The 288,358-nt window shown below is 38.3% G+C and overlaps 1 protein-coding gene and 3 pseudogenes across 7 annotated transcripts; 1 reads left to right on the top strand and 3 right to left on the bottom strand.

The window, feature by feature from the left end:
• Positions 1-68,648: 68,648 nt before the first annotated feature.
• LOC105093921 (large ribosomal subunit protein eL22-like) lies at positions 68,649-69,048 on the bottom strand (annotated as a pseudogene).
• Positions 69,049-76,956: 7,908 nt separating this feature from the next.
• On the bottom strand, positions 76,957-237,295 carry KLHL13 (kelch like family member 13). 7 transcript variants are annotated; one of them, XM_031445732.2, is made up of 10 exons: positions 179,481-179,556; positions 148,431-148,594; positions 145,432-145,849; positions 143,639-143,704; positions 112,493-112,634; positions 96,869-97,001; positions 96,128-96,324; positions 86,933-87,728; positions 80,718-80,831; positions 76,957-78,574 (listed from the first exon to the last, which is right to left on the bottom strand). In XM_031445732.2, the coding sequence occupies exons 3-10, from the start codon at positions 145,470-145,472 to the stop codon at positions 78,087-78,089; spliced, it is 1,977 nt and encodes a 658-aa protein (XP_031301592.1). In that variant the 5' UTR covers positions 145,473-145,849; positions 148,431-148,594; positions 179,481-179,556; the 3' UTR covers positions 76,957-78,086. The 7 variants fall into 7 exon arrangements, with proteins under 7 accessions (XP_031301592.1, XP_031301594.1, XP_031301595.1 ...); XM_031445734.2 differs by lacking the exon at positions 145,432-145,849; XM_031445735.2 differs by lacking the exons at positions 143,639-143,704; positions 145,432-145,849; positions 148,431-148,594 and adding an exon at positions 237,025-237,295 and having other exon boundaries at positions 179,481-179,554.
• On the top strand, positions 222,452-222,948 carry LOC116150792 (small nuclear ribonucleoprotein G-like; annotated as a pseudogene).
• Positions 237,296-266,559: 29,264 nt separating the features above from the next.
• Positions 266,560-270,842, bottom strand: LOC105093947 (small ribosomal subunit protein uS10-like; annotated as a pseudogene).
• Between the last annotated feature and the right edge of the window lie 17,516 nt (positions 270,843-288,358).

The following is a 288,358-nucleotide window of genomic DNA, read 5'->3' as shown; positions in this document are numbered from 1 at the left end:
AGAAACTAAATACCTGTTATCCTGTTATATCTGAAAGAAATGTTTGCATTACCAGTGTCCCAGGGCTCCTCCCTAATAAAAAGAGGATACCACATGAGGAAGCCCCCAAGTGATTCACTGCTGAGACAGCTGACAATTCATTTTATGAGGAATGTAAGGGGACATTTGGCTAAGGACATGAGCTTCCTTGGCATCTAAGGCCAGGTTTGCCAATCAAGAGTTTGTCTACTTTACCAGCTTGAACCAGCTCTATAAGAAACATGATCAAAATCTTGATTTTTAAAAAATGCTGCTGTTTCTGGATGATTTTTCTCTGTCCTTAGCATTGGTAGCCCCAGCACAAAGGCTCAACCTAAGTATGTGAGCCTCCATTTTCACCAAGCGCTAATGATAAAATCTTCAGCATTTCCTCACGGTGAAAATCATTTCTAAGCATCTTTCTTATTAAAGACGTATGAATGGAGAGTGAAATTGCCAGCGCTGATGGATGTGAATGCCTCAATAGAGGACTCACTTCCACTGTCACATGTAAGTAGAGAAATCCCATCTTGTGCAGCTTTTTCATGAGAGAAAGAGATTGATTTTGTTTTCTACCCCCACTCAAGTCACACAGGCAGAGACCCATGAGACTGCAAGTCAGGCACTAGCAACTCTGATTTTAAAAGCATAGCTAATTGCACTTAGAGGTGTGTGGCACTGAGGCTGTGGCAGCTGGGGTATCAGAGCTGTCACTGCCTGAAAATATTACACCTCATGATGGCCTCAATCTTTTGGTCATAAATCAGAGGAGGAGAGTATTTTAGTGTGCATGTGAATTACTCACCAAATTAGAAAAAAAAAATACCCCAAATTTTTGGCAATAACATCAAGAAAATGTCACCTAGCCAAAATATCAGACGAAGCTGTAGAAAACAATGTTAATTTGGATCATCACGTGCTACAGTCATTATGCAAGAATGTACACCACACAATCAAGAATAACATCTGATTTAAGGTTTTTGCACAATTCAAATTAGCTCCATTATTGGGTTCAGATAAACAATACTAAAACCATGAAAATGAAATTTTAAAGAGGAGAATTTGTAATCATTCCAGCTTTAGGAGAAATTACCCCCATATTAAGGACTTTATCAGCCTCTGACCCCATAAGGTATCAGAGGACATGGTTCTCATCCTTGCCTAGGGGTTGCAGACACCTTGTCTCGCCCTGAAGGAGATAAAGCACTGAAGCTACCAATGGCTGAGCAGGGCCAGCAGTGGGATTCAGAAATTCTGTCACACCCTGGAGGAAAACGGTTTTCTTCACTTCATTAGGAAAAAAGTCTCCATGAAATGAGGAAGGGAGGAAATTAGGAGAATTCTCAGGAGAGAAAAATTAATGTAAACCTGGTATGTTTTGACTCTCTCCTCATCGTTCTAAATGTCTTTTCATTGTCAAGATATTCGTTGTCTTTGGATGAAGAGATAAAAATGTATGTCTCCTTTTTAGCAGTGCAGCCTGGAATTTTTAAAGCTTATATCCTGCCTAGAATACACAAAGAAACCAAGAATCCTTTCTTTGCTTCACTGTCTCTTCCTACAACACTTGGATTAGAAATTTTAATTTAAAAAGAGGGTCGGGGGGGGGGTATAGCTCAGTAGTAGAGCATGTACTTAACATGCACCAGGTCCTGGGTTCAATCCCTAGTACCTCCATCTAAATAAATTAAATTTAAATAAATAAATAAATAAAAATCTAATTACCACCACTCAAAAAAATTAATTAAAAAATTTTTAATTGTTAATAACACTTTTTTAATTTTTAAAAAGAGGGTCAGGGATTTGTGTACCCCACCCCAAACTAAACCTCATTGGATTTTTTTGTTTGTTTTCTTTTGTTTTTCTTGTAGACCTTTCCAAACAGGCCATCTGCATCTGGCTGCATCACAGAGAAGATTCTATAGTCAGGGCGTTTGTGGCTGAGTAACTATTGTCTGGGTACAAGTATCTCCCAGGTAACATTAACCCTTTCATACCGCTAAATCAATCTTGTTGGTCTTCCTGACTGCTCTATCTTCCAAGAGATATTCACTTGGACCCTAGATATGACCTTTACTGCCAGGTTGTCTGCAGTAAAGATCATGCTTCCTAAAATGAGTTTGGTTTTTTTTTTTTAATTGTAGTATAGTCGGTTACAATGTGTCAATTTCTGGTGTACAGCATAATGTTTCAGTCATACATATACACATTTACATTCGTTTTCATATTCTTTTTCATTATAGGTTACTACAAGATAGTGAATATAGTTCCCTATGCTATACAGAAGAAATTTGGTTTTTATCTATTTTATATAGTAGTTAATATTTGCAAATCTCAAACTCCCAATTTATCCCTGCCCACCCCCTAAAATGAATTCTTTTGTGAGAAACTGCTCTCGCCTCAATTGCCTGTATGTTTTACACAGATTTTTTTTTTAACCAAGTCTACAAAATCAGACATGTGTTGAGGGGGGCACAAATGGATATCCACATACAAAAAAAACATGAATTTAGACCCTTCCTTCACACTACGTATAAAACTTAATTCAAAATGGATGAAAGATCTATATAGCCGAGCCAAAACTATAAAATTCTTAAGAAAACAAAGAAGTAAATATTCATGACCTTGGATTTGGCAACATTTCCTTAGATAGGACACCAAGAACGCAAGCAACGAGAAAGAAAATAGAGAAATTTGATTCCTTCCAAATTAAGAGTGTTGTGCATCATATGACAACCGTTACGAAAAGACAACCAAGAGAATGGGAGAAAATATTTGCAAATCACATCTAGTTTTAAGTGACATATTAGTATAGAGAACCATTACAGCTTAATGATAAATATCACAGCTAAAAGTGGGTAAAATATCTGAATAGACATTTCTCCAAAGAAGGCATACAAACAGCCGATAAGCACATGAAAAGATACTCAACATCATTAGTCATCAGAGAAATGTACATCAAAACCACTATAACACTTCACACCCAACAGAATGGCTAAAATCTAAAAGACAAAAATAAATGTTGGTGAGGATATGGAGACATTGGACCCCACATACATTGCTGTACCATTTTACATTTCTATCAGCATCAGTAGAAAACACTTTGGCAGTCTCTCAAGAAATTAAACATAGAGTTACCATATGACCCAACAATTCCACTCCTAGGAATACACCCAAGAGAAATGAAAATATATGTCCACACAAAAACTTGTACTGGAATGTTCGTAGCAGCACTATCCACAATAGCCAAAAGGTGGAAACAACTCGAATGTCCATTAACTGATGAATGTGCTCTGGAATTAGATGGTGGTAATGGTTATGTAATTTAACTGTATACTTTAAATGGATGAATTGTATAATATGTGAATTACATACCAATAAAGCTTGTACACACACACACACACTTTTTCCAGGTCAGAAACACTTGCCTCTGTGGTAGAACTCAAATGTCTTACATAGAAATGTTTTATGATATGACAATAAAATATTCTTTTGGGCTTAATGCCATTATTGAATACAAAGAGTCAGTGAGAGCAGGGTGGAAGGTAAGAGAAGAGTGTGAAGGAGAAGAAAGGAAAGAGGGATTAAAGTCATTGTCTAGCCTCTCTACTTTTACTACCTTCCAAAGCGAGTTATTTCTTCCTGATATATATGCTCTTCTTTAACTGTATGAGAATTATACTTTCCTTTCCCCTACAAAAATGAAACATAAGGTGGGATGATAAACAGTGCCTCAAAAATCACTGCTTCTGAATGGCATGGTCTCCTTTTCACCCACGATCACTCCACGACCTCCAGCTCTCTACCTCTCCATAATCTCCATTACCTTCTCAACTGAGCCCTTTAGGACAGAGAACAGCATTTACTCAGGGTGCTTTCTTGGGGGCCCTGACAGGCATCCATTGCTGGAAACGAAGAGAAACTCCCTCCCAGGTGGGAGTGCCAGAAGAAAAACGATGCCCTCTCCACTCCTTCACAACTGTGAAAAAAACCAAGATTATTTTCTCCGCGCCCACCCAGATATACGTACTCTCCCACCCTAATCTTTGCGGACAGGTTGACCTTTACGGATTACATCCAATGAGCTCCCTTGCCCTTTGACTTCCTGTTCAGTACGGCCAATGGGAAGCCCCACAGGAGATGTGGCCCCCTGCCAGGGAGTGGGGTAGCAGTGACTGTGTTCCTCTCCCGTCAGGCGGCCCTCTCCTGCAGTTAGAGCTCTGGTGGAGTTCCAGCAGCCATTCCCTCCCCCAAGTCCCTCCAGGACCAGAAGTGCCAGCAGCTCCTGGGGGATGTTTCACCATCCCTTACTCGTGTCCATTAACCCTGCCCACACAGCTGTAATAAGGCCCCTTGTCCAATTCTCTTCAATCACCCCTTTTGAATGTATCACCTGCTTCCTGCCGGGACCCTGAAGGATGCAGGCAGGAGCTTTTCCTTCGTGTGGGTTGAAAGTAGTCAGTCAAGTCAGAGTGATGGCAGGAAAGGGAGGTGGAAGAGCTTTGTATACATTTCTCACAATTTTCTTTTCTCCAGCAATTCCATCATACCAAGCTGTCGCAGCTGAAACCTGTAGGTTGCTTAGAGCAAGGCAGCCCAGGTCACTTAGGCCATTTTAGTAGTTGGTTCCTTGTTATTTTAAAGAAAGACCAAATGATGCCCTTTTTAACAGCTGTGGTTAAATGCTCCTACAGAATAAAAGCCACCTCAACCTGAAGATGGCTGTTCGCAGAAGCGGAATGCCCACTTCAGCTGTAGCTAATCGCTGCTGTTAGGGAACAACTACACAACTGCTAAGGCGGGGACCTCTCTGCTGTCTTCGCATGATTCACTGTATGAATTTAGCCTGCACTCTTTCTTAACACACAAAAATATAGGTTCTTGTGCCACACGTCCCTAAACTCGTCTTTCAAGCCAACAGTTTGTTCCAGTATCTATTTTGGTCTCAAACTTGCAACTTGGATTTTTAGGAATCTGTTTATTGTGTGATTTTATTAGTGTACCTTAGCAATACTACTCCAGGCATAATAATGTTCCATTAATTAGATTTCCCCTTGCCTTGTGCTTGTTTAGAAAACCTTCCACAGAAGTTATACATAACCAGCATACTTAAACAGGAGGATTTAAACCAAGAAATTGCATGACTCACCATTACATTTTAGAACTTTTTCTCACCTCTAAAAATGCAATCAGGCCTTCATTTTGCAAATTAGTTCTCCCCACACTTAATGTTATAAAAAGAGCAGGAATGTGACAGCAAAAGTCGATATTTACGCCTTCTCTCCCTAAGAAGACATGCTATAGAAGAGAAGGTTTTGCAGGCCTATCTGACACTTCCATTCATCTGGCTCCCAAGTAAGCCCTAAACTTACCCCCTTCCCTTTAACCTGCTACACCTACTCCCTCATTGTCCTTGCCCATTTCTCTTATTCTATCAGAATGTAACCTAGGCTTCCACTGAATCTGAAAGACAATTTTAGTGCGCAGGCCCTTTTAGTCCATCACAAACATCATGTAGTCCACAGAGCTTGTCTTCAAAGCCTCCAAACTGCTCATCAGTCACCCCTCCTCCATCTGCCGCTCAAGTACCCCATGTGTTCACCTGCTTAGGTGTTTTCTACTGCTCACACGGAAGAGGGCCAATAAACCACTGTCAGAGGTCACAAGTCATCTTCCAAGACAATCATTTCATTTTAAAAAATGCAAGAAAAGGGCCATATTTAACTAAAAGAATTGTGACTGGTAGAATTTCAAGCATCTACAAGAGATTATTTCTGTAGAAAGGACCAGTGTTTTTTGTTTCCAATGTTGTTTCGGTTTTGGTTTTAAGCATTCTTAGAAATATTTTTATGACACATGTTCTTAAATACTTCTCTACATGCTTTGCAGAATGGGTATAACTTCCATTCACTGGTGTAACACTATTCTCAAGGCAGCATGTAAGTAGGGTTCTTAGAAACATCTATAAGTGCTCTTTTTGTTAATTGAAATATATTTGACATATAACATCATGTAAATTTAAGATGTACAACATGTTAATTTGATATACTTATATACTGTAATATCATTGCCAGTGTAGCGATAGCATCTTTATCATATCACATTATCATCGTTTCTTTTTAGTGGTTGGGACCATTGAAGGTCTAGTCTCTTAACTAGTTTGATGATTATAATACAGTATCTTCACCTGTATCGACTATACTGGGCATTCTTGCACCAGCATGTGGGTGATGCTCACTTGGCTTATTGCTTAGTGGGCTGCATTAGAAGCAGAGAGGAAGAGAAAAGAGGCATAGAGGATGATTCACCTAATCATTTCCTAACACCCTTTAAATTCAATTCACTTCCAAGAAAAATATAAAAGTGATTTTTTTTCCCATTAAAGTTTTTTAAATGTCAGTTCTTGCGTTCCAAATAATCAGTCACGGAAGCCATTGTCTCAGTTATATTAGTGAATGCCGAATTATTATAAGAAACACTATTCAAAAAGAGAATATGAAATATTAATCCAAACCAGAAAAAAAAATTTTTGTTTTTCCTTGACAAAAACTACTAGCGTTGGAGAACAAACAACATAGGTCTCTTTACTATCAACAAATAAATTATTCATGTTCAGAAACATAATCAGAGAGAAACAAAAGGCACTCATACACAAAGCTGTCATGTACAACACATTCTGCTATGAGCCGTAGCTGGTGCAAAGGTTTCCTTCTAAGGTCGTCCCACAGTAATGCTTGACTTCTCCTTTTCCCTTAGCATCTGTTTCTCTTACACCAATGACTGGAATCTACCCCAGCCTTTTTTTTTTTTTTTTGACTTAAAAATGTTCTTACCATTCTTCTTAGGACAATAATCCTTAAACAATATGCTGTATCATTAAAAGGGCTACTTGTTGACTCAAGAATCAGCAAAGGTTAGGTAAAAATACATATTTTTATTTTCGCTCCCATAGTAACAGGTCCAAGCAGGCTGATGGGACAAAATGAGAGAAATTCAAACATTTCAGGCATCTCAGTAAATGCAAATGATCTAAATGTTCCAGTCAAAAAGCAAAAATTGTCAGACTGGGAAAACAATTAAAAAATTTCAACTCTGTGCTGTTATCAAGAACCACATGTAAAACAAAGGAATCTAGAGGGGAAGGGTATAGCTCAGTGGTAAAGCATGTGCTTAGCATGCACGAGGTCCTGGAGTCAATCCCCAGTATCACCATTAAAAAATTTGATAAATAATAATTAAATAAAGCCTAATTACCTCTCCTCCCCCCCCCAAAAACATAGGAATTTAAAAAGGGTGAGAATAAGAAGATGAAAAAGACATACCAGGCAAATTCTATACAAAATTAAGAGGTTCTGGCTATATAAATATCACCCCAAACTATAAGGCAAAAAACATTCAGAGACATAAAGATGACCAATCCCTGTAGAACAGATAAACGAGGTTATACTGTGTAGCACAGGGAAATATATACAAGATCCTGTGGTAGCTCACAGCGAAAAAAAATGTGACAATGAATGTATGTATGTTCACGTATAACTGAAAAATTGTGCTCTACACTGGAATCCCTCCAGTTTCTTTTGTTTGAGAAATGCTCTCAGGGTGAATGCTCCTTACAGCTTTGCTTACTTTTCTAGGTTCAGGCTTTTTTTTTTTTTTTTTTTTTTTTTTTTTGCCTAAGAAATACTTTATTTTTGCTAGTCATTGATAAAGTTAAGGTGATTTTCACAATATATTTTGTACAGGATTTATTTGTTCTTTATAGAGTTGATCTAAGTGCCTAATCTACAATAATACTCTAAACAAAAGTGTGTATTTTTTTCATACACTTAAATCAATTTAATTTGAAGAGCAGTGTTTAGTCTGAAATCATGTCTTTAATGCTTTTTTTTTTTCCAGTTCATGTTATAATATCCTTTCTGTAAAGAAAGGACAGGGATAAGTAAAGAGTTGTTTCTTTGAGAGCTGGCAATCCATGTTGGTTCCCCACTGCCCTCATTTTTTAAATAAAATTTCACAAGTCTTACAAACCCAAAGGTCCACAAACCACTGCCTTAGAAGATGACCAGTTGTAGGGGACTAGGTTTGAGGGGCAGGGTACTTTTTGGACGTAGTCACGGAAAGTAGTGGCATGAGGGTGTTAGACAGCTGACTCCACGTCCCACGAGCATTCAGGAACCTTTTTGTTTAATCCCCACCCTGAAGCCAGCATCAGATAATTAAATACACATGTTTCTGATATGTTAACTCACTGCTCATCACGCTGACTCTGCCAAAAGGTGGGACAGCCAAGCAAATTCTACCTTTTGTTTATATGAAAATGAAAGTTAAGAGTACTTTTCTGAACCGAGCACTCAGGCTTTATAAATAAACAACAGATAAACCTCAAGTTTTCTAATTTGAGGGCAAGTTAGATTTTCTTTATTGACATTCTCCTTAGGCCTGTGTTATTCTTTATTAATGAAATGAAGCAACCAACAACAAGATGACCCAAAATGGGCTTTTCCCCTTCATGCTAAATACCTTTGGGATGCCAAGTGATGTAGTATCAGAAATGTTTCTGCTGTGAATACTTCAGCTTAGTCAAAAAAGAGAACATAATAGATGATTATGGAGGAGTTTGAATTAATGTCAAGTATGATGGGATTTTCCACAGTAAACAGACTAATGAAAATTTGGTTGGTTTGACTCAAAAATCAGTGTCAAGAAAATAACTTTTTACGGTACCACAATTAAAAACAATTTACTGGGGACCGACCATGGATGAATTCCACGAAGAAATCTTTGAACCAAGTATTTAAAAGGAAGATATTTATTTGTGGCACACTGACAGCAATTAGTTCAGATGATGTAGCCTGGCTAATAACCTACATACATATCACGTGTGCTTTCATTAAATGTTTTTAAGCTAGAAGTATTAACTGGAGTCTCTCTCTCTTTCCCCTCCCTCTCCCCTCCAAGTTTCTTGTCTTTATTTTATGGTTTACTTTTTTTCAAAATTCCTCCATTAGAACTATTACCAGGATGGTAAAATAAAAATAGGTATTTTTTTCTTTGACTTTTATTGATTCTTGAGTCAACAAGTAGCCCATTTGATGACATCTCATATTAATTCAACTATTATTGTCCAAATAATGATAAAGGCCTTTTTATCTTTTAAAAAAATGGGCTAGTGTCTAGACTCTAGCCATTAGAATTAAAAAAAAAAAAAAAAAAAAAAAACCCAAAACCAAAAAAGACACTAAGAGGAAGTTAAGTATTATTCCAGGGAAAAGCTTTCTTAGAAGGAAACCTTTGTATCAGCTGTCACTGACAGCTTCATTAATTTTTCTCAAACTACTAGTGGTTTTGGTGACATCAAAATCAAAATCAACATTTTATTTTTTGTGAACCTTGGTACACTGATTCCAAAATGTGTAAGGCCCTACAAAATGGCCAAAAGTAGCCAAGACACACTTGATGAAAATGAACAAACTGAGGAAATTTCCCTACCAGCTATCAAGACCTATCATAGAGGTATAGGAATTAAGATCTGGGTAAACAGGGTGCAGGGATAAGCAGATAGATCAATGGAACACAATTACAAGCCCAGAAACAGACTTGTGCATACATGGGCCCATGACATATGACAATGGTGTTGTTGCAGATCAGTGACGAGGTGGATGGGCTTTTTAAAACTGGTACTAGAACAAAGGGTTATTATCCACTTGGGGAAAAAACACAACCTGAATCTTTACTCAAACCACAAACAAAAAACATAAGTTCCCAGTGGATTAAATACCTAAATATAAAGGCAAAAATCACTGAATAATTATTATGCAACAAAGGAGACTATTTTCAACACTTTCAAATAAGGAAGGGCTTCTTAAAACACAAAGTACAAGTCATACAGTCAGGAAAAGACTGACTGATTTGACTACATTAAAATTAAGAATTTCTATTCATCAAAAGATCATAAAGCAATTTGTAAAAACAAGCTACAATGTGAAAGATGATATTTACAACACATAACAGTATGTGTGTGTGAAAAAGAAACACTATGTGTGTATATATATGCATGTATGCCTAAAAACAAATATGAAACAAACCACCTACCTTGCAGAAAAGAAAATGGGCAAAAGGCTTGAATAGACTTAGAAAAGAGGGGAAAACTTAATGAAAATCTCATTAGTAATCAGGATAATACAAAATAAAGCCCTAATTATATCCCCACAAATAGCTACCAAATTGGCAAAAAAATTAAAGACCAACAAAATACCAACTCCTAGTGAATATGTGATGCTTTGGAATTTCTCAGATACCATAGGAAACTCTAGATCTATTAGAAAACAGATTGGCATTACCAAGTTGAACATGGCCATATTCTTTAACTCAGCAATTCTGCTCCTAGGTAAATACCCGAGAAAACCCTCACACATATGTAGTAAGAGCCAAGAAAAACGATGTCTATAATAGTATTTGCTTGTAATGTAGAAACAGCTGGAAAAAAATCAAGTATCTATAAATAATAGATTGGGTAAATGAACTGTGGCGTATTCCCACACAACAATAGAAGCAAACTACAACAACATGCGTTAACAAAGATAAAATCAATGTAGTGTTGAGTCAAAGACACAAGTCAAAGGAGCCTACATGGAGTATGACTGCATTCATATAAAGCTTAAAAAAAAAAAAGCCCAACAATATACATATTTAGGAATACATATCCAGTTGCTACAATGATGAAAGAAAGCAAGGAATGCTCATCACAAGTCAGTAGAGTGGTTTCCTCTGAGACAGAAGGAGAGATGAAGATGCTGTTGGGGAGGGGCTCACCAGGGTAGTCCTAAGTTACTGACAATATTCTACTTCATCTAGGACATTTTTTTTTTTACTTTTGAAGCTATACTTATGTTTTATGATATATACATAGTACTTCAAAGTCAAAACATAGTGAATATATATGTGTATAACTGAATCAATATGCTGTACACCAGATACTAACATTGTATATCAACTATACCTCAATTTAAAAAAAGAAAAACAAACAAACAAAAAGGATATATTTGAACATTAGATCTATGTGGATAAATCTCACCCTCCGCCTCCCTCCGCCCCCTACAAAAAACTCACTATAAGTTAATCTTAGTTTTGGGGGGGGGTTCAATATTTGTGAAGATTGGTGCTGTCTGTGATCAAGTCTTTACCAATCAGCCTTTGGGAGTCATTGTTTTGTAATTCCTGTCCTTAGACTCCTTAATGCCAATCTGTGTACATAAAAAGGATTAGACTGAACGTTTCACAAACTCACTCTCCTAGAGAGGGACTTGGACAACTTCATTATGGTCACGTCCACCTTCCTTTGAAGGCAGAACATAAGGCTGAACAAGAAGGAACAAGAGTGACATTAATCCCTGACAGGGGCACCCTCTCCCTGCAAACCCCTAACCTCATCCAGGAAACCCTGAGTTCTCTCTGTAAAAAGACTCCAAAAGCAAAGTCAGCATAACTCCCTAGCACAGCCCCATCCTGTTGCATCAAACACCTCACCTCTTCTCACTTCTTTTGTTTCCCTGGTAACAACCAGCCTTGGCTTCCTGACTACTTGGCTGCCTGTTCATCATCTATCTGTTTCATTTTATGATTCAAAACACTTCAAATTGGGCTGCTGGCTCCAGGACAGAATTTGGACTTGATCTCTGCCCATGTTCCTGCTTTGGCCACTGATCCAACTCCTTCCTTTCACTGTCTTGGCCATTTTGATCCACCCCTGTTAGCATCAGCTGGCATTTGCCTTGCTTCTTTCCAGAATCTTGCCAACCCAATTCCCAGGCATAAGTCCATGATCTTCCACCATTACATCCACCTCAAATCCACCCACAGCTGTAAGTATCCCTTTCTTCCTGACTCTGCTGCAAACAGCAACTTTAATAACTCCCTGCATCACCACCAATTTGACACCTCTGAAGATTGCCTTTCTTACCACACCCTTGAAAGACCCTTATGAGTGAGGTGTCTCAGGAGTTCAAAATGCCCCTTTGTCCAAGAGCACAGCTGTATATATGCCATGCTGTCCTAACCAGTGCTATAGAGTTGAAGTGGGGCTGGCTAAGGCCTAAAGACCAGAGAGGACCACAGGGCATATACTTGGGAAAGTCCACATGAGTGGACCTTGTCATCAAGGTATGAAGCTGTGGGCTAAGTGGATGCTTTGACAGGAGGGGACATAACAATATTATAGTGAATAGCAGCTACTAAGATATTAGGATTGGGCAGGTTCAACATGGGCAGCAGAACATGTAAGAAGTTCAAGAAACTTCTTCCATCTCTTCTAACTTGTTCTGCCTGGTTAATTTCTATCCTTATCTTTCAAACCTCAGATTGACCATCATCTCTCTCTGTAAAGTCCCTGCACCACTGGATTAGCGGACCCTACTATGTGTACCAATACATAACATCCTCTGCTCACTTTTCTAATACATGATAATATATTGCACTGTATTACAATTGTCTGTTTACTTTTTCTGTTTCTCTTGTTAGAAAGATAAGCTCCATCAGGACCAGGCAGCATGTGGCAGAGTATCTGACCCATGGAAAATAGCATAATTGTAAATATAACCATCTGAATAAATGAATGAATCCTTTAAAAAGCTGGAATGGGGAGTTGGGAAGGAAGGCAGGGACTCTCAATTTTAAGAGAAACTAGGGAAACAGGATATGAGCCCAGAGGCTGGAGTATAAAGGAGGGATTAGTTACCAGCCGTCTCCAGCACAAAGTCAGAGAATGGTTAGCAACCAGGCTGATGATGTTGAGTCTCCAAGCTTCTGATCTAAGTCTGCTCAAATGCATAAAAGAGTGTTGGTGCCAAATCCTAGCAAACAGCTGAATCTTTAGGTGACTCAGCCACAGGAACAGGGGTCCACAGTGGTCCCTAGGAGATCTCAGCAGATAGTCAGTTAAGGTCTTCCAGAGTCACTGGTGCAAACCAAAGCCCCTAGGCTGCTCAGCAAAATAAACTCATTCCACACTACACAGAGTTAAGGGGGGTTCAAATCGTTTTTAAAAGCACGAAAAGAATAAATTACAAAGTAATTAACTGACCTTCTTCACTCTACTTCTGGCTTTCTCACGACTTCCAGGGAGACAGCATTGATACATATTTCTTCCCCTCAAGTTAAGGCAGCTTCTCTGCCCCTTATTGTGCCCCCTCCCAAGGCAGTTTGAAAGAATCCTCACTAAATCCTTATAGTGTTTATTCCCAGCCTCAGAAATTAAGGGCACCTAGAAATAATCATGATTTTTCTTCAAATGCTCCCCATAGTGGACTAGGTTAGGACAAATACTGGTTTATATTTACTACATATTAGGAATCTATAATCTTTTCCCGATGAGAAATAGCTTTTGATTTATCTTTGGTCTTAGGAAAGCACTGTCTGCCCACTAGGTATACAAAAAATGTACATAATGGAGAACCATCCAGGAAATGTGTAGAAGTACAAGAACATCCAAAGCTCCAAGGTCACCTGGTAAGTAGATCCACTGCTTGGAGTTTTCCACTAAGTAATTGTTGAAGTAATAAGACTTAAAGTTGATTTAAAATAAGTACCCTTCTAGAGTCATGGAGTATCTCTGGAAGGAGACACAAAAATACTGGTAACATAAATCACTTCCGAGGACAATATTAAGGAGGCTGGACAATGGGAGTCAAAGGAGAATTTTCTTTGTATGCCTATTCGTACCTTTTGAAATGTGTTGTATACATGTAATAATTTTTTTAATCAATTCTTTTTTGTAGGGAAAGGTAATTAGGTTTATTCATTTATTTTAACGGAAGCACTGGGGATTGAATTCAGGACCTTGTGCATGTTAAGCACCACTCTGCCACTGAGCTATACCCTCTCTGCCTTACAATACTTTTTAAATTAAGCAAAATTTAATTTTAAATGAAGCAAGCATCCTCCCCATGTTTTGGCTCTACTTTGCAGTTAAGTGCACCCTTCCTTGGGCAACTCCCATGGCACGTTAGTACAGATAGATGCCCTGACCCTTCGCATGTGGGTGGATATTTTAAAGGAGGACCTACGGCCAAATCCGGATCTCTATTTGATTATTAACAGATACACTACAGGCTACAGTGAAGCTGGAGGAGAGGGCAAAATAGCTGCTGCTTTTCAGCAAAGTGGATATGGATCAGATTTGATCCCTTCAATGGGCTGATGTCAATGTCAGGGTTCCACCAGTATGTTCATCTTAGTTAACCGGAAAGAACATTGACCAGACTTGAGCTTAAATTAGTGAAAAGGTCAGAGTTATTTGGATTGCTTACTGAAGAGGATAGTGCAAATGCCTCAGGGATAAACTCTAAGTCTCTAAGATTCAGGAGGGCAGAGGCCATGCCTGTCTTTATTCGCCTTATCCCCAGTGCCTAGCATAGTGGCTGGCAGTTAGAAGTCATTCAATGAGTAGCTGTTGAAAGAATTAAGGATATACAACAGGTAGAAAATATGCCCCCCTCATTTGTCAAAGGAGTTAATTGACTTGTCTAAAGTCATACAGCTTAAAATTGCCAGATCTCAGACTAGAACAAAGTCTCTTAACTCCTCATCCACTCATCTTTCCATTATACAAAGCTTTGGCTAGACCAGCAACAGAAGAATAAGGACCCAAACTATTATCTCAAAAACTGTTCATTGGTACTTTCATATGGTTTAATCTAGAAAATGGATTTTGCAATACAACCGAGAACAAAGAGGATTCAAATATACAATTTCATTTAAATCTTTGTATTAACATTGGACAGATTACAAATAAAGGAAAGTCTCTTCTAAATATACTGTTGAACAAATGTATTTTCAGCTAACAGCCACCCTAACAGATATCTCAGTGTGGTTTTGATTTGCATTTCCTGACCATTAGTGATGTTGAGCAACTTTTAATATACATACTGACCATTCGTATATCTTCTTTAGAGAAATGTCTATTCAGGTCTTTGCCCAATTTTTAATTGGATTGTTTTGCTTTTGAGTTGTACAAGTTTCTTATACTGTTTGAATATTCACCCCTTATCAGGTATATAGTTTGTAAATATCTTCTCTCAACATATAGGCTGCCTTTTCATTTTGTTGATGGTTTCTCTTGCCATCAGAAGCTTTTTTGTTTGATGTAGTCCTACTTGTTTATTTTTGCTTTTGTTGCTTTGCCTTTTGTGTCATATCCAAAAAAAAAAAAAAATCATTGCCAAACATTGTCAAGGAATGTTTCCCCTATGTTTTCTTCTACAAGTTTTTTGGCTTCAGGTCTTACATTCAAGTCTATAAGCTATATTGAGCTGATTTTTATGCATGGCGCAAGATAAGGATCCATTTTCTTATTATTCACTGCATTATTTTGTATGCAGATATCCAGTATTCCCAACATCACTGATTTAAGAGACTATCCTTTCCCCATTGTGTATTCTTGGTGCCCTTGTAGAAAATTAGTTGACTGTATATGTGTGGGTTTATTTCCAGGCTCTCAATTCTGTTTCATTGGTCTATGTGTCTACTTGTATGGCAATACCATACTGTTTTGATTATTATAGCTTTGTGATATAGTTTGAGATCAGAAGCGTGATACCTCCAGCTTTGTTCTTAGAATTTCTTTGTCTATTTGGAATCTTTTGAGATTCCATACAAATTTTAGAATTACTGTTTCCATTTCTGTGAAAAATACCATTGTTGTAGGTAAAAGGGAATCCTTGCACATGGTTGATGAGAAATTAACTTGGAATAACCATTAAGGAAAACAGCAGGGAGGTTTCTCAAAAAAGTAAAATTAGAATTAACCTATGATCCAACAATCCCTCTTTTGGGTATATGCCCAAAGAAAATGAAATCAGTACATTGAAGAGATATGTGCACTCCCATGTTCATTGCAGCATTATTCACAACAGCCAAGATGTGAAAACAACCTAAATGTCTGTTAACAGATGAATGGATAAAGAAATGACAGATATATTCAGCCTTTAAAAAGGGAGATCCTGTCATTTGCAATAATACAAATGAAGCAGGAGGACATTACGCTAAGTGAAATAAACCAGAAGAGGCACGCGCGCACACACGCGCACACACACACACACACACACAAACCTGCATGGTCTCACTCATATGTAGAATCTGGAAAAAGTTTAATATGTAGATGCAGAAGAGTAGAATAGTGGTTATCATAGGTGGGGAGATGGGGCAAATGGGATGATGTTGATCAAAAGGTACAAAGTTACAGTTATATAGCATGAATAAATCTAGAGGTCTAATGTACAGTGCGATGAGCTATAGTTAATAATACTGTACTGAACACAGAAAATTTGCTGAGAGCACCACAAAAAAAGGTAGTAACTGTGAGATGGTATGTTAATTAGCTTGACTGTAGTAATCATTTCACCTTGTATATGCATATCAAATCACATTGAATGCCTTAAATATATACAATTATTTTATTTTTAAAAAGTGTATACCAATCCTCACTATTGCAATAATGTGAAATTGTCTTAATAAACATATTTTGTTACCAAAAAAATATACCTTTGGCTAACATAAATAGGAAAAATTAGTTTTTTTGTGAACCAACATAAAACAGAAAATATGTTTGGGAAAGTCACTTTATAAATGGGAAGCTACAAACCAATAACTGAAACAGCTCAGTTTTTTGGACTTTCAAAATTAGCCCTCAGAGACCAGGCCTTGGATCAAAGAAGAGTCATCAACAAAATTGCATCCTCCTTCCAGTGGCACTACCCAGGCCCTGCTCCCCACCTCTCCCCTCCCCCCACAGCAGAGCCAGAACACTCCTCATACTGGATGTCCTCTCTCCCTCCCTTTTCCAAACTAAAGCCTATTATCAGCTGGCTGATAAAATTATACATCCTTTCTCATGCTAAATTCATGCTAAAATTTAGAAACACATAATTGGTGGTGGGAGTCTTTTCACAACATACGCAGATATCAAAACCAGGTTGTATACTTTAAATGTATTATAATTGTACTTGTCAATTATACTTAGAAGAAGCCAAAAAAAAATAAAAAGTTTTTAATTTAAAAATGGAATGAAGAAACACAAAAAGAGCTAGTCTACAATGTCAGGCTTTAGGTTAATTCACCAAAAATCAATCACCCAAAGCCAATTTCTCTAAAATTCATTACACTGAATAATCAATTCATCAACGCTTGTTAGCTCCAGTTGGAACTCAGAGCTACCCAACCCCTCTGTCTGCCAGCCCTCCTGGCTGCCCCACAGAGCATGCGTAGGGGTGTGTGTGTGTGTGTGTGTGTGTGTGTGTGTGTGTGTGTGTGAGCACACGGGTGTTGAGGTTGGTACTCAGGTCACCATTAGCAAGTCTTGCCTGCTCCACCTCCTGGGGCAGAACAGGACACTTGAAAGCTCAGCCATGGGATACACCCTCCCCTGCCAACTCTCACCCATCACCCAACTCTAGCTGCAGTAAAACCACTGCTGCAAATATCAGCAAACCTGATATTTCAGGAAGAAAAAAAAAACTCTCAGAAAAGAAGCCTCCAAAATTAGTAAGTCAATCCTGTGTAGAAATTTTTAATGGTCAGCAATTCCTGATCTCCTTTCCAAAAGAGACCTAGCTACTCTGCAGTTAGGAAGGACTATGTGATGAGTTCTGGCTAATGAAACATGAAAGGAAATTACATGTATTACTTCCAGTCTGAAACAATCAAAAGTCCTGAGTGAGTCTCCAGTGTCTTCCCTTACCCTGGCATGTGTTCCAAACCATGCAGCTACAAGATGGCAGAATCTCCATCAGCCTGGGTACATCCTCCATCAGCTTGGGCCCCCAAGTATCCGAGCTTTCTCACAAATCTCAAATTACAGTGGTATCAACCATATATTGGAAACAAACCTTGGGTATTTTAAGACACTGAGGTTTTGAGGTTAGTTACTGCAATATAGCCTAGCCCCTTTTGACTAATATACATTCCATAGAGCACAAATTATTTTTAAAAATTAAGTAGTTAATTGAAACACATCTTTAGCAAATCAATAAACAATTTCAGAGCAAGGAAGGCGATGCTACTATGTGAAACCGGCAGAATCCCCCTATTTCTCCCTCCCCAACTCCTTACTGGCTGCAAGATGGCTACAGTGAAGCACAAAAGAGCTTCAAAAAAGTCAGTTGGTGACTTGGCCAATTAATCCTTAAGCAATTATTGTTCTCGGTGAACTGATTTTCAGTGACTTGACTTTCAGTTACTTGGTTGGCTTCTGGAATATGAGGCCCCTGCTGCAGGCTGGTGGATGGCGTTCCTTTTTTTGCAGGGAAAACCTCAAAGCATACGACAAAAGCAGCCCCTATTTCATCCAGGGAACAAAGTTGATCCCCCTCTTACTCACTCTGAATTTCATCTTTCCTAAGCATATTTTCTTGCTTTTGTCCAGTAAGTCTGGTAACTTCTCCAGAGGTCCTAGAAGGCCCTTTGATCAAGAGTTTCTGAAAAGACAAGCCCAACTTCTAGAAGTCTGTTTGCCAGTGACTTGAAGCTTAACTCAGAAGCTCAGGCTCTTACTCCTCAAGTTTAGACTAATCTCCCATGTGTCTCTTAACAAATAAATGACTTCTGGAATAGTATGGTATGATTCAGAGGAAGACTTACTGGTGATCAGCACTTAGCACCTAGTGAAATGTTGAGTGAAAAGACGTTACAACATTCAACTGCCCAGTAGAAAGACTGGTATTTCCCTTTTTAGACCCCTACTTTCCTTTTCTATCTTTAAAACTGAAGGTTCTTTGAATCATCCAGAGGCAAGATTTCAAAGCTCTAACAAATAAGTGTTTTTCTTAGCAGCATCTAAATAAATTTTTCTTTACAAATATGTACATCCTCCCCCACCACACACATACATCTTGTAACTGTCCCAGTGAGATCATTATGGATAGAGCTGATCTGGATGACACTTGGTACCTTAATCTGGAATCTGAGATGCCACATTCAAGGAAGCCTTGAGTCCATGAAATCCGATGTTGAGAGTTCTCAGATGGGTCCTAACCCTACTGTGCTTGTTTTAATAAAAATATTACTGATTCATAGCAACAACCCTCCAGTCAGCCCAGTTCTCTAGCAATGGCTCCAGGAACCAGTCTGTAGATTTATAACTGTCCTTACAGGCTTCTACCAATATAAGATGATTGGTATTATCCATTTATTCAATAGGTATTTATTAAGTGACTAATATTCAGTAGACAGTTACAAGACAAAATAAGGCATAGTTATCATGAAATCATCCAGGAATTTTATGACACCCCCCCCACCGCCTTGACTTTGCACAATTAGGCCCAGTTCATAGAAATTATTTACAAATACTTTTTCTTCACAGCAAGTAGCAAGCAGTCTCTAAGGTTACTTTCCATGGTACAGAGTTGTTCTGGTTTGCCTGTCCTAAAAGAACCAGTTCTAAATGGTCCCCCCTTGATAAAGTAGACAGACCCTGTGCTCACCATCTGCACAGCCATCTTTGGGCCTGGGATACTAGTAGTTTCCTCTTAAGGTTGGGGACTAGGGAGCTAATATAAGGGTAGAAGAACTTCAAAGTCTGGACAACAATGGAGGCATGCCTGAAGTACAGGTAGAATGAGCTGGCGAAGGCAAGTACTTACTCTTGTGTGATCTGGTCCCAGCCAACCTCTCCACCTAGTATTACCCCATTCTCCTTTCCATTCCTGACAGAACAGTTACACTCCTTTGTCCTCAGAGCCTTCACACATGCCTTTCTTCTACAGAAACGTGTTTCACCCCTATTCAACTGGCCAACTTCTATTTATGATGAAGGTTCTAGGGAAGCCTTCCATAACCCAGCCACCCCCTCCCATCATTCCCCATTAGGTTCTTGTATCCTCTATTCTCATAAAAATAAATTTATTTATTTATTTATTTATTTATTTATTTATTTATTTGCACCTACCACATCTCTGTATCCTCCCTCGATGCCAAATAAAGTGCCTGGCAAACTGTAAGTACTCAGATATTTGTTGAATGAATTAGTGGACAAGTGAATGGATGGATGGAAGGATGGATGAATGAATGATCAATCCCTGGCTCCAGCTCTCCAGGACTGATCGATCGATCGATCTGTGTGTGTGTGTTTGTGTGTGTGTGTCACCTGAAACACAGGCCCCATGAGACCATGAAGAGAATGGAGTCCAGGAAAAGCAGTATAGCGAGTATTATGTGTACCTGGCAGGCTACGGCTCAGTGTTGAGTTTTGGTACCTCAGGAGTTCTTGTCAGGGTTTGGTCAGGTTTCCCTAGCTACACCCAGCAGTGCGTCACCACATGGTTGTCCAGAATTGGTTCTGCCTCAGTAAGAGCCCACTTGCTCTTTGTCCCATTCCGGTTCCCTAGTAGGACATACAACACAACAGCTCTCTTCCTTTCACAAGTAGGAAAACTTGGTCAGGAGGCACAAATTACAGTGGTGGGAGTGGGAACTGTTCACTCTTGGGAGTCTAACTGAATTTCAGAGAAATAATTTGCATAATATTCAGTGATTTGCATATAGATGGACCAGGAAGTTCTGGGAGACCCTTCTTTACTTCTCCTCCCTCCCATCTCAACCCCTTCCAGCCTGAGGTCACACAGGAGAGCAGGGGTCAGTCACAGAGCCCCTGCTGGGTAGCCCTCACCTCCAGCTGCTGGGAAGAAAAGATGCCAAGATGTTTAACAATGCTCCTTTGTCACATTAATGATATGTAATTTTAACTCAAAGATTTACTGCTTCTAAGAGTCAGATTATGAAATATTGTTGGCACTTGCTCAGCTTAGGTATTTTGGGGTGGGCTGCCACTGGGCAATAATGAAATCATTCGAAAAGCTAATCTGAAAGATTCTGCCAGCTCCATGGTGGCAGCACCTCGCCCAGTTCATCTTTTGGTTACAGCAAGCCTTTGGTCGCTACAGTGAAACGGATGCTATTATATCCCTCAGCACACTTCTGCAACTGTCAGCCTGGCCCTGGAATACCATAAAGGCCCTCTGACAGTCTCTAAAACTCTGGAGCATAACAGGATTAGTTACCATATCCTGATAAAAGTAAGTTCTAAAAATCACCAGGAAGTTCCCCCCAACAGAAGTAGGAAGCAAAGGATCCACATTCCAGGCAACAAGGGGAAGGTTGGTCAGGAACTGAGCACAAAGTAAAACCAGACAGATGGGGAAAAGGCCCCTGATACATTTCAAAGTCCTACCAAATGGGGCCAATTCTAGGATCTTAAGGGTTAAGGGTGAAGGGTGAAGGCTAAACCTTCATGTGGGCTGAAATATGTCCACAGGTAGACCAAGAGGCAGACCAGGGAGACCAAAACAGGGACTTAAACCTGTAGGAGCCAGGATATAGAGGAAGGAACCTGGGGTCACCAGCCTGCTATATTCAAAAACCTGCCAAATGAGTTAAATCAAGTTGATGGTACCACCTGCTAGCAAGAAAGAGATCTGGGTAACATTGTCTCAAATAGTCCTAAGACACCATCAGATTCCTACCCAGTAGTTGTTCAAACTTTGACATCTGAAAGGCCAAGAAAAACTAAAAGGGTCACCTATTAGAATGGCCAAAATCCATAACACTGACGATAGTAAATGCTGATGAGGATGTGGGGCAATAGGAACTCCCATCTGCTGCTAGGGGGATCGCAAAATGACACAGCTACTTTGGAAGACAGGCTGGTGGTTTCTTACAAAAGTAAACACAGTCTTACAGTATTATCCAGCAATCATGTTCCCTGATATTAACCCAAAGGAGCTGAAAACATGTCCACACAAAAACCTGCACATGCATATTTACTTACAATATATTTATAATTATTGATAATTGCCCAAAACTGGAAACAACCAAAATGTCCATCAATACGTGCATGGACAAATAAATCATGGTACATCGAAACAATGGAATATTTTTCAGCCCTGAAAAGAAATGAGTTAACCCATGTATTCAGATTACTAGACTGAGTTTAATTCTTACCCCAATATGACAGTTTCTTATAAAGGGCTATGTACTATATATGACTGCCAACTCAAGAATGTCACTCGCCACCCCATTCTACAAAAATTAAGTCATTAGCCACAGCAGTCGCTGACCTTTAGGGTGTGGATCAAGAATGAGGCACTCTATTCTCTGGGAAAACTGGCAGAACGGGTCTTCAGATATTTTCAGGAGAAAGTTTTATGAACTCCCATTCTTGCATCGCCCCATACTTGGAAAAGCACTAAAACTATTAACATATCTGTTCCTCATGAGTAGCAGCAACCACCTACTGAGATGTGTGCTTGATTACATGTACCCTTCACCAAAATCACATATATATATACTGACCTCTCCCCCTTACCTCTTCGGAACAGTACCTCAGAACTACCTCAAAGGACATCTCCCAGGCTGCAGTTCTCAGGAAGTCTCCAAGTAAACCTGAAACTCACAAGGAGACTCTATTTCTAGTCACTGTTCTTAAATCAAATGCTAAATTATCTGGAGTAAGTCATTTAGCCTCTGCTTTTCCATTTTCTCCTCTGTAGCCTGATGATGATGATGATGATGACGACGACGACGACGACGACGACAACGACGATATCAGCTATCACTTGTTAAACACCAACAAGCCAGGCAGTATTCTCAGGACTGTAGATATGCATCATCCCCAACCTCAGAACAGCCCTCACGAGAAGGCATCATCATACTCACTTTGCAGAAGTAGAAACTAAGACTCCCCACAAGGTCTTCATTTATCCAAGGTGACCCCCTAAGAGTGGGATTCAAACCAGGTCTTTCTGACTCCAAAGCCGGGGCTTCTTTTTTCCCCTCTATTATTCCACATTACCTCCCATTAGATAAATAAGCCAGAGGACCTCTCAGGTCCCTTCCGAGTCTGACATTCCAGGATTTTATGACCCCAGTCATTATTGTGGCTAGGCTTACCAAATATGTAATTAACTGCACAGTCCTCACAGCTCTGCCCCTTTCCTTTACCGTGACATTCTTAATCTCTTTGTAAAAGATTGCTCACATTTTCAAAGACCTTGAACATTAATTCTTAGCAAAGTGAGCTCAAATACTTTTGATTCTTACAAAAACCTTAGCCCTTTCATTGAATAAGGAGATAGGTGAAGCAATTGTTCTGGAACAGAGTCCTGGCTTGAGAAATTTTTAAACACCTGGGAACCGAGTCTATGATCACTACAAATGCCTTTTTTCCCCATTAGAAACTGCTGGAATTTGGGGCTGCCTCTGAGTGGAGAGGCGCTGACATGAAAAGAAGCTCCCAGGGGGGAGGGTATAGCTCAGTGGTAGAGCACATGCCTAGCATGCAAGAGGTCATGGGTTCAATCCCCAGTACCTCCATTTTAATAAACAAACAAACCTAACTACCTCCCTTCTTCAAAAAAAAAAAATAATTAAAAACAAGAAAAGAAGCTCCCAGCCTACAAGTGTGCACACTCTTCTACAAAGGTACACCAACAGAGACTCAGTCCCTTGGTCTTAGAAAAGTTTAAGAAGTCCCTATTAAAATGGTAAAACACTACAGAAGGATAAAACCTTAAACCCGGAGGTGGGTGGGAAGCAGAATTAGTTGCTTCCCAGGTAAGATAAGCCCGCCATGGGGGTGGGAGCCATCGAAATTCCTGAAGGGGGTAAGGAAGGGCTCCTCCAGGAGGTGGGGGGTGGGGAGTGGGAAGGTGTCAGAATCAGCTTAGCTGACTTCTAATTTTGCTGCATATAAATCGTGCTCGTGGAAACTGAAAAGCCTGATAAATGAGGAAAAGAGAACATAAAGCAGCATTTAAAATGGGAAAAACAATGGTCAGAAATTAGAGACTTCTTAACTTTCATACCTAGAAAAATCCTGGCACCAAAGCAGATAATCAATTGACAAAGATTTTGAGATACACAGGGCAATCTATCAACCTGACAATGAGGAATATGATGTCAGACAAACCTAATCTCCTGCTGTGACAGAGTAACAAGCCAAGCAGCTTGGAGGAAGTAACAAATGTGGTACACATGTGCTGGGCCTTTACATCCTGTCCCCAGGGCAAGGGCAACAAGGTCCTGACATAGCTCGCCCATAGTGGGACCAGGAACTGAGCCAGGGCCAGACCCCAAGCACAGGGGCTGCAACCGCATGGTCAATTCAAGCCTAGCACAAATGGTATCTGTCATTCAAGTTCTGTTACCCGTTGTTCAAGATTTGAGCCAGTCCTTACATAAACTTTGAAGGGCTTGCATAGGAATTCTACCTCAGCTTTCACTACAGGTGCTGGAAGGAATCTACTATTTGCTAACTGTAATTGAACTAACTGCCTGTCAACCAAGGAATAATAAAATAATAAAAGAGATATCTTAAGTCAGAGGTTAAATAAAAAGCTAAACTATTTATAAGCAAAAACTATAATCTAAGAAATTAGTAAATGAAACTGGAATTAAGAAACACCAATTAGCACAAATCCAAATACAGGAAGTCTTTATCTGTTAATGGTTTTTGCACTGACTTATAACCAAACTCGCAAAGATAGATTTTTCAAACCCCAGCCCTGCTAGACACTGTCAGTCGATTAACTGCTCCTTTCCCTGTCACCCTCTTGACAGACTGACAGGCTTTCCAAGGTCAGTTATGTATAAAGCTGCTTGATTTTCCCTTCAACATGTTTTAAGAATTCTTAAAATTTCACCAAGGTAAAAGATAGTCCTTTCAGTTATATCCAGCTGTCTGACCAGAGTGCACCCTACAGTATCTTGCTTTATTTCCAGTCTCATCTCAGATCCCTCTGAGACTGCATCTGAGGGAGAATCAGGTAGGGGGTGTTATGGGCTGCATTGTGTTGCCAAGTTCATACACAGAAGCCCTAACCTGCAATGTGACTGTAACCGCAAATGAGGCCTTTAAAAAGGTAACTAAGATAAAAAGGTCATAATGGCAGAGCTGTATTTCAATCTCACTAGTGTCCTTATAAGAGAAGTATCAGGGACGTGTATGCATGAGAAAGGTGTCATCACATGAGATGTCACATGGAGAAGGTGACGTCACAGTGAAAAGATGGCCAAGGAGAAAAACCTCAAGGAAACCAACCCTACTGACCCATTGATCTTGGACTTCACGCCTCCAGAATTGTGAGAAAAATAATTTCTGTAGTTGAAGCCACCAGTCTGTGGTATTTTGATGTGGCATCTGGAGCTGACTAAGATGGGTGGGAAGAGTATATGCGGAAAGAGGTAGGCCAAGCTAGATTCAAAGTGGCCACTTGTTATCTGTACAATGTTAGACAAATCACTGCAAATTCCTGGGTCTCGGTTTCCCTACCTGTAAAATGGGTATAAGAATATCCTCTGGTGGTACTGGTGATGTGAACATTAGCAGAATATGTATGTATACTGAGAGTCATGAGGGGCCTCAATAAATGGGATTTTTTTTTTAAATCAGTAGCTTCAAATATGTTTGTGTAGATTCTGATTATTTTTAGCCAAGTTAAAGTTTTAGTGGCTTAACTAAACCAGAAAAGCTTATTTAAAAATTTCGCCTTTAAAACTCACATATCCTCTTGTCCTGAAGTTGCCGTATTTTCTTTCCCAAGCTCCTTTCAAACTGCTCTGTCACACAGAAAGCTTCCTAAAGTGTCACATGCACTCACTTAAAAAAAAAAAAAAAAAAAACCTCAGTTAATTCTCCCTTTTAACTGACTCCTTTTAAAAGTTCGTCTCTCAGAATTAAATCTGCATCTTCAGGTCAGAGTTATGCTCACTTTGCAGAAGCACTGAACACCATCAGAACTGTCATCTCTCTCCAAAGCCTTTATCACAGCCTCCCTTGCTCATCACAGTCAGAATCCGACTACACCTCCCACCAAGGCGGTGCATTCTAAACCAGCACGTTGGCACGGGGCCAATCTGACTTCCCATCAACAGACAGCATAGTGGCAGAGATATGTAATAAATGTAATTCAAACATTTGCAGTACAAATCAGACAAGATTGATTTGCTGTTGTTCTCTTTAATCAGAGCAAACGCTTGCTTGCTTTAGAAATGCATGGGCAAAAAAAATATGCAATAAAAACAAAAGTATATAAACACAGATTCTCAGAATTTAAAGACTAAACACAACTCACACTCGTAATCAAGGACAAGCACGTCTATCAGATGAGGTTCCACGTGCACTGCTCTTGCCCTAGATAACTGTTAAAGCAGGTTTTTCCTTGGAGAAGGTCATTTGTGGCCATGAGAAAATGAAAATATTTGAATTTCCAAACACTAGCAAAACATCAGATAAACCTCAGTTCAAATCCCATCTGGGCTTCTTAAAACCTGTGTAAGTTGCAGACTGTAGGTGCTTTATTTCTCTTCATAAGGGGAATTAAGACAAACAAAATTTTAATGTTCTGATATCAAAAATCAAGTCCTAGAGTTTTACTCATTATCCTCAATAATGTTAGAGATGAAGCCCTCATTCCAGGATTTGCGCATTTTGCTTCATGATGCAGATATTAGCGTTTACTCTTCAAAGAGCTGGACTAAATGGTTGAACACATGGGTAACCAATGCTTTTATTTCAATAGCAAGTTATCACCCTGTGCCCAGCGTGTGACGGGTGTGCATATTTATAGACCTATGAGGCACAGAAAGAGGATACTGGCTCTTTCTTTATATGGTCCCTGAAGTCACTTATCCTTTGTGGATAAGCAGAGGTGGCAAGAAGGTGACAGTTGCAGTAAAGACTTCTGGATGAGCTTAAGTTGCCAGGTCAGGATCAGAAACAGGAGATGGCAGAGTAAAGTGACAAATGAAGGCCAAAAATAGAAGCCAGAGTCATTTGGCCAGGCCAAGCCAGAGACAGTGACAGGAGAGTGGGGAGAGGCTCTCAGCCCTTCTGAGCTGGCAAACGCGGAAAAGCGGCGCGCAAACACCTAACGCAGAATCTGAACTGCTTCTAGCACTGATGCCCTTCCCTTGGTTGGGCACTGGTCCTGAATTATTTGAATCCTAACTATTACTTTCTGTGTCTTCCAATTAATGAAGTGCATCTGAGATTACTGGCCATGGACTTCGAATCAAAGAGACAACAGAGTAGAACAGGGTGATTTGTTTTAAGCCTTAGAATAGACTCCACAAGCATTCATTCCATTTTGCAAAAGGATGCACAGGAGTGAGACTCTTGGTTGAGCCAGTTCTTAATGAGGGCCACCTGAAATCAGGACTCATTTTCCAATTTTATACAATCAAAGCATCCAGCTTTGAACATACTGAAACAACTACAGTGATAATAATAAATCATGTAGACTCCATTTCATTCTTAGATGTTCTTTAACGTACATAGGATGAGTGTTGAAATAGGGTGCATGAGACAAGTTCCAAAATACGTGTGGCCCTGAAATGAACTGTATGGCACTACTGGTGGACCCCAGAATAGTGGGATGCTTTTGAAAATGAAGACTTTCTGATCCCACTCCTAGGGATTCTAATTCATTAGGTCTGGATCAGGAATCTCCATATTCACCAGGCACCCCAGGTGGATGCAAATGGTCTATGGACCATACTTTGGAAAATACTGAGCATGTGCACACACAAAAAAGAAAGACATTTCTCATTTCAAACAAACCCTCTGAGTCTTTCTGCTGAATGTGGATTTTAAACGGAAACACAAACTGGACTTGGCTTGCGCCACTGGTCTTGGGATGACATCAGATGTTAAACTAAGGACATTTGACACCAGGTTTGCAGGGCCGTGGACAAACTGCAACATCCCTACCAACTCGTGGCCTTTGGTTCTCTTGCAGATTCTAATCCACTGAAAGCCTAGTCAAGACATATTTGGGGTCAGAAAAATACAAGCAAATGATTTGTGCGGTTCTAGCATCAGCATTTCACCTGCAGCTGCAGCCAGGCATCTGCCTCCACCTTAAGTTGAATACTGAATATCAAAACTATTTAGAATTTTTTTTAAACTGAAAATTCTCCTCTTTTAGGCCCCCAACTAAAACCTACTTCATCATTCATTTAGTTGAGTGCCTACCATGTACCAAGCTATTGAAATACAAAGCAATGATAATAGTACATAACAATTATTTAGCATTTATTCAGTTCCAAATGCCATGCTAAGCTCTCTCTATGTATTCTCTTGTCTGCACAACAGTCCTACATGGGCACTATTATTCCAACTTTCAGGTCAGAAAGGCAAAGAAACATGTCCAGGACCACACAGTAAGAGGCAGAACTAGGCTCTCACCGCTGGTCAGAGAACACGTGCTGAACCACTTCACTGTCAATTATCAAGTGGCCCCAGGCCAACAGCATTGTTAACACTACCTGGTAACTTCTTAGATTCCAGTTCTCGGGCCCCACCCCAGATGCATGAGTCAAAACTCTAAGGGTGGGGCCAGTCTGTGTAACAAGCCCTCCAGGTGCTTCTCGTGAGCAGTACCTGAGAAGTACTGAATTAGAGAATTGGCCATGGAACCTCATGAGTCTTAGAAACTGATTCCAGGTCTTAATCAACCCCGGCTGCTTCACATTTGAGACGTATAACCTCCAAGCCCAGTGGAGCCCAAAGTCTTTAGTGGTCCACATCTTTATTTGAAAGGACACTTTATTCCACAAGTGCAATCAGAACTAACATTCCTCTTGCTAACAAGTCAAACTATTATCCAGGCATCCATTTGTTCATTCATTCTGCAAGTTATTTAAGAATCTGTCACGTGTCTGGCACTGGTTCTGCATACTAAGAATACATAAAAGGGACATAATGACAACCCCATACTGGAAACTGCACAGCACATGGGACTGGACTTTGTGATGTGGCGGAAGCACTGACCACTTCAAAGTCTATAACTAGATACAAGTGATGCCTACATCAGTTGAAAGGACTCAGGTAATGAGCCCTATAAGGAGTATTGACAGATGACCACAGCACACTGCTCTTTTAATCATGGGTCCCAACAGAGGTGTGCCCGGAACATGAGACAAAAATCACCCAAGGACTAAGATTCACTTCTATATTCCCCAGCCAAGTGTCAGCCACAGCCAACTGCCAGATGGCATTTCTGACACTTTCCACATGGGATAGACAAAAAGTGCTGTAATAGCCGATTTTACTTTAAGGTTCTTCACTAAAGGGCTGACACCTGAGAAGACCTTACCTTTTAGAAACATCCCAGAAAGGACCTTTGAAAGTTTGATGATCTACAGCCCCAATTCTAGAATGTAAGCTCCATGATGAGAGGGCTGTTGGTCTTAATTTTGTACCCTGATATAGTTCAAGGACCAAAAACAGTGCCTGGTACGTAATTGATGCTCAGTAATATTTGTGGTGAATTATTCTAGTCTGTCCTTACTTCATGTCATCTCGTAACAGCTACTGTTTTCAATAAAGGTGATTTGTCAAACTTATTAGCTACACATCACTTCATTTTTATACCTTTGTGAGGCTTTTCGCTTATATAAATTTCTCCCCCTCCCCCTATCCCTGCCAAACCTGTGGTTAGATCATCTAACCAAGCTTTGTAAGGTTTTTTTGCTTATATAAATTTCTCTCCCCCCGACCCCCTCTTACCCCCCACCCCTCTACCCCCCTGCCAAACCCATGGTTAGATCATCTAACCAAGCTTTGGTTTGAGAAATGCGGTCATCCCACTTAAAACACACACCCGCTGAATCTTGACCAATAAGCCAAGGCTTTGGAAAAAATAAGCCGCTTAAAAGCACACAAGCCAGATACTGTTTCTAAGTCTCTAGAAAGTCTTTCCAACTGGAGCAGCGCTGATTTTCTGGCTACAAGCCAGGCAGGCTGCGAACACAGGGCATGCCCTCCCTGGCCAGCCTCCGGAAAGACCAGGCTGACCCAAGAAAGGCTTTGGCGCTTGTTCCCTTTTTGGCGGCGGCGGCTACCACGGATACTCACGGCTAGAAAGCAATGGGCAGAATGTCAGACGCCTGGGCTCAGGGTACCAACTCAGGGCAGGAGCTGAGGGGCTGGCGGCGGAGAGGCAGAGAGAGACAAGGGTTCGGCCGCACGTCCCGGCCAGAGAGGAAGGAGGTCCTCCTCCGAACTGCTGGCCCCTGGGTAGGTCCAGCCAACCACTCCCCAGAGCTCGACTGAGTTGTTTTATCCTAAAGCACCTGGCAGGGCCCTCCCAGGGCCGAGCCCAGACATTAACAGATTGAATTCACCTGGGTGGGATTTTCACACGATGACTCTTTGATACAGTGGAGAGGACGGTGAGTTAAGCTTCCGGCTCCACATTGGAAGGTGGAGGAGTAATCAGTCTACAGAGCCGTGCGGGGGGGTGGTGCTCGTCAGCCCACTGATTAACCAGACACCCCCAAACACACATCCCCCCACACCTCCTGGTGAATGAGGGGGGAAGTGAACCTCTGTAACTTGACTTTCTAAATATGCAAAAGAATGTGTGCAGCATCATGCTTCCGGAAGTACTTCCGAGGAACTGCAAGCTCTCCACATCGCTACTTTCCTAGGCAGCGTGTGGATTTGGCTGGCTGGGGCTGGCTCTCCGGAGATCTTCAGATTATCGGTATTCTTCCAAAATGTCTAAGACTTTTTGAGTTCACAATCCATATGTTTCTCTCTCTCCAGAATACATGCTTAGCTGGAATTTTCAGTAGATCGGGTGTATTCGTTTGCTAGGTCTGTGGTGACAAAGTACCCCAAACTGGGTGGTTTGCACAACAGAAATGTATTGTCTCCCGGTTCTAAGAACTAGAAGTCTGAGATGAAGGAGTCAGCAGGGTTGGTTCCCTCTGAGAGCAGTGAGAGGAAATCTGCTCCTTGCTTCTCTCCTAGCTTCTGGTGCTCTGCTGACAATCTTTGGTGTGCCTTGGTTTGTAGAAAATGGACCCCTAATCATCTCCCCTGTATGTGTCTGTCTCCAGATTTCCCCTTCTCAGAAGGGCACCCACCAGTCACACTGGACAGGGGCCCACCCTTCGCAAGCATGACTTCATCTTAATTAATTACACTTACAATGACCCTATTTCCAAATAAGGTCACATTGTGAGGTACTGAGGGTTAGGACTTCAACATATGAATTCTGGAAGGACAAAATTCAACACAGACCATCAAAGATCTAGACAGAAAACCTTTGTCTCCCCACTGATTTTCACAACTTAATAGATAATATAGACTACATTAGATAATGCAGTAAACTTTTACAAAAGGCATAATTAAAGAAAAATGGATTGCTTTACTGTAATAAGAACCATCCCCCCCCAAAAAAGAATGTGAATGCAAAGTAATGTTTTTCTTATTGTAACAATAGATGAGAGGGATCACGAAAAGACAATGACAGTTTAACCAAACAAAACACACTGGATTAAAGTGGATGGATTTCTACCAACCCTCTACCCCCATCCCCACCCCCGAGATACTGGCAACAGGAGAAAAACCAAGTCCCTGGTGACTTCAACCCTGCTTCTTTGCAGTGTAGAAGCTGCTGGCTCTTCAAATAGAACAGATTGCTCTGAACTGAAGGAAGGAAAAGACGCAAACACAGCTGAGGCATTTGCAAAATGCAAAAGGAAATGGGCAAACAAGATGAACACCCCCAACAGCGATGGCTACAGGGGGAGGAGAGCGCCTAGGAGACATTTGCAGGAAGCTAGAGACACACCAGTCTGCCATCAGGTGGTGCAAAGCTCATCAGTTCCCTTGCTGTGATTTGGGACGGCAGGCAACGAGGTGGAGGGGCATCAATGGAACAGGAGAACAATCCAGCCAGCCAAAGGCTTTTTAGGAAGCCTTTAGCTAACACCGTAGGTCAGAGCCTGTTCCTTAGCCTCGCACATCCGGAAACTCAATCTCGTGTGTATTTCCAAGTGGGTCAGACTCCGGAAGACTGACTCATGCTACCAAATTCACAAGAGACTGCTATGGAAACCAGAACACCTGTGTATTCATTTAGGGGGTATTCCTTTACAGAGACTGAAATGAAGTGCGCGCACGTGTATGTATGTACCACCCAAACCTCTTCCTGATATTAAGGCACTACAGACTCAAATCCATCATCAGACAATTGCAGGATGTGCATGAACTCAGAGCTCAGAGAAGATGCTGTTGCTCAAGGATTTTTCACCGGGGCCATAGGAAGGCCAACCCCCAAATGAGAAGGTCTCCCTAGTGCCTGGGATGTGTATACCTCCAAGAATCTGAGTCTGAGTCCCTCTGGCCCCGGCCCCACTGGGCTCCCATGCTGACTATCCTCTTCCCATTGGCCTATTCTTTCCTTCAGTGGATACCACTGATTATACTAGAGCCAAGTCATTTCTCTCGACTTCTGGTCTGACCCACAAAACTCTGTCTCTTTTCTGTGCTGGTGGTATGAGTCAATATCTTAATAATCTTAGGGTTCTTTACTATTACATCCATACATGGGTTTCAACCCAATTTAAAAATGCTATACTTCAGAGGGTGGGGGAAATAGCTCAGTAGTAGTGCGTATGCTTGGTGTGCACAAGGTCCTGGGTTCAATCCCCAGTGCTTCCGTTAAGGGGAAAAAAAAGAGACAGGAACACATAGCTTAATATTTAGGAAAAAATTCAGTATTTCAATCACTTTGCTGTACACCTGAAACTAACACAATATTGTAAATAAACTAGACTTCAATAAAGAAAAGAATTCAGTACTTGAAATTGGTTTTTTCTTGAGCCCAAGTAGTTTATATACATACAAGAGAGAGTTCTTAGATACTAATGTAAGTGTCCTTGTTGTCTTCAGCATATCTCTTACCCTTCAAAATCAGGAGAGAGAGGGATAAGAAAGGGAGAAAGAGAGGGAGGGTATAGCTCAGTGGTAGAGCATGTTCTTAGCATGCACAAGGTCCTGGGTTCAATCCCCAGTACCTCCATTAAAAAAATACATACATACAAAAACCTAATTAGCCACCTCCTACAAAAATGGGAGAAAGAGACCTGGCACCTGAGATCAGAACTGCAGGTGAAATGAAAACACCTATGTTACCTAATGCCCTTGGCTTCCAGGATTTCCTCACAGACACTGCCATTGCTCTCCATGCTTTGTGTGGCTACCTTTCCAGCCACCCCCCAACTGCCCCGCAAAGCCCTCACTCTGCCACTGTCCTTCTCCAGATGGTCAGGCTGACGGTCCTCTCGGATCTGTCATTGCTGCAGGGGCTGCACCCCATCCATGCTCAGAGGGCATGGTATGTCACAGGGCTATAGGAATCCTAGTGAAAAGCTTATGGCCGTGCTATGCTGTACCACTATTTGTTTTCCCTGCTTAGAATGGAAACCAAACAAACAGCTCACTTTTTCTGAAACTCCTCTGTCTCCTAGGGACTCAGTGGAATTGCTGCCCAAATCCAAGAGCTGTAGGAGGAGACAGGTTATTGCCCAGCAACAAAGGCTAGTGTCACAGTGGATGGGAAGGGGTTGAGGAATCCTTTGTTACCTTCTGCCTCATAATAGGAGTGGGGGGAAAGCCCACCAAATCTCCTTCTATCCACCATCAGCTGAAGTCATGAGGCACTGACTGAGCATCCACAGATATTGTGGGGGACAAAACGATTAACAGGAAAAGGTCTCTGCCCTCAAGGAGCTTAAAGTCTAGAGAGGAAGGTGTGTACAAGAACGAGTCAGGAGAGCAAGACAGTGGTTGAAGACTGGCACAAAATACTGGGTGAATGTGAAGGAGTAAGTAATGCCAATGTGATGGAAACTTGTTTTGTGCCAGTGCGCCAGGCCCACAGACTGGCACCATGTTTTGCAGAAAATGCTGAAACACATCCTGTCTCCTCCAATGAAGTCCCCAGCCTGACTGCCTCTTTGGTGGAACTCCAGCAGGATAAACAGGGAAAGCAGGAACTCAGGGTTGGAGGAGGGAGGAGATGGTGGGAAAACCAGGATGGGGGAGACAGGATTTGATTTACCAAAATGAGAGGGTTCAAAGGGGGAGGGTATAGCTCGGTGGCAGAGTGTGTGCTTAGCATGCATGAGATCCTGGGTTCAATCCCCAGTACCTCCATTAAAATAAATAAATAAACTTAATTCCCTCCCCAATCCCAAAAAGAAAAAAGTTAGCAAAATTAGAGGGTTCACCCCTCACTTTTTATCCAAGAAACTTAGAAAAGTGCTCAGAAAAACTAATAGAATTTGACGGGATCTGAGATGTCATCACACTCAACCACCACACACTGCTTGAGTTCCCTTCCTAATATCCTGGCCAAACAGATGCCCACAAGGGAGATAGCAAAGATTTAGGGGAGAAAATGACATTTCAGTTGGGTCCTCAGAACATTGAATTTTGACACTTGGAAACAAAAAGTAAAGAAAAGGAAATGACAAAAACCTAAAGACTCTAAGAAGCTATAGGGCATTTGGGAAGGATAAATATTGTAGGCTGGATGGAGTATTAAAGAATACAAGGGGGTGTGGAGAATGAGGATGGAAATCCGGGTAGGAGTCAGATCAGAGATTTTTTTTTTAATTGAAGTATAATTGATAAACAATATTATATAAGTTACAAGTATAAATCAGAGAGATTTTTGATTACCAGGCCTAAGAGTCTGAACTTGATTCAATAGGTACTAGGGAGCAACTGAAGATTTCAGAGCAGGGAGAAGACATGATTAAAAGTGGATTTAAGGGGGAAAAAAAAGTGGATTTAGGAAGATTAATCTGGAGGTGCAGTGGAGAATAGATGGTAAATGAGAGAGACTGGAGGCAGAAAGACAGGTTAAGAGGCAATGTGCAGGAGCCCAGGTATGGACTCTGGTTATGGCAAAAAAAAAAATTCAGAGAGAAAAGGGATAGGATTTCATAATTCTTCCAGAAGTAGGACTTGGTGACTGATGGTGTGTGTGTGTGTGTCCAGCACTTAAAGACTTTCAAAAAGCTGGAGCATTTATGATTTCCTTGATCCTTACAAACAACCCCATGGAGTAGATAAGACAGGTATATTTCCCCCCATTTTCTAGATAAGGAAATGCAACTAGACATTCCAACTTATGAAAGGCTGGTGCCACACCGAATAAAATCAGTCACAGGACCAGGGCAGGTGCCCAGGCCTCCTGACAACCTGAAAGATCCGCCCCTTTTCCTTTCCACTCACATTCCTACACTCCACTCCAGCTTCTGGACCCCTTTCTGCCAATAAGGAAATTTCTCTGTGTTATGGTAAATGATCTTTTTTTCTTTTTAAATATTTTCTCTGGTTTGCTGAGTATAAATTGTTTCTGACAGACTAACCAACTTTCGTTACCTTAAAAAGAGCTCCAGCCAAAGTAATCCACTCCCCATGCATGTAAATCCCCCCTGAGCTGTACTGCTCTCTGGATGAAACCCACTGAAAGCGGGCATCATTCCCTCAGCCTTCCCACAACCTGAGTGGCCACCGGGTCGAAGCAGGAAGGGAAGCCAGTACTAATATTCGGATAAACGGTACCTCTTTTGTCAACTATTGATTTGGAGGATTTCTGCTGGAAATAAAATGAAACCCCTCCCTCAAAGAAATTCCATTAGAGCTTCCATATTAAAATTGCTTCCAAATGAAAAACAATACAATAACTCACCACACCAAACCTGGCCCAGCCCTGAAAACAGACATAAATGGATCCAAATCAGCCCCAAGTAGAGGACAGAAACAGCCCCTGGATGACCTCTCAGAAATGTAGTAGGAAGAGACCTTCAAGAACTTTCCAAAGGCCACACTGTGGGAAGGAACCTGAGACTGGAAACCACAATGGTTTCGTCAGGTGAGAAGGCACAGCAAAGTAGGTTATGCATTGGGCCACTAATTCTGTGCTTTTTCCTCCTGTAAGCAAATCAGCTTTTAGCCTCCTGAGGTCTTAAAGGAGCCACTCAGATCAGTGCCATTCATAGCTCTTCCTTTATAACCAAACACTATTCCTATCTCTGCCTTTATGCCTAAGCAATGTTCCAAGACATATATTTATAGGATTTTAGGTGCTGGTTGAGAAATTTGGGAGTAAAGCCATCACCAACCAAAAATAAGGACTCTAAGTGCAGCCATGGGACACACTGCATTTCACTGCATCCAGGACATGAGTGGGTCCAGGCTCTGGAGGAAGGGGAAGGGAATTACCTCCCAGTCTATGCTACCAAAGCCACTTCATTAGTTTCCCTCGGTAATCCGAATACAAACACCCAATGCAAGTATTCTCAGCTGGGCTCCTGGGCCCTGCCCACCTCCAGGCCAGGCTCCGGAAGTGGTAAATCTGGGCAGTGAGGCAACAGTAAGACTATGCCTTTTAAAACCACTGAGATGTAGACCTCAGGGAACTATATTCAATGTCTTGTACTAACCTATAATGAAAAAGAATATGAAACCAAGTATATGTATGTATATGTATGACTGAAACATTATGTTGAATACCAGAAGTTGACACAACATTGTAAACTGACTATACTTCAATTTAAAATTTTTTAAATAAATAAATAAATAAATAAATAAATATAAATAAATAAATGCACCTAGGCATTTCCCTACATTTTTTAAATTCAGTTGTATCCCCTGAGCTCACCAACAAGACCCCCATAATGCCTCACCCTAAAAAGAGCTAAAAAAAAGAGCTTTTTCCTACCTATTTTGTACTAAAGTGTGGCATAGAACAGTTTAGAAACTTTCATTAAGCAGCAAAATCTTATTTTTTCCCTCCCAAACCAAATCCTTGTTGAAACCTGATACCAGAAGAGCAGGAGAAAGCTGAGCTGCTCCATCCCAGCAGCCATGGGCAAACTGGTTTGGAAAACCACTTGACCCAGCAGGCAGAACCTTCAAGAGAAGAGTCAAGAAATGGAATCTCTGGTTCAAGTTTACCGATAACTAGCTGAAATCCCAGCAGGAAAGCCATATCTCATCAGGTTAAGGCTTTGATACCTGAAGAAATCCTACCCCACACCTCCCTCAAAAGGGTGACACTCAGAACTCCTGTCAGGAATTCTCATCTCAGTGCAGATAGAGATAGCAGACAGGAAACCTTCTGTTTCCTTTTTAAGAAAAGAATGTCTACTTACTGTTTTCATTGATGACAAAAGGAATGCATAGTTGGTATAAAAATATAAACAACAAAGAAAAACAGAAAGTAGAAATTTTCCCATAAACAGAAGGTCCTACTGTATAGCATAGGGAACTATATTCAATAGCGTGTAATAACCTAGAATGAAAAAGAATATATATGCGTATAACTGAATCACTATGTTGTACACCAGAGTCTAATACATTATAAATCAACTATACTTCAATTTAAAAAAATAATAAAAAATAGAGAGGAGGAAATAGCTCAATTGTAGAGTGTGTGCTTAGCATGCACAAGGGCCTGGGTTCAACCCCCAGTACCTCCATTAAAAAAACAAACAAATAAATAAATAAAATAGAAATTTCCCCCTACAAACCCCCCACATCTGCCATCAGATTACTAACTGATGATCTGTACAAAACATCCTTCCAGACTTCTGAGTACATATACATACACGACTGTGGGTGTATACACATCCTTTTTTTCCCCACAAAAGTGTATCCTACAGTCCGCTCTCATCATTTAATGCTGTCCAACAGAATTCCATGAACATACATAGACAGATCTGTCTTTTCTTTAAAGAGCTGCTTTAGCTTCTGATTGCAGCTTAAGTAAATGATCTAATCCCTTACTGATGGATCTTTAGAGGGTTCTACATTCTTTTGCTCCTGCAAACATTGCTTAAACGCTGACCTTTTCAATCTTTCAGTTGAGAGTGGGAGTAAAGAAAATAACCATCAGCATTAAAGCTACAAAGGACAGTGAAGCCTTAGCCACTTTTTATTAGCACACTGCTTAGTTTCCCACTCAAGTCAAAACTTTGTCCTGTCATCCCATTTTGGTGGCACCCCGAAAATACCTCTTTCCATTGAGGACTGTCTAAGCCATCACAGCACCTGGTAAAAAAAAATCCAAGAACTCCCCTCTCAGTATAAGAATGTAGGGGTACTTGTTTAGAACCAAGAAAGGATGTTGGGTTGGGGAAAAAAAAAATCCCATCCCAGCCTTTCTGGATCACCAAAGGAAACCAAATGACTTGCTGAGGATAAGTATTCTTCAAGCCTCCAGCCCATCCATCAACCCACCTATGACAGAACTAGACCTCTCAGTGACGTTGACTTTCTGCCCCTCTGGCCTCCCGCTCGTCAGTAGGAAGCGGTGCGTAACCAGTCTGGAGATTTCTTCAGGGTGAAAGAGTAAAACAGCCATAAAGCTCACCTTAATTAGTCACTGATTACATTCACCATGCGCATTCACTTTAGAGCTTCCCAGTTTATGGCTTTTCACTCCATTTACTTTTCAAAGCCCATCCTGTTGAATATGAAATTTAGCACGAGCCAAGACTTCTCAGTGACTGACGTCAGTACCAATTTGGAAGCAAAACTAAAGAAATACAGATCCTGTGCCAGCATTGCGGATCCAGTGAAAAAAATCTACTTTCTGTCTTTCCCAGAGGGTGCTCTGGTTGGACACTTCTTGAATTCTAACCAAAATGTGTTATTATCCATTTGCAAACTGCATTGCTACAAAACACTTTTTGCTTGATGAACTAACTTCTTGGAGTTCAGCTTGGCAGTGAGCATGATTTCACTGATCAGTCAGGAGGCATCTAAGTGCCTAACATGAGCTCTTAGGTACTGGGGAGGTTGCAAAGATGAAAAAAATAGAATCCCTGTCCTCAGGAAGCTTAGACTTCCGGATAAGCCTAAGACTTGCACACACCATTAACACAGAGCTGAGGAAGAAGTGTATTTCGTGCACTTTAGGAGAAAAAAGAGGAGGAACAAAAAACTTCAGGTTATAATCAAATCAAGGAAGACTTTCATGAGAGAGAAGGCATTTAAGATGGTCCTAAACAACAAGCAGGATTTAAACCTTGGTGGGGGATGTCTCAAATCAAAATGCCTTCAGTATAAATGGACTAAGTGTAAGAAAAGAGCAAGTGATGGGAATCTGTGCTGAATGAATCAGATATGCCCCCATTTAAAAGCAGGAAACATATGGGGGAGGGTATAGCTCAGTGGTAGACACGAGGTCCTGGGTTCAATCCCCAGTCACTCCACTTAAATAAAAAAATAAATAGACAGACAAACAAACAAACCTAATTATTTCCCTCCTCCAACCAAAAAAAAAAAAAAAAAAGACACAGGAACCGACAATACCACAGATCCAGATCCTACAGGGCAAGCTCCGAGCACATGCATTGGCTTTGGCTAAGAATGGTGGTTAGGCAAGTGATCTATTTGGAGACAATAAGAGACCCTTCTTGGCCCCAAAGGACTAACTTTAGGGGGTAAAGTTAGAGTTTACAAGAGCCATTTCTATCTAGACCTCAGCAATAACGGTTACCCTCCCAACCTGCGGCTACTCTTCCGAGATGAGCACAGACCCTCTTGCTTTGTGCAAGAGAACAGAGGATTGTCACCCACAGCCAGGGCACTGACAACTATAAGAGCTTAGGGGAGTAAGAGCAACTTCCAATACCCAGAGTTGGTAAAGAGGAACAAACAGGGGCCTGGTGTCACCTCAGCTCCTAACCCAACCTTGAAGGAGCCAGGGACCTTCCATTCCTGGTTTGAAAAGAAAGGAAATACTCCTAGGTGGGAGTTTACTTTGAGAGGAGACAGAGTTTATTTTGTCAAAGAGCAAAAGGAAACTTGGTTTTACACTCAGGGTTCAGACTATATTAAAATTTCCAAATAATCACACTGTTTTCCAAGAACACATTCACAACTTTGATAAAAACTCCAACTGTGCATTTAAACTTCTTAAGCACTCAGGACTCTCCTAGTGGTCTGAGTGATCTCAGTTCCGGGGCTGAAGGGGTCCTTTTCCCTAATGTTCATGGATTCTCCCTGATGAAGCATTTTCCCTGGATTTGCGGAGAAGAAAGTTCTTTCCTCCACACCCCCGTGAATTTTGGCCACTCTGTTCCCTCTCAGCCTAGAAGGAATTTGTAAGACTCTTAAAAGTCACGTGTCTCCCGAAATTTTATGTATGAAGAATGAGCGCTAAGTAAAGATACTGATTACACAAGCCACACTTCTGAACCTTTCTGGCTGTATGAACAGTAATTCAATATGGAACCTTATTTGCATTATCCGTCACACGAACACATTACTCTCACAATGTGCAGTTCCTGGAGCCAAGTGGCTACAGTCCCAGGAACAACGAGCATCCAGAACTCAGCAGGACTTAACCGGGGTTAAACCTGGTCCAATTCAAAATTTTTTTTAAAAAAAAAGGAGGGGGAGGGTATAGCTCAGTGGTAGAGTGCATGCTTAGCAATCCCCAGGACCTCCATCAAAAATAAATAAAATTAAAAATTAAAAAACTGATCTAATCCTACCTACCTAACGGACAACTACAGAATCTCAAAAGGGGCACGAAAGCTTAATAGCTGCATGAAACATGGCATCCTCTGTCACAAATAGGGGCTTTAACAAATGTTTCCACGTTGACCAAATTTGAACGTGCTTCGTTTTCTAAGAATGGTGTCTATACATTCTGTAATGGTTCGGGCTTCAAATATTCCATTCCGTTGTCTCCTTAAGTCCGCTGGAATTTGACGGACCATGTGTCCTGACTTGTAATTGGAAAATATGGTCACCACATTGATGGAGAGTTTGAACTATGCTCAGCAGCTGTTACCCAAGTGCTAAAAAAAGATGAGAGCGGAATGAAAAACATACCACATCGCAAGGAGGGTACAGCTCAAGGGGTAGAGTGCGTGCTTAGCACGCATGAGGTCCTCAGTTCAATCTCCAGTACTTCCATTAAAAAAATAAATAAACCTAATTACCACCCTCCAAAAAAAAAATGTTAATTAAAAAAAGATCACAAATTTGCCACTGAAGAGCTGATAAAATACAGAAGACACTGAGGTTTTTCCCACAGCTTCAAAAACGAAAACTACACTCAGCTCAGTGAAGACTTTAGATACAGCCTCTCTGCGCAAAATAACCCTCAAGAAAAACGGCAGGCGCCTTACTCAGAAGGAAGGGAAGTTTGTGAGCTGGTCAACTTCAGGCTCGAGGACCACACACTTCTCTCCTTTGTCAAGCCCCTAATTCTGCTTCAGCGAGGCTTTGGCACAAGTGCATCAAGAAGAAGGTGCTGAAGGATTCCAAGGCAAAGACAAATCATTTGGAAATGTACCATGTTGATATAAAGCAGAGCTTAGACATTTTTTCATATAAAACATCTGTCTAACAAACCAGGCTGCTTTTTCATCAAAAGATGAAATACTGTTTCATGTCAGTGAATTCTTCACAGACCTACAACTGGCAACATGTGAGGGGTGTAGCCAGGTGGCTGTGTCCTGAAAGCAAAACCACACAAGCTTTATCAATAATACATGAGGTGAGAGGAAAAAAAGGGGGAAAGTACAGTAGAAGCCAGAAGAGACAACAAAAAATAAGAGTCATAGGCAAAAAGGAAATTCTGTAAACTTACATAATAAATGCAAGTTAAAATTTCAGAGGATTGCTGCTATATACTCAAAGACTCAATTTTAACTTTGAAATCACTGTGATCAAGTAGAGATTAAAAAGCAAAAAACTCCACAATGGAGTTGTTAATAAAAGTAAGTAAATAAGACAATGGCTTTCATGACCTACCTCCCTACAGCTCTTAATTTCATTTCCTTTCTTTGTTCACCAAGGAAAATATCACCAACCTACCCACAGGATCTAGCCCAGATTCCCGTTCCCGGCACCGTGCCCCACAAATGGGATCACACCGTGTTCTCAACAGTGATCATTCAAGACATATCTTGGGTTTTTCTGGAAGGATCCATGAGACAGCTTAAAGAGGTGACATTAGCAATTTCTGCCATGCTTTGAAACACCCTCTCTCTTTCCAGTTGAACTGCTTTACTCCTTCTGAAGTATTCACACCAGTCTCTGGATTTTGTAGGACCACTGAAGTTCCTCCCAATGGTGACCATTTTGAACAAATTACTCAAGTCCAAAACAACCAAAATATTGTATATACACTTCTCACACTTCAACTAAATGTTCCAGCTTGGTAATAGAAAGTTCAACTCACTGAAAACTGAGACTCTCCAAGGGTTTTGATTCTTGAGTCAGGGAGGACACTCCACCTCACAGACCAAACAGTGACCATGGTGATCTTGAAGTTCTAGAATCTTCCATCTGTGGTACCATTATAGCTATTAGTTAATTATCATCCATAGACCAATAATACATTAAAGAGGGTTTGAGCACCTGTTACTCTTTGTGGTCCAAGATGCTAAGATGGTCCCATGACACAAACTATTTTATTTTTCAGTTATATGAATCAGTTAAAAATGACCCTATGTCTTGACGAATTCTAAATAGTGCAGCATAATGAATCATGGTCATTTCAAGGACACAGCAAAGTGAGTGACCTTTCTCAAGCCTTCTCAGGAGCTCTGTGACCCCACCCCCAGCATCTTGGACAGCTTTCACCAGGGTAGTAACAGTGGAAGAAGCATGTACTTGAAAGTCAGATGGAACCAAGTTCAAATCCCAGTTCTGTCATTTTTTATCCATGTGATCTGATCAAGTTGCACTGTGCCTGGCATAGTCAGAACCAGTAGCCACTCCAGAAATTCCACAAAAGAAGGGCTCAGGGTAACATTCTAGTTGGAAGGGGCAGGGGAGGGATACTGATTTGAAGCCGAGATCACATGCTGTTTTTGCATTGGTTGGATTTTTATCTAACGTAGCTTGTGGTACTATGGAGATTAAAGCCCCTCAATAACCCAGGCAGCTCCCTGACCCTGCTGCTCATAAAAACTCAGAAATATATGTCTTTTCAACACCCACAGCATTGTGAAGGTCAGAGATTCACCATCTTCCAAAGCCAGGGTCCCTTTAGGAACTAACACCAGCATAATCTTCTTTAATCCTGACAGTTCCACCTTCTTTGAAAACAAGCTCCAGAAGGGTTTTCTTACTCGGTTTTATCCAACTGGGGTCAACCCATCAGAGGCACATTCCAGAATAAACCTGTCTCGTTAGTGTAAAGTAACAGGGTGGGGGCTTCACACTCACATGTGCAACGTACATGCTCAAGTCCATAAATTCAAGCTATTTTTCTTTTGTAAATGATCAACAGAATTAGCAGCTCCCTTCGGTTCTCCACATAAAAGATGGAGGAGCTAAACTGATCCCAAACCAGAATGCTTCAAAACAAGTAATAACTGCAAAAGCCTTACAGACCTACTGTTTACCTGGATCTGTATCTAGGAACCTTGATAAGAAGCACTGTGCCACCATGCCAGACTCAATTCAGAGGTTCCACAAGATTTGGGCTTCCTTGTCTATTACCAACAGAGAACAATTCCACTGCGCTTCAAACTTTGAGCCAAATTTTGCTAATCCTATACATTGCCATGTTAAATGAACATTTACTCAGCAGCATGGTACAATGAATGTGGTGTTTGGAGTCTAGATTAGAATAACGGATACCATTTATTGAGCTCCTACTGTGTAACAGATACTCGGCTGGGGTGTTTTACACGTATTACATTGAATTCTCACATCAATAACGTTAAATGATTACCGCCCCAAATCACACAGCTATGTTTCCAGCTCTCCATAAACCCAAATTTCTCTAACTCCAAACTACGCGTTCTTTGTAATTCTCCCGCTGATCCCTGTGACTGTTCATCCTCACCCTCCACCCCCAGAGCGAATGATCGTTAACTAGAAGAGATAGGATGACATTTGTTTAATTCCTGTCTTAATGTGGTTCCTGCAGAATAAAATTCTAGTCACTGCATACAAAAATATCTTGTCTTCATCTGAAAATTACTTTTTTCGTTCCTTTGTTTTAACCAGGAGGGGCACTTAGACATCAAGACACATTGAATCCTATCCCCAAGAAATCCTGAAAGTTTCTTTCTATACCTGGGAAATCAAAGTACTTTCATAGCCTCCAATCAAGAAGTGTCATTTGTCCTTTTACAGCCTCATAAATTCCGACCTAATAAACCTGCCCCCAGCTTGTACAGACAGTATTCATTCTCTTCCCAGGACAGACAGAGCAGGGGCTCCAAAACGTAAGAGATGTGCGTATAGAGTGGGGAGGGAGGAGGAACTTTTATATTTCTGAGGACAACAAGTATTTGAAATATGAAAGAAACTGGGAAAAATATCTCTTTGGACAGTAATTTATCCAACTGGCTAAAAATGGTTCGAAGCAATTTGATAGCCTAGAAGTCAATCTTTTAAGAGCACTGGGTTTCAGGCATTATTGAAACCAAATAAAGCACTTCTAAATTCAATAGAGAAAGTAACTATGACCTCATATCTTAATAAATCTAGTTCTTTGAGGTGAGTGAGTACAAGCTCAGGCCCGAGGAATTCTGGGTTCTAATCCAGGCCTTGTCCGTGACTCACCAAACAGCCATGGGAAGTCATGGAAGGTCCCTGCTCCAGAGTCCGTCCGTGTTAGCAGCGGTCAGAACACAGGTGGGATCAGCAGGTGAAACCTGCCGGTTTTCATGCTATGGAGGAACAGAGACAAACTAGTAGAAATGAGCCCATGTGAAGTGCAGAGTGGGGCCCCTCCCTGTGTACTCCGAAAGAACCCCTTTTCCTTACTCTTACCAGCAAGAAAGGTGGGCTTGGTTAAGCAAGAAAATGGATCTTGCGGGGAGGATATAGCTCAGTGGTAGAGTGCGTAGTAGCATGCATGAGATCCTGGGTTCAATTCCCAGTCCCTCCTCTAAAAATAAATAAATTTAATTACCTCCCCCCCACCCCCCCAAAAAAAAGAAAATGGATCTCGGCAAAGTAGGTTGAAGGGAGAGAGAATATATGTTACTTTTCTTCCTTGGTGAGAGTGAGCTTACCAAAGAATAGAAGGCAGATGCTTCAGTGATGGAGGTAATACCTAAGCAGACTATTCTGGGAATAGCTCTAGGTTCTCACAACAGATATTTAAAAGCTGTGCGCAGAGGTGGTGGCCCCACCGACCCCTCCAACCTATGCTTTTCTGCAAAATATCTGCTCTCCTACTCAAACTGTTGAATGAAAGAACAAAGACTCTCCTACTTAACCAACCTACAAATGGAATCTTATAGAGCAAAGGAGTGATTGACAAATCTTTAGAAACTCACAAACAGTCCTCAATTTGCAGGAGCAAAATAGTTTTAGATCAGTAAGGTAGATACTGTGAGTAAGCTCTCGCCTTGGAATCAGAAGATGTGGGTGTGAGTCTTGGTTTCACCAACTGACTTACTAGTTGAGCAAATCACAAGCCCTTAGAGTTGATCATTTTGCTGCCATCAATTTCAAGTTACTGTAGCTCATTCATACATTGGGTGAGTCATTCATTTAATTAATAATTCTTAAGTGCTGACTAGATCCCAAATATTGTCCTAGGCAATGGGGCAGAAACAGAAAGGAGTAAAATAAGCCCTGGTGGGGGGTAGGGTATAGCTCAAGTGGTAGAGCGCATGCTTAGCATACAGGAGATCCTGGGTTCAATCCTCAGTGCCTCCATTTAAAAGAAAAAAAATGTAAATAAATAAATCTAATTACTCCCCCCAAAATAAAAAATAAAAATAAATAAATAAATAAGCCCTGGGCTTCTTTCCATATGCAACCTTTGAAAGGCATGTAGCAATAGAAACTCTATCATGATGACATTTGATCTTCCTTAATAAAATAGCTTCCCACTTATTGAGCACTGTTTTATAGCAGATACTGTGCTAGGAACTCTTCATAAATTATAACATCCCTTAAAAATTGGCATCATCATATTCATTTGACATATGAGGTAACTAGTGTTTTACAAGGCTGAGCAGCTTGCCCAAGGTCACACACCTCATAAGTGACTGAGCTGGGATTTCAATCCACGAGAATCTGACTCTAAATTCGTGCTTTTTTCTGCCCTATCACACTGCCATGTGTGATGTGGCTATTAGCCAGCTGGCTGTTTTCTTTTCTATCAAGCACACAATTCGCTAACAAAAGTATTTTTTGCCCTATCCGGCTTCAGAAAACGACAACATATCTTTGTGAACTTAGCCCTGGCACAATGCAATCTTTCTGACTCTACCCCTAAAACTGCAGGTTGAAAGTGGAGATGACTATAAAAAGGCACATCAGCCTCATCACAGCCTGATAAGATGATATACAGCGTTTATTACCAGTCAAGAGAGACTTGATGTGCATGGTCGCTGGGACTCAGTGTCAGGCCAATTATGGATCGAAGGGACAAATGTGCTTCCATTTTCCCTTCAGGGATTATCACGATCATTTAGCATCACTGGTCATGGGGCAGTCTGGTCAGAATGTAGCATGAGCAGCAGTTTTCTGGATCACTTGTGCTGATGCAGGTCATTGAACAAAGAAACCTTAAAATTCTTCCTGGCACAAGTTCCGGTTGCTACCATGAGGTCCAAGTTTAAACATTAACTCTTCACTGATTCGTATTGAGGCAGCCATAACATTTCAGTGGCAATAACCATGTAGCGAATGGAACCAGAAAATATATAAATGATTCAGAGACTATTCCTTGACTCTTAATTAATCATAAAAGCTCAGGGCTGAAAGGCAACTTTGAGAGCATCTGACCCAACTCTCACTTTACAGATGAGAAAACGACCTCAGCACAGGGAAGCGACTTCCTCACGGTCACAGTCATTGCCTCCTACACACTGATAAAGAAGTAAAAGTCGGGGGGCTAGGGAGCAGGAAGAGATGAGGGAACGGAGGTGAAATAAAGTCCTCATCCTTCTTGGTCAAAAATTTAAAAAAAGCAAGGTACACACGAGTTATTTTGTGTTATAGATGTAACCAGCAGGAGAGCTGAAAAGAAAAGCAGTCCTGATTCAGCCACAAAGGAGCTGTGTGATCTTGAGTAAATTCCCTGGGCCTCAGTTTTGTCATCTATAAAATGGAGTAACCACCATTACACAGCTCATTTCCTAAGGTTCCTATGAAGAACAAACAGGAGAGTCAATGTGGGAAATGGTAATACTTCTCAGCCGAAAACAGGGATGGTTCCTAGCAATTTCTCCAGCTCATTTCTAGAATAGGATTCCTGTAACAGCCCCCCAAAACCTATACTGGCTTCCTTCACCAGAATGTCACCCCATACTATGATCAACTCTTTGTAGCCTCTGACTAGAAAAATATAAATCTGTGGGGTGTAAGTGCAACTAGAAAATATCTAACTAATGTTCTCTCTCAACCCTCTAATCAAGACCTTCTACCTGTTACGAGGTTTACTCTTTGGGGGTTGAGGTTCCCTCTTCTAGAATGACTCACAGTAAAAGGAAAAAAATCCAAACCTGTTTCTGCACCCTTGGTCACAGAGGCTCTGAGGAGGGTGTCAATCCTACTCTCTAAAGGGTTTTAATGCCAAGCTGGTAGAGCATCAAAAACTGGCAGGGCTAGGAACGGCCAGCCCAGGAATCTGTTGTGACCCTCACAAACATTAGAAATCCATGATCTGTGCTCCTCTGTCCAGGATTTATTATTCATGAGTACGAAAGGAGACGCAGATCTACCATTCTAATCTCTGGAGACACGCATATGTACACACACAGGCAAACACACACCACATAAGCACACAGGCAGTAACCCTCCTTAGCTTGGTGAAAAAATAGTTTCTAGCCCCCAGAGAGGCTTTTTGCATTGAGGAATTGGGTAGTCCCTCTAAGCAGAAAATCAGTGACATTCTTTAGAGAAATGCACACTTGTTCCAATTTTCTTGTCTCAATTATCCAAAGCCGTTACAGTCTTGATATGGTTCACTTAAAGATCATTACTCATGTTACTGAGTGGGCTGCAGAGTGACGGTGCCCACACAAGGTACGCTTCTGGGTGTTGAAAATGACAGTAGTTAGCTCTAGTACCGAATGTTCTGTAATTAACTCAAACTTGCAAAGTTCCATCCGCACCATATAAGGGAAGATATTTACCCTGCAACTGAAGTCGGGGAGGGGGAGGCAGAAGGATGGGGGCATTAAGTGACTTAGAACTGAAAATGTTCAAATCGGCAGGCAGGCTAAAAGTCCCATACGATGTTGGTAACAATCGGCAATACAGCCATTGGTGGCTGTGTTTAATATAAACCACTAATGCAAAATGAGAAGAGTTTACTTAAAAAAAAAAACAAAAAAGAAGTAGTCTGTGAATTTCTCCCAGCTTCTTTATTTGACACATAAAGACTATTTACCATGTGTCATTTACAACTAAGATCAAACGAGCATTATTTTGAAAGAAACCGGAGAAATGATTGCCTAAACATGGAAGTAGAAAAAATTATTTTTAAAAAGTGAAGCAAAACCCAATTAAAAGCTTCTGGTGCCTTATAATACTCTGCAAAGAAGTGGCTAAGGTCTTAATTAGCTTTCCTCCTTATCTCTGGCAAAACAGGCCCACAAAGTTTTCTGTGTCAGTTCCACAAAGGCATTTGAAAAATATGTGATCACCCACATGGAAGACGTGTAAGCTCATTTCCATCCTATTTGAGACTTAACACCAGCAATGTGTGTACATTTGTACATTTTGACTAATAATTATGGAAAATTATGGGAGATGCTGTTAGGAAAATTGGTTCCATTAGATTAGGAAGGAATATTCTTCCAATATTTCTGTAGGCAGAGGTCTGATATCATAATAAGCATGATTTACAAAATGAATTTCAAGTCATTTTAATGGAAATTATTCTTTAAAGTAGGATGATCTACTCTCATTCAGAATTCGATTATGCTCCATTGTGTTCTCAAAAACACAATCAGAAGTTAATTGAAATTTATTTTTAATATATTTGATGCATAGAAAGGATGTGTTTCTGAAGCGTGCCCTAAATAAAGGTATCTGCAGACATCCTGTGTCGCTTCTCATTCTCCACCAGCCAACTCCAACTTTCTGCTATTTTGGTGAATGCATTCCTTACCAAACACAAATAAGTATGGTATTGCTTCCTCTAACAGGACTTTGTTGCCAGTCTATCCACGTTTGAGATTATTACGTCCAGCTGAAATGCACGAATTTAAAGTCTGACTCATTGCATCACTCTAAAATCACAGGGTTCTTGAGGGGAGAGTATGGCTCTAGCGGGAGAACACGTGCTTAGCAAACACGAGGTTCTGGGTTCAACCCCCTGTACCTCCACTAAAATAAATAAACCACTAAAATAAATAAATAAATGTCTAATTACCTCCCCACCAAAAAAATTTAAAATAACAGAGCTCTTGTTTGAGTCTGAAGCTACCAAAATCAAAAAGGAAGCCAATTTACCTCAATGCCCTCTTGCTTCAAATGCAAAACAAGCTTCCTAGGGGTAGAATATTTGGGTTGTTGCTGGTTAAGAGATGACTTTTTCTCCTGCAGCAAGTTTCTCTGTTGTTTTTATTGCTGTCTTCTTTTTCATTGTCCAAACATGTCTACAAGAGAGAAAGGAGTAAGAGGGATCTGTCAAGCTCCCCTCTCACATTCTGTGTGACCTCAACGTGCCTATCAGGGCTGCAACTGCTCTCTGCTGGCCGGCAGCCTCGGAGCGCGCCCCAGGCCGTCAGCGCCCAGCTGCTTCTCCGGAGCCTGGATCTGGCTGGGCAGCTGCCCCAGCTCTACCCAGAGACCATCTGAACATCGATCACTGCCTCACTTTCAACTGGTGTGGGATGTAACACAGAAAGCGATATCTGAATTCACTTCCCACAGAATTCACAGCTGTGCTTTCTATAATGGAACTAAACGGCCAGCCTCTTTTAAACATCTCAGTCCCACTTTGCCGGCAGTCTTCCTCCATTTCACGCAGGTCTCCCTGCGCATCGCCGCATCAAGACAGTCCCAGGGTTTCAAATTGTACCATTTGACTAATCCTTAAACACTCTTAAAGTAGCCATTTTCTAAGTACTGAGGGGAAAAATATCATTATGCAGCACAATAATAATTACTATTATTTGGCATGATAATAACAATGACAATACAGCTATCGTGTATCTAGTGCTCACGTGGTTCAGACAATATGCTCTACGCTTTACAGGACTCATCTCATTTAATCCCGATAAAATTCCTGTGAAGTCAATTGCCTTCATTTTACAAACAGGGAAGCTGAGGTTCAGAAAGATTAACTTACCCCAAATCATAGCAGCTAGTAAGTGAGTGAGATGTGATTTAAACCCTATTTTGTCTGCTTCCCAAATTCACACTCCTGATTGCCAAGTTTATGATTCTTAACCCAGTCTGCACGTGAGAATCACAATTAAATTTGTATCTCTAGAAGTGGGACCCAGGCATAAAGACTCCCAGATGTTCCCATGCAGCCAAAATTTTACTGAAACTTTATTCTTAAAAATATGTGTGGTAGAGTGTGGTTACTTATAGGCTGCTGTATGAGAAAAGTTCAGTTTTAACCAATGATTCTTCTTTACTACTCACACAAAACACTTCACTTCCATTGCCAAGTGGGCAGAGGTTGTCTGCAACACCAACTGGGTGTCCTACAATTTCAGTCAAATCTGACAATACCGACCCGGAGATAATGTCAGATTTCACTGGTTAAGGGCTCAGTCCCACAAGATGGCACATCCCCCAACACACACACACTTCAGACGCCAGTCCCAAGTCCAGGTTATTCCATGTGCTTCTAACTGGCTGACTATAGATCAGAAGCCTCCCACGACCCCCTCCTTGGGTTCTTGGCTTACAGAACTCAGGGAAACACTTACTTACCTTTAGCAGTTTATTAAAGGTTGCGATAAGGATACAGATGAACATCCAGCGGAAGAGGTGCCAAGGGCAAGGCATGGGGAAGGAGCACGGAGCTTCTAAGCCCTCCCAAGGCACACAACTCTGCGAAAACCCTCACAAGTTCACCAACCCAGAAATTCTCCGAACCCCATCCTCTGGGGCTTTTATGGAGGCCTCAGGACTTAGGCAGTCTAGATTAAATAACTGGCTATTGGTGATTGAGTCCCCTCCCAAGAGATCAGGGGCTGGGACTGTTGGGGGTGGGACTGAAAGTTGCAACCCTCACATCAGGTAGTTGATTCTCCTGGCAACCAGCCCCCATCTTAATTGTTTTCCAAAAGTCACCTCATTAACATAGCAAAAGACACCTTGCTGACTTTCAATGTTCAGGAAATTCCAAGGGTTTTAGGAGCTGTGCCACCCGCCAGGCTGGAACTGCGGAGGAAGATCAAATATATATCAAAAATAGATTTTGGTCAACTAAGTGACCAAATCTATCTTTTTTATAAATCACGATATCTCAGTCCACCCCCTGGCCTTTGAACACAGATCACTAGCAAAATAATCATTAAAGTCAAAAGATACTGACACATCACTAGAATTCCTTTCAGTCATTAATAACTAAACAGTCCATCATCATATTACAGGAAAATAATGTCTCCCAGGGCCAGGCCACTCAGGTTTGCAGGCTTCCATTTGATCTTCTCAGGTAAGGGGCCATGTTTGATTTGGGGCAAATTACTCCCCGTCTCACTCTCCTTATGATGGAGGTGGACTGGATGAGCGCTAAAGATCTAGTAAAGCTTTAACATCCCAGGATCAATTGTTTAAACGGAAACGTGGGAAGATCCATTTCCTTAAAAGTCTAACGCCACAGGATTTTACTGGTCATATGATTGGAGATCACGCTTTTCCACACATTTTGATTTTCCTAATTGGACAACCAATGATTCCACTCTGGTTTCCTGTTGCTGCTGGGCAGCATTCCTAGTGATCCTTGCCCATGTTCACACCTAAATCCTAGCAGTTTTCTATGTATGGGAAGATGCAAGAGTCTGGGCTCATTAAAATCATTCCTTTGATATGCACCTTAGCTATCCAAGGCGAGTATCCTGTGCTTTCGCATCCAGAGTCCCCTCTGGGTGCGCTGTTGGGGGTGGCTGCAGTGGCTGAGGCCTTGGCAGCCAGCAGCCCCTTTGTCTCCATCCTGAGTTCCCTCTGGGCTCACTGTCGGGGCTGCTGTAATGGCTTAATGGCTGCAACATTCTTGGTTTACTAACACGGAAGGCAACATTTTTCATTCACACACTTAACTTCTCTGAACCCCACATTCCTCATCTCACCTACAGACATGGGGATAATAATTCATGCCTGACCTCAAGGGTTGTTAGATTTTTTAAAAATTTGAAAATTGTAGAAAATTGTTTAAATTTTTTTTTAGGTTTATTCATTTATTTTTATTTGGAGGAGGTACTGGAGATTGACCACTTAAGCTATACCCTCCCCCCTAGTTTTTGTTTTGTTTTTTTTTAACTAGAGGCACGAATACATAGGTAGTGGGTAAGATGGGGTCGGAGAACTTGTACTGGCTCAAAACTCAGGATCTCGCATTTACTGATTTTTGGCAACACAAACAGCCATTCTAGGATAATTTTTACAAAATCACAATGACAGGCACTTAAGTTCCCCTTGAGCAAGCATTCTTAACTCTTCAGGTCACCGAAATCTAACAAAATTATTTTTTCTATATCTTTTCTACGTGGAATTGTTGAAGCACAGAGGTCTATAACAGAAAGGAGCTTAGAGTTCATCTCATCCAACCCTGTCTTTGTAAGAGTAAGGAAATTGAGGCCCGGAAAGGTCAAGTGCTGAGGCAAAGCCACACAGTGAGTTAGGGAGCTTCCAGAAGCAGCATCAGCTACCCCTGACCCCTCCAGTGCTCTCCATGTTCTGGGAATCTTCTCTGTTCCATTTTGTTTCTAAGCCTCAGTCCCACCTATTTCATTGTATTTTGAGAGGGGTCTTTGCCTGCAAAAATCTGCTACCTGGGTATTTTTTAAAATAAGATATCAATGTTTCCTCATCCAATTGTAGCCACATGCACACATGACAGTGGCCTATTGCAAAATCTCTCCTAATAGTTTACCCTGTTAGTCGAACCGGTACCAACAGTGGGGCTGCTTTCAATTACACATTCATTCTCTGAGGCCATTTAAACAGACTACAATAAAATTCTTCTTCCCTTTAGAAAAATTGTATTTGAATAAAAGAAAAAAAGAAAGGAATGAGTGGCTTTGTAAACCAAAGACCATTAAAACCCACAAATGGGTTAAATGGCCAGAAAAAGTCTAGCCTGCCCAGAAACAACAAAGCACAGATCTGGCCAAAGGCGGGCCAAGTGTGAGGAATCCCACCGAGAAGACTAGGAAGCGCCGCCTAGACAGACAAGACTTGTCATCTCACTTGACACTTTCTTCCAAAGCCCTGGAAGCACTTAAGTCGCAGATATGGTTTTCCTAATGACACCACGCTGTGGGGGAATAATGAATGGTCTCTAAGGAGCCAGCCACACAACTCGCTCAATGGAGACCGTCCTATAAAGCCCAGATTCCACCTCCAGGGAAGTTCCGGTGACATCATCTGAAAGGCTTGGTAAAGGTGAAGAGGTCAGTGGAGTGTGAGAATGGTCTACAGCCAAGACACTAATAGAAACTCTTACAAAAACCATTTCTTTTCTTTCCTAGGGATTCGGGACTCGCTCCATCGTTCAAGAGACTGACACTCTCCAACCGCCAAACTAAATTACATTTTAAAAATGTTTCCTGCTTAGGCAGCACCTCTTTTTATAAAACCAAAGGAAAAAAAATGACCCTAGCTCATAGGGTGCTTCCTCCCAGCTCCACCTCACTGGTCCATAGGCCTGGTGTGCCGTCCAAAGACGATGCTCTCCTCCCCGGAGGCAAAAAATATCACATGTCATTTCAGATGCTGATGCTGAATGTTACAATATCACTGATCACAGGGATAATAGATCATGTTTATGGAACACTTCACTCTGTGCAAGAGAACTCCTCTGAGCTCATTTAATCCTCACAGTATTCTATGAGATAGATTTTATTACATCTTCACTTTACAAATGAAGAAACTGAGGCTCCAAGAGACAAAGGAACTTGCCTGAGGTTATAAGACTGGTGAGTGAGGAGTAGGAATTAGGTCCTAGCCAATGTGTCTGCAGGGCTTACATTTTTTATTCTTCCTGGTGTTACAGGTCAAAAGCCTATATAACCTAAAGCAAAGTAGTAACTCAAGTTTAGGAGCAAGGACGTAAGACAAAGATCGCTAATAAGATTTCCCACTCCAGAAAACCTCCCCTCTGATGGTTCTTGTAAATAATGCACCTCTCTTAACAGATTATCACACTCATATATATATATATATATATATATATATATATATATATATATACATAGAAACATATAGAGAGAGAGTGAGCAACACAATATTGTGAATGTACTAAATGCCCCTGAATTGTACACATTTTTAAATGGTTAATTTTATGTAACGTGGATTTCACCTCGGTAAAAATGACACCTGTATTTGAGAAAGATTTTTGGTGGTACTTTTTCCAGCTTTATGGAGATATAAAATTGACAGTCAAAAATTATAGAGGGGGCAGGGTATAGCTCAAGTGGTAGAGCACATGCTTAGCGTGCACAAGGTCCTGGGTTCAATCCCCAGTACCTCCTCTAAAAATAAATAAGTAGACCTAATTACCCCCCCAAAAAAGTTTCTTTTTAATTTTTTAAAAAAAGAAAATGTAAAAAAATAATGTAGATACAGTTGACCCTTGAACAACATGGGTTTGAACTGCGCATATCCACTTATACATGGATTTTTTTCAACCAGGAGGTACTATAGTATTACATAATCCACGGTTGGTTGCATCCACAAATACGGAGGGCCAGCAGTAAAGTTATACTGGGATTTTCAACTGTACAAAGAGTCAATGGCCCTCACCCCTGAGTTGTTCAAGGGTCAACTGTATTTTAAGCATGCAATCTGATGACACAATATATGTATACATTGTGAAATATTCACCACAAATCACCTCATACAGTTAACATTTTGCTTTTTTATAGCGAGAATACCCAAGATCTACCTTCTTAGCAAATTTCAAATACTCAATACAATATTGCCAACTATGGTCACATTGTTACACACTGGTGTTCTAGAACTTATTGATCTTGCATAACTGAAACCTTGTGCTTCTTGACCAACATAGCCCAATTCCTGCCCCCACCACCAGCCCCGAGTAAGGACCATTCTACTATTTCTATGAGTTTGACTATTTTAGATTCTACATTTAAGATCATGCAGTATTTGTCTTTCTGCTTCTGGTTATTTTGCTTATATAACTGTCCTCCAGGTTCATTCATGTTTTTGCAAACCTCAGAAGTTTCTTTTATGTCATGGCTGAATGACATTCCTGTGTGTGTGTGTGTGTGTGTTCGTGTGTGTGTGTCACATTTTCTTTATCCATTCATTCATCAACAGACATTTAGGTTGTCTCCCTATCTTGGCTATTGTGAATAATGTTGAAATGAACATGGAAGTGCAGATATCTCTTCCAGGTCTTGATTTCATTTCCTTTGGCTATATAGCCAGAAGTGGGATTGCTGGACCATATTTTTAATTTTTTAAGGAAACTCCATACTGTTTTCCATAGTGGCTGAGTCAATTTACATTCCCACTAACAGTGCATAAGGCTTCCCTTTTCTCCAAGTCCTTGTCAACCCTTGTTATCTTTCATCTTTCTGATAAGAGCTATTCCAACAGGTGTGAGATGATATCTCATTATAGTTTTGGTGAGATTTCCTTTCCCTGATGATTAGTAATATTGAGCACCTTTTCCTTAAACCTTTTGAGTATCTGTATGTCTTCTTTTGAGAAGAGTCTATTCAGACCCTTTGCCCATTTTTTACTCAGGTTTTGCCATTCAGTTGTATGAATTCCTTATAAATTTTGAATGTTAACTCCTTATCAGATATATGGTTTACAAATATTTTCTCCAATTCCATAAGTTGCCTTTTCACAGTGTTAATTGCTTCCTTTGCTTTACAGAAGCTTTTAGTTAGATGCAATTCCGCTTGTTTATTTCTGCTTTTGTTGCCTGTGCTTTTGGTGTCATATCCAAATATCACTGTTCAGATCAATGTCAAGATTTTACCCTGTGTTTTCTTCTAGTAGTTTCATGGTTTCAGGTCTTATGTTTAAGTCTTTAATCCATTTTGAATTGATTTTGTTTATGTTAGATAAGGGTCCAGTTTTATTCTTCTGCATGTGGATATCCAGTTTTCCCAACACCATTTATTGAAGAGACTGTCCTTTCCCTGTCACGTATTCTTGGCTCCCTTGTCAAAGATCAGTTGACTGTAGATGTGTGGATTTATTTCTGGGTTCTCTATTCTGTTCCATGGGTCAGTATGTCTGTTTTTGTACTTATCATACTATTTTGATTACTATAGCTTTTTAATATATTTTGAAATTAGAAAGTGTGATGCTTCCAGCTTTGTTCTTTGATCAAGATTGCTTTGGTTAAATAAAAACAAGCATCACACGAAAAAAAAAAAAAAGATTGGTTTGGTTATTCAGGGTCTTTTATGGTTCCATATGAATTTTAAGATTTTTTTTCTGTATCTGTAAAGAATGCCATTGAATAAATTCCTAGAAACACACAAACTACCAAGATTGAATCAAGAAAAAATAGAAAGCCTGGATAAATCAATAGCAAATAAATAGATTGAATGAGTAATCAAATATCTCCCAATAAAGAAAAGTACAGGACCAGATGGCTTCATGGGTGAATTGTACCAAACATTCAAAGAAGTATTAATACCAATCCTTCTTAAACTCTTCCAAAAATAGAAGAATAGGGAACACCTCCAAATTCATTTTATGAGGCCAACATTACCCTGATACCAAAACCAGACAAAAACAGTATAAGAAAATAAAACTACAGGCTAATATCCCTGATGAACATAGATGTAAAAATTCTCAATAAAATACCAGCAAAGTGAATTCAACAACACATTTTTAGGATCATACACCATGACCAGGTGGGATTTATCCCTGGGATTGCAAGGATGTTTCAACATATGCAGATAAATAAATATGATACAACACACTAACAAAATGGAAGAAAAAAAACCCATATGATCATCTCAATAAATGCAGAAAAAACATTTGATACAGTTCAACATCCATTTATGATTAAAACTCTCAACAAAATGGTCTAGAAGGAATTTACCTCAATACAATAAAAGCTATATATGGAAAGCCCACAACTGACATCATAATGGGGAAAAACTGAAAGGTTTCCCTCTAGGAAAGATGCCCACTCTTACCACTGGAAGTCCTAGCCAGAGCAATTAGATAAGAAAAATAAATAATAAGCATGCATATTGGAAAGGAATAAGTAAGATTATCTGCTTGCAGATGACATGATCATATATGTAGAAAACCCTAAAGACACAACAACAACAACAACAACAACAAAACTGTTAGAATATTAGAACTAATAAACAAATTCAGTAAAGTTGGAGGATACAAAATCAACAGGCAAAAATCAATCATGTTTGTAAATACAAACAATGAACTAGCAGAAAAGAAAATTAAGATGTTATTTTTATTTATGGGACAGTTCCTCCCCGCCCAAAAAGATGAAAAATTTCCCCTGAATTTTGGAAAAATAGATATATGGAGGGGAGGGTGTGGGCAGGGAGGTGTACTGCTTGAAGTTAATTTCCTGATAACATATGGAGAAGCTCAGCAAGGTTATTTCCACTTTTTAGAAACTAGAATCTCAGAATTGGAAAGGACTATAGAGGTCATCTAGACAATCTCCTTTCTAAAGCAGGAATCCTTCCTATACATTATCATCCTTGATTGTAATCCTTGATACGTAATTATCCAGCTTCTGTTTAATATTCCCAGTGACAAGGATGCCACTACTTAAAAGCCAGCAGTTCTATTTGCAAACAGATCCAATTAGTAGAAAGATCATGCTTATATTGAATTAAATCTGCTGCCCTAGTGCTTCTGTGTATATTCCTCCTTTAACCTAAGCTGTTCTGTCCAGTTCAGCAGTCAGTCATCATATATGGCTATTTGAATCAAAAGTCATTACTGATAAATAAAAATTTAAATTGAAAAAATTTAAATGTCAGTGCCTCAGTTACAATAGCCACATACCAACTGCTCAATAGCTACATGTGGCTAGTGGCGGCTGTACTGAACAGTGACACTATAGAACATTTCCATCATATCAAAAAGTTTATTAGCCAGAATTGCTCTATAGCAAAACAGAATATCTACTACTTTTTCCACATGAAAAGTTATCCAAATGTATCCCCTCAGTCACTTCTTATCCAGAATAAATAGCCCTAGTTCCTTAATTTTTAAACTTTTTTATTTTTAATTTTTTTATTGAAGTATAGTCAGTTACAGTGTTAGTTTCTGGTGTACAACATAATGTCCCAGTTTTGTGTGTGTGTGTGTATTCCTTCTCATTAAAGGCTATTACAAAATACTGAATATAGTTCCCTGTGCTATACAGAAGAAATTTGTTTTTATCTATTTTTATATATAGTGGTTAACATTTGCATATCTAGAACTCCCAAATTTATCCCCCTAATTCCTTCAATTTCAGGGAATGGTGCATTGGTTTTCTATTGCTGCCTAACAATGACCACAAATATGGTGGCTTCAAACAACATTCATTTATCATCTCACGATTCTGGAGGTCAGAAGTCAACAGACTCACCTGGGTTCCGTGCCCTGGTATTCACAAGGCAAAATAAAGTGTCGACCAGGTTGGGCTGTTATCCGTAGGCCCTGGGGAAGAATCTGCTTCCAGACCCATTCAGCTGGTTGGCAGAATCCAGTTCTGTGCGACTCTAAGAATGAGTTCCTGGTTTCATTCTGGCTGTCAGCCAAAGATGCTCTCAGTTTCTAGGGGCAGCACTTCACTCCTTGCACGTGGACCCCACCATCCCCTCCTCTGTCAAAGCCAGCAAAGGTGCATTAAACTCTTCTGATGCTTCAAATCCCTCTGAACTTCCTATTATGCTACCAGGCAGAGAAAATTCTGATTTTAAAAGGCTCGTGTGATTAGAATGGTCCCACTTGGATAGTTTCCCTATCATAAGGTCAACTTATTAATAACCTACAAAATCTCATTTGCATTTGTTGTCACATGCACAGTCTGGGGATTAGAGTGGGAAAACATGGAGAGCCATCTTAGAATTCAGCCTACCACAATGATTTCCTTTTCTCATCTAATCATGGCTACCATACTTGTATTTTCTAAAGAGCTGTTGGCATAGTGATTATAGTCAACAAAACTGTATTAGAAACTTCAAAGTTGTTAAGAAACTAGATCTTAATACTTCTCGCCACAAAAAAGACATAATTATGTGATGTGACAGAGGTATTAGCTAACACTATGGTACTAATCATATTGCAATATGTAAATGTATCAAATCAGTACACTGTACACCTTAAACTTATACAACATTCTATGCCAATTACATCTCATTAAAAAAATTAAATTAAGAGCCGTTGGGCATAGATCATTTCTTCCTTTGTGTTGTATAACAAAAGAGGTGCTACCTCGGAAGAAACATTTCTAAAATTCATTTCCAACCAAAACTTAAAGTCGCACATGCACAATTTGAGGCCTCCTGGAGATGAATAATTAGCCACATGAATGCAATCAAAACCCAGAAGTAAAAATCTTTGTCCACCAATTCACTATTTGAAGGAACTAGGAGATCACGGTTGTTTAATGATGTTAACAGATGCTGAACTAGTGTTCAATTGAAAAACCTGAATTAAGAGGGTTTAATAGGATTGGCTTTCTGTGCCTAAAACATAAAGCTTAATAAGAGGAAATAGAGCAGATTTTAATAATTAAAAATTTAACCCAGAAAATCAAGCAAAATGAGTACCGACAGTAACATTAGAAAAACGTTACATGTAATACTAATATAAAATGATGACAGTTTCCATTACGCTCACCTGATTTACCCTTGCTAACTCTTTCAAAATGTCAAGTTTCACAAAAATATTTCCCTCTTTTGTGTCTTCACGGAAAAGGCAACTACTAGGCCTTGGGATACCTTAGAAGCTCTGTGGTAATATTCCAAAAAGTTTGAATCCTCATAAGCAAAAAAAATGTTCAAATGGTGAGCCATTGACAATGTTCTCCCAGCCAGAAGTAATAACTGGGAGAAAGATCCAAAACATATCTCACTGCCACCGAGCGTTCTCCCTTGGAGAATTCATAGACCTCCTTTGCACATCGGTCCATGTATGGTCTCAGGATCAAGGTTTTCAAGCATGTTTCCATCCTTTGGAAAATGTAGTCCTATAGTCACAACTACCTTATGCACCTCGGGGGCACAGGGTGGATGGGAAGGAACAAAACAACAAAGACTTGAATGTGCTTTTTTTCCCCTCCAGCCTTATTTGAGGTATCATTGACGAATAAAACTTATACATAAAGTCTACAGTTTGATGTTTGCTGAGGGGGAGGTAATTAGGTTTCTTTATTGATTTATGCTTGGAGGAGGTACTGGGGATTGAACCCGGGATCTAGTGCGTGCTAAGTATGCGCTCTACCACTTGAGCTATACCCTTCCCCCTACAGTGTGATGTTTTGATCTACATATACATTTGTGACATGATCATCACCATCAAGCTAATTAATATGTTCATCGTCTCACATAGTTATCGTTTTCTTTTCTTTTCTCTCTCTCTTTTTTTTTTTTTTTTTTTTTTTTTTTTTTTTTGCTGAGAACACAAGGTCTACTCTCTTAGGAAATTTCAAGTAGACAATACAGGATTTTTAGCTGTAGTCACACTGCTGTACAGTAGATCCCCAGAACTTACTCATCTTGTGTAACTGAAACTTCCACTACTTGACCAGTGAGTACAATTACTAGTGCTTGGAACAGAAGAGGAACCTACTTCACTGAATTCCTATAACTTCAGGCCAACCCACAGGAACATATTGCTCTGCAATTTCTTCATCTTGAGAATGGAGCCAATATCTGGATAAAGAATTTTAGAATAAAATCTGACTTAGAATTAACACAGTTTTCTACTTTCCTGGACAACCATGTTGCTTTGAGTGAAAAAGATCCCTAAAGACACTGTGAGTGGATAACCCAAAGGAGGGACCATTTCCAATAGTGTAAACTGGTTCCATAATCTGCTCTCAGTATCCCTTATTCCCAGCATCCAACAAGACGCCATTCCTGTTTAGAGGTAATACTTATGGGACTAACTCTGGCTATTTTGCAAAGGGCTTTCACAAGACACCAGTCTCTCCAGAATATCAGCCAAGTCCTGCTGCTTCCAAAGGAGCTGAACCTCCTTTGACATCCCTGTTTCAGTTTTTCCCAAGGTCCATTTTCTTCAGTATTGACAGTTGTGTTAGAAGTAAAGCCACATGATTTCAAAACTTCGTAGTGTTAAAAACAGAGTCTAATACCACACTTTCCAAATGAGGAAACTGAAGAACAAAGATGTCAGGGTCCTAGAACTCAGTCCCATGATCACACTCATTTATTCGGAATCATCCTTCCGCCTGGTTCAAGCTTCTCACTGCCTGTATATGTAAAAGTTTACACCAGTCCGACTGATTCGTAAGGCCAAGGAAGAAACATAGGTCAGACTAACGGCCCATAACAAATGTGGAGTTTTGCTCCAGGATGGCCAGTTTATCCATTTAATGTTGTCTAGGCAGATTATTTTTTAACTAACTTTAAAATAATTTTAGACTTATAGAAAAGTTGCCAAAAATAGTCCTGAGAGTTTAGATATACCCTTTACCCAGCTTCCCCTAATATTGACACCTTGTATAACCTTAGTAGAATAATCAAAACCAAGCAATAACACACTACAATGCTATTAACTGAACTATAGACCTTATCTGAATTTCACCAGGTTTCTTGCACTAATGTCCCTTTACTGTTCTAGGAGCCAATCCAGGTCCCATATTGTAATCGTTGTTGGGTCTCTTCCAGTCTGTGACAGTCCTTTAGTCTTTCATTGTCTTTAAACATCTTGACACTTTGGATGAGTCAGTTGTTCTACTGAATGTCTCTCAGTGATTTCAGATCATTTTAGAGAAGCCCAAATCTTAGGGTTCAATAATGTGGACCCTCATTCTGCATCTTGGTCAGGCTCATATGTTTACCACTCGCACTTAAGTAACACCTGGGGTTTTTTCACTTATGACCCATTCCCTAGATGAATGAAGATAAATTTGTCATCGCTCCTTGGCCAAAATTAGACTTACTATTTTCCAGGTGTCTCTGGAGAATCACCTTGTGATGCATCATGAGTAATGAGAAGCACTGTCAGGATATCCAATGTGAAGCTGATTAATTTGTTAATAATGAGTCTGTGTTGTTATCTTGCCTGGTTTAATTACGACAGAGTATTGCAGTGAAGCTGAACAAACGGACCCTGTGTTACAGTCAAAAAGCACAAGGAGATGATATGTGTGTCACATAAAAAGATCTGGAAGTACAAACATCAAGAGAGCCAGGCAATGTTAACTTGAGCCAGCCAGATCCCAAAGCACCAGAACCTTCAAGTTCTGGGGGATGTTGGGCTTGATGAATGGCAATAAACACTTCCTACCCCGCCCCATCCTTTGATACATCATGTTTCCATCGTAAAATAGAGGATGCATGCCTATGGAAGGCAGCTGGGAAGACGCCTGCCTGGAGAGTGATCTTAGACAAATCTCTAGTGTCTCTGAATTACCAGCAGTCAGGGCAGAGGAGGGAGGACAATTGAGAAAACAAAGCAGAAAAGGAACTGGGCACCACAAAGAGCTACGGTGGCAGAGTCACATAAAGCATGGTTTGGTGGCATTATCTCTGGCACCAAAATGATGCCCTTCTTTTTCAATTTCTTTCTTTCTTTTTTTTTTTTTTTTTTTGGTGGAAGGAGGAGGTAATTAGGTTTATTTATTTATTTTTGGAGAAGGTACTGGGGACTGAACCCAGGACCTTGTGCATGCTAGGTATGCACTCTACCACTTGAGCTATATCCTACCTGATGCTTCACTGAGCTATTACCCCCCATTCCAATGATGCTTTTCTGATGCAGCCCCCTTCCCACACAATCCTGAGACTTCATGATCTTTCTGACAGTGACTTCTTACCCCTATTCTCAGGCTACTTGCCCTTCCTCTGCTGAGTCTCAGCCCTTGGCATGATCTTCATGGCAGCACCTTTTCTCAGGTCTGTCTTCCTCTTGACCCTGGAAGCTCCTCAGAAGCAATGGGCAAGGCTGCCATTGGGACATGTGGTAATCGATAAATGTTGAACAAATGAATGAATGAATGATAATGCAGTGGAGAACTGTTTCTCATTTGATCCTCCCAATAACCCCGAAAAGCAAGCAGGGCAGGAATTACTTCCATTTTAATGAAGAAAATGAGACTTAGAGTTTCAACCACCTCCCTGAGGTTGCAGGAGTTAAGTGATTTCCGCAGTGCTAGGACCAGAGAAAATAAAGAAAAGGATCTGAATTAAATACCAGATTTCTCCCATGCTTTACACTGAGCCAAGAGTTGCAAACTCAAATGGCGTTCAAGGTCTGGCAAGTCATTCAATGTGCGCAGAGGATGTTAGACCATAAAAGTGGTAGGGACAGAAGCAAAGTGGAGGCTGTGCACTGTGCATGATGAACAAATCACACATGTAGGTCATGATCAGCCTGAGGGACCCACAGGTCATGGCCCCTGTGGGCACCTTCTCACCCAGGATCACACTGGACCCTCATCACAACCTGTAAGGTATGCACTACGATCCCCCTTTTACAGCTAAGGATGCTGGGGGTTAGAGATGCTAAGTCCATCGAGCCTGTGCCTTTATCTAAGGACCCTTGTTGCCTGGAGATACAGAAGATCTGATTTTTATTTTATAGCTGCTGACAAGCTAAGGAAGTTCAAAGAGTGAGACTCAGCAAGACTGAGGCTGTGGATGAAAGGTATGTATTTGGTTTTGCCATGTTTCCAACTTAACCCTTTTGATTTTTAGAACATGAAGCAGAAAAATATCTTAAAGACTCTCCAGTCAAGTGTTCTTCAAACCACCAGTTGTCCCTCCTTACTGGGTCAGAAAATCAGTTTCTGGGGTCACAACAGGCAATTAAAATAATAACAGAAAATATCAGAGTCTGTCACCCATGAGTAGTGGTGAATATTATTTTATGAAACTTGTGGACACAGTAAAAAAAATTGATTTCAATAAATCTTTTAAAAACTAACTTTGGAAATGTATTTCTCCAAATCAAACCCTTTACTCCACAGGTGAGGAGACAATGGGAAAGTGACTTGGCCAAGGTCACACAGTCAGTTAACGGTAGGGCTGGGACCACAGCCCAGATCTCCCAAAGCCCAGTTCATGGCTTTGCTACTGCATCACCGCGCCTCCACGAGGCATTGTTTGGAAATTCTGACAATACACACCCATTGTCAGTCAGTGGGGCGTGAACAAACTCACATCTTACAAACAATCACTGACCGTGTTTACTTGGTGTTCATGCTGTTCAGTCATCAGAGTCCCTGCATGTCTAGCTGTTGTGTGTGCTCACATTTAAGGAGAACTCTGTGTTCCTTGTAACATTTTGGAGCTGGAATAATCTGTCATTCTCTTGAGGACAAGGATGATGGAAGGTCTGGTCTGAGAGCTCAGGGCTTTGAAGGAGCATCTAGACCGCTCGATCTATGGAGAGATCGAGGAGATTATGGATTTCTACGAGGAGAAATCTGGGCAGGAATTGGTTGTGTGGGGCAGTCTGGGGAAAATATCAGGGGCAGACTCAGAACATGATTGATTGGAGGAGAACTGAGTAGAAATCCCCTCTCTGGGAATTTCTGCAAGGGCAGGGGCACGAGGACTGAACACTCAGGAAGACACAAAATGGGGTAGTGGGGAGAAGACAGGGTGAGAATGTGATTGGTTAAAGGACGGTCAGCTACGCCCCCTCCCTAGGTGCTTCTCTAAAGGCAGAAGAATGAGGACAGAACTTTCTAGAAAAGAGCCATTTCACCGAAGGCAGAGTGTAGCAGAGACTGTTGCTGGATGCAGAGAGACTGATTATCATACATGATCATGAGCCTCAAGGCTCTAAATATATGGTGCACCAACTGCTTTTATATGTGAATTTTCTTCCTCTTTTATTTCAAAGCTGAGACTTTCAGCTCATTCTAATTTTTAAGTCACATAATGGGACCAAGTTCATTGTGCTCTCTGGCTCCCCTCTTGCTTCTCCTTTCTCGCTTTCTACATTTTTAAACATGGACTCTGTATGTTCAGCCCCCAGAGAATAGTTTTCAGGGCTTAGACACTGCTTAAACCAGACAGTTAAGTGGTCAGTGGACGCCAAGTCAGAGAACCTAGTCTTGTGGGGAGGAGGAGGGGGAAATGGAGCTGTAAAGGGACAGACGGGGACTAGAAAAAGGGCAAGTCTTGAGGTTGGGATTTGGCAAAGAAACTGACAAGAAGAGAGCCCAAGGGAAATCATAGGCTCTTGGTCACCATCAAAATTAATTCCAATGATATTTGATCCTGGACAAAGTACTGATGAGGTCTGATCAATATAAATAAATGCTGATCTGAAGGGAGAGGGGGAAAAGTCATCCCCCAATTATATCTAGTGATTGTTTCTCAAATAGTTATTGTATTATCTAATCCATATAAGTAAACACTTATCTGAAGCAGGAAAAGAAAACTGCTACCATCAAAATTAATTCCAGGAAAGGGTTTGACAGTCCCTCAAAGAGATAAACACAGAATTATCATGTGACCCAAAATCCCATCCTTAGAATATACCCAAGAGAAATGAAAACAAACATCCACACAAAAACTCATGCCCAAATGTTCATAGCAGCATTATTCACAGTAGCCAAGAGGTAGAAATAACCCAAATCTTCATCAATTAATGAATGGATAAACACAATCTGGTTTATGTCCACAAAATGAAATACTCTTCTGTAATGAAAAGGAATGAAATAGCTACCAACCCGTGCTGCAACACGAAACGATAATGATAACAAAAACATCTCAGCAATAGAAGGCAGCCCACACCAAAGGCCACGTATTGTCTGATTTAATTTATATGAAAAATCTAAGATAGGCAAATAAATAGGAACAGAAAACAGATGATGGGGTGTGGGTATAGCTCAGTGGCAGAGCATAAGTTTAGCCTGCACCAGGTTCTGGGTTCAATCCCAAGTACATCCACCGAAAAAGAAAGATAGAAAGAAAGAAAACAGATTGGTGGTTGTCAGGGAGTTTGGGGGAGGGGAATGGGAAGCGACTGTTGGTGGGTAGGGGGTTTATTTGGAGGTTTAGAAGTTCCAATGGCAATAGATACTAAAAAAAAGTTTCTTCTGTATAGTACAGGGAACTATGTTCAATATCTTGTAATAACCTTTAGTGAGAGAGTATGAAAACGAATATATGTATGTATGTGCATGACTGGGACATTGTGCTATTCACCAGAAATTGACACATTGTAACTGATTGTACCTCAATTAAAAAAAAGAATTTTTTTAAGAAAAAAGAAAAAAAGTTCCAATGGCAAGAATAAAAGTCAAGAGCTCAGATTTGAAAATTAATAAATAATTATTTTTTTTAAAAAAAGAAAGAAAATTTAAGATTTCCATGAGGAAATCTCTAAAACTCTTTAATTCATATTAAAAATAGGATCACCCCCCCACCTCCACCCACACCACCATAAAAGGAAGGAAGGAAAAAGTGGGCTACCCCAAGGTGGTTTTCCTTTCATTTATACCTTCATGTGACTGGCTTTTGATTTAGTCCTCTGAGGCAATGATTACTTTTTTCCTCTGGAAGCAGAGTACTTGAATTAGAAAGCCCAAAGTGCAAAAGCTCCACCTTCTACATTAGACCCACCAGGAGGCACCAGTGAGGGTAGGCAGGATCTTGTTATTTCCCTCCCTCTGAATAGTGGAATTGGTGGGCCCCACACATTCCACCTAGGGAGCTGGGCGAACACAGTCTGACTCCAGTGGGTAGGGCCATGGAAAGAAACCAAACAGCGAGACTGAGTTCATTCACATCCAGCACCAGAGAGTGAGAATTCGGGCAAGAGAGAGAGGCCTTTAAAAGGAGAGATGTAGGTCATTGGCCCAATAAAAGCAGAGCCTGGTCACAGACAGCCTGTCCCCCAGTGTGTTTGTGGTTTTCCTTCGCGTTCAGCATCACTTTGTTCCGCACACAGGCACAGAGTGGATGGCGTCCCCTAGCATGATGTGTGATTGTTAGAGCAGGCAGGTAGCTAGACATGAGCAGAAAAGGGGGGACACAGACCAAATGGCGGGAATTGGGCAGAAAGGAGGGGCACGGGCCAACTGCAGGAAAGCATACATCATGTAAGTACCAGGGGTCCCTGGGCAGAGAAAGAAAAGCAGGAACCTCTGGGCTGATAAGTGGTCACGACTTTTGGGGTGATGAGCGGCCTAGAGGCTGACAAAGAAAGGTGAGAAAAGGCAGGAATTTCCAGTGTCCGAATGGAACTCATTTGCTCATTATGCCCTCATTTCAATTAAATTAGCCTTGCAGATCAGAAGTGCCCATCATGCACCGACGCCATGACACTTCCAATCCAGACTAAATAAGGACGAAAATCCCTCCTCCTTTCTGGAAGGTGGATCTGGGATGAAAATCAGGGAATATGACCCCAAACCTTTCCCTCCCCAATGAATATCCTGCCCATTCATTTTTACACTCTGTGTAACCAGCGTGCCAAACAAACTCAGGGCAGCCACTCACCTGAGCCTGCCCGCTCTCCCCTTGAGAGTGTACTATCCATCCCTTAATAAATCCTCACATTACTTTCTTTAACCTCTGTGTCTTGTCTCTGAATTCTTTCTGGCAAGGGACAAGATCCTGGATACCCGCAACATAGATGGGGTGTCCTAGCATGATGTGTGATCATTCTGTTCCATCTCCTGACTCAGGTGTGTTTCCCCTACCAAAGGCCCTCCTTTGTAGACCCGTTGAGGATCAATTCCTTTCTTATTCTCCCACCAGACTGCACCAGGTCCACCCTGGTCAGAGAGGTGGGGCTCCCAGGTGCCTAAAGGACACATCCCCAGCAGCGCTGCCCTCGGCTGTCCTTCCTGTGGGAATCGGTCCTCTTGACAGATCTACACCTGTATCAGACTCTGCTGCACTCCTGGGAACGTGTAACCTAGTAGTTAGGGGCCACTCACATTCTATGTTGCTCTCCAAACAAGACGGGGTTTCTTTTAGAGGGGTATGGAAGTCCCGCTGCCTCCTGAATGAGAACTCCCTCCGGATCTGTTCCTAGGAAGGATCTGATCTGCGCATCCTCGAAGTACTACAAATTTGGGCAATGGGGGGAGGGGTAGGCACGTGATGTGAAAGGTTCAGAGAGGCTCCAGGTTCTGCTTCAGTTCACAGAAGCTTCTGATGCCTTGGCCTTGACTATTAGCACCTGTGTGGCACCAGGAGCCAGCCCAGGTGTGGGTCTTCCTAGTCAAATGGTGCCCAACAGTCTCCCTTGAGCCCCTGAGACTTTCTGCAGGCCTTGCTTTAAGAGCTGAGGAGGCGGTCCAGAGAGGGGTCAGCTGGACGAGGGGCTGGGGGTTCTGTCATGAAAAGATCACAGCATAGGGAGACATTGGTCAGGGAGTCGCCACCCTGGGTGACCATGTGACTTCAGGTGGCGCTAGAGGAAAGTCTACCGAGGAAAATAAACCAAGGAAGTGAATTTTTTTTCTTTCTGGTTCCCCAGTTTTACTCAAAAACTCATACAAAATATTCCAGATAATTGAATTTTAATCCTCATCTTCCTCCTCTTCCTTATCTTGCTCAATCTGGAAGTAATGAGACTCGTAACTCTCTCTGCTGTCAGCAACTCTGCATGACCAAGCATGTAGCTTACTCTTCAAATATTTTCCGGTGAGAGATTTCAAATGCCTTTTGGAAAAAGGCACCTCAGAAGTGATGGTAATCTTGCTCTTGCTTCTTTCAATTGCTACAACCCCTCCACCAAGATTTCCTGCTTTTCCGTTTACTTTGATTCTCTCCCGAAGAGACTGCTCAAAAATTGGCAGCATCTGTGATGCATTCCACAAGGTGGGCGCAGTCGAGGGTAAATTTCAGAACCTGTTTCTTTTTTTTGCACACCTCCCCCCGCCCCCGCCCCGTCACCACAAGCTTTTTCAACGGTGTCATGGCGGCAGCGGAGGCAGAAAGGAAGAAAATTCATTTTTAAATGCTTTGAGGCCCCAGCACTCACAGCTCCCAATCATTTATAATTGCGGTGTGCTTCGTTTCCCAGGCCTTTATGGTTGTCATTTGGTCCTAAGGGCAGATACTAGGAAGGAGAAGCAGATTAACAGTAGGAGGTCAGTGCAAGTCTGGAGGACCCACAGGCGGACAGAAAAATCGGGCACACATTTAACCAGAAGGACAGGTTGGACGGGGTTCGAGGAAGGAAGTCAGTTGAGATGCTGATTTCTAATAAAGAAAAAGTGGAGAAGCAGAAGGCCTCTTGGGAAGGCAGCTCCCTGTTTAGAGGGCCATGGACTAGACACCAGGTCAGGAGTGCAGGTCCTTGTTACAAAAATTAAGGCTACTGATGGGCAGCAGGTGGGGAGAGAGCTGAAATTGTGTAATGCAGGCCAGGTACTAACCACAAAGGATTACTCAGCATTACAAACTACGAATTCTTTACTCTCACAAGAAAACATAACGTGGGGCAGGGGGCGGATCTTTACACCATCACGCAAAGGAATTTGTATTAACTTTGCAGAGGAATCACACGCATGTGAAGGCTGCCCAGAGGAAGGTCATTTGGCCAGACCTAGGGGCTAGTTGTGGACAGTTATTTAAAGATTGCCAAGCAGTGAGATGTTGCTGAGGGAGTCTCTCTGCTTGAGGGACCCCCAGAGGCATCACCTTAACTGTTGTTGAAACGGAAATTTTAGACAAAACATTCTCCTCAAAACTGCATACAAAAGGGGGAACTTATTTTAAAAATCTCTTCGAGGGATGATAACATAGGAAGGTGGATGTTCCTACCTGTGGATCCAGAACACACAGCAGAAAACCGCACATCTTAAGGGGCTCAAGGAGGTCTCTATGATCTTGTTATTTTGATACCCTCAGAATCCACAGTCTGCATCTAGCAGGGTGAGCAAGCCACACAAACATGGCAGAGGGAGTCTCTGATCTTTCACGACCCACAGAGGAAGACCTCCAAACTCATCATACATTAAATCCGTACAGCTTTTGGACATCAATCATACCTCAATAAACTTGATTTAAAAAACAACTACATATAAAAAAGGGGGGGAGGGTACAGCTCAAGTGGTAGAGTATACGCTTAGCATGCATGAGGTCCTGGGTTCAATCCCCAGTACCTCCTCTAAAACTAAATAAATAAGTAAACCTAATTACCTTCCCCTCCCCCCACTAAATAAATAAATAAAACTATATATAAATGAATCACTATGCTGTATACCAGAAATTAACACAACATTGTAAATCTACTATACTTCAACTTAAAAAAACAGTAAGTGAAATAAGCCAGAAAGACAAAGACAAATACCATATGGTATTACTCATATGTGGAGTCTAAAAAAAAAAAGACACTAATGAACTTATCTACAAAACAGAAACAGATTCACAGACATAGTAAACAAACTTATGATTACTGGCGGGAAAGAGGATGGGAAGGGATAAATTGGGAGTTCGAGATTTGCAGATACTACTTACTATATATAAAATAGATAAACAACAAGTTTCTACTGTATAGCACAGGAAACTATATTTGATATCTTACAGTAACCTGTAATGAAAATTTTAAAGAATATGAAAATGAATAGATGTATGTATATGTATGACTGAAACATCATGCTACATACCAGAAATTGATACATTGTAACTGACTATATTTCAATTAAAAAAAAAAATAAAAACTAGAGAACAGTAGAAGATATCACTTAAAAGGGGGCTGTTCCAGTGGGGCCGCTGCTGATGACATGTGGCTGTTGAGCACCTGGAATGCACTGAGGTCTGCCTTAAGGATAGAATCCATACCGGATCTCCAATAATGTAGAACTCCCTCGTTAGTAATTGCAAGTACTGATCACGTATGGAAGTGATAAGATTTTGGAAATGTTGGTTTAAATAAGTATATTATTGAAAATAATTTCCCCTTTTTAATGTGGTTGCTGGGAAATTAAAAACTACACATATGGAGTGGCTGGCATTTGGGGCTCATATTATATTTCTATCTCGCAGAGCCGCATTCCAAGGCCAGTAGATGACAGGCAGCCTCTACCCTGCTCTGAGAGCAGCCCCCCCACCCCCCCACCCCCGGCGCAGGCGCACCTCCCATCCACTGCTCCCTGGAGGGGCCCCTCCCACAACTAACTAGGACCTGCCAGGATGTTGACCTCGCTGGCTTTGAATCTAGAATTCAATTTGGAAACAATGGCTATCTTAACAATTTTGCGTCTTCAGTCTGTGAACCTGGCATATCTTTGCAATTATTTCGGTCTCATCTAATTTAATTTCTCTCAGCAATGTTTTATAGTTTTCATCAGAGTGGTCTTGATCGTCTTTGGTTAAACTTATTACTAGTTATTTTATGTTTCTTGGCTTTGCTATAAATGGGATTTTTAAAATTTTCATTTTCCAATTGTTTCCTGCTAGTATATACGAATACATTAGATTTCTCTATATTAACCTTGGATCCTATGACATTGCTAAATTCAGTTATTTGTTCTAGTAGTTGCACTGTAGAGTCCCTGAAATTTTCTGCGTGAACAATCAGGCTATCTACAAAGAGGGACAGTTTTACTTGTAAAGAAAAACTCAAACAACAACGACAAAATTATTTTTTAAAAAAGAAAGAAAAACATTTGAATATATACTTCTCAAAGTTCTATAAAACCACTAGAAAACCACAGATATCTCTTACATTCTCATGACATTATTTGAGATCTGCTATGTATTCTTTTGGCGGGGTGATGCCACGTGAAGCCCACATTCCCTTTGTGGTGTTAGGATATTGAACAGATTTCTTGGCTCAAGTGGTTGAGGAAGCGAGTCAGAGCTGCTGATCCCAGTGGCGGTGATGGTGTGAAGAAGGGGTCAGTGGAGATGACTGGTGTCTTAGTCAAAGTACCACTAGTACCATCAGCCAAGGTCATTAAAATATTTATCTGCACACTGCTGAGTAGAAATGAATGAGTGAGTCCAAGTACAGGGAACCTCAGAAAGCAAGAGGGGAGAAAGCTGTCAAAAAATATGACGATGTCACAGAACCCTGAGTCTCACAGGAGTTCACCTGGCCCAGCTTTTGAGCACCTTCCCATGTTCCCCTAGCCCATCTTCGAGATGTGGGGGTTTCCTCTGCAATAGCGACCAAAAGCCTCCTGTTTGAAACCCTCCTCCATGTGGTCTAGGCCCTGCTTTGATAATTCGTAACAAATTTCTCGCTACCCATCCTGGTGCATAATGATGAGTTTGGAGTTTTTCTCTTACAAAAAAGAAGCAAAGCACACTCAGTCTCTCCCTGAGTTTTGCTCTTGATTCTCCACTTGAGAAAAGAGGTTCACAACTCACAGTGAATGGGCAGAGCCCACAGTCCCTGGAGGTTCTGATGCTCTGGCCCTGGGCTTTCGGAGCTCACCCAGTGCTGAGCAGTAGGAAACTTCACCAGCTTTTCTTGCACCTGCTAGCCTGACCTCAGAGTCTGAAGTCGCAGCAGATGCGGCTCCCTCATTGATACCTGCAAAAGCAATCTATTCTCTCTCTTGACTACACCATCTCCAGCCCCAGGAGATCTTTTTGACTGACAGAACCTGCAGGAGATTCTGCCAGTTCCCTGGCAACATGTTGCCTCTTAAATCAAAGCGATGAGACTGTTTCGCTGTGGCAGAGTCTGCAAGGGCTTCGCCACAACGGTCTCTTTTTTTCGAGTCCAACCTTCAATTGGATTTCCTAGCTTCCTTGAAAGTCGTGTGGGAAGTTCTCTGCACCACATCCAAATCTGGCCCGCAAATCCTCTCAGTTGCTCCTCAATTATCCCCTCCTCCCCTACTGGTGCTCCCTGGGATGCAGATGATCATGGCTATTTGAGAAGTCGGAGATGGAAGACCAGGCTCCCGAGGGGCGGCCTGGAGGAGAGCTACCCTCAAACCTGGAGCACTGTGCTTGACAGGTATATGGCGAAGAAGTAACCATGGAGAGTCTGAGCCATTATTTGGAGGGTCTGTTTGTTACAGTAGCTTTGCCTACCTTAAGAAATATTTTTAAAAGCTCACTTTTGCTCAATTTTGTCCCAGTTTGGTGTCTATGGCTTTTTCTTTTCACATTTATGAATGCCTATTAGAGCTACTGTTCCTTTTGAGAAATGCCTTAATGAAGAGATTTGTATGAGGAATCAGAATCCTGGCCTGCTGCTGTGATTGAGTGCCACGTACGGTGCATTCGGAGTAAGTGTTCTCTTCTGATGTGTTTCATCGTGCAAATTCCTGCAAGGCTAGGAGAGAACTTACAGGTGGTTGGGGCTGCCTGGGTTTAACTATGGAAGGACTAGGTGGATTTTCAGATAAGATGTGCAAACTGGGAAATCAGACCTTAGGTGATGTATCTGTGAGGGCCTTGCTCTTTGATGTCAGGACTTCAAATAACCCAGGAGTCTTGAGTGTGCTCCCTGGCATTGGTGGGAATGGAGGGAAGAGGGCCTTTGTCACATGGAGTAGCTCAGGGACCAGGGAGCAGTGCTTTCAACCATTTTTGATCAGGTCCCACATTAGAATGTATTATTCATATTGTAACCACAGACACATATTGTGAGTTTTTTCTTTTGATTAAATACATGTGTATGTGTATATATAAAAACACACATATACATAAGCAAAAGACAAATTCACAAGACAATACTTAAATTTATGATGTACAGTGCACTCTATTTTTTATTCCGTTTCTATAAAGAAAAACAGTTGCTAAAATTGATCTTAGAACTAACACAGAAATTCTCAAACTGTTGAATCTGAGGGCTCTGTTACATTCTTAAAATTTGAGGACACCGAAGAGGTTTTGTGTATGTCAGCTATAGCTACTCATATTTACTGTATTCAAAATGAACAATGAGTTTTTTTGAAATACAAGAGTACACAAATTCATATCCCATTCATTACCTGACCGAGCACTGGCATCATCGTGTGTCCTTCGACCTCTGGAAAATGCCACCGTACACTTGTACAAGAAGGAGAGTGAATGAGAGCTTAGTATTATGATGAAAATAGTTTTGACCACATGAATTCCCTGAACGAGTCTCAGGGACACCAGGGTGCCTGGACTAGACTTTGAGAATTTCTGTACTAATAGGTTGTGACCCAGACTTGGAAAAACATGAATCTAGAAAAAGCCCAGGCTGATTATGGACAAACTGAAGCAAGGAAATCCAATTAGCTAAATTTCATTCTCCATGTTTCCCTCTTGTTCCTCCAGAGTGAGGAGGCATTATAGTTAATTCCCCAACAACGATTTCACATCAGATTGTTAGTCTAAGCCAATCCATGCATGGCATTCCCTTAGCAACATGTCCACGAGCGTCCTATGTCCTAAGTTGGCTCCATCAGACTGAGGAGAACTTAAATTCCGTGGCTGAGGGAGAGGTTTTCTCCCTCTCTGGGTGTGAACGAGGGATGCTACAGGCAAAACAGTGTTTACAAATGCTATTGCAAACAGAGTGGGGATATGAGGGGGGAAAAAAAAACCAACCTGGGTGTTAGATGACACTGAGCTAATTACATCATTCCTGGGGCCTCCTTTACCTCCAGTGGTCATTGCAGCTCTGTGAGAAAACACATTTCCTTATTGTTAGAGTTGGGGCTTTCTGTTCCTTGCAGTAAAAAGTCTGATATACTGAGATTTTGGGGAAGTCTTGTTAAATATTCCATCCTAGTCTCTCTGATGGTTACAGAGTATTTTATTTTAGATTATTTATTTATTGGGGGGCAGGTAATTAGGTTTGTTTTTGGTGGGGGGTACTGGAGATGGAAGCCAGGACCTCATGCATGCTAAGCATGCGCTTTACCATTGAGTTATACCCTCACCCCACCAAGAGTTTTTAAATACTGCATGATCTGATCAATTTAAAATAAAATTTCTTTAATCCTTGTGAACTTGTTTCACATTGGCTTTCCTTCCCACATACCCCAAGAGCTCTCTGATGTGGAAGGGACTAAACCTCAGGTCTAGAGCCTTGAATATAAAAGACATAAGAGCCAAGAATAAAATTAGAGACAGAGCCAACTTTCCACACAGGAGTCTGCTTACTGTACTTGGGGGGAAAATACACAAAGGCCCTTGAAATGGGAAAAAAAAAGTCACACGGTCAAAATAGTTAAATAAAACACCACGTAATTTCCCTGTAGGGGCTCTCTCTCAAGGGCTAATGGGAGGGAGGGAATTATTTTAGCAACTCCCAAATAAACATTATACATATTTTATATATATATATATATATATATATATGCCCCGTAAAGTAGTGTTAGAGTGAAAACAGTTTCAGGGCATCATTTCACTTTTCAGGGCAAAACTTGATTATCAGATGAATTTTTAACAATTCTAGAAACAGGCAAAGTAGCTTTTTTCTTTCATCATTCTGACTCTACCAACCCTGACCAGGAAGGGAAATTATGAACCTCTAGAGAGTTCATGGATTCTATACCTCCTTTTTCAAGTAGAACAAGAACCTAAAAGAGGCAAATGTAGGAAACGCTTGGAAAGCGAACCAATGACTGGCAGGTATTTTTTACCAAGAAAAATCGTTAATTCACTGTGAAGGAAAATGTGTAATAATTTACCAGCTGGTGGAATTGCTGAATAACAGCACTTGTGGGACATTAATTGCTAATCTAAATAACACGTGGCATGGAGGCAGAAAAGGTAAGCTGTCAAACACAACGGGGTGCTTTGTGTTATTCCGAGGCCAACTGCGAACAGATCACCAAGCCTGTTTCTTCTTCTCTCTGGGCGCGTGGCTATCTGATATTTTCCGGTCCCCTCTATGTTTACATTTGGCCACAGGCCTGACTTCTGGCCAGGAGAATGTGCGTGGAAGTGATGCGTGCCTCCTTCAAGCCGCCACAGCTTTCACACCTGCAATGCTCCATTTTTTTCCTGGTAATTGAAAGGAGAGGATTCTGAGGTCCCAAGAGGTTAGTTAGAAGAGGCCACAAGACAGGAAGGCTCTCTGCTGCCTGGAGGAGAGCTGCTTGCCCAGGAACACCCATACTGGACTGTGGTGGGACCATCAGTCTGTCCGGTACACGCTCCCGTTTTCAGGCAGGTGTCAACTATGTGCAAATGGCAGAGTCTGTTCTGCCTGTAAGTGGAGAACTGAAATCACATGACCAGTTGCTCTGACTTCAGAATAAACTTGCCCAAGAGGGTCTTTCAAATTTATCCCAGGCTTCTCCTAACATTCAGAAGGACCACTGATGGGAAAGTTGTTTTCTTCATTACATGAACTCAAGACAGAGGTTGTGACATCTGCACTGCCAATTACCTACCAGGTAAGACATTTGGTGACACTCCAGTTGTTTGGAATAGCTCAAAAATTTTGGTTCAGTTTAATCTGGTCATTTACAGATAAGGTAGGAAAGCTCAGGCATAGGGCCCTAAGGTGATTATCAAACAGTCTTTTACAGAAACATATTTCCTTTATAATCCTCAGTTAAGAACACATCTCTTAGGTCATTTGATACCATCCCATCTCATTAGGCTCTAAGATGGAACTTCTCGAAGATCAGGAAACTCGACCTCAGAAATCTCACTGCTCTTGCGGTTTGGACATATTACTCTGTGGGGATGGCGAGGGGCCAATCAGCATCTTCCACAAACTGCCTCCTCAAAGACAACCCACGAATGCACACCAGTGAGGCTAAACCTGGTCAAATTGTTTTCTTCCTTGAATGAAAGTAATTAGGATTCATTAATTCAAGCTGCTCAGTACTCTTAAGTCCTGATCACCTGCATCTTGCCATATTAAAAAAAAAAAGATAATTAATAAAAGGAAGTCAAGTCAGACAATAATAGGATACCTCAAACCAAACCGACATTAAATGTTTTTTATTGAACAAAAAAAGATAAAACATGGAAGTTGAATTCACTGAGCAAAAGCAGCTCACTGGGTGAAACTGCGATACGTTGTGCTAAATAATCTTATGAACTGAGTATACAGAATACATATAATATGTAAGTTATCTCAACAGCAAAGGAGAAGGTCTAGATTACAGTTTTGGAAGGAAACATTTGGTCAAATGACAAATTTAGTGGCTCAAAATTTCTAGCCCTTACCCACCTAAATTCAGTATGATTCTACATACATGCACTCAGTATGTGCATACTGAATTCCCATTTTTAATGGCAGCTGCTTTTTGGAAGAAATTTAAAATCTTTTTTTCGTATATATTTGACGTGCTACTCAACTTTTAAAATTTTCCATTTGATATATGTGTGTATGTATTTATACACACTTAAAAAACCCCAAACCCTTGTCTACAAGTAGAGGGGTCATGCTGTTTTTTTTTTTTAAATTAATATTGGTGAATTTCAATTCTTATTTCTCCTGTGTGTCTAAGAAACTTTATATGTTCTCAATGCACCCCCAGTGACAGGTGGGTTGACAGACGTGTCAAAAATACTTCATGAAAAGAGGGAGGTAGCTCATGCGAGTTGGCAACCTTTTATCTAGTGTTTTCTGTTGGAGCAGGCTGCCTCCCTTTGACATCCCACAGTCCAAGATGAAAAGAAAACTTTTGACTTTGAAGCCTAGTTAGCACAGTTGCACATTTACTATAATCCACCTTCAACTTGGTTTATTGGGCTTTCTAATGTAAGATGACAAATACCTTACACCCAGCACACAGCGTCAGAAAAGTACTGAAGAAACATCTGACAGACAATACCTTGGTTTTTTGTTGTTGTAGTTGTTTTCTCGTATGTTAAACATCAGCTTCGATGGGATACATTTTCAGAATGGTTTTGTTACCACTTTATAAACACTCTAAGCCAAACGAACAGCACAAATAACATCAATGTCGTCTTTTTTTTCCCCCAATATTGTTATCAATTACTGGAGGCTAATCCTAACATACACTACTTAAGGGGGGAGGGGGCAAAAGAAGAGAATTCATGACACATTGCAAAGATAGGACTACAGCATCTAAGTTGTAGGGATGATCTTAAGGAGCAGAAAGAGGGGACTCTCTAGAAGGTGATGGTGTGGTTTCTTCAGGTGGAAAAACCGTGAGCGTGCAAGCTCGGATGCCACCTAGGGACTCTGGGAGATCAAAAACCTTATGCCATTCATCTTTATCTGGATCATATTTCTGCACTATCTCTACCATACAACGATTATTCCACGAATACCCACCAACGACGTAGATTTTGTTTTCAAAGACAGCGACCCCTACATCACTCTGCCCTCTTAACATGGCAGCAATTGGGGTCCACTGGTCAAGGATAGGTGAGTAGTATTCACAGCTTAGGACATCATCATAATCACTTGTTCCTCTGAAGTGATTGCCACCGATGACATAGAGCCTTTCTCCCACTGTACACATGCAATGCAGACCTCTGACAGTGGTCATCGGCGCCTTCTGGATCCACTTGTCAGTATCGGGGTCAAAGCACATGAGCTCCTTTTGGAAAGTGTCATGAGTAATTCCTCCTAAAGAATGAAAATCATAGGCATGAGGTTGACAGATGATTATCAAAATGCAGAAGAGAAGGCTCTCTGTCACAGATAATTAACTTTTAGCCATGTATTATGGCATTTTATAGCCTTTCAACTGTGTTCTTATAAAGGTCGGCCCGCTATACATACTTTCTCTGGATTAAAAATAAAGAAAATATCATTTTCATCTTCCAAAGGAACAAAAATGTAGTTCATATTACTGAGTTTCTCAGAGACCCATGGGATGTAAGAGGCTTTATCGAATGAAAATATATTTTGACCACTTTCAGAGCTAGGTTTACAGTAAATCCCAACAACAAAGCATCATTCACTCCTGCTGCTCTTTCCCAGGCACCCCCTGGGTGCTGAGCACAGCACCAGGTCACTTTAAATGCTAGGTGCCCATTTCCTCACTTGTCAAATAATAATATCTACTCTAGTTATCTCATTAGGATTATGGCAATGAATTGAAATAAATCAGTGTTTTGGAAAAGTTGCAAGTGTCGTGCAACTGCACAAGCTTATAAGAATATTTCGAATTGTTCATTTTGTAGAATTTGGGTGGGGGGCGGGAATGAAGGCAGGTAATGTCCTTTCCTATCAGCATGGACATTTAAAAAGCTCAAGAATTAGAATGCTGAATATGTAGGGAATTTTGTATATACAGCAATTTGTTTTTTACCTATTGGGTCCGTATCACCTACAAGTGTATTCTTAGATCACATCTAAATCAGTCTCTACAATGAAAGTAGCAGGCTGTATGTTCTGCAGATTAGGGAGAAAACTAAACTAATCTTCAGCCGTATCATTCCAGGCTCCACTGTCTGGTGACCAGATGGCAATCACTGGTTTCCCCCTCCCCCCAGCCTTTTATATTTTTTCTGTACATCACTGAATTCCCAGCAAGCAAAACATTGCTATTTGGTTTGAAAATCAGCTATGGTTCCTATCCTATTCTTGGTTGGGAAGGTCATTTGTACAATATATGCTAGTTATGCCAAAGCACCGCCAGAATAATTCAAATGTCATTTTCCCCCCAGAGAACTTGGAGCTCTCATTATAACAGCATAGCAGCTACACACATGAAATAGGTAGATGGTGTAAATCATTGATTAGTGGAGCATACGATTTCCTGGATGGCTCTTTCAATATAAGCCATCCTGTAGTTGCTCAGAAAACTGCCAATCACACGCTACAGGCCTTTCACTGATCCTTCTTGATTACAGATTTCATAAGGCAGTATTCAGAGACTCAGACCACAAATATCACCTTAACACCTTTGTTTCTTAATAATGTAACTGCTGGCACTGGCAGGCCTTCAAAAGGGGGAAAAGTCTCAAAGGCAGATTGTGTCAGGGCCAAATGGTAAGAACCTGACTCACAGAATAAAATTTCAATATCAGAGGTGAACTTTACACTAAAATAAGCCTCCTTTCTAAATTCCACAGAATACTGATTTGAACACCCAGAGTTTGAGAATGAAAGTTGTTACTGGGACACTGAACAAACTGTAGCCATTTCAGAATTTTTTATTAGAAAAATATATGTGCCTGTGGCCAAAATACAGGCAATCAGCACAGAATTATTTATGCAATGACACCATAGTAGAACCCAATTATAATCCTAAGGAAAAGAGAAACATATATTATGGGTGGCACTAAATGAGAGAATGAACATTATTATGCATTATATGTAAATTGAAAGTAAGCTTTATGCACAGTAGAGCTTTATGTTACATAATGATATATTTCCTCATAGAGTTAAGCTAAATTCTAAACAAAAATGAATTAAATGTTGTTGTAGAGAATATGAATGGTGATTATTAGAGTACAGAATTTATTAGTGTATAGAGTATGGGGACTGAAAGGCAAGCTGGAGAAGCTGAAAGCTTTCCAATTTCTTCTAAGTAATGTATTTACAGTAGGATTAGTTTGCTGCTAGTTTTATGAACTTATAAAATAACTTATAAAATAAAGGCATTCATATGCAAATGCACACACACAAAATATATTCTAAAATCAAGACATTATATTTTGATTATTCATTTTTCTGGATTATTATTATTAACACCATATGGAAAGATGGCAACATAGTTAAAAGTCTGTGTATTACATTAATTGCATTTGCGATTGTTTACCTGAAATATACATTACACCTCCATACACAGTTCCAGCATGACCATAATGGGGCTCACTCATTTTGGCAACATAGGTCCATTCATTGGTCCTTGGATTGTAACATTCTACTGTAGCTGTTGTTTAAAAAAAAAAAAAGAAAGAATGAATGAATTTAAAAATGATTTATAATTTCAAATTTAGCAATTAGTTATTTTTCCTTTTAGGTAGGATAATAATAATATCCAATAACTGAAATGCTTCTAAGTATGAGATATTCTTTGGGGGGGTCTTATATTAAATATTGAGATTATATTAATAATATGAATCATTAATACATTGATACATGTTACATCAGACTAGATACTTAATATAATAATCTAACACATTTCTGTCACGGCAGAAATCACTAGGATTCCTTTTCTTCTAGTCTCTTATTACATCTTTCTAATTTGACATTTCTCCCATTTCTTTGCTCTGAATATGTGGAAAGAAAAGATCAAAAAAAATCTCAAGGAAGAAAAACATTTTGATTCGAGGCCCCCATGGTTGATCCATCATAGAGGAAATAAAGGTTTATAGATATGAAGCAAAATTTTAAGTTGAGAATGAAAGTATGCACACTGCCTGGTATATGTTTTGATGCCTATTGTTTTATTTCATACCCACACTACAAAAATGGACACTGACAATAACTTTTCTGCATTATACATTAAAGCCAATGGTTTGTATATACCCAATATCATTGCAGCCAGTACTGTTCTTAATTAGAAGATGACTGGCAGCATCATATGAAGTTAAGATTTTTATTAGGGGTACTCCTTCTCACTAATAAACTTATCATCTTTAACATAAAGTAGCTGAGAAGTGACCTCAACTTATTTAAATATCAATCTACTATAACCTCAATAATAGAACAATGACAGTCCGGACAGATAGAAAATGTGATATTTATTAAAAGGCAGAAAAGAAATAGGGATGTTACGAGGGCTCTTGTCAAAAGCACGAGCTTTAGGTTGACTTGAAAAGTTTGTACTGTTTATTGCAGACACTGTCACTTGCTAAACCAATTTCTGATCTCCCCCAATAATGTAGTCTAATCACACATCTTATCAGGAAAAGGGCTTTAAAGACTTGTGGAGACCTTCTTTTCCATCTATTTGCTGTCAAAGATAGGTTTTACAATAGTTCTATGTTTTTCTTAATGAAGAATTCTGCCTTGAATTTTGAGATTTCTAGAGTGAAACAGCCTTCCCTTGCATCTAATTCAATCTCTTCTGATGCAGTTTCTATTAGTTTCCTCTTATTCTTTTTACAGTGGAGCTAGAAGTTGAACAGCTATTCAGTCTTTACAATTATTAAAATTTTCCTGTGTAGAAAGATAATGTTCTTCTAGTTAATTGCATCTTATAACACCTATTAGAAAATAAGAATCCATCTCTACTTTCTCACACAGGAGCCCCAAAGTGTAAGATGGCTATTAGCCACCAATAACATAACAACTAGGTAATAGTTCATCATCTCTAAACTTGTTTTCTTCCAGCTAGATAGCCCATTTCCTTTAGCTTTTCCCATAATTTAATCTTCATTGTCAACCTTCAGCTCTCTCCATGCAGAATTTCTATTGTTATTAATAAAATCAATAGTATTTAGTTTTAAAATAGAATAATATAATTAAAAACTGTATATACATGCCCTGACTTCTATTTTCCATATTTACAAGGCAGTGAGATGTGGGTTAGTGCCAACAAAATTGATAGGAGGAGGGGCAAGGGATGAGCAAGCCAGGAGTTGGAGCCACGAAGCAGTGATTCCATCAAGTCTATGACAGGTGGGAATGGTAATGAGAGAAATGGGAAAATCTGGAACAGGGGAGGTCAGGAAAACTACAGCCTCTAAGCCAAATCCAGTACGCCATCTGCTTTTGTACGATAAAATTTTTGCAAGATAACAACATGAATGGCTTATACATTTTTAAGAGTTGGAAAAATCAAAGGAAGAATATTTTGTGACATATGAAAATTATATGGAATTCAAATTTCAGTGTTGTTTTGTTTTTTATTTTTTGATAGGGGAGACAATTAGGTATTTATTTATTTATTTATTTATTTATTTATTTATTTATTTATTTATTTATTTATTTTTTTTTTTTTTTTTACTGGAGGTAAGGGGGATTGAACCCAAGACCTCACACATGCTAAGCATACACTCTACCACTGAGCTATACTCTCCCTTCACAAATTTCAGTGTTCATATATAAAGCTTCATTGGAACACAGCCTCATCCATTTGTTTACAAATTGTCTATGGTTGCTTTTGCAATACAACAGGAGAGCTGATTCGTTGTGATAGAGATCCTACAGCCTGCAAAATCAAAAAGATTTAATTTCTGGCCCTGTATAGAAGTTTTCTGATCCCTATTCTAGAGAATCATCTTCAGTAGTCCAGTGGCCTGGTATGAAGAATTACACAGAGGTTGGTTATTTCACATATCTCATCAGGGATTCTGATTTTCTCAGATGATTCCACTGGAGTCCAGAATAGTTCCCAAGGGATGATGTGGAATTTACTTGTTCTTTGAGATTAGGAAAGAGATTAGTCCTGAAGAAAACCCTTTGGACAATGATAGCTCCCACAGGGTGGGGGATGGTCTCTAGAATACTAATGTGCCAGTTGGTAATGTGTTACTTAATGAAGAAACTGCAACTCCATTAAAGGATATGGAGGCATTTGATAAATTTCAGTAATTTTATTGTACATTTCTTTGGAAAAATGTAACATTTGACTTATTTATATTTAACCGGAGTGAAAGATATCTGAGGTGTCATATTTCTCCTCAATACAGAAAACCTCAATGGAAGATTGATTTCTTATATGACATAATTTTGAAAGATGCCAGAAATAACTGACTCCTTTTTCCACTTAAGTGACAGCTACTCGAAGCTTTCCCTACTTTCCCATTGTACCCAGTGTCAAAGGAAAGCAGCATTTCTAAGGAATTTTATTTCAGCAGTAAGCCAGGCTCACACACACCACCATTAGTGTCATTTTGATGTACTATGGGCTTGGGTCCATACACTCCATGGAAAGATTTTAAAAGGCCAAATGCATTAATATGATCTAAAATGTCATGCAAATGCTGCCACTGTATTCTTTCCATCATTATATTACAGGCAACGGTTATTGTGTGTATGAAGAATAAATGATGTACTGGTACTAATGAACCTGTTAAACTGTTAAATGATTTTCCCATCAATCCCCTTTTCCTGACACCCATTCCTTCCCCCTTCTCTATTTACACAGGCATATAAATATGTCAACATAGTTAAGATGGGAATGTCAAGTTATTATGACATATCTTAGTGTGGGGTGGGGGGAGGGGGTTTCCATTAAAAAATATGTATGGAGCAGGAGAAATAGTAAAAAATCTAGCCTCTGGCTGGAACATTAACAAATACAAACAAGAGTTTCTTTAGAACAAAAATCTACTATTCTGCAAAAATAATGGTTCTAAGAAAATTATAAAGGGCAACAGACATACACACTTTTCCTATTTATACAAGGAGAAAGTTTATAAACAGAATTCAGAAGAATGCATTGCTACTTTCCTCTTGGGAGGTAATCAGGGTGGGTTACATCAGATTTGGTTCCCTCAACAACACAGAAGAGGACAAAGACTGTCTACTTCACATTCCCACTTGGGTATAAAATAGGAGGAACTCAGAGGGGTGGGGTGGTCAAAAAAAAAAAATGAAGCATCTTGGTTTTGCGTAATGACTCTTTTTAGCCTGAGGGTTCTCCTGGAATCAAGACTTTCAATTTGAGTGTACTTAATAAGTCAATCACATGATTAAAAAAAAAAAAACTTCCAAGATATTTTAACTTAAAATATTTAGTACAGAATGGATTTGCTGGGTATGCGGATTTTAAGGGAGGCAATCATTTTCTATAAAAGTTTAGTTACTTAGAGATTATAGGGGATAATTTGAAAGGGAAAGAAATATCAAATAGCTGGTCTCTAAATGGAATTACAGCTGTTTTTTGGTAATGAGGGTTTGTATCTATATTATAATCATACATACATTTGTGAAGAATGCAGGTTATGAATTAAGATAAGAATGGACCTATATTTATCATCTAGAGGGGGAGTCTTTTTTTAGGATATTTTAATCATCATCCTTAGGTTTAAGCTCTGGGCGACTGTGCCTTTAAAGCCTATATATAATCAAACAGTTGTTATGAATTTAGGACTAGCTCATGAAAAGCATGATTCTCTGGTATCCTGTCACTTTCAAACTGAAACAAAGAAAACTGTTTTAAGAGATAAAGAGGTAGATTTCTGAAGGTCAGGAGCAAGGGAGCCACTGGCCCAACAGGGTAGTCTATTTCTTGTTCCCCATTGAGTTCAATGTGGCAAGAACTCAGACAGGGTAAGGATCAAGTCAGAAGAAGAAAGCCTCTAGCTCCTTAGTTTTATGTAATGACTCTCCTTGGCCCAAAGATTATAAATTCTCAGAAGAATAAGGCCTCTAATTAATATTAGGAACAATACATTGAAAACGTTAAGAGCTACATATTAACAGGGGTGATAATACCGTCAAGTGAGCTCTGACTGAAAAATGGAGCTATTTCCCTAGAGAGAAGGTTCAAAATGACCACTGCCTACCAGCAGTGATGACCTATACTCTGTAGACTCGTAAAGCTGATCTTACACAAGCGGTTTTTCTAAAAAGGCACCAAGTCACTACCATAAATTTAAAATATTATAATAACATAAAAATAATGTGTGTGGCTTGACTGGGGAGACCTGAGATGACAGTTCTACACTAAGGATACTAATACATCAAATGCTTTTAAAAGTCTGATTATTAAAATATATTGGGAAACCTGTGTGGTTCATGATCCTGATACCTAGTCCAACAATCTGGAAACACTGGCCTTAGGAAAAAACACCAAGGAGGGGAAGGTATAGCTCAAGTGGCAGAGCACATGCTTAGCATGCACAAGGTCCTAGGTTCAATCCCCAGTACCTCCTGTAAAAATAAATAAATAAACCCAATTACCTTCCCCCGTGAAAAAAAAAAGAAGAAGAAAGAAAAAAACACCAGTGTGACAACAACAACAAAAAAAACTCGTGGGTAGGAAACATCAGTAACATTCAGACCATGTCACTAAGAAGAAAGGGCTAGATAAGCTGGCAAGTATAAGAGCTGAGAGCAGTTCTTTCTGTCTCTAATAAACAGCTTATTCTCAAGTCCATTAAACTACCTTTTATTATTTAGAATATTGAAGAAAAAGATTCTTGTAATTACTCTGAATTTATCCAGAGCCAATGCCAATATTTTAAACTTCCCCAGCCTTATGGAGTCTGAATATTGGACTCTCTTCCTACCAGAGCATAAAGGAAGATGGGTGAAAAAAAGGCCATTGATGCTAAAAAACACATAGGTAAGGCACAATATAAAATGCTGTCTTCCTGACTTCTTTTTGGACAGCTACCTGATTTCAATTTATCTGAAATAACAAAATTAGCGTTAATTTATGTCACCAAAGTCTTGCTCTATGTTAACTGTACTCATAACTGACCGATTAGGAAGACCAAGAAGGGACCATCAAATAACAAAGCTGACAAGATCAGTTTACAGGGAAGAAAACTGTTTGGTATTTCAAGAGAAAATGACTTTTAACTAGTAGTTACAGATCATAATATTCACAATAAATAAACTTTGGATAATATTAAACTTTGAACACTTAGTAGATAAAGAAAATCATCTTACTATGTGGCCTCTGATAAGTAACAGGTTATGTAAAAGAAGCAACCATAAAACTCAGTGCTCTGTAAGGACGGGTTTTAACCCGTTCAGTAAAATATTAAGTGGGCTTTTAAAAGTGGAAAGTGAGGACACACGCCAAACTTCTGTCCAAGATTCTATTCGAATTTAGATTAGCAGAATATACTTTTTAGTTGAAATTTCAAGATGAAAACCATTTATATACTGTACAAATAAAATATTCTGCAACATACTGACATATTTAGAAGATATAATTTGTACTGTGGCCAAGAGTATATGCCCAGATAAGGCATACAGATTGTGTCTGATATTTTCTAAGAAAAATAGTTTAAAATGAAATCCTAGTTATGTTTTTTGGTCTTTGATGTTACAAAACTGCTTATTCTATGATCTAACAAGAGTCTGGGGGTAAAACAGTCTCTCTGTTAGGTATGCACACACACTTACGCAGTTCACCAGCTGCATTCCGCCCACCAACCGCATACAGGTATCCTTTGAGGGCACTTAGGTGGAAGAAGGTGCGCTTTTCATTTAAAGATGCAACTTGCATCCACTTATTGTATCGAGGATCAAATCTGAAGACGGTATCAACTGCCGTTTTTCCTTTTGTGTCATAATTACTCTGTCCACCGACGACGTAGAGGAAATTGCCAATGACGGCGATGCCATGCTGGTACCTCGGGGCATCCATGGGGGCTAAGGATTTCCATTCGTGGGCCTTCTCATCATACATGCGCAATTCCTTGCTGACAACCAGCTGCTGCCTCAGCACTCCTCCTAGTGTAACCAAATGCGTGGTGTCAGACCGAATGGCAGTCCTGTCTGACTGCATCACCGGCTGCATGTATGGCATCATTTGGTAATTGCTGGCTTCCAAAAGGAGATTCACACAAGTATTGTCAGTTCTCATGAAATCCACGGTTTGCACGTAGTTAATGAGCTCCTGTGGTGTCATCAGCGGAAATCGTATGTTTTTCATTAATTTTGCAGCAAAGTCCATCCGAGGCTCTTCCAGGCGAAGCCAGCGACAGGTAGCCTTAAAGAGCTCAAGTTCAGTGCAGTGCTTAAGGCTATTACTGGAAAGCACGAAGGCAAGGCGTTCGAAAGGGAGTTTCAGAAACTCCCCGGTGCTCAGCAATGCAGGAAAATTCTTCAAGACGAAACTGTTAACGTATTTATCCACTTCAGTCAGGTTGTAGGTGTTGGCAATCCGCCCGACTTCAACACAATTGTCTAAAGTGACCTATTAAGCCAATAAAAAGAATTAAAACACAACTACTTTCATGGCACTCACATCAGGATAACATAATACATGTTCTAGAATAAGCGTAAATTTTGCTTTTTTAAAAAAATGAACATAAATACAAAACAGAAACAGACTCATAGACATAGAATACACAATGCAGTGTACTAACCATTATACGATCACGGCTCATAGACATAGAACACAAACTTGGTTGCCGAGGGGGCAAGGGGTGGGAAGGGACAGACTGGAATTTCAAAATTTGTAGATACTGACAGGCATATGCAGAATAGATAAACAAGATTATACTGTATAGCACAGGGAAATATATACAAGATCTTGCAGTAGCTCCCAGCAAAAAAAAAATGTGACAATGAATATATGTATCTTCATGTATAACTGAAAAATTGTGCTCTACACTGGAATTTGACACAACATTGTAAAATGACTATAGCTCAATAAAAAATGTAAAAAAAAATTTGCTTTTTACTGTCCACATGGATGCACGAAGGTTCTCTTCTAAATATATTAACGATCTAAAAAGAATTCACAAACCACCCTTACCTAATCCAATAGAAAGGTGACTAAAGGAAAATGATCATTCAAAGTCAGGAGGCTGAAGGTTACTCTCTCTAAGAAACAATATTATAACTTGCCTATGGCCAAAATCATTACTTTTCTCTCCTCAAAAATGTGTCTCCACTCCCCTAAAAATACTAATAAAATTCCGGCCAGATGAAAGTTTTGGAAAAATAGAAAGTTATTCTATTTTGATTCATCTCAATCCACTTCTCAGTCATGATTCTTAAAGGTAACTTGGCTGGCAGATTCACAAACAGAAAAGCTCTAATTCCCTGATCCTTAAATTTGTCTTCCATGTCAGCAGGCGTCATTCATCACCATGATTCATTTTGATTCCTTCAAAAGTTATTGCTTATAGTGAAGATAATTTAATAGGACTATTATTCCCAGGGTGAAGTTATTTTCCACATTATTTATGTAGAAATATAAGCAAGGGAATCACTTTCTTGAGGGTTGGAACGGGTGTCTCTACATCAAATTATTCATGTAGTATAGTCTCTGGTATGCATGGTGACGGCTCACACCATAGTTTTCCTTAGCTATTTGCTTCCTCTCAGCATATTCCAGCTCTGCCTGGAGTCCAAGTTAGCCCCCCCAGATTTCTCCAGCACAGAGTATTATATACCAAAAACAAAAGCCACAGACAGGAGAGAAGCTATGGAGAGGCCCTTCTTCAGCAGAAGTCTTTCCAATGCTCTAATAACTGGTCAAAAGTGAAACTGGGGGAGGCAGGTATAGCTCAGTGGTAAAGCACATGCCTAGCATGCACAAGGTCCTGGGTTCAATCCCCAGTACCTCCTCTAAAAGAGATAAATCAATAAACCTAATTATGTCTCCCCTAAAATAAATAAATAAATGTGAAACTAGGAAAATCATATCAGCAAATAGTATATAAAGAAGAAATCACAAAAACAAGCATACCATACCAATGTCTGTGTGTGTGTGTACACAAACAGTGACAGGTCACAGATAAAGGACTCAAATGTTTTGTCAAGGTGTGTGTTCATAAATGTCACATAAACCTCAAGGATGCAACTGTATTGTAACCAGATTGGCAGATGGTTAAAAGAAAATTGGTTAATCATTCTACTATCTTTTTATTTAAAAGCTGAAATGAGGGAGGGAGGCTATAGCTCAGTGGTAGAGCACGTACAAGGTCCTGGGTTCAATCCCCAATACCTCCATTAAAATAAATAAATAAAAACCTAATTACCTCGCCACTAAAAGGAAAAAAGAAAAATAAATAAATAAATAAATAATAAATAAAAGCTAAAATGAGATTAAAATCATTACTCCTCTGCGTAAAGTAACAGCCCAGTTAAGATATAATACCACTGAAAGTGCTAAGGTTAACACACGCACACACACACACTGCTATTTTCACAGCTTTATTACTCAAGAAGAATTTGAGCTCTTTTTAAGCACCTGATTTGCTTCACAAAAATCATCAAAAATTTTAAATGGTTATTACACTTAATACCCATATATTAAAAAACACCTAAAAAATTGTAACATAAAAGAACTAAGAAAAATAAATTAACAAATTATGGACCTTTTGAAATACACAGTTTAACACTGTTCAATATCTTGGTTAATAAAAAGTACATTGTTAATCCAATCTGAGGAGTGGTAGGTTGGTGTCTTATAAAATTTTAAGTTGTGTAAATGAACTTCAAGCTAATACCTCATTACCCAAATCACTCCAGTTGGAAGGGATTCCTGTTTGGGATAATAGATCTACTTTCTGAGGTGAGTAAGACATAGTCCTTCCCCAGAGCAAGGGCAATTTTCACTTCTGAAGATGTTTGCTAATATGGATGAACAAAAGTTGATGAAAACACAAATATATTCCCTAAGTCTGCAGATTCTTATCATTACTGATATGATTGCAGATAAAAACAACAAAGAATGGGTACTTTAAATGGGCAAAGTGATACCATTGGTTGTTAGTCACCAAATTTAAATTTAAATTTATAGCATATAAGCCAAGATTAAAGATTAGAAACCAAACTGTATAATTTAGAAATGGATCAAGGTATTTAGTTCCTTCCTTTTTCCTCTTTCAGAAAATTTTATCTAATAAGAAAATAGTTACTAAAATAACAGGATAAAAAAACCTATCTTTTGTTTAAAGGCATTTGGAAAATACCTTCTATATATCAGTATGCTCAGATATACAGACACAGAGGACTGGAAAAAACCTTGACAGATCACCTAGTCAATATAGAGAGCTGCCTACTCTTTTCTTTAAAAAAAAAAGTCACCAGAGAATGGTATTTCATAACCTTCCAAATTGTCACCTTCTTGATAGAAGGACTAAGTATTTTCTATAGCGCATGTACTGCACTGTGGGTATATAACAAAGGTTAAATGCTACGATTATCAGAAATATAAAAATTAAAGATGTGATGATAGATACAACTAAAAATAGAATATCTGCTGAATTAACATAGCAAATTACTAGAACCTTATTAATTTTAAAATGAGACTCAGATAAAAAATATGTAATAGGAAATTAATTTTTATGAAGTGCATGTAATCAAAGCTAAAAAATTAATCATAGACTATGGGGATTATAGAAGCACAGTTTAGAATAATAATTAACAATAGAAGCAGATCAAAAATGATGGAGTAATGGTAAATAATTTTTGGAAAAATACAGGATTATTCAATTATACTTCATTCAATCCATTCTCAATCATGATTCTTAAAAGTGCTTCAGCTAGCATATTCCCAAACATTCAGCCTAGATAGTATTAAATAATGGATATGTGCAGTAATATAACATATAATGCAATTCATGTACATAATAGAATACATTTAAAAATATAAAATACGAATTTAAAGATTCTTTTAAAAAACCAAACTCATAAGTAGAGAGAACTCTAATTTTATTGGAATATATACCATGGCCAAAATTCCAAAGAAGAGTTATTACAGAAGTTAATCAAATAATTAGAGTTTTAAAGGATATAGAAGCAAAATAGGACAAAATTTCTCAACTGCTTATCAGAACCAATAACATTATTTTAAAAATAATCAAGTGCACACTTAAGTTACCCTGATATAAATTATTAGAAATTATTCTACTGTAGTCAAACAACCTTCATGGTCATCCTAAAGGCAGTTCTAAGCATCATGATTTTCAATCCTCATTAACAACTGGTACTCATTGCTGCAATATTAAATTGTTCAGATCACACCTGATGCACCTAAATACTGCGATTAACATAATTTGATATTTTAATAACAGGTTTCATCAGAAATCGGTGATGTGATTTTGTTGAAGATCAGTGTCTTATACAAATAAATTCCCATTTGAGGGGAAAAAAAAGCAAATGAGTATCTGCTTTTGTATTCTCAAGGGAAATGCAGACTAAGAAATTAGCTAGTAAGTTTGGGGGGCCTCATCAGACACTGACTGTACCAAATTCTCCTTGGTGCTCTCCAGTTTGTGCAAATGACAGCCTGACATCAAGCACAACCAATGTAGAGAGAGAAAGCATGCCCGTGGAAGAAGACTGGGAAGAAATCTAACAAGCTACTTTGTGGGGTAGAACTTATATTAGGTCCCTTCTCCCGGCCTCCTTCCATAGCTGAGAACATCATGGGACACAGGGAAGGGACCACTTTGTAAGAAGAACGAAAGGATGATAAAAAACTCCAAAAATCTTTCTCTCCCAGTCTCTTCAAATGACAAATGCTGTCTGGGGTGAATACGGATGGTGTCTCCAGCTTAGGGAATCCAATTTTCTTATTCCTTTGCACTTTGAATTCACTTCCCCTACTGGATGCAATATTAGTTATTCCAATGGTCTTTGGAGGGGATGAACTGGTTTAGGCCCAGACTGGGCCTCTTCTTCCCCTACAGAGTCTCAGAGGGCAGGTGGGCAAGAATGGGCATGTTAAAGTTAGGTGCAGGGATGATACTTAGAATGTCTGAGTACCAACAAATCAGAATAGATGCTTGATCATAAACAACCGGTATCTGGGTACCACTTGCTGAATGTCTGCCTTCGCAATAAGGAAATCAAGACTGGTTTGTGGGGGAGGCAAACAGTTTTGAGTCACTGTAAAATTGTCTATACAACTTTTCCTGTAATTTGCATAGAATCTCCCCAAAGGCCAAAAAAAATCTGGAAAGACATTAATTTTAATAGATAAATCCAACTTAGATTAAATAGGGAATGTGAAATATATATATTATACAGGAAATCCTTACAGCAAAAAGAACATTCCCAAAGCTCACTGCTGATGTCATCACCTAGCTGTCTTTTCCAATAATTTCTTCTGATTCCCTTCATTGTTCCCTCGAGAGGACCCCTTTTCTCTGCCTCGTTTTCCACTGTCTCCAACTCCTGATTACCCTAGTTACCTCAATAAAGCTTCTCTACATTTCACTGTGATCTCCCCAACCCGATCAGTGACAATAAGTGTACAAGTGGAACAATGATATACCTGAATCAAGAAAAAAAATGTTTGTCTTTTTTTAAATTCCACATATAAGTAATATCAGAAACAGACTCACAGACATAGAAAACAAACTTATGGTTACCGGGGAAGGAGGGGGTGGGTAGGGATAAATTGGGAGTTTGAGATTTGCAGATACTAACCACTATATATAAAATAGATGAACAATAAGTTTATACTGTATAGCACGGGGACCTATATTCCATATCTTGTAGTAACTTGTGAAAAAGAATATGAAAACGAATATATGTATGTTCATGTATGACTGAAGCACTATGCTCTACACCAGAAATTGACAAAACATTGTAAACTGACTATACTTCAATAAAATACATATATAAAAGAAAAAAAAGAAACGCAACTTAAAAAAAAATGAGTTTAAAGAACGAGTACACCAAGTCTAAGGCACAATGGCATCTTCATTCTTATTAAATATGCTTTTATATAAAAAGAAAATGGTTTTTTGCTCACCTTCGTTCTGTTTTGTTTATTCTGTATAATTGTAAATTTAAATTGTAACATTTCCAGTTCAATTACAAATGTCCTATTTCAGCAATCTTACATTAATTTGGGTTTTGTGGGCTAGCCTGTAATCCTCCGTAACAGTAATACTGTGTGGAAAATGCTAGATGTTACAAATTCCAAATGGCAGACAAACGATAAACAAGAAGTTAAACTACAACCTGTTTGTAAATCAGGAAACGGCTGCATGGTATTTAGCATGCTGTCATTATGCAACGTCATAAGGACAAAAATGAATTTAATTTTTATAGGTCTATAACTAAACAAAGGTAATATTCCATTATCTCCATGATCTATGACAGCTTTTATGCTTTTAGTTTTACGGAAAATTTTACCTACTCTGCTTTATATCCTTCACGGTCATTCTTTTGTTTTCATTTCATAGTCCTCTTTCCTATAACTACTAAGAAAATAACACAGCAAGAACAAAACTGCCACAGCCTATAAATGATCATACTAATTGCAACCCTAAGAGAAGAGTATTATTGCAAAGCAAGGCCAAGTTAGGAGTGGGGTGGTTCTTGTTCTCTGGGGCCTGATGTCTCTATCCCACCAAAGGCAAGTGTGTCTTTAGTATCATATTTAAAGTTATCACTCAAAATTAATACATAAATGCTTTGTAGGTTATTTGCGGAGTCACATTTTACGCCCTGCTGCTCTTCTTCACCCTCACAAAGGGTTGAGAATGAGATAGAATAGAATTGTGTTCAAAGCTAATTTTTCTTTCTGGAAGTTCAAACCCAAGGGGTGTTTTTGTTATGTGAACAATAATCACAGCAAATCATTAAAAACATAAACCTATTTCCTCAAAATGTTTGGGTTAAGTACATAATCATGAGATTATTATATTTTAAAATCATCTGTAATGACTCAGTTTGTGGGAGAACTAAAAACAAATCTACCTTTGAAAAATATTTATATTAATCTTGAAACTTTCAGTTCTTGTAAGTAGGAAAGGCACCCAGGGCTACTGTTTTTCCTGATTCACTTAATCGCTGAGAAGGAAAGGGGAAACAGAGTAAGCCTGAACATTTCACTAAGACACGGAACGCATGAAAGAAGGATAAGGGCAAAGTTGGATTTTGTATGATCCTTAAACTAATAATCCACCAACTTTTCTCAAAAATTATCATGGATTCTCAGAGGGAGGATTTCCAATGCAAAAATCACATAGACATAGCCTAAGAAAACACGATAAAAGATAAGTAAACAGAATGATATTAAGGAAAGAAGTGTTTCCTCAAAGCTCAGAAGCAACGAAGTTCTAAAGCGGAAGAAAGCGGGAGGAAACTCTACCACTAGTAAGCTTTGTCAGGGACAAGCTGCTTCTCCTTTAGAAATGGGCTTTAGGATGTCTGCATGGACACCAGGAGCAAAGAATATAATCTTTAAGACAATGTTAAGTGTTTATAAAAATGAAATTTTCAAAGAGGCAAAACATACAGTTATAATAAATGTTTAAAGGAGGTTAAGGAGCCAACACTCTAATTGTAGGAAATTTGTCAGTATTGCAAAGTTACTGCGATATCATCTTGAAATAAATTTGCTTTATTTATTTATTGCTTTGGGGGGGGCAGTGGAGGTAATTTTATTTATTTATTTATTTATTTATTTATTTATTTATTTATTTATTTTAAATGGAGGCACTGGGTATTGAACCCAGGACCTTGTGCATGCTAAGCATGCACTCTGCCACAGAGCTATAACCCTCCCCCACTAAACTTGCTTTATTTTTAAATTAAAAAAAATTTTTTTTTGAGGAGAGGTGATTGGGTTTGTTTATTTATTTACTTAGTGGATGTACTGGGGATTGAACCCGGGACCTCATGCATGCTAGGCATGCACATTACCACTGAGCTATAACCTCCCCCGAAATAAACTCATTTTAAATAAAGCTATTTAGAACAAAATTATTTTCTAATACTGTTAAATTGACAAGCATATATTTTTTATACCTTCATAAATCATGCTTTATCCAGTTTGGTCCTTTTCTTTGAGAGTAAGGACCTGAGCACAGCTAACACCTAAAAGTTGGGTATTAGACACTTGGGTATTAGACAATAGGTCAACAGTCTCTATGGTTAATGATTATTCCAAAGAAATTATGACACTGTACCTGGTTTGGCTCAGGACAACCACATGTTGCCAAGGTCACATAAAGCAATGTTAAGAGTACGCAAATGTAAGCATTAAGTGTTATTAATTTAAGGGGTCTCAACTAAAATGAGGCACTGTCCTCAGGAGCCAGGTGACTGTAAGTAGTCCTCTGACTAGTAGTCATATGTGCTCTCTCTTATCTATTAAAAAAAGGCTAAAAACGACTCAGTGGGTGATGTATCTCTATGGACTCAAGACACATACCCCTTACAGATTTACACATAGTTATTGGTTCTCTTCAAGATCTCTTTCCTATATTTAAAGGAAGAAAAAAAATGACTGAATCCATCCTAAAAGACTTCTAGAAGCTCAGATTACTTATCCACAGAGTTCCATTTAAGAAGCCTGCTTGTATAGTATCATTAAGGTGAATAAAACTGGATTAAAATACACAACATTATCAGACAGGGTAAGGAATATATCATTATCAAACATTATTACTGTCTGATGTCATTTGATTACACAGAAGGCTTTTCTTAAATGATTCTGTTTTGTAACAATGGCCCTGTACTGTTTTCCCTCAACCTGCTTCCAGACCATACACTACATGACACCTCTCTCTAATGGCCAACGCTTCATATCTGTACAACAGACTCATGAGTCTACTCTGAACTGGCTATATCAGAGTCCACCGCAGGAAAAGATTGGAAGATGTGAAAATATCTTACCCCAGATATGAGAAATACTTTGCAGAAGTCCAAAACCGGTAGAATCTGGAGAAAACTGGCAGCTTCCAGTGTGTCTTGAAGGTTGTCCATATTAAGAGAAAGCTTTGCGGTGTAAATGAAATCAATAATTTTCCTTAAACCGACTTTGCTCACGCCATGAAGCTTAATGCACATCAAATCTTGTTCTTTCATTCCACCTTAAATAAAGAGACACTCAATTAAATGAAGGTGGATAATTTAATTAAGGTCACACTCACTTCTCCCGCTAATTAGACCCAATAAAATCAGGGAAAATTGTATTCTGTGTAAGCATTTGTATGAGGGTCAGGCTTCTGCATATTTTACAATTAAAAAAGAGTACTTGAAAGAAACATCTCCACACTAAAGGAGGTGGGATATGACGCAAGTGCTTCCAAAATGTGCTCCTGTCACTTCAGATCATTGGAAGGATTAAAGATTGTATTAGTGGGACCCAGAGTCTAATACAATGATGGCCCATTCAGATATGTGTCTGGAAAAGAAAAGCTATGATATAAAGGTAGACAGAAGTGTGAAAAAGGTACATCCATTTTCCAAGTCAGAAAAGCACCACCCATGACTGCACGTACTGGGTGTATATCCCTTTTGAAACTGTTTCTTCTTGTAAAGACACAGATCAAAAGAACTGAATTTTCCTTCAGCAATAAAGATTTAAACTTGTATTTTTCATACACTTTTAACGTGGAGGTGGAGGCAGCCTACCTGTGAACATGGCCTTGAAGTAATCACTAGCAGAGGCCATCATGACTCTGTGCACGGGGAAAGCATCATCTGTGTCCCCTGGCATCAAGGTCACATCACAGAGCAATCCTTCAAGTCGGAGTTGGTCAAATCCCTATAACAAGAACATGAGATGAGCCACTGATCAAGGTAGAACGGGTATACGAATCTCCGTGTGCTAGAATTCTGTTGTCATATTAATATGTGGGCAACATATTCAGATGATAAAGCCAGTAGAATAATTACTCAGAAAAGGTAAAAAAACTGAACAGCTTACTTGACATGTGATAATGTCTATTTAATTCACTGTAGAAAAAAGATAAAACTAAGATTAATTTAGATTAAGAACAAATTAGGAAAGAGTATACACATTCACTCCTTTACACAACCACTGGCTTTTACCTTGGTTTGGAAAAAAATGAGCATGGACACATTCATTTTCCCATGTGCAGAATCAGGGTGTTAGACTAATATTCCTTTCTATAATAATATATTAATAGTCCTTTTATAGACACCTTGCTTTTTCATTTGCTTGTTTTTGGTTTTTGAGAAAGAAAAGTACAGAGCATCCTTGCGAACTGCAAGATTGGAGTTCTTTCTACCAACTAGACTGTTCGTCTCTTAGAGGATTAGGAATTGTCTTAGATAGCCTTATACTTGGTACAAGTAGATGATGTGCTTGTGGCTGCTTGACCAATTATCTTTCAAGTTTCACATTTGGAATTTAATTATCTTTGGAAAAAAGAGCCTACGGAGCTCCACCGTGAGACATAATTGTCCCTAAATGCTTCAAATTGAGTGGAGAATGAATAGGCTGGCACCCACAGTTCAGAGGAGGGACAGGGCTCTGGTGATAAGGATGCCTGTCGATCAGCTCTTCCTCCCACTCCTTTGAAGATCCCAATCAATGACAAACTGGCAGTTGTCCTTTGATCCACTCTTGAAAGAATGAAACACTGTAAGATTATAATAGGCTGGTAAAATACACAAAAAGGAGATAAGATACAATTGAATAATGATGCTCAAAAGTGAAGATTTTACAAGACTGAATCTGTAGTTTCAAAAACAGAAATGTATTGTCATAAAAAATCAGGAAGATACTCATACAGATTACTTTCTGATAATATAATGTAATATAATACAACAAGAACTAATAGCAAGGATTATTCTAGACCCTTCATATTTTAATGACCCCAAATAAAACTTTTATTTAAAGTTGTGTTTCACAGATTTAAGAAGCAAAAGGCACAACATCCTAAAAGAATGCAGTTTTAGAAATATTGATCCTGTACATATGTGTAATATAAATCTTAGTTTAAACATCTTCTCATCATAATTTTAAATTGCTTTTTAAAGAAAATGCTTGAATCTACAGAAGTAGAACTTCAAAGAGATAATGTAATCCAGCCACTTTCTCTGTGGAGAGAGACATACATATTTTTATTCCAAAAATATTTATACATTATACATATACTTTAGAACAGGATTATGTGTCATCTTTTTCTCTCTCCAACAGTGATTGACATATGTTTTTGTTCACAAATATCAAATCCTTCACAAATGCCCCTTTTCCTTCGTAAACACAAACATTATATATATTCTCCGCTCCGCCCTCAATCTTCTCCATTTTCTGTTGCTAAATCATCTCCTGGCCTTGTTTAGAAAAGCAGAGGTAAAAAGAGATGTCTATTTGAGGGGAATATTTTCATGCAGAAGTCAAGAAGCAGTTCTTTGAAAATTCCCATTTGGAATCTAAATTGTGGTAAGTTTAAGGAGACTGCCTTTCAAATGTAGATGAGCAGATGAGCCCTGGGAAGTACTGAACACAAACACTGTGGGTGGGGATGGGGTGGTCAAGCAACTGATAAGGAGGGAACCCTCAGCTAGAAGAGGTGAGAGGCTAGGATGTTGGATTCCCCAGTGCTGGGCACATGGTTAGCGCTTAACAAATGTTCAATTAATGTTTGAACAAACAAACAAGACTTCACCCAGGAGCCACCCCTTGGTATTAAACACACACACACACACACACACACACACACAGAACTTTAATTTTGTAACAAGCTAACTAGAAATCAGGAACTTTATTTGTGAAACTACACTCAATAATAAAACAAATTGTGCTTATAGTGTTTATTTGAGGTAAACTGTAAAGGCTAAGATGAGGGAAGAGGAACTCAACCAGGGTTTGAGGGGAAAAGACTGGTTCCCAAGGGCTTGCCTTTTTTCTCCTTCAGATAAATTTCAGGTTTAAAAAATTGAAATATATGTTTGTTGTAAAAATACTTAAAGATATAAATGGAAAACTAAAAGTCCACCTCTTCCACTTACTAAGAGTAACTACTGTTAATAGTATATATATTTACAGGTCTCTTTCTACACATATACACAATCTACCTTTTGCTTGTGTGTGTGTGTGTGTGTGTATATATATATGATTTTTAAAAGTAGTATACTATACTTACTGTTAAGCATTTTCAAAATTCAGCTGAGTATATAACATGGACAGCCCTCTATCTCAGTACACACAAATCTACTTCATTTCCTTTAAGGGATGCATAGAATTTCATGGGGTTGGGGGTGAGTGAGATACCATAATTATTCATCCATTCCTCTGTGGTTGGTCTCTCAACTTTGCCATTACAAGCAATGCTGCAACTAACTTCCTTGTACATATATCTACTTGTGTGAATAGATCTGCAGGAGATATTCTTAAAAGTGGAATTATTGGTTTGAAGAATATATACTTTTAAAGTTTTAATACCTACCAGCAAGTTAAAGCATATGGTTTATCCTGGGAAATTTATCATTCCTTGGGTACGAGCAAAAGAGAGAGATACCCATCAGATGAGACTAGGTACCATATGCCACCTTACTTTATTTTTATTCATCAAATAACTTTTTGAACCTTCTTCTCTAAGGTATATATAGACAGTATCTTTGAAAGGCAGTTAGGGCTTATTCAGTCAAAAGCAATGACTGTTATCTAATCAGTCATTTTCTTCCACTAAACATAAGACCCCCAAAACCTTCCTGGCTCATTTACTGGCTCTCCTGCCTATAGAATATGCCTACGAATATTTTATACTGGGAACTGAGTAATGTTAGTAGGCTTCATTTCTACTATTTATTATTCCTTCTTTTCCCCTTTGAAAAAACGTATGGCTAATGCTTCCTGTGTCATTCTCTGTGTCATTTCTCATTTTGGTCCATATTCCACTAAAACTGCTTGTTGAGGTTTGTACTCAATCTTCAAAATATGGACAGTGCAGCTACGACACCAGGAGCTTTTACTCACAAATTTGAGCATTTTGCTTCCCTTTGCACTATTAAAAAAAATCCTCCAACCTTTCTCAGTAAAACAGCGCATCCCCAAAGAAAGAAAGTGGAGGCTCCCAGACCACATTTATCACATTCTGAGTATCTTCTATTCTAGGCTTAATTTATCTACCTTTGGCAAACTGTCTGCTTTTGAGAGGTTTTGCATTTATCTTCACTGCATGTAAAGTAGTTTCCATTTCTATACATTTCATAACCTTTATTTTCAAATGCATAAACAATCCCACTATCCAATTCCATATTTGCCAATTTTATTCCTGATTATTGCTATCTTTATCCAAATAAGATCTGTCAATTCATATTATTTTCATACAGATCGAAATATCTTGTTTGCATATGGTTATCTGTCTATCCTAGCTCTGTCTAAAGAGAAACAAACTAAAGTTCCTTCTACAACGTACTTTGTTTGTAAAGAAGTGCACAGTCTTTTTTCTAAACAACTTTTATGCTCTAATCTTGTGAGGAATGCACACATTAAAATAAAAGGTGGGGTCCTTCTCTTTCACAATTCTCACCTGCAGTCTATACATCTACCTTTTGCTTTCACTCTTATAAATCGTTCCCTCTATTTAACTTTAGGAAGATTCTTGAAGGTACACACTTAAAATGTGTCCTTGTATTATAAAATCATTTTCTCTTACCAAATTTGTACTCGTTCCTCTTGTCAGAATTCTACAAACATTTTTGTCTATTTTCACATGCGAGTCCACTATACCCAGATACAACTCTGTTTTATGCAAAGTTGCTCAAAGTTTCCAATTAGTCTTTTAGCATGTCTTTAAACTGTTTTTAGTGCTTTAAACTCCACTTCTTTCTAGCCCAATCCTTATCTTAGTTCTCTATTTTTCTATTTTTTTCTGGGTCTTGGGTTCTATTTATGAGGGGATTGTGGTCTGTTCTCAATTTCTTTATTATTTCCCTTTCCCTCTTCTATAAAACAGCCCAAATCTTCTTTCTCATTTCTTCTTCATATCCTTTTGGGGAAAAAAAATAGGCATTTAAAAAAGGCTTCTCTTCTCTGTATTTAACTTACCCAATGTATCAAAACTTTAAATCCAATTAGAGGGAGGTACATATATAATATCCTCTAGGACTGAAACATATTAAATGAGTTTGATAAATTTTAAATGGTCATATTAAAACAGAGGAGGATATGTGCTGACATTACACAACTATAGCATAGAAACCAGATGAGCTACAAATAACATGTGCCAAAACTTGGTTGGATGTCAACAGCTTTCAAATTAAACATAATGCCACAGTGAAAAAAAGCTAGATTGATATTCTCAGGTATTAAAAAGCAATCTGATAAGCAAATCATTCCACTAAATTCTGCAACTGGAAATAACTTACTAGCATATTCTATCTAGCTTTGATCAGTATAATTTTGAAAAGGAAGTGGAGAAAAAAGTAAATGCATCCTGATAAGAGCAATAAAGATCATTAACGGAAAGTACGTTTTATGAACAAAATTTAGGAACAAAAAGAAAAGGTTAATGAATGGGTTTACTCCAATCTTTAAGTAAATGTAATGGATTACATCAAAACAATACCATAGCCATGTTTTTATGAGACACTGTTCATTTAATACAGAGGACAGAAAAGGAATAGATATCAATTAAACTCAGCTCCCATTATATAACACCTGTTGGAGTTTAAAAACTGCTAATAGCTTTCTATCACTGCATTATATCATAATATGAGACTTTAAAGACCTCTCTAATCTGGCCCCAACTCAACTGTGCAACCTTATTTTTCATTATTTCCCTAAGTATTCTGACGCATTTTATCATTGGTAAAAACGCAGGCTTACTCCTTTTCCAGTATTTTTATTTATGCCATTATTTTTCACATAGAATATCTTCCTTCCTTCAAAGCCTAGTTCAAATTTGACTGCCTATGTAAAGCTATCTCTAACCAAATTTCTAAAAGACTTAGGCCCCTGGAGTCTGGGTTGCCTAACTAAGCATTCAATTACAGTTGATCCTGGAACAACATGGGTTTGAACTGCACGGGTCCCCTTATATGCAGATTTTTCCCCAAGAGTAAATACCACAGTACTACACAACGTGCGGTTGGTTGAATCTGCAGATGCGGAACCACAGACACCTAGCGCCCATTGTAGTTATACTTGGATTTTCCACTGCACGGAGGGTCGGCACCCCTAACCCCCTGCACTGTTGAAGGGTCAGTGTATATCCTACAGATTTCTTTTTCCAGGAAAGATGAAGTAACAGGGGGTGGATTTATCTTACTTCTTAAAACAACTCAAAATTAGACAAAATACATGAAAAACAATAGTTTAAGACTGGATGAAGGATAGGCTCTGTGAAAGAGGAGAAACAAGTTAGATGAGCCCCATGATTGCTTATTGCCTGGAATTTGCAGAGGTCCAAGGAGTGGGAACCCAGGTGAAGCCCCGGCATTTTCCCAGCATTGAGTCTTAGGGAGGTCAGGACAGCTAGGTTCGTAGGGTAGTACACAAGAGGAGAGGTCTGCACGGAGAGAGGGCCATGAGATCTAAAAATAGTCCCCTCTCAAGTACTCAAGTGAGTACTGGTAAGTGCATTTGTCTAGGGACAGAACCACCCAAAAGGAACACAAGGAATGCTCCTCAAGGCTCACCAAGGACTGGAAACAGATCCTATTCAAACCACAAGACTGGTAACGTTACAATTCTAGGGCCTTGGGTAAAGTATCCAAAAGGAATTTGCTCAGGACCAGAGAAAAGTGGCCCTAGAATAAATGCTGCTCTGGTTCCACCTTGAAAAGCTTAAAAGTAAATTTACAAAATATGTTAATGATAGGAGAATTGGGAAAGAAATCAGAGTGAAAAGTGCATCAAACTGATGGTGAGTCCTTCACCCTACACCCTACCTTTTCCCCCAGTGTACCCCATCCTGGATGTAAGACATCACATAACCTGGGGGCAGTTATCAGGGAGCAGACAGAGAAAGCGCTACTTCTGGCTGGAAGAGCAAGAAAAAAGATCCTTAAAGCTCACAGGGAGTGGAGAAAATCCATTTTACATTCTTCCCTCTACTGTTCTCTTGAGCCCCAGTCCTCAGGCAAGTCCAAGGCATTGGTGGTCGCAACAGTGACAGCAGTGACAGTGGTGACAGCAAAGTCCTAAAATTCTGAGAGGAATCTTCCTCTTTGATCAGAGGAGTTGCAATGGTACCTCTGCAGTGAATACCCCTCTGTATTCTGACCAGGATGTGGGTTCAGTTGTGGTTGAGTATATGACAAAGCAGGATGAAGCCCCAGCTTTCAGGCCAGGGGACCATGAGGAGAGCCCAAGAGAACTGGAAAGTACTGAGAAGATGGTCAAGACGGAAGAGCAAGAAAGAGAGACCCGGCAAAGTTCCATACCATGGAATACTGCTTAACAATAAAAATGCACAAGCTATTGATACACCTAACAAAGTAAATGGATCTCAAAGATATTAGACAACGTAAAAGAAGCCAGTCTCAAGAGCTTACCGACTGTATGATGTCATTTATATAATATGTGACAGAAAACAGATCAGTAATATCCAGGGTTTAGAGGTAGGATGAGTGTGACTACTAAGGGTAAAAGGAGAGTAGGTTGGGGTAATGAACAGTCCAGTATCTTAACTGTGGTGGTGATTACATGAAACAATATATTTGTTAAAACTCATAAATGTATAGATCAATTTAAAAATTCAGTTTTATTGTATGTTAATTAAAAAAGAGTAAAAAGATGGGGAAAGATAGGCCAAACTAACATTAAAAGACACCTGGCATGACTATACTATTGAACAAAGTAGATTTCAGAGCAAAGAATATTCATTATCAGTCTGATAAAAGATCTCAGCTTCCTTAAGAAACCAGGAAGAGAAGAGCAAATTAATCCCAAAGTAAGCAGGAGAATGGAAATAATAAAGATCAGAGTGGAGATTAATGAAATATAAAACAGAAAAACAAAGAAATTAAAAAAAAACAACCAAAAAGCTGTTTTTTTGAGAAGATCCATACATTGATAAAACTCTAACGAGACTGATAGAAGAAAAAAGAGAGAAAATGCAAATTATCAATACCAGGATTGAGAGAGGTGATATCAGTAGAGACTCTATAAATAGTAAAAGGATAATAAGGAAATACGAACAACTATATGCCCATAATTTGACAACTCAGTTGAAATAGACACATTCCTTGAAAGACACAAGCTGCTAATGATTACTCTAGAAGAAATAAGCTAAATAGCCATATATTTACTATAAAACTGAATTTTCACTCTTGAATTCTACCTTACATTTAAGGAAGAAATAACACCAATTCTACAAAAACACATCCAGAAAATTAAGAGGAAGGAACACGTCCCAGCTCATTCTACAAAGCCATCATTATCCTACCAAAACTAGACAAAGATAATCAAAGAAAACTAAGACCAAAATCCCTCAATGATCACAGATGCAAAAATCCCTAAAATTTTAGCAAATCAAATTTAATAATATACAAAAAGGATAATACATCATGACCAAGTGGGGTTTATTCCCACAATGCATAGTTGTTTTAGCATTCAAACAATCAATTCACATTATTAACAGACTAAAAAAAAAAATAAGGCTATCTCAATAGGTGCAAAAAAGCATTTGACAAAATCCAACATCCATTTCTGATTAAAAAAAAACCAAAACTCTCAGCAAACTAGGAACACAAAGGAACTTCCTCAAACCTATAGCTAACATCATACTCAAAGGAGAAAGAATGAATGCATTCCCCCCTGGTATTGGGACAAAGCAAGAATGTACACTCTAATCACTTCTATTCAACATTTTTCTGAAGTTTCTATCCAGTGCAATAAGGTAAGAAAACCAAATAAAAGGCCATCAGACTGGAAAGTAAGAAATAAAACTATATTTATTGGCAAAATGATTGTTTTGTAGAAAATCCTACAGAATGGACAAAAAAGTTCCTAGAACTAATAAGTCAGTTTATCAAGGTTTCAAGATAAAAGATCAATAATCAGTAAGAAACTATTTCTGTATACTATATAGCAGCAAACAATCAGAAATTGAAATTATGTATTATAGCATATTTGACTTGCAAGTGGTATGTGCTGGTCCTCTCTTTCACTTCAAAACATGCTAAATAACCAACCAATCAAATAAATAAACAAAACACCTCATTTGAGAGAGCAGGGTAATTGGAGGTATTAGAATAACTTATTGTACACTAACCTGAGTATCTGAAGAACTATCCTCAAAAAAAATTATATGCTCATTTCTCTACATTTAACTGACATTCAGGAAACTGAAATAAATAAAAAGTTCAACAATCTGGATTATTTAAGCTCTTCTTTTATAAAATATAACATATTATAAAATCATTATGCCTCTCTTTCTTATGTTACTAATATATTTTAAAAGTTGTTAATTTTACAATCATAAAATCTTAAAATAGGGTACAGTTCATCAACATGACATGATCAGCAAACCAAACGCCTACCTTAGGATAAGCATTTCATGAAGTCAGCCCACTGGAAAGCAACACAAGTTAATTTGTATAGGCTTGAGATAACCTATTTTGTTAGCATTCCATTACAAAGATAATAACTTAAGACAATAAAATTAAATTTTTCATGACTTTACAACTAAAATTGGGCAAAGAAAATAAATTGATAAAATGGAGGAAAATACAGAAGAACAGTCTGATAGGCACCAGACTTAATGTGAGAAAATGTCAATTAGGAAGATAGACTTCTGGAGCAGGGAGGCATTTATAAGTTTTATAGGCTTCAGTAAGCATAGTCAACAATCAAGAAATGATTTGTTTCCACCTAGATAACTAGTCTACAATTAATATACACCACCACCAGCTGAAATACGCTACTCTAGTTATGGCTTCCTTGTCCTCACAGGGATGTTTCCAAATGGCAGTTAATGTTTTTTTCTCTCTGGTCCCTCCACTCAACCCCGTTTTGACAGGGGAGGGGAAGAAGGGCAGGCAGGCATGAAGATATTCTGTGTAATTCTGTGATTTCTATTAAGAATAAAATCTTTACTGTATCATTCATGCCAAATTATCTTTTCTCCTTTAATCCATGTTTTTATACTTATATTCAGTGAAAGCTAAATATTTAAAGACATCATATTTAAAAAGAGAATAGAGTTTAGAGCAAGATGAGAAAAAATATAAATACAAATTTACAGTTAGAAAATCTGTGCTTCAGAACTAGAACAAATAATCCTAAAATTTATATGGAATCACAAAAGACCCAGAATTGCCAAAGCAATACTGAAGAAAAAGAACGAAGCTGGGGGAATAAACCTCCCAGACTTCAGAGAATATTACAGAGCTACAGTAATCAAAACAGCAGAGTATTGGCACAAAAACAGACATATGGACCAATGAAACAGAATAGAGAGCCTAGAAATAAACGTACATACTTACAGTAAATTAACCGTCAACAAAGGAGACAAGAATATACAATGGAGAAAAGACAGTCTCTTCAGCAAGTAGGGTTGAGAAAGCTGGATAGCCACATATAAATCAATGAAGTTAGAACATTTCCTCACACCATACACAAAAATAAACTCAAAATGGATTAAAGACTTAAACGTAAGACAGGACACCATAAATCTCCTAGAAGAGAACATAGGCAAAACTTTCTCTGACATAAATCTTAGCAATGTTCTCCTAGGGCAGTCTACCCAGGCAATAGAAATAAAAGCAAAAATTAACAAATGGGACCTAATTAAACTTAGAAGCTTTTGCACAGCAAAGGAAAACCATAAACAAAACAAAAAGACAATCTATGGAATGGGAGAAAATATTTGCAAATGATGTGACTGACAAGGGCTTCATTTCCAGAATATACAAACAGTTCATTAACTTAATAACAAAAAAACGAACAGCCCAATCCAAAAAAGGGCAAAGGACCTAAACAAGGAATTCTCTAATGAAGACATACAAATGGCCAACAGGCACATGAAAAAATGCTCAGTATTGCTAATTATCAGAGAAAAGCAAATCAATACTACAATGAAGTATCACCTCACACAAGTCAGAATGGCCATCATTCAAAAGTCCACGAATGACAAATGCTGGAGAGGGTGTGGAGAAAAGGGAACCCTCCTACACTGTTGGTAGGAATGTAGTTTGGTGCAGCCATTATGAAAAATAGTATGGAGATTCCTCAAAAAACTAAAAATAGATTTACCATATGATCCAGCAATCCCACCCCTGGGCACATAGCCAGAGGGAACTCAAATTCAAAAAGACACATGCACTCCAATGTTCATAGCAGCACTATTTACCATAGCCAAGAGATGGAAACAACCTAAATGTCCAGCAACAGAGGACTAGATAAAGAAGATGTGGTATATATACACAATGGAATACTACTCAGCCATAAAGAAGAATGAAATAATGTCATTTGCAGCAACATGGATGGACCTAGAGATGATCATACTAAGTGAAGTAAGTTAGAGAAAGAAAAATATCATATGATATCACTTATATGAGGAATCTATGAAAAGACAAAAATGAACTCATTTATAAAACAGAAACAGATTCAGACATAGAAAACAAACTTATGGCTACCAGAGGGAAAGGTAGGGGAAGGTATAAATTGGGAGCTTGATATTTGCTGATACTAATACTATATATAAAACAGATAAACAACAAGTTTCTTCTGTATAGCACAGGGAATTATATTCAATACGTTGTAGTAACCTATAATGAAAAAGAATATGAAAAGGAATATATGTATGTATATGTATGACTGAAACATTATGCTGTGCACCAGAAATTGACACACTGTAAACTGACCATACTTCAACTAAAAGATAAAAATAATAAATTAAAATGGAAAAAATAAATAAAGGAAAAAAAAAAAAGAAAAAAGAAAACCTGTGTTCAAGTCCTAGTTTTTGTACCTTCGTGGCTAAGTGAATTTGGGCAAGCCTTCTAAACTTCCTGAGCTTCAGTTTCCCAATCTATAAAATGAGGATAATAATTATTGCCTTTTCTATTTCACAAAATTGTTTCAAGTATCAATGAGGCAAGTATATATGAAAGTAACTTATAAGTGCTATCCAAATGCATTTATTCCATAAACAATATCAATAAGAGCAGTTAAAAGCATTGAGTATTTCTTCTGTGCCAGGTACTGGGCTAGGCTCTTTATATGTATTATCTCTTTCAATGATAATAATAATATTAATAATCAATAATAATAATAATGGATATCTATTAAGCATCCACCATATGCCCCAGCACTAGGTCACAGGCATACACAAACAGCAGATTAGATTCTAGATCTTGTGGATCTCACTGATATGTGATATTGATGGGCCAAGAGGGAGGACAAGAAGGAGCCATGAACTCTGCCTAGGTTACACAAATTCCAGCTTCAAAAGGAATTGAAATTAGCTGTCAGGGGAACAGATCCAGGGGAAGAAACTGGCCCAGAGAGGATAAAGACTTTCCCAAAGTCACATGTTAGCTGGTAAGTTGTCTTAAATCCGTGCCTTTCCCATTGGGGTATCCTGCAGAGTGAGGCTTCTTAAAACAGTTTCTCCCCACAAATCTGTTCCCCTGACAGCTACTTTCAATGACTTTTGAAGCTGGAGTTTGGGTGATTGTTAACTTTACAACAATGATAACATTTACACATTAAACACTTCTCTAGCTTGTTCCCCTGACAACCACACACCTAAGACTAGCTACCCCCAAAAAACCAGTCCCTGTTAGTGCTTATACTTAAAAACTCAGTGAGGACATAATTTCAAATAGACTTATAAAGAGATCATACAATATTTTTCAATTGCAATATAGAGAGGTAGCTCTAGGCCACCACAGAAAATATTATAACATAAAAAATCAGTTGAAGAAAAAACAAACTCAGGTTACTTTCAAACTACCATTCCTACCACCAGTGTAGACCAATAAAGGCTGAGCTAAAATGTGACAGAGCTAAGGGTCTCCTTTTGTGGTACCTGTTTTCAATGATGACATTCACATATAAGAGTAATTACTTTTTAAAATTGATGTAGAGTTGATTTCTGATGCTGAGTTAGTTTCAGGTGTACAGCAAAGTGATTCAGTTACATACATATATGTATATTCTTTCCCAGATTCTTTTCCATTATAGGTTATTACAAGATATTGAATATAGTTCTCTAGTCTACACAGTAGGTCCTGTTTATCTATTTCATATATAGTAGTGTGTCTCTGTTAACCCCAAACTCTTACTCCATTATATTTTTTGATTATACAGCTTGTACACAAAAGTATCTCCATCATTCATCAGTCTCCCTAATGTCTCTAGACCTTCTGCTATGCGTTTACATTCATATATATGTATACATGTTGTATATTTCTTCTACAAATACGTGGGATTATGCAATATATATTTCCCTATTACTTTTTAAAAACAGCTTTATTGAGATATAACTAACATACCATTCAATTCACTCATTTAAAGTGTACAGTTTAGTGGTTGTTAGCATATTCACAGATATAATGTACAACCATCTCCACAGTCAATTTTAGGATATTTTCATAACCTCAAAAAGAAACCCCAGACCCTTTAGCTATCATCCTTATATCCTCTCATCTTCTCCAACCCTGAGCAATCACTGGTCTAAATTCTGTCTCTATAGATTTCCCTATTCTGGACATTTCATATGGATGGACTCATGTAAAATGTGCTCTTTGTGACTGGCTTCTTTCACTTAGCATATGCTTTCCAGGTTCATCCACGTTCTAGCATGTATCAGTACTTCATCCGTTAATATAGCTGAGTAATATTTCATTGTGTGGAGATGCCACATTTGTCCTATTATCTTTTCATTTAATTTTTTCTTTCCATTCAGTACACACAGATCTAGTTCACTCTTTTTAGTGACTGTGAAATGTGACACAGTTTCAATGCAACATCACTTAAGTAACCATCTCCCTACTGATGGATATTTAAGCTACTTCCAGTGTTTCCCCATTGTAACAGTAACTTGTAATCTCCACATGATATATAGGGAGGAAGGGAGAGGCCATCTCTCAGTGGAAGAAGGACCCTGCCTTTCAGGACAGTGCCTCTATAAGTACGTTCCCTGGACATGCAACATCGCCTGGAAACTTGTTAAAAGTGCATACTTCTGGGCCCCACCCCCAGAATTTTTCATACAGAAAAGAATGGGTGGATCCTGGTGCTCACTGTTTCAACAAGTCCTCCTCCTTAGGATTCTGAGATGCAATAAAAATTGCTGTTCTAAATCTCTTTGACTACACTGCAGTGGCTTTCATTATTTAGTTTTAAGTAAATTTTAAAAATTAGTAGGACCACAAACACTGGCTTTAACACCTGGCTCTGGTTGTGGACAGAGCAGTATAGCGGAGCGGTGAGTCTCTATGTTTCTTTAGGGAAAGTACTTGAGCATGACAAAAAACCTTTCTCTGTTTTTCTTTAGGAGTACTTGAATATAACAAAAAACCTCTTCCTCTTCCTCTCAGTTAGCTTTTCCTAGCTGTTTGACCCCTCATTCTCTTCCTCTCCTAACCTTAAAAAACCAACAACCAACAATTAAACCATTTCCGCAGAACTAAGATAACAGGGGATGGGAAGCTTTTCCTTCCTGATCCTCACATTTCTGCGGAGGATACCCATGGGACAACAAACTGTAGCCCTCAGCTCCCGGTAGAAACTGAAGCGTTGGAAAAATGAGATCTCCCTGAATCACAGATGGGAACAAGAAGAAAATGTCGAGGTCTCCTACTCAAGAGCCACATTATGGAGATAAGAAAAACGAATCCCAGGGAAATCACATGACACAGCAAGGCCACACAGCGTGTACAAGCCTCTCTCTCCCTAGGCTTTACTACACTACACGGTGCACTATATACTGCTTCCCTATAATGGTGCTTGAGCACGAATATACATGAAATTCATCTGGGGAGATTTCTTTTAAAAATACATTTAGAAGGATTTACTTTCCTTATCTTACTAAGCCGAGAAGACTGATATAATTTACTTATGTCTAGAAGAAATTTATGGGCATCCGGTGTTATATTGTTCTCTAATTCAGCAACACCCACAGAGGTCAGGGAGTATCCACAACAGTCAGAAGCACTTGGACGGCTTCTCCCTAAGTTAAATAGCTCCACATTGCAGCTTTTTGTGTTCTTTTGGCTTTCTATTGTTTTCCTGTCCTCTCCTTTGATGTCAGTTATCACTTCTTACATTTATCAGTGCGTCTGTGTCCAGCAGTCCTCACCCCGACTCCCACACCTACTACTGCCAATGTGAGTTGAGACACCAAATAAATACGATCTTTAGAACTATGATAAAGGTGACAGTAAAACAGGTTGCAAGTGAGGAACTAGAAAATAGAGTGTGGGGACTAGTTTTTTGATATTTACATTGGCTGAGATGTAATGAAAAGTCAGTGTTGCCAGTTACAACATTCTGTAAGAAAGGGGCAAGATAGCAAGACCTCCCTTACACAAACAAAACAAAGAGGGAATTCAGAAGATTTTTTTTTAACATTAAGAAGGTGTGCAGTTTCCTCCCTTAAGGTTTTGCCTCTATTTGTTCGCTTTTTTTTTAATTAATAAACTTTATTTTTTAGAGCAGTTTTTTTCCTTTTTTCCTTTTTTTAAATTGAAGTATAGCTGATTTACAACGTTGTGTTAGTTTCTGGTATACAGCTTTATGATTCCATTATACATACAAATATATTCTTTTTCATATTCTTTATCTTACAGGTTATTACAAGATATTGAATATAGTTCCCTGTGCTAATAGTAGGACTTGGTTGTTTATCTATTTTATATATAGTAGTTTATATACAGTAGTTAGTATCTGCAAATCCTAAACTCTCAATTTATCACTCCCTGCCCCTTTCCCCCTGGTAACCATAAGTTTGTTTTCTATGTCTGTGAGCCTGTTTCTGTTTTGTTAATAAGTTCATTTGTGTCATTTTTTTTAGATTCTACACATAAGTGGTATCCTACGATATTTGTCTTTCTCTGTCTGACTTACTTCACTTAGTATCATAATCTCTAGGTCCATCCATGTTGCTGCAAATGGCATTATTCCTTTCTTTTTTATGACTGAGTAGCATTCCATTGCTAGAGCAGTTTTAGGTTCACAGCAAAATTGAGTGGAAAGTACACAGAGTTCCCATACACTCCCTGTCCACACACAGGCACAAGCCTGACACTATCAAGATTCCACACCACAAAAACCCTGGGTGGTTTTTAAAGGTACGTAAGTAATGCAAAATGGCTGGCTGGGATTACCTGTAACACCACAGAACTGTGGGTATTGCTGGTAAAGATGCGTGTGGTTCCTGCCTTGGAAGACTGCAAATGGGATGAGAGGCCCATTTCGCTGCTTCCAAGGGACAATTTCATGTGCTGGTCTTCCTCTTCCACTAGAGATCTGAAAAGTTTTTTAAATCAGAAAAGAAGGCAAATTAAAACTTGTCATATAATTCACAATAATGAAATTATTATAGTCTCTCATCTGATTATGTGTCAATCATCTGACTATGGAACCTACTGAGTTTCGTTTCACTGTATTGTAGGTTCATACCAGTCCACATCATAGAAGAAATAGATCTGTATGTGTAAAAAGCTTTCCAAGGTCAGAATAGATAAATGAGAACTGAGAAATCAACCTAAAAGCTGGCTCAAAACTATAATCACAAAGGGTTTGGTTTTTTTTTAGTGCCAGACTAATTGCTTTGGTATTGTGTTGTTCAGGCAGCAATATCATCAAATTGTGTTATTCACAGTTAAAAGTAATTTGGAATACTTACTTTTAGAAAGATAGAAGTAATATCTATCATTTATGGAACAGTCACTTAATATCAGGTACTTGCCCAGAAATGTAGACCCATGATCTCATATAACCCTTAAAATAATCCATTGCAACAGGTACTACTATTATCTCCTTTTTATTAAGGGTAGAGAAAATGGGCTACAGAAGAGTTAAACATTCCTTACCTAATGTCACAGAGTTATTAAAATGATTAGGCAGGATTTGAATCTAAGTCTAGTTGGCTTCCAAACTCCAAAGAGCCCATTAATAAACACCAGAGGTTAACTGTGATATACGAACACGTTACTACCTCTTGTGTCATTATAGTTCTTCTAATCAACCTCAACTGAACAAAAAATGTTACACATGAAATAACTTCTTTTTCTAGCAGTAACTCTCACTTAGCGGTTTGGGATTATTTAGCTGAATAGTCACAGGGTGGTGGCCTTTCCATCTTTTCAAACAAACATATAATAAAAATAATTAACACAAGCTCTGCCCATGCATATATCACATTAGCAATTTTTCAGGGACCATAAAAAGCATTTGAGAACTTGTGGTCAACAGGTCAGTTGGATTCACAGAGAATATGGCGAAACATTTAATAGATAAAAGGCCTCAGGTTACATTAAAAATTGACCACCATGGCACAAACTTTCATCATTCCTTAGACTAGGCAGACTTGTGTTTCCTTAGGTATACACTACTAAAATTATTTCTGAATCACCTGCCTAAGAGCAGGGAGGCCATGGTTCTGAACGGGTTTGTACGCTCATGATGCAGACCGCTAAAATGGACATCAGGAAGGAAAATGCATTTTCAAGTGCTAGAATTCTTTCTTTTTCCTATTTATTTGTAACTTCCTGAATGTTGAATGATTTGTTTAAGAACTTGAGTCTATCCAATATCTTAAAGATTTCACCTTTTCCCCCACCATTCCTACAATCTAAGTTGATCAGTTTTAACAGGAAAAAAAGTTTTAAGACTAGACCATACTTTTAATAAAAGTCCTGCTTTTTGAATTCCAACACCAACCAAATGGATTTAAATCTTGCAGTCATTAGCAAAACTCCTGGCCTTAAGGGTGACATCAATTCTTCTTAACAATATTAGAGCCATAGTATAACCAAAAGATGAATTAATAATATATAGCCATGTTTTATTCAACCCTTATGGATATTTAATAAAGAAGAGAATAATTTAAGTAAGATTTTAACAAGCATAAAAGAAAATGAATATAGCTTTTCACTAGTTTCAGAAATAGCTTTTAAAAAGAATTAAATTATATATATGATATATAACATACATACACTCATGCATACTTTTAGGCAGCTTTTGCAGACAGACATTTAAAATTACAGAATCAATTGGAAAAGTAGGAAATAGATTGATGGTGACTGGTATCCCTAATCAGAAAATTTCCATTCATTTAGAATTATTTTAATGGGACATTCAAGCAGAAAGTTTTATTAGTTTCTGTATTCCCTACACAGAACCTGGAACATGAGAGGTTTGATATATGTCATCTGAATGAATACAGAATCTCATTTCTGTGGATCATTCCAAAGACATTTCTTTATCATGCAGTGCTTTAAATGATCATCAATTAACATTTTTATAGAACCACAGATGTAAAAGAGACAGGAGTAAAGCTGAAATCACATTGCCCCTATGACATATCTGGAAATTGCTTTTTTTTCAAACAAACTGCAGATAACAACTTGTTTACATGTCATTTGTCTCTTGCTCTTAAAAACTGAAGAGCACAATGTGAAAATGCAGCCCTTTCTTGGCAAGATAATATGTCTGGCTTTCTAACTAATTACTTCCAAGGCTAAAGAAGCCTTCACTAAAATCATCATCTTCATGACTTTTTATCAACATCTTCTGACTTTTTAACATTCAGAACACTCCCTATTATTTCTGCCTCAGTAACAGCACATGCCATGTCCACCTTCTCAGCAGATTCAATATTCCCTTCTATCTCCTTTTCACTAATTTTATTGACTGGACGTGAAGAGCATTGGAAGGAGGTGAAACCTCTCTGCAAATCCCAAGCCACAATTACATCAAACTGTCCTTAAAGGAATGATTATCTGAGTAATTTCAAGAACAAATAAATATTTTTAATCTTTTTTTTTCCAAGTCATATGGTTAGAAGTAATATAAGTGGTTCTGAGTTGTGGGGGGGGACCAGGGGGATTTTGTCCCCTCCTCCCCTCGCCATGTTTGGCAATGTCTGGAGACATTTTACATGGTCGCAATGTGGTGGGGGAGCAGGGTTGCTACTGTCATCTTAGAGGGATGCTTTTAAACATCCTACAATGCACAGGAAAGGTCTCCACTTTAAAGGTGTACTCAGGCAAAAATTTCAAAAACGCCAAGGTTGAGAAACCCTGATATAGAGGGATTAACCTCCTCAGGACAATTTTTCTAAAGAAATCTCGTGTTTAGATAACTTCCCAGTCTGGGGGTGGACTCCATGAGTAATGCAGGCAGTCAGAAACACAATAGGATTATCAATTACCACTAACTCCTCCAGGACTACCTAATAATAGAACACCTCCTCCAGTCCATCAGTTTGAAAAATCAACTGTTTATAGGAGATAAATAGATAACAGCTTTGCAGTTTATAAGACAATTATGCAGAAGAGCTTTTGTCCTATGTAAACTCACGTGATAAGAATAATTTCCTAATTCTGCTGAAAATCATTATTATTTGAGGAGAAAAAAAAAATTTGGAGTCACTTCTACATGCTAACGTAGAATCAAGCAAATCCTGCCCAAATAGCCCTGTTTCATTAATCCTGTGACATTATTCATGAGAGAGACTGTGTTCATCAGTTTTCTTTCTAAAAACGGAATCTTTTTCTTACAATGTCTGTATATTGCTACCACAGCACTCCTGCCCACCCTGCTACCGCTGGACACATCTTATTTTCTAAACAATGACCAACCACAGAGCACAAAAGCAATCTTTCACAAAGTGTCCATGAATCAGTCAACCATACTTGCTCAAAGAGAACAATTACATTTTCAAAGAGCATTAGGTAGAGATAGAGGCATTTTCTGATCGTTTTACTGGAAGCACTGCAAAGGTGGTCAAATCAAACATACAGGGAACAGGACATTTCTCTGCACTGCTATTTGAAGACAAAGGAAACAGAAAGTCTAAGCAATTGTCATACTTTTAACAGGGTGATGCTAACATTGTAATGTTGCCTCAAAGCCTTCCATATTTTAAAAGATGGGAAACAGGTGTAAATGATATAAGCACACAATTCATAAACAAATGGTTTCGTACAAATGGTTAACAGAAAAATGTTCAACCTCATTAGTATTCCAGAATATGCAAATTAAAGCAAACCTGTAAATTTATCAAAGAGCAGCATGGAAGATAGATTCTCAAAATTGCTAGTGCAAACATGTATTAAGCCCCTGCCACCTGCATGGTACTGTTCACCTGACGGATTTTTTAATGAAAAATTTAAAATCATAAAATGTACAAATTCTTTTTCTACTGAACACCATGACAAGAAAGGACTGTGTATTACTGGTAGGTGGGCTGCAGCACGAGTGCTCTGTCAGTCTGGTTCAAATACGTTTTCTACAATGAATCGTTCTGAAGAGGTAATAGTTTGGTAGACATTCTATAAAGAACAGTGTCTCAGAACTCACTGTAGCAATCAGGTTTGTTGGTGTGATATATGGGGAAAAGTATCCCACAACTGCATCACTTGGCTCCAAAGCCTCCAACAGTCTTAAAACACTCATCAGTCTCCATACCAAAAAACATTTCCCCAAAACCCACCGAAATGAGTACTTCCCTGTTTAAAAAATAAGGTATTGACTTGATAAGTGATAAAATATGTATCTCAATTTCTTGGTTTCTATCACTGCCAGCGCTGGTTCACGTTATACAGAAAGCCAGTGAGGTCAAACATCCTTGTCAAGGGAAAGGGGACATTTTCGTGCTTTTGGCAATTATTAGCATGAAAACACATTAAACACTTGACTTCTCGGTAGGTGTTTCTTACACGTAAGTGCCAACCCAGGCCCCGGCACGTTCACTTCTTGCTCGCACAGCACATTTACAGCGCTACGCATAAAGCATGCTAGTAAGATATATGTACTTGCCGAAAACACGTATTGCCCAAGACTATCAGAACACTTGTCAAACTAGTCCCTTTACTTTCCTGTATTGTTTTTAATTTCTGAGGGAAAAAAATAAATGAATCAGAGAAAAAGCAGAAAGGTAAAAAGTATAACAAAGCCCTTAACTTTTCTCTCTTTAGTTCTGGGTCAGTTTCATAGCACTTCATCTTGCTTGTGACTGCTACATCACCAAGTGGTTAAACCTAGCAATGTATGCAATGCTAGTAATGTAATTCCATGATAACAAAAGAGCCGGGGTTTCTGAGTTAGTGTCAAAAGTATTATTCAAATACTGCAATTTCCCAGAGTAAAATAGTATTATAACTGGAAGTCAGTGCCAGTGGGTTAGTGTGCAAGAACAGCCACAATAACAAAACAAAACAAGAAGAAAAACAAAAAGAAAAGCCATGAATGGTATTGCAACACAACAAATCAAGTTAGTTAATCAAGGCACTGACTTATGTTTTCCACCACCCAGCCCCCAGAAAAATAAAATACACATTTCTCACACTCACAATTTAAAAAGAAAATCAAGAAAAAGGCTTTCTTCAAAGAAGAACTCCCCCGCCATTTGTTTTTCTGCTCGGAAACAGAGACAAGACGTGTCGGCTAGCAGCAGCATTTGCTAAATGAAACATTTCTCGCGATAAAGTTGCGTTGGCAGGTGGGGGAAAAATTTAGCCACCTGTTCTCGGACTCATTTGAATATGAGTGCTAAATCTGTCAAGGTATTTCCCTCCCCCATGAGAAATAAATTCAAAACTTAAGATGGTAGAAGTCATTTCCCACTGATTTTTCTATAGATTCAAAGTATGCATTCTGCATTGAATTCTGAAGATGCTAATAACCTTCCTACCTCAAAATTTAGAATCAACTTTCCTTCACCTCTTCCATCAAAAACTGAATCACACATATACACATATGCTCTCTCTCTCTCCCCCTCAACTTCCATTAAGAAAAAAAAAGAGGGAAAGTGTTCTTAAAAATAAGAAAGAAATTTTCCAATTCATGAAGTAAGTTGATATATATAAAATAAGCCTGATATTTCCTTAAAACCTAAAATACTGATGTCCCAACTAAAATGTCATTTACAGTATCGTTCCACAAGGAAATTATAAATATGATAGCAACTTCTCTTAATAAGGCGTAATCACTGTTTAAGAAACTATAGAGAACATACCTCCTTAATAAGGTGTTTGCCTGAAAGGAGTCAAGAAAGCTAAAGCTTTGGTTAGTTATTTGTATTTTTAATGACATACATATAAGTACATTACTGTCAACTTGCAATAAATTTGTTAATGGAAATCTTTTGCACAGATGATATAAAAGAGCTGCTAATCTTTCCAAAGCTTTCTTTCCTGCTGCAGCCATACCAGAGTCCACAAAAGAGAAAAAAAGTTCAAGGTGATAGGATCAGACTGGAAAATGATTTTCCAAAGTAAAGAAGCTTCTTTATTTGCATATGTCTGTCACATTTAAAATAAAACCACATTAATAAATAGCTGATGTCAGTTTTAACATAGGAATAAGATGGTTTGCCCAGCACCTGCTATGTACTACGCACTGTGCCAGACATGTTCTTAATCCTCAGCGCAATCCCATTTTCAAGACAGGAGACTGAAGCTCAGAGAGTTGAAGTCCTCACCATGAGTCTGGTAACTACAATTGGAACCTGAGTCTGATTTCAGAGCCCACGTTGTTCCCCTGATGTCAAGCCCCCAAAAAAACAATAGCAGAGAGGAGAGGCCATAAAGCAACTGATATTTCAATGCTTAATTTATAAACACAAGGAGGATCTCAGAGAGACACATTTTGTTATAGGGAAGCAACTGGTTGGTTGAATTAGTTCAGTCTAAAATGACCCATTTTTACCACTCCTTCCATAATGACAATACCAATGCTCAAAATCTCTCATGCCATTCTCCCAACACACATGGGCTAAGGAGGCAGCATATCCTAGGATATACTCAGATCAAGTTTAGGGAGAACTTTATATTACTGATCTCAACATTTAAAAGAACAGATTCTGAATTCCAAAGCCACCCATCACAATCACAGAAATAGCACCATGGCACAGATGAGGGAACTGTGCTAAACACATGGAATGACAAATGATACTTCAGTAGGTAACTCTCATGGGATGAGAGTTCATTATCAAACCACAAAACAGTTGCCCTGAACATCTCAATCCTGCCCCTGAAACACCTGACAATTACTGTTTGCTCCCTCTAGCTACCATATTTCAAAACTTTCGTCTTTCTTCATCTTTTAAAATCCACATGCCAATTATATTACATCAAGTTTCAGGCATCTAGACCAGGAAATTTTTCTGTTTGGAAGCTTGGTTTATATATTATTTCTATTCTTCAAGTTTCTCATTATATTTTTTTTCTCATTATATTTTGATGTAATATAGATAGATAGTACATAGATAGATACCTAAAGTAGAAATAAAAGAGTAAGCAAAAGAATGAATGCTACCTGAAACTAATATAACATTGTAAATTAACTCCACTTCAGTTAAAAAAAATGAATTTTAAACACTGGTTTCCTACCTACTATATAAAAAATCTAAGTCGAAGTCGAAGCTCCCTTGCTTTAAGAAGCCATATAAAGTGAGGGAGTACATAAGCGTAGTGGTGGCAGGGAGACAGCAATGTGGACATGTGGGCTCCCATGACTGCCAACAGTCCCCTTGCCAGTGCACAGAGGAAATAGTTATAATCCTCTGGAAAAGCATTAGCCCTCTGGAAGGCTGATTCTCCCTCTACAGCCAGCCCCAGCCCCGCCACTGAGAAGTCTAGCCATACCCAAGGCAGGGAGCCTGCCTTCTCTTTCTTCAATCGCCAAATGGAAAAAGTGGAATGGGAGCTCCAACACCCAGGCCAACTTTCTATCAAGTAGGTTTTTGCTCCCAGAGGATTTGTGAATCAAGTTGTCATTTTATTCCTATTATCTGTAGCTTACCAACTTTGAAATGTGATGACTGACCTATGGTGCATTTCACCTGCCTAAAATTTCAGTTTATTAAATATTCAAACATCCAAGTTATCCAATTTTAGACTTTATTATAAAGGCAGATTCCACAAACTCAAAACCAATTAGAAATCACTGAGACAAATCTCTTTGGGACTAGGAGAATCATTAATCAAATGGTAACAAATCCAATCCTTTTCTGTCTTTGCTGAATTTCCTCGTTATATTCAACTTCACAAAGTCAATAATTCATGACCAGGTCTTAAGGGAATGTTTATTTCTCTTTTAAAAGGAAATATGATAAAAAACAAAGAGTAAGACTTTCAAACTTAAAAGTTATAGCCAATTGCACTCCATGTTTTAAGAATTATAATTGGCAGCTCTACGAGTCCCACTGATTCTGCCTTCAAAGCCTGTAATAAATGCAACAAATCTCAACCTTGATTTTGCAATGACCTAGAGGCATCTCTAATTATTTCAATGAATACATCAAATCAAAAGCCGTGTTTAATATGATTTAATCAAACCAATGTTTTAATATGACAGCCAATATTTTTAAGACAAGGGAAAGTAATACAAAGAGAAAAATCAGAAGACTCAAAGAGTCTGGGAATCACACTAAGGATAGTTCTCTCAAGTTTGTCTCAGATATGAAGCTTAGAGAAGCAGAGTCTAATTCCAGTATAATGTTTCATATTAAAATTATTTTCCATTCTGTACCCATCTGCCTCACCATTAAGGTTTTTTTTTTTTAAATAAAACTTTGCTATAAGACTTGAAGTTATCCCTCTTGTACAATGCTTACTGTAAAGAAACATAATCATTTCTGACCTTAAGTTCTCAGGTTGTTAGGAGATGAAAAAAATCTTCACGGTCACTTACAGCCCACTCACCTATCTACCCATTCAAGCAACATATTCTCAGAGTAGAAATGCAGAAATGGCTTGTGATTTTTTCTCTAAAATACCATCAGGAGTCTCCATTTTACTACAGTCCTAGAAAACTATTTTCATTAAGATCACTACAATGTTCAGTTCCATGTCACAATGCATTTCATGATTGAGCTACAGACAGCTCTGCTAATGTAACAAAAATTGCTCTACAAAATAACTTGATAAGATTTTGTCCATAGCGCAGTAACACAGGAAGGAGTCCTTTGGGCAAAGTATTCATGTACCATGACTGTATTTGTTTACCTTGAATATTAAATATTCTTAATAAAATTGGTAAGTTTCCTGGAAGGCAGACTGGTTATTTATCTTTTTTGAAGGAGTAGATGCAAATTATAATTCATTGGGGAGTTTGCCACTTTGAGGGCAAGGTATTTCTTTTTAGGAACATTATGGCCTCTGACGAAAAGAGAGTTTGTGCTCTTGGATGGAACTTAAAAAAGAGTTGAGGTAGACCATATCATTTAAACAATATGACTGTAGGCATCAAGCATTCACATTTTCCAGTCATTTAAGAAGAAATTTTAAAGCAAACTGGAGCATTTTCAGACTGCGTGTGTGTTTTGTAGAAGCTATCTATGAATTATGAAGTAGTATGAAGTACTGCCTCGATCTGTTTGAGACAAAGAGGACAGATGGGTAGTAAGCCAGAGAGAAGCATCCCTTTCCTTTCGTCCATACAGTCCTTTAACACAGTATTTCATACCCCAACTGATCATTTCTGACTCTCACAGTGCAGGCGAGAAGGAGACAGAGAAGAGTCACCAAGTAGATGAGACAGCAGGGACAAGGTATCAAAAGTTTGCCCAGCTAGTTGGAAATCGCTAGTCCAAGTGCTACTCCCCTCAACTCCCCTTACCTACAACAGCTCTTTCTTGAAGCAATAAGTCATTTTTAAATCTCAAGAATCCAAATTTTTTATAGATCATGCTTTCCTGAGAAAATTGATTTATTGAAAGGTACTCTCATGGAAATGAATTTAACTTAATAATCATTCCTGGAAGCTTGGTCAGTCAGAAGGAAGTTCAGGAATCTCACATGTATGTAGATGCCATGCATTCAAGAGAGACATGATAGGATATTCTGGATGCTAAAAGAAAATTGTTATCATCAAAATATTTCAGTCATCTTTGACTCTTGGTTCCTCCCCATCTCCTGTGCCCAGGCAACTGACAAAGTACCACTAAATATCTCTAGTATGCACTTATCTTTCATCGCCTCTCCACTCTCATTGCCCCTAACACACTTCCACTACCTATGACTTCTTACATGGGTGGGTTATTAACATATATTACATATTTGTTATAGTATAGCTTCTTCGCATACTGTGACTGTATTTATAGCCTGAAAGTCACTTCCTTGTTCAAAAGTATTCAATGACTCCTCATTGCTTGCTGAACAAAACCTAAATCTTAGATTCAAGGCTTCCTGGACTAGCCTTCCTTAACTAATCGCACATTCTGGCAAAAAATTCAAAATAAATATATATTTAATGATTTGAAAATAAACATCCAAATTTATTCACAAACTATCCATTGTTTTGCTTTAGAATATGTTGTTTTCACACATAGTAACAGCGATGCTTTTTTTTCTGTTGTTAACCAAGTAATGTGGGAGAGCATTTACTTAAAATATTTCTGATAGAAGGAAAACTTAAATTCAGTATCTGTTAAACCTTTGCAATTAGGTTTAGGTCTTTTAAGTATAAAACAATTCAGAACATAAGCAAATGTGGGTGATTTTTTGAGTATTAATTTTAAATTTATTTCTCCTAAACCATAGTCAGATTTCCTTTTTTTCCTTGTCAGTCATTCCTTTTTTCAAACTATACATAGAGAACACGTTTAAGTGCAACCATGCTAGCTTTAAAATATAAATTTGTCTAAAATAGTTTTCCCCACTGTGGTAAAGGACATGTGAAAATAAGTCAAATAACTCTTAACTTCAAGGGTAGTTGCTGTCTTGGAAGAGATTATAATCTTATTTTCTTTATCAAATTACAATTTGATGAGCCATGACTAAAGTATTCTGGTCACTGGTAAATTGCTTCTACTAAAATTACTTTCAGTCTGTGCCAGCATCATGGTATTTATCAACAAGCAAGGAACAGAATCAGAATTTTGCATTAGTTCTTTTCATAGGAAAGATAGCCATAACTTACTCTCTAACAAGACTATGATACATTAGATTCCTCCATAGACCAAACGAAGAAATGTAACACTCTTTAAGTGAAGTAATTTGCACAAGGCTACAGACCTAAAAACTACTCTGACTTCTCTTATGGTCTCAACATGTGAGCACCTATTATGTGCCAGGCACTGCACTAGGAGGGAGGGAAACAAAGAGCAGGCAGGATACTTGCTTGCAAAAGGATCAAAGTAAAAGAAATAATTATTTACCAAATGGTATAAAAATAATAATACATTCTCAACATTATCTACTAACAAGTGCCATGTTGCATAATTTATATAAACCACAGTAACTAATTGCAAGCTTTGCTTCCTTGTACGGAAGTGTGTCAATTCATATTTAGCAATAAGCACCAAATAAAAAAATAATAACATCAACTTTCCTTACTATTATTTAAGATTAAAAAAATTTTTTTAATTCATTTTTTTGAGGAGGGGGAAGTAATCAGGTTTTATTTATTTATTTAAATAGAGGTACTGGGGTTTAAAAATACAATCTGCAATTATATGAAAGAAAGCCAAATCTCATGATGATGAGGTGGTGTATTACATCATTTGAAGAAAAAAAAAAAAAGAGTCTCTAATTACATCTATTTACATATTTCAGCAATGTGTCTATGAAAATATGCTAATGAGCCAGGTCATCAGTCTATTTAAGATAAGAAAATTTTGGTTCCAGTTCCATGAACTTTCGTTTAGCTGTGAATCATTCAGAAATAATTACATATACACACCCTTTATAGGAAAGTGCTCATAGTGAATGAAAATCACTTTAATTTGGTGACACTGAGGGATTATCTACTGGATAATCTATTTACAACCTAGAACATCCATATACTTTTCAAAATTCTATTTCAAATATTTTGTAGGTTCACAGAAACTAAAGCTAGGTCAAACTGTGTGTTAATTAGGAACACAGTTCAGTGTAGGACAAGAAAAAATCTGGTATAATTACGTCTATAAAGAGAAATCTACTTGAGGTTTTTATAGTAAGCTGGTTTTTGACATTGATTTGTAATACATTTGATGAAATGGGATAAAATAATAAAAAGGAAATATAAATTAAGACTGGGTTAGGGGAGTGGGTATAGCTCAGTGGTAGACTGCATAGCTTATTAGCACGCATGAGGTCCTGGGTTCAATCCCCAGTACCTCCTGTTAAAAAAAAAGAAGGAAAAAAAAAAAGATTGGGTTCAACCATCAAATACAAATGTACACAGGTGGAAGGAAAGTGACCAGACTTAAACTGATACAGGAAGGAAGGGGGCAAGGCACAGACATTCAAGGAATGACACAGCAGTTAACACCAAGAAGGTGGAAAATTCAACTCTGAGGCCCAAGATGGTGGGAGATGTGACTTTAGTAGACTTTGAGCTTCATTATATGCTTATTGTAATATATTAACACGGTAAATGGCACTCCCACAGATGCCATGACAGTTCCCAGGCTAACCATAAAAGGTCAAAAAGTAGGTGGTGGCTCAATTCCTGGGAATCCCAGCCCCTTCCCCAAAGTAGTTGGAATAATCCTCCCACTTGTTAGCATATGAAATTACCCAGCCCATAAAAACTAGCAACACCATACCTCGAGCCCTCTCGCTCCCTCGCCTTCCAAGACTCTATGGAGTGTGTATATACTTTTACTTTAACTGACCCCCCACCCCTTGTGGCCTCTCTGGCCTTCTGAGACAGCCTACACTTTGTCTATGGAGTATATATCTCTCTGAATAAATCTACCTTTACTCAACTGTGGCTTGCTCTTGAATTCTTTCCTGTGCGAAGTGAAGCCAAGGACCCTCACTTGGCGTGGCGCATCCCAGGGACTCAACCAAGACCTGGGACACAGCCATCCACTCGCCTTACATTTTTCCTATATCAAAATATCACATTCTCTTTCAAGGTACAACAGTATGACAAAGAGTGATTTTTAAGGGTTCCTCCCAGCTCTTGGAGTCAAAGAATCTCAAATAAGATAATATACTCTTTTTAAGATGTCATGGTCTGATCTCACTGATCAGTAAAAAACACTCTATTTTTGAAACCAGAAAAACAAAAAGTGAAAATAGAAGATGTTACAGGGCAAGTTGTAGATGAGCAAAGGTCATTTGGGATTTGAATAACTTCAGTGAGAGACTTCCAAGAGGGAGGGAAATCGGCAGAGAGAGGAAGGACAGAGTGACAGCATAAGCACTGGATTAGCCCAGCAGCCCACAGACACTCCTATGAGTTCACCACTCTTAGCATTCTCATAATGTTTCATTCTCAACGTTTTCATGTTCTAAAACACAGTATTCAAGCCTTTTAAATAAAAAACTCAAACAAGTCCCTGCACCTTTCAATCTAATCACACGAGTTCTTAAAAGCAAAAGAGGAAGGCTGGAGAGTGGGTCAGAGAGATGTGAAAAAGACTCTTGCTATTGCTCACGCTGAAGACGGAGGAAGGGAGCCTCTAGAAACTGAGCTCCAGCCTCGGCTTACAGCCCCCAAGAAGATGGGGACCTGGGTGGTCCTCCAACTGCAAAGAACTGCATTCTGCCAGTGATCCCAGTGAGCAGGGAATGCACTCTCCCCTAGAGCCTCAGAAGCAAGCACAGCCCTGCCAACACCTTGATTTTAGCCAGGTGAGAACCATACCAGGCCTCTGACCTAAAATACTATGAGAAGAAATTTATTTGTGATGCTTTAAGCCATTAGTTTGCAGAAATTTGTTATGGTAGCAATAGAAAACTCACACATGGAGTTTTTTGAGTGCTTGCACACAATTAAGCAATGAGAGTCTCGTCCACAAGAAAGTACTAAACCTACTGACTGGGTAGTACCCTAGGACTGTGCTAAAAAGAGCACATCAGCTACAGCAGCGTCAATGGCAGCTAATTACTGGGGGTGGGGGTGGGGGGGAAGGTGGTGGCCAATGAAGGTAGTGCTTCCAAAGAAACAGGAAACAATGAGGTTAATCCCAATAACACATCAGCAAGTCAAGATAATCGTCCCACTACTTTACCACAACTCCACCACTTGACAGGACCACAAAGTAAAGCTAACTTCTCCCTCTACCACCACTCAATTCGAAAACGTTGATCTCGCCTGTCATACTTCTTTGTTTTAATCCTAGTATGGTATTTCCTAGTTATCAGATGGCATGAAAGTAGCAAAAGTCTGTGAAAACAAAAAGGCATTAGAGAAGGCAAGATCGCTGAAATCAAGCAGACCTGCATTTGAATTCTCACTTCACTTCTTACTTGAAGTGTAACATTGAGCAAGTGAATTGACCTCTCTGAACCAGTGTGCCCTTAGTGTAAAACAGGGAGAAGAGTTACCCTCAGAGGGTGTTTGGGAGCCAGCCTGCAAAGTGCTTGGCATTTTTACAGTAGCACTCAATAAACTGTACTATATTTAACTATGCTAAATGAGGACATTTAAAAATTATAAATAAATTTCATACAAAATTTCCAGTATCTGTTGTATAGGCTAGATTCAAGAGTTCTGAAAGTTGTTTTTATTTACATTTTTCTTATGGAAGGATGTTATTTCATTTCTCCATTGAACCATATCATAGGAGGTATTGTCCAATGAGCTAGGTACACTCCACACCATAAAAGAGGCAAAATTGGGTGAAAACAACATATATCCTCATCATAGCAAGTCAGGCCAGTGAAAATATTTTACTATAATTGGAAACTCAATGTAATTTCATTTTTCACTAAGATTACATCATATAGTCCGGGATCAAATTACTGATGCTGGTAAGGTAAAATCCGTGCACTTGTATGCTATAAAGCACCTAAGCCCCATCCAACTTAAAGGATGGCACTCCGTTCTTCTTGTTTAAAAAGATGACCATCAAGTTGAAACATAAATTGCATCATTTTCCATCTCATGGAATATGCACTCTTTTTAAAACTGGGGTATAGTCACACACATTATATTAGTTTCAGGTGTATAACATGATCCAATATTTGTATGTAATGCAAAATGATCACCATAATAGGAATATGGACTTTAAAATCTGGTATCTATCTCCAATTTGTGTCTCCTTGGTTAGCACCGATACATTTCTCCACTGCGCTGTTACTGCATTGAATCCATAATCAGTACTGAAAGTACAGTACACAAGAATGTTATTTAAACTGGTTGTGTTGGTTCCGAATTTTCACAGCAGTAAAATAAATTAAGCAACGTAATTGTTAATTAATAAAGATAGCATGGAAGATAAAGAACAGTCATTTTGAGTAAGTACAAGACTGATACCCAGAATACCCAGCAGAGTTATGTGTGCCACGTGACAGGCAGTGAGCATAAACTCAATATACAAGGTGACTGAAGAAGAACTGAGCTCTTTCATAAATGGATTGCTCAGTAACTTCTTCAGGTACTCATTACCCAAGAAGCTCACGTTTATACCACCTGTTTCTCAGCCTTGAGGAAATAAAGCAATACACCGTGGCTGCCATTTCAATTTAAACTATCAGGAGGCATAGTGCTTATAATTCTGGACTCTTCAACCACAAGTAATAAAGTCATTAACACAAATATTTGCCTATCTCTTCTTTCTTTTCCTTCCCCCAAACTTGGCCTTACTGAGGTCTCATCTAAATATTCTAAATTTCAAGCAGAATGTCTGGAATCCTTAGAATTCTTAGTAACTCCAGACTTCCCAGGATGGTAGAAAATTTGCATTTCCGCCTGTCTTCCCTCTGGGAAAAATGTTTTGAGGGGTAATTGGAAGTAACATTCATTTAGGCATTAAAAAAAAAACAACAATGAATCTGGATAAATTCCTGACAAGTAAAATTCTCGGAAATTTGCAAAAGTATCAGAAATACTCGCTTTCTGCCTCGCAAGTTTCTTGTGCACAATACTCCTCAATTACATTAAACAGTTTCAAGAGATCTTTTTAAAAACGCACACAACAGGCTTCAAAACAAAATTTTCACTTCATTTGCACATGCCAGGCTCCCTCGGACTAGAAGATCTCAAGCAGCCAAGAGACTAAAGGCTGATTAGGAGGAACAAGCAATGTACTAAACCTCTGACAAGAAGTTTGTAAACTCTGATTCATTGTGGTCTGGGGCTAATGCTATGATTAAAACATAATATATCAACTATAGTTTAATTTAAAAAAATCACAGGCTCTTTAAGATAAGCAAAATGCCTATATGAAAGGAAAGAGGTCTCTTCCTCTAGTCGGACCACATGAGGAGCATCACATTCAGATGTAGTATCTCTTATAAAGATTAACATGAGACAAACTATCTGGGTGAGGGACAACCATCAGAGTGAAGAGCCTAGAAAATATGCCACATGTGTAATGGTTAAAGAAAGATTTCCAGGGTTGTATGTAATAGAGAAAATGATATTTTTCTACATAGCTTTAGAAGGCCACACTAGGAAGAAGAGATAAAAGAGACAGGGACCCGGTGGTTGGGGGTATATCTCAGCGGTAGAGCGTGTGCTTAGCATGTACGTGGTCCTGGGTTCAATTCCCATTTCCTCCATTATAAATAAATAAATGAATGAACCTAATTACTACCCCCAAAACTTTTTTTATTAGATCAAAAAAGAGAGAGAGGACTTGATTTTGCTCAATGCAAGGAAGAGCTGTATACGAATGGAGGGAGCTGCCTGTGGGAAGTAGTGAGCTCTTCGTCAGTGACAATGATCAAGGAGGATGTGTATCAGCATCTTTCAGAGGTGTCACAGGGAGGGTTGCTGCTTTAAAGGGGGTTTGGAGTCTCCAAATGACCTCTAAAGTCACTTTGATCTCTATGGTTTCCCACTAATCAGTTAAGCTAGCTCTTCTGCGAGCTCAGACAATAGAAATTCCCAAGAAACATGCTACAAAAGTTACAAACACTAAATTGCTCGGAAGTGTTATTTATGTTATTTCTCCACCTAATTTTGTTAGATTGACCATATGTAGTAAAAACAAATTAAGCAGACACAAATAAAAGTTTTTGTACACGGTGATTCTCAAAATATCTAACTAATTATATTCTTTTCTAATTTGAGAATATCAATTTGAGAAGTATTTTGCTAGATGCAAAGGATTTCTAACGTGTTATTTTATTTTCAAGATTCTATTTTATTCACTAAGTTAGAAAAAAAGACAATATCTTAGGGGACAGAAAGCATGTCTAATTATGTCTATCCTTTGAATCACCCACAAACTAGGAACACTTACATAGTATGAATGACTCTAGATAAATTATTGACAAATAAATAAAGGAAAGCACCATCTTTTCTCGGGAAAACTAGATACTGAATTTTAACGATGAAATGATAGAAAATAATTGCTATAGAAGTCTGTGTTATTGGTATTTACTCTAAAATATATTTTACATGTTAAACAAAATAATTTTAAACAGGATGCTAACTGAATATAAGTGCACTGGGTAAGAGAGGACGGGTCTAATTCACTATCGTTCATTTCTGCATGCATTGTCTGTCCTGCTAGAATTCACTGCTACTTTGTGCTGGCTAATTATTACCCATTGTCTTCCTCTTTATTGCCACACCATTATTATCAAAACTTACTGCTTGTGAAGAAAAGATAAAAAGACGGCTAATGCTAATCCTGTTCTATTGCAGCGTGTCCTTGGAATCTAACAATACATTAACCCTATAACATTAGCCTGAAGGAACCATTTGCTGCTTGAAAACAATGAATACCAAAACACCAGAAAGCCACTTAGACGTGACCGCCCTTTCAGATTTATTAATTTGGGCAAAATGACAGGTTAATGTATATGGTTCACACCTGTCAGGAGCAGAGTCTTTCCTAATTCAGTTTACATTGACCAAGACATCCTCCCTCCGGCTAAGGTTGAACTTCAACCTACTGCTGAACAGAGTGTAACACAAAGACACCACTCCGATTTCTATCAAGACAGTCCTTTCAGAATTCCACCTGCAGGGCATACCACTCTTGCAAGTGTTCAAAACTGAAGCTGAACAAAGACCCAATAAAGACTAACTTACATTTGGTAATCAAGTTATCTAGAGGCCCAAGGATTATTTTCCTGAATATTTTCCCAAATCTTTTGTCTTTAAGATACTCCAGTCCTCATGATTCATAACACAATTTGAACGGCACTTTATGCTATATGAGAAACTATTTTCCTTGATATTATCATAAACATTGTCTTTTATCATCAGCAAGTCTTGAAAATATGAAAAGGTTTCAACTCTCATTCAGGTTCTAAACAAGCAGAAAGAAAGCCAACTTGGACTTTAAATCCGCAAGGGAAAAATAGAGCCTTCTGCTCAATGTTTGCAGTGAGTAAAACATCCTCTATTGTGGCTTTCAGAGCAGCACGGCCCTATCTAGAGCTAATGGAAGAGTTCTAGCTAACAGCACCTACACTGAGTTTAGAAAGAGACCAAAAGGAGCCTCTATATTTTTTCCCTATTCACTCCATCGCTACAACCCACTTTTACTACGAGCAAAAAAATATTTTACATTGATATTTCAGTCTTTGAAAAAGCACCCAAGTCTTTAATGAAAATCACGTAATGTATATTTGACAAATCACAGTAAACAATGATAAAACAGTACAGACCAATACTGATGCTCCACAAGCAAACATACAAAAAGATGCTTATATCAACTTACATTAATAAGAGTTCCATATACAAGACAGTATTTTCAATGCTTATGCATAATTTTACAGGTAAATTCTAAAATGTCACAATCTATCAAAGAAAGAGTCCGAATTTAACTATTCCATTTCAATGCAAAGAATCCAGACCCAAAAGACACAAATAACCATTTAATCTATGTTTGCCAGCCCAACAATTTTGAGAGCAAACATAATGTCATTTGCCCCCGTATTCTAACTTAGTCTTTACAATTTCTGAGTGAAAACTATGCTAAACTTAAATATCATCTATGTGTAGAAGTGTTACGGAATCTAAAGAATCACTGAAGAGAACATGTTAAACATGACAATATTTTTATTTCTGGCCAAGCAAGGCAATGAACTTTAAAATAGTCAAAAATGAAACAATTTATTTAAAACCTGATTTAAACTCCCCAAGCTAGTCTTCTTTTCTTATGTTTAATATAGTTTTTGTGTATATTTACATAATATTTTAAACCTCATATTAATTTATTTATAAAGAAAAATAAGTTAAGACCAATTTAAAAATACAGAGCATCACAATGTCAAAATAGGCCAGACTAAGACTAGCTCTTCAAATACAGTTTTCCATTCTACATATGTGTACTCCCAGCAATCAGCACCAATGTGAAGATCTGATATTTTCTGGCTTCTCTCATTTAAATCAGTTCACTCATATCATCGGGTCAAAGAGTTGAGGACTTAAAAAGGAAGAAAGTGATTCATTTAAGATGTTGTATTAAGGGGTACCTGAGCTTGTGGCTAGTGTGAATAAAATATAAGTATTTTTTTAACCATCTCTAAAATTTGGCATTTCAGCTGCATGTTGGATCTTTTGAACTGTAAAATGCAGGAGGAACACCAGAATTATTAGTAACCATGATTAATTGTCACCTACCAATTTTAGTTTGGGGTGTATATGTTTTGTTTTGTCTTGCTGATAAAGTTGCTTTTGGTATATCCTTGGTCATTTCTCACCAGCTAAGATATATAAAGTCAACAGGCACATCTCACTTTCTCAAATTATTTGAGGGAGCTCTGTTAACTTGTCACCTCCATTAATTTGTGTTTTTGACAAAGACAGCTTTTCAGACACAAACATAGCTGATTTTTTTTCTTTTTTCTTTTACAAATATAACTTCATTTTTAAATCTATAGGAAAAAGAGTTTAACACCCAGATAAAATAAGCTGAAGCATCTCTAAGAAGGAATATAAAAAATAATCTGAAAATGAAATGACAGGATTTAACTCTGAAATGTCCTCATTTTTCCACGCTTTCCAGGGAATTGCTTCTTTTGGACTGAGCACAAGCACACTTCCTCAGCAGCTGAAAGCCTTTCAAAGAACCAGATTGATACCACTGTGCATCTGAACCACATATAAAAACCAAAACTAAGTAATAAAATGGCAACTCACCAGATTTCTAAACACACAATGAACCTAAAGCAGGAAGATTCTTCCACATCTGTCCTACTGAAAAAATATTTTAAAGGGATCACTTACAGTTAAAACAGATTTTTACTCAAAAGCTTTTCTCATACAATTATTAAATAAAAAGGAAAAAAGGTCCAGCTTTCCCTCACTCCATCCTCCACTAAAAAAAGATCAGAGACAGTACTTTAAAAGAATATTTTATTATATCTCCTGGATGTTGTTTTTAAAGCAACACTTTGCAAATTTAAAAAATAAGATTTTCAAAAATTCTAGAAAGACTTCCCAATATATTTCAGTATATATTTACTTAAAACAAATTTCTAGAACAGACATTTGTATAATAGACTTTTCAACATCATGTATATAAATAACTATTTATAGAAACTGTAATTTGCACAAATTTGAATTTACACTTCAGAACTTGAATTATAAAACTGGGAAAGATATAATATCAAAGTTATTAATAATCATACACAACTCAAGTATAAAAGACTTGATTAAAAGACTCATGTTCTGATCAATGTGTTAACTCTGAATGTTTCAAATTCATCAAAAAAAACCCAAAAAAACAGACAGCATTTCCATATTTAACACATCAACATCAATCATCAGCAGGTTTTTGTCATTACACAAAAGAAGTCATCTTAAGTATTTCAGATATACACAATTCAACAAATCCAACCAATGTAAAAGTTTATCCTCATACAGCTCCTTAGACATACCCTTAGACTTTCACATTAGTAAGGAGATTACCATCAAGCACTGCAAATGAAAATAAACATAAACTCCTAGAAAAACAAAACCATGGTAAAATGTGGGCATGCCAATATATTTAAATATAAGCAAGCTTGAGGCTTTAAATCTTGTGGGTTTTTGGATGGTGCTGTTTGGGATTTTTTACCCCCTTTTGCCACCAGGTTGATTCATGAATGAAATCCCCCTTTAATATCCTGTTTTCTCTCACTTACATGTATGCTGGAGAAAGTGGAGTTGACCTGGATGTTTTAAGCACAGGAACTGGGAATTTCCAGATAGCAGGAGAGCTCGTTTTCCATTTCAATGGCATGTTGTCACCACGGTACTACAATAACAGTAAACAGCGTTTCCATAACAGACTACCAACTAGGACTTCCATTCCACACTGTACTGACACAGCAGTGGCTGCCTCGGAGAACAAGCAAACGATTCTGCCAGTGCCCTTAAACCGATGCTTCCAATCTGTAAAATAGGGCTGCAAGGTACCTCCTTTAAATCCTCCTGTCCCCTAAAGCAATATGATGGTTCTCTCGTTCTAACTCAACAATAGTGCCACCTCGTTAGGAAAGCGTTGACTGCAGTATATTTTTTTTTAAAGGCTGCACGGTGCATACCACACAATGCAGCTTTATTTAATAAAAGCGGCTAGGGTTTGGGGTTATTATTTTAAGCTTGCATTACCATTGTTCTACCTTAACAGGGATACTGCAGCACTGTACTATATTCTGCACCTATTAACCTGATTTCTGACCAATAGTAGCAGGAAAAAAAAATAGATGGGTTTCATATGAAAATGAAACAACATACCTACTCAGAATACACTTGTCATCCTCTGAACATTCTTCTTTAGAGCTGCAACAATACAAATGGGATATAAACCTCAGCATAGCCTTAGGCCACCGCTAATAGAGATCAGTGACTAAATTCGGCAGCCTGCTTTCCTCCCGTGCGAGCTCTGGCCACACAATACAAGAATGCCATTATGGGAAAAGCCCGTTTAAAAAATGCCAGTCTCTGTTTTCCAGTTAGAAGAAGGCAAAATGTAAGAACAAATATAAACTGCTGCAGAACTCTGCACGCTCTTCTAGTAGCTTCTGATTCAAGTTGCTTTCCTTTCCCTATTTTGATTTCCAAGCCGGGACGAGCAAAATCTCATACATTTACAACATGCTGTGTGGTAACACGCATATCACCCTGTCTTCTGCAGCAGAGAAGTACAGAATAGCGTGCTCTTAATAGCAGTCCTCGGAGGGACGCTATCAACAATCTAATTCAGCACTGCCCTCCCCTTCTCCTCTCCCCCCTTCCCCTCCCGTTCACCACCCCCCTCCACGCCTCCCCCGCCCCCAAACAGCTCACAAATTGCCTAGAGGAGAGACCAATGCTGCTGGCCAAGCAGGTGTCCAGCAGGGACCATTCCAAAGCTCAGCGGCGGGTCCGGTAACCTCTAGGGGTTAGTGGCTGACAAGGAGGTTTAGAAATTAAAGCGGCTGTCAAAGGCAGCTTGACGTTTTTCAGGAAAGCAATGGCAAATATAGGCTTCATTTATACTGTCTTAAAATACTGCCAGAAAATAGCGTCATTAATGCCCAGAAAGTGACTGGCTGTTTGAAGTTTCTGTTTAAAGCACCAAACTCCAAATTTCGTACACAATTTGAAGTAGTGAAAATAGGATAAACTGGTATTATGCTGAATTCTTAATTTTCAGGCTGAATAATTCTACTTCTGATGTAGGCAAGTCACCATCACTAAATATCTACCCTCAACTTCTGCCTAAAACCTGAATTATCCGTCTTCATCAGTGCAAGCTTAGTAAAGGCAGACTGCCATTGACACAAAAGCCACTATCTTTAAAAAACTCAATGCAGTGACATAGAGCTCATATTTACTTTCAAGTTTATATTCAAACAATACACTTGTGCTTCCAACTTAAGAAGTTGGCTTTCATATACTCTTTCTAAATTATTCCTAGTTTTTTAAAGATTGAGATTTGGTCCCTTAAGAGTTTTTCTCATTTGTATTAAAAAAGCACAGATAAATGTTTCTATAAGAAAGAAATTACTTTCAAAAATTCCCAAATATATAATTTAATATACCACAAATGCAGTGTGAAATCACTTAAGGTAAAAATCACAAGTACCTTGCTTTAAGATACACATTAATATTCAAATATGTATTTTCCTATGAAACCCAAACATATGTGTATGCAGTATATAAATACACATATACATACATATGGAGAGAAGGCTTCTTTTGAAACATTGACCAATAATGCATAAACTTTATTAAATATTAAACAGATCTCAGTCATCACCACCTCACAAATAATTTTTATTCAATCCATCAGACACAAACAGCATAAAAACTCGGTCAAGCAACTTAAAGGGTTAAATGATACTTCCAAATCTTTTTAGTTCCCACACACAAAACTGTCTCATAGAAATCTTCAAAGGAATCAGAGAAAGGAGTATTTATCAATACCTTAGTGGCCAAATATATATTTTAAAAGTTAAAAAAAAAGAAGCGCCACTAATACAAAGAAACTATAGTCAATATTTGACATAGAAAGATTTGTGTAATAATTCTTAACACTTAAGGAGCAAGAAGGTCCCAGGTATAATTGGTAGCAGCAACTTGTTGGAAACCCCAAGAAGGAAAACACACACACGTACACACACACTCTCACACGTACTCATCAAGCAGGTTTGGAATGTCTCATTTCAAAAACCTGAAGCATTCTCAAACATTGAAAAATATAAAACAGCTACAAACTAGCTGTATGTAGCAATGAAGCAATTTTAGATTTTAGAAAGGAAATTCAATCACTTTCCAACTTATAAAAATATTACAAAGTGGTAATAATTGCAAATGTAACTTCTCCTTCTGAGAACAAAGACTCCCAAACCTAGGTAAAATCAAGGTAGTTAAGTGTTTTGAGTCTTTTTTTTTTAATATGTCAATGATCTCTTATTTCTACTCAGTATATATGAGGGGGAAATAGGGTGAATGCAGAAATTTCCAAATTTCTAAGAGGGTAGCTGCCCAAAACAGGTGAAGATCATTTTATTCAAAGGTTCTCAAGTAATTATTCTACTATGAACAATCAACTGATTTAAAAAACCAACATATTCTTTGTCTAATCTCATGAGGCTCCAAAGAAATCAATCAATACCACCAAATCAGCCATTTCAATTTCAGTCTAGAGTTCTCTTAGACTCAATGTTTAGAATCTGTTTTTGTAGCACTTCAACAGTTGTGATGTTTGTTCAAAGAGAAGAGAAAGACTGCTTTCCTCTACCTCACCCTCAGCACCCTTAAAGACCTCAAAACCCTAAGAGCATTATATCTGATGATGAGCATTTACTTATATTCAGTTCCTTTGATTTAATAAATTGCTAGATGTCATTTGTAATTATCTCTCAGGAGCCAACTAATATGCCAAAGGCTTTAAAAATAGTTCCTTTAACTAGAAATATAGTCCATGAAACATATTTTATATTATTGAATTGCTTAACAACACCATTCCTCATGTTGGTTAGAAATAAACTTCAGCCAGGTAAAATCACCCCAACGACAAATTAGCAGAGTCCAAATTAATCAGATTTTACTACCCCGACAGTGACTCCAGTAGCAACTATGGAGTGTAATTGCTATTACATTCCGGAATGAAAATGTTTTCACCTACAGAGTGAAAGGAAGAAAATGATTAAACATGTATTTTAAAAATAACTTTATGCAAGGCTCAGTGGTCCCACTACTTCAATATTTAGACTGGGAAATGTCAAAAGCCCTTGTTCACATCATAGGAAATACTGATTTCATTTACAGAACACTTGGTTTCTACTATGGACAATGGCACGAAACAGGATAGAAGAAAGACAACATGCACAAAAGCTCTTTAAAGTATTGTATGAACATTAATCACTTTAAAATACCTGTGAAATGTGTATTTCAGAGATGTAATAAACAAAGGACAATGCTGGGACTTGGTCAAGGCCACAAAAAGAGTCATTCTTGGCCAAACCTGACAACACAGAATTCCCTAGTTCCCAATGTAGAAAGAGAAGATTTTTGTAATTTTTAGAACTCTTACAAATCATCTTGCTCAATACACTTATTGTAGAGATGAAAAAACTGAAGCCCGGAGAAGTGAACTTGCTGATGTCACACTACTAGCTAGTAGCAGAACTGGAACTAGAAACCAAATTCTGTCCCCTCATCTAGGACTCCCGCTGCGAATCCCTCCTTTCCCTCCTCGACGAGACCATTCCATAAGATGTTTGTTCCCACATGAAGTGAACCACGTTCTATAAATGTCTCAATGTATTCAAAAGTAACAAGAACTACAAAGAGCTATTTATTCCTCCAATTATATGTACTCAAAGACAGAAATGGGAAAGAAACACCAAAACTACAAAAATGTGCAGAAAGACCATTTCCAAAGTCTTAATTCCAGAAGGTGTTTAAGAAAAATCTGGGCGAAAAAGGTAAGCAAAAATTAAGCCAGTCACGGGATGAGGGAAAAGTGAAATATATGGCCAAGAGTCTAATTTTTTCTCAAGATAGATGTTTTTTTCTGAATAACTTTATACAAAAATGTAATTTGCTTACTGACTGCCACAGTTTGTCTCTAGTATCACCACCTCGTGAAAGGAACTGACTAACATGTCACACATCCTAACCTCTTTCTCCATATTTTCCCAATATTCCCTAAGAATTAGCTTACCTTTTTCTTGCAAGTTGTGGTTAATCCTGTTGTAGGCACAACTAAATGATAGCATTAACCACAGTTTGTGTGAGCGGGCACTGTGTAATCTTCTGCTCAGTCCTGACACTGTCTCTTCAGACGCGTCTCGGCTATCCATGTCATTCCTGTTGCTCAGACAAGACTGTAGATCACGCCAAATTGTGTGCTCTGTTTATGTTCTACCAATCAGTAAAAGCACTTGGATGGCAACCAAGTAGGACTGTTAAACCCTTTAAAGCACACCAAAAAATGAACTTCTGGACAGCAGAGCAAAATTCTTCATACATTCAGGGCTCCTTATTACAGGAAATAGAAGTGTTCACATGAATGGTTATATATACTTGTGTATGTGTGTCTCCTCTTGGTTTCAGGAAACTGAATATCAGATGCATTAAACATTTCTTACTAGATACTCAGGTATGTCCCCTTGCTAAGATCAAAATGGAAAATCCCAGACGTTTCTCAAAGACAGCTACTTTGGTAAGTCATTATCCCATCTTTTATAAGCGCCTTCACTCAAGTCAATTTCCTTAACAGAACTATGTGGATCCATATAGTCTCACAAAGAATTTACATAGATTATTGTCACCATGACCATGCCTTGGATTAATAAAGTACCTATCTCCTTCACAATGCAAACAAGTAGAAAAACACAGTTGTTGTGCAGGCACATACTCACACACAAGTGTGTGTACATGCACAGAAAATTCCTCAGGCTGTGATGGCACAAGTCATGTGAAGGGAAGTACTCTTTCCATCTTTGACATTTCCAAAGGAAAATCAGGGTACTAAAGGTTTGTTTGTTGCGGGGAGGTCAGGTACAGAACAGCAATAAGAGGACTTGGTGAGTTGATAAGACAGGAAACAATAGGTAAGGGGAACAAAGAAGAAAAAGGTATGGTAAGGTAATGACTGGCTGGAGGGAGAATGCAAAGTCAGAATGAGAGTGGCTCCTGATGCTTATGTAGCACCTGTTATAACTGGGGGCCAGGTGACTAGGTCATGGGGCTAGAACAGGAGTTGGGGTAGGAGGGACTGAGCAGACAACAAGAAAAATCCAGTTGTTGGAGACCCAATGACCCACAGATTCTAACTACTCAATCTCACTACAGCTGAAAAAAGGATCTGCACTGAATGAGAAATTCAGGTGCTCTTGCCCTTTCTTCTTCCTTCTGTTAATCTGTGCTGAGTTGGGTCTTTTTTGGGGGAAGGGGGGTGCTACCCTTGAGTTCTTCATTCATATGATTCCCAAGTCCATATGTCCCAGTAAGTCTTTATACATCTTCGACATGCATCAACTAAATTAATTGTTAAGTATTCCTATCTATTAAAAAAAATGCCTTAAACCCCAAATCAAAGTGTTCCAAGATACTGGGAGGGGTAGTGGTGGAAAGCAATGATTTTTACATATATACTATTCAGATGCCTGAGTTTGCACTACCACTTTTAAATTGTTTGAAAAAAGCCATTTAGACAGTTTATGATCATCAAATAGGGATAACGTATCCAGTGCTCCACACCCTGTGCTCCAGCCTTGCTTCTTTGTCTGCCTAAGATGCCCTCCCCAAATTCCTGCTCCTCCTTCAAGAAGGAATCCCTGAATCCTTGTATCTTCCTAATTAATCACTATTCCTGGCACATGGGAAAGCACTCAGTAAGTATGTGTTGATTATACTGAAAGAGAAGTTTTTATAAGCGGAGGAGTAATTAAATAAGAATTGTGTATTGAAGCCAGGATATATCCTGAAAGATTTTTTAAATGTTGTTATTGATTCCACTATCACTAAAAGCAGAGTTCAGGTAAAAGGAATAGTCATCTGTTAACATAATGGTTTTAGGCTATAGAGTCCTTAAAAGAAAAAAATTAAATATACACATTAACTTGTTAAAAATAAATATATGTTGAAGAAACTCACCCAGGATACATGCTTTCTTAAATAAAATAAAGGCATCACTTATAGTGATAATGGTTTGCTGTACTGAAAAATCTCTGCTCTCACCTCAAATAATAATAATTTATGTTTAGTCTTCTCTGAACAACTTCTTAAGTATCTCTTTGTATTACATTTGGTAAGTAAATAGCCAGACTATTGTCAGAGTTTTTGATGTATTTGTATATTAAACCCACAAATTTATCAAAGTAAAAGGCCATTTAAAATGTACAGTGTTACTAAAAGAAAACGTAAGAATATGGCTCTACTGACTAAAAATATATGCATATAAAGCTTTTCAAATAGTTTTGTTACTTTGTTTTATTTTGGTGATATCAAATATAGAAGCAAAACTACAAAATTTGCAATGATGACAATGTAATAAGAAATATTACAATCTTAATTTTTATAAATCCTGAACTATGTTCACAAGAGTAAACAATTTCTAATAATGTTTATCTATAATGGCTGAAAAACTTTTAAAATAATAAGCACATCATATATCCAATTTCAAAAGGCATGCCAATTAAAGAAAGTCAACATTTGCTATATTATACATTCTTCCAGAAATACTTACATTTTTACAAAAATTTGAGTTACTGAAAGACCTTTAGAAAAATACATTAAGATGTTTTCCTCAATATCCCAATTAAAATTAATGAAATAATACTACTACCTTAAAAAATCATATTTATATCCTTTTATCCAGAGTTATTATAAGATTCCCATGTGCCCCATAAATGTTATAGCCAAAAGTGGGATTTAGACAATTACCTAGATGTTCCATCTCTTCTTCTTGAGTATTTGTAAATCTTGGTTACAAATTCCTAGAGTAATCACAATAGTATTTTGCTAACTAGAAGCAAACACTTTCGTGAAAAGCTAATCCTAATGATTCATTAAGATTATACACCATCACTTAAATTTTCCATGAAAAAGCGCCTGTTAAATTCAATTGCTTTAATTTTACTTTTACCATTTCCCAGGCTTAACCATTAAAATTTAAATTTCCTATACAAATATCCATATAAACTATTATTGTCTAAAAATAAAAGGTTTTAGCTATATAATGAATGAACTTCAATCCTGAACCTTGTGATCCACTGCCATGACAGTGGGTCCAATAGTTTTCTTAAAGGTATAATTTAGAGTTATAGAATCCGCCTACTATGGTGGTCTTAAAAGAGACTTAGCAACCAGTTCAATACCTCTATTTTCATGACTATTCTGAGATCCTTCTCATTTTCCAATTCAGAATTCTTCTCTTGGGTGACTTTAAGTTCTAAAGATTTTTTTCTTAAAAAAAAAGGAGGGGAGGAGGTATAGAAACATTTATAATGAGAGATGCCAGATATATGGTAGTAAGTCTAAATTACAGAAACCAGTGTGCAATTTAAAATTGCTATGCCTGAAAAACATATTTAGCAATTCGATGAAAATCCTATGATGTAAGACATCATTAACTCATGTTATATAAAGTGTTCATGTGTTACGAACTAACGACACATTATTTTAGAATTATGTCTAGCTTCATTACTTGGATGTAACGGGTGTCCAATCGGGCAAAATTCTTTCTTTTCCTTTCTCTCGTTAGTTAGCTCTATTACTAACTAACGTTAATACGATTCTGATTCGAGGGAATGAAAAACAGAATTCCTCCTCTAGGTTGACCCTAGGTTTTAGCTAGATGCAATTTAAATTTGGGTTTCCTGACTGCTTTCTCAGTCTGTCTACTTCAGCTAGTACTTCAGAACCACTTCATGTCTTCAAAATCAAATATGTTTTAAATAATCAGTTATTTTGCATGGAATTCTGAAGCTACATGACACTTGAGTAAAATACATCTTCCCTTTAGCTAGCATATATTTATTCATTCATTCCTTACTCAGCCTGATCTAAGTCAGAGACACTGTTGAGCATTTTTATGAGTCTTCCACTACAGGGTCTGGCCATTTGGTTTAAATTTGTATGATACTGCTCAATCAGTAAACAAAAATATTTATGTTTAGAGATTTCCAGAATCACCCGTTTTTGAGATTCAGATTTGTAAAGCACAGAACAGCATAACTTGTACTCCACAGAGGGTTGAAGCGGCAGCAAGATTGAGCTTAAACTGATACTCTAAACAGGAAACAGGCATTAGCAAATTGATTAATTGGGACCATATTTTCACATTTGTCAATTAAAATGCATTTGTTGGAGGTGGGGGGGTCTAGCTCAGTAGTAGAGTGTGTGCTTGGTGTGGACGAGGTCCTGGGTTCAATTCCCAGTGCCTCCATTAAGGGGAAAAAAATACATTTGTTTATACTGAGGCCTCTTTAGTATATTAGCCATTACTGACAGGGTAAGATAGACTCCTTGAACGTCACAAACACCAAAATCGATCAACTCACTATGCCAAGCCCAAAACCTGAAGAGAAGAGGTGCTTGCTGAATTAGCTCAACCGTCAATTAGCAATGAGGAGTTATGACTTTGCTGGTTGTTACAAATATATTAAAGAACACAGTTCCTGGGCCACAAATCCCTTAAAATCTAATCAGGCAGACTGCATATTCATATATGCAACATGAGTTAGGAGAAATACATGGCTACCGGAAAGCCTTCACTATCCAGAATCCTACACAGCCTAGCGTTGTAGCCAGTTTTTAAAAATTAAATTTAAATTTGAAACAACTGGGATAGGTTAACTCTTAAAAATACCAAAACTCACATGTTTTCCACCGGGTACTTGCAGTCTTTCTGCCCTTTACCTTCTTCGAGTCTAAAAAGACACAAGCCTATTTCAAATGCCTCACAGTCCCCATAACGCACAACAGCTCTTGTGATACGCCTCCAATGTAGACATGGCAATGGGTGAAGCCAGAGCTGTCACTCCTCACCCCTGCACGACTCCTGTCCCCACATGTGCTGACATGGAACTTGGATGCTATACAGAGAAAAGGGGCTCTTTTCTTTACCTTCCGATACATATACCAAAGCAAAGTCCTATACCTTGATGGCAGATGCTCTCAAACTTTAGTATGCATAAGCATCAATGAGGCTGAATACTGAAAATGTACAAATCTGGAAGTGAGAACCAGTACTCTGCATTTTAAACAAGCACTCCAGCTGATTTTCAGGCTTAGTCTACTACACTTGGAGGAACCCTGCGTTAAAGTCGAGGTCGCTCACCCCCACTCAAGATGACCCTCGCCAGAGTGAGACTGTTTTCTCTCAGCACATCAGCTTTGGCTGCTCACCACTAGTTGTCAATCCGCACCGTCCAGAGCCATTATCTTGCCCTCCCACACTCCAGATCCTTCCAGGTCTGGGAGAATCTGAAAGCAAGTCTCCAGCTGGCTGACAGATACAGAGGCAGACAAACCGACACATGTAACATGGGAAACTGTGAAGGACAGCAATTGGAAAGCAAAGGTAGCATAAATTAGACTGACTGTGCAACCCAGAGTAGAAGTTCAAAACTTGTTTCAAACTTTTCGATGAGGAAGGATGTAGAAGAGGACAGAGCTGGGCACCTGTAGTCTGGTTGTAGCTCTGCCACCAACCAGCTTCGCAACCTCCGGTGTCATCTTCCTCGTCCGGAAAATAGGGAAGATGCCACTTTCCTTGCCAGACTCCCAAAAATGTTATGAAAACCAACTGAATTTGTGTTTGTGAACACACATCAAGAACTATCAAGCACAATACCATGACACGTGGTGTTTTTTTAAATGAAATTTTTTTGTTCTTAATAAACACTGTACCCTAAAGGTTATTGAAAGTTTCCTTGATGACTGAATGTCTTCTAGTACCTCAGGGTCTTTTTTTATGAAAATAAATTCTCATTGACAAAAAGGTAGAGGAAAATGCAGACCCTTGGACATACCCTGAAGTTGATTTTTTGAATATATCCTTGAAATCGGCTTGTTTTAAAGATAATTGCCTCCGTCTCCTGAAAGTGGAGTGCAAAAAAAAAAAAAATCTGGTTAATTGTGCTTTTATTGTATTTAGGTTCAAATTTTTCAAAGCATACTGTGCAACTATTTTATCTGTAAATTAATAAACCATATTTATAAATCCTGAACAGTTAAGACCATACAGAACAATTTTAAAATACGTAAATTAACTTAAAAAAAAAACCCCTTAACTAGCAAGCCATAAGATTCTATTTGTTTTTAGAAGCTCTCTTACTGTTTCAGAAAGTCTGGAATAAAGATTGACATTAAATACAACATTTATTGGCAGCTGATCTAAAAGACTAAACTAGGCAAATTTGGACACAAGGAAACACTTTTCCAGTAAATATATACTCAGCCTTGGAATGCCTTGTCATTTTCTGGCTTTTTAAGCCTGAAGTTCCATTCTTTGCTGATATACTGTTTTGCCATAAAAACCCGAAAGCAAATGACACACATTACAGGCTTTCAGAGAACAGATGGCTAATGTTCTTCTAGGTTCATTTACGACAAATTTTCTTATTTTCTTATTTCTTATTTTCTATAATACTGCTTGTAATTAATAAAAACATATAAATAGATGTGTTGTCTCCTAACCAGAAGATTTTGTTTTTGTGAAGTTCTGTCAATATAGCTAACTCCTTTGGGCTAATACAAAAGGCAACGCTGAACAGACATACTTCTGGTACTGTCTCAGGAATGCAGTTTTAAAAATAGGGACTACTACAGAAGCACTGCAGTAGATGCTGGCAACAGTCAACTCTCTTAAAAAATTAAAGTATGTTGGCAGCTGTTTGAGGAACTCTACCACAAAATTCAATTTATTTACATGTATTTCATTTATGTTGTTACTAGCTTATAGAAAGTGAATTTTACTAACCATTACCCTTATCTAACTTCTTCTTCAAAATAACACTTTTGGTATTTTTCTGGGTCATCTCACAAGCACTATTGCATTATTAAAGTCACAACTAAATCTAAGTCATAGTCTAACAGTATCTTTAAAAAGAGCTTGGCAGAAACCTTACCCAGAATGTTATCCAACATCTAATGACTTCTTTCTTATGCAAAAGGTAGGTAGCAAGTATTTTATTTCTTTTTTAGAATGATAAATTCAAAACAGCATCTCCTTAATGGCAATACTATTTCAAAGTCTACTTTTACTATACACGTACATTATTTTTGAATCACAAAAAGCTACTATGGGTTAAATTCATATTTGTCATGTATTAGCAATAAGCTTCACCCAGCAAATAACAATTACATTTTTTTTTTGCTTAAAAATACATTAAAGTATCTTTAAATACAGCTTATTTTATATTCGTATTAATATTATTCCTTTCCTTTGTGTATTTAAGAAGAATCTGGTGTGCCACCTTCTGGTAAATGAGTGAAATTATGTATCTCCACACAAGTCACTATTCTTTATTTTAACTTTTAAAAAATACATATATTTCTTAACCTGTATTACATTTAAGCTACATAAATACATCTACATCACAGTCTGAAATAAAGTAAAATTTCCTTCCTGATTTTTTTCAAAAATCAAGCCTTGTACACGCTTCCTGTGATTTTTCCATGGTTACCAATATGTCTCCTGAATTCTACAATACATATAAAATTGATTTTTGTCCACCGCTTCCTAGCCACATATGAAAACAACAGGCTTGCTATTTTAATGAATAAGTAACAGCAGTAAACAAAGGAAAAGAAGGTCTCTTACCAATAAGCCCATTTTTCTCTTAAGGTTTGAACTCTCATCATTTGTCATGTTCTTGTGGCTCCCTCTCTCATCAAATTCTCTGGAGTTTTAAAGTTGAGAGCTGTGATGCACAGCTAAGCTCTGCTACACAGTAGCGCACCCCAGTGCATCTGCCTGGTATCGCACCTCACAGCTGTAGCTCCCAACAGCAGAAACGAGCTTTATGCATTCAAAATCTATGCGCTGCACACCTTCCCTTGATAGGAAATTGTAGTCAGCCTGGTTGAACTATTTATATTTCATATCTTAACTCCTGATCAGATACGAAGATCAGAACCTCATGAATCTCGAGCTTAGTGACAGTAAACCAAACAGTAACAGTGTGTTCATCTTCAGAGCAGAGGTGGGGTGAGGCAAAGACTGACACCAGGAGATGTGACTGAGGGAAAAAAAGACATGTTTATCTTATGATTTCAAGGGTTACTGTCCTGTTATTTGTTATATTACCTTAAATCTTTATTATCTTTAACTCTTCCCTCTCTACTACGTCCCTAGTAGCCAGTCATTAAGTCTTCTCTTTTATTCTTCACCAATTTTCCAGGCATCTACTCCCTACTGTTTGTTTTTTAAACAAATGAACTACTTCAAAGAAATGCATCTAACTGGTCTCTCTGCATCTCCCATCTTGAATCCAGCAATCACACAGCTTCTAGATGACTCTCTTAAAATCCATCTGTACGTGACGTAAATTCAATGTTCAGTAAATATTTTGTTCAACAAATATTTGTCAGGAACTTGCTACATGTTAGGTAGGTACTCTGCTGGGTGATACGGATGTGAAGGTGAATAAGACACAGTCCCGAGCTCTCGGGAAGCTTCTAGTTGAGGGAGGGAAGCAAACGTGTACTCTGACAGCACAATATATGGTGTAGAAGCTTTAACAGTACAAGCCCAGGATTCTACAGCAACAGAGGAACAGTGACAAGAGTGTTGCAACTGAGGCTGAAGAATGAGGACTTCACCAGGTGGACTCTAGAAGAAACAGTGTGCGCAGATGCACGGAGGTCTCAGGGTTACAACATGCTGGGAGAATCAGAAAAGTCTTCAGTATAAATGGAAGGACTTTATGGTGTTCAGGGGAATGCATTTTAAGATATACAGAAACCAAAGCACAGAAGACCTCATATGCCAGCAAAGAAGTTTAGATTTTACCCCGTGAGCTAAGAGAGGCCATTTCTTGAATGAATAGCTCACTCAAGGAATTAATCAAACAACTGTAGCCAACACTCAGAACTCACTACCAGACTTCCCATTCTGTATCTCTCCAGCTGGCTTTGTCCTTCATCTCCTTTGCTCTCAAAGTCCTCCTGCAGGAAATTCCTTCCCCTCTCCACTTTTCTAAACTCAATTCATCCTTCTAGATCCAACTCCAATTGCATTCTTTTCTGTGATGTCTTCCATGGTAATCTGAGTCTCCAGTTTTTAAATGTTCCTCCAACACATGGACGATGCATTCTTCCAAATGTTTAGCACACAATGGTCAAGAAACATTTTGGACCCTTTAACTAGAAAGTGAAGCAAGATGGCATGGAGATGACGCTCAGGCAAAAGTCAGAACATGAGGGTAAGTGGCCTAAGAAAGCAAACCTCCTCAGACTTCACCCTACACACTAATCTCAGGAACTTTCCTCACCGCTCTCAAGCCTAAAAAGAAAAGGATATGGATTTAAGGGAAGTGGATCTGTATTGGGCAGCGATGCTGCGTTACTGTGCAACATTGTTGGCTACATACATCTCAGCTCTGGTTCAAAACATTCGGAGAATTAATAAGAAATGGATACCAACAGAAGAGCTGAACGATGGAGCTCTTTGGGAAAAAAAGAGCTGAAAGGAGGGTGGGGGAAGAAGGAGGGGAGGGCTGTGACTGGGTTTACTACCTGCAGTAAAACAAGAGAATTCACCTGATGGTCCATACCATAAACCAAAAGAATTCATGAGGGCCACAGAAACAGATGGGAGAGTGAAGGGAGTGGGGTGGATCCAGGTGGTTTCGAATCTTATGAAGTATTAAGGGAAAAGATCCTAGTGTAACAAGGGGGTGTGTTAAAAAAGGGATAATAGTGTCAGCCCTGAGATTAATCTAGGACAAAAAGCTTTACCAGAGAAACATGTCCTGGGGTGTAAATACTTCGTGTGCTCTCCCCGTGGAACCACGGTCCACGATGCTCAGTGTCAAGTTCTCAGACAAGCTTTCATTGAAGCTGGCATTTCGCATCCAGTTTTGTCTTATCCTTTTTATGTGTGCATCGTCTCTTAGGTTTATGCAATGATGCAAAAACCACAGTTCTTTCTTTTATGTAGACAATAAAAAATCTTTTCATCTTCCTCGACTACTTTATGTTAAATTGGGTTAAGAGGATTCTGCCAATAAATTCAAAAAGCAGTTAATACTTGAAAATATCCTCTCAATGACTTGAAAATGCCCCAGATAAAAGCTGTCTACACCTTCTTTCTTGTTTATTGATTGCCAAAACTGACCACTTTCCTTACTACTCACTTGTAAGGAAAAAAATTCAAATACAGAAATAAATGAAGAATGTGATTTTGGATGTGTGCCACACTTTTCTCAGGAAATCTTCAAAAAAGGGCAGTACTTAGAGGACATAAAAATGGTTTAATCCATTGGGTCTTCAGAAGAATGTTTTAAAACTATGTGTCAATGGTACCACAGACTTTAAAATGAAGAGAAAATAAGCAAGACCATTTCATCATTTAGTTTTGTGGAAAACAAAACAGTTGCTAGAGTATTTCCCTCGAGCCTGGCAGATAAAAGCAATAATCATTTTATATTCTACTTTGAACTAGAATAGGTATTTTATCCAAATTCACATGAACTAGCTCATCTAGAAGTTGTAAAAGGAGAAAAGGGAGTAATAACTACCTCCCAGTAGTCCACAGTAAGTCTCATGTTATTTTTGATGACAGGGTCTATGTTAAACGAGTATAAATAATTCACTTACATTCCATTGAAAATAGTGTCATCGTGTCATCTTGTGCCTAGCAGTGCTCTTCTCCATTCTTCTGGCCTAGGTAAGGTGGCCCAGAGCAGGATGAGATGAGTGGTTTACAGAGTTTTCTGTCTTGCAGAAATATTCTTGGATGACGGACTTTGAGAACCATGGATCTAAAGAAGGGATTGGTTGGGGATATTTATATTGGGAGCAATTGCTCATATTCCCATAGCCCAGAAGTGCATGTTTCAGGTAAGTTATCTCATTCCAGTAGTTTTATTACTCAATCTAATGGGAAAGGTGGGGTCAAAGGGAAAAAAAATGAATTAAGTGTCTTTTCCTGTTACCAATAACTCTGCCTGTACTGTCACTGGATTAGGAAAAATGGAAAAGGGAGTAGAAGGCCATAGTTCCAAAACCTCCCATTCCTAGTTAAATGAGGCACAACCCTCTTATATATTCCTAAAACGTAACAAAACTCAGGTCAGACCACTATATGGTAACACAACTAATTCAGGGTAAGCCATCAGTAATTCAAACTACCTAATAGATGTCAACTATTCAAGGTTGACTATGAAATGTAACAACTCATGTCTTACCAACATCAGTCTTGAATCCATTACTATTTAATAGTTATAGTGAGAATTGGAAAGAAGCTAAGCTATACATGGTGGACCACTGGGAAGAAAGAAATTTATCATGTTTGTTTGTTTGTTTGTTGTCGGGGGGAGGTTATTAGATTTATTTATTTGTTTATTTATTTATTTTTAATGGAGGTACTGGAGATTGAACCCAGGACCTCCTGCATGCTAGTCATTTGCTCTACCACTGAGCTATACCCTCCCCCACAATCATGTTAAGTTTGGAAACACAGACATAAGCTAGATAACATTCCAGTCAGAAGGGCAGACATATGGAGTTAATAAAGAGGTAAGAATACTTCTATTTGTCAATTACTTTTCAACCTACTTTTCCTATCCAGATACTCCACAAAGTATTTTACTTACTTTAAGCGTTAAGTGACAGCCTCAGCCAGCAGAATTCCAACTAAAAAACGTTTATCAGACCTTTTACTTTCTAAGAGTCTCATTTTCATTTTCAACCCAACTCTGAGGTAGGCGATGCAGATGTGAACATTCCCATTTTACCGGTGAAGAAACAGTTATTAGATGATTTGACTCAAGGGACATGGCTGCTAAGACAACTGAAAAACAATAATTTAGGTCCTCTGAAATCTAATTCGGTGTTTATCAATCATCTCTGTATTGTATTAATATTCATTTTAGGGGGAAGAAAAAGACAAACATTACTCCTAAACATCATGAAAAAGGGGAAAAAAGGGTCTTCTCAAACTGGTCATGGGGAAGTAAATGGTCAGAGGAAGGGAAGACTAGGTCATGAAGGTACAGGATGCTATACGATTGAAGTTGCAGAATGATCAACGTACATCCATGTCAGAAATACCTCCCCAATGGCAATTCCCAGAGCTCCCTCTTATCAATCAATTAGCAATTTCTTGGCATAGACCTGAAATGTGCCATAGTCTCTCACGCCCTAGTGGTCTTGCATATGATATTCTCTCCATTTAGAATTCCTGGCCCTCCTTGTCTACCAAAGCCAATTTCTACTCATACTTAAGTGACCAAGCATACCTCCTTCCGGGAGACCTTTCCTCACATCCCTTAGCAGACTCCGGTGCTAGGTTTTCTAAACTCCCATGGCACTTAGAACATTACAGCTCCTGCCACTTTGGATTATAACTGTTTCTATAAACTATATACTATATAAACAAATAGTCTATATATATATATACTATAAACTCCTGAGAGTTGTGGCTGGATCTTTCTTATGGCTTTATTATACATAACTCAGTGCCTTTCCTACGGCTTTATTATACATAACTCAGTTATATATAACTCATATAATAACCCCACCATAGGAGGCAATCTTGGTGAAATCAAGTCAGCACAGAGAAGTTCTTCTCACCTCCAAAAGGAAGCTCGGTTTTCAGATGATAATTAAGCAGGAAACCATTAAAAGGTCTTATCCTTCTCAAGGGGTTCAGAACAAGCCTCCCCCAAATGTACCACTTTTGTATGAGGATACTTTGAGCTAAAGGCGATCAAGACTTGCAAGCTCAAGAGAAACCTCCCCCCACCCCCCTTTAACTACCTAGAAGAATTTAAATTGGGGGTCTTTTCCAAAATAAGTTATTACCAGAGATAAATTTTATCTGAGTGGCCCATCTATATGTCAGAGCAAACACCTAATTACCCAGCATATGCTTTTCTTACAGTCCTGTTGTTGCAGGAAAATGGGGCACAAGGGGATGGTTATGTCCCAGGTCTTAGGCGAGTGAGTCCATGGGATGGGCTGCCAAGTAAGGGTCCTTGGATTTGTGCAGGAAAGAATTTAAGAGCAAGCCATAGTAAAGTGAAAGCAAGTTTATTTAGAGAGATACATACTCCACAGACAGAGTGCAGTCCATTTCAGGAGGGAGAGTGGACAGGGGGTGGGGGGTGGTTAGTTTTTATGGGCTGGGTAATTTCATATGCTAAAAGGTGGGAGGATTATTCCAACTATTCTGGGGAAGGAGTGAGGATTTCTGGGAACTGCTCCACCATTCACTTTTTGGCCTTTTATGGTCAGCCTTGGAACTGTCATGGCGCCTATGGGTGTGCCGTTTAGCATGATAATGTATTATAGTGAGCGTATAATGAGGCTCAAGGTCTACTGGGAGTTAAATCTTTGCCACCTTGGGTCTAGTTGGTTCTAACCAGTTTTTGTGATATCCTCAATGGCTGAGTCATTCTTTTAATGAATGAATGCCCTGCCCCCTTCCCTCTGGTCTCACTGTGAATGACCCTCTTATCCTTGGAAGTCCCAGGCCCCTATCCCATTCCTTAGCTCAGGATGGCGTATATACCTCTCATTTTATCTTTCTGTCTTTGAACCTCTCATATATGTGGAATTCCCATAGATACAAAATTAAATTTGATTTTCTCCTGTAAATCTGTCACACATCAATTTAATTCTTAGATCATCCAGAAGAACCTAGAAGGCTAGTGGAAAGTTTTTTTCTCCTCCTCCACATTTTCTAAACCAAGATGTGAATGGTAAGAAATAATTAAAAGGAACAATTGCAAATGGTATACCTAAATGACGCCTTTTAATGTTTGTGTGATAGACACTGTGCGGGCCTAGCAGGGTGCCCAGGATAGTAAGTATACAACAACTTTATAATTGATGTACAGACAAAAACAATAATTGCCTGCCATTTCAGTAAACAATGAATGTTGCCCTCCATCAAGCCATCAGCCACGGCAGCACTAAGACAGTGCACCCTGAGGGGATTCAGGATAGAGAAAAACAGGATACTGGCCCTAGATAGTTAAGATGCATCTGTGACAGTAACTTCAATGAGCCGAGATTCTTGCATCTTCCCATACATAGAAAAGCACTAAAATCATTAACTTGAGATGTCTGTTTTTTGTGATTAGTAGTTATCTTTTGATGTTTGACTACATGTTTGTTTGTCTTCCCAGCAAAAACTCCTATATATCCTGGCTCCTGGGCAACCTCTTTGGAACAGTTCCTCAGAGCTACCTGAGAGGCTGTCTCTCAGGCACAGTCCTCAGTAAGGTTCCTGAATAAAACAGGACTGCATGTTTTTCTTCAGTTGACAGGTGGATGGAGGGGTGGATGGCTCAATAAGTGACTGATGAAGTGAACTGAACAAAGGATACAGCTACAATAAAGAAGGGAAATGCCAATTATCATTTGTCTAAGTAAAGACGGTATTGGTAAAGCTAGAAACTGAGAAAATGTGTTTCATTGGCTTGTCACCACCTAGACCAATGAACACTGAAAAATGAAAAAGGGTCTCATTTCTACAGACTGCTAATTGAAAAGGATAAAAGCATATTCTTTATAAACTGTTACATCCTATTAAGTTATTGTAACCGGTGATGATGAAAGAGTAAATCACAAAATCCAATTTTGACAATAACAGTTCCACTAGATTGAACAAAAAAAATAAAATAGTGGATTCAGCCAAGCAAGCCATTGCACATCACCAATAACTAGTAACTCAAAAGGTATGGTGAGCAGTCAAGAGTAAAATACACAAATGAAGCACAGGAAGGCCAATGCCAACAAGCCCCTGTAACTTTCAAAAGAGAGAAAAATATACATATTTGATTAAACACCTACAAAACTTCCCTTCCAATATGAGAATTATAATTTAGGCTTAAGGAAATGTCTCAAAACCCCTTCTCACTCCATTTCCCGGCCTCCCCCTTTATGCAACTGGCAGAGTAGAAATGGCAAGGATATTAACATAATGAACAATATAAAGAATAAAAGACAATGCAGTTCCCCATAGGGAAGAGCCTATTCACAAGGTTTAACATATGCAGAGGGTTGGGGAGAGGGGTGGTGGCTTCTGCAGCTGTGAGGGCTCACTGATGCAGATCATTAACCACTATCTTCAGTGTGTTCTGGGGTATGGTTAGAAAGGCTAGAGGAAATATAGTGTCTAAGTTCCTATGCACTAGTTGGAAATACAAGAATCATAAAAGCCTATAGGATCCTGAATCCTAAAAGAAAGATTGGCTCAGAAGCCATAGAGAACAGTTGGACAGCAAGGAGACTGACACTGACAGTTAAAGGATTAAGTCCCAGAATAATGAAAAATCAGCAGCAAAAAATAGGATTCTATATTAATCAATCACACAGCAGCCAAGAGTGAATTCGACATGCCATCTTTTCTAGTCCAAAATGTGTAATTAATTATGCCTTCCTTATTGCTTTCATCATCTCAACCTTCCTTGACTCTTTATTTGTGTGAATGTTGACTCCACTTTCAAGTTCCCCTCAACCCCAGACCCACCTTATTTATTCAACCCCACTTCCCATTATAAGCCATCCCAGATTTGCACACAACTGGGAAAACACAGATCTTCCTTACCCAGAACTGCCATGGGAATTATATTTTTTTCTTTAAAATTTCACCTTATAGTTTCTATGGATTCAAGAGAATCCACACAAAGTGTTACACAGAAGACAGCCTGGGGGAGGGAGGCAGAGTGGAAAGGGAAATTAGCAGAGGCTTTCCTTGTCTCTATCTTCTACAGTGCCAGCTCTCCCTCCCAGAAACTTTCTCTCCAACTCTTGTGCCTACTCCCTCCCTCCTTCCCTCCCACCCTCTCTCTGTTTGCTCTGTACTATTGCCAGAAATTCCAGCAATTACAGGTTCATTTTAGCTAAAAAGAAGTCTGTTCAAACTGTACCAAGTACAGCTGCCAGGAAGAGGTGGCTATCAGTTGTTGCCACCTTGGTGATCTGAATGAGTTCAGTCAAATTTCTTCAACTAGCAAAGAGCTGCTGCCCTCAGGGAATGCGGAAGGCTGGTGGTGAGAGGGAGCCTTCTGGAATCCTGGCAACCTTGGGTGGGGTGCTATTTGAAGGAAGTTAGCAGGAGGGGGCCTTGTCGCTGGAGAAACTTCACTAGATAGAGAAAGAGAAACTGAGATTAGATAGAACAACAAAGCTCAATTTCCAGCACCACTGTGTCTTCAAGCCAGGAATCCACCATGCGTTTCCTGACCCCCTGTCCCCAGGCCCTGCAGCCCAGGCTAGTACTGGCCATGGGATAGGTCAGCTACTTAAGTCGGTTAAATACAATATTTTGGGCAGGGCCAGAAACCTCACTGTAATGTACATGATGTATCCTGTCCAAACATATGATCTGTAAATAAACCTTTAGAATTCATGCCCTTGATAGATAGGAAGGTACTTATACTTTTCAACATATAACTCCTCCCCCTCCCCCAATATACACACCCTCGGCAAGTGGTCTCTTCTATTTTGGAGATGCTGGATTTTCCTCCCACCATCCATTTAATTCATGAAACAATACCCTTGCCTAGGCTGGAGCCTCTTCTCTGTTCACACAAGTTCTGCCTGTTCTTAAGTTGCAAATCAAGCTCCACCCTTTTGAAGCCTAATTTGTTTGATTCTCTGACACTCTCCAACACTCCTAGAGGAGAACGCCTTCTCCTCTAGACTCCAGTTGCTCTCACCTCAGCCTTGGAAATAAAGACTGTAAGCTAACTTTTCACAAACAAAAGCAATACATTCACCAGCCTCACCCCACCTCCCCTCAAACAACTAACAAGCATCTACCTTAGTTGTGTTTAGGCTGGAAGTTCAAACCTGAGTCAGCCCAGTTCCTCACAACCCTAAAGGTGGTCACAGCCCAGGGAACATCAAGCACACCATACGATGTGGGACGCATGACAGTGGAGGTGTGCTCAAGGCGACATGAGCGCATGTGGGGAGCCCGAACGGCGGACAATCAGGCCAGTTTCAGACGTGACACCTGAGCTGTGTTTTTAAGAATAAGCAGCAATTCGTCAGGCAGTCAAGTGACACAGAGGGGATGGTGAGGACAGAGAGAGGCAAAACTAGTTAAGGCAAAACTGCAATTGTGACAACATAAAGTGTTAAACTAAAGCAGTTAGTGGGGGAAGCAGTTAGTGGGGGACATTTACAAGTTTTTGGGAGACAACAGACAGGACTTACTAATCAGAGACGATGATAATGGCTAACATTTGTCAATTAGTTACCATGTGCTAAACAGTGTTACAAATGCTTTACTCACAAAATCATTCAATTTCGCTTTACTACGAGCTTATTATGTAGGTACAATTAATATCCCATTTTACAGAAGAGAAAACTAAGGAATAGAACAATCAAGTGATATGATCGAAGTTATACAGTGAGCAAATGCTGGAACTGGAATTTGACTCCAGACAGTCCAGCTCCAGAGGCCACTGCTTAAGCTCTGTATCCATTATGCTTAAATGTGAGACTGCTAGGGAGAGGGGAGCCCAGGGCTGAGAGAAAATGGGAGAGTAAGAAAGAGCCACAGCTATGGAACTTGAACACACTGTCTGTTGCATTTATTCATTATTTCTGTTCCTTGTATCTAATGTCAAAAGCACGTCTCTGCTCCCTATCCCCGTATATAGTCTAGCATTTTCTTCAGTGGGACTGGTAATCCAACAGGTACCTAGTCTTGATCTCAGCCTGTTTTTAGTTTTTGCACTTGGCACATTCAGCCTCTTCCTTAAAATTATTTACAGATATGGCTTACCCCCTCTATTAGGCTGAAAGTATCCAAGACAAAAAACACATCTTACTCACCTTTGATGAACAGCATCCAGTATCTAATATGTATTCAATAAAAATTAATTGGCTTGAAAACAGAATAATAATGATTATTTTTTTAAAATTTTTTATTGATTTATAGTCATTTTACAATGTTGTGCCAATTCCAGTGTAGAGCACAATTTTTCAGTTATACATGAAATAATGATTCTTAAAATTTTCTATTCTTCAGTCATCAGTGAATTGCCTTCATTTATCATCTCAATATTACCTTTATTATTTATTTTTTTCTTTAAATCAACCCTTTAAAATGTGCATTTATCTTAAAAGGGAAACTTACACTTATTACTGCAAATGGGAAACTGCTATAACTTACCATAATGAGAAAGCAACTATAAAAACAGGCACAACTCCTAAGACAAGACATGCCTGCTTGTACACAAACTCACACCATTCTATTCCCCACGCAGTACCACACGCACCCACGCTATGGGGTAGAGTGAGGTTTTTTTCTCTTGAAGGGAAATTCACATATGATAAAATTAGCAATTTTAAATTGAACAATTCAGTGGCAATTAGTGCCTTCCGAACATAGGGCAACCACGATTTCTATCTTGTCCCAAAATATTTTCATTTGCCCCAACATAAAAACCCATACCCATTAAGCAGCTGCTGCTGATTCTCCCCTGCCCACAGCCACTGGCCACCACCAATATGCATTCTGTCTCAACGGATTTATCTGTTTTGATATTTTATGGAAATGGAATCCTACACTATGTGACCCTTTGTGCCAAGCTTCCTTCACCGAGCGTAATGTTTTGGGGATTCACCACAATGTGTAGAGTACCAGTACTTCATTTCTGTTTATGGCTAAATATCACACTGTCCGTATACACCACAAAATGTGTATCCACTCATCTGTCAACGGACATTTGAGCTATTTCCATCTTTTGGCTCTTGTGAATAGCGCTGCTGTGAACATGCAGGTACATGCATTTGTTTGCCTACCCGCTTTCCTTTCTCTTGGGTATATACCCAGGGGTGGAATTTCTGGGTCATAAGGTAATTCTATGTTTCACTTTTTGAGGAACCCCTGGGGTAGGTTTTATACAGGACAGTCTTTTGTGTTTCAAAATAACATGTGGAATTAAAGGATTTCACACCAAAATGTGTATCTCCAAACATATGACATGTAAGACAAGAGGTTCATTCTTACCTCGCTTATGAAAACACAAGTTTCCAATAATTTTCATCATATTTGTGTGATAGCTGTTTTCTCTGCAGTTGGACCTTTCACATCAGCAGCAGATGGTTCAGGTAATTAGTCAATTAGGTCTTCATATATGAAGATACATGACTGATTTCATCAAAATCATGCCCTAATATTAGCATTTCCTTCACAGTCTGGCACCTTTACATTTAAAAAATTCCACTTTACCCACTGATCCATGTTAGTTCAGCAACAAAATAGAAAACCACCACCAACAAAAAAACAGAGCACAGGCTTGATTCACAATGACATATCCTACAAATACTTCATAGATTTAAAAATTACCATTTTCTGGATGTAAAGTGTTGCTCTCTCCTTGAAAAGACCGCAGCCATGCATTCCCGGGCATGCCTGAGCACGGCGAGTAATTCAGTTGGTCTGGATGAGATGCTGTTACCTGCTCTAGTCTTGACTTTAGCAATAATATCCATGAAATCACAAGTGTGATACACCAGGCTTTTTTTTCATCATAAGCATTACAACAAACAACAAGCCTATTCAAATTGAAAGTGTAAGTCTGTGTGCCGCCTGTCATCTTTATACTGCCAGTAGCACGCAGGCCAGATTTCAGAAAACACTGATCTCACATGAGCTGTTTTTTAAAACTGCACATGCTATGCTCACATATTATGTTTGCCAAATAAATAGGAAGTTGCCATCTTGCCTGCAAACTGACAAAGAACAAACGTACAAATCAACACAAAGAAATTCAAAACTGAAGAAGAGCTTTCTAATAAATCTGAAGAATTACACCCCTTGACTTCCTAAGAGAAAGGTGAAGTACCTTTGGTGGGAATCTTGCAGAATCCAAGCCGTGAGGGCTAGTGCTTTCTGGAAGAACTCACAGTCACTTGCACTTTGCAACATCTTCCACTGGGAGATGCACTCACCCTGTGATTTGACATAATACTTTGCATTCAAAGAGTACCCATCTCTAATTTAAATAGTATGTTACATTTCCTCCCGTAGTCAACCATATCATCCCTTAGAATGCACTACACCCACTGACACACTATCTACTGGCAAACAAGACAGAATAATTCTTAAACAAATCATTTCCCTTTTTCAATGTAGAGATTATCATGGAGAATCTTTCAATTTATTCTTGTTCTCAGGTGAAAGCATTTAACCAATTTTTCAAATGCTAGTATCCATGGATATATACAAAAACAGAATATATCTGAAGAGCTGCATAAAAAGTAGAATTTTCTATCTTGAAGACCTTTACTGCCACTGACTGCCCACCTAAAACTGGAGGGGAGTTTCAATTAAAAAACAAAACAAATGAACAAAAAACTGTCTCCAAGCCAAATATTTTGAAAATAAGTCTAAGACATAATAAAATAATTTAAGAATAAACGTAAAGATTAAAGATGATAATACATGTAAGGTGCTTAGCACAAGGCCCATCTGTGTCACAGTAATTTAACAAATGGCAGTTTAGATCCTTCAAGATCAGGTGGTTCTCCTTATTCCTTGGAACTAAACCACAAATCCTCAGGCCACAATTAAATTATAATTGTCAGGGTCCCCATAATCCTTTTTGTTCCCCTATTTTGGCACCCAGCACATTCTGCCTCATCTAATAATTACAGGCATTTATATGTTTTATTAGGTTGTAAGCACCCCTGAAGGCTCCTGAAAGCTTGTAAAAGAAAATGCAACTGAAAAATGAAAAACGTGGAAGACAAAACCATTTAATAAATGCAAATAATATCACCTTGCTCTTGTAAGATGCCCTACTAATTACAAAGCATGTTCACATCCTTGATTTCATTAATCTATGATCTTTTATTATCTTTGCTTCACCAAGAAGGAAATTGAGACACAGGGAGGTCAAGTGACAGCTTGTTAAAGGCAGAGCTGGGATTAGAAATGGAGTTTATAAAAGCGAAGAGGGAGAGAAAGGGATGAGAGTAACTAACAGCAAAGGTGAGGGCCAGGGAGAGAGAGTGGAGACATCCACAGGCACAGAGAGGCTTGAAGGGAAGAACATTTCAACTTCACGGTATTTTAAGACATTTCCCTAAAGGATTTCTGAAATGTGTAGTCTTGATTTTCTCAACTACAGACACAATAGTATCATCTCTTAAGAGTCACCCTGCAAGTGGTATAAGGTGACTTGTAGGGACATTTACCTGGTTGCATCTGTCTAGGCCTAATCAGGAGAGAAGCCAAACACTAATCTGAACCGGAGGTTTCACAAAAAGAACTATTAACTCTGACAGGGGATTAGAATAACAGGGAATTGGCTAGTGAGAAGTGAAGAGAATTCTTAAAAATACAGGAATGTCAGGTATGAGGAACAACTACTCCCTCTAGGGCTGAGATAAAGTACCCAAGGAAGAGACTTCTCCCCCAAGGCCAGGACTCCCAGGAAGTGCCTCCCACCCAGGGCCAAGACCCAGGCCCTATACGGAGAGGACACAGTTCACTGAAGGGCAGAGAAGTTGATGTGGTGCTCATCTTTGGATTTTCTGGAAAACTGAGCCAGCTTTGGAGTTTTCCATAAATTTCAAAGATGAGCCTATCATTTGGAACATACTGGAAATGCGCCCTCTGGAAGTGCCTTACCTGAAGCACTCTGCCACAGAACTGTCTAAAGGGGTGCCAGGAAGAGCTCCTGACAATTGGGGAAGAAATTGTGCACAGAGAAGATGCCGGAGTTGCCTGAACAGTCTGCTTAGTGAGCTCACAGGAACCAGGAGGCAAAACCCTCTCCTCCTGGTACACCCCTCCAGGATCCTCCACTAACAAAGCTTCAACGCCAAGTGGTAAAAGAAGCAAATATTCAAAGGCCTCAGGTCCATGTCCACAGAGCAGGCAAATAGGGAGGAATTGAACCTGAGGGTCAATAAATCAATAACTAGCACACTGATTAACTGAGAAATACGGTTTGTAAGCAAGTAAGAGCCAAATTATAGCAAAACTAGGTACAATAATTGTTTTACCAAGTCTACATTCTGGACAAATTTGCTAGAATAAGAATTATGCAGCTGTGTTGCTTTGACTCTATGACTTCATACTATATAGAAGACAAGTGGATGTATACCAACTCATATCCACTTACGAGGTTTTAATTAGGTAAATATGCCTTCACAAAATTTTGAAGGCAAAGAGTATTTGACTTCTTACCTATGTAATATATCCTGCCAGGATGCTGGAGAAGAGAACCATAAAAGACCATGCAGAATAAAGAGGTCAAATCACCTCTCCATCCAGAAGCCTGATGGGACAATGATACATGATGAATGTGTGGCAATATATTGAAGCTATGGAATTATTCCTAAAATAACGATTTTGCATGTTAAAGTGGTCTTTATTGTCAAAGAACTTTCATAGCTGCTAACTCATTTTAAACTTTTAAGATGGAAATTGTTAGCCCATTTGATGGACAGAAACATAAACTACAAATACCAAAAATTCATCAGTTAATCTAAATTCACATAGCTATTTGCTATTTCTCTTTCTCAACAGAGACCGACCTACAGGGTCTAAAGTACACTTATCTCTTTGGCCAAACAAATGCATCCAAGAGGTTCTTTCAGGCAAGAAATAATCTGTATCAGAGAATCCCAACCGATCGCTGGCACTTGTGGGTGGTTTTCTCTTGCTCCATTCTCCTCAAGCTGGTACAAAATAAACTTAATTTCAATTTACTTTGATTAAAAGCATATTTAAGGAATCTGGCAACATGCAAAGGTTACATTATCACTGGCTAGAGATGAGTATAAAAGTAAAGTTCTATTCACTTCAATAGTATTCAGGGGAGTGTTTTCCCATGCTTTTTGGGTTTTGTGGACCAGTGAAATATCAAAAACATCTTGGGGTCCTACAAAGGGTAGCCAACTTTATTTTGCAACGTAAGAATATTTTAAAAGTCACCAATAAATACATTATCCCATATCCACAATTTCAAGATCCAAACAATTGGAAATCAAATGGTCCTTTTTCTTGTCTGTAACTCAACTCATTTGGCAGCAAAATCTGAATTGACCTGAATTCATGCAACAGAAAAGTCTGACCGGACCCAATGGGAGGCTATCCACAAGCCGCTTCTAACTCACGTAGTAGAAATATCCTACATTTCACTGAAGAAATATTATTCTGATTATGGGGTGTCAATTCAGCTTCTGCTGGGGCTGTTACATAATATAGGATACATTAACAAACAAACTGCCTGAAAAACAAAAAACCTAAATTCTGAAACACATCTTGCCTTAAGGCTTTCATTAAAAAAAGGGCAAAAGGATATTTTAACAACCAAAAAGTAAAAGACAATCTCAGAATAGAGGACGGTTTTTGATAATCAATAAGTTTAACATTCCAGGAGAAAAAAAAATCACTAAATTGTTGTTTTTCCTATTTTACGCCAGATCTGTGATAATACCCACAACAAACTAGCTTCCAAGTGCTAACTAGAATCTGGGACTCAGTGTTGTTAGAAGACATTCTCCTCAGGTGGTTCCATGCTCAAAAGATGGTCTTTGGGAATTTTTCATAGTCTGGGCAGGACTGTCATTCTAGGACAGGAACAAGTTAAGCCAGAGATAAACGATATTTATGCAGCAAAAGAGCCAGTGGTCATGTGGAACCTATCCAACAACAGAATTTTTAAATGTTTTTTTCCCCTTAAACTCCCTCTAGTATAAAGATCAGAAGGTGCTTGCATTTCTGATCCAGATCTAACTGAAAAGGTTCTTTGATTTTTAAAGGACTACTGTAACTGAATGAACATGTATGTACAAAAATAAATGTAGAAAAATCTAAATATATATCCTGATTGTTAGAACACTGGGCCAGCTGGGAGGAAAACCCACTATTGAATCATCTTGTTGCATAAGAATCTTACTACGGCTTTTTCAGACTGCTTCTCTCTGAGCACCACCTATTCCCTGAACAGTCTGATGTACTAACAAAACTGGACTACTCGGACGTGGCAAATTCTCTCCTAGCAGATGCTATTGAATCAAGCATCCTGAAGCTGAAGAGAGATCACTTAACCTCTCTATAAGGGCCACCATCTGCATCTACAGACAAGCCAATAAATTACTCAGTTCGACCACACACATTTAATGAGTCTCTACTTTGCATTAAGTTACTGGATTAGATGCAGGAAATGGAAGGCTAGAGAGGCACATGTCATTTTTGTCATGGACTTCGTAGTCTAGTCGGGAGAGACTATTAAAAAGGTAATTATTACACAATGTGCTAAGTGATATGATAGATGTACAATCAAACACAGGGGATGGAATATCATGTAATTCAGTCGGAAGCAGAGAGCAGAGTATACAGATCCAGCAAAAACAAAGGCACAGAGGGTCTGAATAAACTGTGAGAGGTCTTAATCACAGAAAAGATTATTGCATTTCCTCTTGAGTATTATATTTCCTCTTAACCTTCACCCTTCTATTTAATTTCAAAATATAAATAACTCCATACTGTAAATCAGGAGCAAGGAAATCCAACAAAGATTAGAGTAAATCTTTGATGAGAATAAATCTGATGCTCATAGAATATCAAATACTCTTTTCCCTCCCTTCATCATCTGGTGCCTGTGCCTGGTTGGTGCTCTGAGCATCTGTTTACTTACCTATTGGGTAATCCAACATCATCACAGAAATATGAAAGAATGCGGCATATTTGGCAAAGGAAAAATAATGCGGTACAGCAACAGCGCAGGTTATCAAAATAAGAAGTGGCAGAAAATGGGGCTAGAAAGGTAGTTTGGGAGGCCAATATGAAGGGCTTTCTATGCTGTGCTAAGGAACTCGGACCTTTTGAACTCATGTCTTGAACGTTAAATCCAGGAAGAGGTTACTGTGTAATAGGTTTTAAAATTGTCTCCATTCAAAATATTATTATAAGAAAGAAGTAGTGCTTCCACAAGTTATCTGAAGAATCGTCTTATTCCCAACTGCCTCATTTTCTGACATCTTATTTCTATAATATTGGTAAGTAATAATCAAATCAGAAATAATAATTAATTGGCAAGTTAATTAATATTAATCTGAAGAAAAGAACTCAAGGTGACAAGCAAAAATACCACAAAATATAATGAAGAAAATGTGGATGTTGGTGGCCTAGAAACACTATTTATATAAATAACAACAACAAAAAGTGTGTGAGATAACTAAACATCCAGTAGAAGGGTAATAATCATTAAAAACTGTTTGTGAGCAAAAAAAGCCACAATAACTTAAAAGTCAAAATAAAGAGAAAGGTCATTCCCTTTCCCTTCCTGAACAGTTTAGCCGGAAAGCCGAATTAGTAGGGCTAAGCACAGCCAGCATCCTCTGGTGGGGAGGTGAGGGAGGGTGTGCTGAAGCCCCTTTAGGATGCTTCAGAGCTCGATGAGGAAGGCATCACTGCCGGTACATCAAGGGTGGGCTGGCATGGTGAGCTGAACCCAGAACAAAATGAGGACAGGATTCACGCAGGGGGACAGCAGCCGCAGCCAACTGACCAGGACTATTGGAGGCCAACATCTGGGGAGGGAGACGGCAGGGTGCATCGACAGTATATGGGCCACACGGCATTGGCCAAATCATGGGAGGCACTTTTCAAATGTTAGAGATTGAGGGGTGAAAACACAGAAAGGTAGAAAACTAGAATGAGCTCTATGGTGTTGGATTAGAATTTGAGGTATTGGGGGGAACCCATGGTTTTCAGTATATAAAGATATTGAAATAGAGATGTAAGTGCATATGTGTGTGTCTTATACACACATACATATATTTCCTACCTCTGTCCACTGAAAGGGCCTGGGAACAGCAATACCCCAATAGCAATGAACACATACGGAACATGGATTTTGATTCTAGAAACAATTTTCCACTAAAAGGAGCCAGGATAACTGTTTCCAGGGCGAAGGCAGAGAAATTTACAATACGAACCAGAAGGAAAGGAAGCATGCAGGAAATAAGAGGTGAACTCAACATGTAAAGCAATAATGGAGACATGTGAAAACACATAGAAACTAACTCGAATGGGCTCCTACTGGCCAAATTTGGGACCATTCAGAATCAAAATAAGTAACAGACTATGACTCTTTGAACAAAATGGGAACTTATGACTCCACACTGATACAAAAAAATAAATATTTAAAAGTTTGATGAGTTCTAATTATTAGAGAAGTACATATCAAAGTCACAATGAAGTATCATTTCATACCAGTCAGAATGGTTATCATCAAAAAGTCTCCAAATAATAAATGTTAGAGAGGGTGTGGAGAAAAGGGAACCCTCGTACACTGCTGGTGGGAATGTAAATCGGTGCAGCACTATGGAAAACAGTACGGTGGTTCCTTAAAAAAACTAAAATTAGAGTTACCATGTGATCCAGCAATCCCACTCCTGGGGGTATGTCTGGAGAAAACTCTAATGTGAAAAGATACATGTGCCCCAATATTCACAGCAGCACTATTTACAATAGTCAAGACATGGAAACAACCCAAGTGCCCATCAACAGATGCTTGGCTTAAGATGTGAGATACACACACACATACACACACACACTGGAATGTTACTCAGCCATAAAAAAGAACAAAATATTGCCATTTGCAGCAACATAGATGAATTTAGAGAACATTATACTAAGTGAAGTAAGTCAGACAGAGAAAGACAAGTATATGGATATCACTTATATGTGGAAGCTAAAAATAATACAGAAACAGACTCACAGATATAGAAGACAATTTGTGGTTTCCAAAAGAGAGAGGGAAGGGGAGGAGGAATAAATTAGGAATATGAGATTAACAGATACAAGCTACTATACATAAAACAGATAGATAAGCAACAAGGATTTTCTGTATGGTATAGTGAATTATATCCAATATATTATAATAACCTATAATGGAAAATAATCTTAAAAATATAAATATATATAACAGAATCACTGTGCTGTGTACCTGAAATTAACATAAAAATTTAAATTAACTATACTTCAATTTAAAAAAAAGTCTGAGGAGGAATAACATATTTATTGAGTCTCAAAGTACTCCCACGACTTGTCCAGAAATACCATTAATTAGAAAAGGGAGAAAAAAGTAATTTTACAGTGGAGAAGCCTGACAAGACAGCAGTTTAATCAAGTTAACATCACCGAAGTGGGACAAATTAAAATCACGTGTCACCTGATAGGATGCAATGATTATCCATGCGATTCCTGCTAAGAAGGAAAATCTGAACATAATCATGACAAACCTTTAGGACTAACACAAACTGAAGGACATTCTACAAAATAATTGGTCTTTAGTCCTCAAAAGTGTCAAGGTTATGTAAGTCAAGCAAGGACTGAAGAAGTGTTCCAGATGAAGAAAGCTAGTGACATTACAATTAAATGCAATACATGATTCTGAACCGGAACTTTTTGCTATCAAGAACACTTTGGGGATAACTGGAAAAATCTGAATGGACTTTGATTAGAATGTAGTAATGCATTCATGTTAACTTCCTGATTTTGATGGTTGAATTGCAGTTATGTAGGAGGATGCTCTCATTTACAGAAATTAGACACCAGAGAATTTGAGGCTAACAGATATTGTGTCAGCAAGTTACTCTAAAATGGTTCAAGAAAAAGAAAAGTTCTGTGTTCTGATATTGTAGTTATTCTGTACATTTGAAACTGTTTCAAAGTAAAAAGTATTAAAAATAGGAAAATGTTAATACAAATTTCAGTACATGTATAAAGTGATGTTGAAGAGAAATGGGCACACAGATAGATACTCTTGATATATTAAGTGAAAAATGCAAATACCAAATAGTATCTATAATATGAGCCCATTTTTATAAAAATAATTTTAAACACACATTTTATATGAATATAGACCAAAATATTAACTGAGTAGTTGGATTATGATATAAATTTTCTTTTTTTCAATAAGTACTTTCTAAGTTCTAAAAATAGACATTAATTTTGCAATACAATTTATTTTTTTAAATGTACCATTTAGAACAATATATAATAGCAATATGGGGAAATGTTAATATTGCATGATTATTAGAGGAAAAACATGATACAAAAATACATACCAGGTATAAGACTAATTTTGCTTTAATAAAAAAAGGAAGAAAAAAATGATAGTGAAATATATTTAAATGTTAAGAGTGGTTAAATTTGAATGATAGCACTAGAATTTATTTTTTATTTACACTTTTCTGTATTTTTCTAAATTTTCTACTATGAATATAGATTATTTTACAAGAAAAAAATTTTTTTGTTCATTAGGTGATGATTAAGATTATTAACAGTAAGGAAAGTGTTAATGGCATCACCTTGTCTAATACAAAATTGTGCATACATTATGATAACCATGTAAAATACATGCATGGAAAAAGAGTTGAAAGGATATATGCCAACACAATAACTGGTTTACCTTAGATAAGGTAGAATAATGTGTGATGTTTTGACACAACATTGTGAAATGATTATAAATCAATAAAAAATGTTAAAAAAATGTGCTTTATTTTTTCTGCATTTTCCAAAATTTCTGTAATTTTCATACACATATAGATGAAAATATATGTATACATATAATAAAACAGGTATAAGTTCTCTTAATAAGGGAAGGAAAGTACATGAGGGGCACTAGAATAAGAATTTGTGATGTTTTAGAGAATAATTTTTAAAACTGAAAAAGAGCCATTATCTTAACACCTTCCAAAGGCAAACATACAACATGGTAGAGTAGATGGGGACATTGGGTGTGGTAGGCAGAACAATGGCCCCCAAAATTGTCCACTGCGTAATCCCCAAGATCTGTGAATATGTTACCTTACATGGAAAAACAGACTTTGCAGATATGATTAAATTAAAGGCTATGCTGATGGGGGGATTATCCTGGATTATTCAGGTGGGCTCAATATAATCATAAAAATTCTTAACATTGGAAGAAGGAAGCAGAAGAGGTCCAAGTGATGAGATATGAGATGACCCCAACCCATTGTTGCTGGCTTTGAAGATGGAAGAAGAGAGAGCAAAGGAATGCAGGCAGCATCTGGAAGCTGAGAAACACAAGGAAATGGATTCTCCCTTAGAGACTCCAAAAGGAACGCAGTCCTGCCTATACCTTAACCTTAGCCCCATGACCTCCAGAACTATAAGATAATAAATCTGTGTTGTTTTAAGCACTGAGATTGTGGTTATTTGTTATGGTAGCAAGAAGAAACTAATACATGGTACTATAGACAGCTAGAAAGAAATTGTCCAATGATTTTAGCAATCTGTTTAACAAGAAACAAAATGGCTGAGGCAGAATGAGTTGAAAATGAATTAACAATGTTGTTAACAGCAAGAGTTGTGTACAGATGTAGATGTGTCATTTAGTATATGTTTATGGCCAAATAGTACACTAGAATTGTTAGAGTAGGCAGATAGCTAGATATGAGCAGAGAAAGGCAGGCATGAGCCAAGTGGCATATTATCTTGTAAACGGGGGTCCTTAGGTAGACAGAAAAGCAGGAACTTCTGGACTGACAGGAAACTACACATTTTGGGGTGACAAGGGTCCTGGAGGTAGACAAACAAAGGTGGAAAAAGGCAGGAATCTCCAGCATCTGAATGTAACCTTTTGCTGATTATGCCCTGATTACAATAAAATTAGCCTTGCAGATTAGAAGTACCCATCATGCACCGACACCATGACACTTCCAATCAAGGCTAAAATAAGGACAAACAACCCTCGTCCCCTTGGGAAGGCGGAGCTGGGATGGAAATCAGGGAATATGACCCCAAATCCCTCCCTCTCCAATGAATATTCCACCCATTAATTTTTACACTCTATGCAACCAATTTACTAAAAAAACTAAGGGCAGCTGCTCACCTGAGCCTGCTCGATCTCCCCTTGAGAGGTGGACTATCTATCCCTTACTAAATCCTCACTTTATTTTCTTGACCTCTGTGTCTTGTCTCTTAATTCCTTCTACGACAAGAATCTACTCTCCGGTAACAGAATAGCACTCATAGTAACGTTTAGGACACTGATTGGGTTAAGTTTTTTTTTATCTACCTCCCTACTGGCCACTGATTATCAGATTAAGACTCATTGCCATATTGTGATTAATGTAAGGACTAATTCCCTTATGAATAGTTATCCACCCCACAGAAAAGAAACTACTTGAACTATTTAGCCAAAGTATTTTACATATGTAAACAATGACAAAGACTATCTACCAATTTAACTGTAAATACACAATACAATCCCCCAAATCTAAGAGAATACATTTAATTAGAGAAACCACTTTTTTTGCTTTAAATATGCAAAATGTAGGTTGCTGAGGTAAAAATGAAACTGTATGTTGGAAAACCTCGGAAAACCTGGGTACTTGTGTCTTGGTTCTTTCCCTTCCTATGTGAACTTGGAAAAGTTCTCTCACCTTCACATATCCTGTCTTTTGACATTTAAGAGGGTTGAACAATATCTCTACAATCTTCTTCTGTCTCTAAAGAAATGTAGTCTCTTATTTGTGGAGCCACAACTATTCTTAGAAAAACAAATAGCCTTAACTCTGTTTGTAACTCCTCTGAAAAATCAACTGGAATTGCTTTAGGGTCCACCTTCCAGGGAGAACAAAGTAATTCAAGCATATCATCTCACTGTCAAGACAGGAGAAAGTATTTCTGTTCTGAAAACAAACAAACAAACAAAAAACAAACAGGAGAAAGAAAAAGAAAGAAACTGGTACTGTATTAAATAAATTACCACTGTTAACGGTGGCAGAGCCAGGACCAGAAAACAGGGTTTTTCAAACACTAAACTCAGGACTGCATTCTGCCTTTTCAACAGAAGGGTCCGTGAGGCAAATGAACTATTCTTAAAGGGAATGGGTGGGAGTATGGGATCAAAAGTTAATATTTATGTACTTTCTCCTTCATGTCACATGGTCAAAGGATCAGTAGGGCCCAGAGATCAAATAGCTACGCGCTTCCTAGAGGCCGCGTGGGTTTTAGCACTGCCTAGTGGAACCTAGAGAGGAAAGCGTGTTCTGGGTGGCCTCCCACTGACTCAGACAGCCACCGGGACTCGACAAGGCGAAAGTGGGAGCTAAGCCGAGCCCGAGGGACCTGCCAACTCCGGACAATGGCTGATCTCAGACAAGTTCAGACAAAGTTACATAATACTATTTTCAATAATGCGCCAGGAAAAATAAATGACACGGTCTACATCTAGGCACAGCTCCTGTCAAAAATAACAAGTTTAATTCAAATTCACCCCGCTGCCTCTGTTACTCTGTTTCCCAGAAAACAGACTGCTAAAATCACCAGAGGATTCTTTTCAGCTATCTAGAGCTCAGGTCTATGTCAGCTGTGCCAGGCGGTGCTGATCAAGGAAGATGTCTCCACCTTCAGGAGAATTTATTTCATAATAGACTACAGAGAGGGAGGAGTGGCCTTTCCCTGGATGGCACACTAAGGCCTTGGGCTCCCAGGGGAGACTCCTAGGAGGGCTGCCTGAGGGTCACGGGGCTTTCAGTTGCCCGAGCTGAACCCCAGAGGCATGCACAGAAACAGTAATCCAAAGGAAGAACAGAGTTCCTTCCATGCAAAAGAAAAAAAGGTACTACACTTCTCTGTTCATTTTAAATTAAAATGGAGCAATGGGAGAAAAAAAAAGTGTCAGGAGACAGGAAGTCAAAATATCACACAACACTGATAAAAGACGGAGGAAAACTCTGTTGTCTGACCGCATATTTTTTATCATCCACGTCAATTAAGGCTCTGAATTATTTCATGACCCATGTTCCTGGTCCCATGTAACCCATGAACCCACTGTGGTTCAGGAGCCTTGGAAATTTTACACCTTTTAACACAAACTATGTAACTTGCATTTGTTGGGGAGATGAAAAGGGAGAAACACTGAAAGACTGTGAGAAGCGAAAACTGTCTAAAGAAAAACTTAATCAACTTCCAGGTTCCCGATTCATTTATAACACTTAACTTATTAGTTAATATGTATGCACACCCAAAATATAGCAGGGCTGCCTTGGCCTGAGGGGCAACAACATGGGTAGTAGCTAAGAAGTCCTAAGGGAGCTCACAACCCAGAGAAGGGGACAGACAGGCATATGGTTAAGTGCATGGACTCTTGAGCTGAACTTCCTGGGTGTTAACTCTGCATCCATTCTTCTCAGCGACAACTGACTTAAACTTTCTGTGCCTCAACAGCCTTGTTTGTAGAATGAGAATAATGATAGCACCTTCTTCATGGGGTTATTATGAGAATAAGATAAATCTGAATACAGAATTTTATATATATATATGTATATGTATACAGGTTCGAACCAGTGCAAAGTAAATGCTACGTGAGTGTCAGCTATTATAGTGACTACTCCCATACAACTAGGACTATGACTGGGACTTCAATCGCCATCGTCACCACCACTGAAATACAAGTCGATGCTATGGGAACCATATGAAAAGAATACCTAATTCTGTTTGGAAGAGGACTGGGGTACAGGCCAGGGAAATACGGCAGAGGAGTAATACCTTTGCTGGGTCTGGAAGGATAAACAGGAGTTGGTAAGGCCAAAAACCAGGGAGAAGGTGTACCAGAAAGAGGGATGGAAACAGGAGGCAAGGTGTCACCTTCGAATGCCAGGGGAGGCTGCACCACGGGGCCTGGGCAGGTGCAGAGGAGCCATGGGCAAGGCCTGGCCACACTACGAACCAGTGAAGAAATCCAAAACAGGAAATGATATGAAGATACATATCTACATTCCAGAAAGATCATTATGGCTGCAAGGGGAGGGATGGACTGGAAGCGGAGGAAGAGGTAGGAGGTAGAAGAAAAGACTAGAGGCCAAAAACCAGTTTAGAAAGATATTAAAAAGATATAGGCGACAAATTATGTGGGCCTGAAATAAGAAAGTGGTAATAAGAACAAAGCAGCAGGGGGAGTGGATTGGAGAAAAAATTAGGAAGGAGAAATGGGATGTGGTGACAGATTGAATATGGGGCATGAGAAAGAAACAAGCTTCCGGGGCATGAGAAAGAAACAAGCTTCCGGGACAGTGGCTGACTTTCTGAGTAAATGGTGGTGTCATGAAGCGAGGCCAAGACTACAGACGAGGAGGCAGGTGCTGGGGACAAGCTCAGCCGGGTTTGTACCCATTGTGTCTACAATACTGAGGAATCTTCATGCAGAATAAACACTTGTATTTATGCATTTCAAAACATTAACAGTGTTTTCAGTGCAGTGGAATTATACTTTTCTATATTTTTCCAAATACTTCACAGTGAGCATAAATTATATAACTGGGGAAGGAAAACTTTGAGATGAATACATGAATGTCCAACTTTGAAAAACAAATAGCTAGTAGCCTCTGATCCTGGCACCCCTGCCTTCCCACTAAATATCTTAAGGACACAAAAAGTGAGGAAAACAGCACAGGGACTGAAACAGACCTGGCAAAGGTGCCGTTCCCTTCCACTGTCCGCCCTGATGCCTCTCTTATGTTCGTATCAGGTCAGAAACTACAACTCTTGGAAGGAATATACTGGGAAGTCTGTGTGCCAGACTCTGAAAACAGGGTGTCCTCATTTCTTATTGCTCCATAACAAATTACTACAATCTTAGTAGCTTTAAACAACACAGTTTGACTCTCTTGCAGTTTTGGAGGTCAGAAGTCGAGCATCAAGGTACTGGAAAGGCTTGAGAGGAGAATCTGTCCCTTTGTCTTCTCCAGCTCCTAGAGGCCACCTGCACTATGGTTCATGTCACCTGCCAACATCTTCAAACAGTATGTCTCCAACTCTCCTTCCGTTATCACATCTCCTTTTCCTGACTCTGAATCCTCTGGCATCCCTTTCATGAGGACCCTTGTGATTACACTGGGCTCTCCTGGATAATCGTTCCATCTCAAGGTCTTTAACTTCTCACATCTGCAAAGTAACTTTTTGCCATATACAGTATCAGGTACAGGTTCTGGGGATTGATATGTAGGCATCTTTGGGGGGGCCATTACTAAGTCTACTACAGGTAGTAACTGCCAGATTTCTTCACTAGAAAGGTACTATTTTTTTCCTTTCCACACTTTGGAAAGTGAATCATTAAGTCCACACTCAAAGGGGGAGATAAATGAAGTTCTATCTGTTGGAGCAGGAAAATATATACATACAAACACACACACTTATACATATATATAATTTGCAATTGTTCTGGAAGGAAGAATTGTCTCTTTTCCCTCATTTATGTATTTAAATCACTTATTTCTATCAGTATCGGCTCATGGATAAAACTCTGAAGAAGAGGTTGGATTAGTATCCAAGAGCACAGAGAGGGGCAACAGTTAATTCATTCATTCACAAATATTTATTGAGCAACAAGACACAGTGATAGGTGCTAAAATTAATCAACAAGACAGACAAGACCCTGTCCTGTGGGAGCTTCTATTTTAGCAAAAGGAGATAGATAATAAAGAAAGAAGGAAAATATCTAATAGTAATAGTAATGAGTCAGGCAAAAAATTAAACTGGGGGCGGAGTGTGACACCAAACAAGTGGCCACATTAGAGTGGGGGTCAAAGAAAAGCTTTCAATGGACATTTAAGTGGAGATCTGAAAAGAAGCAGCAGCCACAAAAAGGGAAGAACATTTCAGACAAAGGGAACAGCCAGTACAAAGGCCACTCAAGGAATCTTTCTTCCTTTGAGTATAAACAAACAGAAAAACAATGAGCATGGGGGCAATGAACATGTATTGATAAACAAGGAAAACGGGATTTGTCATGATAAAGACTCAGAGAAAGGGCCGAACTCTGTAAATGCTTTCATATAGGAATCAGAAAACAATGTTGAAAGCCTTTAGCACATTCAGGAGAATAAGATAACATGGCCTCAGTAAGGCAGGAAAAGGGAAGCAAATAAGATAACATGATCAGATGAGGAAAAGCAATAAATTATATTGTTCAACTGCAAGGAAACTAAACCAGTGAGACAACCAAAATGTACATCAGAGGGAGCAAAGAGAGAATCTGATACAGTATGAAACAAATTCATTAAGTAGAAGGAAAAAAGATAACAAATATCAAAGTGAGGAGAGAAAATATGAAAGACATGGAAGACACTAAAACTAATGACACCCCCAAGGTGGACTCAACCTACATATTTAATATGAAGAAATCAATCTGTACCATGGAAGAGTTTGTACTTTGCAGCTATTTATCTACTACAAGTTTTTACTGACATGTGAAAATGTTCATGACGCAACTAAGAAAAACAGCAGTATACAGACATGATAGACAGTATAATGAAACAGTAAACGCTTCTACTTATTGAGATTTAACAATTGCCAGGAATAAGACTAGCTTACAAACATTTTATTTATCCTCTGAAGAATCCCATGCAATGATACTCTTTTATTTTATACTTGAGAAAACAGACTCAGAGAGGTTAAGAAAGTTTCCAAAATTCACACAGCTAGTAATTAGCAGAGCTTGATTTGAATCTGTATTTGGAAGACGTCAAAGCCTCTGCTCTTAAGCACAACACTATAACCAGATCATGTTCAATTATTACAGCCTCAGCTACATTTTAAAATGCACCAAAAGACTAGAGTAAAAATGTATGAAGGAGTTAAGAGATCATCTTGGGTGATTATTTTCCCTGCATATACATATGTAACTTGCTATTTTTAGTAATAAATATGTATTACTTGTTCAGAGTCAAAACAAATGAATGGACTGGTAGAGAGAGGAATACCGAACTTTTTAGTTTGGGAGTCATGAAAAAGATTTAAATGTTAAACCAAGATTTTAAGGTCTTCACATATAGTTTGGGATTGAAGTAATGGATGTAGATGAGATGTCCCAGAAAGAATGTGTCAAACACATACCGAATTATGAATAGGAACATTCAAGATGTAGAAACAGGAAGAAGAATCAGGGTAGTAATTACTCTCCTCAGAAACAGAAACACTTTCTATGGCCTGAAAATTTCTCTAGAGAGATCAAACACGCAACATTACTAACAAGTTCGTGTCATTGTGTACAAATATGCAACTCTTAAAAAACTGACTTACCCTATGATCCAGCAATCTTACTCCTGGACATATATCCAGAGGAAACTCTAATTCAAAGAGATATGTGCATCCCAATGTTCAAAGCAGCACCATTTACAATAGCCAAGACATGGAAGCAACCTAATTGTTCATCAACAGATGATTGGATAAATAAGTTGTGGTGTGTGTATGTGTATATATATATATATATATATATATATATACACACACACAAATATACACAATGGACTGTTACTCAGGCATAAAAAAGAATGAACTAATGCCATTTGTAGCAACATGGATGGACTTAGAGACTATCATACTAAATGAAGTAAGTCAAAGACAAATATCATGATACAACTTATATATGGAGTCTAAAAAGATGACAAACATGAACTTAATCACAAAACAGAAACAGATTCACAGACACAGAAAAACTTATGGTTACCAGAGGGTTGGGGAGGGAGAAATTAGGAGTTTAGGATTAGTAGATACAAACTACTATACATAAAATAGATAAACAACAAGGACCCTATTGTATAGCACAGAGAACTATATTCAATATCTTGTAATAACCTGTAATGGAAAAGAATATGAAAAAGAACATATATATGTGTAACTGAATCACTATGCTATACACCAGAAACTAAACAATATTGTAAATCAACTATACCTTAATAAAAAAAAGAAATAAAAAATGTAACTCTTCACCAAGAGGAATAAATATGCTGATAAACTGCACATGCACCTATTGCAATATATCACAACAATAATAAAGGGTAACCAAGACCTATGGAGTTTCTGAGCCAAAATTAAAATCCATTGCATGAAATGCAGCTGGTCTCAGGAATTCATGCATTACCTTCATATTATAATCCTCATAGGCAATTTCTAGCCTAAAATTCAACTTTGTTTTAATCACTGACTCACTTAATTTAGCAAAGGTAAAATTAGATCCTCAGAAATTTTAAACTTTAAAAAGCATAGAAAATCATATCGTCATGGAAGTTTATAAAGCCAGATTATGAAAACAGTAATAAAAGGACTTATCTTCAATGACTGATCGATCATCCTCAAGGTTGATCAAAGATGTGTTTATTTATCTCCTACTATGTGCTTAGGTTTAAAGATATAATTCCAGACTTTTGAAACTAAAAGGAACACTGGGATCTTCCAATATTAAATTTTACAGATAAGGACAGTGCTTGACAAATAGTGAAGGTTAAATATTTTAAAATGTGTTCCCTTGACATTAAATTCAACTAAGAAGTAATTATATATCATGCTATTAAAAAAAAAAGTCTGAGCTTATTCCTAGAATCTGTAATAAATTTCATTAGTCTAATTTACAATTTTAATGATTGTCATTTAATATTCAATTACTTAACTATTAGTAAGAGTTGACTCTGGGAAACAAAACTACCTTAAACAATCTAACCAAATAAAATCATCAGCAACAAATAGTTGTTGATAAATATTATGTCTATAAATATTTAATGAATGCCTATTATGCACAAAATCCTATATTATATACAATATGATATAAATATACATTAGATACAGGTAGTCACTATCTGAAAGAGCTCTCTTAATGATAATGTAAGCAAAGATATGCACAAATTACTTCAAGGCACAACCGAAATGTGATAAAATTCATTACAGGGGAAAAAGCAGTTCAAAGGCAAAAGAGACCCTCCTGATCATCTATCTGCTTGGATAGATCAGGGAAGGCTGATAGGTAGAGCGTGGAATTTGATCTGGGTCTTGAAGAACAGGTAGGATTTCAATAGTCAGGGACAGGGAAGGGCAATCTGGGCCACATTATCAGATAAGTAATTTTAAAGGGTAAAGTTGACAAGAGTGTGAAGAATTGAGTTGAACACCAAGTATTGCTAAAGTTATCCCTAAATATTTTGCAATTCCATCCCCTCCCCTCTTCTTCATCCCCACAGCCATCATCTTTGGTCAGACTCCCCTCCTTTCCCACTGTGACTACTGCAATAGCCACCCAACTGGCAGGGAACCACGTATTATAATCCACTGCCATATCCCTAACACTTTGCACAGTAAGTGGTGCATAACATTTGTTAAAGGGAAGAAAATCCGATTATACAGTGTTTGACACTTTTTCCTGTATTGTAAATACCAGACAATATTTATACACTGTGTTTTATTTATCAAAGAGTACTTTTAGAAAACTGGAACACTGTCAGAGCTTTACACATCATTGCAGAAATCTTTATTACAGCCAGGAATCCTATCAGAAGACGCCACCACCACACCACCAATCAGGTGACTCTTGCCAAAATGTGCCGTAATGTGTACCTGAGGATGATGCTCACATTGAGATGCTGTTTGCAGCTGTTTGCAGCAGAGCCACATATGACTGACCTCTCTATATACATCATTTAGTAACTGGAATAAAACTTCAAATAGGGTAAAAGATCCAATGAATGGTACTTTGCAACACTAAAAACGTCTAAGACTAATAAGAGGTTAATGCTATTCTGCATTGCTGTCCTCCACCCTTAATTCTTTATCTTTCTGTCTGGTTTATTAATTTTTCATAGCAACTTTCTCCAATATATATATGTTTTTTATCTGACCCTATGCCAATCTCCATCAAAATATAAGTTCAATGAGAACAAAGACACCACTTTTCATCAAGCACATGAAAGTGTTTAGCACTTAGGAATTACACAGTAAACGTTTGTTGCATTATAAAGGGAACAAATTGTTAGAATTTTTTGACTAGCCATCACTACATGCCAGACATTGTATTAAGCAATGGGGATACATTTCTTTCATATATTCATTATCTTATTGGATAATCACTTTGACAAAATTTTTAATTTCCTATTAAATTTATGTTAAATCTATATAACAATTTGGGAATAGGTTATGACTTATCAAAATTTAGTCTTTTAATCAAGGATCATGGTATATATTGCTTTTATTTTTTCTATTTAAAAAATATCTTCTTTCCTGTCTCCAAGTTGAATTTAAAAATTTTAAATGAATATATGTATATTCATGTATAATTGAAAAATTGTGCTCTACACTGGAAATTGACACAACATTGTAAACTGACTATAACTCAATAAAAAATTTTTTTTTCTTCACATAGGTCCTAGAAATTTTTATTGAGGTTATTACTAAATATTTATGTTTTATGATTTTATGAATGGAATGTTTTCCATTATATATTCTAAATGACTATTTCAGAAGTCATTGGTTTTTTAATTGTTGTCTTATAACCAACTACATTTTAGAACTCATATTAAAATTCTGTCAACTAAAGAATTGTTTTTAAATCTTAGCTTTTGTAGGTACAAGAGCCTACCTTCTAAAACATAATCATTTTTTGTCTCCTCCTTTCTGCTAAATATGCCTATTTACTGACATTGGTGATAATTTATAGATAGATATTTTTAAATGGTGATAGAGGGCATCTTTGTCCTGTTGCTCCTTAAGGAACAACTGTAACATTCATCATTAAGTACAATGCTGGTTTGTTGGTTTCAGGGAGATAATTATTTTCCTCATTAAGAGCAAATTTCTATCACTCACTTTTTATTCTTAAAATGGGCAATGAATTTTTTCAAACACCTTCAACATTTATTGTACCTTTTTTTCCTTATGAGATCCATTGACAAGATGCATCATGTTAGTAACTTTCATAGTGTTAAACAATTCACACACTGGGATAAAACTTTCTTAGTCACTTTGAAAAGATACACGCACTCCAATGTTTACAGCAGCACTATTTACAACAGCCAAGATATAGAAGCAACCTAAATGTCCAACAACAGATGAGTAAATAAAGAATATGTGAAAAAAAAGGGAGGGAAGGTATAGTTCAAGTGGTAGAGTGCACACTTAGCGTGCATGAAGTCCTGGGTTCAATCCTCAGCACCTCCTCTAAAAATAAATAAATAAACCTAATTACTTCCCCCCACCAAAAGACAAAAAAGAAGATGTGTGTGTGTGTGTGTGTGTGTGTGTGTATGTGTGTGTATGTGTGAGTGTGTGTGTGAGTGTGTGTGTGTGTGTGTGTGTGTATAAAACATGGAATACTACTCAGCCAAAAAAAGAATGAAATTATGCATTTGCAGCAACATGGATGGACCTAGAGATTATCATACTAAGTAAGTCAGAGGAAGACAAGTATCATACAATATCACTTATCTGTGGAATCTAAAAAATGATACAGATGAACATGTTTAAACCAAGATATATACTTAAATGTTCGTGTATGTTACTGTATGCAATTATATCTCAATAAAAATAATGGAAAGAAATAAATTCGATTATGCTATAACAACCTCAGTTATCAACTTGACCTTAGGAAATCATGCCCTCCTACTATTTCCTCTTCCAAATGTGTGATACAGACCCACGTCCTCAGCAGTGCTTGAACTCTGCAGACTCAGTTCACCATGAGGAATCCAGCACTGCCACACCCGCCCCGCAATCTACTCCTCCAGCGTTTCTCCCAACATGGCCACACGTTATTCCTGCTATGAGTTCCTTGCTTCCTGTATCTCTGAACAAGTCTACCCTACAGCCCCTTGTCCACATTCCAGCAAGCATGTACCCTTCATATAATATCTCCTTGATGGGAATATTATGTAAAATCCTTGCATGGTATCTTTCAAATAAGAATGACTTTATATATGTCCCCTTTGTACTTCAAACTTCCCCCTTTTAGTAGTTTTTTAAGACACACTTATTTTTAAAGTAACTCAGAATTTATTAACAAAAATATTCTATTTTCAAAATAGTTAAAATCCCACATTTGTATTTCAACACAAGCACTGATACACCAGGTATTATTTGTCAAGCTCTCTCTCTCTCTCTCTCTCCGCACATACCCCACAGACACTTATTTAATCCTCAAAACAATCTTGAGATATAGGCATTATTATTTTCCCCAATTCACTGATGAGGAAGTTAAGGCACAGAGTAACTTAGAAACTTAACCAGGACTACACTACTGTCAGAACCAGTATATGGACAACTCCAGCATATTATTTCAAATGCTTCACCCAAATTGTACAATTAAACTATTGAAAATAAAGGATAGTATTTTATACCTACAAAGCAAAGGCTATGTTCCTTTCAACTACAAGTTTAAAATCCTGAAATTGTCAGAGGAAGTTCTGAATTTCTGGTAACTCCCTGAAAAAGTTTTAACTGGAATTTTAAGTAATAGAAATGTACACACAATCACAGGGCAATACTATTTTTAAAAAATACTTTGTTGAGAAATCTACTTGTAAGCAATGAACACCAGTACTTATTCATTGATATGCTTTAAAATTAAAAATTCAAATCACTGGCTCCCTTGACTGAATTCCAGGTGTTCACAGTGTATACCAGTTTGGGTTTCTAATTGTATTTTCTATTTTTTTCCTTAGCCCAGAACACACAGTCATTAACACGCTCTTCATTCCATTTCTTTGTCACTCGGTCATTTATATATTCATTCATACAGCAAATACTTTTATTTTATGCCAGGTATTCAACAAATATTTATCGAGTTCCAACTATGTTAGGCAAATAAATAAGCAGGAGAGACATTATATAGCTTATAAGGTAAACTGCTTCCAGAAATATACCGGTTACGGAGAATTGCAGCAACTGATTCCCCTCTATGCAGATGGTCCATCACCTCTAAAAGCTGGGTAATGACCTGTTCAGGAGGAAAAGAAGTCAATATTTACTATGAAAATCAATACTAGAATGCTCTAATTATGTTACCTTTGTGATATTTTATATATTTTGGGATAAAAAGGCAAAATGTATGTCCATGTACCTAATGTCCATATTATAGCTTAGGACAATGAAGAAGCTGAATCTGCAAGGGTCAAAATGTCTACAAAATTCAATACTGAATCATTAAATAGCACTGATTAGTTCGATGTGAAATTACTGGCCAACAATCATCTATGTAAAATAGCCATGTACACAGAAAGCCGGATTAGATGAGAGTCAGGAGACCCGAGAAGTCTGTGTGAAGCAAGGTTGGATGACAGAAGTCAGAAGTAAAGAGCTGAGGCAAACATTTGCCAAGGAGATTCAGAGACAGCTCTAAATCTTGTGTTACTGGGGTCTTGAGGCCAGAAAAGCCCATGAGCAGGGCCCACAATTTTAGAAGTGGCTGGTCAAAATTAAGGATAAAAAGATATATTTTTAAATCTTAAAAATATAAAATAGATAATGGGGGTAGGAACGCTGTTTTCTTGATTTGGGCTAAATTTTGTTTTGGTTCTTGTTTTTCATGGGAAAAGAACAGGTGAGGTGGTAGTAAACTATAATATATTTGTTTTCAGTAATGTGGATGCTCTGCATTGGAGATATGGAGTATATTTAATGTATCCTATTAATTTCAAATATATTGGGAAGCAAAAATGTACAATTTACATAAATGTTTGTTAATAAAATCAATTTATTGCACTGGGAAGATAAAAATGTATAGTATCCAATTTAGTTTGTTCATATAGTTATGCTTATTATAAAACTATGTGAAAATCCAAAATAATTAAGCTACAGAAAAAAAAAAAAGGTTTTCGTCATTGTTCCCTGCCTTCTTCTTGCCCTTTAATTTACGGACAAAAGAAGCAGAAACAAAGTACAGTTGGCCCTTGAACAACAGAGGTTTGAACTGTGCAGGTGCACTTATATGTGCATTTTTTTCAATAAATATAGTACCTGCATGTAAGTTTTACAGATCTTTAAATTAACTAAGAATGGGGGAAAGTTCGTGCTCGACTAGAGATCACAGTATGTTGATTCAAAAGAACTAGTATTTAAGTCCTAATTCTATCTAAGCTGTTATGATGTCCTACCTTTGGGTGCACTATTATTAATTCCTTTGTTTTTGAGGCAGAGATGGCAGTACATGCCCCTGGGGGGTCAGCGCCCCTAACTTCCACATTATTCAAGACTCAACTGAACTCTATTTCTTGGGTCTTCATAACTCTAAAAAAGAAATCAAATGACAACACAGCATTCATATTTATTTGAGTATCATATTTCTCTGCTTATAATCCTGTTATTACAAGTAAAGGGGGAAAAAGGGGGGGCCATGGGTGTGGCTCAGTGGTAGAGTGCACACCTAGCATGCACAAGGTCTAGGATTCAATCCCCAGTACATTCATTTTAAAAAAGAAAGTAAAGAAATTGAGTAGACTAAATGAAATAATTTTTAAGCACTTCAAACTCAACTGACCTTGACTTACCTTTTCTAAAAATATTTAACCAGATGTTGAGAAATTTGAATTTTGCTTAGGCTACACAATTTTTTAGAAGGCGTGCCAAGAGAAAAACAACTGTATCTAGGTAATTATTAGGAATCTGGGTATGTGAAAATAATTGACTCATGAAACTTTTCACCAACTGCATCTAGGTTAGAACATAAAGTCCCCAAATTAGGTATGCAAACTTTCACTGATAGAATAAGGACTTAAAACACTAGTTCTTTTGAATCAACATACAGTTTCAAGCAATATGCCTACTGCACCTGGATCTCTGAGTCTGGGGCTCTCCCTTCAAATTCTCCAGATAATAAACCTCTGGTCGCCAGAGGAGCAGGGAGAGGGTGACAGTAAATGGGACTTCAGCCACTTTATTTTAAAGATTTTCAAGGAAAACCCCATGTTTCTAATCTCAGGACTCATTCCTACATTTAGCAGACCACGTGCCTCCAAGTGTTGAAATATTCAGAATTCTATGGGGAAAATGGGTTGGTTTCTCTCAAAAGTTCATGTAGGGGAAGATACTGAAGTTGTAACTTCTTTGCTTTAAGTAAAAAAATTAGTTTCATTCCTGTTCTCTTTGTCCTTTTGAATTTTACCATTTCTTTACTCTACTTTAATGGAGTTAGGAAGAGAAAGGAAGTAAATGTATATGATCAATTTATTCAGGATATAGATGAAAGCAACTGTTTTTAACCAGGAAGTTTGTATGATATCTGTATTAGAAAATTAACACGGCCTGCAATGTTGGGGGTGGATCAGAGGCAGAAAGATCGGAAGTATGGAGACCAGAGAGAATCTACTTTGAAAGTTAAGGCATGAAATGAGAGTACGGACAAGGACTTGGGGGATAGACAGGAAAAATTAGGCCTTATGACAGATCACTGATGGCTTTTAAAGGGAGAAGACAAAATCTATTTAGGTAACAGAGGGTTGATGGTGATGATATCAAGTGAGGTAGGGTATAGAAAAAAGGAAAAATGTTGAAAACAAGGAGCACAGTGGTTTGTACAGACATACTGAAGTAACCAGGGCATATCATATAGTATCTATAATAGACAATGGGAAATATAGGTCTACATTTAGGTTGGGAGTAGAAATGAAGATACAGAAATATTTAGCTAGTTAAGTAATAGCTCAGGTGATGAGACTGGGAAATATTACTCTTTGCCAAGAAAAGATGTGAACCCGGAGAACACTGTTGTGCAAGAAACAGAGGAAGGCAAGCTAGCAAAGAAGCGACACAATAGGTAGGAGGGAAACTAAGAGAACTATGAGTTAAAAGCAAAAAGAAGAAGGGTAGTTCAGAAGAAGAGAGGTTGGAGGGTATTCAGTTGTTTCAAGTTCTGCCCAGACCAAGTAAGATACACTAAATGATCTGACAGCTATGAAGTTACTGAGGACCTGTTTTCAAGAGTACTTCAATGAGTGCAGTGGTGTGAAAAATAAAACAAAAATAAATAAATTTTTTTAAGGACTTGTGAGGGACCCAAATACATCAGAGAATTACTCTATCATGAAGGTGGTCTTCAAAGGAGTAAGAGAAACAGAGATGATTAAATGATTGGGGGACAAGCTGGTAGTCATTTACAAAAATAAGTAAGTTATACACTACTTCACATCATACACTAAATTCCAAAAGCATCAAAGATTTAAAGGTAAAAAAAGGAAACTTTGAAATAGTACCAAATAAAACCCAAGTGAAATTATTTATAATCACTCAGTGGAGAACATAGGCAGCATCCAGAAACAAGGGACCGTAAAGAAAAAACTGTTAAATCTGATTGGAGAACTCTGTGCTTCAAAAATATCACAAAGTCAAATGGCATTTGATAAACCAGGAAAAAAAATTCACAATACACATGGCAGACAACAAAGACTTAATGATTTTAATTTATACTCATTTATACTCACAAAAATACACACTGGGTCAATAAAACCAATAAAACTCTATAGTAAAAGTGAGCAAATAATATAAACAGAAAGTGCACATAAAATACAAATCGTTAACAAATAATTGCAATTTAAAATGAGGCACTGTTTCTACCTATGAGTTTACACACACATGCACATACAAATGAAGCCTGTTTATGTGTTTACTCAGTCAGAGGGAATATGGGTTTGGGGGGATGCAGGGAGAGATGTTCTCCTTTACATTCTATCCTTTTCTGTTCAATTTAGTCCAAAAAAAAAAAAAAAGAGAGAGAGAGAAAGAGAATCCAGACAAAGGTGTAAGAAAGAGTAGCCGTGAGGCAGCAGGAAAACTAGGGAGGTGTCGCAATCTAGAAGGTAACTAAAGTGTAACACGAAGAAAGGAGCGACCAAGTGCATCAGATGCTGCTGAGAGGGTAAGTGACGAATGGAAAAAGGAGACGTGGTAACATGGAGGTCACTGGACGTGGAACAAGACATGGAGGTCCAGTTCCATGGAGGAACATGACATGGAGGGGTTGACATGGAATGGTGGAGACAAGGCTCATTATTGCGGGTTCAAGAGAGAATGAAAAGAGAGGAAACAAGCACACACAACTCTTATGAAGAGAAGTGCTTTAAGAAGGAGCAGAGAAGTAGGTGGTGGATCGAGGGGGATACAGGGTGGAAGTAGATAATGTTTTATTTTATTTTGTTTTCATGACAGGAGATACTAGAGAAGGCAAATCTGAAAAGCATTACACTAAAAGTGTAAACTGAAGAAGTACAATGTTATGGAATAAATTTCAAAAATGCATAGGACGATAGCATATTGATATACAGATACAGACACACACTTACACGCAGAGGAAAAGCATAAAAACACTCGTGGGAAGGATAAATTTGGGATGGTAGTTACCTCACAAGAGGAAGGGAGAGGAAGTAACTGGGGAGGGAGACACTAGGAGCTGCACCCCTATCTAACATTTTGCTAAGGATCTGAAACAAAAATGGCAAAAGGTTAGCTAAATGGGGGTTATATGAGTGTTACATTGGCCTCTGGACTTCTACGTTTGGAATATTTTAATAAAAAAGAAACAAAAAAGTATGATATATTATGTCTGCCTTAAACTAGGAGCTATATACAGAAGCATACAAGACATGACTTATAAAGGCCAGCATTTAAAAAAAAAAAAAAGGCAGGACAGATATATAACCAGACACACACTGTAATTAAAAAGACACACTTCTGCTCGGCCATAAATACTCTGATGAATAAAGGGGAAACTAATCATTACTCAGAGCACACACCTGACAAAAACCTAATTGTGGTTTTGCCTTTAAAATATTCGACTTAGATCACAGGAAATAAAACTGACAAGACTGTTTCTGATAGCTAAGGTATCTTGCATAAGTTCAACCAATTTTACTCTTAAGCATTTAAAGTAATTCACAAATCTAGTATTTCTAAACCACCGGTCATATAGTTAGATAATATTTCACATGGAGATTCCAGTTTAAGACTTAGCATTTAATTAAAACCCACAGTCTCTCTTTCCTATCTTATCCCAGCTTTAAAAATAATGAGATTTGAGATATGCCTAACTAATTTCACACCATGTAAGGAAAGCCCTGCTTATGAACTAAACTGATGTTATATAAGAGACATTTTAAGAGTTTCTATAATCATCTGCCTTCAACTAAAATTTTGATAAATGCTGTGATAAGAAAAGAAAGCTGACGGAAAAGGTCAGTGAAAAGTGCTAAACACTCCAAAATCAAAAGAGTGCAAAATGTAGAAAAATTGTACATAATTGCATTTCTCTAAATCAAGTTATATATAGCAGCATCACTAAAAAAATCAAAATCATTTTGAAATGACAAAATCTTGAATTTAAGAAACAGAATTGTATTCATTGAGAAATAGTTTGTTCTGCAAATGTTCTGAATGTCACAGACTATCGTGCAGCTTTCACACAAGACAGACACCATGCTCCTAAAACCAGCTAGGACGATGTCGAATATCCCACATACACGCCCCTAACAAGACGTGCAATGCTCTGAACAATAACAGTCGCGCTGTACAAACAGTTGCAGTGACAGCTGAGTTGACGACACATCTTTTATGTAAGAGATCAGCCTGCCTGGCTTCCTCTGACCAAAAACACTGGATCCCCATGTTCCACAAGTTTCTCCCTTTTCCCTGGTCAGCTGCCAAGGTGGCTGACACACTCTTCTCAACAATTTGACTTCTCTTGCTACAGTCACCGAGGCCATCTGCCCCAAGTGGTTCCTACCATCTCGCTCTTTATTGCTCCAGGCATACACCACACACCGACACCATGCAGTCCCACCACTTGCTGCAACGATACCACTCCTTCCTCCTTCCATATGATCCACTGGAAGTCCCTTTCCAAGTGGACACTCATTGTAGGCTTTAGGAATGCCTTTGGGATATATTGTTGGCTAATGGCATCATTCGTCTTTTTACCAATGTTGAAGTTATTACCTTGTATTAATGCAATTCTATCTGATTTTCTAAGAGTTGTTGCCCTCTTATAACAAGGGCTAAACTCCACCTAATAGACATTAAGTGTCAACAGCAAAGCTTTGCTGCCTTCATTTCTTGCAATGTCACAATGTTTATAGCTCTTATCTATAGGAGTGACATTATAGTATGTCTCACTTTGAATCATACCTCTCTCTGCCACCCACCAAAATCCTTAACCTAAATTATATATTTAATCTCTCTCACTCAATCAACCTCCCTCTGAGCCCCCCCCACCACCACCGGGTTAAGGAATAATTTCTCATCATTCCCCTTCCCAGTCTTACTCTGGAAAGTTGGCAATTTGTCTCAGCCTCTTCAGTTCATTCTACATAATCCACTCTACATAACAGAGTGTGAACTCTGCTACACACACACCTTGAAAAAAAAAAAGGTGAGAAATAAAGATATGCGAACGAAAAACATAAAATTTTTTATTTACATCAGTGACCCTTACACTTGAGTATGTATCAGGGTTCCCTGGAGAGCAAAGTGAACAGATTGCTGGGACCCACCCCAGCCAGTTGATGATGGATAGGTCCAGAGAATTCGTTTTACGAACAAGTTCAAGAAGGATGCTGCTGTTGCTAGATCATGGATACACTTGAAGAACTAAGATTTACAGATAACATGGAAGTTTCTGTAAAAAGTCCAGAAGAATTAATTGGAAAACTAACTCAGTAAGATGCCCACTACAGGAACAGCATTTCCCAAAGACACAGATGTTTTGTAATTCAACCAAATTTATAAAATAACTAGGATGAAGCTTAAGAAGAAATGTGAAATATTTATAAAAGAATAAAATTTTACTGATGACAAAGGACCTGAATAAATGGATACATGGACACAGAGACAGACAGACACACACACACACACACAATGTTGAAGAACAGAAAAACTTAAAATCATAAAGATGCAAATTTTTCTCAAAATTCATATAGAAATGCAATGCAATTCCAATCAAATTAGCAAAGAGTCAGAATATTTTTTGTGGTGGGGGGATGGACATTTTGCTTGTTAAATCTACAGTTCATTGGGAGAAGTGAACACATAAAAATTGCCCAAATATTTTTTTAAAAAATAAGGAGGGAAAAAAACAACTTTCCCACTTGATGTACCATTAAGGTAGAGTAACCATACAGTGTGGTTCTAATATGGGAAGAGAGAGAAGGATCAACAGTATAGACTCCAAAAACAGATCAAAATAAATATGGCCATTAACTATGGTGGATGTGGTAGTCACAATTATTAGCAAAAAAGATCAACTTCCCAGCAAACAGGTTTGAGGAAAGTAGATACATTAAGGAGAAAAAATTAAAATCCTACCTCTATCATACATATACATCCCAGATGGATTAAATATCTAAACAGGAAAAAATAAAATTGTGAAGGTAGTAGAAGACTATAAAGGAGGACATTTTTTTCTTGTTTAAGGTTCACATTCAAATTACAATTAACACATTCAAATTACAATTTTATGTCCTCCTTTGTTTTTACTTGAAGTATAGTTAACTTACAACATTGTATTAGTTTTAGGTGTATAACACAGTAACTTGATATGTTTATAGAATACACCTCATACTAAGTTATTATAAAATATTGACTATATTTCCTCTGCTGTACATTACATCCTTGCAGCTTACTTATTTTATACTTCTTAGTTTGTACATCTTAATCCCCTTCATCTATTTTTCTCCTGGCTCTACCCCCTGTCCTCGTAACCACTAGCTTGTTCTCTGTATCTATGAGTCTGTTTCTGTTTTGTGATATTTGTGTGTTTGTTTTATTTTTTAGATTCCATATATGAGTGAAAACATACTGTATTTCACTTTTTCTGTCTGATTTATTTCACTTAGCGTAATTCCCTCCAGGACCATCCATGTTGTCACAAATTGCAAAATTTCATTCTTTTTTATGACTAATACCTCATTGTGTATATATACTCCACATCTTCTTTATTTATTCATCTGTGGATGGAAATGTAGGATGCTTCCATGTCTTGGCTATTGTGAATAATACTCTATGAACATTGGACTGCACGTATCTTTTCGAATCAGTGTTTTCGTTTTCTTCAGATAAATATCTATGAGTGGAATTGCTGGATCTGGATCTTGTGGCTGTTATATTTTTAATTTTTTGAAGAATCTCCATACTGTCCTCCATAGTGGCTGCACCAATTTACATTCCCACGAACAGTACATGAGGGCTCCCTTACGTCTACATCCTCACCAACACTTATTATCTCTTGTTGTTCTGATGATAATCATTCTGACAGGTATAAGATGATATCTCATTGTGGTTTTGATTTGCATTTCCCTGATGACTAGTGACGTTGATCATCTTTTCATGTACCTGCTGGCAGTCTAAATGTCTGTTTTGGAAAAATGCTATTGAGGTCCTCTGGCCATTTTTTAATTCAGTTGTTTTTCTGATATTGAGCTTTATGACTTCTTTATACATTTTGGATATTAAATCATTAAGCTAGGAGAAACCAGAGGCAGTACATTCCTTCTTGGTCTTAGGGGTATTTTTTTGGATGTGTCTCCACAGAAAGTGGAAACAAAAGCAAAAATAAACAAACATGATCTAATCAAACTTAAAAGTTTTTGCATAGCAAAGTAAGCTATCAACCAAAAAAAAAAAAAAAAAAAAAAAAGGCAACCTACTGAATGGGAGAGAATATATTTTAATAAGGTATAAAAAAAAATCTTTCCAAGGGCTGACACAAAACACAGAAGTCATATAGAAAATAAAATTGATCTATAAGTTTGTTAGTAAAAAGAAAAAAACTCACAATTTTATATAGTGCAACACACCATAAACATACTTAGAAGATGGAAGTAGGAGAGAGATCTGCAACAAATATAACAGGCAAAAGTTTATGCTCATCATACATAAAGTATTCCCCCAAAAATCACTGACAGAGATGAGCAACCCAGTGAGCAAGTATTTGAACAGTCCTTTCATAGAAGAATAACACCAAACAGAATAAGCATGAAAAAAAGATGATCACTCTCAATTTGTTTGTGTGTGTGTCAGAGACAGAGAGAAACCAAGAGAATCCACAGCTATGTAAAAGACACATTATTGTTCTTTTCCACATTAAAAAGTGCTTTTATTGAGATAATAGTTGATGTATAATATTATATGTTTCAGGAGTACAACACAGTGATTCAAAATTTTTAAAGGTTATACTCCATTTATAGTTATTATAAAATATTAGTTATATTCCCTGTGCTGTATAATATATCCTTGCAACTTATTTATTTTATACATGAGACTCTGTATCTCTTAATACCTTACCCCAATCTTGCCCCTCCTCTCTTCCCTTTCCCCACTGGTAACCACTAGTTTGTTCCCTATATTGTGAGTCTCTCTTTTTTATTATATTCACTAGTTTGTTGTATTTTTTCAGATTCCACACATAAGTGATATCATGTAGCATTTGTCTTTCTTTGTCTGATTTATTTCACTAAGCACAGTACTCTCCAAGTCCATTCATGTTGCTGTAGATGGCAAAAATTTCATTCATTTTTATGGCTGAATAATATTCCTGTGTGTGTGTGTGTGTGTGTGTGTGTGTGTGTGTGTGTGTGTGTGTGTGTGTGTGTATACCACCTCTTCTTTATCCATTTACTTGTTGATGGAAACTTAAGTTGCTTCCATATCTTGGTTATTCTAAATAATGCTGCAATGAATAGTGGGGTGCATGTATCTTGTCAAATTAGATATATATACAGAAGTGGAATGGCTGAGTCATATGATAATTCTATTTTTAGTTTTTTGAGAAATCTCCATACTGTTTTCCACATTTTTACCTTCAAAAGATAATAACTCATGGTGAATAAGAATATGAAAATGAATATATGTATATTCATGTATGACTGAAAAATTGTACTGTTCACCAGAAATTGACACAACATTGTAAACTGATTATAACTCAATTAAAAAAAAGAGATAATAAGATACCTCTTAGGTCCTACTTACCATGAAGAATTCTGTATCTCCACTAAAAATTACAAACAAGAAAAAGACAATGTAATGTACAGCATGGTGGCTATAGTTAATAATACTGTATTGCATTTGAAATTTGCTGAGAGTAAATCTTAAAAGCTCCCATCACCAGGAAAAAAAAAAGTGTGTAACTATGTACAGCGGTGGATGTTAACTAGTCTTACTGAGGTGATCATTTTGCAATATATACAAATATAGATTCCTTGTGTTGCATAACTGAAATTAACATAATGTTGTAAGTCAATTATACCTCAATTTTTTTAAAAAAGAGAAAGAGGGAGAAAGACAATGAATGAGAAAGGAGAAAAAGGCTTACAAAAAAACTTTTTAATGAAATCTATACAGAAAATCAGGGAAGGTAAAAACTTGCACATTTTACTGGGGAAGGCAATTAAGTGGGCTCATTTATTAAAGCTTCCAATTTGGGGTAATTCTAAGCAAAAAGGTGAAGGTTGTTGTTTTTTTCCCATCCCCATGCTAGCAGGCCAAAATTCAATTTGTCTTCCATGTTCCAAAGGGTAAAATCCTTAAGTGGTTTTATATTACAGTAATCACCTTACCAGAAAGCTGTTTACCCAAGCAAAATGAAATTCATAAGCTATCTTAAAACAAAAATGCTTGTATCTCCAATCCAACAGGATAATCAGGTTCTAATGACTCTTGAAAAATCTAGATGCAATGCAGAGTTTTTATTACATTATATGTTTCTAGTATTATAAAAGTAAAGATTGAATCATTTTATTGCCTTTGCACCAGAGGCCTTTAAGCTGAAGGATTCTGGTTTTCAAATCAATCTATAGTTGAAATCTGAGTCCATGCTTTAAACACTAAGCAAAATCTAAATAATAGCAAAAAGAAATGAAGGTATTTCTTCCCAGTGATAAACTCAGTATAGCATTTCTTTAGAAAGAAAAAGTATTAATCATTCCCCCAAAATAACTTAGGTCAATATGAATAGAAGATGCTTGTCCTTTGGCTCTATTTCGAACAAAATTTTTATGTGAAAAATTTGAAAACTTCAAACAGATTATAATTTTTAAAAGTCTACTCATTTACATATTTTATACATTTATATATATCATCATATATATTTGTTATTGTGAACAAGAAGAATATATTAAATTTACCCACATGATCAGCTATTTATATTAAATTAAGAACCTTCTTTAATTAAGACCCACAGTAATTTATATACCACAATTAATCTTGGGAAAAAAGTGGGTATTTAATTGTAATCTATCTTCTTAAAGATTTAGCATATTCTTCAAGGCTAAATTGAAAAGACAAAGAATTTCCTTTTAAAAAGATACAATACTGTTAAAACACCCCATTCATTCATTCATAATCAGCATGAGTCAATTAAATGAAAAATAACAATAAAAACCTGGTCTGATCACAGTTAGTATAGTCCATTTACTAGAGTTTTATCTCTTTTTAGTAAGTGATTTTCAAACACAGTAAAAAAAAAAAGCCATTAAGTGACAATTCACTAATCACAACTCCACAGAAAGCCAACATTCCAGACAAAACCGTTTCCAACATAGTCTCCAATTTACTAATTAGGTCACTGAACTTATACTGTGCAAGGGATTCAAGGCAGTACACAGAACATGCAGGTTTGGACAAAGATAATAGTTTTCCTGGGTCCCTAAAAGGTAAGTCAGCAAACTTAAAATGAAAGAAGGTAGGAAGGGAAGTGGAGGTAGCTCTATACTTTCTACAATCTTTCCTATCCATAGTATAAAGTCATATTATGGGATATAGTTAAGTCTGAAGTTCATTGATGAATCAAAAAAGCTAAAATAGGAATCATTTGTAATTGGCCATATTATTTGACCTAGAGACAAAGCTTTTCTTTGTATACAGGCCTGCCAATTGGATCATGACATCTTAGTCCATAAATTAACCTCACCTAAAACAATGGATGTGTAAACTGTGATGTACAGATTAGTTCTTCTGAAAACAGAAAGAGAAAATAAAGCCACCTGCACAGCAATATGAGTTCAGAATCCTTAGGCGGTTTTACAACTTCCTCCAAACCGTTGAAAACTTTAGGTCCAGGACTGAGGTGAACTGAGTTACACCTCAGGCTCAAATTTTAAGGAGTTTCCACAAACCCAATAATTAAGATAAATGCTAATTTAATGCAATAGTTAATAATGAAAGATTGGATGCTTGCCCTATAGAATTGGGAACAAGACAAGGGTACCTGCTCCCACCATTTCTATTCAACAATGTCCTCGAAGTAGTAGCCAGGGCATTAAGTAGAGAAAAAGAAATAAAAGGCATCCATGTTGGAAAGAAGGCAATGAAACTCTCTCAATTAGCAGATGACATGAGCTTACATATAGAAAATCCTATGGAATTCGGTAAAAGACTATTACAATTAATAAATGAGTTCAGCAAGGTTACAGGATACAATTTCAATACACAAAAATCAATTGTACTTCTAAACACTTGCAATAAACAATATAAAATGGAATTAAGAAAACAATTTTATTAATAGTAGCATGCAAAAGAAAAGAATACTTTGGAATAAATTTAACATAAGCACAAAACATACTCTGAAAACTACAAAACACTGCTGAAAAAACATCCAGTAAGATGGCAGGGCTCCCCAAACTAATCTGAAGATTTAACATAATCCCTATCAGAATCCTAAGTGACTTCTTTGTAGAAACTGTCTAGCTGATTCCAAAATTCCTATGAAATTGCAAGGGACCTAGCATAGCCAAAGCAACCTTGAAAAAGAAGAATAACGTGTGAAGACTCAAACTTCCTAATTTTAAAACTCATTACAAAGAGAGGATGGGGTCTAAAAAAAAAAATAAGAAAAAAACTTATTACAAGGCAAAAGCGGGTAGAGGGATAAATTGGGAGGTTGGGATTTGCAGGTATTAACTACTATAAAACAATAAGGTCCTACTGTATAGCACAGGGAACTGTATTTAGTACCTTGTAATAGCTTATAATGAAAAAGAATATGAAAAGGAATATATGTATGTGTATAACTGAATCACTGTGCTGTACACCAGAGACTAACACATTATAAATCAACTATACTTCAATCAAAAAAAAAAAAAACAAAGCAATGGTAATAAAACAGTGTGGTGCTGGCACAAAAAGAGACATATAGATAAATAGAATAAAACTGATATCCAGAAATAAAGCCAGGTATATGTGGTCAACTGATTTTTGACAAGGGTGCCAAGATCATTAAATAGGGAACGGATAATCTTGTCAACAAATGGCACTAAGCACAACTGTATAGCCATATGCAAAAGAATGAAGTTGGACCCTTATTTTATACTATATACAAAAAGTAACTAAAATGGATCAAAACCCTAAATGTTAAAATGATAAAACAGAGGGGTAAATCATTATGTCCCTAGTTCTGGCAAAGGATTCTTAAATATGACACCAAAAGCACAAGCAACAAAAAAAAAATACAGATAATCTGAACTTCATCAAAATTAAAAATTTCTGCATATCAAAGCACATTGAAAAGAAAAGTGAAAAGACAATCTACAGAATGGGGGAAAATGTTTGCAAATCGTATGTCTGACAAGGGATTAATATACAGAACTCCACCTCAACAACAATAAAAAAAAAACCTCAGTTAAGGTCAGTTATATGTGGAATCTAAAAAATACAAGGGAGGGGAGGGGCAACATAGGGATGGGGTGTGGGAGGTACAAATTACCGGGAGTAAGAGAGGCTACAAGGATGTATTGTACAACACAGGGAATAGAGTCAACATTTTGTAATAACTGTAAATGGAAAGTAACATTTAAAATGGTATTAAATTTTTTTTTATTTTTGAAAAGATGCTCAACATCACTAATCAATAGCAAAATGCAAATCAAATCCACACTGAAATATTACTTCTCACCCATTAGGATGGGTATTATGAAAAACAAAACAAAACCAGGTAATAATGAATGCTGGCAAGGGTATGGAGAAATTGGAAACCTTGTGCAATGTTGGTGGAAATTTTTGTAAAATGGTGCAGTTTCTGTGGAATACAGGTGGTCAGTTCTTAAATAAGTTGAACATAGAATTACCATATGACTTGCACATCCGTTCCAAACATACCCAAAAGATTTGAAAACAGTTGACCAAAAAAATTTTTACATGCATGTTCATAGCAGCACTATTCAAAATAGCCAAAAATAGGGAACAACTCTAATGAATGAATGAATAAGCAAAACGTGTTATAGCCACATAATGGAATATCATTCAGCCGTAAAGAGGATGTACTGATTGATGCTACAACATAGATGACTGCTGAAAACATTACACTAACTTAAAAATTAGCCAGTTAAAAAAGGTAACATATTATATGATTCCATTCATATGAAATGTTCAGAATTGGGCAAACTACAGAGCCAGGAAGTAGCTTAGGAGTTGCTTAGGGCTGAAGGAGATGGTGTTATCTAAAGGGCAGGGGTTTCTTTTTCTGGAGATAAAAATATACCAAAATTGCCTGTGGCAATATTTGAATATATCTGTGAATTTACTAAAAATTATGGAACTGTACATTTTCAATGGATGAATCCTATAGTATCAATTAAATCTCAATAAACTTGTTTTTAAAAAATCTAAATGAACACAGAAAACCCATAATGAACAAAAAAATCAGTATTTTAAATAAAGACATCATCAATATGGCCAATTTAAAAAAAAAATTTCTCCAGGCTCCAGAATGGCTTGGCAGGGCACTGCAGGGGTCTCATGCATACCTACTGAGAGCTTTTTAAATTTTAAGCATGGAAACGGGTCCCTGAAATTTCAGGAGTCATCCCAATACACTCAACTTTCTTTTCTTAGAAATAGTTCTCTTTTCACACCACTAGCATGGTGACTGTAGTATTCAAATAATGTAATCACAGTAACCAGCACAAATGGCATAAAGAGGTTTGTTTCATATCAAAACACTGACTCATGACAACATGGGCAGTGTAAGCAAAACTGGAAGGACAACTTGAGAAGGGACCGCTAGTCAAGAGAAGTCGGTGCATGATGGCATCAGTTAATATCACTCAAAGGCCCCTGACTTGTTAAATGGATGTTGACAATATTGCATGGAATTCCCTTACACTAAAAAAATTAGTTGTTCTTTACCTGAAATTCAAATTATCTGGGCATCCCGTGTTTTTATTTGCTAAATCTAACAGCCCTAGTTTGAGGAAATACCTGCTAGTAGGGCCAAACCATGAGATCTAAAAACAGCCAGGGAGGGTGGCTTTGAAGTTTAGAGTCTGCCCTATGAATACAGTTTCACAAGTTCCTCTCTAAGAGTGAAGAGAGATTACTGGAAAAAAACAAGAAATGACTTTGTGAAACATTTTTATTACTTACCATTTCCAACCACTACTCCATCCACCCCCAACAGACTAGAAAACAAAACGTTTACAATTGTTTACATATTTACTTACAGAAATACACATAAAAACTTTTTCTAATATTTCTAATGAAAATATTTCTCCCTTCTTTCCTGAATTTTATATTACTAACAGTAAAAAAAAAAACCCCAATAAACAGGTGTAAGGCTTTGGTTTGGCTTAGTATTTAGAAGAGAAAAAACAAAATTCAATGCAAGTGTCCAGAACACCACAGCTTGTATTTAGAACTTCCATCTCTCTTCAAAGTTCAGGACTCATACTTGAAAGCCTCCTGATCTCCAGACGACAGGGAGATGGCCAGCAGTGCAGCTGAGACACCTAGAGCCACCCCAGCACAGAGGCCCAACCTCCCATCACTAGCATGGGCAAGAGTTCACAGACACTTGTGTTTAATACTCTATCTGCTCTACGAAGGACAAAAACCAGTTTGCTCAAAAAAGCTTTAACCAAAGGGCTTAGAAACTATATACGAAAATGAATATATGTATGTATATGCATGACTGGGACATTGTGATATACACCAGAAACTGACACATTGTAACTGACCGTACTTCAAAAAAAAATTGTAAGAGAAAAAAGAAAGACCAACAAGGTCCTACTGTAGAGTACAGGGAACTATATTCAATCTTGTAATAACCTATAATGGAAAAGAATGAAAAAGAATATATATGCGTGTGTGTATATAACTGAATCACTGTGCTGTACAACAGAAACTAACACAACATTCTAAATCAACTATACTGCAATTTTTACAAAACGGTAAAAGGAATAAGGGGGGAAAAGGTCTTTTTTTAGTTTTCTTCTCACAATGTGTATGAGAAGGGGATAACACAGTAGGGGCCATGTTAATCCTTTGTCCTTAATAAGTTCATGTCAGTCTTAGATTTTTGCTATGTTAAGCCTATGTGATCTTCATGACATCTCATTGAAGCAGAGAGGTGCAAGTAATAGCCAATTACAAATGAGGGAATTGAATAAAAACCTCAAGCAAATCATCTGCTACCACAATAACCAGTCTCATCATGAAAAGGCCAATTACATAGGCATTAACTAACTACCTGGTATTTCATATTTCCATTAATAGACTACGCTGGCTGTCTTTAAGTTTCATTAAAGTAGAAATTCTCTTAGAGATCCAACTTAAGATCTTATTATATACACAAGGATATCTGTTGCAGCACTATTTGCAAAAGCAGAAACAGTCCAAGTATCCACCAACATGCAACCGGTTGAATAAACCACTGCACATATACACAGTGGAGCACTAAGCACCTATAAAACAGAATGAGAAATATCTCCAGGTACTACTACAAGGTTATCTCCAGAATATATTCCTAAGCAAAGTAAAACAAAACAAAAATAAACCAGAAAACCCTCAGTGTGTACAGTGTACTATCATTTATCTAAGAAAGGTGGAGGGATGGTTACCTATATGAGGAGAGGAAGGTAATAGATGGACTTCTTTGAATATGTTTTCTTTCACAGATTTGACTTTTGAAGTGTGTAAATATTATATCTAATTTAAAAATGAAATTATATTTAAAAATCAATATTAAAAATCAAAAGTAAAATTAAATAAATGGCCCCAAATGTGTATCCTGTTGGTCGTATAACTGCAAAAACAGAAATTATAATTCAAGTGATGTTAAAACAGAACTTAAATGTAGATTTCTAGTGGGACATGCTTTTTTGGGGGGGAGTAATTAGGTATTTATTTATTTATTTATCTTTAATGGAGGTACTGGGGATGGAAACCAGGACCTTGTGCATGCTAGGCATGCACTCTACCACTGAGCTATACCCTCCCTCTCTAGTGGGATATACTTTAAGGACAAAAAGGCCTGCCAATAAGTGCAAGTGTGCACACATGCACACACACACATACTGTAAATTGCTTCCAATAACCATGTTGTTGACGGTAGTATTGGTGTTGTTACTCTCGGGCTGTTTTGTATATATGGTGGGATAAACAAAATGATAATTATGTAGGTTATCACTGAATCTTTGGATTTGTTGAAAGGGGATACAGATGTAATATCAATAAGATTAATTAAATTTGAATTGTCATATTTCAATACGAAATCATGAAATCATTTATCTTAAAGAAAAATTGTAGTTGTGTACTCAGGAAAGGCTTTAAAACAATGACCCACCTAGTAGTCATAATACTTCAAGCACCTATATTTTGATATCTAAATAACATTCCCTTCCAAAAAAAGAAACAGGGACTGCATCTTAAAAATGACTGATTATGGGGTCTAGAGTAGAAAATGTACAAAAGGATCCTGGAATATTTTATACTGAAAAGGAATGAAGCCATCAAAGACTACTAGGGCCATGTCAGAAGGACCCTGAAGCCAACATAAGTGAGCTTCCCTTACCCAAATATTGTTTCCTTTGAGTATCATGAAGGGTAATACCTGCAAGGATTGAAGCATATCATATAAGTTTAAATGCATGAGTTCATAATAACGCTAAGAATGATCACCGATGATCTTTGGAAGGTGCTAAAGAACCAGCTTATTATTTTGGAAACTGAAAAATAAATAAAGGGAAAGTATCAATCACTCATTCTGCCTTTTGCATGCGATTTCTACATGAGGATAAATGTACCATAAAAGAGGTAAGTGCAAAAACTTGGGAAACAGTGAGGACAGTGTCAAAATCAGACTGGAGGAATTGTGGAGCACTAACTACAGGTGGAAAACCAACAGGGAAGTGAGAGCGTGCTGGCAAGGAGAACAGCTCACAGACTGTCAGGACGGTCTAGACGAATGACAGCGAATGCTGGAAATAAAACACTGGTAATGAGGGTGGAGAAGAGTGGACAGATTTAATTAACTAGATGGATGGATGAGAGGAGTTAAAATCATCAGTCAAGTTTTTATATGTTGGGTGACTGATGTAGGGTAGTGTATCAAATTGATGATTCTAAGGAAAAGCAATACTCTCACCAAATTTCAACAAAGTTCAGAATTATCCTTAGAAAAAAAAAATGCAAACTGGCCAATTAGGGAATAAGGAAAAAGAAGAAAAGAAGGAAGTGCTAGCATTGCCCTTCTTCCTAGAATTTTTACTCTTCCCATATGATGCATTACATTTACGTCCAATGTATACAAACACTTTTTTAAATGTTGACTTTACTGGGTTGATTTCTGGCTCTCTTTCATTGAAACACACTTTCAATAGGTGATTATTACTCGTTGCTTCCAGGATGAGTCCAAAGCCTGGGTTCTAGTCCTCACTCAACCAATATCTAGCTGTGTGACTTTGGGCCAGTTACCTTTCAAAGCCTTAACAATCTATTCATAAATGGGTAATAATATTTATCCAACATTGTTCCATGCCATCCATTCATTCACCTAATAAACTACAAGGACAGCAGTGAAAGCAGCAGTAGCAGCAGCAACAATATAATTTAACGCTGCTGTGAATAAAATGAGATGATATAAAAAATGGCATGTATGTTTTAAATTATTATAGAAGATAATTTTCTCAACTTATAATTACTTATCAAGAGTTGCCAGATGCCCATCCTGGCGCAGGATTAACCGTACATTATTGGGCATATGATACAAACCAGGGACTCTCCTAGGCAACTAGTGTGTACATTTCCACCAACTCTCACCACCAGTAAAGGTAGATATAATTATCTGAAATTCACCTGAGGACCCTGAGACCCAGAGATCTTAAATAACTTGTGCAATGTCAAAGCAGCCAGGAATCGAACCCAGGTATCTCTTTTCGATCAAGAACCGCAAGGTCACAAAACTACCATTGAAAAGATTTGTGGACTTTTCTCCTACTTTTAAACAGGATAAATTAGAGGACCATTTCTTTCAGTAAAGAAGAATTTCACTTTCTGATAATATCCAATTACAGAAAGTCACTAAAACAATTTACAGTGAAATTACTTGAATATAAAGCCAAACAACCCTTTCTAACACATTAAATGAAAATTTACAATATCTTACAATGTAATGCTTAGTTAGAATGAACTGATTTTGTGGGAACTTCATCTATTCAAACTGCAGCAAAGAAGTAATAAGAGGCTTCAGAGACAAAACAGAATTCACAAAGTTCAAGGACAAATGCACATTCATATTAGTAACGAACATGCCCCTTAGTTCTTGGAGTATAATTCCTAAGAAGCTTGGCAGACTGGTTTTAAGTCTGCAAGAAATCATAAAGGGGCAAGGAGGCAGCTACTGAAGGCACACTGATGACTGCAACTCATGAAATCTGACAGTAATAGAAAGAGGAAAAATCATAAAATCCAGTTCCCGGAAGGTAAAAACAGCACAATGCTCTGGGATCGTTTATTATAGAAGCACATACTTGTACAAGTCTCAACAGATCCTAAGGGCACCTCTAAAACACTCTATAGTAATAGCTGTAAAGATGGCCCTGAGTCAGCAAGAACAATATTTAACTGAAGTATTTAAAATGAAAAACACATTGGTGTTAAGGGGGTAAATTGTTACTTAAAAAGAAAAACTCTAGAATGGTTCATTTCCCAAGGAATCAAGAAATCTGAGGTTTAACTTTCATGAGCAGCATCTTCACTTTTTATCATCTTATTTTCAATAGCAAATTCCCTAATGCTCTATTAACCATCTTAACCCCACTACTAAGATAAATCTTATAATGTATAAACAAGTAGGGGGTAACGATAACATGCATATTAAGAGATTTGGGAGCTTAAAGTAAGAAAAATTCACTCCTTATCACTAATGTTTATTAATGAAGAACATGCACACCAGAGATATGGTTTATTGTCTGTACTTCCATTACTAGTAGAAATAATATAGAAAAAGAAATGTGTACATTAGCATGTAACCTCCTTTCCAAGCCTCAGGACACATACACACCCTGACTTGCCTCCAGGTTAGGTGTGCTTCAGGTTCTTGATTCTCCCAATGCAATGCTCTACTCTCTTTCTGGGCAACGCTCCCATACAATATTCCAGATACGAGCCTCCCACTCTCGTGCTTAAGAACATGGACTCTGCAGATAGACAGCCTGGGTTCAAATGCTAAGTCTCCCACTGAATGTGTGACTCTGAGCATTTAATTATCATCTGTAAAATGGACAGTAAAAGTACATAGCACTTAACATCACTGAGAAAAAGGTTAGTGATATGTAATTTATAGCACACCTACAAAGAACCAGGCACAGTGCAGGGCATTAGGGATACTAAGAGGAATAAGGAACAGTCATCACCTTCAAAGAATTCAATCTGCTGGGTAAAACAGATCATTAAAATAGAGCATATACATGCTATGAACAAAGGTATCTATGCGATGGGGCTATGGAGCACAGAGAAGGAAGGCTTAATGGATTTCCAGAGGACAGGTCTCTTATGTCTTAAAAGAAGTTAGACAAGCAAAACAAAGGCTACTATAATATCTCCTGAGAGACAATTAGGTTTAATGATAGTGCATCATATATAAGTGAATGTGAGATACTTTGTGTTTGGAAACTACAAAGCATTATATGCACATTATTGACTAAAGCTATTGAAAATACCTAACTGCCTTCAAAACTCTTCCCCATCCACCAATCTGGTAGTCTGAATCCCTAAAGGGTCCTCTCCCAAGCATGCTTTACACCTCTTTAGGAAATGCAACACACCTAAAAGTGGACGCAGGTGAATATTAATATTGACAGAGGTCTCCTAAGTATCAGGCACCTGACATAACTTATTTCACCTAATCCTCACAACAGCCCAGTGAGGATGGTGTCAGGATTCTCATTTTACAGATTAAAAAAAAGAAGCTTCACATCCACAATTAATGTGCCCAAGGTCCCAACTACCAAGTGAATGAGTTGGGATTCTAATCTTGAAAAATTGAACTGCAATCACTACATTACAGTGGTGGCTACTCAAGTGTGCCAACATGGAGGTAACACCCATCAAAGGGTATCAGTTGGTCACTGTGCTAGTTTGCAGGGGCTGCCATAACCAAGTACCACAGACAGGGTGGCTTAAGTAACAGAAATTTGTTGTGTCACAATTCTAGAGGCGAGAAGTCTGACATCAAGGTGTCGGCAAGGTTGATTTCTTCTGAGGCCTCTCTCCTTGAGAGAGAGAGCAGATGGCTGCCTTCTCCCTGTGCCTTCACATGGTCTTCCCTCTGTGTCCTAATCGCCTCTTCTTAGGACATCAGTCATACTGGATTAGGGCCACCCTAAAATACCTTATCTCCAAATACAGTCAAATTCTGAGATATCAGGGGATTGAAACTTCAACATCTGGATGGAGCAGGAGACATGATTCAGCCCATAACAGTCACATGGTGAGAAAGATCCTCCTTCTAAGAGTACACGGAAAAGGTCCTTAATTGTGTCTAAATCATAAGGTTGTGAAGGTTCTTTTGAGAAATGCAGGTATGTACTTACAGCAAGACAGAGCCAAGGAGTCAGTGATGACCACGCCCTAGGGAGCATTTTGAAAACATGTTGGGGTGCTTTTGCAACTCTTAATTACTGGTAGAGACCAGAAGCATGGGATGTGGAGCAGTCCCACACAACAAAGAATCACCCCATATGAATGCAGTTTGGTGCCGCTACTATGGAAAACAGTATGGAGATTCCTTAAAAAACTAAAAATAGAGTTATCATATGATCCAGCAATCCCACTCCTGGACATATATCCAGAGAAAACTGTAATTGAAAAAGATACACACACCCCAATGTTCACAGCAGCACCATTTACAATAGCCAAGACATGGAAGCAAACTAAATGTCCATTGACAGATGAATGGATAAGGAAGATGTGGTGTGTGTGTGTATATATATATATATATATATATATATATATATATATATATATATATATATATATATATATATATATATATATATACACACACATACAGTGGAATACCACTCAGCCAAAAAAAGAATAAAATAATGCCATTTGCAGCAACATGGATGAACCTAGAGATTATCATACTAAGTGAAGTAAGTCAGACAAAGAAAGGCAAATATCATATGATATCACTTATATATTGAAGCTAAAAAAAAATGACACAAATGAACTTATTTACAAAACAGAAACAGACTCACAGACACAGAAAAAAAAGCTATGGTTATCAAAAGGGAAAAGAGGGTTAGAGGGATACATTAGGAATTTGGGATTAGCAGACAGAAACTAGTATGTATAAAATAAATAAACAAGGTCCTACGATATAGCACAGGAAACTATATTCAATATCTTGTAATAACATGTACTGAGAAAGAATGTGTGTGTATGTATGTGTGTGTGTGTATGTATATATATATATATATATATATATATATATATATATATATATATATATATATATATATGCCTGAATCACTATGAAACTAACACCAGAAACTAACAAAACTTTATAAATCAACTATACTTCAATTAAAAACAAATCACCCCACATCCCAGAAGAAAGAAATGTTCTGCCAGACCAAACTCAACACAAACAGGTATCAGGAGCTCTCTTGTGTATACCACTATGAGGTAGATTTTATTAAAAGTTAAGAGAAAATGCCAATAATTTAGAGCAAAGACTTTGTGAAGATAGAAGTTTGAATCAAACAAAAACATTGTCTTAAAATTAAATGATGTATTCAGTCCATGCTCTACATATAAGGGCATTTTCAACCTCCTATTTCTTGAAAAGGACTTTAATGTAATAGTGGCATTACTGCAAAAGCAATGACAACTCTGCAAATAACTGTCACAGAGGATATGAGTCTCCTTTTATTAAATTTCAAACAAAACGTTATTAGATTAGTAGACACATAAACCATGTCAATCTCAATAAAAGTTACTTTTAATATTTCAGATTACTGTCACACTGTATACTTTGGAAATTTTTTGTAACACTAAGAAAGCTCTGCTGTGAAAGATGATAATGAAAGTAGTCGTTTGATGGGTTATCTGTTGGTTTTCAGTCTTCCCTGTGTAGAGACATCTATTGCACAACTTCTGCGTAACTTGTTTTATTGTTTCTCTTTTTAAACCATCCTCTATTCCTCATCACCTCAAGAAGGATATGGTCTTTGAGGTCTTTTGAAAAGTACCTGAAAGCTAAAATATGCCACTATAGGTGACAGCATATTTCAAAATACAAGATATGCTTTCTGTGATTTCTTGTCAGGACCCTGTCCCATTTCACAGCATAAGGAATTTACTTTTGTTATTAGACTTATAAAGATGGCCCAGGCCATTTATGAGAATATCATACTTCCTCATTCTCTCCATGTTGACAGTCTATAATTTGTCCTGGCATGTTTTCTCTACTTCAAGTATTTCCTTCTTTCTCTTATCAAATACAAACAAGTCTGATCAGATATTACTTATTTTAACATTTTTATTTTACAGTCCACGTGCATCACTGAGTTTTCATTTTCCTGGCTTCTTACACAGAATTATCTTCCTGCTTCTCACAAACACAAACTTACTTCATTCCATCTTCTAGTACAACATCACTCACGACTGTATCCCAAAATACATAGTGTTATGAGTTACATTCATTTATCCTTTATGTTATTATCACGTTGTTATATTTTTTATTATATGTATAGGTAGGTTATATTACCTATGAACATTTCTTTCTGGTTAAAGAAAGTATCGCAAAAAATTTATTTAAAAGGGGAAATGAGGGAAAGGTAGGATTGAGAGCCATATAGAGTGACTGACAGGGACCTGAACCAGGAGAACTCAGAAATAGGCCCTGAATCTGGTCAAGACAGAAAGGAAAATGCTGTTCATTACTGCTACTCTCATAGCTGAGCAAACAGAACTAAGAAATAATAGCTGGAAATTGGAAGCAACAAAGTTGAAGAAAGACTGGAGAAGTGGTTTATAAGAAACCCGACAATTAAGTGTAAATATGCAAAACTGACTCCTGGTAATGCCCTCTTCTACCAAATCCAGCAGACGCAACAGCATCAGGGTTGATTAAGGAGGCTAAGATATAAAAACTATCATTTCAATCCTGAAAGAGTGGCAAGAAACTGAATTTCTTTAAACATATCAATACTTTAAATAAAGTCGATGACCCACATAACATGCTCACCACTAGAGTAAAAGCTTAGTTGTCCCACAACTGGCCTGCAGTGTTATGTTATGGGCTGAACTTCAGAGGACTAAGAAAATGGGGTCAAGAAGTCACAAAGAATGAAAAGCTCAAGAGGCCACAAGATCAGGGGTTAGCTTTAGGAGAAGAAAATTTTGTCACTACTAAGCTCCCACCCCTGCTTCTAGGCATGACAATGACAAAAAACATCAGTGGCACTAAACAGAACTATGGAGAACAAATTGTTCAACCAATTAACTCTAAGTGAGCCTCATTTTCCCTAAACCTGGGCCAACATCTAAGTGAATCAGGGTTACTTTTAATTTGGTACTTTTAGAACAGAAACACTGAAATCAGTTTGGTCAAGACTATGCTGTTTAATGGGTAAAGCATGGCATGCTGTATTAGTTTGTCCCTTAACTAGAAAAGACAGCTTCTAAAGGAGCAAACAAATAAGAACTGAAACAATGATCTGAATTTCTCCTTTCATGTCCTGAAAGAGAGCAACAGTATAAATTCTGGAACATCAAATCAAGCGCAAGCATCTCCCATCCCTCTCTTTTAAAAAGGTCATTATTAATTTGTAATAAATAAACTATTAGCCTAGATTTAATTCATATCAAATTAATTAAGTGATAAGCCAGGGAGATCACATTTGATCAGATTACCTACAGGAGAGCACATTCTTATCTTTTGCTAGAACTTAAATGAACATTCTTCCCCTCCCAAACACAAAATGAAGATATTTTAGGAATTATACCCTAGCCATAGTTTTACACTTTTTCAGACTAAGTATGAAACTATAATAAACCCAATGACTATTCCTTTTAATTTTATTGCCAAGCCATTTAGGTTGAACAATTTGAAGGTAAACTACCATTACCTAGATAAAAATCATGACTATCTGAAGGATAGCTTTGCCTCTATCAAGTGAATATCATCAATAACAAACAATTTAAGTTTGTTTTAACTAAATGAAACATAAAGCATTTATGTTATAAATATTTGCCTTCAGCAAAAATTTCTGAAATATATTATTTCTTCTGATTTTTCACATTAAAAAGGGAAAGCTTAAAATACTGCCTTATACTGCAAAGCCAGTCTTTGCTTTCCTCTTCCTGTTTATTCAGATCAACAAAGAAAGGTCGGCTTTTCCTTTTTCACCCCCAGTTCCCAATTTAGCCTGCAATAATCTTCAGAATATAAGGTTAAAAAACATTTTCTGCAAACTGAAGAAGCTAACGGTATTTTTAAATAGTGATTTATCAGTTGAATGCCCTCTGGAAAATCCAGATGCTCAAGTGACTAACACTAGGTAACTGACATGGCTCTCTTTTCACTCCAGATACTGGAGAAATGGTTGGCACATGTTTGACGCTGAGACTGAGTCTTAACTATACAGACAAGAAAAATGAGCTGGGTAGCTGCTATATAGTTCCTACTTATAGCCTCCTCTAGAAAAGTCATGTCCATAAAATTTTCATACCCCCAAAGGGTAGACTGAGGAGAGAAGAGATTTGCAAGGCATGTAGACCTGAGCCTAAATCCCAGCCCAGCCACATACTTGTTCTGTATTCCACCTGGGTTTTCATTGCTTCATTGGCCAGGGGATAATAAGACCTACTTCTCATAGGGCAATTATAAGGACTGGATGGAATAACATAATGTTAAGTGCCTAACAAAGCAGAGTAATAAATGCTACTTTCTATCTTCCCTTCCCTATTTGATGTTAATTGTGAATTTTAATAATATCTAAATGAAAACTCTTCAAATATAGTGCTTTCAAACCATGAGGGAAAATTTACTGCAATTTAATTCTCTATTACTTGTTTAATAGTTTAAATATCTATTTTCTTTAACCTCCAATTCCCTCAATTGTTAGATCCACAGATACTCTGAATGTAAATGATAGCCACCTTTTAAAATACAGTGCACTCTGTGATCAATACATCTGACTAAATTTCTACATGTTATTTATATAAGTGTAATTATATAAAAAATGAAGGAAACAGAAAAGTCATTCTTGGATGACAGTGTGACCTTTTCTGGTTTTTGCTTTTTTTTCAATATCCTGCAAACTTTTAATGAACTTCTATATTCTGAAAACCAAATTAATTTAAATACATTTTAAAAGATAAATGTATGCCAGCCAGCACTTACTGACCTTGCAGGAGACCCAACACTCTCCTCAGTCTGTGAGAACTGCGGATCTCTGGCGCATGGGAATAGACATGGGTTGCACTTTCTGGTGCCATCTGTCTTGGGCAAAGCTGACTGGAGCAGTGGAACTTGTCCTAAACTAAACTATACTGTCTCTCCTGGGAATTGGAGCAGAGTAATCCTAGTCTGGCTAGAATTAAACTGAAGGTCTTGGAGCAGCCATGTGCAAAGAGAATCAGAGAAGGCTGGTCTTCGGAGAGAGAGGAATGAACAACTCACATATAAAGAGGCGAAAAGGAAGCCAATGTGGCCCAAAACACAAATGCTACCAGAACATGAGAATAGCTGTCAGAGTTACTGAGCCCTTGCACCTTTCCTCATATTCATCTCAGGCCAGTGTTGTGTTTCTGTTACATAGAAGGAAAAGAAACTTGGAGGTGGGAGAAATGGGGAGACGTGGGTCAAAGAGTACAAACTTCCAGTTACATGATAAGGTCTGGGGCTCTAATGTAAAGCATGGCGAGTATAATTAACAGTACTTAGTATACACTTGAAACTTGCTAAGAGAGTTAGACCTTAAATATCCTCACCACAAAAAAGAAATGGTATTTATGTAGCATGATGGAGGTTTTAACTAACTCTATGGTGGTAATAAGCATTTTGCAATATCAAATCAATACCTTTAACTTACACAACATTGTGTGTCAATTATATCTCAATAAGCTGGAAAAAATGCTCCGTTTACTTTTATTTTCTGAGAACATGGCTGGCAATATTATGTAAAAATGTTTAAGTTATACAAAAAAGTAAATAGTGATTAGAGAAAAATGAGTAGGATTATTATTTAACAGAAGGAAAAGGGTAACAAGAAGTTATGTTTAGCAGGAAGTGGTGATAGTTTTGAGTTTCAGGTAAGGTAGTTAAGCAGTGTTTTTCAACTAATCCGGACCTATCAGTGGGATGTGAAATCTGTTTAATGGATCAGGACAAGTATTTGTTTTTAATGAAACAGAACTGCTGGGGAGAAAAAGTGGTAAGCAAAAATACTGGTATTTAGGATAAATACTTTTTCATGAAACTTTTGTTTCAAGTATACTCACTTTTGCGTAACTAAGTCATGAAGTCACCTATATTTCTTCCTGCTGTGCAAGGTCAAAAGAGTTTAAAAGTCATTGACAAAGCCATGCTTCCAAAATACCAACTGGAGACAACCACTCCTACAGCATATTTATTCTTTGACTTAAAACAAATGAAATTATACCTGGGAAATAAAACTCTGAGTTAACTCAAAATGGATCACAGAACTAAATGTAAAATGCAAATTTGTATATAAAACTTCAGGACAAAAAGATAGGAGAAAATCTTCAGGATCTTAGGTGAGGCAAAGATTTTGTACCTACGCCGTGAAAAGCACAATCCATGGAAGATAAAAATTGATGAGCTGGTCTTTATTAAAATTACAATCTCTTGTTCTAAGAACAATACTATCAAGAGCATGAAAACAAATTACAAACTAGGAAAAAATATTTGCAAACTACATATCTGATAAAGGATTTGCACTCATAATCTATAAAGAACAATTATAACTCAATAATAAAGACAACCTAATTTTTATTTTAATGAACAAAAGATCTGAACTCATACTCAACCAAAGGATATAAGAATAACCAAGAAGCACCTGAAAAGATGCTCAAAATCATCAGTCATTAGGTACAAGAAAATGAACACAATAAAAAAAATTCTTTACCCATTCTTCCATTGATACATACCTAGGAAGTTTCCAATAGTTCCTCATTACAAGTAATATTATATAAAGGAATGTTGCCTGCCCTTCCAGTAAACAATGAAAGTTGCCCACCATCCAGCCATCAGCCACTACAGCCAGCCCCCAAAGCTGCACCCTGAGGGAATCCAGGAAGAAAAAACCCAGAAAACATTCTGTGCTCTGGATACTGGCCCCAGACAGTTAAGGTGCATATCTAATGAATAATCTCAATGAACCCAGACTCTGGCATCTTCCCACAAAAAAGCACTACGATCACTAACTTGAAATGTCTGCTTTTTGTGATCAGCAGTAATCTTTTATCAAGATTGACTAGATGTATTCCCAGCCCCCCAAATTTATATATATATTGGCTCTGATCCTACCTCTTCAGAGCAGTTCCCCAGAGCTATCTGAGATACTGTCCAGGATCACAGTCCTCAGTAAGGTCCCCAAATAAAACTTAACTTGACACTTTTAGGTTGTATGTTTTTCTTCACTTGAGACATACACCTGTGCACACGTGTGAAAGACTTTCTATTGGACCCACACTTCAAAGCACAATGAAAGGTATTTGCACTGTTTTTATAGATACTACAAACTCTTTCAAAGGCCATACTAATTAACACTCCCAGGAAGAGTAAGTGAGCTTAATTATCTGACCACGCCCTGGACTTATCTGATGTACATTTTTTTAAAAAACCTCATTGAATTTCCTGATGTTTCACTATTGAGGCTGAGTCTTTGATTTATTGGCTATTCACATGTTTTTTTCTCTGAGTTTACCATTTCAACCATTTGGCCTGTTTATGCTTTTCTTTTTAATTTGATGGATTATTTTTCTAATTTAAATACTCATCCTTAGTCATTTTTATATGTTACTATTATTTTGTCCTACTTTGTTGCTGGTACTTTTAAAAATGCTCAATTATTGGGGTATGACTTACATATAAAAAATTTATTCATTTAAAGAAAAGTACAATGAGATAACATTACTACCTACAAGAATAGCTAAAATTAAAAAAAAAAAAACTGATAATACCAAGGTGCTAGCAGGGAATAATTTATATACAATCAGACTCATTCCCTTAAAAAGAATAAACACAATGAAATATCAACACATACCTACTAGAATGGCTAAAATTAAAAAACAAAAAGCAAAAGAAAAATCATGAAATGCAAATACATTGCTGGTAGAAATGAAAAATGGTACCCACCCTGGAAAACAGCTTCGCATTTTCTTATAAAGTTAAACATATATTCACTATATGATCCATCAATTCTACTCCAAGATAATTATCGTAAGAAATGAAAACTTATGCTCAACAAAAAATCTGTAAACAAATGAAACATTTGTTTACAATCACCCCAAGCTGAAAAAAAACCCAAGTGTTCTTAAACAAACAAACGGTGGTACATTCACGCCAAAAAATATTACTCAGCAATAGAAAGGATCAAACTACTGATACAGGCAACAATTTGGATGACTCTCAAAGATGCTACGTGATCTAAGTAAAAAGAGCCAGACTAAATAACTACTAAAAAAAAAAAAAAAAGACTAAATAAATACAGTATGATTCCATTTATAAGACATTCTGGAAAAGGCAAACAAAAACTGTTACAAAAGGTGTTATAGCAATAGTCCATGGCAGAAAGTTAGGGTAAGACCCTTGCTCAAAAACTGAAATATGATATTAAACATTCACTGTTTCTAGGGGGGGAAATCTGATAATAATGCCTGCATCTATCTGTTCAGTACTTTAGAGTTTATAAAGCACTTTCACAAATGCCATCTCACTTGAGCTGTTACAAAATACCTCACAAGCAAAGAAAAACTCCCTGACAGGGCTCCAGCAGCCATGTTCACAGGAAGCTGCAAGCCCCCACGGCCACTGGGAGACAAGCCCAGGGCACAGTTATGAAGTGGAGACCGTCAAACCCCAAGCTACATTGTTCTTTCTGTCCTGAGTGATGCTTAACTAGAGCTAAAATTAAGTCAGTCCCAGAGACTAGAACAGACCAGATTTGATGACGAGGCCATGGTGTCCCCAAACAGAAGCAACTCTGCTGGAAGAAAACACAAGAGGTGAATACAAGCATTTGCACACATTTGTATTCATTTCAACCCACTGAGAGGAAACAGCAGGCTGTCTCTGCTAAGGTCCATCTGATTCTGAAGATCTTTACCATAGAGAATGCTTCCCGCAAAATAACAGTAACACTTCTCTCTTATTCCCAATGCACCCCCTTCTTCCTTAACCCTGGGTCTTTTATTTCTTCCCCTCTTTCTGGAATATGCTCTTCCAACTTCACTTCCTCCACCACAAGGCAGGGGTTTAAACCCTTAAGGAGTAGCCCAAAACTTCCCCAACTGCCCGCGCATAAGTCATCACACCCCGCGGATTTCCACTGCATGCTGCTTAGCTTTCTCTTACAGAATTGGTTACAATCTGCCGAATCTCATAGATGTTTGATCATATCCGGTCTTAAACTCCAAAAGAGCAAAGGCCTAGCCTTGTTCATCTGGGAAGCACCACAATAGCTAGCAGTGTACCTTGCTATACAGCTGGCCCTTGGTATCCTCCAGTATGAACCCCACAGACACAGAGGGCAGACTGTATTCCTTATACAAGGTGATTTTATATAAGGGCAGCATCTGCAGATTTTGGTATCTGCTGGGGTTCCTGGAACCAATTCCCTGCAAATACTGAGGGATGACTGTATACACAGTATGGTCTTAACATTTTTGCTGAACTGATCTGGTGCAGAAAGAACTGAATCAAAAGGAAACAAAGAGGTAGACATGAACAGCAAAATATTCAAAATAATAAAGCACAAGTATTTTTTCCCCTATATGAGTCAGGGGTCTGCAGAGAAAAGAAGCAACAAGATATATAGAGATACAGATATAGATACAGATATAGATAGCTTTATCATATATAATAATATGATTTATAATATATAATATATAAAGTATCTATATATCATGAAGAAATGTTATATATTATAAAATATACATAATATATACAATTTATTTTTATGACGTAATATAAAATTTGTATTTTTATTATATATTTACTATTTTTTAATACACACACACACACAGATTTTAAGAAACTGGACCACACAATTGTGGAGGCTGGCTGGCAGGATGGAAGCCCAGAGAAGCGATGATATTGAAGTTTGGGTTGAAAGGTAGTCTCCTAGAGGGCAGAACTCTCCTTTCTTAGAGGTAAATCAGTCTTTTTCTATTAAGACCTTCAAATGATTGGATAAGACCCACCTACATTATGGAGTGTAATCCACTTTACTCAAAGCCCACTGACTTACATGTTTATCTCATCTAAAAAATACCTCCAAAGAAACATCTAGAATAATGTTTGACCAAATAGCCAAACTGACACATAAAATTAACCATAACATCCTCCTTTCCCCTACATGCTACTCCACACCTCTCTCCTGCTAGTCCTCCTCACCAACGCTACTACTATATAGCATAGTGCGAGCCACATCCTTTGAAAAGAAAGTTTGATCTAATGCAAGCTATACAAACTCAGGCTAAGTTCTAACTAAATGATGTTCCAGAAGCTCAAGTGATGGAGACCATATAAACAAATTATCCACTGATAAAAATGTTCAAAAGCTCTTTTAAAGTTGCAGATGAACCCAAATTGTACAAAACAATTTAAATTGCAATATATGTTAATTTTGCTACACTGCAACATATTTTAAAAAATCACAGAAGAGTTCATTTCAAAACAACCTCACGCCTAGAACACACCACAACCTTCTCTTCCTATGCCGCTCTTTCTAAATAAGGTACAAGTGACCTCAACTGAAACTGAGATTTCAACATATGAAGAAACAGAAGAGAGAAAAACTGTTTCAAAATGAACTATAAGTTACTCATAACCTTGAATGCTAAAATACTCTAATAAAACATAAAATTAGAAAATGTCTTCACTATTTTTATGACTTTTTCCACAAATATCTTATGACACTGAAGCAGAATCAAGCAGAATATTACTCTATCCACCAAGTACTGAACTTTTAGCAAAGTATACTCAGTCTTCAGTTAGGATTTCTCCTAATAGTAAAACCACATTCAAGTTTACTAATTCAACAAATATTGAGTACCTACTATGTGTTAGGCGTTGTGGACAATGCAAAGATGTCTCCAGTGGAGAAGACTGGTAAAAGCATAATTTCAAAATCATGCAGTACATGAAACTGCTCTCACCAACCAAGGTCACTAAGTTCCAGCAGCGAAACCCAAGTCAACCAGTATAATGACTCCTTTTCGACCTGGCATCTCTGGAGCATGACAATGAAGACGACTTTATCTCAACACTTCTCTCACTGCTTCCTAACCCGGCTCACTCTTAGTCTCTTGGTTTTCCCAACACAGCTACTTTTTATCTCCACTTCCTCTGCCCAGCTCTACTTACAGTGTTGGTGGTTCCCTTACTCCTGCAGGAGTTCTGCCCTTCTCACCCTACACAGGCAATCAATCTCATGTATCCCCTTGGCTTAAAGTAGCACCTGTTTGCTGATGACTTTTACATAAAAATTTTAAAACATTAACTGTATATTTAAATTATTTTTTATTGTGATAAAAAACACATCACATAAAATTATTATTATTTTTTTAAATTCCAAGATCTCTTCTGAGATCCAGAACTGCACATCCAACTATCTACTAGGTAACTTGGGTGGCACACAAGTGCCTTGATTTTAACGTGTCCAGAATTGAACTCCTCACCCTATGACTTGATTTTCCCCTCTCCCTCCTCTAGTATTCTCTAGCACTGGGGATGGCAAGTCTTCCACCAAGTCAGTGCAAACCAGAAATCTGGGCTTAAAGCTTGACTCCTCCCCTCTTTCTTACTTCTTCATGAATTCAAGTTGTGGAACCTTCAACTGGCTTTTTAATTCATCCCTCCTCCTTCTCATTACTCTATTAGACCTTAGGTCAGACACTGATCTATAGCTTAGATTAACTGTATCAGCTTCCTAACTAACCTAATTAATCTCACGACTTTACTTCCTGTAATTCTTTCCACAAACAGAAGCCTGAGTAATATTGCTAAAAGGCCATTCAGAAGTCACTCTTCTGCTAAACAACATTGCAGTGGCTCTCCAGTGTCTTCAGTATAAAGTTTAAAGTCTTTGGATTCACATATAAACCTTCCAGTGAGGACCTGGTCACTTGCTACTTCTCATCACTCTTCACCCCCAGCACACAAACTGAGTTACTCGTCCTAGTTCATGTTTTATCTCACTTAAATGGCTCCCTCAGCCTGGAATGACCCTCCTTCCTTCACTTTGCCCAGTTAACTCCTACGCATTGTCTAAAAAAGACTAAAATCAGTCTTCATCATCTCTGAGATGCTTTAAGAACACAAGAATATTCACTAGAGTGTACTGAGCTTGGGAGAGGAGCAAGGATCTGAGATACTGAAACAATAAACCTCATACACCATCTAAACAATTCACCAATCCAAAGGGCATGGACCAGTAGTCCTTAAAGCATTATATTCTCTCAACCTGTTCATATGTATAGTGCATTCCATCACTAACTCTCAATATATGGAGTGGCTCCCTAGAATGGAAGCGGCAGCTTAAATAGAGATAATTAAAAGTGTACATGGTGGGACAGGGGAGCAGAAAGGAAAGAAAGAGAACCAGCCACACAAACCCAAGTTTATCTTATCAGACTTTTATGCTGAGAGTTGGGGCAGAGGTGTTGTAAATTAAAAATGAATTTACTACAACCCAGTCTTTATACATATATAATAATTATGGGCACAAAGCTTTAATGTGGAGTTTATAATTTGATAAGTTCTTACAAAATCCCCAGTGGAAAATGTTTGCCATGGTCGTAAGTTCAGTGACCTGCTTGAAGGACATATGATATCTACCATAATGGTAAGTCCGTCATCCCCAGTGAGTTCATATACCAAGCACTAGCATAATCCAAAGGAGTGGGAACATCCATGAAAAATATCCTGGCAGTTTGCATGATAAGTGAAGAAAAAGCAGTTTATTAACAACAATACAGTGGAACCACTGCAACAGGATGAAGCCAACAAATTTATTTCACTAGATGAAATACATGTGAATGCCTGCTGCCAGGTCAGACTCACAAGCATGCATTTGAAGAGGTTCTGGATCCTGTGAGAACCAGTTTTTTCTCAACCTACAAGAATGGTTAAACTGAAAGGACCCGACAAGATTGATGGTTGAGGTTTGACCTCACAAACAAACCCTTAGAACCAACATTTCAGCTGAGGTCACAGTGTCCTTTTGCATCAGAGTCCAAAGAAGAAACAGCTTGTAGCAGTTTATATAGGTAGAACATTCCAGTAATTTAGCAGATGACTAGGTCTGTGACTTTAATGAGAGCCTCAAGTGGAAAAAAATCAGGAAATATAGGACAAGGAGACAGAAAGGGGGCTATGTTTCCAATCTCCACTCTGCTAAAAGGTATAACCGAAAAAGTTAATTCACCTATAAGGAACTCAGTTTCCTTATCTATAAAGCGTATTGGGGGTAGGAAGGGACAGATAAAAAAAATCTAATGTCCCTCCCAGCTTTGAAATGATATGATTTTATCTACAGTGACCTCCCTGACAGATACACAAGGGGGTGAAATAGAAAAAGGCAAGAATGAAAACTATCAGCAAGGATGAGAAATAGGAAGTGATAGCTGGGAGAAGTGAGTGAAAATTATAAAGGAAAGATGGATATACAGTCTGAGCAGTCAATCACTATCCTTAGTTAGGAAGCTTTGACCATTGTTTTCCAAACACCCCTTCCCCCAACTTTCAGAATTACTTCCTTCATTCTTTTAAGACTTTCTTATGGTTATAGGCCACATTTGGAGAATTGCAAATAATGTGGCTGCTACCCGCAACAGATGGGGTTGAGCTTCTACTCCATCTACTTCATCTCCACAGCCAGGTGTCTGAAGGGAGGATGTTTTGAGGGGAGAAAAAAGAAAGGAGAAGCAGAGTAGATGGTGGCTTCATTCTTCTTCTGACCACATCATGATAAAAGTTTCAATTCACCAGGAAGGTAAAACACTTCTAAACTTTTAAGCACCTAATGCAAAGCCTCAAAATGTATTTTGAAAAAAACTAACTGAACAACAGTAGGAAACTGAAAAATTTATCTTTTAGAATGGAAGATTTTAAACCACCTTTCTCAGTAACTGACAGAACAAGCAGACAAAAATAACCTAGTATGATTATACATAATTTGAATACAACTATCAAGTTTAATCTACTGAGTATACACAGAACATTACTTCAGCAAATGGAGAGAACACCTTCTGTACAGAAGCAGATACAGCATCTGCAAAAATCGACCACATACTGAGCCTTAATGTAAGTCAACAAATATCAAAAGGTCTACAATCAGAGTATATTCTCTAATCACTATGCAATTATGCTAAAAATAAATAAGTGATAACTAAAAATATCTGTTTGGATATTAAGAAAAACTTCAAAACAACACATGGGGGTCAAAGAAGAAATCATAATGGAAATTAGAAAATGCTTAAAACTAAACAATAAAAAACACTACACGATAAAACCTGTGGCGTGCAGCTAAAGCAAAGCTTAAAGGGAAATTTATAGCCTTAAATGCTTACATTATAAAAGAAAGGACAGAAATAGAGGCATTAAGTATCTAATTTAATAAGCTAGGGAAAAAAACAACATAATAAAATCAAACAAAGTACAAGTATAGAAATAATAAAGAGCAAAAATAAATAAAATGGAAAATAAAAACAATGGAAGATAAACTGACACAACACTGTAAACTGACTATAACTTAATAAAAGAAAAACAATGGAAGATAAAATCAAAAGTTGATTTGTTGGGTTTTGTTCTCTTTAGCCAAATAATATTAAAAACTTCCAGCAAAAAGAATGAGATACCATGAATACAGCAGGAATAAAAGTGAACATTACAAAAGCTGAAGAGATTAAAAACACAACAGGAAATGTTACAAAAAAAGATACACAGAGGCATAAACTGATGAAGAGGAATATGAAAACAAATCTATGTATGTACATGTATGACTGAAACATTATGCTGTACACCACAAACTGACACACTGTAAACTGACTATACTTCAATAATTTTTTTAATTTTTAAATATATAAAAAAAATTTAATATAAGAAAAGAAAATCTACATTATACTGAGGTGATGGCCAGCTCTCTGAAGGTTCTACTTACACATTTATTCACTTACTGTGTTTATTTTATAGAAAAATTTTATATGTGCTAAATAAGTTATGAAAAATTCTAAATCAGGCATCATTATCCACATTTTTATCCTAGGAGTAAAATTTTTCAAATAAAACTGATAAATTTGGGGATATTTTTCTCTAAAAGAGTTTGGAAATAAGATTTCTGACTTCTTTCCTTTTCCTTCTGTATTCATAGTACAGGATTAAAGTATATTTTTAAATGCTTGAAAAATTATATTTCATAGACCTTTATCTGACCCTCTTTTATGAGCATAGTCACTTTCTACAAGGCATTCTAGTTACTTTTGACCTTGTCATCTCCCCCACTAGACTCTTCAAGGGCAGGCTCCATGTCTGATGCAAATACACTGGCCCCAGGATCAGGGAATCTGAGTTCAAGTCCCAGTTCTTTCTAAGTAGTCTGCTAACTTTCCCAGGTCTCTCAACATCTCTATGTTTCAATTTCTTCTTCTCTAATCTGAAAGGGTTGATGTATATGATCACACTGCATTCTGAGTATTTTACTATCCTGAGTTAAATTTTGTCTGTGTGGACATCAATGGATCTTTCTACCAGTTTATCAGTGGACCTCAACTCAGGAGGAAGGGCAGCTTTGCCACTATTATGATTTTGAAGCCATGCTCCCTTAAGAGGAATACAACAGGAAAAGTAAAGTAAAATCACAGTAAGACACTGAAGTACTGAAGAAATTTATTGTTAAAGCAAAAAGCCTTTGAATCAATCCAATCTATATTTACTATTTCAAGGCATGTAAAACAATAATGTGTGCCAATATTAAATTTCTCCAAAGGATTTTAACAAGAGTTATATGCTTGCTAGTTTACTGATGCTGCAGTAACATGCAAGTTGAATCATTACTTAAGCATTATAATCACATTACTTAATTCACTATGTCACTGAGTCCTGCACCCTGACTCCAAGATTTTATTTCTCTGTGAAATCTGTGTCATCTACACATCCCTCCACTTTATTGCCCTTATCTCTAGCAGGTTTTTTTTTTTTTGAGATAAGTCAATTGTTAAAGGTGTAACAGAACTCTTGTTTGTGTGGTACATGCTTCTTAGACTCAGCACTTTGCCTTACAAACCAAAGAAATGTTGCCTATATAAAGATATTTTTATATATCATTACTACCAAAGTAGCAAGATGGCATACAAAGCCACCTCAAAATCTGTTATGATAAGTCTCCAGTTTCAAGTTTTGAGATGTAATTAAACCTTAATAACAAGAATTCAGAAAGGCCAAAAACAAGTGAAACTTCTTCTGTTGTAAAGAGAAAGTACATGTGCTTTTCCATATTACTCCTACAAAGTCCAGCTAACAACCATGGACATTATATGTAAAACAAATACATGAAAACTCTAAAAGGTGGGCAGAAGAGGCAAGCTGGCTAGGGATCTCAGGACCAAAGGAGCAACACACTGGTGAGTTCCCCAAGTTTCTTTTGGCCCCATATATTCCACACATGAAGCTGAAGAAGCTGGCAACCTAGAAATGACAGTGAGCTCAGAGAACAAAAAAAGCCCTAAGAAAGGCCTGCTCTCTGTAGCCAAAGGATCAGGAGAGGGGCAGCTCAGTAGGACAGAACACTTTTAGACAATAACCACTCTATGTCCACCAAACAGCACAGAAAAAAAAAGTGACAATATCCACATCACCAAAGACTTAAGGGAGCCCAAACTTCCACCCTCACCAGACTGCATTAAGGCACACTTCTCTCTCCCTGCTGGACTGGTGTCTTTCACCGCTGCCCAGTGTATGCAGTCACCCCCCTTCACAGTGTCAGTGGAGGCCATGTAGGGAGCAGTCCAAGGCATTCCTATCCCTCTTAGGGAGGTATAACTGGAGGCCTAGTGGGGAACCAATATACCCTCAACCATCAGGAATGAGGAACCACCCCCTCAAGTGTCAACAGAGGTCAACTGGGGAACCTGGCCAACTAAACCCACCTGGCAGTAATGAGGCAGCACCCTCCCAATCTCTGACACAGTGGAGTCAGAAGAAGGCAACTAAAATGAAAAGTTTCAATAAGACACAAAGTCTCATGACATAATGCTCAAAATGTCCAGGTCTCCATCAAAAAAATCACTTGTCATATCAACAATCAGAAAGACCTCAAGGTGCATGACAAAGAAATCAAGAGAAGTCAACATCAAGATGACAGAGATGGTAAAATTATCTGACAATGATATTTAAAGCAGTCATCATAAAAATGCTGAAATGAGCAATACTCACACAACAGATACATTCGACAGCAGAACAGACAGGAGAGAGGAAATAATCAGTGAACTTGAAGACAGAATACTACCCAACCTGAATAACAGGGAGGGAAAAACAAAAAATGAACAAAGCCTCAGTGACTTGAGGGACTACAACAAAAGGTCCAACATTCATGTCATCAGGGTCCTAGAAGGAGAGAAAAAGAGGGTGTAACTAAAAAAGTACTAAAAGAAATAATGGCTAAGAACTTCCCCAATTTGGCAAAAGAAATAAACCCACAGCTTCAAGAGACTGTGTGAACCGCAAACAGGATAAATCTGCAGAAATCTAACCTAACATACATAATAGTCAAACTTTTGACAAAGGAAAAAACCTTGCAATCAGAGAAAGAGAGAAATGACACCTTACCTAGAAGGGAAAACAGTTCATAGGACAGCAGATGAAACCATGGGGGCCATGATTCAGAATGGGAACACAAGATTTTTCAAGTGCTGAAAGAACTGTCAACCCAGAATCCTATATCCAGTGAAAATATTCCTCAGGAATAAAGGGGAAATCAAGACATTCTCAGATGAATATACTAATAGCTCATACAATTCAATAACAAGAAAACAAACAACCCAATCAAAAATGAGCAGAAGACTTAGATATTCCTCCAATGAAGACATACAGATGGTCAATAGGCATGTGGAAAAGATGCTTAATATTGCTAATTATCTGAGAAATGCAAACCAAAACTACAATGAGGTATCACCTCACACTGGTCAGAATGGCCATCATTAAAAAAGTCCACAAATGATAAATGCTAGAGAGGGTGTGAAAAAAAGGTGGTGGGAATGTAATTTGGTGCAGTCACTATGGAAAATAGTATGGAGACTCCTTAAAAAACTAAAAATAGAGTTACCATATGAGCCAGCAATCTCACTCCTGGGCATATATCCACAGAAAACTCTAACTAGAAAAGATACATGCACCCTAATGTTCATAGCAGCACTATTTACAATAGCCAAGACATGGAAGCAACCTAAGTGTCCACTGACAGATGACTGGATAAAGAAGATGTGATACACACACACACACACACACACACACAATGGAATACTCAGCCATAAAAAAATAATGAAAGAATGACATTTGCAGCAACATTGATGGACCCAGAGATTATCAGCCAAGTAAGTCAGAGAGAGAAAAATATAACATGATATCACTTATATGTTGAATCATCTTAAAAATAATATAAATGAACTTATTTACAGAACAGAAACAGACTCACAGACATAGAAAACAAATTTATGGTTACCAAAGGGGAAAGTGGGGGAGGGATAAATTAGAAGCTTGGGATTAGCAGATACTAACTACTAGACACAGAATAGATAAACAAGGTCCTACTGTATAGCACAGGGAACTATATTCAATATCTTGTAATAACCTACAGTGGAAAAGAATCTGACAAAATATATACATGTATAACTGAATCACTTTGCTATACACCAGAAACTAACACAACATTGTAAATCAAGTATACTTCAATTAAAAAAAAAGAAAAACCCTGAATCTTATGATATTTGAGGTACTGTGCTAACACTCACATATATTATTTAATTCCTATAAAATCCCTTGCTTTCTCAATTTAAGATGAGGCAACCATGACTCAATGAAATTAAGTAACTTGCTTATGTACACACAAGTAGCAAGTGGCAGTCTGATTTTAAGGCAGGCTTACAACCCTAACACGCTACTTGACACTATAACTTTAAGTCCACCACGTTTAAGTACTACTTTATGTAATAGATGGGATATCTGCTGTTGTCTAGTAAATGATTCCTAGTAAATAATACATTGCTAATTAAGTATTTCAATTAGGAATTCAATCAGAAACTAGAACAAATAAATGTTTTTCAAAGATTATAGCTAAGAAATTATGAGAACAATTTTATGTTACAAAGGCAACGTTTAATAGCATGACTTTCCGTACAAGATTATGACAATAAGCCTTATAATGGTATATGATGCTGAAAACTAGCTGTACTAGATTTTTAGGTTGTTATACAGGCATAGAAGTTTGTGATCGGCTAAAGACCACCAGATTTTCTAAGACAGTAAAGGAACAAAATGACAGAAAAATTACGTTTTGTTAAATGCTTTTAATTTTCAAAAGCCAACATAAAGTTAACTTTAAATTATGCTGAAGTACAAAAATATTACACAAAAGGTACTGATATGTTAAACTGTACACCATCTGAAACGAATAATTTTGGGGTAGACTTCCTAAACTGTTCGACAAGTATGCCAGCCTCCAATCCACACAACTTAAATGAACTTTCATTTAAAGGAAAATTTCTTAGGAGAAAGATAAGTGATAATAATACAAACTCTTCTCATACAGGTTCTTAAAAAACAAAGATTGAATATATGTTTCTGACACTGTAAACTTTCAAAACCTTAAACTTTCAAAACTTAAATTAAAGCCATCCACAGATTCCTCCCATATCCACACATTTAATGCCCTTAAAGAAATACACTCATCCCTAATGATACAAAGGCTTCTCATTTTTAGATAAAGTTTAACTTAGTGTAGATCTATGCTTATTGTCCTCTTTGTCCATGTTTCTTACCAAAATACAACATTCTATTCTAGTTTCAGGAAAAAAAAATTTTTTGAAAAAAATGGCTCCCACATGCATTGAGAGGGTTCATGCGACCTCATGGTTCTTTGCCTGATGCAGCAGCTGCTACCGTGTTCTCAGTTACTTCAGGAATTTTTACAGTTTATTGGCGTAATGTGAGAGTTTATACAATTATCTACAGTATGTCATGACTAATACATGCACATTACTAATATTACAAGCTTGCTGTTTGGGCTTATTTTTTCCATTAAGAAAAATGCTGACATTGTTATGTTAATTATCTTGGGATTCTGTGGTGTATCATGTTTTCGCCTCTGAGCAAAAACTTTAGAATCCATTAAGTTCATATTTTTTAATTGGCATATTAGACAGTGTACCGGTTTCATGACCCATTTTGGCCTTCAACCAAGTCCACCTATCAGTCAAATAAAACATGCAAAAATTGTCTTCATTAAATCACTCACCTAATCAAAATCTGCCAGTGGGTCCCCTCTGCAGTCTAGTATTCAAGTCTCCCCATTTTGGGGCTCCATTTTCCTGCCTTCTCTCTTGCTACTAAATACCACTCAATTGAACAGATCTCAGGAATCACCCGAACAGCCTTATCTTTGCATCCTTGCTTACGCGTTCCCTTCACCTGGACTGTCCTCTCATAGCAAAATCCTACTTAGCCATCGGGCTCACCTCAAAGCTGAAGTCATTGGTTGAACCTACCTTGATAAGCCCCACCTTGTCTACTCCTTTGGCACTTTTTTTCTCAATCTCCTTTCACAAGTCTGTACATATTTTCTATTCAATGTCATCGCAAGCTCCTTGAAGACAGAGGCTTTTGTTTAAGTAATTTAATTTCTTCCGCTTCATTAGATTATATACCTTTTTAAAATTAGAAGGGTTGGATTAAATGATCCCTAGGGATCCTTCTGGATCTAAAATTTTATATGTCCATTTCTTGTTCCTCCTATAGTGTATATTGTAGTTATCTGATAAATATTTTGAGCTATCTGACTTTATCAATGTTGATTATAAAATTACCCAGTTATGGCTACTGGAAAACATTCTAAGTATTACAATTTCCAGATGACAATTAGGAAGAGCTTCCACGTTAGTCAAGCAGTCATAATTAGTAAGCTAAATATTCACTCAGTCATTTTCTCACTCAACAAATATTAATTAAGTGTCAGGTCCAGGTATCAATCCCTGACATGGAGATGACTGACCTGGCCTCTGCCCTCAAGGAACTTGCAAGCCAGTGGGAGACACAGAAAAGTTAATGCACTACATACAATAAAGACTGATGAAGAGAGGCACAAACAATACTATAGAACTATATGGAAGAAACACCTAGCAGTGGCTACGAGGTAGAGGAGGCTCAAGAAAATGTTCCCAGGAGAGGAGAAAAGTAAAGTGAAACCTGATGGACAATAAGTAGTCAGCACTTCAGGGAGAGTACCAAGTACAAAAGCATGAGGATAAGAGAACATGGCAAGTCAGAGGAAATGCAATTTAGAATGCAACTTGAGGAAGTGTGAAACAGGGGCCTACAGCTGAAGCAGGAGGGACCAGGAGAATTCCGTTTGGAGGCATCTTTGAGTTCGCCCAGTGGACACCGTGAGCAAAGCTCACCCTGCTGAGTTGAAGAACTTTATGGACAAAAAGGTATCATTGAAATTAAATGGTGGCAGACATGTCCAAGGAATATTACAGGGACCTGATGTCTTTATGAATCTGGCGTTAGAGGAATGTGTGGAGATGGCAACTAGTGGGCAACACAACCACACTGGAAGGGTGGGAAAATGAGGAAATCGTGTCATTGCGTTAGAAGCCTTGGAACGAGTCTGAACAATGGCTGTGTTCACCAGAGAAATCAACTGATTCAACTGATTCCGTGTGTCACCCCTCCACATTTTACTACAATAAAAATTGGGTTGTGGACATTTTCTTACTAAACATTTTTGTTAAACTTTTATAATAGTCAAAAAAAAAAAAAAAAAAAGGAAGGCTGAAAGCGAAGCTAGAGGGCCAGACGAGAGTCAAAATCAAGATGGGCTTGTATGTTATTGCTGACAAGTTTGGATTTTTATCCTTAAGCAAATGGGTAGCCAATGTTATGGAAATATCTCCAGATAAGTCATAAAACTGACCAAAGATTCAAGTTTTACATTAGAAACAGTATACAGCAGAGACTGGTAGTTGTTCCCTGATAGCTATTCTTCCCTTCATATATAGTAGTAATAATTTTAGCTGGGCACATGGCCACATAGCTAAAGACCACATTTTCTAGCCTCCCTTGTAGCTAGATGACACCTTATGACTGAAGTCTGGCCAGTGGGATATGTGCGGAAGTGATGTATGAAACTGTTAAGTTATGGATACCCTTAAATGGAAAGAGTATCTTTTCCCCAGCACCTTTCCCACCCCTTCAGTTGGAATGAGAATGTAATAGTGAGTTACAGCAGCCACCTGGGATAACAACAGGGAAGCTGCTGATTGAGGTAACAAAGCAGTAAGACAGAAAGAGCCCAGGTACCTGATAGCTGTCATCCAACCCTGAACTGCCTACCTGGATATATGTAAGAAAGAAGTATGTTGTTTAAGGCACTGTATTTGAGGGTCTCTGTTACATCAGCTTAACTTATATACATAAGAATATACAGTGGAATTTAAAATTGGGTCTAAAGGACTCAAGAACTGTACATACTTACTAATAACATAAGACTGAATTACAAAAGGAGTTCTAGGAATCACATCTTTCAAGCTTAAGTGAGAGTGTATAGGTTATCAGAATGTAACTGGGCTAATATAACTTAAAGCAGTACATAAATAAAAGGCAAAACTGAGTTATCAACATAAATCACCTAAATCATGTGGTTAGGATAGTGTAGCAATGGGCTCATGCTAATTTATGGTCCTAAAATTACTATTCCAGTATTCAGAATGAGGTGGGGTTTTTTTTTAAATGATAGAAAAATTTAAATTAACAAAGATGACATAGGAAAGGAAGGAACAACATCCACACCTGGATTTAGCAGTATCCATGCTCCCCAACCTAAGGAAATTAAATTTCTAAGGTTCTCAACTATCAGATCAAAGTGAGTAAGTATAATAGGTCTTCAGGAGTCTCAGGTTGCCTTGCATATACCATTTCTAACACAGCAAGCTATACACAGGAGCCCAAAAGCCCTTTGGGGATACCCCACCAAGGCTTACCCTATCCCACCCTGCTTTCTAGGGTTGACATCTAGCCCTCCCCTTTCCCACCATATTGAAATTTACCATCAGGGTCAGACTCTTGGTATCTTTCAAGATTATAATTACATATTAAGTAAACTATTCCATGTTAATGAAGATAGTTTAGAGGAGACATGGCCAAGGCCTTCTGTAAACCCATTTTAATCTGCTAGAGTAAAGTACCTAACCTTCATTTGGTTGGATCAAAAGAAAGTGGTTAACTACAAACCAAAGCCAACACAAACGAACAAAAATTCTTTAGAAGTCATGGGTCTAACCAAATAGTGGAAATGCCAGGTAAATTATAAGACTGCAGTACTCTTGGCAAAGAAGTAACATTTTAAAAACAGAGAGAAGCACTAGGTGTTCCTCAAATCATGTCATGGAAGTTATCTATTCCTATACAAAGAAGTCCCTTGACAACTAACTATATTCCTCCAATTGAATGGTAAATGACGATGCTCACAATTGCGATGTTATGAGCTCCATTTCAGTCACTGAAAGGGATGCAGGCAACAACCCAGAAGGTACTTTGGGCACACAAAGAAAGAACGAAGGTTTATAACTAAGGGCAGCACTTCAGCTTGATGGAGCCAGAGACCAGTTTTCCTCTTCCTTGTGATAGTTATGATTGACTCCAACCAAGAGGACCCAGAGAGACACAGTAGGCCTTACAAGGCATTTCCACAGCTCTTTAGGAGAACAAAGGGAGCAACATACTGGGACTGCCTCTGAGAATGAAGACAGGACTTGGTCTTGTTCAGCACTGCATCACCATGATCTGGGTCACAAGGTGCTTCACTAATTTTTCTCAAATGAATTTACATAAAATACCTCATTTTCTCTCAACAGAGACATAGTGCTACCCTACATAGTAAGGTAATTAGAGCCACTGAGTCTCCCTTATGGGCAAATAAAGCAGATTCATCTTTAAAACAGACAGATGGCCCTAACCCACTTAGAGCCATTCTAGACCATTTAAGAATCAAAACCATCTTCAGTACTAACTTAAGCAGAAAATCAAAGTTATTATGAAGTAATAGTTTATATGTATATTTTGTGGATTCATTTCTTAAAACCAACGAATGAGATCTCATGTCATAGAAAACTCAATTTGCACATTACTCTAGATCCTCTCTTCTCCATGGTGTGATACTTTGTCATTCAGAATGGCACTCTTAAAGCTGTCCAATTTGGCTTGCCTTAAATAAGCAGATTTCTAATCTATTTCCACATGGCCCAGTATCATAATAGCTTGATAACAAAATTTAGCAATGAAAGAAGACCCCAAATCTCCTAAATCAAAATTCCTAAACCAAGCATCTTTTTAAAAAATTCCACAGCACTTGATTCTTTGACTACAGATGATGTGAACAATTAATCTCCATATACCTCCATGATAAACATATGCTTCCACCTGATTATCACAAAGGTACACTTAGCTTAATTCTTCCAGTGACAGCAGTGTCACCTTATCTGATTCTATCCCACGCACTAGATGTGAGATCACCTCACCGTAGGCACACATAAAGAGCAGAGAATACATGTAGGCAGACAAGAAAAAAACCCGAAGATTCACAGCAAGCCATTTTGCGTGAAGCAAGTCCCTTTAACTTCAAATGAAACTAACTACTTAGGTGCCTGAATAGAAATTCAACTCAAGTATATAATAAGCACAGAGAGGAAGTTTTAAATAACATTTCAAGACTGTTCTGAAAGAAAAAGTAGATATAATCTGAAGTAACGTGAGACTGAGCCAAGATTAATTCATTTAAAAAAGACACCTAAGTTCTGATGCATATTGCAGGTATCTTGAAATATTTTTAAAATTATCACTCTTGGAATTTTTGAAGCTATTGGCCTGCTTGTAAGTTGTCTTATTTAATGTGTTAATAAAAAAGCATACGTATTACTTATTAAAAAAAATACACCTATGCTCCTCAAGACATCTAATTATGCCAAAAGATGATTTTTAATAATAAAAAGATAATAGCTATTCTTTAGCCTGAAAGATAACACAGACTAAAACTTACTACTCCAATGAAGAACTGGGAACAGCCTTTTCCCTCCCACACCACACACACAGATATTTGGTTTACTAATTCCCACTAGACAGAAACATAGTCCTTGACTATAACTGGCTATACTTGGTGAAGTCTGGGTGGCTGAAAAATCTTTTCAGACATTTTTTTCAAAATATTCCAATTATCTCACATATCTGTATACAGTATCACGCAACACATTTTATAAGACAGTTTCTATACTGTTTTATAAGGTCATCCCAATACTATAGCCCAGCAAAAAAAAAAAAGTAATTCTTTTATTTCAATCATCTATCCAAGAGTAATCTATACCCGGCATAACCTTCAGAAATACGAAAAAAAAATGCCAGTGTATGTACGTAAAATTTCTCAGGCATCTCTAGCTCTGGCTTATTACAGAAGCACGCGTAGACAGCGAGGTAGCCATTCACACGCAAAGGTTTAGCAGTTTTGTTTCTAAATACAAGTCTGGCCTGGTTATGTAGTACTAATAGCAATACATTTGTGATAAATACATAATAAGCAGATTTATATAATAAATTGAACTGAGAATTCAAAATCAGATAAATACATAATCCTTTGGAAGACTAGTCACTGATCATAATGAAATTTTTTAAAAGGCATTCTACATCAATTTGGAGCTAAAAAAGCTAAAAAAAAAACCTGGAAAAAACAGCATGAGATCAGTGTGACACTGAGCAGGGACCTATGAATAGTTTGACAGGGAAGGAGTAGTACCAATAGGCACACTGCTTCCATCCCCTTTGTGGCCACATTTGTTTCAAAATACCTATTTCTCTTTTCGGGATGATGAAAGTATTCTAAAATTGGCTGTGGTGATGGTTGCACAACTCCGTGAATATACCAAAAAACGTTCAATTGTACACTTTTAATCCGTGAATTGTATGGTAGCTGACTTATAGCTCAATAAAGTTGTTACCTATTTTTAAAAACACGTTTGAGGAGCAAAACATTGTACACAAAAATCGAGCTCTGACTGGCTGCCAATATAGAGGAATCTGAATTTGATTTACCCTAGAAGTTTTTTCCCAGTTCAAAAGAAATACACACACACACACACCTGTGCACACACATGCAATATACATGCACAAAATTGGGGGCATTAAAATATCAGAATACTTCCCTTGCTTTTCAATAAGAACCCCTTCAAAAGTGCCTTACTGAAGATACCTTGCCAGCTTTAACACCGTACTATGATCGTTCCTCTATATTTCTCCAGAATGTTTTCTTACATGCCTCATTCAGCTAAAATGTTCTTATATAATTCACTGTGCCTCGGTTTTCTCATCTGTAAAATGGGGATAGTACTTGCTCCTACCTCCTAGCATTGCTGTGTGGTTTAAGTGTGTTAATGCATATAAAGCAGTTACCATGGTGACATACTCATGATGGGTACTATAATAAATTATTATTAATTACTGATTGGTATTAATATTAGTATTGGCTGATATCAAGTTGCTTTACGTTCTCTGTTGCACTTGCTAGATGGTAGGATTATTTCAGGGCATTGGATACCTCTTTTCCCTCCTAATAGAATGCTTTACATATAATTACTCCACAAACGCTTCCTCAGAATGTTTAAATACCACACCTATATGATGCCAAAAGCACACAGAAAATTCTGGAAAAAATCCAAAACTCATTTTGATAAATGTCAAATTGTGCAAGTACATATGCAGATATAGAATAACAGTGAGGTGCTGAAATTTTGGTGGTGCTGAAGTCCACTGCAGAAGTTTTGGTTTCATCCCATGAAAGACTACAGATGTGAAAGGATCCTTTAGTCTTTCACATCATTAGTGAAAAGCACTCGGTTAGAACCAAGGGCCCTACATTCTGCGCCTAGATCCACCGCAGACAATGTGACCCCCTGCAAGTCACTTAACCTCGTTGTGCACGCTCCACTGGAGTAAATAAAATAAGGATAACCAATCAGGCTTCCAGAGAAAGTTGCTCTGTAAGTAAAGGGCATTATCTTTAACATTTGTGCTCATTTCCTGACGGTAAAGTCCAATTTTTGGAAAAAACTAGAACATTGCATTTTCGTGTTCAAATATGACGCTGATAATGATGACTACAGATGCAGGGAAAGCTGCTAATAAATAATATATCTCATCAGCGCGGTGAGCTGGGCTTTTCAGTACCTAAACGGACTTTATTGTAATCATCACAAAGCCCTGCGCATAGACAGCGACGAGTTTCCTGGTTCTGTCCCTTCTGTGCATGCACGGCATTCCATCACCAAGTCAGCGTCCCAGGGGTCATCTGTCTCTTCACCTGAGTGACAAAGCAACCAAAGGAGCACCTGGGAACTTGGAAGGGCAGGAGCACTACCTCCGTGCACTTTCAACTCAAAACTGTAGATGAGCTCTGCAACACCTGCAGCTGCTCTCAGTAACCCGCTGAGGCAGACATTCATGCATCAAAACTGCTAGTGAACTTTTCCCACCTCTCAGGTATTATTTGATTTGTTGCTAGAGGAACTATTTTAAAAGCTTAAGATAACCATAATAACTCAAAATTAAGAGAGGACATAATTCAAGCAGAATTACCCTCTGCCTAGTGGCTTAACTATTATGAATGTGTCCGTATTTTCCTCTTTGAGGGCTTGCAATTTGGAATAGAGATAAATCAGGAAAATGAATCCCTCTTGATTATCAGAATACCAAAAGTTTTCATGTTTAAAAGAAACATTATTTGTTGTATACATTTCCCCACATCTCCCTTTCCCTTCAAAATGGAGATTAAATTTTAAATCCTATTAAGCTAAACAGTATTGTATTTACATATATATTGAGTCAGTCATATTTAAAAATTGACATTTTCCTTGCATTCAACAGAATGTCATCTTTGAATAATAAGCCAAGTATTTATCATAAACCTTCTTGTGTGCCAGAAAACTAGGGCTATTTCTAAATGGTCTACTCACCAACTAAAAGACACATGTTCAGAAAATAGCATTCCAGCTGGGGTTAAGGCAGTATGAAAGAAAGATGCCATTTTCCCTCAGATTTCTGGTTCATCTATAAATGCCAAAGCTCCTATGCTATACCAAAGGTTTTAACCAGTTAAGTCATAAATCTACTAAAAGAGTCAGTAATAGGTGGAGGGTAATAACATCATGGTAGAGCTCATGCTTAGCATGCACAAGGTCCTGGGTTGAATTCCCAGTACCTCCATTAAAAAAAGAAAAAGTCACTAATAACTATATCTACTATGTGGCTTGAACTGTACTTAGCACTTTAGATGCATTATTTATTCCTTAAAACCAACAGAGGAGGCAAACAAGGCTCAGAGAGGTAAAGGGGGTTGCCCAAAGTCACACATACAACAAGAGACAGAGTTGGGATTTGAACCCAAGCCTGAGATTCCAGGGCCCCAGATCTTAGCCACTGAACTCTATAGCTTCCCACTGAGACAGATACATGTGGAACAAATAACTTTGTTGAAACGAAGCATTCTTTAGAAATAAGTAGGACCACGAAGCAAATCTTGACAACTCTCTCATCCCCGTTACTGAATAGACTATAAAAGCACTTCACACATAGACTATAAAGGCCATTCCTTAATCGCCCCTCTCTACCCACGGCCTTAAGATCTTCGGGCAGTAACACACTACAACCAGGTCAGGCCCTGGGATCTGGGTCTGGAGTGGGATGGCAATAATGAAGGTGGGACGGCAATAAAAAAAATCAGTTGGAAGATTTAGTGTTTGACATATACCATTTACCTTCACCCCCTTTTTTCATTTGCCTTTCTCTTCATCTTTCTCATGTGGAGCAAATCAACTCATCACTTTGTAACAGGCACTCTGCTGACGTGCTGCTTGCCCCTTTTCAAAACCACCTCGAACTCCAGAAATCTTTTATCCACCTCAAAGCACAGGAACCTTGAGAACTTTCCTCTACTATTAAATATTTCAGCAGCCAGCAATTGACAAAGCAATTTGTAAAGGGAATGTGTTATAAATGAAAGCATTTTTAAAGTGAGCAAAAGTTAACTTCCATCAGTGACGTAAGCCAGTGTGCAGAGAATGGGGCAAAGGTTTGACCCCATCAATTGTGCTGCTCGTGGTCATGGTCGTGGTGTTCTAACAGCCTCTCTTGTGAAGATAGGAGTACCTTGGCAGGTCCTTCACTATCAATCTTAGCTACGACCCCCCAACATTGGAACTCAGTTAGGACTCGACACATTTTAAGATTTACAGCATATCAAACAACCAGAGTGTTCCTTGAACTAAAAGAAATTATGCAACATAGGGGGGAAAATTGATGTCTATTGCCTTTTCTGTAGGTCATGATGAGATTTTTTTAAGGCTAAGAAAACGTCTGGATATTTGACGAAAGGAAGAGACTCAAACAGTACAGTGTGGCCTCAGTGCTTTTCAAAGGGTCACCCCAGGGTTACCACAGCTGCCCTTCCAGGCAGAACCTTTCCCTGAAGTATTGGGTTTTACCTCAAATTTTCATAATGAATACTGCATTCTAAAGCACAATGTATCTGAGTTTAAATAAATAAAATTAGGTACCAGTGAATGTTCTGCTAAATCTTGATATAAAATAGATGCTTCAAGAATGTTGTAGCTCCTAGTACACACTATCATGTCACCACCCTGCTCATCCAGTCAACCCAGTGTCCAATTTGAGGGAAAGAGCACTGGACAGAGATTCTATTTGCTTAAACTAGCGCAATTCCAGAAATAAAATAGGTACTTAATAAATATTTGGTGAATGAATTGGCAGAATGGCTTCAAGGACTAGTTTTCAACTTTAAGAAGATTCCAGAAAAACCTTTTGAGACACATAATTACTCCGAAACTCACAAAAGAAAAAGGACAAAGAAAATATACCAATTATGATTTACAAATATTGAAAGAGGAGAACAATAAAAAAACATATATTTTGCTTAGTTTAGCTGAAAAGAAAAGGTTGCCAGGATGTCATACAGAGATAATATTGCAGGGGTCGGGGGTAGCTAGGGAGATTAAAACCCAATTCCGTTCAGTGAACACTCAGTCTGGTTTTCAATTGTCTGTTGTGTTTTCCTTTGTACATTTTTAATATTAATGATTTCAAACTTACAGAGGAAAATAAGGATTTGTAATGGACACCCATGCCCCTGGGTAACCATGCATGGTGATGAAACTACTGAAGTCCAGGAATCACGCCTCATTGGCTTTATATCTTTCTCCTGCTTTTAATACAGATTTCTATACATGAGGAGTTCAAGAAATGTTTTACAACTGCAAAGAGGAAATGTCTAATCATGTTATATTCTTAATTGCATCCTCTCCACCGCCCCCCTGGAAAAAAAAAAAAAAAAGACGTGCCCTAAAGAAGCATGCTTTGTTTTAAATAACAAAAGAAAAACAAAAAATAAATACTTTTAACAGTACCAGATGAAAGAGTATTGAAAGACTGGGATCTTGGCTCAGTTCAATCATGCAACCCGGCCGTATCTGTTTTCCTAGGATAAAACGAGGCCCATATAGCCAGCGCTCTATCCAGAGTTGTTACAGAAATAAATCAGCACGCATTTACATGGTAACTGCAAGGTATTAGGAAGGATAAAATAGTATATTTACCTCCCTAATCACAACCAACAGCAACAACTTACTATGTGCAAGGCCCTGATTTAAGTACCTTAGTGTAACATATACAACCCCCTTATCTGAAAACCTTGGTACCAGATGAATTTCCAAGTTCAAAAACGTCCAGACGTTTAGATAGGCAGTAACCAGCATGTACTTTCTATTCTGTAATACCCCAGGATGGTCTGAGGCACTACTCTATAACATATTACTAATTCAACAACAAAAGCAAATAAATACTCACAGTAAATAGAACAAAAACTATAAAGTACCCTCACATCAGTTCAAGTCAAATTTGGTCACCGCCTGAGTTGCGGCACCTAACTTACTAAATAAAATTTGTATTATGCCTTTTGAAATTTCAAAACTGCAAACAACAAATTGTAGACATAACTGACCCATTTAATCCTTATAAGTCCTCTAAGAGGGAGATACTCTTAGTCCTCTCTTACAGATGAAAAGTATGAGGTACAGAGAGGTTAACTAACTCATCGAGTCTCCTACTCAGCTAGTAAGATTCAGAGTCTGAACTGAAGCCAGGCAGCCTAGCTCCACAACTGCACTCTTAACAGCTATGCTCTAGGACCTCTCAGAAACCTCTCGATGACACCAGACACGCGAAAATTTAAACAAGATTAAACAATGTAAGTATCCAAAACAATAATAGAAGAAACAGCACAAGGCAGCATTTATTCATTATTCGACAACTGTTTATACAGGACATGCCACGTCCCAGGTGCCCAGGATACAACGATGAGGACACCAGACAAGGCCCAGGTTACCTCTGTGATACCAGAGACCAGTGGGAAAATGGCCGGGTATCAAATAAACATAATTATGATACAGTGGTGTGACTGCTGTTCACATCCACAGGCGGAGATCAGGTCAGTGGGGGATGGTGTAATATGACATAGGATTTGTAGCGTTCTTTGGTTGTTCTTTGTTGCGATTTGCAAGGACAGAAAGGAAAAGAGAGGGCCTTTCAGATGGATGATGGCGTGGCATCCGATCAAAAAGCAGTTACTGTGCACCTACTCTCTGCCAGGAACAATGCTAAGGACAGAAGTTCCAAACTAGGTAAAATCTATTGAAACCAACAGAGGATTTGTGTTAGAGAATAATAAGGACAAGTGGGACTTTAGGCCTGGGTCAAATCCTGGAGAATCTTTGAGTGTTAAATTGAAGCGTTGGAATTAGACCCTGCAGGAGTCGCTTAACGTTATTTTGCAGGTTTCTGTCTCACAGTGTTAGGATTTACCCCTATGGAATGTCAATGACTATCTGCATTCCTATTTGGGGCCAATTAGACCTCAAGGCTGGATTGCTTTCAAGCAAGGGCTCAGGGCAACAAAATAAATGCCAAGTCTAAATTCATTTAATCCTCAAGGAATAGAGGAACTCTGACCTTTCAAAGAATAAAGCTATGGCAAGTTGAAAATGTTGTAGGTGGCCACAGCTAAAGGAAAATGGCAAACTCCTCTTAAAATCCCAAAGGCCATTTCTAAAACCTAAGGTATTCCTTCACATACAAATGAAATGTCCAACCTTCCTAATTATATTTCTATGAGAAAGTAAAACATCATTCTCTGAAAAACAAATTCTTAAGCTGAACATTGATCTAATCTTTAATGAGGTTGGTGACAACCTACCTCAGGGCACAGCTGACACTGGGACAGTGGAAACTAAACACCTTTTGAACATACACAACCCAGAGTTCCATTCCCCTCTCCCCTATCCAAGCAGAGGGGAAGAAGGGAATTATATATTTATTCAGGATACCTATCAAAGTTTTTCATTCTCAGGTCTTAATGTAAATAACTGAGTATGTAGATAGTCTATTTATCCTCGGCAAAACAAATTTTACTTCCACTATTTTTTTTTTGTTTTTCAATCACTTACCTTCCACAGAAGAGTAGGTAACACTCTTCGATGGCTTCCCACGGTTCTGAGAATCAAACTCAAATTATTGCTCAGAATCTCCAGGCCCTGCATTAGCTATTCTCTGACTCCCCCAGGCTCTCTCACACCTTTAACCACTCCTCCCACGTAGCTCACTAGGCTCCATCCACCCTGGCTTGTTTTTTGTTCCTCCAACACCTCAAGTTTGTTTTTCTGCCTGAAGGCCTTGGCTCTTACCCTTCTCTCTGCTCTTGACAAGGTAAACTCCCTGGTCAAAGGTCACCTTCCCCGAGAGGCCTTTCCAGACCACCCTGGCTAAACAGGCCCTTTCCAGTTCTCACGACACATTATTTCCTTCACTGTTTCCACTACAATCTATAAGGATCTTCTTCATTTGTTCATTTGCTTGTTGTCTCTATCCTGTGGGGGATATAACATCTGTGAGATTCCAGAAGAACAAGGGTCATGCCTCTTAAGGTTTATCTTTGTGCGGAACATAAGGCCTGGCAAATAGAAGGTGCTCAACAGATTCTGTAAAATAAATTCCTAAAAGAATGGACAATATATTTTAACGGCTGATTGCTATGCATGACAATAACTTAAGGAAGCCTATTTTTTCCCCTAATTTTGAGATGTTTCCTCTAGAACTGTTCACTTTCCAAAACTCTTTCTACATCTTCTGAAATCTGATGTTACCTCACAAAGTGTTGTTTCATGGTAACAAAAATGCTGGTTTCAACCCATGGATTTAAGGAAAAATTACTTGGAGGACATTATAGGAGATTACAGTAGTTTCTTCAAAATCAACAAAATCAACCACTTTGAAAATCGGCTAGTCTCCTTTCACTAATGTCAATCAAAAAACATACAGAAAAGTAATTTAAAATGTAAAGAAAGGAAAAAGAGGATTCACCAACACACTGATGTTTATGAACATCAGGAAAACCCAGTCTGAGGACCTCTAAATGTACCAGGTGGGTTATCAATTCCAGATTGAGCCACATTCAAAAGATTCAGAGCAAAGTACTTAAGATGAACTCATATCCACCTTTATTTTTTTGTCTGGCAAACATAAATAGTTCACATTAGGGCAATGTTAGATTAGACTTAGTATCAATAATAATAATGAAAGGAAAAGAAACAGCATAATAACATAAACTTTTTTCCTTGAAACTTTTTCAAGTTTGTGTATCTTCCCAGAAAGGCTTGCCAAGAAAAACACAGGTTTAGAAGGGTGGGCCTATTGGTATAAGTCCCCTTTCCCTACTATATTCTGTTTTTTTTAAAAGAACTAAAGTGAAGTCGGGAATTTACAAAATGAATGGGGGAAACTACAAATCATCTGCAAGCCATATAACTAAGCTGGTAACCAATAGACTTTACTATTCATGTGAAAACCACTTTCGTCAGAAAATCACCTAAAACTATATAGTCAAACCACCCTTTTTTAAAGTGTGCTTATAAAAGTGGCAGGTTCAAAGCCTTGAGAATTTGAGGCTCTTATCTATTTTTAAAATACATCATTTGATGTTGCAGCACTGCCAAAAGAAGTGCTCCCAGGACAGTGAAATTTAGCTCTCATCTTCATTCACAACTAAATTTCTTCTGAAAATTACTGACAATTAGTGCTCATCAGGTCAAAGGCAACACCTGGTCACACATCAAGCAAACAATTCTTCACTGTTGAGTATAAAGATATTAATAAGACCTTGCAGTTAAGGGAGCTAATATTTTAAAATGTAAAATGATGTCATAACTGCTTAGTTGATTATTGCACTTTTCACAGTTTTCAACACTTTTCTCAGTTTTCAAACTTGAACTCTAGATATAGCCCATTTCCAAAAACACAGCTACCAAGGTCCGCATGTGCCAGTTCCCGGTATCTGCCTCCACTTTCAGCTTCTCCATTCAATTTTCTTCACGCACTAATTAGAGCATGGAAGTGAGTAAATGAAACTCAGTATCGGAGCTAACAGGGCAACTGCACGGGGAGAAGGCAATATCGCGGCAGGAATACCTGGGGCTGTGTGAAATCAACGTCAGCCAACTAATCTAAAATCCACAGAAAAGCAGTCTCTTTTACACGGTCTTTAAATTCTGCTTCTTCAGGGTATATACAAATAAGAAATATAATTAAGAAATTGTAGCTTCTTTAAAGAAAAAGAAAGAAGGCAAGTGCCCTCCAGAGACAGTTTAAAACCCCAGAGTCTGTCAGTTCCCATTTGGTGTGCTTAGTAACCAGCCTATGCTAACTCGAATGACTTTATCCCAAACCACCAGTGCTCTAACCACACCAAAAAGATGAACATCCATCCCAGTTCACAGAAGGAGAAATGAAGCCAGGCATGAAAGTCCCTCCCACTCTCTCTCTGGCCTGCTTGGCAGCGTGGGAAAAATCAGATTTAGGACCATGTGCTAGGACTAAATACAAACATACATACCTTCTAAGTGGTTGTGGTTTTCGGACTAAGTTATTTAAAACTAGAAAGAAACTTTCTAGTTCCTTAACTGATATTTACTAAAGGATCATTCCCATCACTCTCAGTAAACCGTAGACTAGACTGTAAGCTTCCAAGAGAATCATTAGTCAATTGTGATTAATCCAAAGAAGCCAAGACTTTTAGAGATGAAAACGTTCAAAGCAGAGTTAAAAGCTTCGAGGAAGAGAAGAGTACTCAGAAGCCAGCAGCGGAGCATCGCAAGTTAGAAGATTCTGAGGGAAGGATGGGTTGGGAGGCACAAAGCAGAAACTGTTAGAAGGCAAGAGACAGTGGGGCCGAGGCGGGCAGATGGACCCCAGAACATCAACGACAGCCCGGAGAAGAAGATCTTGGAGGGATAACAAAGAAGCAAAGGAAAACTAGGTTCAGTGTTCCTAAAAGAACCCAGGCGTCTGGCGGAGCCAGCGAGTCCGAGAGGTAGGGATGAGAAGGTGTAGGGATAAGGGCGCACACCCGCAAGAGAGCGAAAAAAGGGTTGGGGGACAAGGGGCCATGCAATGAGCGAAGGTAGCTCCCTGTCCCAGTGCCCCTGGTGCAGTTCACAACTCCGTACCGCGCACCGCCTGGCCTCGCCGGGTCCTGGGGGCGCGGCGGCGGCTGACGGAGCCCCTGCGACTTCAGGACCCTGCCTCACCTTGTTTGCCGCGTCCCGCCGCCGGTCCGCCGGCCGCCGCGCTCTGAGGGCGAAAGAGCGAGTCGCGCGGCGTAGACGGGGCTCCCTCCTGCCGCGAGGCACCGGCCCCCGCGCCTCCGCACCCGCTGCTCGCCCGGGTCACTTCGCCGGGCTTTCCCGCAGGCGGAGAGCACGGACCGTAAGCCGAATGCCACTCCACTTACTTCAAAAATCCCCGTTCCAGGCTTCCCCGGAGTAGGAACAGTGCTGCTGCGGCCGCAGCGGCAGAGCCACCGCCTGACCTCACCAGGGGGTGGGGGTGGAGGGCGGGAGAGGGGGGCGGGAGCCCACAGTTGGGGAGGACAGGGGAGGGGAGGGAGCGCGCGAGCGGGGGAAACATGGCGGCGGGGGTGGCCCCGGCGGCGCCTGCGCGGGAGGCGGGGGAGCTGGGGCTAGGACCGTGTGGAGGGTCCGAGATCAACTCCTCCGCGGTCGCTGGACCGTGGCGAGGAGGGGCCCGGAGGCGGGGTGACCGCCAAGTGGCCGTCGCGCCTCCGAAACCGGGACGCTCGGGTTTGAGCACATATGGCCTCTAGCGCACAGGAGGCCAAAGAGGTGAAAACTGTCAAGTAACCAGGGACACAGGGCGCCCGCCAAGAGGAGGCCCCCTGGTGCCTCCTGCCCGCCGCTGTCGCGGCACCTCTCGGTCACGGAGGCCCAGGGCACAAAGTGTGCCCTCGAAACCGCTTCACCTCGGTGGGGCGCGCACCTCAAAATCAGCCTGACCAGGCGGTCACACAACTGTTCATCACTCTTCGGATGCGGCACGCGCTTCATCGCTCCTCCTCCCTCCGGGAGGTACGGGCGATTAAGAAAGAGGAAGAATAACAAATACAGCACTTTAACATTTAACCGAGACTCTGCTAAGAACCCAGCGTTGAATTATTAACTCACTTCTCACTCAAGGCTACTCCACAAGGTCCACGGTACTATTATCTCCATTTTACAAGTGACAACTGAGGCGTAAAGGTCAAACGAGTCGCCCAAGGTTACCCAACTGGTAAGGGGCAGAGCAGGACCCAGAATCCCAAGCAGTGTGATTCAAGCGCCCGGGCTCTTAAACCCCGGTGCAAGGCTGCTTCCAAACTGGCGGAACTGCTATTCTAAGTCAGAATCTTGACTTTCTCCTCCCAGTTCTGTCCGCCAAGCCCCCAACAAAAACCCCAGTCAAGCCTGTTTTTCCCCCTCGGAGATCTTCCATTCGTTCTTTGCCTTCTTGACGGTTACAGCCTGGGGCCACCTTCTTACATCTCTTCCTTGGCCTCTTCTACTTATAATTCCAGACTCCTCCTAGAAAAAATAATGGGAGCTTGCTGTTAGCAACCAGTTTACTCACTGTTTGCTTTTTTGGTTTTTGTTTGTTTTTCAAAGTGATGGGGGTGACTGTGGGGACTGTTCTTCATGTTTCCCTGCGCCTACCAGTAAACTGATCAGGCATCTGAGTTATCAACATTGCTGACTTAGTATTTCAAATTCCATACGCTGAAATTCTAGTAGTGAGTTTTAGGTAACTTTGAAAATGATCAGTTACTAAAAAACTTGCTAGAACTAACGATATCATCACATTGTTAGGCTTTATCAAACTGGTGAAGAGGTAAGAATTCCAAATGCACGTGGAGTTTACATTATTATCTTTTACCTGTCAGTGAATTCAACACAATTCATCTTTGTTAACAGGAATGCATTCATTGGCTTCTCCACCAGGCTTATTTGACAAATATTGCACACAAAATGCCTATTAAATGGAAAGCACCACACAGGAGTTGACAGTCTCATTGAGGAAATATGTTTAAAGCAATTGAGTTCAGGGTGTATGAAAAATCTGGCACATACATTAAAACTAAATAAGTAAATACAACAGAGTTGATATACATCCAAGTAATTTCTTCATCCCTGCCATAAAAAGGTTCAAGTAGGGTAGTTTTACAGGAAGTTCTCAAACAGAAATAACAGGATAACGGGATAATCAGGTGTGGATCTAGCAGCCCCAACTGAAGATAAAAGAAAACACTTCAAGATACATAGCAAGGGTAAACAACCAGATAGGTCTAAGATACATTAAAAAGACACTTACACAGGAGGAATCAGTTGCTCTTTGGATTCAGAGGCTTTGAATAGTTAATCTAGTGGACAGAGCACATTGACTTGGAGTCAGAAGACAGGAACGATGTGACATGAAGTTAGCCCCATCAGCTCTTTTGAGTGTGTCTTCCTGAACTTAGGGGTAATGATATCGGCCTGATCTGCCTCACAGCATTGTTCTAGGTTTAAAAAAAATTAAAAAGTCACGTGAAAGTACCTTATAAAAACCATATACAAATGTAAGGCGATGTTTTTGTTAGTATCAGACTGATTGGCCACTAGAAGCTAGGGGTGTAATCATGAAGATTGCTGCTTGTTAAACCTGTAGCCAAAAATGCCAAGAATTAGAAAAAAACATGGTGGGGGAGGGTAGGGCTCAATGGTAGAGTGCATGCTTAGCATGCACGAGGTCCTGGGTTTAATCCTCCGCACCTCCATTTAAAACAATATATAAATAAACCTAATCACTACCCCCCAATAAATAAAATTCAATAGAAAAAAATTGGAATATCAATAGTACAGTAAAAATCTAAAGAATGGGAAGATGTAACAGAGGCTCAGGGAATAAGAAAAGAAGTCAAAACAATTTATAACTGGTGAAAAGAATATAGAAAACAATGATGGCTATTATGGACTGAACTGTGCACCCCTCCTCAAAATTAATATATTTAAATCTTAACCCCCAGTACCTCAAAATGTAATGTTATTTGAAGATAAATTATTTAAACAAGTAATTAAATTAAAATAAAGTCTTTAGGGTGGGCCCTCATCACACATGACTGTTGTCCCTCTGAGAAGAGGAGATCGGGACACACATGTGCATGCACACTGACCCTGTAAGGACAGAGGAAGAGGTGGCCATCTGTAAGCCAAGGAAAGAGGCCTCAGAGGAAACCAAACCTGCAGGCACCTTGATCATGCACACACAGCCTCTATGAGAACTGTGAGAAAATAAATTTCTGTTTATTATTGTTTAAGCCACCTAGTTCATGGTACTTTGTTATGGCTGTTCTAGCAAACTAACATAACGGGAAGAAATTTAAATGCCAGCTGGGTATCCACTGTATTATTGTTAATTGCTGCATAACAAATTGCTACAAACTTGGTGCTGGCCTAAAACTATACACATGTATTCTCTCAGTTTCTGGGGGGTCCAGAGTGCGGGTATAGCTGAGCTGGCTGTGCTGCTCAGGGTCTCACAAAAGCTGCAATCAAGTTGTCCACCGGGCTGCGTTCACCTGTGGAGCTCAGAGTCCTCCTTCAAATTCATTCAGGTTGTTGTCTGTATTTGGTTCCTCGTGGTTATTAAAGGATTGACACCCTCAGCATCCACAGGCTCTCGAGCCTATCACTCTCCATCATCAGTTTAAAACAGAGCTAATTGGCCATGGTCAGCTGGAGAACATCTTTCTTCTCCTGAAGGGATTTTAATTACATCTTCAGAATCTCTTTACCTTTGTCATGTAATATAATCTAATCATCGGAGTGATCCCAGAGCAGATCCACAAGTCTGGACTACACTTGACGGGCTGGGAATATACAGGGGGTGTAGACCAGAGGGCAAGAATCTTGGAAGTCATCTTGGAATTCTGCCTACCATGCTCCCCAGTGGTTGGACAAGACCCATTTAATTATGGATTTCTAGAAAGTCAGCAAGATAGAGATGACAGAGGCATATGTGGACATGCTTGGACACATGCACACACACCAAAGAGCACCAAGCCATGGTTGAGGCTTTGTCCATCCAGAAGCATTTGCCAGTCTGCTGTGTGCCTAATAGATGTGAAACTAAAAGGATTTCGATTGCATTAACTCTGATTAAAGAACAAGTTGAAAAGTATTAGGACATCTTTTTGGCCTCTTGGCTCAATTTGTGTTTCTTTGAAACACTCATCTGGCCCTTGATTGAATGTAATGGGTATTTATGGAGAGTCCACAGGGTGTCTGCTTAGCCCTTTCCTTGCTCCATAGCTTGAAATAAGGAACAGAGTAAGGAGAAAGGTTTCTATTCCCCTGTGGCTCACAAAATTGTCTAGACCAGATTAGTAGACAGAATATATATAGAGAGATAGATAGATAGACAGATAGATACATGGGAGGTGATGTGTGTTTAAATAGATAAATAAATAAATACACACTTGCTAAATGAAAAGAAACCAACATGTTCCATCCCTTTAGTTAGATAAGTGAGCTCTTCACTGGGCTTCAAGGAAAGGTCAAGAGCGAGCTTGAAGAGTCAGGGGCAGGAAAGAATGGAAAAGGATCTGTACAGATTTTCTAACATCAAGGGAGACACAAGCCATAAACTACACTAACTCTATTTTCTGTGTAGGATTCTGGGATGATTCTAACCCTGCCCTCTTCTGTCCAGATGGTTGCAGAACTGACTTCTCAACACAAGACCTATGCACTTAATTCTTACAGGAGCTCAAATTTGGAGGGTTAGAAATCTAAAAGTTCCTGGCAACTCTGGAATCAAAAGGTTCGAAAAACAGACCTGTAGGATGAGTGCAAGGGATATATTAAGGGGTTTTAAGTGTAAAAGTGATAAGAGGCAATGTATGTTTTCAACTCACCATGATTTCTCTGAGCTGGATAGGGGCAAAAGCCAAAGCAGTGGCTGTAGAGACAGAAAAGAGGATGATGGAGCAAAGATATATTCAAGAGGATGACCCAGCAACTAGGAAGACCCATTCAACTGGATGAAAGATGGTATCATTTACTAGCCTGGGAAAGACTGGAGCAACCAGGTTTTGGAGGAGGGTTTTTGGGGGTGGGGGGTTGCACTGCATAAAGAGTTCCATTTTAGACGTGTTCCATTTGACTGTGAGATATTCAAGAGGAGAGATCAAACAGGTAGGGAGATTGTCTGCAATGGAGAGGCTTCACTGGCAGGCTTCCACAAGAAATAGTGCATAACTGTTGTCAGTCGCCCCCCCAACATGCTACAACATGATATCCATAACAACCTGGATGAAACTCAAAATAATTATCTTAAGTGAGTGGAAGATGCCACACCGAAAGGGGTACATACTGTATGATGCAATTTATATAAAATTCTAGAAAATGAAAATGAGTCTATAGCAATAGAAAGCAGATCAGTGATTGCCTCAGGATGAGTACCTCATCTCTCCATTCATTCAACAAACATCTATTGAATGCCTCCCATATGCAAGGCCAATGCTAAATTCTACGGGAGACACAAAGAAATATAAGATCTGCTCTCAAAATTTATAGAATCATTTTGAGGAGATATGCCAAAGCTCAAGTAACCACTATATCAAGCATGTGTGATAAGTGTCATGTGTGTGACACAAGCAACAGGAATTCACGTAATCACTCTTTCTCATATCAGCGGGAGACGGTATAGCTCAAAGGCAGAGCACATGCTTAGCATGCATGAGGGTCTGGGTTCAATCACCAGTACCTACTCTAAGAATAAATAAATAAAGAAACCTAATTACCTCCCCCTTCCCCCCCCAAAATCCTTTTGTCAAATCAGTACATTGGAAATAAAGTCCCAAATCAGGAATTTGGTTAAATATATGAGTATATAATTGAATACTCCACACACTTTCAAAAATGATACATGACTTTATGTGTTAAAATGGAAAGAGGTTCATGATAGGTTAGAAAACAGTATTATGATACCTTCCCCCACAATAGACACATATAGATACATACAGAGAAAATAATTTAGAAAACTATACATTGAGATAATAGCAGTGTTAATCCTTTTCTGTATAAGATTATGGGGGTTATTATATTCTTTTACTTGTCTGTACTTTCTGATTTTTCTGTACTGAGACTTGATGAAAATAATGTGATTTTTTTCCTAATAAAGAGGAAAGGCTTTAGTGAAATTTTTATGCAGTCATATTTTAGCCAAGTCATTTTAAAAATTGTTTTTCTTCAGTTTTAATTGACACCTTACATTATATTAGTTTCCGGTATACAACATAATAATTTGATATTTGTATACATTGTGAAATGATCACCACAATAAATCTCATTAAAATCCATCACCATTTCTTTTTTCTCTTGTGATGAGGACTTTTAAGATATCTCTTAACAACTTTCAAATATGCAGTACAATATTATTAACTATAGTCACCATGCTGTACATTACATCCCTGTGACTTCATTTTATAGCTGAAAGTTTGGAACTTTTTGGTCTCCTTCATCCATTTTGCATCCCCATCCCGCCCCCCAAGCATGTTATTTCTAGATAGGACTAAATCCACTAGAGATACAGAACTAGAGCAGTTAATTAGAATATATTTATAAAGAGATGGTAGTTAAAACAATGGAAACAATTAAGAAAACTCTGGGGAACATACACTCACAGAAGACTTAGTTGCCAGAGGAGACACCAAAAGAACAATGGGTAAGAAAAGAGGTCACCTCCAAGTGAGAAACAAGAAAACATCAGGACCACTGGAGTTGTACTCAACATAGGAGATAAGGAGCACTTATATCCACAGGGAACAGGGTACTACTCTCCAAGTAGACATATCCAGAGCAAGGGTTGAATTTTTAAACTTAAGATGCCTTTTTAAAACTTTACCATGATATTACTGTATAAAATAGTGTCATTTTTCTCAAATACAGATCTAAGTATGTCACCTACCAGTTTCAAATTGCTACTTCTTGCACGTTAGAACTCATAGAAATCACGAGGCCCGAGCTGGAATGGAGTGCAGACAAAATAATTAGATATCAAATATGATTTCAAAACTACTTTTGAAAGGCCTTCCATGTCCCTTCTTTGGTGCTGGAAGGTGAGCTCTCCCCAATACTACGTAAGTTGGGAAAGTCTTTTCCACTCACTGACTTCTCTAATCTGTAAATGCGATAATAACACTCACTATTCAACATTTCACAAATTGGGATGGATCATGAATTAATGTGACTAAGGTACTCCAAGATGAAAACCACTAGAGAACTGCAAACAGGGTTTGCCTTTATTCTTGGCAATAGTAAATGTGAACAGAGGAATTTTGTTGATTAGGGAGGAATAGCTTCTATTCCTTCAGGTTAATTTTCTTCTGATGTAACATTGTATTTCCTTCTGGAGGGCTTGCGAAGAGATTTCAACAGTAAAGTAAGCAGCAGGAATTCCTCGGGAACGATGGTCCCCGTTTCATAAACATGATATTGTTAGGGGTCTCTCTGCCTCTTATCCTCAGGTGGGACTTCAACAGCAACTAGTCAAGGTTCTTTCTCCAATCCCTCTTCCCCAACAAAGTCTCCGCTGCATCCACAGTTGTTGATATGTTTCCATAACCCATTCGATCCAAAGGCCAAAACCAGCAGTGACGACTCCTCATGCCACTAACAGCCACACCACCACGGCTTCGGGATAGCCTCAACCTCTGCTAACACACACAAAATAAGGAAGTCTAGAGCAGTACCAGCCAAAAGAAATAGAATGTGAACCACAAATGTCAGCCAGGTATGCAATTTTAAATCTTCAAATAGCCACATTTTAAAAAGTAAAAAGAAACAGGTGAAATTAATTTAATAACATTTTATCTAATCCAATAAAACCAAAATCTTTTCCACATGTAATTATTACAAAAAAGAGTTCATGAGATGTTTTATATTACTTTTGGGGGGTACTAAGTCTTTGAAATTTGGTGTGTATTTTACACTTACAACACATCTTAATTTGGACTAAGCCATATTCCAACAATAGCCACATGTGGGGTAGTGGCTACTGCATTGGGCAGGACTAGACTTCTGGTTTATTGACCTGAAGTAACCTGAAGTTATATAATTTGATATATGTGCATCAGAAAATGGTCTCCAGCAGTAGTATGCCCCTCACACAACACCATTTGAGTACAAAAAATAACATGGGAAAATGTGGTAATTTTTTATAGTCTATATGTTAAAAGTTTTGCTAAGTAACACCAATAAACTACAATGGCATTATGTAGTAATATGATACAATAGCACATGTTACAGTGCAGAAAGATCCAAAAATTCTAAAGGATTTAGACTGCACATGAAAGACCAGCTGTCACATTTCTGACCAATCAGAAGAGAAACAGGTAGCAGGAAAGACCTACTGAGCGTATTGTTTAGAACAGAAGACATTTTTAAATAATGGCAATGCTTCGTCTGAATTTGGGATGATTTGGAATCCCATGAATACTCTGAAGAAAAACAATTGCATTACTTTCAAGTATATAGAGAAATGCAAATTAGATTGGCAAAGAGTCTGTAGAAACCCTTGACAGACTCACTCTATTAATCAAAAAGACAGTGGGCCAAGTAAGGCATCCAAGACTTCCCACATGCTATTTCCTCTGTCTCTGCACATCATTCCCCAAGTCCTTTTCTCCCAGACAACTTCTACTATTCTTCTGGCCTCAGTTTAATGTTTTTCTCCAGAAGACCCTTCTTCATATCCTAGACTAGAATGAATATGTCCATAGTATTCCCAAAGCACTCTGTACTCAAATAATATCTTCCCATTAATGTAAATCATTATTTGCCTTCATGCTGGAATATACGCCCCACGGAGGTGTGTCTTGCTAATTAGTTAATCCCGGCATCTCAAACATCAAAAAAGTTTGTTTAAAGATACTTGGGTGTAGATACACGAAAAAGAATGGCTATTAATTTTTTTCAGTTAAAGTTGCAGTATCATTCTTCTTTCTAAACCTTACCTACTTTTTAAAGTATTTGAAAATCACTAAAACAGACTTTTTTCCAACATGAAACAATTAATATATAGACTATTTATGCATTCCCACATTCCTTGTTATAGACAGTTTTTTCCCCCTGTTCAAACTTCATCTAAAAATTGAGTTATATGAACGAGGATAAAAATTTTGAGTTGGAAAGGATCATAGAGAAGATCTAACCTACTCACCATAAAGGCAAATTTCTGGATCAAGACTGAGTATACCAGGCCTTTAGTTAACTGGTTCATTAATTTGGCAAATATTTATTGAGTACCTACCACGTGTTTGACATAGTGCAGAAGAGACCATTATCCCTTTAAGAGCTTATATACTAGTAGAGGGAGTAAGACAATAATCAAGTAAACAATTGAATGAGTAAGATAATTCCAGGCAATAAGAAGTGTTGTGAAGGGAACTATACTTGATATCTTGTAGTAACTTATGGTGAAAAAGAACATTAAAACAAATATATGTATATTCATGTATGACTGAAACGTTGTGCTGTACACCAGAAACTGACACAACATTGTAAACTGACTATACTTCATTAAAAAATTAAAAAATTTAGAAAGAAGTGTTATGCAAATAAATAAATAAACAAATAAATAATTTTTAAAAAGAAGTGTTATGAAGAAAATAAAACAAAGAAATGGGAAAGTGAGTGGTCTGGAATGGGAGGAGCGATTCCTGAAGGAATGGTCAGGAAAGAATGCTCTAAAGAGCATTCTTGTTATATCTAAAGAAGTAAAATTTGCACTGAGCAACGAATAGTGAGAGGAAGCCACCCCAACAAAGATCTGAAGGAAAGTCACTTCAGTGAGGAAATGGCAAATGAAAGGCCCTGAGGTGGGAAAGAATTTTATGCATTAAAGGAACAGGACAAAAGCCACTATAGCTGAAGGACAGTAAACTATGGACTGAGTGGTACAGCATGATGTCAAGAAAATGTGGATTAAAAACAAAATCACTTAGGGCCTGTGGTCGGTGTCAAGGAATTTTGATATTATTCTAGTTGTAATGAGAAGTCATGGGAAATTTTGGAGCAAGGCAGTGATGTGATGTCGTAGTTTTTTACATAATATTATTAAGTGTACTAAAGCCTTAAATCAGAGAACAGTATCAATAACTTATCATTAGGTCTCAGTTGTATACAGAATTGCCTGATCATGAGTTGAGTTTGTTTACTATAAATGCTTTGAAGAAATAATGGATACTTTTAGAAGTTATAGCAATTATTGTTACAGTAATGGCCCCTCATTGAATCACATCTCCCTGTACCCATTGCCTGCCTACAGTCCTTCAAGACAGTGACTCTCAGCTTGGCCTCCCACACTGACTCTGTGACTAGCTTTGGCCAATGGGACGTGAGCAAGAATGTCACAAGCAGAGGCTGGAAAAGCACTAAGACATTGGAGCTTGCTCTCTCTTGCTGCTGGTGGAACCCAGCAACACTGTGAAGAAGTTCAAGATATCCTACTGGAATGTGAGTGACACTTGGCCCAAATACTTCCATCATCCCTGCTGACAGCCAGCCAACCATCACCAGACAAATGAATCAGCCCAACCACAGGCTTAAACTCTGCTGACACTCAGCCCAGCTAAACCCTGACCAAACTGCCAGATCACAGGCTAGTGAGCAAATCAAACATTTTAAGCCCTAAATCTGGGGTAATCTGTTATGCAGAAATGAGTAACTGAGGCAGCTATATAAATAGAATCCTATTATAATAAGCATAAAAGTATATCAAAATTTTGCATAAACATACCTACTTTTAAGTTACACTTTGTAAAATGATTCACTCGGTTTCAAAGGTGCTTGAGGCAATTTAAAATGATAAGTTTTATCAATGATATGATATTTTAAACACCATCAGAAATTTATTAATATTATAGCTCCTCCTGTACAGCTATCCAAATACAGTCACCAAACATAAATGCCATTCCAAAGGGATGCATCTGTATTAGTTTAGTGGCTACTTCTAGGGAAGGGACTTGTAAATCCACCTCATTTATGCAATTTCTTTTTTTCCTTAGTTCAACTTTTAAATAATGAACAATTTCACATGATTCAAAAGCAAATAATTACTCACAGACATAGAACACAAACTTATGGTTACCGGGGGGGAAGGGGGTGGGAAGGGATAAATTGGGAATTTAAGATTTGCTACACTACTATATATAAAACAGATACACAACAAGTTTATACTGTACAGCACAGGGAACTATATTCAATATCTTATAGTAACCTATGATGAAAAAGAATATGAAAAGAAATATATGTATGTATATGTATGACTGAAACATTATGCTGTACACCAGAAACAGACTCAACATAGTAAACTGACTATACTTGAATTTAAAAAATAAATAAAATTTTTAAAAAGCACAAAATTATAAAATGATACGTATCTAGTTAAAAGGACTTTTTCTGTCCTATCTACCTAGGACCTCCCAGTCCCACATAATCATTAATATTCATTTCCTATGGATCCTTCCAAAGTTTCTTTATAAGTTTTAATTTAAGAACTAAAACAAGAAAACCTTATTTGTATGTATTTTAAAGTAGTAAATGGGGTAAAAGGGGGAGGATATAATGGTATTTGTTAAAAGAGCACTTCTTCTGCATAGGGCGGTTGCTATTCTCTTTACCACCAACTTTTGCTTGGGTTTTATTAACGAAGTTAATAGAAGAAGTATTTGTTGAGTGTCCTCTCAAGGACAATTTTAGGTGCTGGCTGTGTATGTAGCCCAGTTAAGAACGTCATTAACATACTATGGTGAATACAAAAGTAAATTTTAATTGGTGACTCTAATTTCACAGTAAAACAATAATTTTTATAAATATAGTAGTCTCCAACCACAAAATCCAAATTTTCTACTGAGCATGATAAAGGAAATTGAATATTTACAAAACATTTAATCAAAACATAAACAGCTGGAAAGATCAAACATGAAGCTGAAGAAAAGAAAAATACAAGAAACTTGGGAAAATAGCTTTAGGAATGTCCACAGTTACTAGCTTTCAGCCACCAGGAAGACGTCCAATGAAAACTAAGATTTAAATGCCTTCAGGGAAGAAGGAGTTTCAACATTTAGCAGCTTCATTGCTTAGAAAGTATCTGACCTAAATTCACAGGAGAATCACTCATATTTAAGTTACCTCATACTAATCTATTTCTCAAGCTGATAAATGTATTGGTGATGTGATGGACACAAAAGCATTTTAAAACAAAGACCACACAGGAATTTTAATATTAACTTGTCCCGAGAGAACAAACTAACTAAAAAAGAAAATAACATCTGTCCTGAGAGAAATCACAGCCCTAAGCAACTACACGGCATTATGCTCCCAAAAAAGCCAGAAGGCAGGTTTGGTCAACCGTGAGATCACCACTTGCATTTTTATGTCTCCCCCTCCCAGTGTTTGAAAGAACTTTCAAAACTGAAATCAGTTCAAACAATTATGTCCACAATGTCCTTTAATAGCCTTCAGGGTTCAACATTTTATTCTCAAGGGAATGCTTTTCCACACATCATTATGTTTCTGGTCAGTTTTAATGTTGAAAGCAAACAGGTCTTGAAAGTAGATGTTTTCAAAATGTAGTTAATAAATAAAGTTTCTCAGCTCAGCAACTTTCTTTCCATTATCATTATAAATAGAGCCAAGTGGAGGAAAAGGGTAGAGATGCTATTAATGGAATCATTTGGAAGAAAACATGACATAAGGAAATAACAACCTTCAATGGAGTGAAATTCATTTAACTTCTTATTAGATAACTGTGTTAGTCAGGGTTCTCCAAGAAACAGAACCAATAAGATATCTATTTATCTATCTATCTATATTTACATAAGATATATAAAATTATAAATTATATATCTCTTATTATATATAAGGGATAAATTAAGAGTTAGGGATTAGAAAATACAAACTACTATATATAAAACAGATAAATAACAAGGACCTGGTATAGTACAAGGAACTCTATTCAATACCTTGTAATAACCTAAAATGGAAAATACGAAAAAGAATATATATACGTAAAACTGAATATATATGCATAACAGCAAATGCATTTTGCTGTATACCAGAAACTAATACAACACTGTAAATCAACTAAACTTCAATAAAAAGGTATATAAAATTACATATATGTATTATATATGGGATTATATATTATATATATAGGATATAGAGAAAGATATTGGTTGATTTAAGAAATTGGTTCACACAGTTGTGGAGGCCCACAGGCTGGAGACCCAAGGAAGAGCTGATGTTGAAGTTCAAGTCAACCTTCAGGCATGATTCCTCCATCCTGGAAGGAGGTCACTCTTTGTCCTATGAAGGCCTTCAACTGATTTGATGAGGCCCACCCACATTACTGTGAGTAGCATGCTTTACTCAAAGTCGACTGATTTAAATGTTAATCTCATCCACAAAGTATCTTCTGAGCAACATCCAGAATAATACTGGACCAAATATCTGGGTACCTGGGCCTAGCCAAGTTGACTCATAAAATTAACTATAACAATGAATCCTTAACAAATATTTCTTGAGCAATACAAATATTCCTGGAAAGTGGTACATAAAAAGGATTTTTATGGACAGAAGCCCCATGAGACTTCTCAAACTAAGGCTACTTTTAACCTGTAGCTTGGCCCTGCTAGTCCCTGAGGCTTTCCAAACAGGGGCAAACAATAACCCAATAAACAGACAGTTAGGTTCAGATTCAGAAGGCTTGAGACCTAGAGGATTGGTAGTTGAGAGAAGTCTTGCTCTGCTTAAGCTGGCAGACCAGAAGTAAACCCGGAGCATGCTCACACTTGGCTCTGCTTTTAAACCCCAGTGGGTTTGCTCAGTCTAGAAAAGTGGCCTCCTGCCTTGGATTCTTGCTTTGTAGTCCAGGTCCTCAATTTGCAGCTCGTGCCTTCCCTAACTTCAACTTACTTGACCAGAGCCCAAACGCTCCCTGTACCCTATGAACTAGGGCTGCTTCAACATACCGACAGCAGCTCCCTGTCTGATTCTGAACATCAGCATATGGATGTTCTTCAGCGTTGAGATTTGCTGTGTGTCCCTTTGAACACTTAATTTGGGTTCTGCACCCAATTCCAATATGTGTTTATGTGCATCTTGGGGGGTGGGGTGGGGCTTGTCCCTCAAACCAACAAGCAATTCTCCAAACACCAGATGGGTGTCCTACAATTCAACTCAATTTTGACAGTATCTACGCAGATAGCCTAAGATTACACAAGTTAAGCGCTCAGTCCCACAAGACTGTGCACCACCCAAACTTCAGGTTATCACCTGTGTTTCCAACCAACTAGCTAGAGTGTAGGTTCTAACAACCCCCTACTTGGGTTCAGTTAATTTAACAGACCAACTCACAGAACTTGGGAGAAACATTTTACTAGATTTTACTAGATTACCAGTTTATGATAAAAGAATATAACCAGGGAACAGCCAGATGGAAGAGATGCATAGGGAAAGGTATGGGGAAAGAGCAAGGAGCTTCCATGCCCTCTCCAGGCAGGCCACTCTCCCCAAATCTCCCTTGTTCACCAACGCAGCAACTCTCTGAACCCTGGCATTTTAGGTTTTTCTGGAGGCTTCATTACATAGGCATGAATGATTAAATTATTGGCCAAAGATGACTGATTCAACCCCTAAGTCCTCTCCCCTCCCAGGAGGTCAAGGGGTGGGGCTGAAAGTTCCAACCCTTTAATCACGTGGTTGGTTCTCCTAGCAACCAACTCTCATCCTTAGACAAGATCCAAAAGTCACTTCATTAACATAACAAAAGACACCTTTATTGCTGTCTCCCAGGAAATTTCAAGAATTTTAGCAGCTCTATTCCAGAAACGGGGATGAAGACCAAATATATTTCTTGTTAGAAATCACAATATCACAACACTATTAGGAATGCTTTTTTCCCCAGCACCCATTCCTTTTCAATTTCTTTATCCTTGGAAGCCAGTATACAGACTGTTAAATTCTCCTATTCCTTCCCATCGTTCCTCAGGCTCCACTGCTTCCCCACTAGCCTGGGCCTGTTTGCAGTCTATGGCAGTAGATGAAAAGAAAAAAAAGTAAAAGTGAATGATACAATAGTAATATGAACAATAGTCCTTATTCATTCTTCAAGGTTAGATTCCTGAAAACCATATTTTCATAGAACTGAGTATATCAGATTTGAGTGTGGATTTAGCTTGTAGAACGAAAGTGTGAAAATTATACACTATAAAAAAATATAGTCATGACATTGCTGCTAAGAAGTCTCCATTATATTAACTCTATTGCAAAAGGACTTTCTTTGTAGGAGAATAACATAGTCTAAAATATATTTTTTTAATTTTTTACTGAAATGTAGTTGATCTACAATGTCTCAGATGTACAGCAAAGTGATTCAACTTATAAAGTCTTAAAAGGAAAATGAGCTACAAAAGTATTTTTAAGGGAAAAACTGATTAGGAAATTATTTTGTAAATATCTGTAAAGCATATTAAATCAGCATGTCTAAGAGTGTCTAGACTGTAAATTGAGTAGTCACCTCTGAAAGATACTTTTAACTGATGTATATTTTTAAAAATACTAGAAGACAATTTTAATATTAACTTGTATTTATGTTACTAGATACCTACCAGTCATTCCATGCTCTGTGTATGTGTGTGCTCCCTGAGGGCAGCAAGACCTGTCACATAATTTTCATTGGTTATCATACCCCTGCTCTCACCCTACCCTCACCCTATTTGTTATCACCCCCTTGCTCTCTCCCGACCCTCACCCTGGGCCACCATGACTGACACAGCTAGACAGAATTCAGACTTCAGCAAGCCTTAGGAACCCAGTGCTCAGAAAAACTGATTCAAGAGGGAAGTACTTTCACTTGAGGCAATAGGAAACTCCAGGCCCAAAATGGTGAGCTGAGCCAGAAATGATGCCAGTCAGCCAAAATTCAAATGCCAAAGGTAAAGTTAGGGAAAGCATCAAATCCTGGAGAGGACAAAGATGGGAATGATCAAAATCAGAGTACACAGCCAAAGGAGAGAAACAAGGAGACAAGATCAAATAAAATCAAATCGGGACTAATTAGGGGCAAGAATGCCAGGGAGCTACTGGGGCTGGCTTCAGAGAGGCCCACAAGGGTGTGTTGAAAAGGAGGGCAGGTAAGTCAGCCCAATGTAAAGAGTCAGGAGTGAGGTGGATTAATATTTCCTATGGTACCTTTCACAAAGTAAATTCTCAGTTAATATTAACTGAGCTAGTCAAGCAATAATTAGGTACACAAAATCCTGGGGGTCTGAAAGTTAATGTGGCACATTAGCCTGCACAAGAATAAAATAGCTCAAAGTTGAGAGCACAACACTGGGTGAAACATGAGACTTTTTTATGACAGTGAAATGAGAACTGCTTCAGAAGTCTGATGGCCTAAGACCAGCTTTGAAGAGGTACATGGGAGAAGGAAAGAAAGGAAGATAAGCTCATATTTACTAAATACTAATTCATTACCAGGCACCATTATGCATTTTGGTTAATTCAATCATCCAAAGGTTATGAGGTACTTACAATCTTACAGATGAAGAAACTGGAGAGAAGTTAAGTACCTTTCCTAAAGTCACACAGCCAGAATCCAAACACAGATCTGTCTGATTCCAGAATCCATGCTTTTTTAGAATATTCCAGTGTCCATCTGATGAACCAGGTTGGGAAGAAGCATAGATGTGTCTAAGTGGAAAATCGGAGAGAGCAGCACCCTGTGGAGAACAGGGCAAGAAAGATCTCTGGAGGAGAGGGGCATGTCACTTCTTGAAAAGATACTACAATTTAATTCCTTGTGACTTTGGTTGACCTCCAGTAACAAAGCTGTGCTCCAGGTAACAAAGCTACTATATACTGAAAGTCTACTGTGTACTCATACCTTATGCTAGATACCATACATATATTAAACTCTAACATTTCCAAAGCATTTTCATAGCCATCTGTACAAGATAAAGACTCGGATACATGGGATAAAGCCAAGAAGCCCAGATTTCAGAAATGGGAAACAACATATGGCAACAATGATAACCCAGTGCTGAAGCCCCCATGGCTAGGTGGGAACTGCCTGGATTCCTCCTGTCTAAAATCAGAATTGCTCCAGGGACTGAGATGTTGAATCTGCAGGAGGGAGACTAAGTTACCCCTCACTTGGAGGAAGAAAAGCAACAAGGCTATGAAATACGCAGCACCTGATGGCAATTTCATTCAAGCATTATCAGGCAGCTTTATCCAAAGAAAACAAAAACACGAATTAGAAAAGACGTATGCATCCCTATGTTCATGGCAGCATTATTTACAATTGCCAAGATATGGAAGCAACCTAAATGCCCATCAATACATGAATGGATAAAGAAGATGTGGTATATGTGTGCGTATACATACACACACACACACACAGATACAACGGAATATCACTCAGTCATAGGAAATAATGAAATCTTGCCATATGCAACAACATGGATGGACCTAGAGGGTATTATGCTAAGTGAAATAAGTTAGATCGAGAAAGACAAAAACTGTATGATTTCACGAATATGTGGAATCTAAAAAACAAAACAAATGAACAAGCACAACAAAACAGACACAGAGTTACAGATTCAGTGAACAAACAGGAGGCTGCCTGAGGGGAGGGGAGGAAGGAAGAAATAAGTGAGGGAGATTAACCAGTACTATTGAACAGCTGCCTGGGATATAATCCCAGCTCTGTCACATTCCAGCTGTGTGATCTTGGGGGGCTCTCTTCACTTCTCTGAGCATCAGGTTTTTCACAGGTTAAATGAGGATAATAACAGCAGGTACCACACAGGGTTGTTGTGAAGATTCAATGACAATATGTATAAAAACCTTACAATAGTGCTTACACACAGTAAGTGCAACATAAATGATAGCTTTTAGGGGTTTTTTTTGGGGGGGTAAGATAATTAGGTTTATTTACTTTTAATGGAGGTACTGAGGATTAAACCGAGGACATTTGGGCATGCTAGGCATACACTCTACCACTGAGCTGTACTCTCCCCCTCTAAATGAGAGTTTTATATATATATATATATATATATATTTTTTTTTTTTTTTTAATGGAAGTATAGTCAGTTTACAATGTTATGTCAATTTCTGGTGTACACCATAAGGCTTTAAAAATTTTATCTGCATACACGCCTTCCCCGTCACTCATTCATTGTCGACACCTTAGCCGAGATGGCATTTTCCAACATTAAGGCACTTGTTTCTGATCACTGCCACCTGAGCAGCAGGTAGGCTATGTCTAGCATATAATAACTGCCCAACAAATAGCTCGACTCAGAGAATGAAAGAATGAGAAAAATCAAACTTGTGCAGAAGGATCAAATAGAAGCAAAAAGAAATTGAAAGTTGAAACTGTAAGACTGCAGGTAAGATCACAAAATGGTCTGGACCTTGAAATAGTTATGAGGCTATAGAATCAAAAGCTCTTAGACCAAAATCGTGTTCAAAGAAAATAATACAGAAAAGGTGAAGTTTAGACTAATGGGAAAAGCAGGAAGGAAGGGAGAGGGTTTTTGAATCCACTGAATCAGGACAAGACAACTAAATAGGATTTTAAAGGATTAGAAAATCCTTTCTAAATAGGATTTTAAAGTGTACACATGCAAACTTTATAGTCTTTTCACTTTTCAGGATTTAAAAAAAAAAAACACTCCCAAGTTATTTTTGATAGGAAGAGAAAAATCTGGAAAAAAGAGAGTTCCTGGAGCACGAGAGATATCCATGCACACCTGGCCTTCTGTACTGCCAGCCTCCTTTCCAGGGAATTCATCCCTGTTCCTTTTTTCCCTTTCTTTTTAGGTAGGACTGCTAGAATGACCCAGCTCTGGACTGGATGCTTTTACTTGCAATCCTCAGCATTTCCGAGTCAAAGCTCTCTCCTCCCCACCCCTGGTGATCATGATCTGCCTCATCTCTGCTATTTAGACCTAGTGTCCTGAAAGCAGCTGCCATGTGGCCCTTGTTCAGCATTTCTGTTAGCTTCCCACTAACCATAGCACCACCTTTGCTGGGCAGGTTCGTGGTCTAGCCCAGGAATTTCCAAACCACAGGATGAGACCCAGTAGTCAATTTAGTGGGTCAAGATGAGATAACTTTTTCACTGGAACGAAATAGAATGGAAAAATAAATATCAGAGTGCATTGTACATAGTAAGGTTTGTCTTACAAAATTTTCTAAATTCAGTCACATCTGTATATATTTGGTTATGATGTAAAATATATACCTTGCCTTAGGCCATGGTTAAAAATACTTGATAGCTACTGTGATTTAGTGCCACCTCAGTATGCGAGGCCCTATTGTGTTTAGTGTATGAATCAGACAAGCATGTTTTCCCCACAAGGAGCTTAGTTCAGTAGTTTAGCCTTTATGTAAATAACTCTGATACAAGACAGATAAGTACATACACCCATAAATAAGGTTTACAGATAAAGAAAATAACTTAGCGTCTATAATAATAAAACGCTATGTAGAATGCTTATTGAGTACATTCGTGCAAGGCAATGTGCTAAGTACTTTACAGGCATTATCTCATTCAGTGCTCTTAACAACACTATGAAATAGGCCCCAAGACTGAACAGCAGTGTTCTTTGAGTCCAACGCCCATGTTCCTATGCTACTGAACACTGCCATCTTTGTAATTAGAAAATTGCCCCCCCACCATTGTTCTAATACCTATTAATAATATTTCTACTTCTACTACCTCTAATAATACCAATAAAATATTCACAGTAGACCCTTCCTATTACCAGATGGTTACATTTAAGTTTGAAGTCCCCTCACTACCTATGAGTTTCAAAACAACAGATCTCCCACTGTAAGAGAACTTCTCTTGTCATGAGCCTCCAATGTAAAAACAAAAACCACAAAAGAGGGAGGGGATCATTATGTGGTATGTCCTTGGTTGCCTCAAGAGTTGACTCTATGTCTTTGGGCTCATAAACATGAGCAGGTAGACAGTAATACTTTTCCTAAATGCAATCAACTAATTCCTGTATAAATTTTCTTTTACCTCCAGAGAGTTCACTGTAAATGTGAATAGTGTTTAAGCTATTAAATGTTAATATGCTCAGCTCATTAAATCTTCTTAGGAATAATTTGTACCAAAGGAGAGTCTGTTAACATCCATATGCCTATCTGAATGTCAGCCAGGAGTGTACGTGGGGCCCAAAGAAACACTAGGCAAGTCTTAGCCGGAGCAGAACCTGACCGGGAAGGGTGCTATGGGGCACCTGCTGCTGGGGCTAGACAACCAGTCCCAAGGAGCACTCGAGTGCAGAATATCAGAGGGCACAGTGGATGGGGCCTCTTAAAAAAACTGGCTGAGGCATGTGAAGAAGAAAATAGAAATGGAGGCATGGGCTACAACTTGAATTATCATTTTATTATAGTCTTTTTTACAAAATGCATCCAGATGATTGTAATTCTTAATTATTAAATATTAGTTACCTTTAAAGAAATCTCTTTCATGAATACATAAATTAGAAAGCATACTCATGGGGGGAGGGTATAGCTCAGTTGGTAGAGTGCCTGTTTAACATGCATGAGGTCCTGGGTTCAATCCCCTGTTCCTCCATGAAAATAATAAGTAAATAAGTAAGAACCTAGAAAGCATACTCACAACCCCTGTGAACCCACTGCCCAACAAAGATGCTAGAAGCCTGGTTTTGGATGCTATATTTGGGGCAAATCTGTTATTTGGTTTTGGTCTAGGTTGTTGGAAGGATGAATAGACAATGTCTACATCAGTATCATTTCGGTTTTTCTGAAATTGTGCATGACCAAGGCACAGCATTTGGAATTAATATGAATATCACAAAATTCTCTTTCAAATATAGGTAAGCATTCTAGATATGTGGACTAAAAATTCCCCTATCACTGCAAAAATAAAATGTTGCACTAATAGATCATAGTTACAGAAATGAGCTGATAAGTTTATGTACAAGTACAACGATTATGAACATCAAATTGTTAAACAGGAAAATAGATAAAGAATATGTATATTACAGAGTGTGTTCACTAAATAAGTCTATGAAGAAAATTATATACTTTTTTGGCTAATGAATGTCATAAAACTTTTAAAATCCAAGGAAGGCCAAGTAGTATAGATTAGATTATATAAACATTCTAGTATTTTTGGATTGTTTGGAGTACTTGTATTTCTAACATGAAACAAAATAATCTTCAAGGACTGAATTTAATTTTCCAGCATTTAATTTCATGTAGGCCATAACCCTTTCAAGAAAAAGTTCTTTTTGAGAATGTTTTACATTTTGGGAGTCTGAAATTAAAAATGGAATGTCAACTCTGTCACCTCAGAATTTCACAGGGAGAAAAAACTCCCCCAAAATGCATGACAAAACATCTCCCATCCTCTACAAAAAAGAACCTAAACAGTGTAGTAAAGAGGAAAATACTAAATAAAACTGAAGCATCCTAAAAATATATTGTCTTTGCTCTGACCTCAGTTGACAGTGAATAACCTATTTAGTTTCACAAATGTGCGGTTCAGTGTCCACAGAAGCAATCGAGCAGCTTACAGTGTTTTTAAACAAAAAGATGGTTTCTGTTCTGAACGAAAAAAACCAATAAAAAATTTTAATTCCAAATGTTAACTAATGGAAGTGTAGAAGAATTAATTTTAAAAATGAAGCTTTAGGTTTGTTCTTATATCTGACAAGTTCATTCTAAACTGGTGATATTTGGTTAGGCTGAATATCTTTTTGATTTGTTTTTTTGTTTTCCTATTTTTTGATTAAAAATTTTTGTTTTTTAACTTTTAAATTTTGGGGGTTTTTTGGTTTTATTTATTTTTTCTTTGTTTTATTTCCTTATTTTTCTTTCTTTCTTTTTTTTTTTTCTAGGCCAAACATTGATGTTGCACTAGGCCCTTCAGTATTTTGTATTTGTTGATCTCTTACTGCTGTTTATTGTGTAAAGCTTACCTTTGCTCATAATTGAACTTTCTATAGATGGTAATCCTCTGGATTTGTTCTTTTCACTAAATATTATCTTTATGAGATGTGTTTTCTTTGCGATATCATACTACAATGTATGTAAATGCCTCAATTTATTTTATTAATCCAGTCTGTAAATGGACACTGGGGTTGTTTCTTATCTCATTTAGTTTTTTTACTATTATTAGCAAAGCTTCTCTGAATATTTCTGTTAATGCCTCTTTATGTACATGTTAAAGAATTCTAGAGTGTAATAGGAGTTGAATTGCTGGTTTGTAGGGGATGTGCATTGTTAGTAGATAATGCCAATAATTTTTCCAAAATGGTAGCCCTAATTTATACTCCAACCACAGCATTCATATCTATTCTTTCTCTGTAACTTTATAGAAATCTTGTGATACTACCAGGGCTTACAGAGAATTATTATGGATGTCCTAAGACCTGCTCTTGGTTCTTCTACCAATTTGCTTTTAGATGAGTTGCTTCATCTTTCTAGGTCTCACTTTATTCACTTATCAAATGAACTATTTGGATGAGGAAACCTTTGTGAAATTTCTTTCAGCTCTAAAATTCTCTTATCTCCACTCTACAGTTGGGAATACAGTTGAGACACAGAATGATAATTTGCTTTTCCCAAAGTCATATAGCATATCCTTGGGGCTCAAGTTCCTCACAATTAAAAAGGGGCTAAACTATATAATGTTACATGTCACTTCCTATTTTATGGGTCTGTAAAGAAAGTCCAAGGTTTCAGGGCCAACGTTAACCACCATGCATTAACTGACTCATTGCTACAAACATTAATTAAATACATACTATATGCAAGGCAGGCATCATAGATACCAAGGAGCTAATGGGCCTGGTCCTCTGCTTTCAAGGAGCCCACAAGGTAAGAGATACATAGATAAACAAAGATATGTCATGCTATAGTGAGATAAGTGCTATGATGGAGATCTGCACAAATCACAGGGTCAGGGGAGGAACCAGTGAAACTGGGAATACTTACTAAAGTAAATGAAAGCTTGGTGAGAGCCTGGACTAGCACTTTTGTCTGCCCTGTATCTAGCATATACTATTTTCCCAGCATCTAGCACGGTGCCTAGCACAGTGCCTGGCACAGCATCGTCCCTCAATAAATATTTATGAAAGGAATGAAGAATAATAATGCCTTATCTTCCTAAAACATTTTCACTGTTTACAAAATGCTGCTTTATACATTATCTTCATTGATCTTATCAGGTCCTTTGGTACAATACAAACAGATGGGGTTGAGAAATAGTCCCTGAAATGGCAAGTATCAGAAAAGATTAAGGAAAACCTGATAAAGTCACTGTTATCAAATCTGATCTTCTTAGCAGGTGTTTCTTTCACATGGGGAAAGGCTAAATCTGAAAGGGAAAAAAATCCCTCTCAAAGACAGGATTCCTGCATGAAGTCCAGGGTTCAATCTTCACTAACTCCATTTAAAAATAAATAAATAAATAAGACAGCATCCTTCATCACATCTTACTGCCAAAGCAACTGTCTCCTATTAAATGCATGAGGCACTCTGTTCCATATTACCGCCCTGCCTGTTTTGCCTGTATATACCCAAGAAATCAGAAAACAAACGTGGGACTAACTGCTGTGAAAAATCAACGCCCGACGTTTTCTATTTTTATCATGACAATGAATGCTGGATTGTTGCATCTGAACACAAGAATGGGAATTATTCATGTAGAAGAAATCAGACATGAAACAAAGAGCTGCTCTGTAAGAAAAACGGGGTTGAACATTTCTGAACTAGAACCACTGCTTGAGATACCTCTTCAATTTTCCATTCCTACCTTCTTTTTCTGCAAAGCTTAATTGCTGCCTTGGAACTAGATTTTTTAAAAAATTGTTCTTATTCTTAGTATTTACCCAGTGTCTCTGGGAGAGTGGAAGCAGTGAGGGTCTGTTACAGTTATCTTTGGGTATCTTGACTCTTAGCACCTTGCATTCCTCTCTGCCAACCCTTATCACAGTGAAGTTCCAGCTTACCCAGGATTGAGGGTCTAAAATCAGCACATGAGATGAAAATAGCAGTCAGAATTACCATTATCAATCATTTAAATCTCCCCCAAAATACAACATGGGTAATTTGCATACAGTACCATATATATATAAATGCACCACGTGCATAGGAATATCCTGTATGTAATAGATTATACAGGCAAACCATATCACTCAGTACTTTCGTCCTTTTCTTATCACTGGAATTAAATGATTAACATTTTATTGTCTACATGTATATTTTTCCTTCTGTACCACTGAAAGTAAGTTGCAGATATTATGACACATCCTTTTTAAGTATTTGAACATGCATCTGTGTCTTACCAGTAAAGACATTCTAGGGTGGCTTTTTGTTTGTTTGTTTCTTTTTGTTTTTTTATAATGAAGTATACTCAGTTACAATGTGTCAATTTTTGGTGTACAGCACAATGTCCCAGTCATGCATATAATACATATATTTGTTTTCATATTCTTTTTCATTAAAGGTTATTACAATATACTGAATATAGTTCCTTGTCCTATACAGAAGAAATTTTTTAAATCTATTTTTGTATATAGTGGTTAACATTTGCAAATCTCAAACTCCCAAATTTATCCCTTCCCGCTGCCTTTCCCCGGTAACCATAAGATCGTTTACTGTCTACGAGTCTGTTTCTGTTTTGTAGATGAGTTCATTAGTGCCCTCTTTTTACACTCAGTACTATCAATACACAAAAAGGAGAGCATTCCGAATGGAAATCACAGAGGAGCATTTATGCTATGACTGTTTCTTGGAGTGATTATTTAACGCTTATCACTCATTAGTCTTTAATCTCCATACAGGCAGGGAACCTGCCTTATCTTGATGGCTTGTCTATCCTCTATCTCTATCTATGCCTACCTCAGTTCTGCTCAATAATACTTGTCGGGGTGGGGCAGGGTATTGCTTAAGCGGTAGAACACATGCTTAGCATGCACAAGGTCCTGGGTTCAATCCCCAGTACCTCCTCCAAAAATAAATAAATAAATAAATAAATAAATAAATAAATAAACAAACAAACAAACAAACCTAATTGTCTCCCCCTCATAAAACAAATAAATAAATACATGTCAACTGATTAACTTAAAGGTGAGATGGGTGGACAGAGACAGTCAGGATGAGATTTGGTCCAGAACCAGCCTGCTCTACCACCATAATGACCCCAACAATGACAGTGTGTCCTATCAGCTGTCAGGCCCAAAAGATCACTTTTCTGAGCAACTCTCCTGCAGGATACTGGGCCACTGTGTCCTTCCCATCAGTCTGGGATGGATAACATTTGAACTCATAAAAGAAAAATGATCACCAATTTTGCCCACAGTTTCACTTCATGAATTTCAATGTTTACTGTTTTTAAAGTAATTCCTCTTATACGTGAATGCCATCATTAAAAACAGCTACCACAAAAGGGTATTAGAGTGAGTTTTATTTTCTTTTCCACATTTTCCTGTACTTTTTATACTGTTCTACAATGATTATATATTGGTTTTTTGGCTACTAGAGGAATGGAAACAAAAGCAAAAATAAACAAATGGGACCTAATTAAACTTACAAGCTTTTACACAGCAAAGGAAACCATAGACAAAATGAAAAGACAACCTGCAGAATGGGAGAAAATATTTGTAAATGATGCAACTGACAAGGGTTTAATTTCCAAAATATACAAACAGCTCATATATTTCAATATCAAAAAAGCCAAACAATCCAATCAAAAAAAAAAAAAAAGAAAAGAAACATAAATTGACTTTCTCCAAAGAATACATAGGGATGGCCAATAGGCCAATGAAAAGATGCTCAACACCGCTAATTATTAGAGAAATGCAAATCAAAACTACAATGAGGTATCACCTCACACTGGTCAGAATGGCCATCATCAAGAAGTCTACAAATAATAAATGCTTGAGAGGATGTGGAGAAAAGGGAACTCTCCTACATTGTTGGTGGAAATGTAAATTGGTCCAGCCACTATAGAGAACAGTATGGAGGGTCTTTAAAAAACTAAAAACAGAGCTACCATATGATCCAACAATACTGTTCCTGGGCATATATCCAGAAAAGACAAAAATTCAAAAATGTACATGCACCCTAGTGTTCATAGCAGCAATATTTACAGTAGCCAAGACATGGGAGCAACCTAAATGTCTGTTGACAGGTGAATGGATAAAGAAGATGTGAGCTATACACACACACACACATACACACACACATATATATATATAATGGAATACTACTCAGCCATAAAAAAGAATGAAGTAATGTCATATGCACCAACATAGATGGTGGACCTAGAGACTGTCATACTAGGGGGAGGATATAGCTCGAGCGGTAGAGCACATGCTTGGCATGCATTAGGTCCTGGGTTCAATCCCAAGTACCCTCTCTAAAAATAAACAAATAAACCTAATCACCTCCCCTCGCCAAAAAAAAGAAAAGAGACTCATACTAAGAAAAGTAAGTCAAACAGAGAAAGACAAATATTATATGATATCACTTACATGTGTAATCTAAAAAAAAAGGGATACAAATGAATTTATTTACAAAACAGAAATAGACTCAGAGACAGAAAACAAACTTAGGGTTACCAACAGGGAAAGGTAGGGAGGGATAAATTAGGAGTTTGAGATTAGCAATAACAAACTACTATACATAAAATAGATAAACAACAATGTCCTACTGTGTAGCACAGGAAACTATATTCAGTATCTTGTAATAACCTATAATGGAGAAGAATCTGAAAAGGAATATATACACACACACACATACACACACATTTATAAATAACTGAATCCCTTTCCTGTATACCTGAAACTAACACAACATTATAAATCAACTATACTTCAATTTTAAAAAGAAATTCTTCTTATACATGAATGTCATCACTAAGAAATCAAGTATCACAAAAGGGGATGGGATTATGAGTTTTATTTTCTCTCCCACGTTTTCCTGTACTTTTTTATAGTGTTTTACAATGATTATATTTTGTTTTTAAAATCAGAAAAAATTGTTTAAAATATTAAGCATCACAAACCTTAACTCCCACTTTAAGCTACTTTCACACAATTTCAGATTGTGATAAAAGTCGAGAGACACTGTGTGAAAAAGTAACTGTGATCATTCTAAATATTGTTATTGTGAAACAATACTGTTTGATTGCTTCTAACTTGGTGCCATTCTTAATAAAAACCAATCTCTTTCCATTAGTCCTCTTTTTGAGACAAAATTGCATTTTCAATGCTTTAATAAAAAAAAAACCTCTTGACTTAAGTTTGCCTGGGCTTCCATTCACCACTCTGAGGTAGGTATCATTTCCAGGATGTTATAAATGAAGGGTTTAATAAAGATTGGGGAACAAAGAGGGAGATAAGCCTCACTGCTTATCTTCCACACATTCAAAGTGTGACTGCCATCTTATCATCACACACTCCTTTATTTTTAGTACTTTGACATTCTGACATAGATAATTTCCTTGTAGATTTAGCTATCACCTGTATAATCCACACTCTCCAACTGTTCTATCTGCCAATACATACAAGGAGAAATAAAAAAGAAGTTGATCCACAAAGGTAACAGGCTGTAGAATGACTGCAGCTTCCTCACCTATCTCACCTCAAGCCAAGCACTGCTGAAGTGGGAGGAAAAGGGGCAGGGCACAGCCACTGAAGGAATGACACAGCAATTGAGGACAGGACAAACAGGATACAAGCAAGATGGCGGAAGACTGGACCTCCAGTAGACCTTGAGCCTCATGGCACACCCAAGGGTGCCATGACAGTTCCTAGGCTGACCATAAAAGGTCAAAAAGTGGGCAGAGGGGGGCGTTTCCTGGAAATCCTCACTCCTTCCTCAAAGTAGTTGGAATAATCCTCCTACTTATTAGCATATGAAATTTCTGAGCCCATAAAACCTAACAACCCAGCACCTCATGGCAGCTCACGCTCTCCCTCTGTCGCTCTCACTCTGGCTCTGTTGCTCTATCTCTGATGTACTCACCTTCTGAGAAGGCCCGCACTCTGTCTGCAGATTGTGTATCTACTTTTACTTTAAACACCCACACCCCTCGGCTTCTCTCCCTCTCACCTTTCTGAGATGGCCCACATTCTGCCTGTGGAGTGTGTATCTCCTAAGCCATTTTCCCTTCTGAGAGAGACAGACCGCACTCTGTCCATGGAATGTGTATCTCTCTAAATAAACTTATTTTCACTTTACCATGCCTTCCTTGCTCTTGAATTCTTTCCTGTGCGAGGCAAGAACCTATTCTCCGCAACACTGCTTGATACATATACATCCTTCTACAGATAACATTCATTTCCTCTCTATGCTGGAAATCCCACTGAATTAGAGGATCACTGTAGTTCCAAACTGAAGGAGTAGAATTAGATGAAATATGATGTCCTGGGAAGCACAGTGGGCTGACCTGAGTTCTGAGCTCTGCTACCAAGAATAACTTTGGGTAAATTATTAAATTAGAAAGTCGAGCTGGGATAACTCTGCAAGCCATTTGAGTTCTAAAATTCCATTATTTATCAGATTCCAACTTGTAAGCATATCACAGTAACAACTCTGGTAACTACTTTTCTTTAGCAGTGTTGAGATATTTGCATGATGTCTATAATTCACATTATTCTGACATATATATATATATATCTATTCCTACTGCTGAAACATAAGGCTTTTGTAGTCAGTGGCAGATGTGGAATACAGCTGTATTACCTTCAACTGTGATCCTCTTCCTCTTAGGGCTACCTAGCTCCACAAGATCAATGCTCTGACATGAGTCTCCTAAGGTCTACCTAGGTTCTGCTGTAAACACAGTATAATTTAAGCTGAAAAACCACTACCCAATGTAACACCAGATATAATAACTCACTATCTAACACAGACTGAGAGAAATTGTTACTTCATTTAAAATGAAACACAAAACATTAAAATTGGTATCATGATGTCTTTTTGACCTTGAAGAGCACAGACCAAAGTAGTAACACATCATCTAATTATACTATTGACACTTTGCGGAATTTGGGGGCTTCATGTATTCTAAGTGGATCAGTCCCAAATCTACATCTCTGTGTCCAGCCCAGAGCAATCTCCTGAGCTCTAGACACATATATCCAGCTGTTGATCAGATTTCTCTCCTACTTTCCTGCCCGCAGACACCTGAAATCAACGTATCCCAAACTGAACTCATCATCTCGTGCTCCTGCACCCCAAATCTACTGCTCTCCCTTGGTCTATGCTCTTACAGGACAGGACTGCCATAGTATTGGGGGCTTATGTTTTAAACTTTAGCATGTCGTCGTTAATTCCCTTCTCTCATGCCTAATTAGTTTTCAAGGCCTGTCAGGTCACGTCAATCCCACATCCGTCACCTCTCCCACCCATCTTCGCCTCCCCATGGCTATTGCCCTATCCCCTAGTTTAGACCCTAGTATCTCCTAGCTCTACTTCTGAAGTGATCCTCTTACTTAGGTCTCCCTGCTTTCAGTCAGTACCTTTCCCCCTCAACCCATGCTCACATTGCTGCCAGATAAGCTGCACAGATTTAAAATTTATGCTCTTCTACCCCAAAACTTTCAGGGGTTCCCTTATTCCTCTTGATTCTTAGTTTTCAGACTTTAAAAAAAAACTGGCTGTCAATTTATTAAAAAGGCTTATTTAAGACTCTGCAATGGTGAGTTCAACCTTAACTCCTGGCTCAATACTGATGGGAGTAATCTGCTTAATCATCTCAGAAGGGCTGTGCAAGTCACTTGTGTATCCTTATCAGAAAGGGCTCCCACTTCTCAGAACCTTCGCCACAGTTTTCCTTGTAGTTTTTCTCAGAGTCTTAGTAGGCAGCCAAACTCGGTCCTTTCGCTTTGAGATTCTAGCCCTCTGTGCCTCTGGGTAAGTCAGCATATACCTTCACCAAAGATTTCATGTTGTGGCTGGTCAAGGTAATTCTAATTCGGTGAATTGCCACTTCTGGTTACTGGGGAGTCTGTCAGGCGTCTATAAAAGCCGGGGCAGCGGCATAGCATCCTCACCAGGCGCAACAGGGCTCCCGCGGCAGCGGGGATTGTGCCATCCTCAGAGAACCAGATTTTTTGTTTATTTTTCCAAATCAATTGAAGGCTTTCTCAGACAAATATCTGACACAGACCCCAATGTATAAAACAGATGAAAATGATATTTTATTAATATGAATTTATTTTGCAAGTTTAAAATCATTACATGGGGGGAGGGAAATAGCTCAGTGGTAGAGTGCATGCTTAGCATACACGAAGCCCTGGATTCAATCCCCAGTATTTCCATTTAAAAATAAATAAATAAATAAAATCATGACATTCATGTATCATAAAATCAATCAATGAGGAAAAATGTTAAAATACAACAAATGTTAAAGGACCTTCTCTAGTCATCAAACCATAAGAAAAGAGAACAAAAAGAAGAAAGAGGGGGAAAAAAAAAGAGAGAGAGACCTACGAAAGATTGCTTTGGCTGCTCGGGGTCTTTTGTGGTTCCTTATAAATTTTGGAATTGTTTGTTCTAGTTCTTTGAGGGATGTCATGAATATTTTCATGGGGGTTGCGCTGGATCTGTGTATTTCTTTAGGCAGTGTAGCCATTTTGATAGTGTTGATTCTTCAAATCCAAGAGCACAAGAAATCTTTCCATTCCTTTGTGTCATTTCGGTTTTCAGATTATAGGTAACCTCCTGGGTTAAGTTTATTTTGAGGTATTTTGTTGTTTTTGATGTAATGGAAATGTCTCTGCCAGTTATAAAATTCTGGTTTTTGAAGTGAAAAAAAAAGTGAATGAAAGGCTGCAAATGGCAAAATATCCTTCTTTTTTATGGGTGAGTTGTATTCCATTATGTGTGTGTGTGTGTGTGTGTGTGTGTGTGTGTGTGTGTGTGTGTGTGTGTGTGTGTGTATGCATGCTGCATCCCCAGTATCTATTCAATTGTTGATGTGCACTTAGGATGATTCCATATCTTGGCAATTATAAATAATGTTGCTCTTAATAGCAGGGTGTATGTATATATTTGAGTTAATTCTTATTTTGTGGTTGGCTTTATTCCTTTGATAAGTATGTAAGTTTAAAAAGCTAAAGCTTTAAACATTCTTAGAAACAATGAACAGTACATTTGTGTAAATTAAAAAATATAAGTGCAGTAAAAAAAAAAAAAGATCTATCAAGCCATGAAAGACATGGAAGAAACTTAAAAGACATATTACTAAATTAAAGAAGCCAGTCTGAAAAGGCTGCAAACTGTACGATTCCAACCAAATGACATTCTGGAAAAGGCACAGCTACAGAAACAATAAATAGATCATGGTTTCCAGGGGTTTGGGGAGAGGGAGGGAGGGAGGGAGGGATGAATAGATGGAGCACAAGGGATTTTTAGGGCAATGAAGTTATTCTGTATGATACTATAGTGGTGGCTACATGCCATTATGCATTTGTCAAAACCCACAGAATGTACATCAAGAGTGAACCCTAATGTAAACTATGGACTTTGGTTGATAATAACGTGCCCATGTTATACCAAATACGCAACACTGATGAGGGTTGTTGAGGGTAGGGGAGTATATATGTGTGGGTGGGGAGCGCTGTGTACGAACTCTGTATTTTCTTCTCAATTCTGTTGTGAACCTGAAACTGCTCTGAAAGAATAAAGTCTATTAAAAATATAAATAAATAAATAAAATCATGACATTTATGTATCATAAAATCGATCAATGAGGAAAAATGAGGCTCTTCTGATAAACAGAAAAATCTGAAATCAAGAGTAAGGGAACTACATTCTTAACATCCAATTTATTTCTGTTTTTTATTTTGGTGATACAGAATTGAGAAAATACTTACTCAGATATGTAGCGGCAAATGCTAAACGTTTCGACAGTTATCTTGTAAGATGCCTTATTTGCACAAGAATCCAAATATGTCAAGCTTTAACATAATTTATTTTAATGTCTCTGACATGTTCATTTTAATATATGGGCTATTAAACATGTAGTTTATTACGGTTTCAAAATATATATTTCGGCAAATATTTTAATTTACAAAGTTAAATCAAATATCTATGTAACTCCTAAAGCACTTTTATAGAATCTTTGAGTTCATGAAACATAGTTTGAAACTCTTGCCATAAAAGTGCTTGGTGACCTAGCGACAATCTATTCTTCTGAACTCCTTGTTGTCTACTTCCTTTCACACATTCTTAAAAACAGTGAAAACTTGTTATGTTTTCCATATTATTAGTATTAGAATACATGTAAAATAAAACATACTAAATACAGAAAAGAATGAAATAGAGAAAAATTACGCATAATCCCCCAATCCAAGGCTAACTACTACAAATGTTTTATTGTAATTTCTTTCACTCTTTTACCATTCCTATTAAGATGGATAGCTATGGAGAACTGTGCCAAGCACTTAAATAGATTATCTCATTTAATACAAACACCCTATTAGGCAATTAATGTTATTCATTACATTTAACATTGAGGAGAGGATCAAGTAGGCTGAGTAACTTGCCCAAGGTCACGTAGTAAAGCGCAGAGCTGGGCTTCAGTCCACTATGTGCCTGATTCCAGAGACTATGTACTTAACCACGACACTGTATTGCTTCCCTTTTCATGCCCTCTTTCACTTACTTTAACTCTGTCCACTTTAATTTTCTGTTCTTTGAAGATATCTTCCGCTGCTCATGCCATTTCCTTTGCTAGGACTGCCCCCTTCCCCACTTCTGCCTAGCCAAATCCTACTAACCATCCAAATGTCACCTACTCCTCAAAGCTTGTCTAATCCACCCTCCGCTCTCCTCCTAGAGTGCCCACTACTTTTTCCTGTAGTCCATCTGCTTCTTCCTGCCTTCCCCTCCCTCCCACACTCTAACAGAGACAGCAGGGGTTTACTAAAGTTGTTGGTGCTGAGTGACTAGTGGCCCTGCTCCAGTTCCCACACTTTAGACTTGGGCCTGAGCAGTCACACCAGGATGCAGCTACCCAGGGCTAGAGGGAGATGGTCAACCCTCAGATACTAAGTGAATCTGAAATTCCTATGCATGAAAGTCAAAAAAACCATTCCTGCTGTGATCTGGGCAGAGCCAATCTGCGGCCCCTCCTCCAGGGCTGCCTGCTACATTTCGAACTTCTCTTCCCCTCATGGCTGCAGGTGACATTACTTTGAGGAGGATTTCCTCCTGATAAAGTCATTCACATTGCCAGCTTTGTGATCGGCCCTGGGTTCTACAAAGGCAGCCTTAGTACCAAAACAAGTTTTCTTTCCTTTATTCCAAAATTTTTGTGGCCTCCCCTCTCAGGAGGCCATTGCAATTGAAAATCAATGTTCTGGATCGGAGATTATGAAACTTAGTTCCATGGAACTGTGTTTCCGGAATTCACAAGTCATCCCTAGGGGTCCTTGAAAGAAAGTGTGGACATGTTTATCTAACCCACTTGGTTAAGGGTGAGAGCAAGAGATTGTCTGTACACATGCCAACTGGAAAGTGGCCTCACGTGCCTGGGGCGGGAAACCGTGAACCTGCTGGATGCGGGCCATTTGTAGAAAGACAATTTGCCAATGTATTTCTGATACGCCACATCCTTACTTCAGGGATGTAGGAAAATGTGAATCTCCAGCCTGAATTTTGCCCTAAATTCAAGATCCATATGTCCAACTGCTTACCAGACATCTTTACCTAGGTGTAACAGACAGATCCAGTTTCATATGTGGAAATGAGCTCCTGATATTCCTTTTACCCCCAACGCACCCAACCCCACCCTTCCAGTTGGTAGATAACCCCAATCTTACAGTTCTTCTGATCAAAAACCTTACTGTCATTCTTAACTCCAGAGCAAATCTTGCTGGTCCTACAGCCAGAGGTAGACCACTGTTCACCACTCCATTGCCACCATTCTGTCCCAAGTCAACACCACTTCCCTTCTGCATTATCACAAGGCCCTGCTAACAGGTTTCCCTGGTCTCCCCTTGCCCACATTCAGTCTATTCTCCACCCAGCAGCCAACCAGGTGGTACTGTTGGAACTTAACAACATCTACTCAAAACCCTCCAGGGACTTCTCATTTTACTCACAGTGAAAGCCTCGCTGCCTCTTGAATATATCAAGCACACTCCCACCGCAGGGCTCTGCCCTTGCTCCTTCTTCCACCCAGATCTCCACAGGGCTACCTTCTTCATCGTCTTCGAGTGTTTACTTCAAATTCATTTTCTCATCTTCTCATTCCCATTACCTTCCCTAGCCACACTTAATAAAACTGCAAAACAAATATCCTAACCCTCTCCAATCTCCCTTCTCTGTTTTGCTATTCCTCTTAGGACTATCATCAGCTAAGAGACAATGCATTTTACGTTATTTATCATGGTAGTTGGCTGACTACTCCACTAGAAAGTTAGTTCCGTGAGAGCAGGAAATTTTATCTGTTTTAGTCAGTGCTGTATCAGCAGGGTCAGAACAGTGCTTGGCAGTAGTCACTCAACCAATGTTTCTTAAAGTGAATGGATATGGAATGAATGAAAGATACCAGATCTGGATGAAGAATGGATTCACCCTACTTTAATGATTTTCAAATGATATTCAGAGACCCAAATGACCCCTTTCAAGGAGAAGGGAAGGGACACAAGGGGGTAAGATTCTGGATCCCCCAGCCCCCCTGCTTTAACCAGAGCAGACCTTACATATTGTCTTACATATTGTCCATTCATGACAGCTTTGTGTTGAAGAAAACATTACTTGGATGTATTTTTAAGAATTGTTTGAAAATGACTGCCCGAAATCTAAAGAAATCAGAGACTATAACCTTTCCAGGCTAAGAACAATGAGCTGCTTCAGGGAATGGCTACATCAGGTACTCTCTAGTTCCATCAGCCTCAAATTGGGCTCTTGACCATGTGGTCCAGGTATCCCAAAGAATGCCACAGGAGATAAAACATAGCACATTTTCCTGAGAAGCACCTTTATCCCAAATTTGGGAGCAAATATTAATTTTCTTTTGAAACAGTGGGTAGAGCGGAATAAAAACTTGTCATGAATTTAGTAAATGAAACATAAACTTTAACAGAAATTGTGTATATGTACGAAGCCACTTCAGACTACTCATTTATTGACTTGCCAGAAGATCAATGTATACATTTCTCCACCATTAAGAAAAGCAGAATTGTTGCAGAAGCACTATATCCAGGTGGTCTGTACCATGGGAGGAAGAAGAAACTGGGACATAAAGAAGTATTATCAAGATAGCCTAAAAGCACACTGCTGGTGGGAATGCAGGTTGGTGCAGCCACTGTGGAAAACAGTATGGAGATTCCTCAAAATACTAGGAATAGACTTACCATATGACCGAGAAATCCCGCTCCTGGGCATATATCCAGAAGGAACCCTACTTCCAAAGGACACCTGCACCCCAATGTTCACAGCAGCACTATTTACAGTAGCCAAGACATGGAACCAGCCTAAATGTCCATTAACAGATGACTGGATAAAGAAGATGTGGTATATTTATACAATGGAATACTATTCAGCCATAAAAACCAACAACATAACGCCATTTGCAACAACATGCATGTCCCTGGAGAATGTCATTCTAAGTGAAGTAAGCCAGAAAGAGAAAGAAAAATACCATATGAGATCACTCATATGTGGAATCTAAAGAAAAAAAAAAGAAATACAAAACAGAAACAGACTCGTAGACATAGAATACAAACTTGTGGTTGCCAAGGGGGCAGGGGGTGGGAAGGGACAGACTGGGATTTCAAAATTTGTAGATACTGACAGGCATATGTAGAATAGATAAACAAGATTATACTGTATAGCATAGGGAAATATATACAAGATCTTGTGGTAGCTCACAGCAAAAAAAAAAATGTGACAATGAATATATGTATGTTCATGTATAACTGAAAAATTGTGCTCTACACCGGAATTTGACACAACATTGTAAAATGACTATAACTCAATAAAAAATGTTAAAAAAAAAAAAAAGATAGCCTAAAAGCACAAGACAAGCCTACCTGCAGTAAGTAGTTCCTTACAGTAATGCTTTAATTTAACATTGGCCTGGAACTTTGTGCTGATCATGTAGGATGTTCTAAGCCCTCTCCGCACACTGTACAAATATCACTAGAACTTATGTCACAGTCAGAGCCTTTGGTTTTTCCTGCTGAAGTAGGAAACAACATTAGATTTCCTGTAGCTCAGGGCATGTGGATAGAACAGCTTCCCCTGGGAGGCATGGGCTAATGGATAGAACAGCAAAACCTAGAATTGCAGTGAAGCATTTATTTCATTCTAAACATACGTATTGAGCACCTACTCAGTACTGAGATTAAAAAGAAAAAAGTATGACATTGTTTATTAAAACAATTACCATGATTATAATTATCTAACCAATTAAAACTGTGCTAATAGTAATTACGAATGGTGATAGTTGCAAAATGTATGTACATCTTAAGTGTTCCCACTTATTACTAAGTCTGAGAGCTTCCATGGGATATGATAAGCCTGCAGCTGGGAAGCATAATTTTTACTAGCAACATTTTCCACAGTAGCTATCATTCATGTTGGATTTACATTATTTATTGGTTTCTTAGGAAGGAAAGTACCAGAGTCATGAATGAGGGGGTGGTTGACCTCCACAACTGATCTATGTGGCTCCTACATAGTAGGAAATAATAAAGGTGAAGAGTTCTGGATTGAAAAAAAAACAACAGTTCTTCCACGAGCTCTGCCACTAAATCTCTGCATCACTTCACCTCTCTGAACCTCAATTTCCTCATCTGTAAAAAGAGGGCTTTGGTGGATGAGATCTCCTTCAATGCTCCTTCCAGCTCTGACATTCTATGAGACTATAAAACCCACATTCCCGGCAAACCACTCAGTGCATGTACATATTCTAAAATAGTCAACACCACCGACATGTAAGGACTCGAAGTGTGTGAAAGAGTAATCAGGGGGAGCCCAGTAAACAAATGGACCTTGCTCCTCGGTCTCATTTTCAACAGACATGAGCAAGAATTCAAAGTCCAAGAAACAGCACGGCCTCACCCCTTCTCACACCCCATTCCAAAGAAAGATTAACTCTTTAGCATTTCCAAAGTCAAATCAGGGACTGTCAACAAATCCAAATCTAATCTAACAAGCCCAACGATGCTGGCTGGCCAATGAGGGGAAAGCACTGAACAGAATGTGAACAGTTACACTTAGTGATTTGGATAGGATGGTTTTAAGACTACCTTGGCAAGTATCGGTCTAAGCAAAAGGTCAGGAAGACCACGGGGACTAGGCAGGAGGGTGAGAACACCCATGTGAGAAAAGAAGTGGATGGCTGGCCAGTCTTCAGGTCTCCATAGGTCTTCTCTGAGAACAACAGCATTTCTTTCTAGATGCTACCTGGCCACACACGCACTTGATCTCCTTTCACTGTGGGTTTTTTAAGTAAAGTACTGTGCTACCAAATAACCCAGGGCCAGAGCTGGAGGGCTCCTAGGGAGGGTCAAGGCCAGGGCTCCACCTGGTAGCAGGAAGGCCTAATTCTGCACATGTTTTGTGAAACCAACACAGATCCAAAATAATTTTTATTTTTGAGGACGTGTGAGATGAGTACATACTCTCCTGTTCCTCCAGATAGCCACCACTCCTGGACTTACACCGAGAAGCCTGTCCCCTAAACATGTCTGAGTTTGACCTAAGAGTCAGAGACCAGACCTCTCTGTGGCACCACTCGCTCTCTTACAGTCTCCCTCCCTCTGCTGCTGACCTCTCAAGGCTCAGCCTCAGCTTGGGCTCCAGCAGCTTTCCAAAACTAACACCCCAACATCGAATCAGTCCAGAGCTTCTCTGAGAAGGGACTTAATGAGAAGGAACTTAATTTGGACCTCACAGGGCTTCCCCCTGCATGGCCGCCCCAGCCAATACCAGAAGCACTTTGAAATGGGCCTGCATAGTAAGCACTGGACTTTTTGCTCCACTGCAGGCTGGGGACCCCTGCAGGCCAGGGTGGGCTCAGCTAGTTCTCTGAAAGAAAGCAAGATAGTGAGTCCCTAGGAGGCAGTTCATTTGCCTTTTTGTCAGGATGTTTCCCATGTTGCCCTGGAAGTGCCCACGTTCAAACACTATGTCCCCTGTGAGACCACATGGTTTAATTTGTTGTTCAAAAAATATAATTACCATCCTTAGACACATAACTAGGCAGGAGAAAGAGACAGCTCAGGTAATATTTCTTTGGCAAAGAGATAGATAGATAAAAGTGTCTTTTTGTTTTCTTTTTTCCCTCTCTAGTATCCTTTCCATCAAATTCAGTCTCTGTCTCTAACAAGAGGCTGGCTTATGTACTTACCTTCATTTCAAACTAAGACATTAGAATCTATGCTTGGAATTAGTAGAAGCTGGAGTAGTGAAGATAAAGTTGATAAATTATTATTTAAATCAAAGGATGAAAACTGGAGGTCTACAGCCATGTTCTGTGTGCCTCGTAGTGACTTGTGCCGTTTTTAAAAGGCTACTAACATTGGAAAAGTGGGAGACATCACATAAAAAATCGTATTTCTAGTGTTTCTATTGTAGAAAAGAGCAATGAAATAAGAGCTGGTTCTTTGAAAAGATAAATAAAATTGATAAACCTTTAGCCAGACTCAAAAAAAAAAAAGGCCCAAATCAATAAAATCAGAAATGAAAAAAGAATTTACTAATAAAACCACAGAAATACAAAGGATCAGAAGAGAGTACTATGAGAACTACATGCCAATAAAATGGACAACCTAGAAGAAGTGGACAAATTCCTATAAATGTACAATCTCCAAGACTGAACCAGGAAGAAATAGAAAATACGAACAGACCAATTACAAGTAATGAAACAGAATCAGTAATTTAAAAAACTCCCAACAAACAAAAGTCCAGGAACAGATGGCTTCACAGGTGAATTCTAACAATATTTAGAGAAGAGTTAACACCTATCCTTCTCAACCAATTCAAAAAATTTCAGAGTAAGGAATGCTTCCAAACTCATTCTACTAGTTCAGCTTCACCATGATACCAAAGTCAGACAAAAATAATCACAGAAACTGAAAATCACAGGTCAGTATCACTGATAAACATAGATGCAAAAATCCTCAACAAATTATTAGCAAACTGAATCCAACAAAACAAATACTCAAACCATGTTTCCTGGTTGACTGGCTGACTGACTGGTTGGATGGAAGAATGAGTGAATTTCTCCCATAGTCCATTCACTACTTCATCATTTTGTTCTCTTCACCATTTCTCCTTTAGGAGCCTGCAGGTGGAGTTAATCATCTAGCTATAAAAGGGAAGTGAAGGTAGTAAATACAAAAAGGTTTTGACACCCATATCAGGCATGGATATAGATCATTTGTCCCACATGGGTACTGATGCATAAGACCATTCAGTCATGATCATAGCCTCCCTGCTACTGAGGCTTGGCCTTATCCCAGCAGACCGACCAGTAATTGCCCTCTTGACTATGTATGTCATCCTTAAGACTCTCACCTGTGAATGTCAGTCCTAAAAGGCACTGCCCAGAATTCCACCTAGCTCTGGCCCAACAGGCTTAAAAAACAATTGAGGATAGGACTTTTGAAGACAACATAGTTTGATGGTGCTCATCATCTGTCCTTTAATTCCCTGCAGAACAGACCACTATAAAGTTTGCTGGAACTAATGTTTATTTTTTGAAGATTACTTCATGTCTCCTATTAGCCTTTCAAAAAATTATTAGTCAGTTTTGCCCTGTGTGAACAAAACTGTAAGCAGTCACCAGGATTAAACACAATTTTCATACCATATTCCTTTCCAATCCATTCAGACAATTTCTGTTCCTCTCCATGGAAACATTTATTCTACATTTATCCTAGATCCCAGATCACATAAGCTGGAAATAACCTCAGAGATTGCCTACTCCAATTCCCTCATTTTAAAATGTGTTTCCTATTCCTATTGTAACAAATTACCACAGACGTAGTGACTGAAAACAACATTTATTCTTTTACAGCTCTCGAAATCAGTCTCACTGGGCTAAAAGTCAACGTGTTGGCAAAGCTGTTTCCTTCTGGAGGCTCTAGAGGAGAATCCTTCTCCTTGCCTTTTTCAGCTTCCAGTGGCCTTCATTCCTTGGCTTGTAGACCCTTCCTCCATCTTCAAAACATATCACTCCAACCTCTGCTTCAATTACCATATTACCACTTCCTCCTCTGACTGCTTCTGCATCCTTTTTTTTTTAATTGAGGTGTAGTTGATGTACAATATTATATAAGGTTCAGGTATACCATGAAAAGATTAAATCATCTTGAAATGATTCAAGCATGGTGATCAGGAACCACCTCCCTTTTCCAGACAATTATCTGTATATTTTGGCATGGCCTCCCGGAGTTACTTTAATAGTGGAAGCTTCAGACCAGATCAAGAAGAGGGCCAGTAGGAGTGACATAGAGAAGAGGTGGGCCAGACGAGTTCTCAAGATGGTCCTGAGTGACCAAGGCTAAGCTGATCAACAGGACTGTATAACCTTGTTGAGAATTCTGAAGATTGCTTTAACAAGTAGAATACAGATGTGCATTACAATCAATATGTGAACAAATTAATAGTATTCTATTAGCATCCATTAAAGGTCTAAGGAAATAGATATGTTTCAGTAGGAAATGTACATAAAATAAAACACAGAAGGTTAGTGACATAGTCATGGATAGTGAATCAAATTAAGTTCTTACTGAGACAGATGCAATTTTCTCTTAATGATATTTAATAAGGGATTTTAAAAAAAACTTTTGAAATACAGTAGTATGGTAAGTTCTGTATTCATAAATAATTTCCATCACACTTAAGTGGAATCCATAAATCTCATATTTATGACAAATTGAACTCTGTGCCTCCTAACCTGGCCGTGAATGAGTGGTGGTGACTTTTCTGAGAGTGTAGTGGGAATACAGAAAACTCTCATTTTCTATTTATTCTGATTACCACATAGAAAGCATAAATTCTATTTACAATAGAGTCATGAAAAAGAAGTACTCTATCTTTCAGTTACAGTTAAATTCACACTAAGCATAAAATTATTGATTGCTGCCCAGATAAAAGCTACAAAGCTCTAAAGATCAATGAATTTAAGTGGCGCCAACTGGAGTGAACATGAAATCAGCCAATAAATTTAGAACAGTGCCTCCCTAAAGGGGAATTATCATCACACTCAACACTTTATCTCTGTGGGCAAACATGTCCGTACAGAAACAGTGCATTCTTCTCTACAGGCAAGCCATGGAAATCCAGTTTCTGTATTCCATGACTAACAAAGAATTCACAATGAAAACAAAAAATAATCTTTTGAAGAAAATGATGGAGCCTCCAAACAAAACAAAACAAAACAAAACAAATTTGGTATCTTCACACATATCTCTGATTCCCAAACAGCGAATTCTTACTATCTCTCCTCCAAGTTAACCAGCTACCACTTCACCCAGACACTGGAAACACTTAATCCCTCCTTCAAGGGTTCCAGGTCCTATCCCTGTTTCCAACCCAAGATATACTCTCTTGAATTACCTCAAACCCAATCTAGGGGGAGGGGGTATAGCTCAATGGTAAACTGTGTGCTTAGCATGTTCGAGGTCCTGGGTTCAATTCCCAGTACCTCCATTAAAATGAATCAATCAATCCAGTTACCCCCCCCAAAAGTAAATTAAAAAATAATTAAAAAACAAACTATCATGGCACCAGGAGCTGCCAACACTTCTTTCACAAGTCTCCTTTCTCCTGCTGTGTGGCAAATGCCTGTTCTCTCTAAGCTTTAATTTCCTACTCTGAACAATGGGGATCAGAAAACATTAATATCTCGCTGGTTAATTCTGCGAATGAAAGATGGAACTTATACAGAGAAGCTGATTCAGTGCTTGCCACACAGTGGGCGATTATGAGAAGGTAACAATAATAATAACAGTAATAATAATGAGGCGTTTTCTCCATTTAACATTCTCTTTTGGACAGATGAGAGCCTCACATTTGCTGCGTTCCCATCAATTTAGATACACTCATCCCTCTCTAGAATTCCAGTTGTCTCTGCAGAGTCTATCACTTGGCCAGCACTACCCTCCCCTCCATATCTGGCCAGAACATACCTTATGGCTGACTGCCAATCAGTCTTGACAGGATCAAATTAATGCATCTATAGCCCACGTTTACACTGACACAAAATCATGGCATTTTTGAGCTGGAAAGGACCTTAGAGTTTCCCAACTCAGATTGTCCTGTGGTCCCGGAGAGTGTTGAAATACTCTGCTGCGAGAGCAGGTGGGGGAAGGGCAAAGCAGAAGCCAGGAGTTAAACTACCTTCAATTTTTAAAAAATTTAAGAAGTTCTACTTTGGTGGATTACGGATTGTATGTTTGGAAAGAACAATCAAGTCCAATTTCTTCCTATTATAGAGGAGGAATCTAAGAGTCAGACAGGTGTGATTTGCTCCAAATCATAAAAAAAAAAAAGTTAGTGGCAGAGCTTGAATTAACACCCAAATCTGCTGGGTCCCAATCCTGTGCTCCAGTGTTCTTCCCCATAAACCCAGCTGCCCCAGGGGTCATAGCCTTACTCTTGAATAGACTATTGAGCTTGAGACTGTAAAAAAGGCTTACTATGGCTGGCCTAACAATTTGAGTTGCATGTGCACATCATTAAGGCTCTTATAACCCGCCATGCCCTCCGTAAAAGGATAAATTTTCAACTGCTTCACTCATTTACACCAGGACCGTACCACCCTATTCAGCTCCAAACTATGCTGACTACTGGTTCTGCTGTTCCTCCCATTGCATAATGTTATTTTCTTCCAGATAATAACCTACGTTTTCTCTCCAGTGTACCTAGCGCAGGACATGGTCCTCAGTAAGTATTCAGTGAATCACTGCAGACTAAGGGACCAAAGGAATGGCTACAAGTGTGCCTCTCCATATTGGAAATAGAACCTCATGTCTCCCTGGATGACAACCAGTATAGATTCACCCATTCCTCAGGACCTGTCTACTGCTTGGGCAACTGTGGAGGCTGGCGAGATGAGACTCAGGGAGCTTAGGGCAGGCAAGCCTGATTCCACAAGCTGCAGACTGGTGCTGGGTGATCGAGTTACCAAGATACTTGTTTTGACCATAAAGGGTTGAGACATTCTGAACTGGTGAACCCAGGACCTTGAGCATGCTAAGCCCATGCTCTACCACTGAGCTATAGCCTCCCCTCTCCCCTTGTTTCTTGAATCAACTCTCCTAAACCCCCTGCCCTGCTAACACGTCACTGGGGTCATACGGATTAGAGTTATCTCTAAATGTGAAAAAAATAATAATTAAAATCATCCTCAGCATTACTGCTTTATTTTTTGTTATGTTAGATGTTTTTTAAAGCAGGGCTGAGCTTTACTTTTTGTTTGATTGACTGGGGAATCTTATTTTCTCCATGGTCTGACACTTAAGGCCTTGTCTGTTCCAAGCAGTGTACGTGCAGGGAGCCATCTGAGTTTCAGCAATCCTTCCCGCCAACCTCAGCCATGACTCCCACTGGATGGGTTATAAGCAGGATGCAGGCTATGTGCAGGGCTTTGGCAACAGCTAAGATGTGGGTTCAACTCTTAGCTCTACCACTTCCTAGCTCTGTGACTTTAAGCCAGTTATTTCACCTCTGTGTGCCTAAGACTCCTTATCTGTAAGATAAGAATAAAAATACCTACCAGTGGTATAATAAAAAACGTATTTGGACTTTGTCCCTGATTCCTGTCTCAAAGCTCCTAAAACCCATGGAATTTTGTGAGTGACAGGAGTATCTTGTTAGTCATAACAAGCCCTTTTCAAAACCTGAGTTTATGCAAATTAGTAACTCCAGATGGGGGCCCCTGGATGGCTTCAGGATGAAGGCTGGTCACCAGAAAAAACACCCAAGGGATTGGAGGGCTGGAACATTCAGCCCTACTCCCAGGCTTCCAGGGAAGGGAGGAGGGACTAGAGATTACATTCTATAAAAACTCTTGAAAAAGGAAACTCAGAGAGCTCCCAGATTGGTGAGCACATTGATATGCTTGGAAAGTGGCACACCCAGAGAGGACACAGAAGCTCTGTGCTTCCCTGCCCAGACCTTGCCCTATTCATCCCTTCCATTTGGCTGTTCCTGAATTCTATCCACTATGATAACCAGTAATCATAAGTAAAGTGCTTATTTATGTAAAATATTTAAGTAAAGAGTTCTGTGAGTCATTTTAGTGAACTCTCAAAGCTGAAGGGGGAAGTTGTGGGAACACCTGAATTGGTAGTCAGCCAGGCAGAAGTGTAGATCACCTATACATCCCGGGGGCAGCTGGCTTCTCAAGTGAGGACAGTCTTGAGGAACTGAGTCCTTAACTAGTGAAGTCTGGGCTAACTCTGGGTAGTGAGTGTCAGAACTGAATTGAATTGTTGGACCCCCATCTGGTGTCAGAGAATTAGAGGAAGAGTGGGTGTTGGAAAAGATACCACATATTTGATGTCAAAAGAAACAACAACTCTATGAGGTTTTTGAAGATTAAATAAAACAATCTATGACATATAGAAAGTGATTAACAAAAAGCAACTATTACTGTTACTTGCATGACTATGCGTCTTCAGTAGTTCCTGAATGACATCTGATGTCTTCTGATGGACTTGGAATCCTACCTGGAACACCAACCAGCTTGGCTAGGTCCCTCAGTCCCCATCCTTTTCCTCTTGGACTAGACCTGTCCCTCTGTCCCCCACTATGAGCTGATATCCTGCTGAAACTGGACAGACATCCATACCCACTCATTTACCCCAAAGCATGATGTAGCCACGTGTCTAACCCTTAGTTCCACCTGTGCTACTAGGCCCAAACCATCAAATGAGACCCTCTGGACATAAATAACTGCCCAATTGAAGGGGAAATTTGTCCTGTCTTCTTGGATGCTCGGATTTAGAGAAAGGGCCACCCTCCTTGGATGACAGCCTGAACCCTGGTTCAGCACAGTCGTGGTCCCTCCTCCCCGCTCCTGCTGCGTCTCAGCCTGTGACACAGCTTAGGACATATGGCTGTGACTTAAAAGGCTGAACAAGACAGGTAAGGGTGTTCTCATGACTTTCAGAGCAACTTACACTCCAAAAGGTCTTTATATTGACTTCAAAAAGAATTTAAGACTATGTACTAATCTTCCTGGGATGTTCCAGTCAAGATCACCTTTTATCTAAAAAAATTGCAGATCTTTGCCATGTGATTCACATATTACTAGAACATTCTGACTTCTTTCGAGAGTTTAGATATTCCAGCTAAAAATTTTAAACACATTTCTGCTAACACCCCCCCCCCCCCCCGCCTGGGGAAGAAATGCATAGAAAGGACCATTGAGACCATTCTGACTGCCCTGACACAAGAATCTGCCTGTCTGCGACCACCACAGGAGGCAGGATGAATGGGGCTCTTCTGTCGATTTTTTTTAAGAATAGTAATCCAATTACCTCCAGCTCCCATAGTCAAAATAAGACTTTCCTGGACAAAGATAGAAGGGAATTCATTTGGACAAGTGAAGTCTGTTAAATCCAAAACCAAACCCCAAACCAGCATGCACATGTATCTTTCTTTATATAACAGGCTTGTTTCTAAATGTGCTGCACGTGAAAAGACTTTTTAAAAATAAATTGACCCATATTTTAAGCACACCAGAGGAGCTTGCTATTTAAAGAAATTTCTGTGAGTCATTTTGTAGAGCAAATAACCACCCATTAATTTATTCGTGACATCTGATTTCCACACATTACTTTTACTTTAAGAGAAAAACGGTAACATATTTTCTACTGATTCCCAGAAGAACAAAGTCATGACCAGTAGATTATGCCAGAATTTTGCCATATCCACATTGTAGCTATAATCAGCTGAAAAGATCTGTCTCAGATCCTGGTCACTGACTTATAGTGCCACAGAGCCTGAAAGGACCTTGGACATCAGGAATCACATCTACAACATATCAAAATAAGCTTCCATCCCATGGTCAAGATCACAGAAAATGACCAAGCTGGCCACAAAGATGTTTTTATGCCTAATTTCAAGCACACAGATTACACATCACAGACCAGACAGAGGTGTATATTCTAACCTAGGAGATAAAATGCCAGGCACCTGTGCCAATGGTTGGCATCCAAGATAGCTTTGGGACACTCATGTGCCAGTGTAATCAATGACGTGTGAGTAGGCAAACATACACCAGAGTGCCCAGGAAACCGCAGCCAAAGTGTCTGGAGGAAGTGTCCTGAAGCCAGTAGGGAGAGGCTAATTTAGGGCTGCTGAGCTAGAGGGCATGTAGAAGGAATTAAGATGGAGGGAGAGTTTTTGCCCCCCTTTCCTGTGGCAGCCAGGACCCTGCCATAGTCACAGTCCTAAGGTTTTCTATTTCTCACAACTTCTTCATACTTTTTAACACTTCAGAAGTCACAGGCATCCAAAGGTCCTTTATTTATTTCCCTACATCTCTCTCTACCCTACCCAGTAAACAAACACTTCCATTTCCTCATCTTCATTACCATATACTATGCAACTTGTTATGTACTACAAGGATAATTTGTCCACTTTAAACAGGATTTATGCATATGCTCCCTCGTTCCATGATGGATTTGGGATAACTTTCACTTAAAAATGCAATAGGAAAATATAAACACAAACTAACATTTGGGATGAAACACAATTGTATAATGGCAATTTTAAGGGGTGAGGAGGAGACCAAAGCAATATGGCACCTTACGTAGCTAATCTATAGTGGCAGTTATAACTATATACATCCTTATAAAGTTATCTAGTTATGTAGTGTATCTGGTGATCTGGGTACAGAGGGATAGCTTAGAGGATCCTGGGGAATAAATGGTTAACTTATAGCTTGGACTCTCCCTCTCAAATACCAACTTTGTCCTGAGGCTTTTGCCTGGAGACCAGAGGTACTCTAGGGATGGGCCTATAATTGGGGAGGGGAGATTTCACCTTAGGTAAGATACAATTAAGTGCCAAACTGAGCGGCAGTCAGGCCCAGTCAGGGTGATCAGAGGCAGTGAGAGATGCGTGGGAGCTGAGTTTCCTGGAGCAGCTACAGAAGAAGCCAGGATTCTGCAAGTCTCAATTCCTCTCTGCCAATGAAATACGAGCTTCTCTTAATTATTTTCCACCACACTTTCTCAGTAATCACACCTATCCTCCCAGAGCCTTGGCAAAAGGGGGGCCGGCTTCCCATCCAGGCACGCAGGGAATGGATGAAACTACACTGTCATGAAAATTTCAGAAAATTAAATATAAAGCTTTACACTTGAAGGTTGAAAACATTTGGCCATTTGGGTCAAGAGGAGCATCGCTCTATCATGTACGGCGGGGATTATAATGCCACATTGCTCATTGAGAGGGAATCCACTGCTCCTAAAAGGAGCTGCTATTGTCTGTGGCCCAGATAAACTGCACTTGTAACTTGCTCATGTGCACTGACACTAGGCAAAACTGATATTCAAGAGTCCTGAGGTGCGTATGGGATGACAGGCTGGGTTCCCTGCACTATCCACGTATCTGTCTAAAAAACACCATTTCTCACTCTACCTGAGACCCTACGTGAGACCACTGGCATGTGTATCCAACACAGTTCTCACCCAAAAGGCATATAATAATACAAAAACTGCCAATAATAAAAAAATAAGTACCACTTCTGTAGTATTTCTTATATGCCAAGAACGGTTCTAAGCTCTTTATATATATTAAACCATTAAATTCTCATATGAGGTAGATACTGCTATTATTGCCCACACACAGAGAAAGAAACTTGCTCTGAGTTTCACAATGAATACGTGGCAAAGCATCAATTCCAACCCAAGCTATCTGGCTCCAGTCTTTGCTTTCAACATGTATGATCTACTGCCTGTGTATGATCTAAAGCAAGGGGCAAAGACTAACCTATATCACTCATGTTGCCCCAGGGAGCATGGAACATATAGCTCCGATAGCAAGGCTAGTCTTAGGAGAACACAGACTAGGGCATCAACTACATAGTATGATTTGAGAAGAACTGGGCAGAATATGTTGCTGAAAAGCATCCCACATTCTGCAAAGATACCACAAATTTCCACCATTAGAAAGTCACTTCCCTACTTCTTAAAAGGCTTTTCTATTTTTAAGAATTCCCTATGGAAAAGTAAATATCACTGGGTAAGGTATTCCTTAAATCATTATCAGGCTTCTACAAGGTGATAAAATAAATGTTCATTGAACTTTCACTCATAAGAGTCGAGCTCTAGTTCTGACTGCCAATTTCCTAGCTGTGTGACCTTGGGTAAGGCACTTAACTTCACTGGGTCTCGGTTTCTTTATCTGTTAAATGGCAATGCTAACACCTGATACAACTCCTTCGTAGGACTGTTGCAGGAATTCAATGGATGCAAAAGAGTTTAATGAATGCAAAAGGATAACTCTAAGGTATTAATGTGATCAGCTAAATTGGTAGGATTAGATAAATTAGTTGACACCCAGAGAATTGTATGCAGCCACTTTAAGATGGACAGAAAGAAAAGACATCGTCCAAAAAAATTCTGGCCCAAACAATTAAAAAATGTCAGTCTGGGTAGAAATGACTGCCACCTGACTGGGTCTTTTTCGGGCATGATCATACTTTCCCATGAATCTCCACTGCCTTGGCCTTGGCTCTTCTTGTCTTTGACTCCTGAAACTGGACACTCTGGCTGGGTGTTTCAGGCCCCAGGGCCCCAGGCTTGGCTACATCTCTGGCACTAGTGCTATTTCCTGACTATCTCTGCTAGTGTGTTACTCCTGACAGCAGATGCACTCTGCTCCATCTCCACCTGTGACTTAGCACGCCTTCCCACTGACTGACTTCCTCAACTCACCGAGACCCCAGTTTCAACAGGACCCCGGAACCTTGCTTCTCTGCCTCAGCCAATAAGTACTTCTTAAGTGCCAACTATGTGAAAGGCACAGTGCCCCTTCCACCAGGCAAGTGGATGCTACAGCTACAACAGCAGGGAGCTAGAAGTGATGGGTAGGCCAAAGGGACACCACGATGGAGGACAAGACCATGGAAAAGTATGACAGAAGATAAAAAAGATAATCTTTGTCTGCTTTACTCTTTGCAAAAAACACTGTAACTGTTATAAAAGTAACAATTAAGCACAGATGAAAGGCGTGCTTCCTGACCTCAAAAGGCTTCAACACAATGGGGGAGATGTACAAGAAAAGAGTCGATAGTCTCTTCAGGGGCCTAAGCACCTCTAAGGAAATACCGTTTTGTAAGAAATCTCTCTTTGGTCGCCACTTTGTCCCATAAAGGCCTTAAGTAAAGCATGATTATAATGCAGCCATTTAAATGTAAGTCCCAATGATTTGTTTGAAATATAAATTGTGCTGGGCTACTTTTTTATGCTATATACAGTTTCCCCCCCATTTTTTAAACGTTCTTATTGGGACGTAACACACATACAGTAAAGTGCACAAATCTTAAGTGAATGGCTCAATAAAGTTTTACTTATATATGCACAACGTAACTACCACCCAGCTCAAGATATAAAATATAATAACACACCAGAAGCTTCCCTTCTGCCACAAGGTCAATCAGAACCCCATCGCAAGGAGGTAGGGTATAGCTCAGTGGTAGAATGTGTGCTTAGCATGCACAAGGATCTGGGCTCAGTCCCCAGTACCTCCACTAACAACAACAACAACAAAATCCTATCACAATGAGGTAACTACTATTTTGATTTTCATGTAACAGGCTTTACTAAGCACGGATGAGTTATACTTGTTTGGAGAGCGCTAGCCTCTAAATGCTAGGTCTCCACTGATATACTTCGACAGCTTAGACACGAAACATTTTGTCACGCTCAATGCTCTTAGGCTACCCAGACCCTACCTGCCAGGCTACCCCTCTGAGTTCCCCATAACCATTAGGACAATACCAATTATTCACCAAAAGGAAGGCTATCTCAAGCCATGGAACGTAAATAGGGCCTGTACCATTATAGGAATCCACTGACACAGGGTTATCACTTTGCTACATGACCATGAATGGATTCATCTTTGTTGAGAGCCCATAGGCTATTATTAGGACAGCTCCACTTAATTTGTTACTCTGCTAACAGCATGCCTTACTTGGAGTAGAAATAAAATGTCACCGTTTCTTCCCCTCTTGGTTAGGGAATGTACCCCTGTCTTCCCCACTGGAACTCAAGAGAATGGATGGTCTCATCAAGGCCTGCTTGTCCTCTATCCATAGGCTGAGAATCTGTCTTGCTCTGAAAGTACACTCAGCTAACAAGAAAGACTTCTCCTTGCTTCATCTCTAAAGCTAGGAAATGAGTATTTAATGAAACCAATCCACAATAAAAGCAATCACTACTATAATGAAGGTCCATATATGGCACAATGGGAAGAGGAATGGGAAGAGGAAGGAGAATGTGAGTTACGGAAGACTTTCCAGAAGACGCTGTGCTTAAGTTGACTTAAAAGAGGGAACAGCCTGGAAAAAGTCTTGGATATATCAAAGCACATGGTATTATCAGGCAATTCATATAGCACAGTGTTGCAGAATGAAGGGATGGACGTGCAGAGAGACAAACCTGGAGAAAACAGAAAAGATCATGAAGGGCCTTATATGCCCCGAAAGAAGTTTAGATTTATACCATAAGCAATGGAGAACCACTAAATAATTTTGAGCTGGACAGTTACCTGATTAGATACATATATATATTTTAAAAAATTACTCTGCCATCAGTGTGGAGAATCTAATAGGATAGGGGTGAGATTGAAGACTAGTGAAATGATCCAAGTGGGATGTGGTGAGGTACCAATAGGACATCCAGGTGGAGATATTATAGAGGCAGCTGAAAATGTAGATCTGGAGCATAGAAGAGTGACCTGAGCTGAAAGTAGGGTTTGTAGGGGGTCATCTGTACGTAAATGATAGTGACTTAGACTGCCTAGGAAGAGAATACAAGACAGAGTACAAGGGACACAACATTGTAAAATGACTATAACTCAATAAAAAAAATGTTTAAAAAAAGAAAGAAAGAAAAGACAGAGTACAAGGTCAAGATTAGAGCCTTGGGAAAGTATGAAGAGTCCAGCCCAAGAAGAAGAGCCAGAGAATGAGGTAAGAGGTAAGAGGAAAAAACAAGGACAGAAGATTGTCACAGTAGTCAAAGGAGGGAGGATTTTCAAGGAGGGACTGGTTAATATTTCATAGGCTGTAAAGTGTTGCAAAACAAAAGTCTACATTGGTCGGGCAATACAGAGGTCATTGGTGACCTCAGTAAAAACCGTCTCAGGGCTAGATCACACCACATCCAGGGGTGAATATGGAGTGAGGAAGCAGAGGCAGCCAGAATAGAAGCTTAGCTGGAATTAGAATGAAAAGAAATAGAATAACTGGAGAGTGAATCGGCTATAGACTAAC

The sequence above is a fragment of the Camelus dromedarius genome, chromosome X, assembly GCF_036321535.1.
Source record: "Camelus dromedarius isolate mCamDro1 chromosome X, mCamDro1.pat, whole genome shotgun sequence".
NCBI lineage: Eukaryota > Metazoa > Chordata > Mammalia > Artiodactyla > Camelidae > Camelus > Camelus dromedarius.
Note: the sequence above shows the minus strand (reverse complement) of the source record. Positions and strands in the feature narration are given on the sequence as shown.

What these genes read in the sequence shown, in the direction of transcription:
- KLHL13 (XM_031445732.2), bottom strand. Translation starts at nt 145,472, where the DNA reads ATGATGAGAGTTCAAACCTTAAGAGAAAAATGGGCTTATTG. An exon ending in TTCAAAAAATCAACTTCAGG is followed by an intron (nt 112,635 to 143,638) that starts GTATGTCCAAGG and finishes AAAACTTTTCAG; the next exon opens with ATCTCTAGTGGAAGAGGAAG. An exon ending in ACAGTTCTGTGGTGTTACAG is followed by an intron (nt 97,002 to 112,492) that starts GTAATCCCAGCC and finishes TTCTTGTTATAG; the next exon opens with GGATTTGACCAACTCCGACT.